Consider the following 223,413-nt stretch of genomic DNA (forward strand, 5'->3'; position numbering starts at 1 on the left):
TTCTGACCCATTCTGTGTTCTGTAGCCATCTCACTCTGAAAATGCTTTTATTTCAAGAAGCTGGGAGAGAAAAACCTTCCTAACTTTGAAGTGGGTTTTACTGCATTGATAGGAGAGAGAGAGAGAGTGAGTGAAAGTGAAATCCCATTTCATTTTTCAAGTTAACTGTAAAGTTTTAATTAGGTCCTCTGAACAAGGATTCTGTGATGCTTTGTGTTTAAGAGTTAGCAATAGCACACCATCCATGGACTTCCATCCTAAAGTTCAGTTGACAAAGGCCAACACAACTCTTTACTTTGTAACTCTGTAACCATTTATGTTTGAGGTGAAGATGTTAATATGGAAATTTTGTGAGCTGGGAACGACTACGAACTCCATCATTGTAATTTATGACCTTTCATCTGAGGCCAAATGTAAAGGCAATTGCAATTGTTCTATATCTCAAGGCCAGCACACAGCAGATGTGTGAAATTTGGAGTGCTAGACATAAACTTTTATTACCAAATTATAAATAATTTCTATCACTTACAATGTTCACCTTTCAAGTTCATCTTGATTAAAACACAAGGGCAGCATCTCGCTGATTTCCAAGAGTTGTACAGCTGGAAAAGCTCTACCATGGCACACTAGGAAAAGATAAAGCAGAATTTAAAACAATCTACTGAGAGCCACGTATGCAACATCTAAGATTAAAATACTTTTTCATCTAGAGGACAAACAAACAACAGATAATCATTAGCCAATGACATCTAAATCCTATGTTCACTCTTGGAGATTTTGAATCCTTAAGGAGTCCATTTAAGGTTAATTTACCTCTAGCAACAGCACAAGAGACTGCTTTGAGACCTCTGGCAAACCAAGGAAAATTACCCAAGATTTGGGTTCAACGTATGGAAGAAGGAATCTAAGGATACAGAACTCACCAACCTCAATGCCCATTATTCAAATCTGATGTGTTTGTGAGGTTCACAGGCTGTGAAGCAGGAAAGCACAAGGATTTTGGTGACTGACAGCAGACAATCAAAGTATCCACACACATCCAAACTGTAATTAAGTATAAGCCTCAGCTAGCTAGAAAGCAGCCTATTGAGCAGAAGGCAAACAGCTCATCAGTTGCTGATGGCTGGGAAAAAAAAATACAAGCTCTGAAGGCAAATTTGTAAGAAATAAACCAAAGAAGAAGGCTCACAAAACAAAGTGTCCCTGGTTGGATTTGCAAAATTGCCATGCAAATTTACCAGCCCAGACATGAAAGTTTTGTTTGCCCAATCTTTATACTGGAGATTGATAACAATGAAAGCAGGAATATTCCCTTATCAAAGCATTACTCACTGAAGCCAAGGAAGCCAAATAAAACTTTGCAAGTCTGCTCCCTGGAGTAACTATTTTATGTTCCTTTTCTGCTTCAAATACTAGATATAATCAAGCACAGTTGGATGCTCCTGATTAACATGATGGTTGCCTGGAAACACAGGCACAGTGTGGCCAAACTTCCCTGTCCCTGCCTGTGCCTGAACTCTGGGACAGGCAGGTGAATAAGGTCGGGTTTGCAGCTCTTGCCTCTTAAAAGCCTTTTAGTCTAAGCATTGGAGAAAAAATTGTTACTGGACACATGTTCAAAAAGAGAAGATAAACAACTCTAGAAAGAAGCAAGAATACAAATCTGTGCTCTGAAAAGCCATGGTATATTTTCTCTGTATCATGAGAATTGAGAGGTTTGACAAGATACTAAATCAATACCGGACAGATAAAAAACCCCAACAAAACAAAACAGCCCAGAAGCTTTCACAGATGATTAACTCTTGTCACAGTACTAAATCCTAAAAAAAATAAAAAAAGAAATAAAAAAAATCAAAAAGGAAGTATTTTCCAGACATCAGGAGACAGCTGGGGGAAAGGAGGAAAAACAAGTGAGGTGATAGGGAGAAGTAGAAGACTAGAAGGTGAGTTCAGTTTCCTCTTGTTCCCTTTCCAAGTTATTCCCAGGTGGCTTAAAAAAAAAATCTCTTTTGTTTCTATGTTCATTGATTCCTCTGTGAAATGACCTTCAGCACTTCCCTGTCTAGTCCTGGACAGGGTGCCTGTGAGGTGCTCACTGTGTCTATGATAGGGACAAGATCACTTGGGACTTAAAAGGGTCTCATTGGAATAAATACAATAATGAGCACCGTACTGGACATTGGGAAGAATTCCATCACAGAAAGGGTGATTTGACACTGGAATGGGCTGCTCAGGGCGGAGGTGGAGTCACCATCCCTGGAGGTGTTTAAGGAAAGCCAGGATGCGGCCCTCGGTGCACGGTCTGGCTGACAGTTCGGTAATAGGGTGGACTCGCTGATCTCTGAGGCCTTTCCCAACTTAACCGACCCTGTGGGGTTTTTTTTCCCCACAAAATACCCTGTAAGATTTTTTCCACAAGACATCCTATAAGATTTCTCTCCGATGGGGTGTTATTTTGTGCGGAATCCCAAGCAAGCCACAAAAAACCCGCGCACCTCCGCGAAGGGCCGGGGATCGTGAAGCGCCCAACCCCAGCGAGGCCCCGGGCAGGAGGGGGCGCGCCCTCAGCCGCGGGCCTGCCTCGCGTTCGGGCGCTGCGCGGGCTGTCCCGCCCGGCCGCCGTAGCGGGGCGGGGCGGCGGCGGGCGGGGAGCGGCGGGCAGGGCGCGGGAAGCGCCGGGAGCGGCGGCGGGCGGTGAGTGCGGGCCCGGCCCGGGAATTGCTGGGAGCGGCGGCGGGCGGGGAGTGCGGGACCGGTCCGGGAATTGCCGGGAGAGGCGGCGGGCGGTGAGTGCGGGGCCGGCCCGGGAACTGCCGGGAGAAGCGGCGGGTGGTGAGTGCGCGGCCGGCCCGGGAGTGCGGGGCTCCCCGGGCTGCTCTGTCACGGAGCTGCGCGGGTTTTTCATGGCTTCCCGTGTGTGCTCCGGGAAGGGGACGCAGCCCCGGGGCCCGGGCATCGCTGGCGGCGGCGGGTGTTGATGGGCGAACAGTGAGGGTCCCTGGATTCACGGCTGGAATCGCCCCTTGCGCTTTGCCCCGGGAAGCAGCCGAATGAAGTCGGCAGCGTGGGGGGGTTTTCTGCCTTCGCTCACAACGCCGAACAAAGCGATGTTAGAGCAGAAGTCAAGCGAGAACTGAGAGGGGTCTTGCACCAAACTGGGTGCGCCTGCTGCCTTTTTAATCACAGCATCTTTCCTCTGCCATTTAATCACGAGCCTTAACTTAGTCTGTTTTATTATCTGAAGGCATGTTTTTACAATTATGCTTTTCTTCTGTTTGTGTCTGTTCTCGCACAGACTTCCGTGTATAGAGCATGGATGGGCTGCCCCCTCCACCCCTAAAGACACGAAACACCTATTTAGGCTTAGCCCTCTAAAGGAATTTTAGCAAAAGGTTTTAGGGATGATGAGGCCTTTGGCACTGTTTGAAATTTAAAAGATGCGGTGTGGCAAACAAGGATTCTTAGTAATGCTTTCAGAAGTAATAAAAATGCCAAAGGGAAAGTTGAATGCAATGGCTTTAGGAGCTCTGTCTCCCCACCTCAACCCTTAAAGTTTTGCTTTCATCTCAGTATTTTTCATCTTCAATATTTTCTCCTACTGAAAGTATTACAAATCAGGGGTCTGCCTGTGTGTACAGAGTATTGAAAACAATGTGGAAGCACATGTCTTATCCTAATGTTTTCTCTTCCCTTCTCAGCTTGCCAGAGAAGATCAAGATGAGTCTGCGGAAGCAAACCCCCAGTGACTTCCTAAAACAAATCATTGGAAGGCCAGTTGTTGTAAAATTAAATTCTGGAGTTGATTATCGAGGTAAGTTCTCCATCTGTCTCTCACAGTGAGTAAAGTAATTCATTGAGGAGGCTGGAATAGATGCATGGAATAGAAAAGAAAAACAGTGTGATCCAGAATAATGGAGTGTGAGAATAGAGACAGTAAAAATAGAAAATCAACTCTGGAGAAAGTGATAAAGAAGGAGGGGTAATAACAGGGGATTTAGAAATTAAAATTACTGATCTAAATCACTAGTGTCCTTGGTCACAGGTGATTAAACTGGATGATTCTGAGTTTCTAAACTGATACTTGGAAAGATTGTCTGGAATTACAACTCCTGAAATGGCCAGAAACACCCCTTGTTGGAACTAGATTTTTCTTCAACTTTTTGTTCTCTATTTAGGTAATACAGATCTTGATCCAGGAAATCTTCAGACTAAACTCTGCTGTCATTCATAATAGAATTCTTACATGATGAAAAGTATTCTTGACATTCTTAGTTAAACAACTGCCTAGATCTGTGTTGGGTCAAGGCTCACAGAGATACAGGAAAAAGTTTAGTGTAGCTTTTGCCAAGTCTGTCAGCATACCTTCATGTATATAGGATTATAGATTTTTTTAACCAGTAAATGAAACAACTCTGTGCAGTGAAATGTCCTGGTCCTGCTCCAATTATCAACTTGACCAATTTTTGTAGCAGTATCCAAATTCAGTCAAAACTAATCTCTGCTGTGCTCAATTAAGAAATTTTTTTTCTGTAATGACTTAAACAGTATGGTTCTGCAACAGACACCTTCTTCAGAGAGGTTTACTTCAAGTGGCTTAGTTTGGCACTTGTGGGAGGAGACTTGTTTGTGCTGTGACAAGGAATCTTTGTGCTAGGACAGTTTTGAATTGTTATTTCACTGACAGAGCCAGCAGTGGCTTCTTACTCCTTCCTGTTTTTCTGCAGTGTCACTCAGCTGACAAAATTTGCAGTCTCTCATTTCTTTGAGAACCACATTGTCTGACCACTTCAGATGGCGTTGGGGGCTTAAGAGGTTTGCTGTCTCTCTGTAAATTCTTCAGTGCAGGAGAATGTAGAGAGAACTCATTAAAGTCAATTAAAGCAAGTCCTCATTTACCTGAGGGTACACACAAGGCAGGGCCAGACCAGATTTGGGTTCCTGTTTTCACTGAGACCATTGCTACCTCTCCCTTGGTAAGATCCATTTGTAAATGCTGTAGATGAACTTACCCCTCAGCAGAGCTAGTGTAACTTGCCTGACACCACATTAATTGAACAAGAGTTCCCTGAACACCCTTATTTGTCACTGGATTTTCCCCCCTTCCCTTCCTTATTTCCCTGCACTCTTGTGACAGAAAATCCGTGTAGTGTTTTTGTTTAAAAAATATGCACTTAGTTTGTTTTCTGCAGAAATGTGACCAACATTTGTAAAAGCCAAATATTTCCAAAACAGCATCTCAGGCTGTTGTTGCAGATCTGCCCAGATTCTCCCCCAGGCTGTGCTGCTGATGTTTTTGTTGCCTCCACACCAGCACCAATGTGGCCTCATGCAGGTGCTGATGTGTCACTGAACTGTCTTCAACCCTTGCCAAGTGCTGCAAATGCCCAAGTCAGGAAGCCCTGGGAAATGATCAGGGGGACATTAATGTATGGTTTCTGGGTGTAAATATGGATATATACATTAAAGCATCTCTACATACAGATAAAACAGAAAATTGCTAGCCAGGATGGGCAGTGATAATATTTGATGCCATTAGTGGTGTAAGAGTAAGCACAAAGAAAAGTAGGAAGAGAATGAAACAACTGCACTCCATGAATGCACTCTAGGAGCAAAAGAGTTTGAAAATACTGCATTTGTGGCCTACTGAGTTGTATGTAGCTCAGGTAAATCCACATGGTCCAGTTTTAATTTTGTACAAACATTTTTGTTTTCTGTTCCTGTGTGGATACATCAGGATTGCTAGAGTGGAAAATAATCCTGACTTTAGTTTGGGTCTTTTTGGGGCATTTAGTGGCACTTTGTGAGCAGTTTTTCCCATGTCTCTGGAAACAGAGGAGAGAAAAACAGGAAGGAAAATAATAACCTTTAAGCCATGACAAGTTGCAGAAGAAGTTGAATTGATTATTAACTAGAAGATCCTGCAGTGACATTTCTGAAAAATGAGAATGTGTCCTGAGTTTTCTCCCTCTTCCTAATTACAGCTAATATATTATATTTCATGTCTTACTGCTAGGTAAATAGCTAGGTGTTTTTCAAATAGAAGAAAAAGTTATTTAAGTAGTATTTTCTGTGCAAGGATAAAGTCAGGAAAACCCACATGCAAGAGGAAGATAAAACAACCTGTAAAAAGCTGTATTACCTCTGTGCTGTATTACACTAAAATGTGTATATTCCTGATCCAAAAAAAAATCATCTGATATTGCAAATGAAAGATTTTTTTCTTTAATTGCATTATCAAAACAGTGTAATTTTATTTTTGTGGGAAGATTTCAGTGGCCTTTGTTGAAAAATGTGTAGAGTTTTGTTGACATCAAAACAGTGTTCTGTTTTGATGTTCTGTTGCAGACAGTGTTCTCCTAGCTCTGTAAGCATGAAGACAAATATGTGTATGCTGTCCTGTATTAAAAGGGTTGTTTTTCAGCTGTATCCTTCACAAGTTTTGTGACAACTCAGTTTACATAGCATTGTCCTTAGGTTATCCAGTTACATTTAATGCCCCTTGTGTTTTTTGGTGTGTGCTTAAAACACAAGTGAGAAGGGACAGCTTAAGCTTTCAATATGGAAATTGTCCATCTTTTGAAATAATGTCTTAAGTTTTTTTTTTTTATTCCACAACTCTTACACCAACTGATACCATTGCTACCAGAGTGCCTGGGATTCCTTTCTCCAGCTGAATTCTTTGAAGACATCTGTCCACACTGGGGTTTTTAGTTTGTTATAAGGATACAGGGTGGGCTTTTTTTCCTGTACTATTCAAGCACAGTGCATTTTTGTTTATTTTAAAATAAGTTCAAGCTGATTCTCTTTTAAACTGCCACTGTTTTCAGGTGTCCTGGCTTGCCTGGATGGATATATGAACATAGCTCTGGAGCAGACTGAGGAATATGTAAATGGACAGTTAAAGAACAAATATGGAGATGCATTTATCCGAGGAAATAATGGTAATTCCCTCTCCTTCTGTTACTGCACATTAGAAAATTGTGGTTTGATATTCTGAATTTGAGGGGCGGCTCAGGTGTCAGTAAGCTGCCTGTAAGCCTAAAACTAATATTCTTTCTTGGAAATCTTTACAATATTTGCTTTTTACAGTTTCACTTTTTAGGGTCTGTGCTTTTCTGCATTCCTGTGGTCCTTTTTTCCTCTGAACTTGAAGTTCATTTAGAGAAGCATGCTCTTTTCTAGCCTTATTGGAGCTTATTTTCTACTGCTTGACAGGCTTACTCTTTTGCACTTACTGCTTGCTTAGATAGGCTCTGCACCATAAGAGTTCGTGTTTTTAGGCAAGCTACTGCAGAAATTTATGCTACAGTGCAGATATTACAGTGACACAAATATTTTCTGGTGAAGCAGTTTTCCAGGACTGAATGAATGCTTATCCTTAGTCCTGGAGGCTATTTTCATCTTTTGAGTAAAGATTTTACCACCAGCCAAAAAAATCACTCATGCTTTAATATTGAGCCTTTGAATATCCAGGTGCAGTAGGTGGATTTTAGCACTTCAAGGACAATCCCAGGCTCCTGAAATGACTCTCTGGTATCAGGCTGTAATAGCAGGACATGCCAGGGAGAAGAGTATCTAAAAATAGAAAAGGTTCACAAGCTGGAGGTGAATGAAGCAGAGTTTGACCAAGTTGCTTGTGAAGAAAATGGAGATCAGCAAGGAGGGATGGAATAAAAAGACACAAGGACCAAACCCCATGTTAGAAAAAGAGTCAAAGAGAATGTGGCAACAGTGTAAAAGAGCTTTTGGGTGGAGAAATAATCCTTGAATCAAGGCCAACCCTTGCTTTTTGCAAGGCATTTCGACTATTATGCTAAGGCCTGGAGTGACATTTCAGCTGGAGAATCAGTTAAGGAAATAATCTGTTAGGAAAGCTAAAACAAAGGGATGAGAGGCACAAGGCTCAAGAACAGGCTGAACAGAGGACTGAAGACACGTGGCAGGGTTAGGAGCACAGTATCATTTTATGCTGTGACTGGATCTGTTCTGGGCATATCATCAGCCAAGCAGGAGGAAGATGTCTCTTCCTTCATAACTATCATTAGCTTTGCCTTAAGTGCTTGGGATTTCCAGCTCTTATTGAAAGATCACAGCATTAGTGTCTGACACCTGTAATTCTGCTGCTGAGGCGCTCTCATGCTCCCCTCAGCAATACTGCAGGGCACTGCCTTTGTTCCTGCTCTGTTCAGCTACAACTGCTGGAGCATAGTTGGGCTATGAATAAAATAAATACTGAACCAAAGTTATACATAATGTTTAGAGCTAATGGCATTTTTTGAAACTTGGACTTAAAGGTTGCCTGGCTTTGTTCATGCTGAATGGGATCTCTTACAGTGTCAATTTACATGCCATGGAAATCAGATGTTTTAAATAAAAAGGCTTCTGCATGTCATTTACCAGGGCCCTCTTCTGTGTGCCACTTTCTCTTTTTCAGTGTTGTACATAAGCACCCAGAAGAGGAGGATGTGAAGATGGCAGAAGGAGGCTGTTTTTTTGTACTTGTGAGCCTCTTTGAAGTGATGAGCCCTATTTGATTTGTAGTTCAAAATCCACAGGTGAAATACACAAGTGTTTCAGTATTTTTTTTAAATAAATGTAAATGTGAGTGCAAACTACCTGAATGCTTTTGTTTCAAAGCGTTGCTTTGTTCCATTGTACAAAAGAAAAATAAAAAGGAAGCTTGTAATAGTGCTGCAAGACTAATTTGAAGCAACAGCTCATTTAATTATGCTAACAGTTACAAAGGTACTGACTGAAAGGTAAGCAGGCATGGAGTAATTGCAAATCAGAGCTCTGTATTAATGGCAGAACAATACTTTAACTGATGGTGGGAAGGGAAATGCTGATGGTTTAGTGACAATGACCTGTCCCTTTTGGAAAACACAGGGTCAGCTTTAAATGCCAGGCTAGTAAGAGTCATCAGCTAAAAAGTTCAGCTGTCCAAAAAATCATGAATTGTGGATTGAATCAAGGGATGTAACAGTGACACTTCCACAGTTAGGGGTGGGGAAAGAATTGAATCAAATGGAAGAAAAGCCTTAAGGGTGAAAAGGAAGCTCTGTGCCAGCTGAGGAAGTCAGTCAGAGGTGAAGAGCTCTCAGTTGGTGTGTCAGTGCAGCCTAGTAGCTACTTCACCTCCTGCCTGGGGACCCCCCACCCTTCCTCTGCTTGGGGTGACCTTTTCTTGTGCTTCTCTACCAAACACAATGGACTTCTTCAGTAAAAAGCAATTTTAACTAATACCTAAATCTACTCCTGAAAATGCACTAGGAATCTGAAAGCTTTTATAAACATAAACATTGTGGTATGTTTTATAAACCTACCACAAGCCAGTTCCTTCTCCCATCCATTCCCCCCACAACCTGGTACCATCTCTATATTCCCTTTGTCTGGCCAGGAATGAGAAGTGCATTAGAGTATGGGGTGTGCATTAGGGAGGGGGAGCCTCTGAGCTGACAGCAGAGAGGGAACTTGTTTGTGTGTATTTTGCAACAATGTTCCCAGATAATCAAAGCATGGTGAATAAAAACAGCTTAATTTTACATGGATACTTATTCCAGTTTATAAATGTATCCTCTCCTTTTACATGCAGTCAGCCAAGAAGAAACCTAAGCCAACTCTGAAAATTCAGATACTCCTTCACCTGAGTGTTCCTGCACTTAACATCACACACTCAGAATGTTTTCTTGTTCTTCATGATGAAGTTATAAGTTAGGGCAATGTACCTCATGGTGAGGCTATTGAGCCAATTTTTTACAGGAGCTTCCTGAAGCATGGCTTTATTCTTGGGACAGTTTATAATGCCTCCAGGAACAAAAATACTTCTAGTTGTGGATGGATTAACACAAGACAACTGTGTGAATATAGCATTGTCCCATTCTTCCCAAGTACCAGTAGCTGTGATGCAAGCAGGAAAAAGTCACATTCCAGTTATCAAAGGGAGAGAATGAGAACTGCAAATTTTGATTCTACGGGTTTTCAAGATGAAGAAATAATTCTAAATTATTTTGCAATCAGTAGTTAACCTTTCCACATTAAGCACTTCAGAAGCCATGATAGAACACACAAATAGAGTTGCTACTGTACAATATGCTTCAATAATTTATCATTTTCTGACAAGGGTTGAAAAAGGTCCAGGATATAAGACAAATCACCAACTTGCTCTTCTGTAAGTGACTTTTTTTAAAAATGAAGATGTACCTCCAAGTGGGGCATGCAATTTTTCATTTGCCTTGTCATCTCTATGTAGCTGGCAGGTGACTGTCTGCTTTCAGTCCTGGAGACTGTCTAGATTTTGTTGTTTGGGTTTTTGCTTTAATATAGGACTAATTTTTTTCCCTCTCCACCTTTCTTTCCCCCTCCACACACCTACCCATGTATAGCAACGCATTTTGCAGACTTTGATTTAATGTCAAGAGTTTGCATTGTTAACTTTTTAACTGTGGTTCAGTTTCTACAAGTCTTGTTCTGGAGCATTTTTCAGTTGTAATCTGCTTCTTCTGATGGTCTAATCACGTACTAAACTCTATATAAATATAAATACTATGTCGTTTACATGCCAAAGGGTTTTTTAATGTATTCTAGGTCATGAAGTCATCATTACTATGTGAGGTAGACAGGAAGACTTGCATTGAAGGTCAGTTGTAATTCATATTTAAATTTCAAAGGTAGCAAAAGAAATGAAGCATTTACTTCCTGCAATCACTGACTTCCATCACTTCCCATATCCTGATGCTCTTGCCCCAATACCTGTGTATAAAAAAGTTTCACTTTGGGATCAAGCTCATTGAGATCAGAACTGACCATGCAACATTAACACCTGCAAGCATTTGTCCATTACTTTACGTAGAAGAATGTACCCAAAATGAAGTAATCCAAACCTAACAAAAATTACTGAATTTCAAAGACTGTAGCTGCACTCATGTTGATAGTCAGAACTTTTATGCAATGAGATCACACTGTAAACCATGGCCATTCAACCACTGCCCCCACTCTCAGTGACACATTCAGTTCACAGACACTCTGTGAAGAGCAGTAACTGTAAATTTGCTGTATGCCCACATCCAGCACAAGTTTCTTGCAGTGGGAAAGCCAAACTGAGCCACATCTCCTTAAACAAGGAGCCTGGCTGGGAGCAGCAGCACAGCATACCTCATGGAAACTAGAGAAAGGGAGAAGGATGCAAGCCTGGTCTCTACCAAAGCCTGGAGTGCCCTATATAAAGGGAGCAGAGCATGCTAGGAAGGTTTTTTAAAGGTCTATACCCTGATGACTACTCACTTTTAGAATTTGTTTCCACCTGGTTCTTAGTTTGAAGGGAATCTAATGCAAACTATGCTCAACATCATTCACTTGATTTTTTTCTATCTTTTTTGTGATGTTATGATGACAAAACAGCTACTGAGAGCCCTTCTGGATATGACTTGGCCACTAGTTCCTCAGGCTTTTTCACAGCTCTGAAAACCAGCTGTGCCCCACAGCTGTGTTGTTCCTGGGAGATAAGAAAGCATGAAAGTGTTTGCAAAGTGACAGCCTTGCAATGTGTGACTGATGGTGCCAGAGCAATGCCTGATCTTTCATATCCCAGCTCACAGCCATGGCCGGCTCCAGCCCTGTGTTGGTTTTGAAAGCAAGCAAGCTTTGCAGTCGGCAGTTTCAAACTCTTGGATTCCTGTGCCAAACTCTTCTCCAAGGCCTGAAATCAGATGGGAGGGGGAATTTCCCAGGCTGCTGTATTGATCCTTAACAAGGGGCCCTCAGCCACAGGGTCCCTCTGCCAGGTCACCCTAACGGAGCTCACAGGAGCTCCCACTCAGTGCCACAAACACAGCACCTGCCTGGCCTTGCCTTTGTCTAACAGAGGAGCAACAGGAGATCATCCTTTAGAACAGAGGGTTGGTTTTGTGTGTGGAAATGATAAAATAGCTCAAGTGGCAAAAAGGGAGAGCAGCTCTCCATGGATGGTTTGCATCTCCTCTATGCAGCACACTGTGGGGAAAACCATGTGGGCTCTGACTGATGCTGTGTGCGTGTGAGGAGTCCAGCATCTGCATTTTAAGTGCTGTCTGTATTCCTCATCTTACTCAGTCTTATTAAAGCAATCATTAAGCTATTCATTGCTAGGCCTTACTTCTTTTTCTCTCCTTTCCCTCCTCTCAACCCCTCCTCTAGAGCAGAACAGCTACCCAGGTTGGTACTGCAACCAAATAAAATAAAGAGTTATTTTGGTTTGAATTTGTAAGGGAAAGAGGCTCACAATGTATGTTGCATGCACATGTATGGCTCAGTTTGTTCCCAGAAGTGACATTTTGTTATATATCAAGAGTTCTATCATCATTATAGTGCCAGGATTCCATATTGCCAGAGTTTCCTACCTTTTCAACATGTCTCATAGGCAGCTCCTCTAAGCACTGACTGTCCCTGGTCCTTGCAGCAGCCATCTGACTCCAGATCCCACCAATCCACTCTTTTATAACACTGCTCTTATTGGCTACAGGTGTGGCCTGTTAACATCAGGCCTGCTCCTGATCTCTAGTAATTGGTTCAGCTGCAACTCTTTAGGAGATAAGATTACATTCTATACCACCTTCATTTACCCACACTGTGTCCCCCTACAACATTTTAGTCACTGTCACACTTCAGTAAGTGACAGAAGAACTTTTGCCAACCCTAGTTTTGCCTAACTATCAGAAATATCAGAAAAATGTCCTGGTCTCCCCAAACACAGAGGCACAGGCATGCATAGGTCAGCCCCTGAGATGCTGAGTTTGGACATAGTTCTCCATTCTCCCTGTGGGACTACCATGGGTTTTTAAACACTCATCTCACAGCTGGACACTGCTCTTTGTTTTAAAGATGACTTGAAATATTATTAAATAAGGTGGTGCTGCCAGCTTTGCTGGTTTAATGATCAGTTCCTTGTGATCTGAACTCAGCTGTTGCCACCTTCAAGCTCTCTACTTGATCAACCTGCCCACTCTTCCCTAAGCCCCCTCAAACTTTGTTATAGGACTCAGGTAGCTGCCAGCTGACCAGGAGGAACTTCTAACTCATTAAACCTTTATTATCTTGCAGCAGCAAAGTATTTCCCAAACCTGTTAATGAAGCAACAGGCTTGCTCTGGAGTGTCAGCTCTGAGTTTCTTATGTCCATGCCCAAATTATATACTGATCTCCACTGCACCTGCTCCACATCTGCTGGATCCTGTTGTGCCCTGCTGATGTGGAGATGTAGAGGCAGCCTGCAAGAAGGACAGAGTTTCTGCACCAGAGAACCTGCAATGTTATGGGGTTTATAATCCTTCTGTGCATTTATCAGTGACATTTCAAGTTATATGGTTTATATTCTATCTTAATTATCAAATCATTACAGAGTATGCACAGTTGTCCTAGTGTTACTTCAAATTCCCAGCTGTGGTCTGTGGGTTTTTTTTTCTTCTAGAAATCCACTACACAAACACTGCTGGGAAAACAATGGGCAGGGTGTAAGTTGTCTTATGTCCCCTTCTCCTGACAGCTTCCTGCTAAGGAAGAGGTTTATGACAAGAAAAAGCAAACCTCTCTCCAGGTCCAGCAGTGCCACGGGGTCTATCTGGGCCCCGTGGTCAGAGCTGGGCCCGGCTGAGCTCAAGTGACTCCAGCAGGTCACAGCCCCGGCCAGAGGAGGCTGAGGCAATGCTGTCCTGGTGGGTGATGCAACCCAAGGCTCTGAGAGGGCTGTATTTCTGCCTGGAAACATCTGCCTGTCACTTGGCATTTGAATGAGCAGTTGGAAGCTGCTGGTAGGTGCTCCTGTCATGGTAATGACTGTGACAGGATTTTTCCATCTCTGAGGAGGAGACGGTTGTGACATTTGCTTTGACTGTGGCTTTGAAGCCACGGAGTTCCTGTGTTTGAGAGCAGGCAGTGAGGGTAAATGCTGTGTAAGGCTGTATTTCTGATCAGCCCAGCAATTAACACTGTCCAGGCAGTGCCATCTGACTGCTGCTGCTGAACCTGTGAACAGCAGCATGCCCTGCCCTACCCTGCCAGAGGCTGCTGCAGCCTTGGAAGTGAGCATGGACAGTTCAGTCCTGCCCTACATCCTCTGCTGTTACACATGGGTTGGATCTGTTTGAGCCTCTTCTCCCCACGGCTCTGCATTGTGCTCCAGGGAACACCAAGCACTGCTGTTTCAGGGTCTGCATTTGGCCACTTTTCCCTCTTTTCCAGGTGGGAGCCAGTGGAGAAATGGCCCTCGCTGATTTTAGGCATAAAAGTTAGGAAGAGAAAACCATAGGAGACTAGCTGGTTTCAGGAAAGGATTAGTCATCAATACAGCATAAAGGTATTCTCTTTTGTGTATGAAGGATAGGCAATTACAAGCTGGAACAGAATCAAGAATGCAAACTTGTCCTTCCTCCCCCTGAACTATGCTCTGCTTCCCCTGAGTAAAGGAAAGAAAACTACAAGACTTACAATATATCTTGAAATTCAGTCATTTTAAGGCATCTTTCAAATGCAGAGGAGAGCAGGCTGATGAGAGCCCAGTACCACCAGTTTCCATACTTTCCAACCAGTTTACCTGCTGAGAGCTGGGCTGTCAGCAGCAGAACCTCAGTGCCAGCCTGGCATTTTGTGTCTCTTCCAAAAGACAGGCTGCAGAGCAGGGCAGGGATGGGAACAGTGCTAATAAGTGAAGCATCTGCAAACTTGCCCCCAGTTTTTGGGGGTTGTCCCAGGCAGAGGTGACCAGGATGCCCCCTCTGGACAGCCTCACACAATGGTCACTTCCCAAGCAGGATCACTGATAAGGCGTGGCAGGAATGAGCCACTGGCAGGGAGCCGGGTGAGCCTGGTGATGGAGGCCAGGTCATTAGAGAGCCCTGATCCCCAGAGCATCTGCAGTGACAAGGGACAGGATCAGCTATGCCACTGACTGCCAGCACAGCTGCAGCAAAGCTCGGGCAAGGAGCAGGGCTGACAGCCTGGACATGAGTACAGCTCATGTGCTGGGGACAGTCACACTTATCACATGTTTGGTCCCCTGTGCCAGCTTCAGGGGATTTCTGGGGTGTTGATGGCTCCTTCTGACAAGGCTGGCACATGGGATGAACTTTCCCAGCCTTTGTAGCAAAATTCTGCTTTTACTGCCAAAATTAATCCCATGTAAGTATGAGAGACGGGGCACACTCCTGGGGGCACATGGAGGGGGCTGATGTGGCTTTGCTTTGCTTCAGCATGGAAGAGGGGATGTGTGTGTGGAGAGGGTAACAGGGGAGAGAAAGTCCCATCATCCTGCACCTCTGCAGAGGAGTTTCAGGGTGTCCTACACAAACCCCCTGTGATTTGTTGTGGGTCTCCGCCTCCCTTCCCTGCGAGTGGCCTTTGTTTTCATTGAAGAAACTTGGACATTTGACACACATACACACACACCAAAAAAAAAGGAAAGAAATAAAAGAAAAAAAGGGGTAGGATGTGAAGAGAAACCCTGATCTGATTAAAGCAGGATTTGGGCGCTGGCAGAGAGCTGCCGAGGGTATTAGCAGCAACAGCTGCTGCGCTTCCCATTCGAGGAGCAGGCGAGGAAGGTCCCTGAAAGGATGGTCCTGGGCAGGCTGGCAGGGCAGTGGTGGCAGCGAGCCCGGCAGAGCGTGTCCCAAGGTAAGCGCCGGCGGCAGCGGCAGCCTGAGCCCGGGCGGGCCCGGGAGCAGCGCTGCTCCCCCAGGGGATGGGCACAGCAGGGCGGGAGGGGAAACAGCACAGCCGGGGCAACACCCCAGGGAAAGAGCTCGGGGCAATTCCGTGAGCTCCTGCGAGAAATCTTATCCAGCAAGGACTGTTTAGGGGCGCCCAGAAGGGAGGCTGGCTACGTGAAGAGGAGACATCCTGCTGCTGGTCCAGCAGGGCTGGGAGGGTTAGCAAAGACTCCTGTGATTCTCACGAGCATCTTCTGGCACACAGCTGGTTGGAGGGGCAGGATGCTTGGCTGTGGAAGGCTAAACTGCATCCATCTGCTTGCTGCTTTAGGCTGGGCATGAATTGTTCCGCTTGCAGTGGTGCTTTATTAGTCGGCTGGCAAGTTTCAGAGGTGCTTGAGAGGGAGGTGTAAACTAGACCTCCTCAGCCTCTGCTGCCGCTGATTTATTTGCATTTACTCATTGACTAAGTGTAATGACATCTAAGGCAGGCATGTTGAAAAGAAGCTGGTAGAAAGTGCTACATTAAAATCAGAAGCGCCTGCTTTGTGATATCCATTACAATAAATGCCACACACTTATCCTTCATCTTCACTTTGAAAAGTGCATTTTGAAAAAGCAGAATAGCACAATACTCCGTTCAGTCTGGAAATGTGTTTTGTGCTGTCACTGCAGGGATGAGGCTCTGTGATGGCAGGCAGGGACAGGCTCTGCCCTGGGCACCAGCCCCATATGTGATGGGGCCTGCAGCAGCTCTGCAGGTCCAAAGGGCAGATGTTTCCCCTATTGATCAGGCTGGGATTTGGGCTGGGAGTGGTGGAGGGTGCTGAGTGTGGCTGTACAGAGCCTGTTCCTCCTCCTCAAACCCACAAGACTTTTTAGAGCAAATCTTTTCTGACTTCACCCTCCATGGGCAGCTTCACAAGAAATCCATCCTCTTGTGGCGGGCTCTTCCCTCTCCCAGGCTGAACAGTTCACTTCAGAATGTAAATGCTGTGGATTCCCAAAGTGGCTCCAGGTGCCAGAGAGATCACTTATTCCCTTTTGTTTAAAGCCAGCAGAGGGGGGGCGACTCTGGAGATCAGATAAATCAATGGCACCATTTGGGAAGCCACTGCTTTGAAGTGAACTCCAGGTTGTTCCCTGCTGTAGGATGAAGGATGGTGGGAGAGCCCACAGTGCCATTGTTGGCTGGGCCTGCACGACCCTGTGCTTGGTGTCCTGCGCGGCCGCCTTCTCGCAGGGCGCCAGCCGTTCCGCCTGCAGCGACATGATGCCCAGGCACCTGAGGGTGCAGCTGCACAGCTCCAACAGCAACTACGTCACCGTCCACACCAACATGTCCTTCTTCTTCCCAGGAGACAAGGTGCCAGGTAAGGAACAGCTTCTCATTCCTGCATCTGAAAAATGCACGGTAACTTATCTCAAGCGATGCAATTAATCTCTGCGAGGTCTGGGCAGGGGGATAACTGCTCTGAGTGAGCTACAACACCTCTCTTGCCATGAGGACATATTTACAGAGGGATTCTGTTTGCAGCATGGGTGCTTTGGGTGAGATTCATTTATCTCGGCTGTGTCTCAGCCATACCAGACAGACCTCACTACATGCAGTGGTCCATGTGGGTAAAGTCACCTTCCCAGCCTCTCTGCACCACTCAAAGGGGTCTGGGTGACTCACCTGACTCTTGGGCATGGTTGGCAGCATTCTCCATCCCTGGCATTGCTGCTCCTCAGGCAGATGCAGACAGAGCTGAGGCACCATTCCCCAGCTTGGCCACTTGCCCATTCATCCCTGTGCAAAACAAAACCCCTCTGAGAGCAGAACATGAGCTTTCACTCACATACAGAGTAGTGTCCAAACCTCCTGTAAAAATGGCTGCATGCTGCCTGGTCCAATGGGGTTAACAGTTTATCATCAGGGAGGGATAGGGGGGAAGTCTCAGGCAAATCCTGTGTGCAATTACACATTACAAAACCAAAGGTAAAAGTCTGGCCTTCTGTATCTAGCATGTCCAAGACAGACTGTGAGGACAAAGACAGTAAGATGTTTTCAGCAGTGCTGCCCAAAGTTTTTCTGGGAACTCCATTGCAGGCAATTCACTCCATAACAGCAAGACAAATCCCTTTGTGTCCCGTGTTTTGTCTTCCAAAAGTGACAGTAAGAAGCACCCGGGATTACATGGGCTTTATGCTGCAAGCTCGCAGAGTGTCCAACAATGAAATCGCTGGCACGTTCATATTCCTGCCTCCTGGTTCCAAGCTGCTGAATTGTTTTGAAGATGGTGACACTGTCACACACTCGGACAAGTCACTGAAGAGAAACCTGTCCTTCGTATGGAAAGCACCAGACCAACCCATTGGAGACATCAAGTTTTTGTAAGGACATCCTTGTTGCTAATCAGAATTTGTGTCTTAGTTACAGGCTGTCCAGCACAGTGGTTTATGTATCTTGAACCCAATATAGCTAAATACTTACCAAATGCTGCTACAGTGTCCCAGCTGGTACATAAATCACCATTAATATCTGCTGCATAGTGCTGCCTTTTATGTACGTGGTCACTGTTTTCTCAGAATAGATACACTGGAAAATGACAGCTTAAGCATTTTAGGAAACAGAAATGTTAAGGCATAAAGTGACAGCTGTGACTATGTTGCCTGTCTTTGTAAACAATACAGCCCATAGGACTTCCCTGCCTAAAGGATAATCTTGTATGTTACTTCTAAAAAAAAAACAAAACAAAACAAAACAAAACAAAAAAGACCAAAAAAAAAGAGAAAAAAAGACGTAGTTTAAAAAAAAGTTAAATGTAAACAGAGTTACTCACAATAGAAAGAGAGTGAGCACTGCGTCAAAACTTGACATCTCTGTTTTGCACCAAAGTCCCAAACTGTCCAAGTGGCTTGGTTCTGATTTGGAATGAAATTAAACATCTTCTAACTGACTGCCTTAGAGGAAGCACAGTGGCTTTTCATTTCAAAAGATATTAAATTGTTATATTTCAACTTTACAAAGTCACTTAGAAACTGCTTGGCCAGATCCTTGGCTGCTTCCCAAAACCTAAGTGTCCTGTTGAATGTTATGGCTTGAGCATCTCATCGTGATTCAAGAAAAATTCATTGAAACAGAAATATTGCTGCTTGGAATTTCAAATTTTGGCCATTGCTTTATATCAGAAAATACTATTTCAGTTTAAAGAAATACTATTAAACTCACAAAAACCCCAAATAAACCCAAATGAATCCCAACAAGACCTAGTCCTAGATACCCACTCTGATATTTCTTTCAAGTCCGGCCTTTTATGCTCTGAGCTGATATGTGATAGACTCTTCCTTTTTATCCTGTCACAGCATCAGGAAAAATGATTTTTTAGGCTTAAAAATGCCTTCTAAGTGTCATCTGGCACAGGAAAACCCAGGTTGGTTTCCCCTTAGATAATTCTCAGAAGCAGCTGAGCAATCTGAGCTGAAATTCTCCCAAAATCTCCAGCTTAAATAAGGCTCTTGGGGTGCAGTTAAAGGTTGGCCAACACCGTTTTGGCACCTGACAAAAAGCAGAGGATTAGGCAGGCTCAAATATCAGAGGGCTGAGAAGAGAGACTTTTTCTACCCCTTACCTATTCTGCTGTTTGTACAAGTTACATTGGCTTGTTTTAATTAATAAATACCACTGTTGTTTCCTTGCCTACAGAAGATTGTAAGCAGGGCTAGTCCCAGTTTTACAAATGTACTTCTATCAACATGATGAATGTAATACAGCTTTTGAAATTTTTTTAGGTTCCCACACATTTTTTGGCTGAACTTAATTATTTATTGAGTGGTGATTCTTCACCCCAAATCTTTCTTTTTTCCTGGTACCTTTTATTTGTAATAGAAAACATACGACAGGCTAATCCTTTAAAATACTTTTGCATTGTTTCTCTCTTCAGAGTAAAGCAGTCTTTGTGATTAGCTAAGAAACAGTCAGATGTTTTATTAATGCTGTAGAGCCAGTAAATTCTTGCCTGATTATGTTTTAACAGCATCTCCATAGTCCAGTCATACTTTGTTTACTGGGCAAAGATTGAATCTGCTGTTGTGGCTCAGGGAGGGCAAAACAAGACTCTTGCTGACAAGAAGCCTGAGGCTGCAGCCCCCACGCCCCTGCAGGGACCAGCTGACCCTCACCCCACAGGTATGGCGAGCAAACCTTGTTCTTTCTTACCAACACCCCCTGCAGAGTGGTTTTACAGCTTAGTCTGGCCAAATGTCCAACAAAAGTGGCCCAAACAAGCTGGGGGGACCCATTTAACTCCTGTCAAGGAGATCAGTGATGGCCATAGTGAACTCCTTAAAGTAAAGGTGAGGGTCAGTATTTGAGGTGCCAGTTCCAAGGAGGGCACCAGGAAGCTAAATAGGATTGCTAGATCTTATGATTTCAATGCAAATCTTAAAATACTTTACCTAAAATCTCAGCTCTTGAAGAGAAGGAAGTCCAATCAGCAATGTTGCCCAACCAGAGGAACATATTTGTCTCTAAATGTCATTATTGCCCTCCAGGTATATATTTGGTTGTATTTATGCAGCATCTAGTCAGTAAGATGCTCCAAGAATTTACTTATACCTAAATCAGATGTATTTCTCAGCAGGAGGAGAAACACGTCTGATTTAGGTATAAGTAAATTCTTGGCATGGCACCAAGGCTGAGTTTTAATTATTTTTTTACTTGACTGTAAAAAAATTGGCCCACTAATTATTATTTTACTTGACCAGTGCATAGGGAGCGAGCTTTGCTGCTTTAATTTCCATGTGTGTTCCCTCTCCAAAATAAGTGTCAGGAAAATAAAAGAGTCACTGTTACAAACCTTCCTGGCAAACCTTGGCACCAAGTGGGATTTGAAATAAACAAACCAAAGACAATAGACTTCTGCTCCTCTCTCCCTGATTTCTGTTTTGTCTCCCTGCTGGCCAAGGTCCCATCTCTCCTGCAGCTGCCACTGGCTCCCTGCTGCCTGCCAGCCCCACTGCCATGGTGGTAACCCCAGCACCAGAGCCGGGTTTTGGTGTGGGGTCGGAGACTCGTCCTGTTGCCGAGCCAAAGCAGCCGGGCCGGACTTTGCGGGCTGTGCCCGGCAGGAGTATCCGGTCCGGAGGCCGGGGGCTGGAGCTGTCCCTTCCCACCCAAGATGTTGGAATGATGGATGCCTTGCAAGGTTCCCTCTCCCAGGACAATGCCTCCAGCTACAGCACCTCCAATGGGTAAATCTAGGTGGTGGGAAAAGCTGTTTCTCCAGTCCTCGAGGGGAAGGAAAATAGTAATAGCTTCCCTGCAGATGAACATGGAAAATGTAGGAAGGTGCCTGCGTGTAGGAAGGTGTCTGGAGGAGGTGAGAGGGTGTTTGTTTGCTGAGATTTTGAGAAATAATCCTTTGGATATTGCACATGACAGGCAGTAACAGGGAGAAAATCCCAAACTCCTAAGAATCCAATGCTGTGTTTCTCAGCACAGTGGGGGGCTGGCCAGGAGGTGGAAAGATGTGATAAAACTTATCGACTGCTGTAACATTTTTCTGAAAGTGCATACAACTCTTCAGTGAAACACTGAACTTGGCAGACCTATTTCTCCATCTGCAGGGAAGAGAAAAAAAAAAAGGATACAAAGCAAGTATGAAATTTGGGCTGGAGGATGTCTGCTCAGAAATTTTAGAAGGTTTGGGCTGCATGAGCTTTCATGCAACATTTCATATTGTGGGTGAAAATGATGGGGATGGGGATCAATGATCAGGCATAATTCAAAATGCAGGTTGTATGATCCACATTGACTGCATGCATCCAAAACTGCTTTAAGGAGCAGCACTTCTTGGTGGTGTGAGCCACAGGTGTCACTTGCTAACCCTGCCTTTGCTCTGTCCATATTTCAGAACCATTGCCAGTGCTGCCACCCTACACTTGTGTTTGATGTGTACAGGCAACAGGAAGGTAAGCACCAGGGCTGGGGAGGACACCCTAGCAGCCCATGTAGGTGTCATAAGCGGCTAAAACTACACTGAGACTGTTGAAAGTTTTAGATTTTTTTCCTTAACTGGCAATTGAGGTTTATGTCTCTTTCTAGTTTGTTGGGTTTTGTTTTTTTTTTTTCTTTTGAGCCCACTGGCTGGGTTTTTAAGAGATCCACTGTAAAAACAATTGCTTTCCCTTACGTAGATGTGACTACAGGCTGCTGGAAATGTGTGTGCTTAGAGATAGAGGACACAGAGTTAACAGGGTAAGTCAACTATGCAGGTGATGGAGAGAAGAAAAATACAAGGAGAAGAAAGAATAGACCTGGTTTCCAAAATGCTAAAGGAGAAAGAGAAATAATCTCACAAAAAATAAAAAAGAGAGGGGATGTACAGCACCGAATGAGCCAGAAATATTTAGGAAGGAGCAGAGGACAGAGAACAAGTAAAGGAGAGATGTGTACCACGAGCACCTGGCATAGCCATGGAGAGAAGTGGAGAACTGGCAGTAGAGGCAAACCAAAGGGAAGGATGAGCTATTGCACAAGGTAAGCTCAGAAGAGCATAATGAAAGAAAAACACTGAGAAATTAGGTAAGAATGGGGAGGAGTATGAAAAGAAAGGAGAAATGAGTTGAGATAGGGCAAGGACTTAAGAGGCAGTTCCATTTTCTATCCTGTGGTCCCAAGTCCTGCAGCATATCCTTACAGTTTGGCATTTGCTTTTTAAGGGCAAGTGGTCCATACACGTGCAGTCCTAACTTTGCCAGCCTGCTACTTTATAGTTTGCAGTCCAGCCACTGGAAGTCTTCTATTTCCTACTGTATTTTACTAGCACCTTCAGAAACCATCCCTTCCACAAAGGATGCTCTGACCCTCCACTACTTTGCTTCACAGCTTGCCAGGGCTCCTACCTCAGCTTTGTGCTCCTGCCACACTGCCTTCCCAGGAAGCTTTAGAAATCACTAATGATGGTAGAGGGTGAGAGTTTCTCTGGTGTAATTAATGGATGTGCGAAAAAGCCTGCTAGGCTGGACAGGCTGGAGAGGTGCCAGCTACTGAGGGCCAGATCCAAATCTCAGTGGAGCCAAATTAAAAACTCCAGTATATTTTGCAGGTTTTGGATGGGGGCTCAGGTGCAGAGTGGGAATGGAAAAATTCATTGGGGGCCTCCTAAATTGGATGCTTGTTCCCCAGTTAGTCTTGGATGATACCTGCAGCAAATTCTGAGCTGCAGAACTGGCGTGGAGCAGCTGGCATTTTGTAACAGTTAAAATAAGGTGCATGGAATCAGACAGTGCCCAGGCCCAGGCAGGATCCAACATTCCCACTAAAATGGGTGGTTAAGCAACACAGAGGAGCATAAGATTTCAGACTGGCTGTGTAAACTGAGAAAGCAAGACAGGCTTTGGGGAGAATTTATAGGTTGTATGTGCATGCCCCAGAACTGCTGATGGCAAAGGCCATCCCAAGTCTCCCATGTCCACCCACTCCATAGCCTCAGAAGGGGAATACTGAATCCCAGTGGGTCCATGTGAGCCTACACATGCAGCTTGGCTGGGAAAATCACACCTGCCCTTTCATCATGACCCTGGTGCCACTCAAGGTGGGAAACCCTGGTGCCACTCAAGGTGGGAATTGTTTATTAAGTGATATTCTTTTGTGATAATGATGCCTGTGAAAAATATCATCACCACAACAGGAACTGCAGATATTTAGTCAAAGCAGTGACCTTTCTCTTCACCTGTGCCCTTCACCTTTGCCCCTCCAACCCACATTGCCTTTGCCCCAGGACCAACTTGGGTGCCTAGTTCCTCCCATGATAACTCTGGTATGGAGAGTTGCATCTGCTTAATTTTCTAAAAGCTACTGAGTAAACAGGGAACAGAGAAGAGTTAATCTAAAGCCAGGGGGACACAAGGGCATCAGAAACAGAGTTGAAGTGTTCCATGAGGTAGGTAGTGAGAACCTAATCAGCCCCCTTTTCCCTCACTGCATGTTTTGGCATGTTTTTGCTTTCAAAGGGCAGCACTGAGAGTGGGACCATCTTGAAAGCCTCCCTACGTGTGACAGCATCTCCCTCTGCCCTGCACGTACGCACGCACCTGGGCGGCATTGCTGCAACCACAGCCTGGCCTGGTGATGCCAGCACTGCTGGCAATTTGTCCTCGGCCTCAAGGCAAATGGCAGGAAGAGAGTTGGCAGCGCAGCCAGAGGGGGCAGGCACCAGGGCCGAGGAGGACAAGGATGAGCAGGAGGCAGCTGGGAATACCCTGCCATGGGTGACCAGGCCTGCTCCCGAATCTGCTGTTCCTGGAATAGGGGAAGGCCCTGGCAGAGGAAGCCGACTCCTTGCAGCCCAGCTTGGCCTCCTCCTGCTCTGCACGGCCGTGCTGGGGCTGGCGCTGGCGGCTGCCGTGCGCTGTGCGTGTGCCCAGCAGTGCCACAAGCGCGCCGAGGTGACCTTCAGCGAGCCCGAGCCCGACGTCATCACCATCACGGAACACGGGGCCGTGATGCGCTTCCGAAGGACGCGGGACAACGGCCTCGTGCTGCTGCCAGCCCCGTGCAACTGGGTCAGCCCTTCGAGCGGCACGAGCAGGACCGTGCTGCTTTAGTCCCTCTTTGTGCTGCCACACAGGCAAACAAACCCAAAGCAGCCAGGTCAGACAGAGGTGTCAGGCAAAAGTATCTAAACTACAGCTGCTGGGGAAATTGAAGCTGATAGATTGCTCAGTGTCTTACACTCACTGCAATTAATATTGTATATCTGCTCATTAGCTGTCACTGTGGCAGTGACATACACTTCTACTGTTGCCTTAAGGGTGTAGCCAAAAATAGAAATTCTTTCTCTGCACTGTGGTATTGACTCCTGTTTAATCTCAGAAAAAAAGTTTCTAGTGTTGTATTTCTTTCTAGGAACTACAAACCCAACCATTCTCATTTAAGAGCTTACAGGTTTGACTCCATGCACTTGGTATCCCTCAGATGACAAATATTTGCCACAAGATTTCAAGTTGCAATTTCAAAATAAAAAGCAATAAGTCATTAGTGGAGAACATTGATCCCAAGAACGCTGAATTGATCCATGGAGTGAAACACAGGATGGCAGACACCAGCTTTTGGGGGAGAAACATGCCTCCTCATCAGGTGCAAATGGAAGAAAATCTTTCCTGTCCATTTGCACCTGATGAAGAAGCTTGTTGAAACCTGACAGCCAGCATTTATTTAGTCTTTTACTTTGAGTCAGCTCAGTGACACTGTGCAGAAACACAGACTGAGAAGTACCCTTCCCAGGTCATTTTGGAGATGCCTTGCAAAGGATGCATGGAAAGTTAACAACATCCTTGTGTTCTGAGTTTGTGCAAACTTCTCTCTGACCCTGTGGTTTTCTGCAGGAGACCCCTAAAGCAACTCTTGGAAAACAGCATGATTCTGGACACCTCCTAAGAAGGAGAGGTGACAACAGCAAGGGTAAAGTTTTATTTTACTGCAGCTTTAAAAGAGCCAGAAACAGATCTGATAATGATGCTCTTGAGATGTACATTTTAGAGCCTTTCAGGGAGCAGGAACTGACCCCTCTGGTGTCCTTTTCTAGAGTGGATCAGCTCAGAGCTGATCATTCCCAAGCCATGTAGTGGGGAACAAACTTACATTTTGGTGCTGCAGCCTAACTCACAGCCCACAGCAATACCCCTGAACCAAGCAGATACTGCCAGGACTCTGATGGTTCACCCAGCCTTGCTGGTGACAACTTCCCCTCTGTCAGGAGGGCCCTGTGGCCATCTCCAACTGCTGCCCATCTCCATGCTGGCTAGTCAGTCAAAGCCCTGGTCTCACATCCTCCCTTGCCTCACCACTGACTGCAGAGGAGACAGGTGGGATGCGAGTTCTGCTCCAGCTCCAGCATGATGCACAGAGTGCAGCTTTTGCTAACAGTGCCTTCCATCAGCATTCAGAAAGAGCTGGTTTCTGACCACACTGCTGCACTGTGATTTCTGTTGCACGCATGGACAAGGTTTTAGCAACTTCACTTCTAGGCCTGGGCAAAAGAAATGAGTAAGAAAAGAAATGTACTCACAAATGCAGCTTGCAGAGATGAGCTTGATGCTCTTAACCAGGGCACTTTGAAGAGAAGGGCAACTGCACCATAGCCCTTTGCTGCAAAGAAAACAGGGGTAGGGCTGTAATTGAAAAGACAAATTTTGGTTTAGGACTCAGAAGGATGCCAGGTGAATGGTTTTATATTCACTAATTGAGCTTATGCCCTACCTACTAGTAAGTCTCCTGGTTTTTAAGCACACATGTAGACACTTACAATGGCATTCCTCTCCTGTGTCATGTGCCTTAGAAAGAAACCATGTTTCTGTAATCCAGTGCAGCTGAACTGTGTAGTGACTAAACCAGACTGCATTCAAGTCATTGTTAATGCAGCCAAAAAAAAACCCTAATTAAATGAGAAAATAGGTCAACAAATTCTTAAATATTTAAAGAACTATCACATATTATTTAAAAAAGTTTCTTATGATGGCATAGCTGTTTATGAATAAATTACAAATACCTGTGGCCTCTTTCACTGTTTCTCTAGGATTAATGTTACCAGACTGCTCTGGCTATAAAACCAGAACCTTCCTCTCCTCAGCTCTTTCCCACAACCCAGCACTGCTTCTTTCGAGGCTGACTAGAGCAAGGAAAGGCCTCATGGAGGTGTTTGATTGGGAGAGTGGCATTCAACACCATTCTGCCTTCTGCCAAACTCTGCTTCCTGCTAAACTGATGTGCTCCAGTATTATTAGTAGTAAGACCAGTAATGGTGAGCTCTGAGGGACACAGCTCCTCTGAATTAGTAATGAGTTTTGCTACTTTGCAGCTCTCTTGGCTGAGCCTAAAGTGCCTGTGTCTTTTTCTTGACTTCTGAATGATGTTCTGTTTGTTGTAGTTGCCATGACAGGAGGAATGGAGGTCTTATCTCTTCTTAATGCTGTTGAAAACACGAGCACTGGTTCATTTATTAAAAGGCACACCATTCAAACATCCCCATTCTTACTGACTTGCCTTATATGGAAATTATTCTGTGCTCACACTTGTAACAGATTTCTGAGAAAAAAAAGTCAGAATAAGGAAAACAAAGGCACAAAGCTTTCTAATATTTACTGAAGAGACAAGTGAAAGGCTTGCCTTATTTCCCTGTCCAGGTGCATGACTGGGCTGGTCACAGAAGTTCTGCTGGAACTGGGGATTTCAGTTCCTGCAGGGCAGCTCAGCCTGCAGGCACATGTGGGCCACGCCAGGCTGGCATCCCACAGTGAAGTGACATGGGTTGAGGTCAGCAGTACTGAAAGCAGCCAATGTACACCTATCCTGAGCCTGTCTCCCCACCAGCCAAACAGGCATCAAACAGAGTTTTGGCAGTAAAAATGGCTATTGCAATGCTTGAGCTATTCTTACTCAAGAAAAAAAAATTAGAAATAACACAATGTAATGTGGAGAGGTTGCACTAAGCAAGACAGCTGATCCAAAGCTTGGACATCACAGACACTTCCAGCATTGGTTGAGTTGTCACTAGCAAGCCAAAAAAGCCAGACATGCACCAATTTGGCCAGGTCCAAAAAGGGAGACAAGGCTCATAGGAGAAGCCCCAGGGCCCTGTGGGCCCAGCAGTCACAATCAGCAGGGATGTGCCAGCTCAGGCTCTCCCAGATCAGTGTGGGATGCAGCCCCAGGCCTTTCAGAGATCTTGGCCAGCCCTTTTGGCACAGTTTCTGCAAATAGTCAGGACCACAAAACCAAGGAAGGCAAAGCAGCAAGGTCAGGAACCCAGAGAGTAAAACATTCAGCAGATACATGTGTTATTTATTCACTCAGATTTAAATAATAATGACAAATGCCTGTTAAAAAGCAAAGGAGAAGCTCTAACAATTTCTGCAACATTCAGCTCCAAAAAGACAGCTGCTTGGCAGCAAAAACAAATGACAAAGTATCAGCCTGACCTGCAAAGCTGGTGAACAGCAGAACAGACCTCTCACTCCTCCTGGCAAGCTGGATCCTTCTGCTGCCCCTGCCAGGCCCTTAAGGCTCAGTGTGTCTGGACAGCTCTACAGGGCTCCCTTCCTTCCTCTGCCTTCTCTTCTCTCTCCTGCCAGCTTGTCCAAGGCTAGGAGAGGGCAGAGAAGGACTTGGGGAGTCACAACTTCCCCTGGACCAGGAGCTGCTCAGAGATCTCTCCCAGCCCCTTCCTCACACAGAACTGCTTCCCCTCCACAGGTCTTGTCTCGGCAGCCCTTTCCTCATTAGTGTGTGTGTGACTCTCTCAATAAAACATTTTGCTACATGATGTATGAAGGACCGTGTCTCAAACCACATTTTACTGTATATTTAAGTGCATGTTTTGCTGATTTACTACTGTTTTAGAGAATGTCTCCCTCCCCGAGCAGGGCAGGCCCGTAACGGATACATCAGCTCTGACTAATGATTATTAGTACATCCCAAGGTTATGTCCCACAATCAAATAATGTGTAGGAGGGAAGAGAGACTCCAGCCTGCTCGGCTGAGGACAAAGATCACAGATAGTCTCTTTCAATCTTCAGATTGCAATATCCATTACAGATTGCCACCTTCTAATGTCAAAGTATAATTTGTTGTTGAGAAAATGTGTTGCTGTTCCAAAGGTGAGTCAAAGATCAGCCCGGCTGTATATCAGCACATGTTGATGTACATTAAGAACTGACGGCCAGGTACCAAGGACATCGGGCAGCTGGAGCAGAGGGAACGGCAGCAGATGTGACACGCTGATCCTTCCTGTGCAAACACACGGCCCGGAGTGGGAAAATATTTAACCCAGTCCAAGTGAGGTGTCACCAGTAATTGCCAGTGTCTAAGGCAGCCCCGACGCGACGCGTCAGAGGCAGCGGCTGCCGGCAGCGGCGTCTGCCCGCGCGGCTCGGGGCAGGAATGGCGCGTTCCCCGCGCTCCCGGGCGGATCCGTGCGGGCCCCCGGGATCCATTCCTCAGGCATTCCCGGGGCCGCGGGATCCATCCTCAGGCATTCCCGGGCCCGCGGGATCCATCCCCAGGCATTCCCGGGGCCGCGGGTCAATCCCCAGGCATTCCCGAGCCCGCGGGATCCATCCCCAGGCATTCCCGGGCCCGCGGGATCCATCCCCAGGCATTCCCGGGCCCCCGGGATCCATCCCCAGGCATTCCCCGCGCTCCCGCCGCCAGGGGGCAGCGTTGTCGCGGCGATGGCGGCCGCGCGGCCCCGGCCGGTCCCGGCTGGTGGGGAGCGCTGGGGCGGGGGAGGGTTTGTGATCCTTCCCTGCGCTCATCAGTGGCATTTCAGCTTCAATGGTTTATATTCTATCTTAGTTATCAAGCCACTAAAGAGCAGAGATACCCGTGGTCCCAGTGCTATTTGAAATTCCCAACTGCAGTTTGTGGGGATTTTTTCTTCTAGAAATCCACTACACAAACGCTGCTGGGAAAACAATAGGCAGGGTGTAAGTTGTCTTACGTCCCCTTCTCCTGACAGCTTCCTGCTAAGGAAGAGGTTTATGACAAGAAAAAGCAAACCTCTCTCCAGGTCCAGCAGTGCCACGGGGTCTATCTGGGCCCGGCTGAGCTCAAGTGACTCCAGCAGGTCACAGCCCCGGCCAGAGGAGGCTGAGGCAATGCTGTCCTGGTGGGTGATGCAACCCAAGGCTCTGAGAGGGCTGTATTTCTGCCTGGAAACATCTGCCTGTCACTTGGCATTTGAATGAGCAGTTGGAAGCTGCTGGTAGGTGCTCCTGTCATGGTAATGACTGTGACAGGCTTCTTCCATCTCTGAGGAGGAGATGGTTGTGACATTTGCTTTGACTGTGGCTTTGAAGCCATGGAGTTCCTCTGGTTGAGAAGAATTTCTTCCTAATATCTATTCTAAACTTACCTTCACTTTAAAGCCATTCCTCCTTGTCCTATTACTGCTTGCCCTTGTAAAAAAAGTTCCTCTCCAGCTTTATTTTAGCTCCTCTGTTTGCAGGGGCTCCCAGAACTTCCTTGCTTGCAGGAAAACACCCGGTGTGGTGTTTGGGGAGTTCACTGCCACCCTACTCTCTGCAGCTGCTTGCCAGAAGCTCCTTCCCAAAACCACCCCCTAGAGCACATGGCTCCTGCAGACAGCATGCCCGTGTCCCATCTGGTTACATTGCAGCACCAGTCACATGTGCCAGAGATACCCAGGCAGTGTCCTCCTTCCTGTGCAAAGCACGGATGTGGCACAGTCCATGCTGGCAACGTCAGCCACAGCAATGCCCTCTGGGAGGCTCCCTGGCCTCGATGTCTGTAAGGGCTGCTGCTGTTCTGGGCCCACACTGACAAGGGCAGTTGTGCCACCTGTGGCACTAGGATGCAGCTTGAGTCTGTGAGACTGGCTCCTTGATTCTCCCTTCTCCCTATCTGCCATGCTTACACATCCCCCTCATCTTCCTTGACTCCTCTCTTTCTCTGACCTTCTCTCCTCCCTGCTATCTTTTCCCCCTGAATCCAAGGTGTGTCCCACCTGTGAACGGACTTGGTGTTGCAGGTGCTGTTAACTAGCTCACCTTGGCCTTCTATGGCAATGCAGATGCAGTTTCCTGGGTCCTTCTGCTCCTACCAGGTTCTCCTCCCCAGAATGACCCCAACTCTTTCTTCAAACATCTCTGAAGTGTGGCCACCTCACACACCAACGTCCCTTTGCTACCTCTGAAATCTTGCTCTTCCTTAGGGCACTGTAGCTCCTTTCAGCTTCTCCCTGCCTTTGTGACAGTCAGAAATTTTGCTTGTCATGCTCAGGAGCTTCCCAGGTCTGCTCCATCAGCTCAGGCTTTTGCCAGGCCCTAGTCACCAGCTTGTGTGCCTCAAAGTGTCCCTCCCCAAGGTGTCTGCATGTGGCATTGTCTCCTGTCCTGTTCCTAGCCTTGATGCACCAGTCTTCTTCATCCTGTGGTGGCTCTGAGCACTCTTCTGTCTGACTAGACACAGTTCCAGTCCTTTAGAGTGACTCCCTTTGTGCCCAAGTGCTCTGAGGCAGCCTCCTTTTGCAGGTCCTGGACAAGGAAGTTCTTGCCTTGTCCAGGAGACCAAACTGGACTGAAAGCATGGTTAACCACAAACACAGACAACTTTATTTCAGCAACTAAGTCAACATTAGCACTTGTGTGCATGTAGAGGAGCAATGTGGGCAGGACAGAGCAGGCCTTCAGCACTGAGGCAGCCTTTGGATCAGCAGGCATTGCCTCAGCAGGAAACAGTCACGGTCCCATGCAACCTGCACTGGATCCTGTCCATTCTCCTGCTCAAACTGGAATCCCCTGTAGGTTCTTCAGAAGCTTCTGTATCTGAGTGAAGAATTCCATCAGCTTCTTGAGTGGATATGGGCAGTTATTATTCTCTTCCACTGGTGTGGGTAACGAACTTGGCTTTGGAGTGGGCATGGTTGTTGGCCATGGCTTTGGAGGGGGTGGTGCTGTTGGCCATGGATTCGGAGCAGGCAGTGTGGTTGGCCATGGCTTCGGAGGGGGCGGTGCTGTTGGCCATGGATTCGTAGCAGGTGGTGCTGTTGGCCATGGCTTTGGAGTGGGCAGTGTTGTTGGCCATGGATTCGGAGCAGGCGGTGCTGTTGGCCATGGCTTTGGAGTGGGCAGTGTTGTTGGCCATGGATTCGGAGCAGGCGGTGCTGTTGGCCATGGCTTTGAAGTGGGCAGTGTTGTTGGCCATGGCTTTGGAGTGGGCAGTGTTGTTGACCATGGGTTATAAGTGGTAGGTGGTCTTGTCCATGGCATCTGAGTGGTAGGTGGTCTTGTCCATGGCATCTGAGTGGTAGGTGGTCTTGTCCATGGCATCTGAGTGGTAGGTGGTCTTGTCCATGGCATCTGCGTGGTAGGTGGTCTTGTCCATGGCATCTGCGTGGTAGGTGGTCTCGTCCATGGCATCTGAGTGGTAGGTGGTCTCGTCCATGGCTTCTGAGTGGGCCATGGGGCATTTGTAGGATGAGTCCAGGGTGGTGAGGCGGTTGGATAAGGATTCCATGACTGTGGGAGCATTTCCATCTGGAGCGCAATCCAGTCATAGAAGTGCCGAACAGAAGTGTATATTCCAGGCCGTTTCGCCCTGGCGCAGCCTCTGCCCCAGCTGGTTATTCCAACAACCCAGAAGAAGTCAGCGTCCTTGTCTTTGCACATGAGTGGACCCCCGCTGTCACCCTGCAGAGAACCAGAGAGGATTAAGGTGGTGTTGGGTGGCCCCTGTCAGCACCGGTGCTGCCTCCTTCTCTCTCACAGCCCCTGCCAGAGCTGTATTCTCAGCTGAGCAAGGCTCTGTTCAGGTGCTGGAACCTCCAGAAGCTTGGCTGGGAGTGGGTTGGGAGCCTATGAAGTCAGGCTCTCTCTCAGCTCTGCACAGTGATCCTGGATGTGCAGAGGACAGTTGTTCCAGCATTGGCATCTGGACATCTAGACTGCAAAGAGCACTAGCAGGGCTTTCTGGGCAGAGTGCCAGGCCTCAGGGACAAGGGAGATCCTGGACTAGGCCCTGTACATGGGCAATGGGTGGGAAGGCCCAGCAAAGGTGGGGAGCCAGGGCTAAGAGAGTGACTGGCCAGGGAAGGCAAGGGATGGCCTGTGTCAGGGTGATGCTGCCTGTGCTGCTGGGGGCTGAGTGACTTGTCACTGAGTGACGCTCCTACCTGGCAGGTGTCGATGCCACCCTCCGGGTAGCCAGCACACAAGTTGTGGGTATGGACGTCCCCCTGGTACCACTCACTGCTATTGCAGATCTGGACATTGATAAGGTGGACCTTGGCCTCCTGCAGGATATCGCTGGATTTTTGAGCTGTGAACACAGAAAGGAATGAGGACCCGGCAGCTTGCTGCCACTTTTCCCATCTGGAGGTGAACCCCTTCCCTAGGGTTTGGCTGTGCCCCTACAGAGGTGCTGGAGCTCTCGGGCCCTGTTGTCTGCTTTTAGGGAGCGGGAAGCCTTATTCTGGCCTTGGCCTCCACTGTCAGGAAGCCCAATCCATCTTCCCAGTGTATTGAGCTTGCCCTCCATTTTTGGAAACTCACATCTTGCAGTGGTAGCACCCCAGCCAGCGACATAGCAGGTATCCAGCTGTGCCACGTTCACCGTGGCTTTGGGCACACACACCAGCTGGATGTGGGAGTTGCACTGGACAGGCTCGCTCATTTCCAGCAGTGCAATGTCGTTGCTCTGGTCGGCAGGATCGTATTCCTTGTGAATCAGCAGCCGCTTAATCAGGCGCACCTGGGCCTCAGGGCCCGGCTCTGTCAGCTGGGTGACGCCGATCAGCAGGCGCATGGCGCTGATGTTCCTGAAGGCACGTGGAGAGAGGGGTAAGAGGGAGCAGAGCCTGTAGCTGTGCCAGCCCAGCGATGACCACCCTTCTGCCCAATATTGGCCCAGCAGTCACCAGCCCTCTGCTTCCCAAGGCAGAGGAAAGCAGCCCTTAGGGAGGTGGTGACTGCTCTAGCACGCCTCAGGCTCTGGGAATGCCAGCTGGAGGCTGCCAGGAAGTAGTGGCATGTGCCCAGCCTTCTCCTGAGCAATTTCTCAGCTGGGCGTTGCCCAGGCACTGAGCACACTGCAGAGAAATGAGATGGGAGAAGCGTACGGCACCTGCTGATGTTGTTGTGGGGATATCCCTGTTTCCCGCTCCTGCTTACCTGGACTCAGCAAAACAGTGGGCAGCCGTGAGGACCCACCGTGTACCGATGAGGGACCCTCCGCACAGATGCCCTGTGCCTGAAACCGAGGGATCCTGGATGCTGACAAGCCAGGGCCAGGCCCCAACCTCAGCATTTTTGCCACCCACGACGCGTGTCCTGCCTCGTTCCTCATCGGAAGTCAAGGGCCGGACTCCGCAGCTCCCTCTGCAAGTAGAAAGTCATTTCCATCCTGCTCCATGGCTTGCTGCTGCTCCAGCAGAAGCTCCCCACAAGGTGTGTGGGGCAGCACACCAGGGAAGGCCACGGGGTATGAGCCTGTCCACAAGGAACTGAGGCCTCCCTGTGGGGTTTGGGGAGCTGTGGCCTGGCCATGGAGGATGAGCAGGCCCCCTCCAGGGAGCCCCCAGTGCTGCCCAAGCTCCCCCCCAAGGCCTAGGGCCACTTACTCGCAGGTGTTCCACGTGGCCTGCACAGGCCTGCATGTGGCCAGCAGCGTGAGGAAGCACAGCAGCAGCAGCATGGCTGTGGCTGCACGAGGCTCGTGTCAGCTACGAGAGCAAGGCTCCGTGTGCCAGCACAGCCGCAGTGCTCAGAGCACCTCTGGTGATCTCAGCCCTGGGCTGATGTCACAGAGCAGACGTTCCATGTTCCGGGCACGGCAGCCTCTGACAGGGGCACCAGGAGCAACATGGAACGGTTTGGGTTGAAATGGACCTTAGTGATCATCCAGTTCCAGTCCAGAGCAGGGACACCTCACACCAGCTGCTGCTCAAAGCCCCATCCAATTGGGCCTTGAACTTTTCCAGGGATGGGGCAGCCATAGCTTCTCTGGGCACCCTGTGCCCATGCCTCACACCACCCTCACAGTCGAGAATTTCTTCCTAATATCTATTTTAAACCTGCTCTGTTTAGGCTTGAAACCATTCCCTCTTGTTCTATCACTATTTGTCCTTATATAAAATCCCTCTCCAGCCTTTTTGTAGGCACCTCTGCTTGCAGGAGGAGGGTGTGCAGGCCCTGGGGCACAGGGAAGCAGAGATCCATCTGTCAGCAAGATGGACAATTTTGCTTTCATTCTTTAAAATATGACAATTTGACTGACTTTTCCTATCAAGTAGTACCTAAGTAAAAGTCAGTTTGGTCATGTATATGTGATATTTTGGCCTGTGTATCTAAAATGGAAAATACCTGTGTCCCTGCTCTTCAGGATGGCTTCTCAGCCACAGTCAGCACTCTCTCTGAAGTACTAAGTGCTGCCTACAAAGAACAAGGCATAGAGAAAAAACTGATGAAAGCACATGGTGTTGAGAAGAATTGAGATATATCTGATAGAATCTGCATTGAGATATATCTGATAGAATCTAGCTTTGCTTTTCATGCCAGCCCATATATTCTGAAAACCTCCTGAAGATCCTTAACCAACCAACCAACCAACCAGTAATCAAAATGGCATCTAAATATTAACCTGCTGATTGATACAGCTGTATACAATTAATATCTGTATATATACATATTATTCTAGTTACACAGTGCTTGCTACCCCTTTTTCTGTTTTCAGACAGAGCAAGGAAAAGACACACACAAAGAGGAAAAAATGAGAAACTTGAAAAAGAGTCAAAATCTGTATTTGCAAACCAAATTAAATTTTTTACCTCAGTATTTAAGCACTTTCTTTTCAATCTTATTAAAAGTTCCCAGTTTTCAGAGAGTACCTGTCCTCCCAGAGTGATGGTTGCCTGATTTGTCAGTGCCAGCTGAGCATCTGCCACCATTTCTTATTTTGGGAAATATAGGCCCCATGTATTTATACTACTTCAGATCGTCAATCTCTTTTAAGGAGTTGGTGAAAAGTTTGCATTTGCATTGGTTTTACTTATCTGTTTTCCCATTCTTATGATCACCCTTTTTCTCAGTGAGAGGTTGAATTTCTGGTGTAGTAATATCCATCCACATAAAAATGAGGGCTCAATAAATTTTAAAAGGGTGAGTCATTTAATCATTGATGAAGGTACAACATTCTGAGTAAGTCTTAAAACCACCAGAGGTCACACAGGGGTTTCTTCCTCCCCCTTTTCCTCTTCCAGCTTTTTAAAAAAATTTGTTTGTTTGTTTGCTAGTACAGCTGGATTTTTGATACAAGGTAGCTAAATTTTATGTATGGAAAATACTGAAAAATAACTGCATTCAATGCTTGAGCAGACCTAATGATTCTAAACACATATTTTCCTGTGAAAATTAATGGTGTCCCAGAATGTGAAATTGTGCTGGTTTGCAAGACTTAGCAAATTTATACTGCATTATTTTAGTGACAAACAGGAGAAATTAAAAGGATGTGGGTAGTTTTTTGTTGTTGTTTTGGGGGATTTTTTTGTTTGGTTGGTTTTGGGTTGTGGGGTGGTTTTTTGGGGTGTTTGGTGGTGGTTTGGGGTTTTTTTCGGGTGTTTTTTTGTTGTTTTTCCCTTTAAGATCGATAGGGCAGTCAACACATTTGGAGAAATCTCATACAATGTTAATTGAGTAATATCAGCTAGAACCACAACTTCTGCTGGCACAAGGGTCATCTAGAAAGTTCTCTTTTTGGTAAAGATGCTGAACAAATAAATATTTGAATGGGATATATGCCTCATGCTGATTTGAAACTTGCTAGAGAAATACAGACTTTGGATAAACTACATTGTTCCTGTCTTCTCATTTCAGCCAGTAGCAGCATCCTCTGTGTGTGGGTACAAACACTGGTATCTAGGACAGATGTTAAGTACATATTAGTATTTGTTAATTCATATTTTTGGGTATTATGTCTTGCAATTAGTTGAGACATGTTTCAACTCTAAATCAATTCCCATACAACAACAACAAAAAAATAATGAAGGGTACTTAAAAATTGGTTGTGGAAGTGGGTGATTAGACTCTTCCATTAATTAGGAAACAATCAGATGACGGAATGTGTGCTGCAGAAGCACCAGTGATTGCACCAAATGAGCTCAAACCAACAAAAAGCTAATTAAGTGAACATAATAATTACCTACAATGTATTCTTGAAAAATAGGAGGGGCACAAAGTATGTACAACTCCCAGAACAGAGGGAACTGAAATAGGGGAAGATGCTGGAATATTCCAGGACCTGGTTAGGGCCCTGGGCCAGGACTGACATACAGACAGACGCACAGACACAAAGGGTGTCCAAGTTGAATGTGATCAAGTCCACTGTCAGCTCTGGCTTCTCAGGAGACTTGTGGTGCTCCATAATGCTGGGGAGGGATAGATAACTGAGCCACTCATTAACACACACCAGTTACCTCCAGTCTCCAGGTTGAGTTCCCTAGAAACTAGGAATCCACACTTACCAAGAATCCATGCCTGCCAGCCCTCTCATTTTCCAAACTGCAAAAAATCAAACAATAATAAGGCCCAGGACAACCATCAGTCCAAATTTTTCACTTCAAGTCAAAGCACTGATTTGACTTTTGATTTTTAAAGGACAACTATCATGGCTTTTAAGCAATAATCTGCAGAAGAGATGAATAGTACACTTAGGATCTGCATGATTTATTTGGCAAAGACTATTAGCTCCTTCTGGAGAAAATCAATAATAATTCTCATCTGTTTGTCAGTGGGAATTTAATGTAGGCTAAAAAGTCACTGAGAGTTTTATTCAGATGGAATTCTGCTCAAAACAGAACAAAAAAGATGAGTTTGAGAAAAATGCTTAATAAAGTCTTTAAATGAAAACTACTGAAGACTTGCATGTTCATCAGAAGAACATTACTTAACTTACTCAGCATTGCTGTACCAGAATCTGGCAGCAAGTTTTAAAAAGGAACTTTTTTCTCTTTCTTTACAGTCATAATTTATAACAGCTGAATTACTGGCTATAAATACTCTTTTCTTTCTACTAATGTATTATGCTTCTGGGATTATTCAGAGCAATATTTTGTTACTAAGAAAATAAGCTCCTAAACTGAGGCTTCTGGAAAAATAAATAAAAACACATTCAAAGTAGCATCTATTCAAAGACTATCACTGTGCCATCTTAACAGACTAAATCTTATTTTCACTAGTATTAAAAAATATTGAAATTCCTCACTAAATTTATTTTTTTAACATAGGAAGCTGCTGCCTGCCATATACTGGAGCATATTTATGCATATACCAAAATTCAAGGTTCTTATATAAAAATTCAAATGGGATGCGTTAGCAGAGGGAGTTTGCTGTTGAAAGCAGAGAGTTAGATAAGCAAAATACCTTCTTAAAAATATGTGATCAAATTATGGAACATAGAGGATAATTATTTAATATACATAATGATACACATGGAAGAGTTTTTCCTCACACACTATGCACCTTACTTTAAAACAAAACAAAAAAATCGTCTGAAAAACGATATGAGTAAGATTTGAATTTTGTTGATTTTTTTGATATTGCCCTGATAGATAACTACCATGAGGCTATTTGGGACACTGATATGTGATAGTGCAGGTCCATACAGCTCTTTGTGCCTTTTCTAATCAGGGATATTACACGTTTTGTGGCACAAACAGGCGCTACCTGATCGCAAACACAAGTTGGGCTCCGCTGACTGCGGCGCTTCTGTTCTGCTCCCTGACTTGCACAAAATCTCACATATCACAATTCCCCTGGGTTTTTACACCTGCAGAGGCCAGAGGGAGGAAGTTTGTGAGCACAGGACAGCACAGTTCTGTGGGATTTGTCTCTGGCTCCGGGAGAGATCCACGCGCGATGCTCACAGCCAGCCGGGCTGGAAAGATACAGGCTTCTCACATTAACACTCCGTGAGCTGCAGCGAACAGAGTTACCAGATCAGCTGGCTCCAATTGTGTCATACTCTTATTTTTAGCACCCTATTATGCCTCTGGGATATATTTTATTTATCAGGGAATTGGACCAGATAAACAGATGTTTTAGCTGTTTTCTAAAAAATGGCTTTATGCAACTTGCTGTGAGGTCCCTGAAAGACTCTGTGTTTTGGGGAAGGGGCACAGTGAATGTGTGAGGCAAACATAGCAGTCCTGAGCCACTTCTGGGAAACTACAGTTAATTTTTCAGGCAAACAGAGACCTAAAATAGGTCAAAAAAGGGGGGTTTGTAATTTTTAGGAAGAAAAATAGAGGTTCTCCCAACATTTCTCTAATTTGAAGCAATATTTGAAGCATTATTGCTTCTCTAATTTGAAGCAATAAACAGAACAAGCAAGAATTTGCAGGAGAACTTGGCAAAATATGTCAAATGCAGTTTGGGCTTGCCCAAAGGGCTGACAGTGACTCTAATGGATGCAGCAGTGAGCTTCATGTGGGTGTTCCCTTCCAGGGGAGCTGCAAGTCCCAACAAAGAACACAAGAACTGTAATTTGCATGGGTTAAGTTGTTCAGTGTCAGCACAAAAAGCTGAGTTCTGCTTCCCCAAGCATCATCTTGGAAAGCTGCCCTGGTTTCTTGGCTACAGGACAGGGTCTCTAAGAGAGCTTGGAGAACAGATGAGAGCATCATCTTGATGATGGCACCAGGTTCAGTTAGGGACAGCTAACTGGGAGAAGCTAAAATTTTTAAAAAAAGGGAAAAAGACATTTTATCACTTACTTCATCAAGCAGTGTTGACAAGAAGTGGCAAAACTACACAGGGAAGGCAGTGGGAAATAAAACAATTTTCTGACATCTTGAGTATGGGCTGTGCAGCAGAGAAAGGATAGAAACAGGGAAAGACTGCGGTCACAATGCTAAAGAACAGAGGGAGCATAGAACTGCAAAAGATTTTGTCAATAGAATTTCATACCCAATTATTGTCACAGGAGTCTCAAATTTTATTTCCTGCATTTCTCCTGGCAGAATGCCAATTCTCACATGACCACCACAATTTTTTTAACCCTATCAATGAAATTGTCTTTCCTTCAATTTCCTTTCACTTTTATTCTTTCCTTCAATTATTTTTCCTTTCCATTTTCTTGCCTTTCCAGACAGCTGATTTCCCTTAGAAGTTGGAGTTGTTTAATAAGAGAACTGACCATGAATAGTAAGAGATGAACCAGCACCAGCATGCCAACATCTGCAAATCTTTGATTTTGTGACTATTATACTCAATGTAGCCCTCCCACACAGGAATGCCACCCAGAGTCTTTTCCTTTTTCTTACCTGGGTGACAAGTGGTTGTGCCAGGTGGCAGTTTTGAACCCAGGCAAAGAGCAGATGAGGTGTAAGAGTATGGGATCCTTGGGAGATGCACAGCCTCTTCCATGGGCTGCAGCTGCTGGCTGTGGGCTGTCCCTTGGAGCATGGATCCTAATCTGTTCCCAATCTCACACCTCTTCTGGCTGGGGCCAGTCAAAGTTCATCTGAACCTACCAGGCAGCCCAGGAATTCACAGGTTATTTTGTTACTTAACAAATCCAGGTGTTGCTACCAGCTCAGCAGGGTTCTTTTCTGCATAATAATTCCAAAAGCCTTTGATTTACCTGCTCTCCCTGCCCCTGACTATGATCAGAAGGGTAGGTGGCAGGGAGCAAAGCCTGATTCACCAGCAGCTATTGCTCATTTTCTTGTCACTCCACAGGTCACTGGCTGGCAGAAATCTCTGTGGAAATGCATCTAAAAATATTTTGAAAACTTGGCTTCCACTGATGAGCAAATTAAGTGGTGACTCATGCTCCCCTCAGCTCCAGACTCGATTACTGCAATTTGAGGGGCTGAGAAGCCGATGCTCCACCGAGACTGCAATTTGCTTAGGGGAGCAGCCAAGAGGCTTCATTGGCATTCATTGTTCCCAACACATCTCTCTTGTCCTTTTAATCACTAATAAATTTAATTTCACTTCTCACTGAAGATCTCACTCTCCACCTTTCTGGCAAGAGGAACAATCCAGAGGCTGCTTTCATGACCTCTGCTGCAGCTTTAGATGCCGGCACAAAGCAGACTTGCCTGGAGCAATGCCTCCAACCTGCATTTCCCAGCATTGCTTTTCTAGTCCTTCACAGCTTGTCCATGCAATTCCAGAAGATTCCTTACCATCCTGCATCTCTGTTGAATGAGAATTTTACAGGAACAAGACACATCAGCTTGGAGGAATTTAAGTCAAAATGCCTCCTCATAGAAGCTGCAGTCAAATGATCACGAGCAATAGTGTGGTTGTAGCAAGAAAATGGCAAAGAGGAGACCACATCCCTCATCCCTCTCCTGACATTGTTCTGACAGGATGCTGTAAGTTTTGGTCTGGGAGACTGGAGCTACCCCATGGAAATAGGAACAAAAGATATTTGGTTTGTAAGATGCTGGAAAGCGCAGGCCATCAAATCTAAAGTAAAATACTCTTCATTTAGTCTCATCATGTGCTACATTATCCCTGAGCTTTGTTAGAACGATGGCAGGGCTCTTCAAACAGCTTCCCTGGGGAGGCTGCTCTGCAGCTTAACAACCTTGCACTGGAGATGTGCAAGTGTAACCAAGGGCAGAATTTAGTCTCTTGTCTATTTAATGTGTTTGCTAGGCACTGCCTGTGTTCCTGGCACTTTATAATAATAGTAATATAAATGCATTTGGATTATTACCAAATGGAGAAACTATGATTTAGCCCTTTACTGTGTTGTAATTCCCAAATGCATCAACATCTATTTAAGTGCAAAACAGTCTACAGTTTACAAATACAAAGCTGCGATTGTCTGCTTTAAGGGTTCTGTATGAGATTATGATTCAATACAAAACACAATTCAGTGTCTGAAATTTCATTTTTAATGGCAGAATAACATAAAAAAAAAAGTAGCTCTTTCTCCATATGCAGTCTTGCAAAAAAAATGTATCCCAGGGACTTGGCCCTTTCTAGTCATTTCTACATATATAACTGCTCATCTCTTATGCACGTACGCACTCGCACATAAATCAATGTGCTTGCAGACACACCATATTTCATCTTGCCTTCTAACCTCCCGCTGTCAAGATATTTCCACAAAAAATGTAACAAATAAAACTAACAGCTCCTTTTTCCTTGACTGCCAGAGCAATGTAGGGGACTACTTCTGTACAAGCAAGCTCCTTCTGCTCTGTGAACAAGCACGACTGCGCAGCTTCTGCTCAGACTGCCTTTCTACCACACAGCCTGCTCACACTAACTAAAGGATCAACGAGAAAAAACACAACCACATCTTTGATTTTAACTACAGGAAAAATTGTTTATCTTGATAAGGTACTGGAGTTATCAAAAGCTGTTCAATTTAATGCACAAAAAGGGAAATAAAATGTTTCAGGAATTCAACACAAAGTGCTAACATTGCCCATGACCTCTGAAGTGCTGTTTTATTGTTTGGGTGGGTTTTTTTCCTCTGCTCTCACTGGATGGGATTATAAAGAAGCAGAAATACAAAGTGTTGATGATCAAGAGAATCATCATGATGTAACATGGGCAAAGTTCTCATTTGCCATCAGTTTTGCCTGATTATGTTCAATAGCAGTTATAAAGTTTTATTTAAAAGAGTTGTTCTAACCCTTTACTGAAAAACTGTTTAGGTTCAATGAATTAATTTTAAATTGATGACAATTAGCAGCATTCTTAGGACTTTCTTTCCCCAAGTTCATAAAGTATTTCCACACAGGCTTTTGTTTTAAAAAACAAGCAAAAAGTTTAAAAGCTCACCCACAAAAGAATAAAACAGACAACAGAGGTAAAAATGTGACCTAAAGGATAAATAATTTTATCTTGTTTTCCTTTTAACAAAATTGAATTCAAAACCCTTCTGTTTATTAAAGACATATAGCAAGTCATAAAACAAACATCTTAACAGTCTTAACAGAATTGATGTGCACAATTCAGTTTCATTAAGTATGAATTTAAAATGTGTATTTCAGTTTAGCTTGATATTCCCTTTAGACCACACTTCCAACACTCATACACAATATTTAAGCTGCCCCAAAGCAATCAACAAGGACTTTACAAAGAGACTAACAAAAGTACGTTGTAAAACAATTTGAAATAGTCTTAAATGTTGAAAAAAACCCCCAAAAAACAAAGGATGTGTTCAATGGAATCTAAGCAGGTTGTTGGAAGTACTGAAAGGCAGAGATTCAGTACACAGAGGTAGCTCAGTAAGGGTACTTGCAGTGTTCTGATTATTTAGCATTGACACAACCACAGTCAGCTGCTGTCTGCTTGAACTCCTGCTATGTATTTTGAAAAGGGAACACTGCCTCTGGGCCTGTTGTCTCACCATTCAAAACCAACAGAAAGAGTCATTGATTTCAGTGGGATTGGGACTAAGTCTTTATATTCTCTGGAAATTCAGGTTTATGGAAGTAGAACATAAAGAAACTGTCCTGAGTCTGGATGCTGTCCCCTGCTACAAGCAGGGTTTTAAACCCAGAGGAATTTTTCCCATATGGAATCAGTTACCACTTAGAATGCTTAAGGAAGTGGAACCTTGAATTTGGCCCAGGAACTCTCCATTTCCTAGCAGGCCTGTTTGTGGATCTGCCTGTGCTGCCTGGGGATGCACTGATCAAACTGTGAGCTCACTGCCCAGTGGGAAGGGGCAGAGGGACATGGGCAGTGTCCCTCAGCCTCTTGCCTACTCAGCAGGGAGAGCTTGATCCCCCCTCCAGGGAAGGAAAGAAGGTGGCATGTGCCACCTCCCATACCTTTGTCACATGGTCCTTTTATTGGTGTGCCAGTTGTGAGCAGGGTGATGCTGTCAGCTCACAGATGCCAACAGGGAGTGGCCATCACATAAAGCACCAGGGATTGGTACCAGATTACTTTTTTCCTGTTGTTCACAGGACTGGAAGTAACAGACTAGGTAAACCAAGCACATTTTTTGTTTTTCAGTAAGGCAAAAGGATATGAATTTCACATGCCTATTGTCACATAGATCTTCAGCTTGTGTAAAGGCTTACAGCCTTATCAGAGCTCTTATCATCTACATTTGCTACAGACTTGCTGCAAGGTGTTTGCACTCAGCCACACCTTTAGCTGCAATGTTCACCATGACACACATGGAAGCTCTGCATTTATATTGATCCCACATTGACCTATTCCTTTCCTTACTCAATATTTTAATGCACAATTGCCAGCACAGTTTTTGCAGAGGGGCACAGCCCCAAGTCTGGACTAGAGCAGGTTTCTGAAATCTTCATCTCCCAGACAAGATGTAGTGCTGGCTGCATGTTTAAATATATGCCTGCATTCCTTTCTTTTCAATGCCTAGAAATAGTATTTTGTATTCTTTTTTGACCTAAGTTTATTAGAAAGAGTAATATTATTTTTTTAAAAGTTGTGATTGATTGTCTAATGAGCTAAGATAGCATTTCTGTTACTATAAGGATCCTTTTAATTAGCAAAAAAAAAATAAATTGTCAACTTTCTTGTCCTCATAAGCTACTCTTCATTACCAATGCAGTAATAGAGAAAACATAGCTTGGCTTATTACAATAAAGGCTCTGTTTCAGCATCCTAAATTCTCTGTGCAGGTTGCTGTGCATTGCACAGGGGGAAGGCGAAGAAAAAAAGAAAACCAAAAATTCATGTTCTTCAGGGGTAAATGATAAAAAGATCTCCTAGCTGCAAACACAAATACTTCACTCATAACCCAAGCACCAGACCATTTCTTTGAAGAAGCTTATGAGGCATTTAAGATATACAATGGCACAATATCATACAATGGAATTGAAAGAATTTTCTTGAGATACCATTAACTTTGAAGGAATGTCTAGACAACTGTGTCAACAAATGCAAATAATTCATGCTTTTCAGCTTCTATCCATTGGATGGCCCCATGCTGAGTATACACAAACTCAGAAGAAAAAGGCATGTCACAGTCATATGACTAGGGAGTGTAACAGAGTCACACAGAAATTCAAGTCAATCTCAGAAAAAAACCTCCAGAAAGCTCTTCCCCAAGAGAAGAGCAGGTAAGCCAGCAGTGGGATAGGCTCCTGGTCATTTTGGCTAGTTTAAAACAGAGACTTGCTGCTGGTGCACCCTGGCTTCAAAGCAGGGGCAATGGAAGAACCAGCTGTCAGTCATAACGATTCACTCGGTTAGAAAAATAAACTAATGGACTCCAAAATACTGTACAACCTCTTGCAGCAACCAACAAAGTGGCTTCTGAAAACAATGCTTTTGCCAAAATGCATCTGTAAGGCACTTAACAGGTATCTTTTAATATATATATATATATATATAGATAGATATAAAAAAATAAAATATGCACTAAAGCAACATTCACAAAACCCAGCTGTGTCAATTGTCTGTGTGTACAGTATAGTACATATATACATTCACTGTGACACAGGCCATCTCCACCATTATACCTTCACCGGTGCTTTGGGCTGCCTGGTTAATTTCAGTGCCTGTGAACAGGAAACAAAACAGTCACTTTTTTATACCCTTAAAAGACAAGCAACAGCTCAAGGTAAGAGTCTCATTTATAAAGGGCAACAAAACACTGTGGGTACTTCTGCGCGGCTGAGAGAGGAGTCAGCGTGCAGCTGACAGGCTCTGGGCTCTGAGATGATGTTTGTGTCTCATAGCCCATCACAACCTGCCCTTACAGAGGAACCACAAGGACCATGGCTACAGTGTCAGTGAAGGAAGCAGAGCTGGGTCTCAGGTGCCTTTTACAAAGTGACCATTTGGACCCCACTCAAACCACTCGTGGCACAGATGAAAGAGCTTCAGACCCACTTAAGGAAAGACAGTGAAGAAAATGTGTGCCAACACCTTTGTGTGCCTGGCTTCCTTCAACATAGCTCAAAGCCTGCTCAGAGGATAATCACTGCTGCAGTGGTGGATGTCATGCACCTTTGATGTTTATACCCTCCTTTCTGAGAAAAGGTAAGAAATAGCCAAAGTCCATCAGCCCAGAGGTGATCTTATGCCAGGGGACACCTGACATCTTTGTAGCTCCATTGTTGCTGAGGAAGAAAGAAACCCCTTTCTTTTTTGACAGCAGGGTCCAGCTCTGTGTTCCTCACAGGGCTGGTGAATTATGGTGGCTGAGCTATTTATTCAGTGTGTGACAAAAGTTCAACCCAGTGCTCATGCTTCCCGTTTGGCAGGAAGCAGCCTAAGTAAGGAGAGAAATGTGCTAGGCTCAGAAAGCATTGGGTTTTCAGCTGCTCCTGGGCAGCAGTGTGGGCACTGGAAGGGTGCTGGCTCTTGGTGTGCTCAGTAGCAAAAAAAGCTCTGTGCCTTCTTAGATGGGACAAATTGGCCCAGGTGAGAGGAATTTAGACAAATTAGCAAATTCTGAAATTTGGAACCTCTGTTTTTCTGAAGGAAGTCTTTTGGGTGAAGAGCCCTGACAGACTGGCATTTGTCTGAGTTCTTGTTTCCAGCAGGTTGGCTAAACAAGCAATTTTCAGTCAGAGAGATGCCTGATGGGGCTTCTTATTGTAGATATTAACCTTTAATATTGTACACTTAAAGCTTGTAAGCACTGCTTGAAAATCACTCCAGCACAAATGTAAACCCTTAAAAAACCCCCAAACCTTTAAAAATAAATGGGATATATTCCCCCCAGAAACACCAGCATTTAACTATTGTTAAATCCAGCCCTTTGAGATTAGACTTTTGGATATTATTCAACAAGAGACTTTAGAGAGAGAGACATCATTCCACACTTTGTTTGGGGAAACAATTTTTTAACTTTGTAGTTTGGCAGATTCTGCTGCCATATTTACAAAGTAGAAATACCTTAGTGTAGATGAACCTCTAAATATTTAAATTCAATTTCATACAACCGATCACATGTACTATCATAATTAAGTAAGAATGTCACTGCAGTTGAGTACTGTGACTGGATAACTGCCTCCCCCTGCAAGAGAGATGCCAAAATGAAGCCAAGGTGTTTGTAGAAAATAAACATCAAGGGTGATGATGACATGTTTATTTTCAAAGCAGGAGACCATTATCCAGTCTCAACATTCACTTCTATTATACTTATTGCAACTGTACCAGAGCCAACCTCATTGATTTTTTTCAAAGAGTAATTAAAATAACATTTGTGAATAATACAGAAGACCAACTGAAGAAGCTGCAGCAACAGAACAACAATCCCCCAAAGTGGTTCTACAGTGGCATTACAGTCTGCTTAGCACAGGAGGCTTATTTGATGCTTAATGAATAAGAAACTAGTGCTGGTGAACTGTAAATCTCTCCAGTACTGCTTGATTGTTCTGATGCTCTGTTTAAAGGCTGTTTTAATTTGCAGCAGCTGACAGCAGCCCCTAAAGGCCATTACTGCCCTGAGAATCAGGGAGGTCTGGATGAGCTCCAGCCCCACTCCTGAGATGCTGAAGAGAAGTCAGCATTGCAGGGATTGTTCTGTCACCAGCAGCATAAACTTCAGTCTGTCTTTCTACAGGAATAGCATGGAATTTTCTTTATACCACAGGTAAAGTCTCCTGATAATTTCTGATTAAAAGAAAAACTATAATTTTCAGACTGATGGATAATTGCCACTGGATTCTCAGATTTTCATTTTCAGATACTCAGACCAGTATATATTAACCAGGTCTGATTTCTGAACACAGTTTCTGAAAACTGAGAGTTTTCCTGCTTTTTACAGTTCAGATAACACATGAAAATCACTGATTTGGGACTTTAGCATTCAAGACAGCAAGGTTAGTTTAGTGAAGCTGTAAAATGACAGCCACTGGGTTTTGCTGAAAATTGGAAATATGAGTGTTAGCAATAAAATTTCTCCACTGCTAAATGGAGAATGCAGGGTGCTGATGGAGCTGCTCAGTAGTTCTCAACCCTCACTGAAAATGGCTGCCAAAGGTTGCTTCAGTTGCTGCAGCTTCTTGATCTTTATTATCTCAGAACATTAAAAGACAGCATTAAATTTGATCTCATGGACTAGCTTTTGCAGGGTGGTTATTCTGAGAACCTGACTAAAACCACTGCAATCTTCTCACATAGATCACAGAATGGCTGTCAGATGTCAATACCTTCAATTTGTACCAAAATAAGCATAATTTGAATCAGTGGTGTTGATTCCAAACCCTCTAGGTTATAGTTTATAATCCTACAAGTTATACCATGCCTTAATTTTGGCATGAAATGGGATAACCCAGACTGCTGTAGACTTCTTGCTATTGTAAGGAGTGACACAAATGGGAAGGGAAGGGGAAAAAAGTTTCCATCTTGCTTCAATCAGTTCAGAAAGTGTCCTTATTTTACCTCATTTCCCCAGCTCCCATGCCAGCCAACACATCTTTGTCACTTCTCCATAAAGGAGACCCAAAGCTGTGATTATTAAGCAGCTAATGGATGGAGACATTCTTATGGGGCATATTCTGAATTCATAATTTGAATTAATTTGTAACTTGAATTAACTGTGGAGGTCTAACTTCATGCTTTGAACTTTTTCAGAGTCTCTTGAATCCCCTTTTCAAGCAGGATAAAGTTCTGCACTTTTATTTTGATACTGCTGTGTTTATCATTGTTGTAGAGGAAGCAAGGAAATAGAAAAATCCCAACCACAGAAGGAACCCCAGGAGTTTAGGACATGTGTTTTGGTATTTTTTCCCTCACAGTACACTTGCCATTATAAATCAAATCCAGCAATCCTTACCTTTTGCCTAGAAACCATCCAGGATTTTATTGTTGGTACCAACAGGCTGCCAAGAAGGATCTGAGCAGGATGATAGATGAGCAAAGGGACGGAAATTAAGGACAGGTATTCATAACCTGCAAATACTATCTTCAGCATGGGAATCCCTGCAGGCAGAAAAACAGGAGACAGACTCTCACCTCAGACTTTGAGCTCCAGATAAAAGCAAAGCATTTTATATTGCACTGACATTTTACAATAATAAAAAAAAAAAGAAATCCCAAAATGAGCTGAAATGTTTTATATACTAAAAATCCAACCCAAATGAGCAAGAGCATGAATACAAAAAATACATGGCAGAGAAAGTTCTGTGGCAGAAAGGGTGGAGTAGGGAATGCCACAAAAGATCTTTTCTAATGATGCTAATATTGACTTGATATACAGCACCTTCTGCTACAGCATGACTGTTCAGTTGCTGACCACAGTTCTATACTGCTTCTTTACTACCTCCTCTCACTGGGCTGTTCTGTATTCACACGATTGTCCTCCATCCAACCTGCCCAACTTCTGCTTGTAACATTTGCAACCGTTCTTCGGTCTGTTCTCCACTGGAGGAGGGTCATGTTTTGCTTGTACATTCCCTCCAGTTGGTAAGCATCCAAATGAGAGCCTTCCTTGCTTTGACTGATCCATGAGACACAAAAGATTTAGTCAGCTGGGTGAGCAATATGAAGTGATCCTGCCCACAAAGAGTTGGGCAGCAGCTGGAGTACAGAAGTTGCTAGATGCTGGAAGAAGTGAGTGCTAAGACCTAGAGATGGGCCATTTTTTCCAAGAGCTGGAATTTTCACTCAGCAGTGCTAGTTCTATCAGATATCTCCATGCACAATCTTCCTGCTTGATGATGTGATATGTAAAAATAAGTTTTATTCACTTCTGCAGTAATGAAACCAATTATGCCTACTTTGTACATATTACTGTTCAAAACTACCTGTTTAAATCTTGGAACTTTGCTAGCATGCTCCACAAAGTGCAGGTGTGGACAAAACCTGCAACCAGCTCTGTCTTGGCTGACCAGATATTTGCACAGGTGCCAACAAGAGCAGCTGTGATGCCTCAGAAGCCTCCTGAGAATGCACCTTATTTTCTCTCTCATCTTAAATGTCACTCTAGGAGTCCTCTGCCAGCATCAACCTTGACGTGAAGCAGATTGCACACGCTTTTCACAGAGCTCATCTGAGTGTCTCACAGAATCACAGAGAGCTCTGGGTTGGAAGGGACCTCAAGGACCATCTTATTCCAGCCCCTTGCCACAGAGACACCTTCCACCAGACCAGGTTGCTCCAATCCCCATCCAGCCTGGCTCTGCCTTGTCTCCTTTCCCAGGAATGGCAAAACATTGAGGTTTGTGCCACACACCCTCCATTTCCCCATGAGGAGATGCCTCAGATCAGCCAAAGCTGTCATATTTTTGGAAATTTTTCTTTATATCTTGGATAAACTCCCATTCTCAACACCACTTCAGGCTTTCTTTAATAACCTTGACCACTCCCTATGTGAGCAAACAGCTTATTTGTTGAATATTACTTCACCAGTACCCCACATTGACATATGTCCGGGCTTGCTGAAATCGTCATGATGCTTCACAGCACCATTTCTTGTAATTATTATTATTATTATCTTCATCACATTGTACCACTAAAATCTCATGCCTGTGCCTTTACCTATGTGTATATTTGCAGGGATGGATTAAATCAAATAAATAAAGGCTTGCATGTTTTATTTCAGTATTATAATTGCCTTCAAAACAACATCATGGACCTATCAGACAATTGCTTATTATTAACACTAATTTCTGGGGCTTGGGAATAAATAGTATTTAGATAGAAATTAAATGGGCATTTACATTATATTAAGGCATGTAATTTACCTCAAATGCCCATCATACTGTTTTTGTAAACAGATAAAGGTTTTATTGCCTGTTTCCACATCTCAAATTGACCCTCATGGGTCCTTTTCTATTTTGTAATCACAGAAAAATACACGTGAGTCCCAAGCTATGAACATGCTGTATTTCTGTTTGTAAGACAGTACCTGGTGTTTTGGTAGTGCAATTTCATCCACAGATCCAAAAACATTTTAGAAAGCTGAAGAGGGCTCCTACAGAGAATCAGAAACACTACAATGACTAGCCTAAGATGACACAGAAACTAATGGCACAGACGTGAACAGAATGCATCCAAAGTGACTGAGACATGCTTTAGATAACTGTACATTTTCTGAAAGAAATAAATGAAATTCCAGCTTAAAAGGTAAATTCTCTAGAGGAAAACTATTTCTGTAAACTAGGAAAAGAAAATTAAAGTTGTCAAATAGAAATACAAAGTACTACAATTAGTGTGACAATATAATTAGATCACTGGGTAGAAAGAGGTTCTTAATTCACAGCTTGTTTAAATACATGTCACAACAACATTTCCTGGAAGCTACTAATGTGCAATTAAAGTTCCTATTATTTACCAGGAAATGCTAACTGATGAGAAGAGGGAATAAAAATAATTTTTACAGGTAAGGACTAGTCCATTGGAAAGAAAAGAAACCCAACCTTGTTGCCTTTTCATGCACTTTCTGATCTTTATAATTCCAACTTTGCCAGTATGCAACTCTCAGAAAATATTTCGTGACAGCGATCCCCATAGTGTAGTCCCAAACGCTTGTGTCAGTAACATTACCACAAAGCTAAACTAAACAGCATGAGTGTTATTTATTTTTAAAAATGCCATCTAAACTTTTTAGTAGCAATATGTAGCAGCTGCAAGCATCAGTATGACTGTTAATGTTTTCCAAACACATAAAACCCATGCAAATATCTAATTAGGGAAAACATGCTCTAATAGTTACTTCTGCCTCTTTTAAAATAAAACACAAAAACAACTACATTTTTCTCATATATATATATATGTATATAAATATACATATATAAACACTTGGGAGAAAAACAAACACTGAAGGCTCATGCCAAAACCACCCATTCATGCTGCTGTGGTTTATGGAGTTACAAGCTTCCAGCAATCTGGTTCAACTCTCTGCCAAAGACCCTCACTCACTAAATATCAGGAGACCTGAATAACAAAGTTCTCTTTTGTGCTTTGGTGCTAAGTTGGTCAGCTTTGCTCAAAGTGGAGCTTTAACAAGCTTCCCATCTTCCTCCAAAGACAGGAGTGGGATGAGACAGCAGCACCCCACCTGACTAGAACTACAGAGAGCTGCAGCAGAAGGGAGAAAAACCAAAGATTGTTCTACAGGTATTCCTTTCAAACAAGATCATTGGTATTCCCAGCTTTTTACCCCAGATTTCCCTCTTCCCCTTTGTTTGGGTATGTTTCTCCTATCAGTGCTCCCCACATTCCCATATTCCTCCTTGCTCTTTGGCCCTGGTGTTCAGAGGCTCTTTTTCTGTTTGTGTTTTCTCCCTTCCTCCTTTTCCCTCCTCCACTCCCATGCTTTCAGCCTCCAAGAGTTTGCTTCCCAAGACCTTTGATTCTTGTCATTGCAGCCATGTAAGTTTTGGGTATTTCCACTAAAATCACTCAGCTGCACTAAGGGCAGGGGCACCAACATCACAGTCCCACTGCAGCTGAGGGAAGAAGACAGGTCTGTAACAGGGAGCACATTGCAGTTTTCTCCCTTTTTTGTGTCCTCACTCAGCTCTTCTTTTTCCACATTAGGCACTTTGCAAACCTGAGGAAAGCAAAGGAAACTGTTTATCCTTGACCTCCAACAGCAGCAAGGAGGAGTGAGAGCACTGCTCTTGCAGCTCTCCATTGCTCCAGGGTGTTCCAGCTTGGCTCCAAGGCTGTGGATTATCAGCCCTGGCCAAAGGCCACTGCTTCTCTAATAACCTGCTCAACTGAAAGCTACTTAATCCTTCCCCCAGTCTGCACCCAGTATAGCCTCCCACATTCTCCCCTTTCCCCTTTGCTATTTTCACATTTCCTAAAAGGCCCATGAAAATATTATGCTGCGCTTCACTACATTTAGTTAACTGTAAAATAATAATAATAAAAAACCCTAAAAGATTTGAAGGTATTTTAAAGATAATTTAAATATAGGACTCTTTTCATCTAGCTATCACTGCAGTAATATAAATGAAGCAAATTAATTTTAATGCTCCAAGGTTCTGATTCTGTGTCACTGTCACTGACAGGATCCAACTAGACTTTATGAGATGGCATTTGACTTTATGGAAGTGAGCACTATGCACGCATTTACAATTTTACAGGGACTTTAAGCTGTCATGCTGAAAAATGTTTATAAAACATTAATCAAAAAATGCCTCTTTAATACAATGCATTGTCTGAAAGATGTTAGAAGGCACATATTGTAAATGGATTCTTTTTCTGACTAAAGTAATTTCTACCAAAAGCCTTTCCCCACTGCTATACAAGTACACAGTGTGGAGAGATAAAGAGCACTTTCTCAGCACATTACTACCTGATCCAAACACTTGGGAAATCACTAATGTACAGCATGCCATATTTCCATGTCACACATGACACATTTGTCTAAAATTACCCAACAGAGTTTGACATTGCAGCATATTCCTTAGCAGAGCTTTCAACTGACATCTGCCAAGTAAGAACTTCAAGTAGGAGCTTTCTTCTTCTAACAAGCAAGTAAGAGTTTTCTTTTATCCTATACCCATGATGGAAATGATAAAACAATAAGCACTGGAAATCAGGGGTTTTTTTCTATTTTAATATGTTTATTTTATGCTTGCTGGATGTGTAAGCTCCCCTTAAAGCACTGTTTCATCAATTGCTGTTTTCTATCACATTGCAATGGGTTCAGAGAACTTAACAGAACATTTTTATTACCACCAAAACACAGGCCATTATCTCTCACACCCAAAGCAGAATTATTGCTAGTGCTCTACTTCCATACTTCACTGTATAGGTTTTTTTCCCTTCAATGTCTTCATAACAAACAATTTATCCTAAACCTTTATTGCCTACATTACTGAAACACATTCCACATCACCAAACGCTGCAGCATTTCTGCTCAGGAAAAGAGATTTGGGGCAAAACAGAGAGGTCATCCTAGGGCTATGGAACCATCAGGCAATCAGGAATCAGAATGCCAAAGAACCCTCACAAAGAGACACTGGAAATACTTGGAAGAAAAGCTTTACCTCTGAATTTTTACCTCTCCTTTGTACTTGTGAATGCATTTCAGAACCCTCAATTGCTACAATCTTCAAGTGCAATACACAAAATGAATCAAGTGCATGATAGTGGCTTCTCTGATGCTCTCCACGCCACTCTCTTACTGAAGGATCCTCTCAGGGATTGATGTGAAAGGAACATTATTGGTCCAACAGCTATTTCCTTTTTCATCTGAGAAAAGGCCTGTAAAGAGGGGCTTATACTGTGCTGAGCCTCTCCCAGGCTGCCAGAGGGAGGGTCTGAATTTATGCTGCAAAGACAGAGCCAAACGAGCACCTGAAATCTGACTGCCAAGTTTCAGACCAGCTCTGCTTGGAGCCCAGTGGCTGCATGGTGGGAAGGGCTGGCAAGATTCAGGCAGTGCCCAATTTAGGGGATTAGAAAAGAGTTGTTCATGCAGAGAGCTGCCAGAACAGCAAGGTACTGCTCATCTCACTTGAAAACTTTCTTAAGGGCTTCCCTGTTTCTTCCCAGGCAAATCATTGCTGTGGTTAGTTTTGAGGAGACACAAGTTCACACACTATGCCTGTCCTCAGTGAAGCCAAACCAGGGATAGATGTTTCTTGCTCTTGTTCAGACTGTGCTATAGCATACTAAGATCATGATAGAAAAAGATGCTTTTGACAAATTAACTGGATTCTTTTTCCTACACCCGTGCCCGCTCCAAAGCACACCCTGAATTCAAGTTAAATGCTTTTCCCTAAGGACCAGTTTCCTTCAGGTATAGGAATAGCTAAATGGTACCTGACCACCTCTAACAATTCAAATATTTGCTGGCTACTGAGTATTCCCATTCCAGCCCAAGAAAGTACCTTCCAGTGTAATATGAGATCACATTACATTGCAGGGAGAATTGTGCCCTTTTGCCCACATACATGCTGTATGAAGAAGATTCATGCCTAAAATATTCTCAGGGAAGAAAAAAGACAATTTTTTTCCAGTATGATTTCATATTTCAGGTCAGTGACAAGTGTAATGGAAAGAAAAAACCAGGCTCATGGGGTGGTACAAACAAACATCTGAGGGGGAGATTACACAAGGGACTGTGGGATGTTAAGAGACTCTGGAAGAACTGCAGGGGAAAACTGCAAAATGGAGGCTGTCCTCGCTCAGTTTGGAGGTGTGGACCCTAATCTTCAAAAACATTTCTCTCTCTTTGGGAAAGAACAATCTCCTTGCATTACATTAAATAATTTACCTCTTTGCAGGGCTAGAATTACTGGGGAGGCTCTGCCCTTAATCAGTGATGTGGCTACATATTAGCCATACACTTCTATGGGATGCAAGAATTTATGCTATAAGAGACTGGACTGGTACAATATTTAAGTAAAGGAGGAAGAGGAAGAGAAATTAATGAGAAAGAGGATTTTCCTTTTGCTGTAACTCTAACAAGATTTTAAAAAATGAAGAAAACCTAATATGCTTTGAATGCTTTTGCTCATTCTTTCTCTTCAGAAAAAAATATATATTTCATATATTAATATATATACTATACTCACACAGAAATCTGTTATTCAAGTGCAATGTAAGTACAGCTACCAGGGAACAGCACATCTTGATACTATCAAAGTTTTAAGGAAATGAAACTGCAAAAGCTGGGAGGAAGAGAAAGAAATTAGAGTTTGTCTGTTTCTGGGGCTTCAGCGGGTGCATTCAGATTGGAAGTGATGTTTAATGAACAGCATAGGCAATCTTACCAGCTGCTAACAATGAAACATTTAGCACCAACAACTGAAGACTGGGGCCTGAGACTCCAGAACACCTCCACCTGGCTGACAATATGGTGGTAGGAATTAGTTAACAAGGAATTCAGGAATGATTTGAACACCCTAAGTCATTTTTCATATGTGACTTATTCTTAATTTGGCACCACAATGTGGATGTAGCCCTGCTGTAAGCCCACACTCACACTTCAGTGCTTTTTTTATTGCTTGCTTATCAGCTCACTCTTCATATATATACCCCCTAATCAAAGCACAGGCAGCAAATTGATAATGAATTACAAATTTGCTATCAATAACTAAGTTACAAAGCTAAAATTAATATAATTCAAAACCCTTTTTAGAGGTTTAGTACAGGAAACCTACTAATGAAAGGAATTCTGGACAAAGAGATGGACAAGCAACCTAAACCCACAAAGCTGAGATTTGATTAATTTGATTCTTTCCTTGAACACTACTGCCTTTCCACATACAGCTGAGGCTAAGATTTCACAGTATTAAAGTTTTCATTATATCTACACATATTATTAAAAAAACCCATTAAAATAATGTTTTATAGTCTTTCTTATTATGTTTGTAAAGACAGGCAGGAAAGGTTTATGCTCAAACCTGTTTCATACGAATTTTTTTAAAGCTTTTTCTCCACCTGTAACCTTGATGCAAAGGAAAACATGACACACAAATTCGTTATAAATAGAAAACCAGGAAAACCCTTCTTTTCATAAAGGAAAACCTATAATTTTGCTTTATTCATCTAATTTCTGTAGCCGAAAAAAAGAACACGAGGCCAGAAAATCTTACTGCTCCATTTGGGAAGGCATTTTGAGAAAACATCTCCCTACAACATGAAATCCTATGGGACACTATCTGCCATTATAGAATTCTCTGGATAGGGTTGTGTGCTGGCAGTGCTCATGGCAGCTTTTAGAGCTGGATCCCTACTCCAGACTCCCAAACTCTCCTGCAACAGGAGATTTCCAGATTTCACTGCTGCTGTTGATTTCTCACATCTTTGCACCCACTGCTTTAGAAGTGTCTGGAGTCAGCAGCTCAGACTGGCTGCCAGAAGGTGCACTGAGAGAGCAAATGTAGATACAACTCTCTCAGGGAGACTCAACATCATCTTCAATAGTCACCAGCTTTACTATGGGTGACACTTGTAGCCTCTGCCAGCTTGAGGTAAAAAAAAACCAACTTGAGTCATGTCCAAACATGGATCTTCCCAAGGGTAACCTGTCAGCTGTCTGCTGAATATAATGCAGTTTCTTAAAGTAGATAAATTAACTTTAACTGTTTTAGGTGGGGAGGGAGAGCTCCTGTGTCATTATCATTTTACAGATGGATATGTGTGTTTACTTTTTTTTATTTCATTATAAAGAGGTATGAGCTTGCTGTCATTAAAACCTGCAATCTGGTTTTTAGTGTCTGATCCAATTACGTGTGCTTCTGGAAAGACACACAACCAAATAAATAATTGGAGAGGTGCAACTCTGAAATGACAATTGTTATTCATCGATCCCTTTCTGCAAGTCGAGATTGAGAGATGTAAACTTCAAGTGAATGAGATCTCCTGGGAGAGATCCTTCAGTTCAAACACAGTAAACAACTGTTGTCCTCTGATGCACATTTTAGTACTGCTGCAGGCAAACTTTCTAAATATTAATAAAAAACCTATACAGATGAAAAGGAAGCCCTGGGAGCTGGTACAGAATTTCTTGCCACATTCTAGGTCTAATCAAAGAAACATATGTTTCAGGTCAGAAAGAAAAGGAGATTCCCTAATTTGCTGTAGTATTTTCCCTTCTAGAATCACAGAGAGGTCAAGTTTGACTAAACTGCAACAGATTAAATGTACTAGATTGTGATAGTTGTTAAAAAACCAAGGGGGAGGCAGGTATTCTGTGCCCAAAAGCCACCATGACTCACTGAATTATAGCATTTCCTACTGCCAGACTGGCCTGCCAGCACATTTCCCTGCAAAGTTCAGACCCAGGGATGCCCTGCTCCGAAGGAGGCAAACAGGGGCAAGCCACATATGAGCAATGAGAGAAAATAAGATTGATGCTCTGACACAGACAATCTGAGTGACCACAGCCTACCCAAACTGTCAGTTTGACTTCCTGGGCAAGACAGCGATTGCTGTGTGCAAGCAGCAAACACTCACCCTATCCCCAGTTACAGAAATCTTCTGCTTATATGTCAGTTTGCTAATATTCTGATATAGATAAACATATCTATATAAAACCTGGTATTATTTATATTCAGATATACATGGTTTTGCAGCTGTACTGGAAATAGGTAACAACATTTCCCAGGCATTTTTTGAGGTCTGCTCAGAAAGAAGACATAACAGGGACTTGGTGATAACCTGACTGATAACACTGGTGGATAAGAACCAAATGCTGGCTCTAGAAGACTGCCAGGCTAAGAAATGTGACTCATCTGCCTAGAAAAGAAAGAGGCTAACATGAGAAAAGTGCAGTAGATCAAGATGCTTCTGTTGTCACCACTGTCATCTCATGTAACACAAATCCCTTGGTTCTTATTTTTCCAGAGACAGAGAGGAGAATCACAGAGCTGAGGAAAAAGCCCAGACAATAACCTGATGTTCCTTCCAAGAAAATGCTGGGCAAAGACTGAAGTGATGAGAAAAAGATTTCATTTTGGCCCAAACAATCACTGTATCAAAAAAAAGTTCTAGCAGTCACTAAGCCCACTCCTGAGGGATCTCAGAAGCAGAAATGGGAGAGTTCCTAACTCTCTGGGCAGCAGTGAGGGGTCCAGACACACCCTTTATAAGACTCTCATTCTTTGAAGCATTCTCCTCCCATCAGCTTCCCTCCTGCCCAAGGGACAGCACCCACCAGTTCCAGGCAGAGGAGTAGCTGGATCATTTTTACTTATCTTTACCCTATCTGACACCTGGGGAAGGAATGAGACTAAAAGCCTGTAAAAGTTATAAATGCAAATTCAAGCACTACCAACACCAAGAGGTATGACAGGATGTGGTAAAGTCTCCTGTCCAACACTCATGGGAAAATTCTGAAGGTAAAAAACAGCATCAAAAGTCTTACTCTTGGGAACTTTCAGAGAGCAATTAACCAGGATTATTTTCTATATCTTTATATGAATGGCAGAGGACCTTGATGAATAACTGCCTTAGAGGAAAGTTCTCTGCCAGGAGCAGAGAAAAACCACTACACTCTAAAAATACCAGAGAATAGCCTCAATACTCGCTTAGGGCAACACACATGACTTTGCCATCTTACCTTTCTATTACAGAATGATTAAGAGATGCCTCCTTTTTAAAATCACCCACCTTTTATCTTAGTACAAGTCAGAACATTTTAGCATTTTTCTATTTAAAGGAGAAAGGTGATTATCACCATACAATAAAAAGAATCTACAATGGATTAGTACAGCATCTCAATATATTATTTATCCTGAGAAACCTTATCAGGTGATATCTGCAGAAAGCATGACAGAAAACTATAGATACCTGGGAGCAGATTGGAGCTATCTGTCAGCAGGATGCCCTCTGTCCCACTGTGCAGCTTGGGGGAAGGCACAGGCTGATTAATCCACAGCCTGGATGATCACCTTGCAGACATTCCCCTCTGAATCTATTGCTGCACCACAGCAGGCTTCTAGGAATTGTTCAAGTACAGGCCATTGCTCCAGTACTTGAGCAGTAAGAAACTGAATATTTAAAAAAAAAATTGAATTAAATTAAAACAAGACAGAAGTAAGTTGGTGTTTTGGCTTTTATTTCTAGAATGAACTGTACTCTTGCCTGAAAGTATTTGGTAGGCTAAAAACTTTGATTGTATCACTTGAAGGGCTTCATGGTGAGAGAACTGCTACGTTGCTGAATCCAAATGAGAAAAATACATCCTCCATCACAAACAATATCCCAATCTTATTATTAGGTAGGGTTATTTTTGCTGTTTTGTTTTATCAATCTGCTGTTATTCATACCTCCAATATTAATATTTGCCCTTGTGGTAGCCAAAATAGGTAACAGTACTTTGATTTTTGCTGATAAAATAATTCTACATAGCAAATGCCAAGAATTAAAGCAAATAAATATTTTTGACAATTCTGAATTTTCCTTTCAGAGTTGTAACTTCTAGATAGCAATTTCACTCTCTGAAAAAAATCAAATAACGTTCTGTATTTGGCTGCAACTTTTGTGTAAGGGCAAGCAACAACTGCAGTATTTTTTTAAACGAGCCACAGTGATAGCTTTGCACTTCCTTGAGGCCTCTTCTCTTCTCACTGAATGAACTCCAGGGAATGGCATCATGTTGGGCTTTCCAGATGGATTATGTGAAGCCATAACTCAATGTCATTTTCAATAGCAAGGCTCATAATTAAAGGTCAAATAGTCACTTCATCTGCAATCAATCAATAGAAGAAGTACTAATACTAAGTACTAATCAATCAATGGCAAATGCACTAATAAAAGCCATGCATCAAATGTCTGCATATGTGTGTGCTCACATGTACCATGCATATATGTGAGCAGGGGGAAAGAGAGAAAGGGAACAATGTGGGGGTGAAAAAGCCAGAGGCCATTGTGGATACTATATTTATCTTGGCTTGCTTGCAAGTTTACATCCTGCTTCACTCTTTAGGTGAAATGCAAATAAACATTGGTTTTTCCGCATGTGTGATGCCCTTTATTCACAACCCTGCTGAAGCACCCACCGCTATGCAGAGGTACTGGCTCGTGCTCCCAGCTAAGGAACACAAAGGCACCTACCCTGTGTAATTTGTCCTTACACAAACACACCCTGCACTGTGATCTTTGAGACAAAAAGTGTGTCAACTGTTCTGTCTACAAAATAAGACCCAGCATATGGGAGCAGCACTCATCTCCGTGCAGAGCAAGCACTTATTCATGGATGCAACAGTGAAGTGGCAGTTGGCCTCATGAGCATGCACTGCATGGGAATTACTTGGTTTCATAATATGGTGTGGGAGAAAGTGACTTACAAAAGTCTTCTCATGCCTCTCCTATTACCACTTCTAAAGCTTTAAAGCTGTCAGCTCTTCTCCCACTTTAGCTGCACCATTCTCAGCTCCCCAGGGAATGGGCCAGACATACCTATTTGGAGTTTCACCTGCCAAGCTGAGAGAAATCAGTTTCAAAGTGAAAGTACAAGTGTTGGGGGTCATTTATACACTACCACTGGAATCTTGAAGACAAACAAAGCAGAGCTCCACAACAGATGTGAAATGAGAGCGTGAGCTGTATTTGTGCTTTCAGGCATTGCAGTGACAGAGGGAGAAGGAAAAGCGTTCTCTACCAAAAGCTCTCTCAGATCTCTCGTTGCATGGTTTGTAATAGACACCTAAGGACAAGCAGAAATGTGCCAGAACAGCAAAAGAGCACAGGCCAAAATGCCTGTGTTTGTCTTGTTTCTGCTAAGACCAGGGTGGACAGGGAAAGATTTAAAAGTGCCATTTAGATACAGCTAATCCTTAAAAACAAATTAGACCTACTCTGCTCCCACCTCCAGTGAAGGAAAAAATGCTGTCTGCTCTGGTTAACATATCTGTTTGCATCATCAGCTCAGGCACATACCCCATCACACCCTGGCTTTGTAAAACCCAATACTCCTTATTTTCACACAGATTTGTTTTCACACAGCTCTATGTTATCTGGAGCTGGTACAAACACCAAACAGAATAAAATATCAATGGTCTCAAACTCAGCCAGCTGGAGTCTGATACACAGCAGGCACACCTGGACACCCATGGAGCAGGGGTGCACACAAGACCAGCAGGTACTTCAGGCTTACCAAGGACAGGCTCCCAGGGGATTGCCAAAAGGAACATTTCCCCATTCCTCTCCCAGGATGACTGGAAAGCAGTCTGCCCCAAAGCTGACAAACAGAACAGTACACAGCTGAGAAACAGCCCCACAGTACCATGTTCCACTGTCCACCTGTTCACTTCAACCTGCACACTTAGACATGGGATATCTGGGCTAGGGGAAAAAGGAATTTATGGATGGGGAGAAGCTGCAGGAGTCCTTGAAGTCAAGATGGCCAAAGTATTTTTGCCAGTGTAGTAAGGCAAAGAAAGCTGCAGAATGCAAAAGCTGGCTCATGAGGCTATGCCAATATAAGCAGTAACTTGGAATTGGGAAAGTGTGAGCCAAAAGGTCAAGGGAGCTAGGAACCTCAAACTAAGTTTTTCTAAAAAAGAAAATAACATAAAAAATTGAGAGGGTAGTAGCAGAAGAAAAGTGAACTGATTCAGCTGTGTGCACAGTGAGGTCAAGACAGGCTGCATAAAGATGCTTGGTGCAGTGAGTTAAAGAAATGAACAGTCCTCATTTTTTGGGGGGTGATGGCAAGCACCTTTAGGACTTAAATATTTAAAAAGGCTTTGTGTTTATCTTCTTAGTGTCACAGCAAGCTGACAGAAATATGCAACAGAGCATATATAAAACTATTCTCTCTGGGGAGAGAAGGGGAAACTTGCATATTTGTGCTGTTAAATACAACCAGTTTCTTCAGCTTTTCTTCTGTAGTATTACAGTTGTGCCCTAAGTTCATACACAGCTCCAAACAGAAAACACAGCAGTGTGTTATGACTTATGTGTGCAGTTGCTTTCTACAAATACAAGACTAACTGTCCTGAATACAAGCTCATTTATTAGTCCAAGCTCAGTTTCATAGCACATTTGGCTGGAAAAGACCAATGTCATTTAATCTATGTTCTGCTCCAAGGCAGAATCAACTTCAGCTATTTAATTCCCATCTGAGGCTTGTCTACAATGATAGGAGATTGAAGACATCAATAGGCAACATATTCCAAAGCTGAACTGCCTTACACTAGACAGGTTTCCCTGATTGTTAGCTTAAATCATCATCACTGTAACAAAGTCCTTCCTTTTACAAAGTCCACTGTGACAGAGTTGCTTTCTTCCTTCTTTGCATCAACCTTTTATGCATTTGAAGATCACTGCAGTATTTCTGTTATCTTCCCTCAACAATCCCAACTGCCTCAATCTACCTCTGGGGTCACATTTTTGAGGTCTGTGATCATTCATGGCACTCTCTTCTCATGTCTTTTCAGTTAGTCCACATAATTTTTGAATTGTGGAGGCCAAAACATTGTGCAAATATCAAAAGCCATAACACTCTCAAGCCACACAACTTTTGCTGCTTCCCTGCAACCCACAGGACCCTGTGTGAAAGGAAGGGAGGTTAGTTTAGTATGCCATGTATTTGACAAAGCTATGGCATTGTTGCTCATTTCCTTGTTCTTTCTACACTTTAAAAATAATTTATTTAATGACTTGGTTCAGTAGTTTTCTACAAAATGAAGTTAAAACTCACTGATCTATAATTCCTCTTCCCCTCCCTCATTTCCACTGTAAAAAGAGACATTTTGTTTGACTTTTCCTTGTCTTCCAGGAGCTCCTCCAATTCCCACAGACTTTCAAAGGCACTTGCTAACAGTTCTGCAGCACAGGCCTGGCTGAGGCAAAGAACCCTGAGGTGAGTTTTGCTCTATCAAACCAACCTGGGAAACTTCTAAATCCCAACTTGGTCTTCCCCTGTTTCAGGCTGAGCTCTTACCTTTGTCATTGACACTAAATGTGTTCCTCTTTCACAGATACACTCTTGAAAAGAGTCAGATATTCAGTCATACATGCTTTACCAAACATCTGGTTTTATAATTTGAAAACAATCTAGTAGTGTCCCTGACTGAACATAATGGATGAAACAGCAGCAAGTGGCTGTAAGCATTTCTGATTTAACAGTATTTTCTGAATATCCATCAGAATATTCTGTTATCACTATGGGGTCATAAGTGACAAATATCTCTACGATGTTTTGATAAATGAATGCTAAGAAATAAAGCTATCCAAAGTATCTGCAGACTTCAACACACACATTTTGCTCATGTTAAGCAAAAGAGTATTGTCTCTTTGTGATTTCTGACTATACAATGTCCTTTGATTTTCCCTTGTACATCCCAGCTTTTAGATGTAAGATTTTACTGCCAAACTGGGCAGGTACACCTAGCCATCTCTTCAGAAACAAACCTGAAATTTTAGCAGCATTGGATTAGGCAACAGAACAGCATAAGAACAGAAAGAAAAATACAGCTTTCCACAAATCAGGTGGTCTTACTGTACAAGCACTAAAATCTCAGCTGAGCATATTGTGTTCTCTGCCCTGTAGGAAGCATTAATTTCATCTGTGCAAGAGCATTATTCTACTATTAGTATCGCACTGGTAGCAGCACTTGTCACACTAAACCCAAAACCATTTAAGCAGAAAAACCAGCAACTAAACCAATTTTTTTTTTCAACACAGCAAGGCATGAATGTTACTGTTGTTTTGCTCACAAGCTTATCTCCTGACTTACCCAGGGTGAGGGATTTGTGTGTGGAACAGAAAACGATAGCCACTGTGTCTGCTGGTGTGAAAGTAGAGTTATTCCTACAAAACAGAAGAGTTTTAATAACCTCTGATAGTAAAAACCTTCTTAAAACAGCATCTATCAAAATTATTACTTTGAGGATCCATATACACATTCCCATCACTTTGATCAGTCTGGTGACAGAAATAATTCCACCCATAAATGAACAGTAGTGCTTGATTTATTTTTTTTTTTTTAGCAGAATTGTATCTCTGTTGTGGCAAGCTCTCTAATGAATACACTCCCACGTGAAGGATAGAAATTTTGAAGACATGGTGTGTAGGACGCAACTTTATTCCAGCCAAGTTTATTTTGTCAAACATGCAAAAATGTCACAGCAGAAGCCCCTTGCCTCCACAAAATAAGAGAAAATGACCTATTATTTCTTCTTCTAGTATGGAACAGTAACAAAATGCTCCGCTTGGACAGTATATTGAGTCCACACTAAGGAGTTAGCTTCCACTTCAGAGATAAACTACATCTAAGGATTTAAACACTGGGACTAAGGCCAGGAGGGGTGGGAAAATGACATCTATATAGAGAGAGAGAGATGACTGGCCAATGGATCACCCTTTGCTCCAAAATAGGAGTAATTCTATGAGATTCTAAACATTTACCATACTGAGCTGGTTACTGCTTAAGGTATTTTAGATTTCACAGTTGGGGCATATCTTCCCCCCAGGTTAGGTCTAGCAGTTCAGAAGTTATTTTAAAATGCCTTTTAAGGCTAGGATATGATCTTGTCACAGAGAAATTTTCTTATAGCACTAAAAGAAGCCTAAGTAGCTCTAAGACACTGTACCCTTCTTTGTGATTCTCCCTTATGGATATTGTTTAATTTATACAAAGCATATGCTTGGAGTCTGCTGTATTGTGTCACTCTCCTTTCAGCAGAGTGCTGCTAAACAAATATTCCAATAAGCCCAAGTGAGAGGACAAATGTGGCTACTCCAGCCAGCACCAGTGATGCCTTGAGCCACTGGCAACACCATGCTTACAGTACCAGTTTTTGAGAAGTGAATGTACAATTGCCCTTACTGGTTGAGACTTTAAAAAAGTAAAAAAAAAAAAAAGCTCTACCAAACATTAGTTCAGGACTGCTGTCTTTTAAGAATCACCATATAAATGTAGCAAATTTGACATATATAGAGAGGAGTGAATTGCCAGCACAGCAAATGTATCTTGAGATGTAAAAAGTCAAACTGAGTTCTCTCTCTCATATGTCATCAGCATGTCTGCAGGGCAAATTATACCTTCAGTGACATCTGTGCTAATCCATTTTTTTCAGTGGATGAGGTACAGCAGTGATTGATTGAGATTTAACAACTCTGTAATTAACACACAAGAAAGGACAGAATTCAGGTCCTGCTCTCTTAGCCTATGAAACTCTAACAGAGCAAATGCAGTAAGAACAATAGGAAATACCAAAATGAGGTCACCTCTATTCAGAAACCTGCCTTTGCACATTTGCATAAACTTTGTCACACAAACCAAAGATATCACGCAAAAGAAATATTCAAAGGTTGGGATTCAGCACATTCATTTACCTTGTGGAGAAGAGGAAAGTCAAAAACATGAAGCTCATCTGAATAGAAAATACTGAAAGAGAAACAAGCTAAAATTAGATCACAATTATAATTACTGTGTCCATGCCTTTTGTTCCCATACTGCAGGGCAGAAATGAGGCTGGATCAAGTCTATCCAGAGAAACCCATTGCCAGACAAGCTTTAAAGACTGCCTGGAAGAACAACACAGATCATACATCCTGGCAAGCCAGAATTAATGTTATGGCTGCACAAGTTCTTCCTGGGGTAGATCCTCTGAATCAAGAACTTCTTGACACGATGAGTGGCAGGAAATAGTGCATATGCTGCATCTGTCAGACATGCTCTGGGTGCTGGGCACTTAGACTTGCTATTTTAAAGGAGAAAGTGTGTAAGGATGATCCAAATAAATATTCCCAGCCCTGGGTATATTAATTATGATCATTCATGGGGAGAGGAAGAGATCATCATAGATGTTTGAATTCTCTCTGAGACAAAGGCTGATTCCTGGGCTGGGCAGTGTGTGTCAGACCTTTCCTGCAAGCTCAGCCAGCTCTGTAAGTACAGGTGGTTGTGAGCATCCCATGGGGAGACCTTCTCTCTGCCAGGTCTGCTGACACCCTCAGGGACTCTGGGGGGCACAGGGCCCACCCTGGGACTGCAGAGGTACAAGGAACAGCCAGTGGCTTCCATGAGTAGCATCAGCCCAGAGCATGGAAAATCCCCACAAGGCTGAAGGAGAGACCCTGTGACCTGCACAGGCCTTTCCTGAGTTTGTGGGTTTTGGGGAAAAGGCTTTTCCTTGCAGCAGAATCTGGGGTGGCTCCTCTCCCTACTCCTTGCAAAATGTGTGGATGCAGTAAGGCTGACATGCCCCACAGGGCAGTGCAAGTCAAAACAATGCATTTGATTTTCACCCCAGTTTACAACTGGGAAACATGGCAGGGATATTAGCTATAACCAGTGACATTTTCTATTCTCCTACATACATTTCCTAGAATGTATAAATGTCACCTCAGCATGCACTTAATTCCTCCTTCATGAACTAAAGGAGCAATCCATTGCTCCTGAATTATAATTTTTCTCCGATGAAGTACATTAATTTAATATTCACCGAAAAAAACAGTCCCTTATTACACATAATTCTGTAAAGCAATAAGCATGTGTTGCTACCAATTATTCCTCGTGAATATTTTGCTGTGGCTAGAATATTAGCATAAAAATTACATAGAAACATTAATCAGCAGAATAACAAACTCAGTTTTACCTCAAACTCCTCGTGCTAATTTCACTTCCTGGTGTAAAACAATACACACATCCAGCTGACACATCCAATGGTGATAATAAACTTCTAGAATACAATGTGCACACCCATCTCCAAAACTTCCTTGGTTTTTGGTTTTGTAAATATTCCAGAAAAAATCCCCCTACCAATTGTCTAATTTATTCCAAATAGTTCCAATGCTTATGTTAATTTTCTTACCAAGAAATTCCAGTTTGCACACTGGCAATGAACATGTAGATATGACTTTCAGTGTATTCCACAGCAAATTGTACATTTCATTCCACATGGAACACATACAGAGTTGCCTTGAAGAGAAATGAAGGCCAAGCAAGACAGCAGAAGCAAACAACTACAAATCAACTGTTCTAGGAAGAACATGTCTTGAAATAAAAAAGAAAGGGGTTTTTTTTCTGAGTTTCTCTGCATGTTAAGTTTGAGTTGAAAATCTCTGTACCATTTTTTTTTTTGCTGACAATTTTGCACTGATTTCAGTCCAAGGTCCTTCTTGGTTGCCAGTGCAAAGAAGTATTTGTTCCATTTCGAAAAAAGCTCCATAGCATTGCTTCCTAATCCTTTGCTTTCAGAATAAAACATTATATTGTACCACTTATAGTCCCATGAATTATTTTATGTAGGTATAGTGTTTAGTATAGTTTCATAATCCATATGTACAGTTTCATAATCCCAAAAAAAAGGCACAATTAAGACAGAATTAAGATCTGATGCACAAAGGGCAGGGGCAAATTTCCTACTGGTTTTAGCTGAGGTCAGATTTGTAGAAGATACATTATTTTTATTAGACAGAAGCATATGCAGACACACAAAGTAGGTGATGGTCTGATCTCTTGAAATCCCACAGTTTTAGAGTATGAGATGTGATTTATACTGAAGCATACTGTAGTTACCTCTCCTCCATGCAAATTGAAACTCCTGTCTGTGGACAGTCTGAGGCAAATGGGAATTCCCTGCAGGGAGAGGAGACAGTGCCTGTACAGCATTGCCTTTCCCTGGGAGGGAGGGATCTGCCAGTGTGCTTCCAGCTGATGGCAAGGATACCAGCAGCCTATTCTCAGGTGGGTGTTATTTAAGGCTGAATGACTTGAGTGCTTCTAAAAGAAACTCAAAGAAATGTGCTCATCCACGGAAACAGATCAACACATTCTAACTCCCAACTAGTTTCTAGGTTTATAATATGCTAAGGAAGAGCAGTTTAAAAATTATAACAGTGCTTCTGAGTAACAGCTCAACCCCAAATCTTGTGTTGCTGTTTGGAATGTGACATCTGTGTATTTTATGGCAGCTCAATAGCAAAGAAGGCAAAACCAGAATGCCAACAAATGCTTGTAAAGTACTACTATGTACTTTCAGAAAGGAAGGGCCACAGAGCAACCTCAGGCCCACCTAAATAGCAGGGTTCACTCCTCTCTAAATGCTTACTTGGTCCCCTAAATGCATCCAGCTCCTAAGAAGTCTGGCAACCTGGTTTCCACATGCTTTAGAAGCTCTAACATCATGCCAGTACCCTCACAGCTCCCCCACTACATGTAGCTCATTGCAGACCTGAAACACACACACAAAAAAAGAGTCATTAGGGCTGAACTTACTTATGAACACGATTATAATCAAGCTAAATTTATCCAGGTCAATATTTGGATTGGCAAAGGTATCGCAGAACGTTGTGTAGATGATCATCAGGAGCACACAGCTGCTGATAGCACCAAATGGAGGCTTCTTCCTTTCAAGCCAGTCCTTGATGTATCTTCGGACAATCTGAAACACAGAAACCAACAGGTTGTCTCTTTTCAGAGATGCAGGGAGCCAAGTTGGGCATCACAAAGTGAATCTGACAGCGGAAAGACACAAAGAGAAGAGAGTAATTTGGATGACGGCCACAGTGGATTTCAAAGCTTCCCTGCCACACAACTCTTCTTCTGGGGAATTTAACATTTGTAGTGCAACTTCCACTGGGCGTCCATAATGAGAGTATATTTTCAAGTGCATTCAAATCCATCCTTAATCATGCCAAATGTTCTTTGCTAGCTGTCACTGAGACATGCCCATTAAGCCTCCCCAAAGTTTATCTCCTCTGCTGATACTAATGGATGTATGTAATTATCACAGTCCCCTTTGCATCAACAGACAATTCCAAGTGCAACTTTGGGAATCTTAAAAATCTGACATCTTCAGGAATTTCATGACGGTAGATAATCGAAAGTGATCCATGGAACATTTTAATATTTAAATAGCAAGCGATGCACCAGAAGTTTTTAATTAAATTATAACTCAAGCTTGAAAAGCAAAAGTGCATGTGTTGTGGGAGTTTAAATAATTCAAACTCTGAATATCTGGAGTTTTTGTAAATCCAAAGACAAATGCCATTTGCACGCTTTTAGAATATCAGAATTAACACATGAAAACAAGGAAACCTACTGTACTTAGCAGAACTTTTGCACTTTCAGGAAACAGAATATGAAGCAGTTTTTCAAGAATTTTTTAGAAACAACTATAAATTTTAAAGCAACCCCAACGTTAAAGTTATGCTGAATACCATAGCACTAAGTCCCACCAGATATAATGCATCTATTTTAGTCCTGCCTGGGGAGTCGCTTTTAGTTTTTCTGTTTACTTTATATGGTTTGAAAAAACTTTTTAAAGCTTTTATCCTACAGCTGCAACTTGTGTTAATTTTTCAGCAATCACATTATCTTGCCTAATTTCTCCTGAGGCCTCCTGATGTTCTCTGTTACCACACTCTTCTGGAAATCACAGCCCAGGATCCTGAAGCACTTCAGCCAGAGGGCTCCAAAGGTGTCTCGTGACCTTCCCTCAGTGGTGCAAACATCACCACCATTGGTTTAATGACACAGAAAACCTTAAAGGTATTCAAGATTAATAGCAGGCCATCATCACCAATGCTACCATAGGACCCTTTCACACAACAAATGCCAAAGCCATGGAATCAAGCTGCTCTCTCTCAGTTTTCCTCATTGCTTTCCTGGCTTGTTTGCAAGGCTCTCAGCAGGGAAGTGCTGGAGCAGCCATCCCAGTCACCACAGCAATGAGACTCCATCAGGGCACACACTAGAACTTTGGCACCTGGGCTTCATGCCAAGCTACGCAGGCTGAAGATCAGCACTCACCTCCCACACTTGTGGGCGTCCTGCTGCTGAAAAATAACAAATTTGCAGGAAAATATCTAAGGGAATTCTCAATGCCCCGGTGAAAACAGTGAAATTTAAAATGTCACACTTGCCAGATGTTAAAGAGAGAAAATAACAAAAAATATAAGGCCAGACTTCTGAAAGCCTCCACTGGAGCTCCTTCAGCCACTGGGCAGGAATAGGACACTGCACTGATGAAAGAGACACAAGAAAGTGAAGCCATGCAGAGAGCAATATGAAAGACATATAATGGGAAGTTTAGATGAGTCTAATTCTGAGCAAATTTGGGACTGTAATTATCAGAAGCAAAAAGTAAAGCCTTTCACTTCTAAAGTGAGCAAGTTTTTTTTAACAAAGTTTAAAAAAAATCCTATTATCCCTTAAATTGTCACACTGGGGAAAAAGAAAAACTACTTAAGGCCACCTATTAATTTATAGTCCTTCCAGAAGATTTATACAGAAAGTAACGAGATGTTGAAAAAGAAAAGTGATGGCTCATTATACCATGGTACAATTTCTAGTGGAAGTATTTAATCCAAAAACTGCAACCCTGTGCCTGTTCAGGGTCTGATTATACCAGACATGACAATAATATCATACACACATTTATCCTTGACTGTCATAGAAGAGAAATAAAAAACATTTAAAAAATTAAACTGCAAGTATTTCCTCAGAATCTTCAATTGAGTGATACCTTCTTTAAATACCCACCTCTATCTAGCCTGGAATTTTTGTGAATCAATAACCATAAATAGCAGTACAGTTCCTTACTGCACATTATCTTTTTTAAAAAATTATATAGTCAGACCCTGAAGAACTAAATTGTGGCTTCAGGAAATTATCTAATCAACCAAATGTCATGCAAAATGTGCACAAAACACAGACAAAATGTATCTTCTCTAACACAGAATCCCATACATTTTGATCTTCTTACAAGGTTCAACATGATCGGCAATTCCAGAGGTCAATTCAGCCTATAATCACTGATTCAAGGTAACCTAAATTCTTGTATAACTTGATGGAAGAAAATAACCCTACAGAAGCTCATGTCAGCTGATTCTCTTTGACTGAAAAACAATCCATTTGTTATTCATGCCTGGCAGAGTTGCTTCAGGACAAGGATGCTTTGAAAGCCTTTTAATTCTTAACCCAATTCTATAACTTTTCAGGGTAAACAGGGAACTACAAAAGACCAAATTTGTGAATATTTGTAGTGAAATAACAATAAGTGCCACAAATACAAGAAAAAAAAAACACATTCAGAGCCTGGGTTGAGGTACTAAAGCTTCATTTGTCTGAATTGCAGTGAAAGCTAACACAGTCATTTCTGAATGTTAATATAAACCACTGGTATCCAAAATACATGCATCCCACTGATGGAAAAGAGCAAAAAGGGGATGTATTGGGTTTTGTGGCAAGGTTTGGTAGTAGGGCAGGCAATAGGGGATGGTTTCTGGGAGAGGCTGCCAGAAGCTTCTCTCATGACTGATGGAGGCAGTGCCAGCCAGCTCCCAGATGGATCCAGCCCTGGCCAAGGCTGAGCTCAGCAGTGATGCTGCTAGTGATGCTCTGTAAGGGTTTTCATACAGATTCAAATGCCAGCCCCAAAGAGCAGGGAAAGGCTGACCCAGAGGTTGCACATGAAAGAACATGAAGGTGAATCCTTCCCTCAAACTGCAGTTTAGTGGAGAAAACAGCGGGAGAGAAGCAAAACTTTGGAGTAGGTGATATTTTATAAATAATCTGCCTGATAAACTCAGAAAAGTTAGAAAATAAAAGAACATGAATTTTTCCAGCAGGCAAGCACCTCCTGAAGACTACATTCTGGCAACCTCCAAAGGTTTTGGAAAGGCATCAGCTCAAATTTGCTTCAAAACACAGTTTCAGGCTCAAACTTTCCTCTTGCCCAGGATTTAATTTTTAACAACAAAGAAATGTAATTACACTTGAGTTAACAGTAGTGTCCCCATTTCAATTTAGTTCTCCTAGCAGAATAGTTCTATCCACAGTATTTTTCCTACAGACTGCTCTGTATCCTGCCATAACCTTCTTGTCTAAACACCAACCTTCCTAAGCAAACGAGCTCACTGCTCTAATGCTTATTTCATTTAATATCCTTGGGCAAAGAAACATGATCTGCTGTTCCAGGAAAGCAGGTAAACAGTGCTCATCTGTTATTAGACCACACATGAAAATGGCAGAAGGTGTGTTACAGAAAAACAGTTCACTTCTCTAATTGTACCTTCAGAATAGTCACAGAGTATACCCAGAGAAATCTGTCAGTAAAATTTTCTAGACACTTTCTACCTGTCTGCCCAAGTGCTGGACACACAAGGTAAAAAATTCAAAAAACAATGTAATACATTAATGTTCATTATTAATTGAGCTAAATAGAGCAAGGAGCTCCACTCCCACCTTATATGGAATGGAATAATTTCTGACATTAGTCATGCAGTACATCTCCTAAAAATTATCTAGATCTGTAACTTACTTGTTTATTAAACACAAGAACGGTAAAAAAAACCAAAAAAACCTCAAACAACCTAAACCCAAAAAAACCCCCAAGGAAATGGATAGGAAGTCACCTTTTCTGTTTCCATTATACACAGGAGTCTCTCTTGGTATTTACATCATTATCTAAAATAGATTTTTCCTAATTCTACCAACTATTTTGGACTGAACTCCTCTTTAACAGAATTTACAGTGGTTTTACTGCACTTCTGCTCTTTTTTATTGTCTATTGGTATGTTCTTCTAAATACATGGGTAAAACACGTGGGGCTTTACCACCTCAACAAAGAAACACAAGTCACCTTTTCCTTGTGTTCAAACACATGAGCAAACAAGCTGCAACTGCTGGATTACAACCACACCTAAATGCAGCAGTTACCTTACTTAATTTCTCTTCTAAGGTAAGATTCCGAACTCATTCTTAATTAATATTACTACTACTTATAGTAACAGACTAATGCAATGAAGGCTAAAATACAAAATTTCCCATTGAAAATCTTGGAGTCAGGGTAGATATTTTCAACAGTCCTGTAATTTTTCCATATCTTTTCTTATATAGTGATGGTAAACCAAGAAAGACAATTGCAGGCAATATTGGGAACTAGGTCAGTGAAGTCTGTAAGGCATGAAAGGTGAGAAAATTGGGGAGAAAAAGGAAAGGAAATCAACTAAGATGACAGCAGCAGTAAAAACCAGTGTAAGGAATCAATTCCTGGAATGGAAGAGAGATTAATTGGGTTGTATAAAAATCTAAATGAAATAAGATGCTAAGAGGGACATTGTTCAGATTTCTACAGAAAAACCAGTCTCCAAATATACAAGGTCTGCATGCCAGTTCAAATGCACAGACCCTTTTATAAAGCAAAACTTGCACCACCTCAGCCAGACCATGTCCTGATATTTTTACAGGAGTTTTACCTCTGTGGAGGCATAAATTCCCACCTTTTCCTGAATATTGCTGTAAAGTTTCAGATTTTGTGATGGTTCACCTGCTTTCCTAGGATATCATCAAATGTCAAATCTATCCTTATGCTACAGAGTGTACAATCTAATGGGTTTTTTTTCTGAAGACAGGCTGCAAAAAAATTTTTTTGCAATCTGAGGAAAAAAAAAAAATTTCTATAAGCATCTTGCTTTTTACCCCTCAGCTTACCAAACTCCCCTAAAAGCTATCTTACTCCATTATGTCAGCTCACTCCCAAGAGATAGCTCCTGTCACATATACACCTTTAAAGCAAGGCATAAAAACCACATGAGGCCATTTTCAAAATTAAGTTTCACAGTTTGAGGTAATTTGCAACTGTTGTTTTAAAACCTTATAAACAGGTGCAACATGGTAAAAATGTGAAGGGTGTCTGCAGCATCAGTACCTTTCCTTCATATTTTGCATTCTGTGGAAAGCAGGCTCTGTTCCCTGCTGAGTCAGGTCTTAGTAGGGAGTGAAGTGTGTTCTGAAGGCTGTTTATCCCCTTCTTTGGTCCTCTGCAAAAAGCTCCTGGAGAGCTCATCTCCCAGGGCACCTCTCCTCCCTGCAGCTCTCCTGGACTTTGAAGAGAATAAAGATTCCTTCTATGTGGATTTCATTTACAAGAGACAGATTTGACACTGTCCCCCCCCCCCCCCCCCCTTTTTTTTTAATAACAGTTCTGTTAATTTTTATTTCCCCCACTTTAGTTAAATAATTCCTTCTACTTCCTATCAACTTCCATCTACCTTCCCTTTTCCATTTCTCATTCTTTAAAAAGAAATACCTTGCTAAGCTTTTTAGTTTCAATTTCACTTACAACTTGTATTGCAACATAGCACCCTTTTAGACTTGTGTTGATAAGCACAGCTCCCAAATGCTCAAAGGGCTCCTCTGGAACATTTTGGGCAATGATGCAGAAGGCACTTAAGATCCTTTACTTGTAGGACATCAAGATTTTTTTGTGTGTGTGACTAGATTCACTGAGGATTTCTGTACAACTGGTTTCATTTTATAGATTTGGGAAGAAGAACTGCACAGAATCATAACATTAATTCTAGCTTTAGTTAAGGTCTGTTTAATGTGAAGTGCCCACTTTACGCTGGCAGACAAATTACCAATGGGGCAACTAGAGAATGCATGAATGATAATGTACAGACAAGCTTTTTATTATTTATTCATAGAAAACAGTGGGTTTTGGTGTGCTGCTTTGAAAAATGTTCAAACTAGTAGAATATAATGAAAGCACAGTGAAAATTCTATTTCATTAACATTTAATCATAAATCGCTCTTTAATATAAAACATAAAATAAAAGTCTGTCATAAGCACTTAGGTGTAGGGAACGGAGAAAGTCTGCAAAAAGGGGAAAGGAAACATTGTGGTGGGTTTCACTGTTCCTGTTATCTGTCACTTCAGAAGGAAAAAAATAAGCAAAGAAACAACAGTCTCCAGCTAAATCTCACAACTGGTCAGGAAGAAGCTGCTTGGATATTTCACAAAACCTTACATTTTGATGGCTAAAAGTATTACCAATATCTATGGGCAAGGAAACAATGATTGTAGCAAAATCACAACAGCTCAAGAGCAGTAATCTAGCCCAGGACTCTGTTACCCAGATAAAAAATAATCAGAACTTCAAGCTGCCAGAGCAGATTCAAAAATCTTTTCACGAAATATCTATTACCATGTTTATTGTATAACAAGTATTCTCAAATTCCCCTTAGAGGTATACAAGAGTGATGCACAAATAACAAGCTCTTACCCACTACAGATCTTCAAGGCTTATAGGAAATTAGATCTTTATAAAATGCTACAGATTATGTCCCTTTTTGAGACTTCTTGTCAGAGGGGTCTTATTTGTTACTCCACAAATACAAATGCAATATTATACTATCAATACTGATTTGAGCAACACCAGCCTGTCAATTAGCAGAACACATCTGTAGACACCGAGGACACAGGCTACAACATTTTTTAGGTTCAGACAACCTGCATGACTGACAAAGAACAGAGCTATTCTTATTGGGGACCATCTATCAATCACTGCCATCTGTGAGACTCAGCACCTTTCTGATAACATAGTATCTTCTTCCTTTAACAGCTCTTTGTTTCCCTAAAGAATGGTCCACCACCTGAGCAGAGCCTGTACCTGCAGCCCTTTATACATTTCAATGTCAGCAGCTAGGCTGGAAGAGCATGTTTGACTCCCGTCAATAGTAGTCCTAAAAAGCTAAAAAAACTGTTCAAAAACCAGGAAAAAAGCATCAATTACACTATTGTGACTTCTTTTTCCCAGCCATCATCAAAAATTCTGACAAGCCAGCCAAGCAACCAAAACTCTTGGTACGTTTTGCCATAAAGCAAACAAAAAAAAACCCCAAACAGAACAAATCAAAAAGCACCTTTTTATGTGCTTTGCTTATATCCCAGAGGCTGCTCAAACAGCCAGCTCTGCAGCCTGCTCAGGAAATGAGCATTTAGGCAACACAGGTTTTCCCAGAGGCAAGATTTTTTTTTAAAGGAAAAGAAAGCCCTTTAAGCAGCCTCCTCTCTTTTAGGCTGATGTGGTTTAAGCACAAAGCCCCTGTTGATCACAGATGAGCTAGGAAGGCTGAGGAGAGGCAATCCTCCAAGCAGGCAGGTTTCAAGCTTGAGGGTTTTTCCCCCCAGTCAAGCTCTTTGTTACCAGGTCACCTTACCAGACACTCTTCCACTGACTTTTCTGCTGAACAGTATGGCTGCATGTGGTGAGGAATTGATGTTGTGGGCATGAAATGATACATTTGAATCAATTGCTGAAGGCATCAGTCAGGAATTGTGGGCCATTATCCCCCAACTGGATATTATTCCCATTATTCCCTATCTGGACCCCCAGAGTGAGTGACCTGTGGTTCACAAATATGTTTGTGTACCACAAGCCAGGCAACACCTCAGTGATGAGTCTGTGGTGCTCTATGAACAAAGGGCACAACTTCCCATTGAATTGGAGCAGAAGGAGGGCAAGCAGACCTATCACTGGATCTCTTGGCATCAGTCCTTTTCTTGCTTGCTGTCTTCCCTGACTCCTGCCCATTACTTTTGGGTATCCACCTTCAGAAATGGCTTCTATTCATTCCTCTCTGGGCAGGTTGGGTTACCTTTGTACAGCTCAACCTAACCAAGACAATCACTGTAAACTGCTGGCATTTCTGAGCTGTAGCTTTCATTAGCATTTCTTCTTTTCCACATCCTCTGAACAGATATAGTCAAGTGCAGTAACTTCAGAAACAAAGCCTTTATGCTTAGACGAACATGAGCTACTTTTGTTGATCTTTCACTTCTAAAAACTGCTTCAAAGACTTTTAAAGAAGAATCATCCTATTTCTTGTTGAAGTGTATTTGTAAAAACCCAAACTATTCATTTGTCTTTGGGTTACACAAGCTTTAAGATTCTGTATTTTTTCTTTCAGTCTTTATCAGAACTCTTAAATTTCATCTCAGTCAGAATCACAATTCTGATTTCGATCTTGTGATCACACAGAGCACTTAATTCATATGCCTACTGCTCCATTCATGATCTCAGCCCTATCACTTTTAACAGCTGAAAGAACATCCAACTCCACCAGTTAGCTGACATATCAATTTCCTATAACATCTTTCCCAAGTAACATTCCATTATATACACAGATGAAAGTTCTCTTGAAATTTTGCCATTACTTTGTCCAGCAATCTACCATCATCTTTGGGCTTATTACACTGCAGCACAGATGCTGATACTCCATGGCTATAGGACACTTTATTGCTAAATCTGCTATTGGGCATTTGTTTCCTAGAAATTTCCACTTAAGGCTTCCAACTAACAGCTTTCACTGTTTGGACCTTTCAGAAGAGGATTCAACTACTTTTGCTTGTCTGCTTTTGGTGGACACTTACTTTTGATGAGGTAAGAACACAATACAGAGGTAGGTTAATCAGCAACCCTTTTTCCTAATTAATAAGGAAACTCTTTGGCATTTAATTCAAAGCATGAGAGCAGTTCCACAGCCTTCAGGGACACAGAGCTAATGTCCATTTTCCAGATGATATGGTTGCAGAGAGGTTACACAGGTGCTGATAACTACTGTCATGCTCATCATGCTCTTCCCTTTATTAGACCTCAATGTGTGTTTTTAATCAAAAGAAACTTCACCAGCAATTTGTTAAGTTTCAGTACATGCAGATTTTGAAATGTGCAATTATAGTTTGATACAAGATTGATTGACTGCCTATGTAGCATAGGCAATGACAACATTCTTAACCTTGTTCAGGGTGCCCCTTTACAGCCTCTGCTCTCATTTCCCTGTATTTTAATCATGCCTTCCATTTCAAAATCTGCTTTAGGCTGACAAAATTCAGAGGGTTCCAGTTGAACCCAGAGTTCAGGTGGATGCTAGAATGAGCTGCAAATCCCACTCACACACCCTCTGTGCATTCTGAGTGCCTGAGAACAACAAATACTTACAAGTAAGTAAAAATTAGACTTAAGGTGTTTTAGTGTCCAAGAGCAGTGATAACAGTTATGACAACTTATGGTCTTACTACTGTGATTTCCCACCATGACATGGAAATGTTAATATTAACATTTAACATTTGTGAACAAACAGACACTGCAGAGACAAGGAACACAGAAAACCTTTAACATGCAATTAGCATTTTTTACATTCAGTGGAAGTTTTCTATCATAAGCCATGGAAAATAAGGCTTTGTGTGAACATATGGACAATGAGCATAAAATTAAATGTTGAATAACTGTTCATTTTACAAATACCTTCCACCCAGTGTAACACGATAGAGAAGAAATGTGAAAATAGTTTGCAGTTGTGCAACTAAACCCCTCACTGCAAAGCATAAGCAAAATGGCTTGAGCAGCCTTAATTTGATGATTTCTTAACTTGTGACCACTTAGCCTTTATATGTTTATTAATGTTGAGATTTTTTTTTAATTCCTGTAATTATTAGTAGATACTACACAGGGAGGAAGGAGTTCCTTCAGCCCCAGGCAAAGGGCATGTGACAAAAGGACTGTGTAGTATTCTCCAAGCTCATTTGTATGGGGCTGGAATTCCTCACAGCCTGGGCTGCCATTTTTCCCACTTTATGTTCACAAGCTCCCTCCTCTCTCTGCAGCAGCGTGTGTTTGTGGTAGTGAGGGACAGATGCTCAATCTCAACAAAGATCAATGTGGCTCCAGGGAGCACTGGAGCATCTTTTCCCTGATATTAGACTGCACTATCCTGAGGCTGTTCCTATGTGGCAGCTTATCAGGTTGCCAGTCTGTCTTTAAGATAGCTCTCTTTATCTTGTTTTTTTAAATAAGAATGTATATTTAAAAGACATACCTGTCCAATAATAAGAGGGACTACAACAGTCATAAACAGCTGCGAGAATATGGATGTAAAAGGCACAGAGGAGGATGATCCAAGCTACAAAATAAAGATATACCATTAACATTGCACTTTTTCTTACTATCTGCAAATTTCATACACAGATATCACACATTAATATGCATTTCATTTCACACATAAAAACTGGGAACTATGTGCACTGGAAGTAGCTGCACATGTTTAATAGTTAAGTCACAATAAAGCATTTGGTGTTCCACAAAACAGAGCTAAACCAATCTCTGATTATTTTATAACTTAGGGTAATATTTCCATCAATATTCATTTAATTGAAAACCTGCTGCACATATATGCCAAGTAAATTATATAAGCATTTGTAGGATGATAGTCTAAAGAGACAGGGAATGAATCCTCCTAACTAAACAGTTAGCTTGACTTACTTTACCATTTATACAAACATCAAACAACAGAAGACAGTGTAGTTATTTCAATAAATAAATGAAAATAATGAAATAGTGAAGAAAACATTCACATGTTCTATTTCAGTACTGTCTAAAAAGAGATACACTGGAAGTATAGAACTACTCTTTTGTTAAGACAACTGAACTGACAGTCTTAGTCTTCAAATAGTTGATCTCTCTAACAATAATTGTAAATGCTACAAGTATTTTTTTTTTAAGATGCTGGTTGAAAACAGGAACACAAAGTCAGTGGGATTTTTCAAACCTGCTTCAGAATGTTTAGGAAAATATACAGTATGTTTTACATTCTGACTGGACTTGTTTTAGGCTAGGTAATTGGAAAGTTTCCTTTAATGTAATTTCACACCTCTAATAGCAATGGAACACACATTAAAAAACATACACTAAGGAGACTGAATAGCATTGTCAGAGCTCCCATAGACAACCACCAACCACTTGCTTCACAATGAGGCAAAGGACACAACATTAAGGTTTTCACAGATCCACTCTATTTTATATTTTACACTTCACTTTAAAGATTCTCAAAATGACAACAGAATACAGAATCTTTACAGCAACATCTAAATGATGCTGATTTCCTAAAGCATTCTTACATACATCATTCTCATAAATGATACCTTTCACACTTACCTTCCTTTCCCAGCTACCTTTGTGACAGACAAGGTGATCACGCAATCTAGTAACTTTCTATAAGCCTGACTTGAAAAATCAACATATGGCTATACAAGTGGGTTTGGCATAAAACAAGATTATTCATAAATTTGAAGAACAGAAAAATCAGAAATTTCATAGAGTGAAGTATTTTAATTGATACAGAAATGTAGAAGCGCACTGCTTTTTTGTACATTTGTACACGCACCGCTCGGGAAATGGGCGAACACACCTGTGGGGGATGTCTCTGGGCAAACTGAGCTTCTGGTGCAGGCAAATGGCCTCAGATTTCTTATATCCCTTGCTGAATACACTCTGGGTGGAGAGATTCAGGAGGAATACACAGGATCTGGCTGTTTCCTATGTGCTACTGAACTGGCAACATCAGCTAAGACTCAGTGTGACTGCTGAACAAACCACAACATCTCACCACCATCACCTCCAGCTTTAATGATGTGGGCACATGGGAGGGGACCTGAGGATGATGCCACAGCTGAGAATTTTGGTCTGCAGGTAGGGGCTCTGTGAGCCTAAATTTCCCACAGAGTCAAGAGGGAGAAGTAAAAGCTTGCATAGGAAGATTCAGATCACCCATGAGTACCCAAAGTCTGGCAGGGCAGCCACATTCCCAAGGGACACAGGGCACTCTGAGTGTTTCCCTACAGAGAGCACAGACCTCCAGCATCACGCTCATCACCTCCTTGCTGTTTTAATTCTTGTAAGAAGCTTCTGAAATTTTAAAAGGTTCTTAGTTTTTCAAATTGTATTTGGACTTATTGCTATGTGCTGAGGAGTTAAAAGCATTACTTACTGTGTATTCTAGGAAGCCTTTTCAAGTGAAAGTGAAGATTTTTAAACTTTAAAATCTGTCTGGGCCACAGAGGAGTCAGTCTAAGCAAGCCAGGACACTTGAACAGCTTCACAGAGCTACAACACTTTGGCACTGACTCCTGTGCTTTTCTATAAAAATGTTGATTGGACTTTGCTCACTACTTTTAAGTTTTATGCTCAGTGGATGCATAGTCAGTTTCTAAGTCAGGAATGAAAAACTATTCAACAGTATTCAACAGACTGCTGAAAAAGGCATAGTCTTGCCAGCTGTTTAAAATGCTACTTCAAACATAGTGTCTTCAAACTGTTGGGAATTTTTAAGCACTTTTATATATAAGGATATGTTCTGCTTTGGATGTGGAGCTTTTGGTATTTGTTTTGCTGTGTGTTTTAGATAATTACAAACTGAATTAAAGGTACTGATACTATATCTTCAAACAGACTTCTAAACTTTGATTCCCTCTGTATATTTTGACAATAATTTAAGTGGGCTGTTTTTTATCAAAATCTGTTAGATTATGTCTATCAACTCTTGTATTACCTTACACTTAAATCTGTTTCCTGAGAAAGACACAGAAGATAAGATACAGGCTGAAGAGAAGGCATGAACTTCTCAATCACACAGAAAATAGACATTTTAACCCAGACTCTGGACATATGGCTAACCACAAAGGTACTACAGAACCTAAAGCTAATGGAAGCATACTTTGACCAGGGCCTTCTCAACATTTGCAGCATGAAAATTCATCAGGTCACAACTCTAAGTGTCCCATGGACTCAGACATTGCCTGGGCTCCAGAGTTCCTCTGAACTATCTTCTGGATATGTTTGCCACGCTTGTTTTGAGAAGTAAGTAGGAAATAAAAACCTTGATATAATGTTAATCAAACCTTCCTACACACTTACAAATGCAAATATTCTGTCTGAATAAATGAATAGGGTTTCACTCAGGTTTTAGTTGGATCAAGCTAAGTTCTGTGCTCCATTAGCTGTCATGACAGGTTTTTTTTTTTTTAAGAACTATCTAGATGATGTGCATTGCACAGAAATTACTATTAGGCTGAAATTATTAGCAAGATGATTATCTTTGGCTGCCCTCCTTATTATAATAATCTCTATGGCTAAAAATGAACCTTTCTTCAGTGGCAAACAGATGTACTGTAAGAACTGGCATAAAAATATCATAAAATCAAACTGCTGATGTATAGCTGAAAAAACACTGCCCCTACCTGATTGGAATGATGCATGGAAGATAAAATGCACCACTTAATGAAAAAGGAATCACAAATTTCATGCCAACATATTGTCCATGCTTGTTTAGGAACATTTTTTAAAGTTTGGTATTGTGAAGAGACTGTACATACCATTCTGGAGAGCAGCATTTCAGTTAAAGGTTTAGTAATAAGCCAGCCCTGCTTTAATGGGCTCACTATTCAAAAAAATTCCCTGAAAATTCTTGACTGGGGAAAGACACTTTTCACTTAAATAATCTGAGTGATTTCAGCAGGGTAACTCAGATAAGCAGAAAGAAAATCCCAGGCAAATCTTCTCAAACAATTCTGTCACCATGCAGTACTTCAAACCTGACCTGCAGCATTCTTGCTAATTTAGTCCTAGACCTTTCTTCTCAAGAGACTGCCTGTTTTATAAAAACCCACCAAATAATTTAGTGGGTTTCTTTATGAGGTTGTGGTAGAAACACTGGCTTATCCTTAATTAAAAGGCCATATTTAACTGGATATGCTAAAAAAACAAAGAGTAAACCCCAAACTTCTTGCATAAAAACAAGACAATTCCATCTCCCAGCCTAGACTGTCTGCACAAGCCAGACCCTCCATTCTCATCTTTCTGGCTGACCAGGCAGGTATCACAGGGGGTGTTCCCACATCTACACTGCCATGGGCTCAGAAGAAACACATGATGCCAGTCCCACCAAATGACAGCCCAGTGACACCTGTGCTGCACACACTGTGCCCTCTTTGGAGCAGAGGGGGACAGCTTTCACCCTCCCAGTGCTCTCCTGCAATTAATGCTTCCTCAGCTTGTGTCTTTGTGCTCCTCACACACCATCAACCAGCTCCAGCCTCACCAGTTGCTGAGCACAGAGCAGGAAGAGAGGCAGGGGTGAAAAGAGGGCAGAACTGATAGGGAGAGGCACTCCTGGCTGCTCTTTTATACAAGATATTCAACTTTAAGCCTTTCTTTTCTACATTCTGGTGGAAGGGTCTGGCTACTCTGACCCCTTTTAAATTTTGCATTCAATGCTGTATTGTCACAGCTTCTGGTTCCCTCATCCAGCCCAGATCCAGCTGCCTCAGAGGCCTGTCTGCAACACCCCATGCCCCAATCCCTTTACATCCTGTTGGGGATGGCAGGTCCACTACAGAAAGGCCATGGAATGCAATGCACTTTTGGAAAAGAGGTGGATGGCATCCAGTTGAGTGATGAAGGGCAATGAACAAGAGTTAGCAGCTGGACAAAGCCCTCCCTTGCTCTGGACTCCTTCCAGAGCCCTTACCCTGACCCAGTCATGGCAGCATGCTACAGTGCAGCAGAAAACTACCCAATGTCCCTCAGAAAGCCAGAAATGGAACTGCTGTGATGGAACTGCCATGGCAGCAATGGTGCTCAGGCTCTGGGAAGCAGGGAGCACTTGGAAGAGCACTGATGTCCTCCTGTGCCCACAGTGCCCAGCTCCAGATTTCAGGCAGGATGTGGAAAGGGATCATTCCTGCATAACATCTGAGCAGAGCTGACAGGTCACTGGGGTGCCCTTCCCACCCCTCTCTTTACAGGCACAGCATTTGGATACCCTGGTAAGGCACAGAAGCTGTGCAGGAGATGCCAGCTCCCACCCACTGACCCCCAGTCATTGACTGGTGCTGAAATAATCCACCTGGAATGGGTGGAAGGGAAGGGGAGGCATATCACTGAAAATAGGGTTTCTAAAGGACATGTTTAAATTTAAAAAGAAAGGTTTTAATCACACCTGTCAAAACCTGCAAATTGTCTCTTGCCTCAGAAAGGGGTATGGTATCCAATGCCATCTCGAACAGAGATGGTACCCAATGCTTTGGCAGTCATGTATTTTAACAAGGAGACCTTTCACTATTATTCTTAAAAATTAAACTTAAATCCTCCAGTTTTGCTAAACAACTACATATATTTTGCAAATTCTTGCATATTCTATATGCTTGTGCGGCTGTGGGAGTTGATTAGGCACAAATGAAAAAATATCTATTTGTCTACATATACCCTCCAGTTCTGTTGCCAAATTAAAAAAAAAAACAAACAAAACAAAACAAAACAAAGTTTCACATTCAGAAGTATGGAAAAACCAAAGCTGACAATCTTGCCCTTTTTTTATTGCCTAGGCTGGGCAATGATATTTCAGGTTTCCCTTGTTAAAGTGATCACAGATGCCTAATCCCCTTTGGGTTCCCCTATGACACATTAAATACCAAGCCAATCCAAACACACCTGTGGATTTTAAAGCCATTTATAGAGCTATAAAAATAACCATGGGTATTCTTCATCTGAAATACACCAGAGCTACTCCTCCACTTAACTGTGGTGCAATGATCTGGAGGGTTAATGTACAGAAACAAGATCAAGTTTACAACCCAGAAACACCTAAATGGGAATTAGATTAATACCCTTGGAGATCAGGGACTTAAGGACTTGCATCCAAAAATTCTGCTGCAAACAAAGGCCTGGAAAGGCTGGAAAGACACAGATTAATCAATACAGGGTAGTTAAGAGCCATGAATATTACTTATCCATGAAAAAGAAAACTGCGGTGTAGCAGAAGAAATAAATCAGTGGACATAGGGGATACTGGAGACATTGCACAAGGCCTGGATAAGCCTTTGGTGAAGCAAATTGCACAACTGTGCATGGTTTGTATTACCTGGGCTGAAGATGGAATTAAACCTGGAGCAGGTGCACAAAACACCTCAGATTAAGGGATTTGTTTTATGAATTCAAAGATTACAAATGCATGGCTTGTTTAGCCTAGCTGACTGAAGGCTGGCAAAGAGAAAGTCAGAGCCAGGGTGATAAATTTCAGAGAAGTGCTATTCAGATGTATAACACTAGCAACAAAGACAAATGAATTACATATCTTTAACCAGTACTTACTGGAAATTAGTTTACATTCATCAGAGACACAAGTTTCTAGCGCTGCAAGGGTGGAGAAAGAGCAAAAATCCTTATTTTTTAGGTTGGATCACGCTAATTTCTGAGGTGAATTGCAGGAAAAGAGGTGGATTGGGTGAGTCAGGATGGGATTCTCCTGGTAGCCTGGTTCTATGACCCTGTTAAAGATGTGTGGTTAACTTCTGCCCATGTTGGAGCAGGCTGTGCACTAGAAAGGCTCCCCTAGTTTTACACAGGTGAAAATCTCAAGAGCAATAACATGTAGAAAAGCACCTACAGTATTTGGTGTGTGAGTCAGGAACAAGGAGGGTCCCCATTAGTCTCTGTTACTTGTTCCAATTTAAATAGCAAACCCATAAAAGGCGCATGAGAAAAAAGCAATAAAATGATTAAGTAAATATTTCACAGCAGTCATTGAAAAGTTCTAGTTAATTGTAAAGAGTTTGGATCAGATCAGAGAATTTTGTTTTCCCAATGATTAAAGAAGAAAGGAAAGAGTGAGGTAAATACCCAGGTAGAAATAATGATGCACTTTAAATCTTCCACATGAATGAGCTGATCTGTTAATAGCTAATGCACTGTGCTGCTCCCCTCCCTTCCCATCCCACTGTAATCAGCCTTTTGTCACATACCAGTGAAATCCATTAGCTGCAACTTCCTTATCAACTTCCAAGGCTTTCCAGCTACTAAGATATTTGCATATTTAACGATTCATTTGACTGGTATCAACTCTCATTTACCAAGTGCTTGAGAAGAAAAACAAGGCATAGTGTGTAGAAGTTCTGTTTAAAAACAAAAAAGTACTGACAGCTCCTTTCAATAAACAGATTTATCTGAATTAATGGGATTGGAGTAGACTTGGTAAAAACTCTGAGAAGTATCAACAACTTTTAGACCCATATTTTAATTTAAAGATTGTGAATACATTTAAAAGCTCTTCAGCATTTAAATCAGCTTCTAATTTCACTTTATTTATTTCACTTTTCTCAGCACTACTTGCACCAAATTTCCTTCACTTGTCCACTCCTGAATTATTTCAGTAGTGCTACTTTCTAGTGCTTATGACATCACCACTAGAACACCAACAGAAAAATAAAAATTCAGGAATCAAGAACAGGAGCAAGCTGATAAAGCCTTGGAAAGATCCTGTTTTGACACAAATGTCCTGGCAGTTTTATTGGCAAAGGAGCTAATGGGGGAGCAATATCTGACAGCCACACAGAGGGTTTGCCAAGTGTATCCTTACAAATACACATGAATTTTGTATTGGGTCTTTAACATCCCACATTAACTGTATTGCAGGCATGCTTCTGAACAATGTGACTTATCTTCTGACTTATCTCTAACATTTTTGATGGCTTTCAATAGAAGTACATAGATTCACACACTTAAGATTTCTGCTACTTTGATAACTAACCTTGGAGAAATCAAAACTTCTTTTTCTGCTTTAAAAATTGTCATGATCGATCTGTTACTCTCCAAGTGTGCAAAGTGACAAGAGGGGGATGGACAGCCTCACTCTCTGAATGCTTTGGTACACAGCCTCCTAATCATGGCTAAAGAAGCATTGCAGAATGCTGCAAAGAAATATCAAACAGCATCACCTCATGCTAACCTGAAACTGATTCAAATTGCTTTGTTTCTGCTCACCCCATATATGAGCTCCAGTTACATACAGTTCATGGGACATTGGCCATTTGTAACATCTTTGCTGGGAATATGGCATATTAACTGTTAATAACAAGGGTTAACATGAGGATGATGATATTGCTGATTAACATATCTGGGAAGAAAGATTCAATAGCTTCTTATCAGGTAAAATGTTAATCAGAAGTATCTGTGACAAAGATATTCCTTATAAAGTTTATAAAGTTTAGCTAAGCATCCTCATACCGTCCAGTAATTAGGCCTTCATTAAATTAATCTGAACCTCTTAGAATGTTAATTTTGAGTAAGCTTTACACCAGAAGTTTCATAGCAGAAATATACTTTTCAGAAATGCAACTGACTTCCTCTTCAACACCATTCACTTAAGATGATAAATTATTTGCATTAAATGCATTATTTATTACAGTTTCAACGTGCCTTTATCAATGTTGTTTAGACAATTTATATTTCCATTACTGGGCAATTATGAACAAAAAGACAGCTCAGAACATTATATTCTCTGGTGCACACAGGGCAAAATATAAACAATAACTACTACCTCAGGTTAAGCTATATATCAAAAACAAGCTAATAGACAACAATGTATTTTATTTCTGGCAGCACTGAAGGTATTTTATGCACTGTAGACAGGGAGAATAACAAATATGAACATTCAGACAATCATAGCACAACTTAGTGGAAGAGTTAATGCTTGAGAGTACCAGAATCAGGAACTAAAATTCATTGATGATGTTGACTTGAAAGGCCCATGAATAGCATTCAGTAGCTCAGCTCAGTTATTGTAGAGGTAAATGGAAGATTTATTTTGAAAGTTGAAAATTCCATCCTGTATTAATTAAGCATTAAGGCTAAGTTGCATGACTAAACTGCTGAATGGTTCAGAGAAGAAAGCCAGGACTTTTCTCGTCCGTGTTTCTCACTGCACAGTCCCACATGAAATGATGGAGCTGCAGGCTGTAAGCAAGCACACAGAAACATGTGAACTGTGTGCTGGAATCCACTATGTATTCACTAGGCCAGATGCATCAAGGAAACTCAGAGGAAAACTAGAGAGGTCCACATCAAAAAATGGGTTTCAGCCGTCCAAACCACAGACTGCCACAGGACATGGAAACTTGGGTTACAAACATTCAGCTGCCCTAAAAACCTATAACTGGATAAACTGAACCTTCAGAGAAGGCAGACCTCATCTTAGCAAGGTGTGCTGCAGGGCTGACCAGAATACTGCTCTTCATCTGTGAAACCCTCAACAAAGACCTCAACAAGTTTTAAATATTTATATAGCACAAGAGAAGCCCTCAAGTTTTGGGCTCTGTGACAAAACCCCACAGTTCTTGTAGCTCCCCTCATCCCCAGACTAGTTGGTTTATCACTCTGATGACAAAGCAATTCATGTGCGTATCCGCCTCAAGAACAAATCCAAGTCATGTCACAAACCACCCAATAATTAATGTGAATTTTACACACTTCTCATACAAATGTTTCCAGGGCTGGTAGAAAGAACAGAGATACGATTTGCCTTCCTGTTCCTGTACATATGAAGTTTTACCACCTCCTCTGAGAAGTAATAGTGAAAACTGCAATTTACAGGGCAGAATATCTTGTTATCTGCCTATAATGACACCAAAGAAAAGAAAATATATACAGATCTTTCCTTAACATCTCAGTTTCTGCAGAAAATACCCACTTTGACTATTCAGTGCCCCAAACTCAGTGAGGTAAAGCACAGGGAAAGCTGACAGTAAGCAAAAGTAAAAAGAGCTGAAGTTTCACTTAGAAATAAGGGCACAGGTCTCTGAATGAATGCCTGTGGAAGAAACACTTTCTACATACAAGAGAGAAGAGGACTGGAAACAGTGAGGGAGAACATCCTGAATCAACACATTCAATGCAAGAATAACAAAGCATCTGTCTTTTTTTTAAAGGAAAGTTATCTTTTTCAACCTACAGTAAGTCTACGCTCCCAGGTGTACTGAGAAAGCTTTGCTGGTGTGTATCAATATATACAATATGGTCAAAGCAGTTTGTGTGTAAACACAGCTACATCAGTGAGTTATAATTTGTTCTAGTAAAATAAAACTCTTCCCACACAGTTATTGTGAGGCAGCAGCTGATGTTACAGCCACTCTCACAGTACTCTTTATCCCAGTTTATACAGCTATATTTGTATATAGCCCATATGTTGCTTAAGCATCCTTGCTATAAACAGTGCACCCCTTGCATGCCACTTACAAATTGCTTCAGACCAACTTCCCTCCTTTTCCAGTGTGCTGACTGACGTACAAAGCCATCAGTAAGACAAATATAAAAGAAAATTTATGTCTTCCTTGAAATTCTTGAAGAGCTTCAGCCTATATTCCCTGCCCTTCACAAAGCCCCAGCTCTCAGCAGCTTGCACCACACCACACCAGCTGTGCCAGCAAACCCTCAAGCACCAAGATTTCCTATGTGACCAGGGATTTACCAAACACCACCACCCACCTGCAAAAGCCTCTCCATTGTATGCTAATACCCTTGCCTTTATAAAACATGAAGGTAGAGCTTGGTCTCCTCCCTTTCTCTCTACCGTGAGCTGCCAGGACCCAAGGCCTCACTGAGGGGTGACAATTGGACTAACAGGAAGGAAGCAGCATTCCATTTAGGGATGCACAGGGGCTCCAGTAATCTGTCTTGTCTCTAGCCCAAAGATATCCATGGGCTTGGTTGCCCAAAAGAACGGCTCTGTTTATCTGAGTAGTGCTTTTCCAGTTCTTCTCATCCACTTCAGATCAGGACAGTGCTGTCCAGCTCCTACAAGTGAAAGCTCTCCAAGAGCTCTCCTAAATGAGTTATCTCCTTACCTGGCAAGTGTTTGAATTTTACCCAGCCTGACTAACAGGATATGATTTTACACTTCTGTAAGAGCAACAGCTTTTGGTCATCTCAGAATGAAGTGTAGGTGGTGTTTGCATCCACTATGGTACATTTTGATGGCCGTCCTGGGAGGCAGCTCATTTCAAATATTGACCAGAAAAATCTGCTTCATTATTGATGCATTGTGAAAACCATCTAAACTTAGATCTTAAACATAATGTCTAATAGGTGCAAGATTACCCAGTAAAAGATATATTAATACATCATGATACTTACAAAAAGCAAAAGCAGAAGTGGAGTTATAACAATGCCCTGGAAGAAACAAACAAAAACAATCTGTTAGTCAAGGAGGCAGAAAAACCTTTACTTTCTTAGCTTAGTACATGGAAATACACAAACATCATTTAACAGCATAGAAATTAAGTAACAAGCTCAACTTTGCTCTTCACTCAGCATATTTTTTAACATTCATGCAGCAATCATTTTATAAACTACTACACTCAGTACCAAGTACCTTTTTTTACCTTTTTGCATCTAAGTCCCTCTGTTCTAAAATATACAGATATATATTCTGATATACAGAATATAGATAATTTATTTTTAAAAAAACATATTAAAGCTCTCCCCTCAGTGTGCTGTATCTTAACTTCACTAAGCAGCTCCTCTTTAGGGAAAGACTTGATCAAGTCCCCTGGCACCCAGTCCCAGGTCCTCTTCTGAGCAGAAGCTGCCTCAACTGTGATGAATTAGGTGTCGTGACTGTGTAATGTAAGCAGATATTCCCCAAGGAAATGAGCTGAGATCTCAAAACTCATTTCACTTGATTAGACTTCATGTCTCACTGGTAGAAGGCAAGTCTTTCATCTAATTTAATCACACAGGACCACCTCAGCTTTCCACATCCCCCAGGCAGATGCAAGCAAAAAGATTTGTTGTCTTCACTGACAAGGAACAGGTTTAAAGCTGATGATTGGACAAAATAGAGGATTTTAAGTTTCATGAAAGCAAATCTTAGAATGAGTTGTTTGGGTTGGGAGTTAACATGACATGCATCACTTTCATAGCTGCAAACAGCAATTCCCCATCATCCTTCCATCTGACTTCAATATTTTATTATTGCTCAATAAAATGATTCCATCATTTAATGCATGCTAATTCATAGAGCTGGCTCAGAACTTCTCTAGGCCAGGACTATTCTTCATCCAGCTAGGTCACAAGAACAGCTGGCTTTTCAGCTATTCACAAACTTTATTTTTAAAAATAAATTGGACAAAGATCCAAAACATTTATCTGAGAGGGTGCTCATTCTATGTTTTATTTAGCTACAAGTGAAAAACAACTGAACAAAAAACCCAGCTGTCCCCTATTTTTCACTTAACCTTGAGTAACATGGCTTTACTTCAATCTCTTGGAAGAAAATATAAAGAAAAGCCTGAAACAATTAGTTTTGTATTTGCTTTCTGGGTCCACAAAAAATCACAGATTCAGAGAGACTATCAGCCACAGAGAGTTCCTATTGTGTTCCTAAAACAAAATGCAACAAATAAATGCCACAAATTATAGCAGACAGGAAGGATCAAGGAGGCAACAGTTAAGCTGTGCAACTTGAAGCCTCTGCAGAATTTAAAAACATATTTCAAAATAAATAATATATGCCATATCTGACTGCCCCACAGCCCAGATATCCATAATAATTTATCTTTTTGCAAATATCACAATTGAGATAGATCATAAAAGACTGAAAAGAGAAGTAGAAGCAGTAAGAATTGCTTCAGGGAGTCACTCACAATTTACAGGAGGTTTAGACCAAAATGCAGATAACAGATATGAAGAAATATAGGTGTTCAAGTACAGCAGCTGGAGAGGAAGAAACAAAAGTTGGGGAAGGGAGGAGGCATCAAGGGCTGAAGTGACACTTGCATACAGCAGAATCTGTGAGGAAGAAGTGACTGCAAGATCTGTGTAATGCCGGGACAACATCAGTGACCAAAGCCCAGCTTTTAAGGGTGGCTGCTATACTCACATACATATACATATCTATATATGTATATAGATATATACATATATATATATATATATACACACACCACATGAGCCAGACCTTGCCCTTCTTCTCCTTTCCCCATTGACAGCCACACTGCACACCTCAAACGCTACCAGACATTACCAAGTGCCTGAGTGTTCCCTCAGCCTGCCCTGATTTTGGGATGGCAGAACACCACTGCAGCAGGGTTCCACCTCCAGGCTTTTGCACAAGTGAGGAGCAGGAAGTGATCTGAAAGCATCCTGTACTCCTACTGAGCACTGAGTGCAGGGAGGAGAGCACAGTGCCAGCTTGAGAGCACAGCCAGCTCTCCTCTGAACCTGAACAAACTCATTGATTCAGCACCATTAGCTATTTCTTACGCACACCCTGCATCAGCATGGTTTTAGAAGTCACAAAAAAAAAAAAAAAAAAAAGGCAAAGGTTAAAAACCACACCAAACCAAACTAACCTTTCTCTCTATCTTGTTGATAAATCAAGATTGTGTCCTTTCTCCTTGGGATGGGAGCTGTGACTTGCTATTGAATTACTTGAGAAGCTTGCTGATATTAACACAGTGGGCAACAGCCACAGCTAATTCAAAGCATGTGCCACAAAAGGAAACTGCACTTCTGTGACAGTAACACTTCTTGTAATTCTGTAAGTGGGGAGCAAGAGAATCCTCCTACACATCATAAAGAGATTCCTGAATGAGCATGCTGCAAATCTAGCATTCAAAAGGTCAATTTTAGCAATTTGTTATTAAATTTTGCTATTTAACCTGGTGATCTTAATAATCAGAAGTGGGTTTCCTGTTGCCTCACCACAGAAAGGATTTACAAGGTTGAACTTTTCCATTTGCAACACACACACGATTCCCTGGGAAGCTAAACAATTACCTGACAGAACAGACAAGTTCATATTAAAAAATAGATGCTGTTGCTGAATCAGAGTAATTTGATGTTAATGTTTTATTTTGATAAGGAGTGCCAGTTTGAAAAACCACAGGCTTTACATTAAAACCAAAGGGGTTTTTTCTTCAGTCAGTAGTGCTGGGGTGGCTGATGGTTTACAGGGACAAGCAAAGCAGGATTTATTCAGGGAGGGAACCTCTGTTACCCACCCAACTGATGGAGCTGCTGAAGAACAGACTTTGGGGATGTAAAGCCCACCTACAGGTTAATCTGGATACACTGATGTGCTTTTATGAGCTGAAGCCCTTTTCTTCAGGTTTCTGCCCCAGATATGAAGAAGGGCTTACCCTACCATGGTGTGTGTCTAACAAAGGGGATTACCTTTCCCTGCACACAGCACCCTGCCTTGACACATTACCCCTTCATTAGGAACATGCTCCTCAATGTGCTCCTGAGCATTATGTGATGCATCCCAATTCATATCCACTAAAGAATAATAAATAGAGCACTTTGAATCTAAAGCCTACTGGCAGAAAATACAGGAGACAATTTACATTTTGAAGGTAAAGCCCAAAGTCTGATTCACTAAGAATAAAGAAAATGTGGAAGCAAACAGTTACTCCAGAGCCCGGTTCATGCTGCAGCAGAGGCCTCACAAAATGAGAATATTCTGACACTGACACTGTAGCTGCTTTCTAAGATTGCAGCTGGCTGAGAAGCACAAAGGAAGCTAAAAATCAAAATAAAGATGACCATTTCTAAATCCATTGGACAGTGAGACCATCAGAGAGGAAAATGGAACTAAATTTGACAACGCTTTTCCCTGCCTTGCTTTCCAGGCAAGTGCTGTCAAATACATAGTGTATGGAGATAAACAGATTGTAGATTAGCACTTCAGCAAAAGCTGAGCATCTGCCCTTGAGAATGCAAGGTCATTACACAGTTTTAGCATCTTCAAAGTTCGGGTGGAGTGTTAGGCTTCCCAACTGCTGTCCACAATGGAGTCAAAGTTGTAAAGTGACTGCTGTTTGCTATCTGCAGAAAAACTTTCAAGAAATCCATTTACACCTCTGATGTGAAAGACTGACTGAATATATTTCAATGATTTTAGTGGAAAGGGCAGGAAAAAAATCTCAGCCTGACATGAGACACTGATACAACATAGGAGTCTGAAGAGTCAGATACTTGGAAACGTCTCCCCACAGTAAAGATCATGAAATGGATTTTATTCAAGAGAGTTTAAATACAGGTTGTGTGTGCAAGCATGTACATAAACATACATGTAAACAGCAAGGATGTACTTGGAGATCCATTTAATTGTTATTTGCTTTGATTAGATAAAGTTGCTAAGAGGTTTTCTATAGGTTTCATCCAGTACAGCATTGCTGTAGAGCAGGCATTAAGAGGCGTTTATCCTCCAGAAGAATATATAAAATCAGTACATGGAATTGGCTGCCAAATCAGACAGGGAAGGGAAGACAACTAATGAATTTGAAACTATGGTGGCAAAGCATTAAGAATGAAATTATGCAAATAGGAAGAGGGAGGTGGGCACAGATCCAGAGGGACACATGGTAGAAGACAAGTAGGGATTGTTGTAATGAGGCATGAAATACATGTGAACTTTCCTTAGTTTCCTTTAGCCACAAATTTCCCATGCAATTTTTCATCATTCTTACAGGTCATCAGTATGACACACATGTGGCAACTGCTTTGAGAAAAGCCTTAACCAAAGTCATGTCTGATTTGCCTAAAGAACCAAGGCTGGAAAGGAAAAATGGAGTTTGTATCAAAGCTCTGAACTACTGTGTATTTTCTGAAATCTATTTCCTACTTGTGCTTAATGCTACAGAGGTTCCTGAATGCTCCATCAGAGCAGGACACAAAAGAAGCAGAAGTGTAAGCAGTGTTACATAAAAACTTACAGGGCAGCATTTCCATGCCACTGATGGGGTAAGGTGTGAGAGAAAAGCTTATGAATACTGGATAATTTCATCAGAAGACAAGCATAAATGAGAAATGAAGCTCAGTCTTCTTCTGTGTGCTGCAGTATTTCTCAAATTTAAGTATTTATTTCAAGAGTTGCTGATGCTTTTAGAAAAAACAAAATCAATCAAAATAAAGATGAGCTCAGTTGGACAGAATATGGAGTTAATAACATCAAAACCCTCCAGCCTGCACATACCACCTCACCACCCAACAAACAAATAAAAAAAGTTTCCAAACATAAAACCGCAGTTTTTATGGTTACAATGACAGTGAAACTTCATGTCAAAATATGTGTTATTTCTATTTCTTATGTCTTTTTTCCCCCTTGATTTTGTGTGTAGAAGTGTGTTTTCAAATGTTTTTCCTTTATTTTTAACGAGTTTGCAGACAACTTTATAATGTTTTACATTTTAAAAAGAGAACCCTGCCTCTAGAAAAGTGCTTCTAGGTCTGAATTAGGCATATTTGTGAGCAACAGGACAGCCAATACCAAAGTTCTGACAGAATACCGATATTGGACAAAAAAAAAATCACAAAAGAAAGAAAGTGGGCACTCCTAAGGATGGAAAAGCTGATTGTTCAGTGTTTTCACTAACACGATAGAAATTGCAAAGAGCACAGCAGCACTCAGAGCCAACTCTCAGTCTATTCAAATCAAGGAGCACAAGACTCCCACTACCCTCACCCCTCAGACTGGTGACAGCTCCACAGTTCCACTTCACAGCACCACCCCTGAGTAAATACACTGTTTATTACCTGTGATAACACATTATTCATCATCTCAAATAAATTGATTAAAAGTGTACTCTCGTGTCATACTGCTTTGCAGTAATCTGAACTTTAGATATCATATACAGAATGATTCTGTCTGCTAAAAAATGGCTTTCACACACCAAAATCCTCAGCAATTCTTCTCCCTTTTTCCACCTGTCCCCACATAGCTTTAAAACTGTGCAGAGCCTCTTGACAGACACCACAAAGCAAGAAAAAAAAACAAAACCCTATGCTAAATATACACACTTGGTTCCAAGGGCAAAACCCACTGAAAGTCAGGCTGGGACCAGGCAGGTTCTTGTGAAACCACAAGCAGGCACTGGATGCAGAAGTGGCATAACAGAAAAGGGCCTGCTAACAGCTGCAGAGGCAACTGTGAATTTCACATATCTCAGTTTTTAGGTACTAAGTCATTTGAGGATGAAGATTGTAAGTTTGGAACTGAAATTATTCCAAAAACATTTCAGTGCCTTAGTATCTGGATCCAGTAGCTGCAGGAACCTCCTTGAGAGACTATCTTTTTATGGGTTCTTTAAATAGCTTTTAATATTTGTGTAAGCATGGTTATACAAGCTATGCTGTTCATTTGACTTACATAAAGATGGCAGCAGAGATGATAGATTTCTGTTGATTGAGATGCTGGAATTGATTTTCACAATAAAACATGTTTGCCCCCTGTTTCTAACTTTGTCCCCATGTAAATGACACAAATATATGAATTCATCTCTTGTAATCTCAGAGATTAAATTACAGATTTCTCATATTCCTGTAATTTCAGTAATTTCCCCAAGATGCAACTTGTGTCCCTGTGTTGCTCCCTCATGGACATCACAGAAGCTCCTGGTGTCAGATAATTATTTGCCTTTTGCTTTCAATTCAATTATTTTCAAAATAATTTCAAGTGTAAAACTCCTACTATACATCCCTCTTCTGTCAGCTACTCTAATGACATTGTTGGTTCTGAGAAGGCTTATACAACTGCAATTATTCAAAATAAAATATGTAATTAAATTCTTTGTCTTCTTCTATATGAAATTACTATTTTGAAAGCTGGGGAGAACAAAGGCTTATGAACTGAAGCTTTTTGGGATGCTTAACACACCTATTCTCCCCATAATAAATAAGAGGAAAATCTGAAAAGATATTGAAAAGAATATGAAGTTCACACATTTGTGGTAAAATGATAAATATTGTACCCTATGAAGGTTACAAACTACAATCCAAAATTGAAAATACAATTCTATGTAACCCTAATTCATCTATAATTAGAAATAAACACCACAGCAATAGCTGTAACTCATCCAATTAGGCCAATATTAGATTTTAATAACAAAACTGTGAAATTAGAAGCACTATGTCAAAATGGCTTTTGATTTATCAGTGGGGGCAAAATAAATCAGATTTCATATCGACTCTGAGATTATGCAGAGGATTTTGTGAGTTGCTCCAGACATTGTACCACCTTTGTTCTGTTATATTAATCTAGTGCCCCGAATTGTGGGAATGGACATAAATTTAAAAAAAAAAATCATGAGATGATATTAAAAGCTTTACCAGCATCAGATAACAGTAGAAAACAACAGCATTTCCAGTATTTATTAATAATTACTATTTGCAGATGTTTCTCTTGCCTACATTTTTTACAAGTGTGAAAAAATGGAATCAAAAGGAATGTGAGCAGCCAGAGTTCAGTTCTTTCAACAAAACAGATCAGAGAAACAAGAAATGCCATGATCTGAACTACCAGCAGTAACACCACCACACTTGTCACAGATGAAGTGTAAAGAATAAAACCTAAAAGAAAGAGCATTTTTTCAGTGAGGCTGAGGGGGGAGTTTCTGGTATCAGATTGATACCAGAAGCCAAGAATAAAAAAAGAGTATTTTAGAAAGGTGAAACTAGAGATAAGCCCAGTTTGCCTGGCTTTCCCAGCAGAGGGCATCTCAAACACATTAGAAATGTGTTTCTTACACAGCCACAGAATAGTTCAGAACACAGCAGTAAGGATCCTGAAGTTTTAAACCAACCAGGAAAACTTCTTGGAGCTTTGCAGGTGATACAGGAGAAATATCTGGAATGATGCACAAAATACAGCACAAGTCTCATCAGAGGTGGAAATGCCCACTTCCATCAAATGGCCTGAAACCATCAGTGAGGGGGGAGCTGGCTGGCAAGGTGTGGAATAGTTTCTACAACAGGTGGGACCCCAGGTTTGCTGCTTCTGGCCATACTTTGCAAGTGCTGCAGCCTCCCTGCAGCAGCTCCACAGCTCTGTGTGTGACCAAGGAGATCCAGTGGGGCTTTTGCTCATGTTTCTGGAACAGGATCAAGCCATATCCCCCACACTTGTAACACCTCCTGCAATTTTTTCCTGCCTCTCTCTTGTGCAATGCATTTAACCCAGCTGTCTGGTTACTATTTTCAGTGAGTTCAAGGATTCTGTCGAGCCTGCTGGAGCTACATTTTCCTCTTCCCATTTCCTCTTCATTTGCTTTTGCTGACCATCACTCCTGGCCTCAAGACTTTATTCCTCTCTTTTACTTTCCAACTCAATGGAGCCTTTTAAAATTTCATTCTATGCCAATATTTTTCCTAATTCCAGCTGATTAAATCATTGTCTGTTCCTATTCAAATAAATTTCACAGGGGATGTCAGCAGAGAACAAGATCACTAAGGTTCTGTATGTCAGGATAGGGGTTTGTACACTGGCATTAAGTAAACCTTGGTTAGAGGAGACATTAAAGTAAGAAAGGAACTTTTCAATCATCCACACCCTTACTCTTGTCAGAGTGACCCCCTTGTCCTTGCAAAAATCACTTGGACACTGTAATCCTGTAATTTCTACAGCTGCAGGCAGGCTCCATACCCTATGAGCATGACCTCAGTGGGACTAAGGAGGAAAGGCACAGAGCTTGTAGGATTAGGGTGTCTGTAGCTGTAAGCACAGTCCTTCCTTGAAAAGGGGTTTAAGATATAATAAGGATATAATAAACCTAATTGCATGTGTTGGGCTGTACTTTAATTGCAAAGTATATTACGGCAGTGTTAAGAATGCACCACTATTTCTCCTTTGTTTTGTACAGTGAAAATAAAAATGCCGTAGCAGTAACAAACATGTTTCACAAGAAAAGGTAATTTTGGACCAAATTTTAAAGTCTGTTTTCTTGAAGAAGAAAGTTTAAAAAAATCTAAATTTCCCCTGTATTTGGATCTATGCCAAGTCACAGGCAAATCTTAATTTCAATTACTGAGAAGCCATTCCCAGCAAAGCATGCCAGCCGAAGCACCCCTGCTCCCACAAAGCCATGTGGCACTAGGACAGGATGGCACTAGATGGTGCTGTGGGACCTTCCAGGGAAAACAATCTCCTCATAAAACAGAAGTTATTGTATTGTTCAATTTGCCAGAGAGTTGATTCTGTAGTTTGAGACACATTGAGGAGTACCAAGTCCCAACAAAAGAAACCAGAGCCACAGAAATGGAAGGAAGACACTAAATAAACATTCTGCTTTGAGTGACACTGCTTTTTGGAGTAGCTAAGTGCCACTCTTCCACTGGAAGCTTCTTGCCTCTCCTTCCCAAAGGAAAAGAATGCAGTTTTTATGCTCTGCTCCAGCCTTGCTTTAAAGGGTTCTACATGTAAAACAGAAATGAAACAGTCCCAGGTCACAGCCCCAACAGGCAAGGTCCTCATAAGATTATAATTCCTTGAGACTGGAGCTCACCATCCTTTAACAGACACCATTTTATTCCAGTCAATGTTTAAAAAGTCATTTTGACATAATAAGCTTTGAATCAATGAAATTTTGAATTAACTAATCTGTGCATTTACTTTTCCTGGCATGATGATCAGTTGTGTAAAATAACCAGAAGCAGAAAGGAATGACTATAGAAACCTGAGAGAAAAGCTATGGCAAATTCCAGAGAAATGGGCAGTTTTAAGCTGTTATCAAAATTGATTCTACTTATTTCTTTCTATAGCTTTTCAGGTAATTGAAAACTATTCAAGTAGAACAGGTTCTGTATAAAGACACCACCACTAAAGCACATTTTGTTAACATAAACACTATGTTTAAATAAACTCTGATCTCCTTCATTCTTTTTCAAGCCAAGAACCTCAAACAGTGCAAGTATAAACACTCTAAAAACCCTCCTTGACACATGCAAGAAAATAAAACTTTATATAATGGGCAGGAATGTTGTTCCAATAAAAACCCATAAGGGTTAATTATGCATCAGTAGTAGTAAAACACTTCCTTAGCATTGCAAAGGTCTCTTGGTGTCCTGCTATTCAGAAATGCCACCTATAACTAATCACTAAAGTGCTGGCATAACTCTCCACTCCCTCAAAATATGGGTTTTATCTGCATTATCCATGAAATGAGATACTATCTCCCTCATCCCAAATCAAACCAACAGCATGGTTTGTCTGTAATTATTGCTATGAATTAGATAGGCTACATTGGCTTTATCAGAAAAAATGTCTCATCAGCCAACATGCTACCTGCACTCTGTAAGGTGAGAAATGCCCTCCAAATCCCCCAGGATCCTTCAAGATCATTCCCAAGTCTGCTGGAAAGTTAAGCTATTATCAATTAGTTTGAGAGCAAGCTCACTCATACATTGCTTTTTTAATCTTTAGTCTAAGTGCCCTGAATTATTTTAATAAAATGTATGACAAAGCTCCTTTAATCTGTTCCCACTGTTATTCTCAGGTAGGATTTCCACTCAGCACTGAGTATTTCCAAGGCCAAACCCAACCCAAGTGCACAGAAGCCCATGCACAGATACAAACCCCCAAACCCAGCCCCCAGTATGGTAATCTATATTGCTTGTGTTCTGTGCTGCTGCCTGGCCCCAAGTCATCAATAATGAATAGAAATGTACAGCTACAGCAGTAGCCTGTGTCATGTGCTTGTCAGGGATTTTTGAAAAGGAACAAAAACACAGGCCTGCCATTTGATTGTGTCTTCTTCTGCAATGCAGGAAGGGCAAAGCAAAGTGGTATTTAAAAAGGGGTAATGTGATTAACCCTTTTTGTATGAAATGAACAGTTTTCCTCAGCCATATAGATTAGAGAATCACTTGCTTGCAATGCAACCAGTATTCTCCTAGGCCTGAAAATTCAACAATAATGTTGATTCTGAGCCCAGGGAGGAGAGGTTTTTCTATTTTAAGATAATGAATACATATTCAAGAGGAGTCAAATACCACAGCTTACATAGAGGGAGAAAGGATTTCTTTTTTTTAGGAATCCAGCAAGTTCAGTATCAAATAAATTTTGTTCTTGAACAAGAAACTTAATGCACACAAACATATACATACAGTCAGTGAAGGCAATGACATTATTAAAAAATAGGCAGATCCTCATGAATGGGCTAGAAAACATGAAAAAAAAAAGGTGCTAGTAGTTTTTATTATTTATTTTCAAATGTTCCCAAATACATTTCTACAGACATGACTGTGGTCTTACAGGAGTGATTATCTCACATTTTACAAACAGAACACACCAGCTGGTACACTACCAATCCACCCCCTGGGGAGGGTGGGTGCCAGACTACAAAATGTCTACAGGACACACACAAACTAAACTGACTGAACATCCAGCAGTAAACCCAAATCTTTCTTGCTTTCTACATCTGCATAAATTCCAGAAAAAGTCCTGCATTAATATATTTAATTAATAGAAACATTAACTTCTGTAGTAGATGAGTACATATACTCCACTTTGGAAGACTCAACTGAAGATGCACCCTTGTCTTCAAATAACCTGGAACTAGACAAATTGAGATAATATATACAAGAAATGAAACTATATAAACATGAACTTCCAAGCTGGCATCAAATGCAAGATGTCTCAATTCAGATTATATTGCCAGGCCTTCTTTTCTAGAAGCCAGAAACAAGAATAAGCACATGGTTTAAACACAACTGAGGAAAATCTTCAGAAAGCAGCAATCAATAATACAATTTAAGCAGGCTGCTCTGGGTTCTGACCCAATGTTATCTTGTGATAACTGTTTTTATGGCTAGAGTGGGATGTTATAGTATTCAGCTGAGCTCAAGTGTGCATAAATCGCTGAACGTTCATTCATGGGTTGAATATGTTATTAATGAGTGTGAGTAAGGAAAAAGGACCATAAACCACCTTTCTGTGGCAGATAATAAAAGAACTGCCTCAAAATCATAAGTACACACTCCAGCACTCTAAGGTTAAAAAACCCCAAACCACAGATATGTGATTCTGTTTAAACTAACTGATTAAATTGAGATAATTTACTTACAAAAGAAACTTTATCCTATTTAAAGAATTCTAAAATTATTCCATAGCAGAAAAAGTTGCTTCTCAATTCTAATTCCAAATGCCCTGCAGCATGACTACACTAAATATATTTCATTTTGCAAATTCTATACAGTCAGTTAAAAGTTTTTCTCCTAGTGACATCCTTTTGTGGTTTTGTGAGTGCTCAGATCCCCTCCTCCAGCCTACTGCCCAAGCACAGGTTTGGCAGCACAAAACTTCTGCCTTGTTTTGAATATCCCCATGGAACACACAATCCACATAGCACACATTTTAATGTGCTGAATATGCACATCTGCAACAAGAAAATGCAGGGGGATGTCTCGTATGTGTAGAATGGGCCAAAACCTCATTCTTGTTATCAGTGCCATATGACCCTTGGAGCATCTTGTGATTTATTTTTTTTAATCCATCTGCTTCAAACATGTTCATTTTTTGGTGTGTTTTTCACCAGATACAGATCTCACATTCAAGAAGAGACCAGTGCCTTGTTTCAGTATCACACTATTGCTCAAGTGACAGTAGAAAGGTAAAAATGTCAGACAGAAGCATCCTAAAGAACTGCTTAAAAAAAACCACAACAACAACCACAAAACACCCAAACAAGGAAACAAACAGGGAAAAAAAAGAAAAAACAAAGTGGGGGGAGGAGGGCAGCAAACAAAACTTGGCTTTGTACTTCCATTTCCTGTATGGGTTGTGCCACTCCAACGTGCCATCAGGAGGAGGCTGCTTTTCCCCTCTCTGATATGAATACCGGTTTTGCATTTAAATCATTTGCTCTGAAATGTGGGTCTTTGATTCAGTAACATTACAGAATATTTCCAGAGGGGCAAAATTGTTTCTGAAAACAAAACAGTCCTAGTCTAGCAGAGACTGTCTAGGCAAGGGAAGGGAGCTGGTGTGTGAGACTGGAACCAAAGGAACAGAAAATATTTCCCTCACAACAAAGGATTTTTTTTTAATTTCAGCTCTTAACAGCTCAAATGGCAAGACAATGTTAACTTGGAAGGTGTTTCTATTTTACAGGAGGTAAAACAAGAGAACAACTAAAAGATGTTATCCAAGATTTCTACCTTCCCCTTCTCAGAGCAAGAGTCTTCAGCCTACTTTGTCCTCAGGGAACCACAGCCCCAGAGGCGGCTCCTTTGGGACTCCTTCTCAAGCTTTGCCCCAGCTCCTCCCAAAGAACCCCTGCCAAGGCTGGAAGTTCACAGTGTGGGATTAAATAATTTGTGTACTTACATTTACAAAACTTCAGTCCTGTGGATGCAGAATAATTCTCATTCTACAAGAAGAATATATTCCTTTAAAAAGTGGAATCCCTTGTAATTACTCAGTTAAATAACATGCCACACACATTCACAGAGCGTGGTTAGCTGAAGGGACAAAACATATCCCTAAGGCCTTTGAGTTTTACTGAGGGTTTCTAGGATTTTTTAACCAACAAGAGATTTGTTTGAGCCTATTTTGTGTTGTCTAAAACTGTCCATGAACTATTTCCCCTGGGGGGTGGCAGACTGGACTTCACAGAAGTTGTGCAACACTAAACTGGATCACTTGCTACCCATCCCTACCCTGAACATGGGAATTGCAGGGAGAGCAGCAAGATTTAGCTCAGATTCTCTGGTTGCCTCATTGATGTAACATAAATCAGTGATATGCAACCTAATAACACATTGCACATCACTGCCCTCTACCACTGTGAAAATCACAAAACCAGCTCATCCCTCAGCTCAATATTACCTGATAACAATTAATAGTAACCCATTACAGGGCAGTTTCAATATCCACAACATGAAGGAGTTAAACAGCCTCAGCTTGGTGTTGAATATTGGCTCTGATTGAAAATGAGAAACACACCTCCTGTCTGCCTAGGTGTGAAATGTATGTTTCTTCAGAGAACAGATCCATAGCCACCAGTTCATTCACTACCAGTTTATTGTCAGCTCTTCTCATTTTAAGTGTAATTTCCATGTGAAAAAGCCACAATTTCATGGGGGTTTTTTGTACTGAAATCTTACTGTATACTTTCACACAAGTGACAAAGCCAAAAATAACTGGGTTTGTTATTTTCAATTACACACAACTATTTCATTTCTTTTCCAAAGCAGTTTCAGGCAACGCAAATGCACATAACACAGGTTGGCACAACACACCAATGGGCAAATCAAGGCCCTATTACTAAAAAGCCACAATGCCATCATCCCACTCTTTTCTGGATCAGACAAAAAGGATATCAGGCTACCTCATACACAGAGCAAAAATAACCATCCTCTAAGGCTAAGAGTAGCAATAACTAGGGATGGTTGCTCCCAAGCTGCAATCTATCTAAAGGCATACTATTTTTTTTTTTTTTAAGCCATGCTGTTTTACTGAGAAGGTACATAAAGTAAAGAGTTGAAAGATTCCTTGCCAGATGCCTACTAAAGCTTTACATGCACACACACAAAAGATAAAACTGCTGACTTATTTTTTATATAACTTATGTAAGAGGGGTTTTCAAATGTAAATATTATACTTAAATTAGCATTTCTGGTTTGCCAACAATCAAAAGCCGCTAACATCACAAATCATGACAACGAGGTGGCCTAGCAACCTAGACAGACAGACACAGGAAGTTCAGTCAGTCAGTAATAAAAAGCTTTGGCTGTCTGGCTTCAGGGAGAAGAAAATTGCTTGGATGATCACTTCAATACTCTACTAGGTGATGCACTATTTTATTCTTTCTGATAGCTGCAGTTTAAAAGAACTCAAAACAGGAAAATGTACATGTAAAGGCTGAGCAAAGATGTGGACTGAAGCTTTATTTTGTTTCAGATTCACACTTTTGATAGAGCCTAGGGAGCCAGAGAGAGAAGAAAGGAAACTGTCCCCAGTGCCTGACAGTAACAAAAGTGAGAACAGCTGCTGAGCTACCTGCAGGGTGGCTCCAGGAGCAAGGGGCTCTGCTGGGGGGGCAACAACCCCTGCAGCATCAGCAGAGTCACTGCAGCGCACCTGCCTGCAAAACAAAGCACACTTACCAAATCACAGCCATAATTCCATTGCTTTTCACGATTCACTGAAAATACACTGCCATGCTACTCACCGGCAAATCCACATCTAAATTTACCCTATGGTAAATTTACAGTGCTGCTCATGAGGGACCCAAGCCTGACCATGCTGCTGAGCAGCTGCAGCTCCTCCCAGAGAGAGGAGGCATTCTGCCCCTAGCAGGAAAGTTTGTTTTTTAAAAGAGGTGTTGTCAGAGCTGAGGATTTTTTTCTCCACCCTTCCTCACTCTAATAACATCTAGGCAGTAACAGTGCTAAATTCTAGGCTAATAAGAAGCTTTAAATTCTTCTGTCAACATGACTGACTTTTCCTTTCCCAAGCCTTCTTGAGGCTCATTCTTTTCTGTTCCTTTCTGTCTCTCCTCAAAATCTTTTCCAAAAAGAAAAACCCTTCAAGGAGCTGACTTCCAAGTACTTAACCTTTAAGCCTATACCCAGCAGGACACAGAGGCTCTCTGCATTTTTGTCCTATATATGTTTTTTCAATAACTCTTACTTAATCATGAGACCAAGAAACACCTTCTGACTCCATTACTAGTATCAACATTGAAAAACCTCCCAACATTAGCTTGTCTTCAATCCCTCACAACTACTGGCAACTCACTCAGACAACTGGCAAATAAATCTGCTTTGGTCATTTATCCAGCAAGCAGTGATTATCAAGATGAACATTCCAGATTTGACAAGTAATTGCAGTATTAAATACCATAAAAGTACATTTCTTAGAAGTTGATGGCCCATCCACAGAATTCTTATAATTAGCAGCAATAACAATTCTGGGTAAGTGACTATTCTCTTCTAAGGGTAATAGCACCTGCTTACATAAAGGGGTATTTTTGGAACATTCTCAAGGTCCTCTTTCTTCTGCCCTGCTGTCAGAACTCTAATCAGGTATGCACAGCACCTACAGTGGTCCTGCATGCTCCAGGTAATTAGCCTTTCCACTAATCAGAGAGCATCTCTCATTGCTGCAAACACACAGGACACTGATTGTTCCTTAACCCTGAGCTTTCCTTCGCTCATTTCTCAAAGAACTGACTCAACACCAGGAAGCTTGAACTACTCTTTCAATGCACACAACTTAGAGCTTTCCAAATAAAATCATTTCTGAGTATTTTGCTGGGAGCTGAATTTAAAGACATGAATTATCGATGGTCCAGCTAAAATGTATCCCTGATCTTTCCCTTTTCTCCTAATAGTTAAGAAAGTAAAAGCTCACAATATGTCTCTCTGTGACCATCTTCACATGCCTTTCTGCTTGAAAAATTGATCACCTTAGATAAAAACTAATTTACACCTGTGATTTATTAAGACAAGAAACTCGTGTTTAGAGGGGAAAAAGGCTGCAGTAAGTGTCTATGCTCTGACAAATGGCAAAAAATACAGCTGATTTAACAAATGAGTGATCAATCAATGATGCACTGAGGCACATGACAAAGGGAAGTCAAAATCCATTACATTCAAGAACCTCCTTTAAATTCCACTTCAGTGCACTGACCCTGTTGCTCAATGCTAAAGACTTTACAAGGTTTTCGGAAACATTTAGAGAAGCTTTTGTTTTGGCATTCACTCAGCTGCACCTCACAATTAACACTGCCAGACTCCTCTCTAATCAATTATTCATTAAGATTACTAGCATATCTTTGGAGTGCCTTAACTCCACATCAGAAGTGTGTGAGGGATGATACATCCGTGTGTACTTTGCAGAATGAAAGGCAGACTCCAAGCAGGTTTGAACGTTAAATGGGAACAAGGCTAAAAGGAGCGAAATCAACACTTTTAGTCAAAGTTGAGCTCCAGGCGAGCTGCAGGCAGTGCACAGCGTGAGAGAATTTGGCTCCAGAAAGTGCCCATGTGTTGACAGCTGAATAAGAGTTTGAAGGCTTAATGGTAAGAAATGTTCCGTCAGTGGTAATGTTACACTTTACTCACTCAGTTAACTACTCATCTTCCCCAGCCCTGACAGCTGATGGCACAAACCCCACTCAATTCAACTTTTACCACTTGCTACACAAACACGTTTATTGTGGTTCTCACGGCTAGTATTTTTACCAGTCAAACAAAAAATAAAAGCAGGAAATAATTTTCAGGATATAACTGTCAAATACAATTGTCCTGAGAAATTAGGAATACAGAAAATCTGAAAAGCTGCTCAAACTACAGAAAAAACCCTAATAATTTGAGCCTATTTCTACAACTATAATAACACATGTAAAATAAGCAATTACCAATTTATGTTGTGGTAGAAGCTGCTCTATTAAACACATGTGTTGGTGAGGAAGATATTTGACCCCTTAACATAATTTAAGCACATAGGTTAGGAAGGTTCTGCATTTAAAGCCCATGAGAGCTCTGTCTTGGGCTCTGAAGTCAGAAGGTGTAAATGGTTCTCCCCACAGCACACAGAAAAACCCTATTATCACAGAACCTTTTAGGTTAGAAAAGACCTTCAAGATCCCATTGTCAAGTTGAAGTTAGGAAGTTTTCAGTCCTTGTTTGCATCCACCTGTTCTGCCTGGCTCAGAATGAACAGCCAGACAGTAGGCAAGATGAACCTAGAATTTTTGCATTTTCTAAACATCACAGCATGAGTAAAGTCTAAAAACCAACCAAACAAAAAACCATCAAAAGAAAAAAAACAACATTACCAAAGACAAGCAAATGGTAGAGCCATACTGTCCCAGTGCCTGCGGTGCTACCAGAGCAGAATTGAGTTTTCTGAATCTAAAGTGGTATTTAATAAAATCTCATAATCTATGTGTGAACAAGTCTGTAGCTGCTACATAACATGTCAGTAAAATACCAGAGGTGCCCAATATTCCTCTATTCTGCATGCCTACAGCTGCTGTCATCCTGACGGAGAACAGCAGCTCTGTTTACTTTCCACACATAGTGATAAACACGTCACTTACCAAAATCTGGTAAATTTTAGATTTAGTAAATTTTTGGTAAATAAAAAGCAGCTCATTTACCAATGACTGGATATCACATTCCAGAACCTGATGTTACATTACAGAAACAATAAAAAAACGCAACTCATCAGCAGCTGGAAGCAAGAGTCAGGCAATGCCTTTGAGCATCTGCAACAGATCCAAGCACTTCAAAATGAAGTGAAATTATGTTCATCATGACTACACCTTGCTCCTTAGGTTATCAAGTGGCTTAAATGCATAACTCCCACCAACTGAATTTATTGAAGCTACCCAATTCACTAAAGACAGACAGAGGTGCCTAGAAACATTTAAAACAAACAAACAAAAATAGAATAAGGAGCTTAGAAGCTAAACTCTCCTTGAAACCAAATTAGGTGCTTTGAAAAGTACCTATCATAACTTTACAAAGCATACAAAAGCTAATTGTGTGCTTCAACAGACAACTGTATTCCTGAAATAATATTCATTATCCCACTTACTGTAAATATGTGCAAAAAACCTCAACATATTGAAATCTTGACAGCAAAAGAACTTAGTGTCATCAGGCCAGCATTACTGTACCCAAGATAATTAAATTGTCCTTGGAAGAGGTCTAGCAAAAAGTATGAATTCACTGTACAAAATACCTGCTTTTAACATGTCTTTTGTTCCTGTTACAATTCCAGTGGTTTCATAGAACTTGGTTCCTCAGAAATAATTGTTTCAAGCAGAAATAAAATATTATGATATCTCCCAGCAATTAGTCTGATATTTCAACTGAAGTAGTCTAAATCCTTACACAATTTCCTTTACTATCCTGATTTCTTCTTTTTGTTCAGAAGTAGCATTTGCATATGTTATCTCTGCTTTTCAAAGAGAAAAATAATCATTTAGATTCATATGGAAATTCCATGTTCCTTCATGGATTGTCACAGCAATGCATGACAGACTGTACAGTATTATCACTGAAAATAAAGTATCTTAAAGGAAAAATAAAAGAGAACAAGACAGAGAAAAAAAAACCTAATAAAAGCATTACCAATTCTCTGTTTAGCATCAGAGGCCTGAACACAAACTACACCTCTGCAATGCATATCTCCCAGCTGAAGCCCTTTTGGACAGTTGGGTGTCACAAATTTCTGCTCTAACACACAGGTCTGTGTTCAATGACCAGTTTTGCAAATGCCCATTGTGGGGCTCCCCATCATTTGTAAAACAGATCAGAGGGTCCCACTGAGCACCCCCACCCTGTTTATCACCCTGTCCTCAGGGTGTTTATGAACAATGTTTAAAAGGCAGCAATATGCACAGCTGATCAGACCAGCAGCTGATCAGTATTTAATCACCAAATCCAATAAGGAAACAAATGAGGCAGAGCACAGGGGTGGAAAACAAAGGTAGGTGGAAAATGTTGAATGAGCCACCAATTTATGGAAGATAAAAGCACTCTCAGAAACCATTTACAAAACAATTTTCTTTTTACACATTTAATAAACATTCTGTCAGAGTAAACAAAATCTCAGAAGCTGGAAGTTTAAAAAAAAAAAAAAATCAATTAAAATGAAGTCACAGGGAATGGTGGGGAATTGTTCCTGGCAGTTATTTGATATAGTATGGTTAATATTTCTAGTCAGGCAAATTAACAGTTTGGCTGCTGTAGACTTGCACTCACACAATACCTAACCTCTGAGGGTTTGTTCTAAAAATTACAGAAATATATGCATAAATACTGTTATATAGCTACATTTGAGACGTACAATAACAGTTATTTACTACACAGGCTCTAATACAAAGGAATTCCACACTGCTAAAACCAGCTGAAAAGAACGACTGCATCTTAAAAGTAAAAAAATACACCATTCATTCTACAGGGTCCCATTTCACTTGTAAAAAATATGTTGAAAGCTGTTAAATAAAAATCTGTTTCTCTAGCCAGCTGTATCAATAGATGAGCTTTTCTTTAATACCATTTTGCTGTATAATTTGTACTGTGCCACACCATATTGATTGGAGAAAATTCCAGCGAGGCAGTGTCAGTTTCTGTTTCTACAGGGAAACCACTGAGCTGAACAGCGAGGCTCCTAAGGTCAAATCAGGATGCAACTTGTGTGTTGCTACTTTAAAATTACATGGGGCTAATCAGCAAAACAATGGGAGGTTTGAAGACAAGAGAAATATCACATTTTCTCTTCACTATCCTGTTAATGTAACTTGAACCACCCTGTAAATTAAGGTTTTTACTTTTCATACCTTTTCATGAATGAAGGAATTTATATTTGCAATCAGAACCTGCGTTTTCCTCATACACTTCAAATCATTTGCTATCTCTACTGTGCTGTCAAGTGTGGTCACAGAAAGAAATCCATTTATCTTTCAGCTTATCTTGAGATTGTGCTCAGGAGAAGCTGCTGTTCTTGGCTTCTGGAGCTCATGTTTGCATTAGAGATTTACCCACCTGCACGCAGGTGCAGGGAGGGAGAGAGAAAGCAGCTTGTCTTTATCACAGTGCTCTCTGCAAACACATTTCATTTCACATGGGTGCTGAAAGTACAGATAGGCAACCTGATGCAACCTTGCCTTGTTCAGAGGAATGGAAAGGGGAAGAACCAGGAGGGTTTCACATGAAAGCTCACATTCATTTATGTCTGAGCTGTACAAAGTGCATAACTAACTCTCAGCTGTGACAGAATATCTGCATACAGACACCAGAAGTGGACCACAGAGTACCTCTGGTCTGGGTGTTTGGACACCTGTGAGTCAGCAAGTAAAGGGAATTTCAGTCCTGCCCACTCTTCAGAAAAGAAGATTCCCCCTGTCCTGAACCTTGGGTCCCTGGAGCCACAGCTCTGATGCTTGGATCACCCTTCATCCCAGCTCTCTACCTGACATCCATGGGAATTCTGGATCAAATCCCTGTGCTGGTGTCATGCTTTGGGCTTTGCCCATCTTTCCTGAGCCTGGCACTCCCTGTCAGTGACATTCTTCCCTTATCCTGCAAAGATCTCAGAATTACACACAAGTTGGTAATAGAGAACTCAGAGCCAGCCAATGAAAACCTTCCACACCTTCAGGCTTTTCATGTCTAACGTAAAGTTATGAAAATTGAGCTGACAATACAATGAAACAAAGGAAATATATCAATAAAACAGTTGTATTTGAACTACAGAATGTGCAGACTAAACAAACTTTATGTTGGCCTGAGGCATTTCAGATATGTCACCCTTCCTGCCCTCCCTCACAGATCATACAAGATACTTATGAGTTCTGTTAGTAAGCGCATGCTCAAAATAGTGAGCAGAGAAAGGATCAGCAACAGTTTTTATAAGCACTGTGTTTAATTATATCTTACTTGTTTTAGTGACTACTGGATTTAAAAAAACCCAACAAAACAAAGCTTTTATCTCATCTTGTTCAGTGCCTCCAAAAAACTAAATGAGCACAAAACTGAAAAGTATCTCCCAGCCCAACGACAGCATGCAGAATGTCAGAAGTAATACAATTAAGAGACACCTATTAAAATAACACTGGCTCTCAACTAGCTAACTGTGATTTAATACAGCAAAATTTAGCAGAAAGCAATGCACACTTGCAACCTTTCATACCACATTAACAGGTGGCAGTGCATTTTTCTTTGATGTTTGTTGTGAAGTCAGATGCAAAGAGCCTGTTCAGTTATTCTGTTACATTTGTATTCCCCTCTGCTATCAATAGCTACATTAAAAACCCCAAACCAACCCCCCACATATTTTGATCCTTATGAGATAAGCCTGTCAGTGCACACAAGCAACATGTCACCTTTTTTAAAGCTAAAATTGAAATTACATGCTTTTGACTGCTGACAGATACAGTTTTGTACAGAAGTTTTGTTTGCAGAATCAAGATACACGGCTGAAAATATCAGAAGGGATATAGTTAAAGAAACAAATGGACAAAGCAGAGTTATAATGGAATGTTATAAGGAACAATTGGACAAAGAACAGGTTACATACAGAAGGCTTTGCTCAACCTGCTCCTGTCTGTTCCTTACCCAAAAGCCAAACTTTAGACAGGTCTCCTGAAGTCAGTGATCTCAGTGAGTGACAGTCCTAACCAAGCAGCAAATCAATGCAAGTTTTTCTGATCCTCGTCTCTATCAAACTTCTACAGCTGTGCCTTTATCCTGCATTTATATATTGTTTATTTCCAAAGATGTGCACTCAGTTACCTGTTTTCCACTTATGTGTGAGACACAGAGGTACCAACTCCCTACTATTTCAATGCAATGCCTCAAGTAGCAGCAGGTAAGCACAGCTAACATATGGGAGAAATGGCAGAATCTCCTGGGAAAATCTAATGGAAGAACCCTCATTCCAGACATCTCTTTCCTTAAAATTATTATTTTCCAACTGGATGCATGCATAAAGGTTGAAGAGAAAACAGGACAAGCTTACAGAAGATAAACCTGTTGAAATTCATTACGTATACAAAAATGATAAGTAATTTAGGAAATACAGAGCTGGAGAATGTGAGAACTTCAGGGAAAGGTGACATATAAGAATAACCTGAACTGTAAATACAGTGCTCTATAACTATCTGCTCCAGGTCACTGATAGAGAAGGAATATCCAATCAGTTCCAGGATAGCAGATTTTGTTTGCTGCAATACAGCTGCAGCCATCCATGAATAAAGTTATTTTCATTGAAGGAATATACTTTGTTTGCCCCCAGACTCATAATAAAACTGAGCAGCCACAGAATCTCCCCCTGTTGTTTTATTACCTACAGACTAGGAGAATTTCAGAAATTAAGAAGACAGATTAATTACACTGTACAATTTAATTAAGTCTTTGAAGAATAATGGATCCAGCAGAAAGCTCTGTAATAGCATGAGAGGACTGTGAAGGAACAGCGAGTTCTAAAAACAGGCTAAAAGGCCAAAATGGCACAGAATCTCCCTTTCCACTGAAGTTCTCAGAATGTAGAAATAAACACCTCCACAGCAGGAGCCTCAGTGACCACATCTGCAGCTGCCCCCTCCAGGACTGCTGGGCCAGTGTGGATTATCTCAGATGCCATCTCTGTAACAATTAGGGCCTCTTGCCCTGCCAAGAACCACAGTGGGCACAGAGCGAACATTCCCAGGCTCCAGAATGAACAAAGCCTGGCCCTTCCCTGTGTCTCATTGAATCAGGATGTGCTGCTGGTGGCTGAGGGATGTAAGATGTCCAAGGGCTGGGAGAACAGCCCCAAACTCTTCCCAAATGATGCACCCTGGTATTACAGGCCTGCTAGCAAAATGTATCAGACTCTCCTGTACATGGAAGTTATTCTTTTGGACAAAGAGGACAGTAAAAAATAAATTGTAGAACAAAATCTCTTACCCAGTGGAATAATAAAGGTGTTCAATGGGGAAAGGTTTTCAGGCACTGCAAAATTCTGTGGAATTTCAAATGGCCAGGACACAGGCAAAATAAACACAAATGCATTCACTCTTATAAAGTGTGGAAAACTTGGAAATAGAAAATTCACAACTATAAACATAAAATCTTGTTCCAAGTAGCTTGAAAAGCAAACTATCCAGTTAATGGGTATATGCAAGACCAAAACCCCAAACTGACAGAGTTTTTGAAAATGGCATTGTGAATGAAACACGACAAAAATTCCATTTTGTAGTGGTATGGACATCAGCAGTCAACAAGACATAAAAACTTGGTCATCTGTGTGTTGAAATTATTTATCCCTATCCTGCAATGTGTTTAGTGTCAAAATTAAGGACAATAATAATTGGGGCTGGTTTGTTGTTTTTTTTTTTTTAATCCAACAATCCCAAGTACATGAGTTATGGTATCAATTAGTTCCCCATTAAGGCATCTGGATGAGGTGAAATTCTGTAGATGGATGTATTTATCTTACTGGTATCAACACACTCCTATTCAAAACCAGGATTTCACTTATCATATACCTGCAATCCTTTGAAAGGAAAACTGTGAAGAGCTCTCTAGTAGCCATCTGTCCTTCTTAAGCCAATACAATGTAGACAATTATAGCAGTATTCCTTTCAACCTCTTGAAGAAAGTACATTAAGAAGGTTTGATCAAATCCTCTTTATGCAATATATGTCACATTCAGTGCATACAAATTGATGACCCTGCCCTTTGCCCTGGCAAACTCTCTTTGTCTTTCCTCTCTGAATTGGCATATGTGAACACAGTATTTTCTTAAATGTTGCCATTATTGCATATGGCGAGAACACAGGCAGCTAAATGTTAATCAAACAAGTGAATGAGGTTTCTTAAATGCTCTCCTCATACACAATTTTAACATTCTCCCACCCACCTCAAATCTTCTGTATAATGAAATGCCAGACAGGAATATTATGCAAGTGTGTTTAAAAAAATGGCATAAGCTCAAATTATTTAACAGTACAGTGAAAACATAAATCCTCCTTTTCGTACCAAAGCACCAACAGATGATTTTAAAGGGAATACTATAAACTCTTTTTTAAAAAGCTTGAGCACAAATTATGTTTAATACCTTCTATAGCTATGGACAATTCATTAGGCTGCTGTGACTGAAACAGGCTAAAGAGCACCTCTCCTTTTTGTTCAGTTTAGTATGCAAATGGTTGTCAAACTGCCAGAGTAGCTGGTTGCACTGATTTTTCTACACTGCCAGTTAATCAGTCTCCTATTTCATCTGTATGCAACCTTCATACACACACACAGGAGAAACAAAAACTGCAAACACCCAGATAAGTGCTTACCTACAAATTACCAGGGAAGACTCAGCACTAGAACAGAGTTATTTATGTTATTTGTTTTACAATAGCACTAAATGGTGAGATGAACCAATGTGCAGTGAACTGCATGTATTTATCAGGCAGTCTCTTCCTCCACAAGTCTATAACCTGGCTTATGAGACACACATTAAAAAACCCCAGAGGACAGAAAAGGAAGCCAAGAGACAGATAGATATATGATGGGGTTTGTCTGGTTTTGTTGCCTCCCCATCCCCCTGCTTTCTTTTCATTCTGGGTTTTTAATAAAGATCCCTTAAGAGTCACAGAAGTAACAAGTGATGGCACAAAGTGAACAAGCACACCTATCTGCTCTTGGGCTCCAGAACAGAATGGATTAAGTAGATGTTTATAGACAGAGCTCAAGGAATTGAGACAGAGCTTTGTAAAGTGCACACCCAGAGCATTCAAAGCATTTAACACAAAACAGGCTGGCAAAGATAACAGATTAAAAGGAAGCATTAAATACAAAGTGTTATTGTTGTGCTGACTGCCATTGCTTGATCATCAGGAAATCAGGAGGTGGCATTTGATAGAGCTGGTTACTAGAAGGAGAAACAAGGAACACTCCATCTGTATGCCACAGCTCATACCAGCAATCAAAAATACAGAGGTGATTGTTCCTTTATTTACATTTTAGGGGATAAGAAGACCTGGTTGTGAATAAATAAGGACTGACAATTCTTCCACTTTGCTTCATCTAGCAGATCAGATAGTAATACAGATCCTGTTGAGCAGTGTAGCCCACAGTCCACTGATACAGCACTGGTACCCACAAAGGGCATTTCTCCTCCAATTTCTTACACAAAAAGCAGAAGAGTCCAGGCTCCATCTCATTTGGGTACTCTAGCAGTCTTTTCTTTGGATTCTTTCTTGTAATACTTGTACTTTTCAGAAACATTACCAAGTCTTAAATTTGCTATCAAACTGTGTGACAGATCTCACAGATACTAAAAAATGAACCTGGAAGCCTTAAACAGCTAAAAGAAAAAAAAAAAGACTATGTCAATAAGTGCTACTTATACCTCCATTTGGTACTATATATATTTTACCTAAACTCTTAACTTCAGCACTTGAAAAGTAAATGATTTCATGTAACTTTATCTTAAAAATATTTGGGGTTGTTCCATTCAAGCAAAAGCGGTTTGAAAGCAGTAACATTTCTCCTCCAGTAGGAAGGTACTCATCCTATTTATAAAAAGGCAGAATATTGTGTACATGGTTTCATATTTGGACCAGGGAGGGAAGCCAGTAGAGTCATGAGAAGAACATTATCAGAAAGACTGATAAGTGCATCAACTTACAGCATTTCCACTTTTTTAACCGTAAGAATGGAATGAATTATAGAATCCTTTCGTTTGGAAAAGACCACTCAGTTAATGAAGTCCACCCTTAAACCCAGCACTGCCACATCCACCACTAAATCTCCTTCCCCAGTGCCACATCTGCATGTCTGTCAGATGCCTCCAGGGATGGTGACTCCAGCAATTCCCTGGGCAGCCTGTTCTCGTACCCAACCACCCTTTCTGAGAAGAACTTTCTCCTAATATCCATCTAAACCTCCCCTGGTGCAACTTGAGGCCATTTCTTCTCATCCTATTGCTTGTTTCTTGGCAGGAGAGACTGACCCCTACCTGGCTATAAGCTCCTTTCAGGTAGTTGTAGAGAGATTAGGTCGATATGAGAGCGATATGAAACACGCTTCATTGTTTATTTTCTGGCTGTAGCTTGGAGCACTTCAATACTTGACAAGATAAACTTCACAATACACTACCAAAAAAACCCCAGAAGAACAATTCTACCAAAAAGTAACTGCTTCTTCTAATCCTTCTGCTTTGTAGCAAAACATTACTTTAAGAAACCTTGCACTTTGGCACCAGAACAGTCCTTTCCATTGATTTCCATCAGGGCAGAATTCAACCTTTTAAGTTTACACAAGGCACAGTTTCACTTCAATCTCCTCCAGCAAAAATTGTCATCTTTAGCCTCCTCTCCTTTGGCCACAGTTAACCATCTTCTCATCTTCAGTCACACATGAGACCATTTCTAAAATGGATCACAGACATGATCAAGTGGGGGAAATAAACCTCTTTATTTTTGTTTTAGAACTCTGCTCATTTCACTGTTCTGGTCTGAAACACAGCCCAATAAACCAACACGTTGGCACCTTTTTTTTTTTGCAGCATGAGAGGAGCATAAAGCAGAGCTGTCACCTCTTAAACTGACTTTGTCACCAGAGAAGTCTGTGAGGAATTGCACCTCAGATTAAAAAAGGAGGAGAAAAAGAAAAAATCCCATTTTGCTGGATCACACTTTCCTTTTGAAAGTGCTGTAAAAAAAATCCAGAAGTGTCTACAAAAAAAACTCTGACAGTTGCTGGACTCTGACAAAACATTTGTCCTTCTGAGCACCCTGCTAGTGTCTACCAAAAGATCTCAGAACCAGGATCACTAGAAGTGCACTATTAATTAGGAAATCAATCGTAATTTTCCTAAATTTCACATTTAGGAAAACATATGCTTAATTCAAACATAATCCATCGCAACTGCAGCATTTAAAGGACATTTATTGCTGTAAGCAGCAAAGCAAGAAGTTTAGTGATCTTCAATGTTTCCAGGCATCAGCAGAGATGGAAACTGCTACCCACTGGGATGTCCTAACCAAAACACACAGAAATGCCCATTTGGAGCCGCATTAGCACCCATTCTACTCCCACATTTTTTCCTCCAAAGAAGGTTAGTTACAAATCCAAAACATTGTCTTTAAAAGGCCAAGTTTGCTTTTTGACTTGGTAGATGGTTTTTCACTTTTGTAATTCCGCTCACCTGAACAACCTATGGAAATCAAGGCAGTTCTAGTGATCCCAAATTCATCTTAAAGTGACTCTGGTTTGACTATCCAAAGCATTCCATGAAATACCTCTCTCCCAACCATTTCATCATTGTTCAGGGCTGTACAAAATAATACATGCACCACTCAAGCCTCCTGCAGAACCCCAGAGAAAGAACTTTCTGTGGTCTGCACCATAAACTCCACAATAATCTGGCCTAACAGTCTCCAGTTACACTGACAAGCAAAGGATGGACTCCCAAACCTGCTCACCAGCTTGATTCCTGAAAAGGCTTCTGCATCTTTGTTAGACAAAACCAAATTTTTATCCCTCCAGTCACAGGGAAAAATTTGACAGGTCTCTAAAAAAGCCATTAGACATCCAACAAGCAAATTTACTAACTCCACTTACCAACCTACTTCAAAGTGTTTCTTTCTGGTCAAACAGAAAATCCCTGCATACTATTTGCACTCAGTTTTACTTTTTCAGACACATTTTCAGTGCTCCTTAAGAAGAAAATGTCCATTAATCAAGGAAAAAAAAAAAAACAATTAAAGAATGTAAGTAGGCTCAGAAATTTATTTCCTCCCTAATACCATGTTGCCCTATACAGAAATTCACTATTCTCCCAGTGGTTCTCTAATTCTTGTGATACAATTTTTTGCCTGTCCATTAGGGATGACAGTGAAGAGAACTTCCATTGATGATCCATTGCTACACTGATCTCCACCACCACCTTCTGCCAACACAACCAGAAACCTCCCTCTGCTACCAAGGGCTGACATCAAGTGAGCGGTGTGGCCACCAAGTAGAGAAGACACACCAAGGTGACTCCTCTTCCCTACAACAGCATATTTTCCACTAATTGTGGCATGGACTTTGAATTACTTAGATGTGGAAGGCTTGGGAAAGGAATACTGGAACTGAAGAGACATGGGGTGGGAGTTGAAACCACTGCTCCACATCTTTTGTGGCACATAAATAGTCTTGGGAATCAGTCAGTTATGAATGGGCTGGTTCTTTTGTAAGCATGAGGAGTCAAACAATGCCAAAAAATAAGCCCACTGAGCCAAGAAGACAGGAAAAACGGCTTGGCACAAATGCAAGACTCCCAAAATCAGTGACAGAAGAACAAAGGAACAGGAGTCTGTGATTTTACTGAGGTTAAATCTCCTGCTGTGTAAGATTTCTGAAAAACAAACTCAATTTCTGAAGTCTGTGATTCATTGGTTTCCTGAAAAGGATAATTAGAAAATCAAAGCCTCAACTCATGATTAAGTTAGAGGGGGAGAGGTAGGGAGGTGAGATAAACTAAAAATCATCAGCATAGAGGACAGATTGGCTAAGCCTTGCACAAACTCCTTGTTCTCTGAGCCTGCATTTCCACCAAGGCTAAGCTTGCTTGCAGAGATACAAGCCCATTCAGAAACTCAGCAGTTCAGTTTTGTCCCTTTCCTATTTTTGTGTGAGGTTCTTGCAGTTTCAACTAATTGTGAGTTTTACCAGGACACTGAAAGTGGGAGATGTCACTTTTCACAGACAGTTCTTGAGATGCTGTGCCACCAGCACTTTCCCTTGTGTTTGCCATTTTCCCTGGCACCTGTGCTGTGTATTGTTGTTCCCTGGACTAAGATCCTGGTTCCATGGCCCAGGACTCAGGTTTCCTCTACTCACAAGGATCAAGCACAGCCTAGTGCATTCTCTTTTCCATCTAGCCTCTTACTTCTATTCCCATGTTCTGGAATATCATGTTGTCACTAAGACAGCTCTCTCACAAACTAGACTGCTGCCATGGTCAGGATTTAAAAACAGAACAAAGCACAAGAAAGCCATGCAAAATGGAAAGGGAGATTTTAATACTCAGACTGGGTCTGTCTCCCAGCCCCATCCCACTGCTAATTGTGTTACAACACCCTGCTTTTGCTTCCCTGGAATTATAAAAAGGTTTCACTTCCCATATTAAAACAAGACTGCCAGCAGCAGAAGCCAAAGCAAAGAAAGATATCCCTAAACCACCTAAAAACTAGCAAATGAAAGTGAAAGGCAAAAAAAAAAAAAATCTTTAAACTGTCTCTTCCACACAAGTGTTAAACTGCTCTTTCAATTATTGATGCCTGGCTTTCTCGAGTGGCCACTAAACTGGAAGCTGCCCAAATCTTTATTTGTATTTCAAGACAACAGCCACTAAGAAGTCTCACAGCCTTACTTAAAAAAAGTGAGCAGGCCCCCTGCAAAGTAAGTTTGCAATCTGGGACTGTAAGTGGTATCACTGTTTTCAATAGTGATTTCAACACTGAACAGTAATTTAATCCAATTGAAACCTGGAACAAAGATAAAACCTACTCCTATTTAAAATCAACAGCCTCATATTAAAATGCCATTTATACCAGTAGATTAAGAGAAAAATGAAGCTTTTGTAAATGGGCTTGCTTAACATGGCAGTGAAATATTCAGAGTGAAGGACTTTTATCTTGTTACCTAAAACAAATGCAACTTGTATAACATCACTCCAAATACTAAATTGCTATGAAAAAGAACATGTGAAAGTGCCTATATGAATTCAGAAATAAAAAAGAGTGAAAAATTATATCTGCTGAAGTGAAATTAACTGAACAAAAATTCTCTGTGGCAATACTTTAGCAGCCTCACCAGTCAGCCTATCAGTTGAGAAGGCTGGAGGGAGAAAGGAGAGATATTGCATAAAGTGAAAATACAAGTCCTCTCTTATAGAAGTCAATACATCATCTTAAGCTAGAAAAGAATGGTCCCCAAACATCCGTAATTACAATCAGTAATTGTCATTAAAAGCTCTCATTATACAGAGTAGGTGTAATTAGAGCATCTTGCCCACACAGGGTGCAGCACTCAGAGAATGCTGGAAGAATTCATAAATTAGTGCCAAATCAGTCTTATTCCCAGCTACCACACAATCTGCTGTAAACCAGAAAAATTGTATTTACACACATTAAGGCAAAGCCCACTGGCCTCTACAAAATTAGCCTAAACACGAAATGCAGTTATTTGAGGGACTCCCTATTTCATTATGTGTCTTAGGAATAAAGGGATAAAGTTTGCCATCAATAACGCTGAACATATCTGCTGAACCCCGCAGATTCCAGAGCATTAATAATTTAAACTCTTCTGGGAATTTTGTCATGGTGGAGATAGGACTTGTCTGCAAACGGAGCTCAGGGGATGTTCAATATGATCTATTCTAGTATACACACACAATTGCTACATTTATCATGATGCAGGGGAAAATGGTTCCTTCTTAAGGACTTCAGGAATGTTTCTTCTGTAATTTACACAAAAAAAACTCTGAGCATTTCTAATAAAAAAAAAAATCCCAGGTCCTATGAAGACATTATTGTAAGAATTACACCGAAAGGCTTCTCTTCTCCTCCCCTCTATTACTGGTGCACGTATAGTGGTGTTTTCAACACATTATAAAATGGGATGGGAAGAAAGGAATCCAGCTCCTGAGAGTAATGTTGTCTATGCAAGATGCTACTGCTAGCACAGACTGCATGAGCTTATGGCCTAAGAAGTAAAGCTGTATGACTCAAATATTTATACTGGTGCAAAGCTAATAGTTCTGTATATAACACAGTCAGTTACACGCACAACTACTGGAAGGCAGAGCAAAAATCTCCTTTTGCACATGTCAGTGGAAAGCACAGAAAGAACAAATTCTTTTGAAATGCTTGTGGTATATATATGTGTGTGTAATACAGGGTAAATTCAGGCATTGTTGCAGTAGCCAATCTAAGGTAAACTCTAGACACGGACACATTCACTCAAACAGGCTTTGAAATAATTAGACAAGAAAAACCTTCCTTTTGCAACCAAGCCCTAATTCTTGGACTACAGAATTAGTTTGCAGAAAAAAACTTGAAAGACATTTTTGTCCACATGCTTTTAATGTGCCCACATTGCACCCTCACTATGCCAGGAATTTACAATTTGATTTGTACATTCACAGCTCCTGAGTGGCAGGACAAATGTTCCCCTAAAAAGATCAGGCACTAGGGGAGCTAGTGCAGGTAAACACCCTAAAATAATTCCTTAATTTGCTAAATTTGCTACATTTGCATTGAAATAATATGAATCTATAGGTGATCAGAAAGAATCTTACTGGCACAAGGAATGCCTCAACAGCTTAGTCCAGCTGATTAGTTTTTCACCATGATTTAAGATAGTTCCTGTAAAACCTAGAGAACAGCATCCAAATCCTCTACAAGATTATTGCCTGATTGCCCATGAAAACTGAACTTCATCATGTAATGCCATAAACCAATTCTTTTTCTGTTGAGATATTTGTAAACAGAATCAGTATGGAAAAAGTAATTCAAGAGTTTTTCTCTGTAGCAGCTTTTACTTGATGTTAACACCCTGAAGAGCTACATTCCCATCTCAGCATAAACAAGCTACGCTAGTGCTGGCTCTCAAATGATTATTTAGATGAGGCCTTCTGTGTTTCAGGTGAAAAAAAGAAGAAGAAACCTCAGGAGTGAGGAACAACAGGTAGGCAGTGGATGTGTGGCAATGGTGCAGAGGGAACAAATCTGCAGGACAGTTGAGGGGTGTGCACTCTGCTGCTCAAACAGGAGCCCCCAGGTCGGGGCTGCCTCAGGACAGCCCTGGGTCAGGCTGAGCCAGAACTTGCTGTTCTTCCTTCTGCATGGAAGCCAGCACCATCCCCAGAGATCTGCCCATCCTCTCTTGCTTATCCAGTGGATCATCTTAATTTAGACCTCCTGCTCTCCAGGGCTCTCCTGTCCCAAAATCCTGCTTTGTCACAAACCTCTTTTTAATCCACTTGGACATTTCAGTGCTTGACCGAGTTCTGATGTCTGACGGATCATCCCCTCACCAGTTCTCCAAAGAAAAAGAAACTTTTTACTCTGACAGGGTTTTAGGAAATCCATGGCCCAAGTACATGACCAAAACATTAAATGGAGAGCCTAGGGACAGCAAGCACCCCTGCAGAAAAAGATACACCTCCAAGTCCTAATGTATTTCTCACTATTCCAGAGTGTTTGAACAGCTTTATTGATAAGATCATAATGTTTTTTTCCTCTCAGCCATGGACCTTTACTGCTCCTACAGGAAAGCACAGTAATTATTTGGAAGATGCTGTGGAGGGTTTCTGACAGCTTACAAAATAATACCAACAGCAAATAAAACAAATTATACCTCCTACCATATATTACAGACTTTATAGTTTTCTGTGCATTATTTGATAACACTGGCTTGGGATGGTCTCAATACAAGTTCAGCTGGCACTGGACTGTGCTGCTGTCTGAATTAGCATAACAATTTTAATCCCAAGAGTTAAGAGAAATCAGATTGAAAAATAAAAAAGGATGCAGCATAATGCTTTGTAAGCATTTATGGTGCAATAATTATGCCACAGCTTGACGTAGTAAGACTCTCATAATATATTTTTCCAAATGTCTTTGGAGTGACAGATCCCAATTTGACAGACTTTCATGTACACGGGGAGGAACAGCCCTCCACTAACTCTGCTTCAGGGTAAACAAACTGAAATTATTATAATGATGAGATTCTATTTTAGTTCTCTGACTTGAATTCATACACACACTGACTGGATTCTGAAACTGCAAGACAAATGGCAGATGGGTCAGCTTTGTTGGGAAGCCCACACTGTAACTGGGAAGGGAGGGGGAAGAGGAAAAAGAAAAAGCATGCAGCAAAACCATACTTTTATTAACTGAGTGACTAAACTAGGCAGTAAGGCAGTACTCTATAAATATTAGGTTTCATCTAGATTTTATTATTTTGCAAGCTGTTTGTGTTACAGTGATGCTCTTAGCTTGTATTTTAACTACCTACTGAAAATATGGAAAGCAATAGTAATAAATACATTTTATACATGAGTTCATGTACCAGTTCTTTGTTGGGGACACTACACAGTCTATAAAATGAATCTGTAGTCTTTTATTCTGTGTTAATTGGCCTTCAAAGTCAGGAAGATGGATAGAAGCCGTTTCTCAAAGTCAATGACCACAAAAACCTTACCAAAATGTTAAACAAGAGTTAAGGCTACAGTAAAATTGACACTGTTATCTTACTAAAGGCTTCATTGTAGTGTATTATCTGTGTTACAAATGCACCAAGTGGCCTTTCTGGGGACTGAATAAAAGTTCACATGGTTCTGTACCCACTGTAGGGAACTCCATTCTGTAGCACAGAGAAAGATCCAACGATCACCACTGAAGGAACAAAAGCATGTGTCTCTAAGCACCAGTTATGAGAAATAAGAAAGGAATTGAGCTATGTCTAGGTGCTTATGGAAAACAGTGCCACCTCTGGGATTTATTTGTTCTTATGGAAAAAATAAAGTACATGCACATAAAAATCTTAGACCCATTTGTAGCCTTTTCAAATTTCCTAAGACTGGTTTGCCAGCTGCATGCTGTCTCCTTCCCAGGATGTACTGGACATGCTCTTGAATATCTGTTTCACTTGTTACAACCAAACTTTCACAACCATATACAGAATATTTAGAGACCATGGACAAGTTCCTCCAGTCAGAGCAGAACTGCTGCCAATACAAATACCATGCCCTGTGAGCTGATGGACAAACCAGGACTGTCTATGTAAAGAAAACCCCAAAACATAACAAACAAAAAACCAAAATCAAAGAGGCAGTTCTTGCATAACAGCATACTTTCAGAACCAGCAGATCCAAGGACTACTTAAGAAATAAGCCCTGCAAAAGCTCTCCTTCCCTCACAGTCATTCTAGGTGACAAAGGACAGTGCCATGTCCCTGTTGCTGTCTCCTCTGCTAGTCATGCTGGGCTATTGTGAGGTCCCACCAGACTTTTCTAGCAGGAGTTCAGAGTCGGAACAGCCCTGGCAGTCCCTGTGCTGAGCAGGGGCCTCAGTACTGCTCCTTACTTTAAGAGACTCTGTCTTCCAATCTACTTCCAATTTTAATTTGTTCAAGAATTAGACCTCTTACAGATTGATTACTAGCTCCAGGCACCTGATAAGTCATGACAAAATTAAATTCACAGTCTAGTACAGTTTATTAGCAGGTTACTGAGCTGTTGGATGGAAACACCCTCACTCCTCTCCCAATGCCTCCCTCCCATGCTTCATACCACCCACACAATAAGGTACCTGTACATCATGGAGCATAATGTCTACACAAAACCTGTGAAGTCCAAAAAGGACTGAGCTGCAAATTAACACCTTGTGCCACTTTGTGTGGAAGGACCAGATTCAGATTTCCCAGTGTCTGCAGATTTGTACAGCAACACTGCTAACATTCAGTCTCCTTCCTTTACAGAAATTGCATTTACCCACAACTGTGTATTTGCACTGCATGCTCCTGTAAAACACCTCACTGGCAAATAAACCTACAGTGCGGATTTATCTACCTGCATTATGTATTCTCTTTCCAAGCAAAACTCAACACAGAAGCAAATTCTGTCAGCTGCTCATCACCTAACATTAAAAAGATTACAATGGAAAAGTTAAATCATAAATGCACAAGGACCTTCTCCCTAACTGCTGCACTATCTCACACAATAAAATTAATAATTTAACTACCTGAAACTTCACATGTGCAAAGTGCTGCAAGTAGACCAGTGGCATTTTCACTTCAAATTTATATAGTCTTTAGTCAGTATACTTAATCTGCATTTCTAACACCTGCTTCAGTCAGCTGTGAAGTGCAATGTTATCTATAAAATTTTCTTTCATCTTTGTACTGTCCATCCAACAAAAAAAATTTATGATATTGGATAATCATTTGACTTTTAAAAGGATATGAAACTTTTCACACGTTTTTTGATCACTGCTTGAAAGACATGCTCATATATTTGACATTCCATTTTATTAAAAGGTTTGAGTTTTTCAAAAACCCTTTCCCATTATTCATGTCATCTAATTCTATGTAATATAGTTCTCCTTCAAATAGTTAACATTTGCTTTCCATATAGTAGTAAAAATGTGGTTAAGAAAGCAGCCCACAACTAAGCAATGAGGCATAGCAAGGTGTGCATTTTCAGACTATCAGCGCTTGCCTCAAATGCACCAGGGGGAAGAAGCCAGAATGACTTTTCCACTCAGGTGGGCATCAGTGCTGGCACCTGCAGCTACCACAGTACAAGGGCATGTGGAAAGAGTAGGCAGAGGGGGTGAAACCATGTGCAGCTTTCATCCACAGGTTTATGTGAGGCAAAAAGCTTTCCCAGTCATGCACAGTCTCAGCCAAGTTACACACTCAATACCAATAAATACATACAAGGAAAGTGTCCCACACTGAACTTTCAGTACACTGGTTGAAAGAAGATAATATGAAAAACCCATCCTCATATATCAATGGGCAAAATTTTCTATCTGACATGGTCACCTAATTTAGATACAAGTATAAATAATTCTTTTTCTTGGAAAATAAAAAATGACAAGTTTTCAGTCATTTCACCCTTTGTAGAGCATCCTCAGTTTGTAATAGGTAAAGTCAGACATCCATCTAGTCTGATCTTCCACCAGCTCTCAGGGAAACACAGCACATAAACATCCCTGCAACAAGTTACACTGGAGCAACCAAGAAGGTACCATCAGAAAATATCTCAGAAAAAGAATTTTGTCATACAATCCTTTTTTACAACAATTTACTTATCATTGCAGGAAAGTAATCTGGAGGAGAATTGGGTGGAGAATTGGAATGAAGGTGGAGGAAACAAGATGCTGGGAAGTGCATTTGCTCATGTGCCATGCCAAAAAGATGATAAACTATATAAGCAAGCCTGAGCCTCATTACCTACAAGATGGTTTGTATGTTGCTGGGCTGGTGTTTTGGAGTGCTCTTTTTTTGGTGGGCATTTATGTTGATTTTGATTTTTTTTTTTTTTACAAGAAATTAAAATGAAAACTCTATGTCACTGACAGAACAGTTAAAAAAAGACAAATAATGACAGATCATAAACTAAAACAGTTCCCTCCCTCCTCCACAATCACTGGTCTTTTCAAGTATGTGCCATTAAGGATGAAAGCTGAAGATTGTTTTGATACCTACAAAGAAGATAAGGCAAAATAATAATGAAGGGAGCCTCTCCACGACAGCACGAGTACAGCTATCAAAAAAAAAAGAATTCATTAACTACTCCTGGCTCATACTGAAGGTCATGATGGTTTCCCAAAACTGACTTTTAAAAAGCCCACAATAAAGAATAAACACAATTTCCAAAGGAAGCTCCAGTTTTATTACCATGCCTTGCTTGCTAGTTGAGCTAAAGACTTTGAGAGAGCTTTTGACCTAACCTCTGGCACCTCCTCTAAGACAGTATTTGTCACCCTGACAGCAAGGGGAATGATTTCCAGCCCCTCAACTTGGAGTAATAATGACATCCGTCTTGTTTTCACCCCTGGAGACTGAGCACTGCCGAGTTTGGAGCAGGCACTGCTCAGCCACATAGAGAAGAGCCACAGCAAAAACCCAGGCAGAGATTTAACCTGTTCAGGACCAAAAAACTTAATAAATTAATGTGGTTTGGATATGTTCCTCCCACAAAGAGTTAACTAAAGGTAAAAGGGGGTTTGTATAGAACAGTGCAGCACAGGTACTGCTGTTTGTACCACAGGCTAGAACTCAACTCTTGCTAGCTCCTGAATCCATGTTTGGGGCCAGAGAAGGAGAAGGAGCTCCGTGCTCGCCGATGGATTGGTGCAGGTGACTGCTCAGCACAGCAGCTGGTGTTTTACAGCACACACAGCTGCTGGGTGAAACAACTCCTTGCAGCAGCACCAGTTCAAAGTCCTCATCAAGCACAAAACAGGGGCTTAAATATCTCTCTTCCCAAGGAAAGGATGATTTCTTTCCACTCCCTCTCACCCCACACACACTTTTCTTATGCAGGTGACTATAAGTTGCAGCATAGAGGAAAGAACATTGCTCCATTTCAATCAGAAGCTAAAACTTTGGGGGAGAACATTAACAGCAGATTCTAAACACATTTTCATTTCCTTTTGATGAATTTTTTAAAAGTGAGAGAGAAAATTACATATTTTGTGCATTTCCAAATCTGTCTGCAGGGAACATTTACCCTTAAATCAGGCCAAATGACTACATGTTTGTGTACAACCACAGCCCTAGAGGAATGCAGAGGAATGCTTCTGCTAGTATTACAAGATACTAGAGAGGGCAAAATAAAAACCAAATTGTCTTTTACAGTGCTTTCCTTCCCATCTGCTAGATGAACCAGCCTTCCTAACATAAAGAACCAATAAATTCAAACATTTGGTTCCCACAGACACAACTAAATTCTTGCAAGAATTTTAAATCTCTTGCTTTAAAATAAACTGTTCAAAGTTTTGCAGTGTACATTTTCAATTTCCTTTTAAAAAGCATACATATATTTCTCCAAGTAGTTGTCAGAAGCAAATAAAGCAGCTTTTCATTTTTTAAAACTAATTTCAAGTGATGTGACACAGTTCCATGATACAAAGTTCAGTGACTTAATTAGAAGTTGGACACCTTGATCTTACTTTATAGCAGAACAGGTGATATTTTTTTCTGTTAGTTTCACTTTGTTTATTTTGGAGTGAAAAAACAGGAAACCATTCTAATATAGAAGACAAGAAAGCATTACAAACTAAACCCATGACCTTTCAATTCTGTACACAATTTCAACCCTGAGACAATTGTTTTTATTTGTGGGTTTTGGTTGTTTGTTTTTTTTTTTTTCTTTCAAGTTCTGGCCAATAACCATAGTAAGCAAAACTAGGGGGGAAAAAAGCCCAAAATAAACATTCTTTTTACAAAAATGTAATATTTTCATACCAGAGGAGACAATGACAAATTGCTAATTATGACGTAAGTAATCTTAGACAAACTGATTTTATGCTAAAACTGTACCAGCAGATTTTATTTACATACTAATCCAAGCAATCACCTGATTATATAATATTAAACACATATATTTCCTTCTCTAGATGTTCTCCAAATAAGTTACCAAAGAGTGGCACCCTTGATTGCCTAACTCATTAGCTTCCACTTAGAATGGAATCAAGCTTCTTGCAAATTTCCAGTGCCCATTCTCCATTAACAATGATGACTGTGGTGATGACTGCACCACAGTCACAGAGACATTTCATGTTCAGTTTCCCCATGCTATGTGATCAGAAGAAAGATGCCAGATCACAAAGTTTAAGACACTTTGAGTGTCCAGTCTTGGCTATAGAATGTTCTCTCCCTTCTACCTTGCAGCTCCTGAACTGACAACTGAACTGGAAGAGTGAAGCTGCTTCAACTCTCACACCATCGTTCTAAAGTGCAACAAACACCCCGAGTTCTGCCTCTGAATTTTCTCCAACAACTCCACTTTTCTCCACTTCTGCTGTTTGTTTTAGTAACTCAAGAAATGCTACTGGCACACATATCCTCAGCTCCCTCTTTTCCCAAAATCCTGCTAATCCATGGAAGCAGAAATGATGGGGGCAGGATTCAACCTACTGTCTCCAAAGCCATCACAGAATACCATGCCTAGCAAGTGCACTAGATAAGGTTGCTGACCAAAAAAAGTAGGTGCAAGAAAAAAAAATCCTACCTGTCTGCTGTCACATGAGGAAATGGGAAAAGCAGAATATTTATCTTTAGAAAGGCAGCAGTTGCTTATTTTTTTGGCCTCAAAGATAATACAAAGAGATGTATTTAATGGCCTACTTATTGCTATCTTTAAATAAACTTTTTTTGGCAGAACTGACTGCTTGAGTCCCATAAGACCAAGTAAGATGAATTAAATGATCAGTAGCAAAAGCTAATGGGAAAACTGAGGGAGCCCTGAGACAAGCTACAGCCCACATAATTTCTACACATTTGACAGCTAATGGCTTCATTTTTTGCTATTAGGTAGATTTCAAGGCATTTTCCTCTTGACCACTGTAAAAAAAAAAAAAAATACAGAGACTAATCATTGGCCTTCTAGAGGACAGTCTTTTTTGGGACCTTGCCAGCACATTTTCTTTCTTCTTGATTACTGTTACCTACCCTCCTTCTCTGTAGCAAATCAAAGATAACCACCAGCAGTGTTATTTGTTAACTGGTTCTCTGTGCTGGCTGGCTCTGCAAATCCCTACTGACTTAAATCTCTTTTCAGACCAACTGTGCCATCAGTGAGACCACACAGTGGGTGTTAGAATACTCACATTTCCACCTATTCTTCTACCCAATTTCTCTCAATCCCTTGGGAGCAAGATCCCATTTACTTCTTTTGGAGAACTGCACCTTTATACTTTTTCTTTTTTTATAACTTTTTTAAAGGAGTTCAGCATTAGTCATAGACAGGCAGATTTTATTATTACTGTTTTATTTAGTAAAAAATTCTACATCTCATTGTATCTCACACCCACTCTGTCAGCTTAGCTTTGGGAGGGAGAGAGATGATCAATAAAGGACTACTGGGATGGGTGCACATGCCCAACAATCCCTAAAAATAATCATGCATGTCTTTAAGTCTGTGCTAAAGGCTGTCTTTCACAGGAAGCTTTGTTATTCTGCCTTGCTTGTACCAAAACAGTGCAAACTAACTCAAGTTTAGGTATTCAACTGAGCATGCTGTACACTGGAACTTTGAGTACACTGTGAGAGTGAAGTCTTACATGCTTTGAGAAGTTACTTGGCAAAAAACCTGGAAACAGCCAATGATGCCCAAGCTTATTTTGAGATTTCAGCTCCATCTAGCAGAAATCAAAATGAGGATATTAAACAACAAAAAGAGATCTGAGCACCAACCATGAAATAAGTTACAGTAAGGCAACATAAGAGGCTCCCAAGATTATTTAAATTATGAACTTTTCCTGCCTGGTCCATACTATCTGGTCCAAACACTCACCGCTGCAGAGATGTGCCATCCCCTTCCACTCACGCAAGAAACAATCCTCCAAGGATAAGGTGCCTTCCCTAGTGGCTGATTAGGAGGGAGAACTTGCTCAGGACTTGGAGAACTACCCTGATCAAATTTGGACCATAGACCTGCAGCATCCCTGCTCACAGAGCAAGAAGAGACACTTCTGAGAGTGCAGTGGCTCTCCATAAAGCAGCTCCACTTGGAAATTAAACTAGACTGAATCTAGAATTCAGCACCTGTTGTGAACAGACTTCCTGGCAAGATTTCTTTGTAAACAGCTAGCAGAGTAAAAAGGGAATCCCAGATGACTGCTCTGCCCCTTTTCATACTGCAAAGACACACTTAAGATGGAACAAAGGGGTGTACAAACATGTGTCTGATTTTAGAAAAATATTTACTATGTTCATACTAGAAATGCTTAAGAAAGATAAGGATATTTATCCTAGAAATAACTAAGATTAAAAAAATGATAACAAAAAAAGTCTCAAACCTAAACCATTCAACATCCATTAAGGTAAAATAAAGTAAATAAGTTCAGCCAATTTGTTATTTCCATATGGTTGGATTTCTTTAAATGGTAATGAAATCATTGCTAAAAAATCCATTGTTATTAAAATAAAAAAGTTGGCTCAGCCTACCAAAATTAGATTTGTAAGTTGCTGGTCATTCCCATAATTAAATCTGTGTCACAAATTTGCAAGAAAAATGGACACTATGACTAATGCATTTACTTGCAGCACTAGTGCTGTCAGGCTGTGTAAATCATTATGCCTGCTAAAGCAGACTAGATAAGAATTCCATACATTTTCATTAACCAGCTAAGCTTTGGGTATATGTGAGAAGCTAACTTTATTCTCTGCTAACTTTAGCTTGCATTTGGAAGACAATGTAAATAAAAATACTAGCCTTGATTTCATAAGCCACATGGCAGCTACAAAAATTATTTGAGCTTTTTGAACGGCATGAACTAGCTCTGTCCCCTCTGAGGGATGGTCACATAACAAAAAAAACCCCACACATCCTTAGTTTGGACAAAAGAGATTAATGGAATGATGGGCACCTGACATGAGTCTCATTTCATCTATTATGTTTCAACAGAGAAAGAAAAGCTAATCCATAGCAGCACTGGAGGAAGTCTTAAACAACACTTTGCTGTTTTCTCAGGATTCCAGTGGTCACCAGAGCAGAGTCTCCAGAATCCTCTATTTTCCTCTTGACTTCCTGTCCCCACAGACCTTCAGATCTCAGTTTCAGTTCTTTGTTGAAGGTGAAGCTGATGGTTGTTCCCTTCACACCAACTGTTCATAGGTACCAAAGAACCAGCCTACACTGACTCACACCACAGGCTGGATATTCTTATGGGATTCCCAGCCCATAAAAAGCAGAAAGAAGATTCATGAGAGACAGAAGGATTAGACAAGACTGGTGCAGTCTAGCAGTCCAGAGCATTTTGTGAGGACACTTCCAGTGTGCTGGAAGTCCATGTCCCACACACAAGGCATTACAGTGTCACTGCAAGCTGAGTGCAGCTCTCAGCCAAGCACATCTCCAGGGCAGGAGCAGCCTCAGTGACAGCTGGACAAAGTCAAAGGAGCTGAAACACTCAGCAAACTCCATGGAACAACCAGCAGCACAGCATGTTTTGCAGTCTCCTGCCTATTGCTCTGTGATTTGCACATTTGCAAGGATTTGTCTTCTTCTTTTAGAAGCAGAATAGAAATGCTTAGGAAGTATGGCAATGCTTACAACATTAACAATTCCAGTAGGCCTATACATTCCAGGCAATTTCTTCAGCCTTTAGGTGCAAAGGATCCTCTCCTCCAATTGGAAACAGCTAACACAGTGCTTTCTATCTTAGCATGTGCATGCAACCTTGGGATAACCAACCACTCTGTATCAGTAAAACACTACCAGATTATATTAAAACCCCGTTAAGCAGAAAATCTGAAATCACTTCTTATGTTCCACAATTATTGTAAACCCAACTGCTTAAATGAGGGGAGGAGATAATGATATTAACTACCCAGCTCAGAGCAATCCTCTGTGGTATGAGCCTAAATATTCTCTTGGCTGAAATTTATGTAAATTGAATTCATCTATCGTTAGTTATTACTAATCTAGCTATATAAAAACATATTTCTGTAACACTTAGTTTTTTCAAACACTGGGTTCTAATTAGACCTGAGACGTTATTAAACTAAGTCAATAAAATAATGTAAATATGTAGTGTATTGTTCCATGTACTGTTTTGTCTGTATATTTATAGGAAGATGGACTTTGGTGGGAGTTAGAAGGAATTACTTTGTGGTTGGCTGGCAGTTTTTGTAAATCTTTACCAGTGGAAACATCCCCAGGTCCCTAATCTAAGTGCATTTCTGCTCCTCAAGACATATTTGGCATTTCTACATCTTGCATATCACAAGATGTTCCATTTCATCTGAATAAGGTGATCTCAGTATCATTCTAACATTACACCAAGTATTTTCCTGCAAACATTTTGTTCCACAACTTACTTTAATTTAACTTCTCAACACTATTTCCTAGTCTTAAGAAAAAAAAAGGTGGTGGGGGCAGGAGGGCAATCAGCACAGCACATCTTTCAGCCCTTTTAAATCAGCCTGTTTGACACTATCGCACACAGGCACTGGCCCACAGGGCATAGTCTGAAAAGAGAAAACACTGTCCTGGCTTTGTCACAAGTGCCACAACCTGCCCACGTGCTACAAGTGGTGAGACAAGAAACACAAGAAAAACTTCAGCTTTGCTGAGGTCAGAGCCTTCTAAGTAATCCCTATAAAGTTTTGGTCACAAAGGTCTGTAACTCCATCTAAGCCTGTCCACACACAGCTCATTATTTGACACTCCTAAGAAAAATGCAGATGTGATTTAGATTCATCCTGAATTGAAGATACAGGAAGGACATAAGTTGTCCACCCATAGCCAAATCCATAAGTTAGGCACCAATACAAACTGATGGATTCCCAAAACCACTTCCATTATGTTCTCAGAAACAAGTCAATTACTTTTACATTTTACAGAATGGTTTTGACTTCAAAGAAACAGCTATATATACAGAGACATATGTACTTAATGCTTTGCCAGTTTTTCAACAGCAAGCTTTCTTTGTAAGTGACCACATGCTTGCCCGTGCTCCATATCTGGAGCAGCTCAATTCAAGGTCATGTAGACCCACACCACTGTGAAACTACTGGTAAACAACTCTGTCTGCTTACTGCTGACCCTGGCCTACTACCACATGTCAACCACAAGGTCTACCCTATCAACTTAATGACTGGAAAAGTTTGCAAGAACAAAGCACTCAGTAAACATATTTGTGATTTGCTTTGTTCCATACACATGTATTCCCTACATAATCATGATTTCAAAGTAGAATTACCCTAACAAATGTTTAAATGTGTGGATATATTTGTAATTTAATAGCAACCAGTGTCTTTACCATGTTATTCTAAAAAAAAAAAAAAACAACTGTAATTAGAAAAAATCAGCTGGTACTATGGTTTCATTTTAGCTGATCTTTAATATTTTTGAAAAGTCTTTTCTGGGAACTTGTTTACTGCAATGTTTACTGCAATGCTCCAACACTTGCAAAAAGACCTGAAGGGAACAAAAAGTGAAATGAGGTAATTATGTGTAAGCAGAACTTTCCAAGGATCATGAAATAAGACCAAAAACAAAATTAGGAGTATTACATGAAAACAAAACTAACTCAGCTTCTTGAGCTCAGATTTCTTCAAAGAACTGCAAACAGCTACTAGAAATTGAAAATATGTCTCTGTTGATTTACTAGGAGCCAGCATTGTAGTCAGATGCAGTGGAGCCTAAATTCATACTTGAAGCCAAAAAGTATCTCCAAGTGGCAGCTGAACTGAGCCTTTTTTGGGTGTTCACAGAAACCTCTTGAACTGAAAGCTGGAGAAGCAGGGAAACCAGGAGCTCATGCCAAGCAACAAAGAGAAAATATCATTCACATAACACTCACAGACTTCACAGCTTTTCCAACACTTCCACAGTTTGAGGCAGCCCCATAGAAGGAGAATATTACAGGTAACACAAAGGACAAGTAGTTGGGAACTGATATTTTAAATATCAGAGGGTGAGAGGTCGTCCATACCCAACAAGCTTATATCCACCTTCCTAATTTCAGCCTAGTCCTCCAAAAATGCAGCAGCACAACACAACTGCAAAATGCCATGTGACTTTGTCTCTTGCTAGTACAGTTCCATATACTTCAGATTCTAAAAGTCAGCTTTTCACAAAATAAAAAAAAAGCCATGAATAAAAAGTGAGTTATTTTCTACTCACAATTTTTATTTCAATTTTGTAATTTGGATTCTTTTAGCATTCATTCATTTTATACATCACAGTATAAAACTGGGACACAAGACTGGCATCATAAACACTTTCTTCTAAACATGCATAAATTTTAGTAAGAGCAAATTCAATTATTAGCTGCCTAAATAAACAATCAATCAACACATAAAATAATTTTTTACTTAACATTCATTAGTATCTCTCTAAGCAACACATCAGTAAAAGAAATCTATTCTTCCTTTTTTCATAAATATATTTAGTGTTCTTCGCTGTGTCATTTCTAAATGTTTGTAGACCATCAGGACCACAAATACTGCCTTTGCTTTTTAAAGAAACAGTTATATTTCCAGCTGGATTGATTGCTTTCCCATATCCAGCTATTTTATTGTGTTCCTCAGAGACATCGAGTGGCTTCACTGACAGTAAAATATGCTAAACAAATGACAAGTCACTGAGTAAATTAGCATCTACTCTCTGATCAGCTGGGTCATGTTTTCTTTTCAAAATCCATGGCCTCTTGATAGAAAATAATGAGTATTTGATGGGCCTTATTAGAAAAATCAATATATTGATGCCCATGTCTGAAACATCTGCATAATAATAGATTCTGTTAACCCATTAAGGAGAAAATTAAGATGTGTTTCCACATTATTAATTTACCATGAGCAGAGACAATTTATTCACTACCTTTCTCAAGAGTTTAACAAAAAGAAAAGAAATTGCAATATCTGTATTTAAGGGCATGGTGACTTAAACTGGAAGACGATTCAAATTTTTGCCATCTGAATCCACCAACAATTATGTGAAAAAATCCAAACACACCAATGATACTGTTAAAAATGAGACTATTAAAGCACTTGCCAGAAATACTGTGTTACTTACCAAAAAACTTCCAAAAGCAGAATTAAATATTGCAGCTGCCTAGAGAGAAAAAAAGGATAAATATCACCAATGGTGCAATAGCTACAGTGCAGGAACAAAATTCCTTCCCCCACCCACCAAGCTATTAGAGTCTCCAAATACACACATACAGAGACCATTAGGCAGTTAGCCACTGCTTAAAAAATTGCCAGTCGCCTGTAACTTATGAAGACTGATGGATTCTGGTTTATGCATTCATAAATAATGTGCTGAAGGGGACAAAAGCAGGAGGAGAAGAAAATCTTTGCCGATAGACTGAAAAGGAATATCCACAAGAAATAAGAATATTACACAGAAGCTTGGTCTCACTACTCGTACTCTCATAATTTTCATACACTGACCTATTAATTAAAATTAACATTACCTGATTTAACTAAAATACTGCATTTTTATACACTTTAAAAAATATTAATGAAATATTAATCTGGTAAATAAACTACTTTAATAGCTCATCATAAAAAAGTATTGACAGAGAGAATTTCCTGTAGCTTGACAAACAAATTTAAAATAGGAATAACAAAAAACCCAACAAAAAGAAATCCCACAATCTCCCATACTATTGAGGCCAAAATGTCATTACTTTTCATTCCATAGTCTTTTAAAATAAGAAAATAAACAGTTTTGATAATGACTTAAGAAGTGTTTGTGCTTACCTAAATATCCAGGAAATACAAGATAGCAGTATTATTTCTTATTATGAACTCATTAAATTCCAGGAAGTTATAACTTGAGTCTTGCATAGCTTTCCCCAATTACCAAGAAAGAACAGAAACTCTTGTATGGCAGCCAGTCTGATGATGAAAAGCCACACGGCAAAGGTAAGAGGAAAGGGAGGAGGGAAATCTACATTTATGTGCCGATTTAGAGTCAAATTAATCACCCTGGACACTTCCAGCCACAGATTAATAGCAAGAGGCTGTTAGTGAGTTGAGCAAGTTTGAATAAAGTCCAAAATCAGGGCAGGAGCAGTAGCTGAACCTGCCTTCTGCTCCATAAGAGGATGCAATGAAAATGAATGGGTAATGAGATCCTTGGCTCTAGAGAGCTTAGCTTTCTTATTCAAGTTCATAATTAATTCAAAGCTTTGATAATTTCATTAGATTCCTCCTCTGCTGGCCCTATCAATAAAAGATGGCACTGGACCACAGCTCCTCAGTGGCCCAAATACAAAAACAAATGCAGGCTGGGAAACCCTTGCTGACTTGCTCACTAACAGGGACAATGGCATATGGCACTCCGTGTTGTGGAGGGAGCATCTGAGTAGATACAGCTAAATAAAACATTATAGTTGACAGTTGTAAACTACAGCAACATATTTTAACACCTCTCTCTCATCAGCATTTCTTTTTTGAACATAAAAAAAAAAAAAAAAGAAGGCACAAGTCCAAACAGCTTCTCTTGCCAGAGATCATAGCTGAAAGGAAGCGTGAGTAGTATAAACAATTCTTCAACAAGTGTGAATTAAATCAGGATTTTCTACTTGTATTTGAAGCTGTGCAACTGACACTTTCATGTAGCAAGGCAAAGACACAATATACTCATCCAAACACACCTAGAACATGGCTACCAATCCTGATTTGGGGATCATCTGGAGATATCACATTATTTTACTTAAAACAGGCTGCAATCACACTTTCAAGAGAAATTCTGTGTCTGGAAAGGTGTAAAGGAGAGATACTAGATGGTGGTATTTTGCCCATTATCAAACCTCTTTTATTCCTTCCTGATCCATCTGGAAGATATCTGGATTTTTTAAATAATCTCAAGCACGTAACAGCGACTAAGACAACAACCTCGGACAAATTTTATACTTCAGTTGTTTAACTAGTCATGTGCAAATGTCACAATTCACAACCAGTTCTGGAGTACACTAGTTTACAATTTCTAACTCCCCTTCTCTGATGTGTCAGAAATTATCCAGAGCAGATGATTAAACACTCATTACAGACAAAAGAAGAGAAAAAAAAAAAAACAACAAAAAACCAGGAAGACTGCATATTAAGATACAATTATCCAGGTTATTTTCCTCAGCAAGGAAGGATTTACATATGCCAATTACTCTATCTGCAGTATTCTTTGTAAACATTTTCCCTGCAAAACAAACTTAGAAGTAATTTCTTCTCATAGTCACAAACCTGGGGCTTATATTTGTGATTCTGGCTCAGTTTAAACAAACTGGTAGTAAACTGAATCAAGTGCTCCAATTTGTAATTAAACATACCTAGTAGCATAACCCTGTAGAATTTAAACACTTTTGTGCTTCCAACTCCCTTCTATCAAAGGGATACATACCTCACAGGGCATTGTCAAAATTAATTCATTCCTTAAAAAGCACTCTGAAATCCTTAGAGGGATGATACAAATAAACATTAGTGCTGACACATGATACAGCCAGGCTCTTCATTTTCTATTTGAAACATTTATTAGTCACTATTATTGCATCACTTTTTTTACTGTTTGCTCTTTTTGTGCTTCAACAGATATCAGACTGTCTGCAGCCAGCTTAAATGAAACAATAAAACATGAAAACATTTGGATGTCTTTATAATACTCCAAGTTCAGATTTGCATGTGTTTGCAAACCATTCATTGCATTTACTATTAGTATGAGGGGAGAGCTCTATAAAATCCACAGTGAAGTCCTTTCAAAAGGTGAGTGCATAGCCATGTATTGAAATGTAAGGTCAGACCACGTTCAAAAGCAGCAGAACCAACCACAAGACAAATTTCTATGTTTGCACCAACTCAAGAGACATGACTGAAAGTCACTGCCAGGACTCTCAACAGACAAGTACAAGAGCATGAGCAGCATCACTTGAGTTAACAATTGTACATATTAGCTCCATTAAACAACAAATTCACTTATTGTTGGGCAGGTACAATTTCAGTCAACTCAGCATGGCACTGGGCTTAAGGGAATAATGCTGAGGGGTCTACATTTCCAAGGAGAATTCCAAATGAGAAATGACCACGCCACCTGGGAAGGACACCTATCTGGCAGCACTCGGCAGAAACTTTTCTCATACCAGAGTCTAGCACAAAGCTTCAGCCCTTCATCTCTTCCGTTTTCCTGTAATACACGTATGGAAAACACTGCTTAGATTTCTACAGTGGCAGCAACAAGATCTAAGTCCTCCAGGCAACAAAGGCTGGTAAAAGATGGAAGAAAAGGGCAAAGCCACTACCCAGGGGCTGAGCCTGTCCCTCCAGGTGTGTATTCAAATGTAGCATCAGTTACATGCAGCAGTCAAGTACATGTGACTGGGCAGCAAATCAAACAAGTGTGCTTAGAATTCAAGAATTAAATATAGAGTACATTCTGAATTTTGTTTCATTGCCTTGGTTTTAGTACCAAACTAAACTGTCTTGGAATTTATTAGGCTAGATATTGTTTTGATAATAACATAGCCAGACTACATTAACAACAGGAAAACACATCCTGGCCACATTTAGGACACCTGGGTCAAACAGCAACATTTTATCATTATCAGCAGGATTCCAAAGAAATTGTTATGCACAACTAGACAGGAATTTTACTGCAGAGCACAGGGAAAGCTTTTTATGTGGACCTCAGAGGAAAAAGTAAGAATTTTCTCACCAATATCTGTGTAGTGCTTCAATACCAAAATATTTGATTCTGCAGTGTCATTTGGCAGCCCTTAGGGAGGGCTTCCAAGCTTTCCTAGATGTATTTAAACCTACACTCACCCCCAGGCACCCCACAGCTGGGACAGCACACTCCATGGACACCAGGGCCTGGCTGGCCCCAAGCCATCCCTGCTCTGAGGAAAGGACACTGCAGGGTCAAGGCCACAGATGCAGAGTAATGAAAGCAAACAGCCCCAGAACATCCTGGAAGGAAGCAGCCCGGGCATCATCCAGAGCTGTTGTGTGTCTGTCTGCCATTCCCTGCAGTTAAAACCTGAGCACTAGGGGGATGCACCACACACTAGTGGGATATGCAGCACAAGCAGCAGCAATAAGACTAATTATCCTATTTAACACACAAGGCACAGGGAAGGAGAAAGAAAAACCCACAAGAGCAGAAAAGAACTGGGAAGAGACAAGGACTCTCGCAGTTCTAGTGCAGGATTATGCAATAGAGGACAGAGAACACAACATGGTAGTCTAAGATTTTACACCATCCATACTATTATTGCAAAATTTAATACAACCATTTGTAAGAAGAAGAAAGGGGGAAAAAAAGAAAAAGAAAGACTAAATAAAGTGCTGGAAATTATTTGACCAAACAGGACAGAAAAGGAAATCTTATCTACCCAAAAACATCGGTGTAGTTTGAAAAGGTGGAAGAAGGCAGGACATTAGAAGTAACTTGAATGAGTTGGCAGAGTCCCTTTAAACAACTCCTTCAATCTCCTATTAAAAATAAAATCTCCTGTAAGTGTTACCACAGCTCATGTCTTAACTGCTGTTTCCAATAACAAGATGTTACATCTCTGTAGAAAGCTATTTGCCACAGCACTGTTACTGCAAACAGAATATAAATATACCTAATAAGGTTTAATCTGTGTTGCTGTTCATAACTATTCATCTGAGTTCAGACAGGAAAAAAAAATATATTCAAGTTCCTGGTTTTGAGCACTAAATTGAATCAGGTGTCCTCTTCTCTTAAGAAAATTAAGTTGCTTTTGTGCAAGAGTGTTTTAATGAGAACAGAGCGTGCCGACATTGATAAATGGCAATGACACCAGAGAGAGCATGTAAGCAGGACAATATGTGCATGTTACAGTCTTACAGGCTATTTTTCACTGACTATCCTGAATGACTTCCCTGTTTCTTAAGGGGCCTATTAATCTCAAATTTAGTTATTACACAACGTTTATTTGAACATATATTCTGTGGATGATGACAGTTAATAAAGGAAATCTTTTACAAGCTGTATTTTTACATATTGTTCCAACTGCAGCTCCCAGTCGTTCTGCTGTATTGATGGAATAACCTCGTTATGATGCAGCTTTAAAAAAGGCACATATATTCAGATTCCTTTCTAAGCATATGGGGACTCTTAAATAACTGTTAAAATGCATATAAAAATCCTGCTCCAGCGTGGCAAAAATGAAAGAGGCAGTGTTAACTGCTCAACCCAATCTCCAGAAGCCCAGTTGCCCCCTCTAAGGCAAAGCACATGGCTTTTTAACACTCCAGCATCATCTCTGGGAAACAAATAGGGTCTAGATTTGACTCTGATGTATGTACACTTCATACTGAATTCTCAGAAGCTGGAGAATACACCTTAGACATGACTCAAGCCCATGTGCTGCACATGTGATAGGGCACCACAACAGTTGTACTATGTTTACAACAAAACAAAAAACACACAAAACCCCAAACCACCCAAACACACAAAATATGAAAAACACAAACCCTCACAAATAAACCCCACAAAACTTTGATACCAACTAAATTTTGAGTCCAAAGGAATCTTCCAAAAAAAGTGTGCTGATGTTCAAAAAGTCTCTTATAAAAATACCACATTATTCTAACTATTTTAGTAGAGTAGAAATGTGCACAACCTTATGCTCTTATTTTAAAAAATTAATCAAAAAATCCAGAGAATCACAAATACACACACACAAAAACTACACCCACCAACCAAGAAGCCTCCAGAACATCAACCAAAAAACCCCAAAGTATGGAGGGGATTATGTATTTATCCACTGCCATGTCCCCTGTGGTCCAACATAATTTGCTGACTGAGAAAAAATAGCAAAGATATCACCTAATCCTCAACCCACCCTTAGAACTGTGCTAACAACATGAAAACATTGCTTTATTTCAACCGTGTTCAAGAACCATCAGTCCTATGGAAATGACACTGAAAAGGCACCAGAAAATGGAAACAGAATAACTCCTCTGTTGTTTGTTTGCATTTCAGCAGGGCTGAGCCCTCTGTTCCAGGCTGCCAGAGGTTGCCATCACTTGAGCAGAAGTTGGTGCTGCTTCAGACAGGGACAGCATTCTGCCACAAGCAGAACACAGAAACAATCTGGGGCCTCTGCTGGCAGAGTTATTGCCCCTTACCAGCAAAGTTGTTTCTGTTGAAAAACAGCCTTTAATTCCCCAATTTTTGTAGTTCCTCATATCCATCACCACCTTTTGGTAAATAATATTTACAAATACTAAAACATCTGGTACAAGGAAAGCTTCTTGGACACACTTATTTAGGTATGTGGTTCTTCCCATTGAAGGATTTCTGTTTCACCAATAATTTAAGGAATACTAAGGCAGATAAAGAGAACTATCCCGCTCACTTTATTTTTGTTAGAAATACTAACTTGTCTCTACTGACAGCAACTGGGATGGCCCAAGGGAGTTCTGGAGTGCCAGGATGGTATTTCTCACTCAGAGGCAGGAGGAGGTGAAGAAAGAATGAAAATCAGGAGAGTGTATGCATTAAAATGAGGGGTTTTTTTAGAGAGGAAAAATCAGAATGTAAACATTTGCTAACAATTCAAATGGCAAATATTAACCATTCAGGTCTCAGGAACATTTATGTGTCACTCTACAAATTTCCACCAATTCTAATATATAGATGAGTAACAGGAAATCCCTGTTTAGCAAAGGTTGGAAAGCAAGACTACTGTATCACATTTTACTTGAGATTACTTGTAAAACTGAGCTCAATGAAAATAAAGGCTTTTGTCATCAGAAAGATCACATGAATGAAGCCAGGAGGCAAGAACCTCTGTCAGGAGCTGGAACGTCCATTTTCACATTGAAAGGACCAAGATTTGGTCTCCTCAGCTACAGAAGAGATGAGAGACTTCCTAAACGGTGCACAGTGCCTGAGTAGCCCATGCCATCAGCTGTACAATGTTGTCACTTTGTTCATCATTTCTTTGCTTTATCCTAAATAGCAAAGATTTACCCACACCAGATGATCCTGTGGCTGTGTGGCAAAAAAAAACTTGTGTGATGTTCACAAGAAAAACAGGAAAAAAAGTAATCTAGGCCAGATTCAGAAACACAAATGTAGGCAACACACAAAGCCTTGTCTATTTCTTCAGTCACCAAGGTTAAGGGAGTCTTCCTCTTTCTAGCAACTGTGATCCCCTTCCTTTCAGCAATGTGAGTAGAGACAGCCCCCAACACTCTCACCCCATCTTGTGTGACAGTCATACTCCAAGCCCAGCAGTACCCTGAAGATCTAATTTAATTTTCCCACCCTCCTGCCAGCTGCAGCTCAAAACACAAAATCACTCTCATAGGACACAGTTGTGCCTTCTGCTGTTGGCTCCTACGTCACCCACCCCAACGGGGCTCAGTGACCTGAGCACCTACAGTGGACTTTTGAATATCAACATGAATAAACAGAGGCAGTTTCTCTTTTTTCCCCTCTTCTACTTAAAAATTGCAAATGCAAACATTGAGATGACTGCCCAGTGCCAGTGTAAACATTGGCACAAGCAGTGATTTAAAGCTGACAGGCTGGTTACAACACAGACTTTCGCACACCAAATACACACGTGCATAAACACCATGCTCCAGCATCTGACTTAGTTCTGCACAAACTTCATGTGGCTCTGACACTCCAGAAAGCTCCGAGTTCCTGGAAAGACATCTAGCCAAACTTTTTGTATGTATTTTTCCCCAAATGGAAAGCCCATTTCCATCATTTTCTAAGGGAAAAACAAGGTAACTCCTCTCTTGTACTCACATATTGAGAAGTGTAAGCCTTAGCTGCCACACATGTGGCCTGTGAAATGTGGTTAGAGGGCAAAAAGTTAAGAATTCAACCAGAATTTAACCACTCTGGCATCAAAATTACCCACAAGCCTTATGCATATCATGCATTTCTTAGGGACCCCAGGTTTATCACCTTAGCAGTGAAGACACTGGGTCTCACACCAGGACAAACAGATTGCTGAACAATGATTTAATAAAGGAGGCTCAGCTGAACAGTGGTAAACAAGTACTGCCAACTTGTTCCTCTCTTATGGTCAAACACTTCATAACTGTAAGAGACTTTCTCTCTAAAAAAAAAAAAAAAAAGCCTGTGGAAGGTATCCTCTAAAGGATACAGAGCAATAACAACCTCCCGAACATACTTTTATTTAAGTTCACATTTTCTGAGATCTTAAGCTGTGATAAAAACACTTAAAGGTCTTGTCCCCTGATTCTCCTGGAGACACATCATCCATAACATGATTAGAGGTCTAGTTAAACAATACATCCCACAACTCCAAAGAGTATTACTTCCCCGTTGAAGTGAAATGAAAGCACAAGGCCACTTTTTAAAAGGTGCCCTTTGCATTTACTGTAAGGCTGTGCCTGCACCAGTATTTTTCTATAAATATCCCACTCATATTGCTTTCTGGGCAGTTAGCAGCAGAACCAGACATTTTAACTGCTATGCCTTCCAAACCAGCCCAGAATAGCATTGTTATGAAAGTCCCTGTCACTACCACCACTGGCAGCAGCTTCACTATCAGTTGTGCAATGCCAGGAGATGGGAAACATAACAGCAGTGCAAGGAAGGCCACAGCATGGGGAGGCTGCCTGAAACAGCAGCTTTGTAAAGTATAAATTAAGTGTGGCCCTCTGCACAGATCCATGAATCCTGAGCTCTGGAGCTCGTGTCAGAATTTGTTATCTCATCAACAAATGTCCATATTTCAAAGAAGAGCAATTTATTTTTCCTTAACCTAGCCCAAAGGTTAGGCTTTACTATAAGCCAGTATTATATGGTACTGGAAATTCCCTGTTTATGAGCCAGCCAAAATTCTGCACACTGCAATATTGTGGCAGAGGTAGAGAGAGAAGGAAAAGTTGCATACAATAAGCAAGAGACCAGCATAATAGTCACTGCATGAAAGATAAAAAGGAACAATCTTGATGTATGCAACATTCTTTGAAATGCTGCTCAACTACTTTCACCCTCTATATTAGCAATTCATATAACTACAACTTACACACGCAGAGTCAGAAAGTGCCTAAATGTGCATCTTTATATATTACATATCCCCAAAATATGCCCAAGGAATTCAGTGGTGGATCAGTAACAACTGAAGGTCCAATCTACTTTTCTCTGACAACAAATTAACTACAGCATTGGTATTTACCAGCACCCTTCTTCTGAATCACGCCCAAAACATCTTTAAATTCTACTCAGATGGTTCCCCCATTTTTCAAGTGGACTGCTACATCCTCTAATCCAAAAGAGGTAGAAGAGGCTTGTCTTCCATGCAGTGCAAGGACTAATACTCAAATGCCAATCAAGTCTAGGTCAGGAACTTGGTTTCACAACTACTTGACAAGCAGCACAAGTATACCATGAACTACAAAGGTGCTGAAATTGTTCTTTTAAATTTTCCTTCATAGATGTATATATTTATTATGTAAACATATAAACAAAATACATAGCAACTCATTGGCAACTAAATTGAAGATATTTTTGTTACTTCCTTAAAGTAATTTACTTGACTCTCTAATGGGTCATATAGATTACTATGTAACCACTAATTCTCTAAAGAAAAGGTGGAGAGAAAACTCTAAAACCTATGGGTTTCATGTACAAAGTTCTACTCATGCTCTGTGGAGAGCAGAGGATCACCAAAAGCTGTGATGGCTGTGAGTTTGCTTTACTGCAAAGGTAAAAACTTGCCATTCACATTGAACATGCACTTGTGGCAGCATTCATCACATTTTCCATTGACATTCAGAGCTGACTGAAAACTGGAATATGTAAGGTAAAGGATACAGCAGAATTTAAACATGTGCTTTAACCCTAAGGTCCCCTATCTTTAGAATCACTATTTTTGGTCCCATGTTTGATATTTTCTGTTTTAATCATTTCATTTTGTTATTTTGCTGCTTTCAGCTGAATTTCTCCCATGCCTAGTGGAAGATGGCCTCTGTGACTGTTGCCACACAAAGCTTTCCAGCTGATCCGCAATGCAGCACTGTTAAATTCTTACAATGCACTGAGCAGACAAAGCCAGGGAGATCAGTTTACCATGAGGAATGAAAACATGGAACACCTAAGTTCTACTGAAAAATGTGGACCACGTGAAAACGATTTGTTTGCAAAACTGACCAAAGTTAACCTGGCCTGGAACAAAATATTTACAAACACATCTTCCTGAAAGAATCATGAAGCATTTCTGCAAAGTCTAAATTGCATAAATAGGGGGAAGAAGGAAAAAAAAACCACCAAAAAGCACAAGAAAGGAAACATTCCCAATTTGAGACAGTATGTAGCTCAAGTTCCATATTCACAGAGATTTTATTCAAGAACTATGTGTAGATACAATGTGAAAGAAAAAAACCAAAAATATAATTTTTGAAAAATACACTCCTTCAACAAGAAAGCAATTATTTTGTATCAATGCTCCTATTTTTCACCATTACGCAGTGAAAACTATCTTCTTATCTTAACTCATAAGCTGTAAAGACAGGTACAACACATTCTGATTTGCCTACAAAGAACACCAGGGACACCTCGATAAAGAAATCAATAATTTTGTGTTAAGTACAAGGGCTCCAGCAGGACACAGAATGTTATTATCTGTTCTGTGATGGCTGTTCATGGGCACCCAGTGAGGCAAGGGCTATAGAAATGCTCAGTCATGCACAGAACATCCTGTATCTGCACTAAGTCTGCAGAAGCAATCGAGATCCAGAGTTCTCTTTCACCACACAGTACTGCAGTAGCATAAGGTGTATAAGTGGACAGCACTGTGCAAGAAGAGCTTTCACAGCTGCCAGGTCAGAAGTGTGAGAGCTGCCAGGTTTGCTGCACAGCAGGAGCTGCCCATGCCAAGACCTTCTTAAGAGCAAGACGGAGCAGCAATACATGTGAACACAAATATAAGGAGCAGAACTGGGATACCCAGACATGTGAAGAGCAGAAAGACATCTTATACACTAGGAGCAATCAAAAATCACATCTTTGACAAACACCAAGTACCAGCTCCATGAGCAGCACCTCATCTATTAAACAACTTTATATCTGACACACTAGCTGTGTTTTATAACAATGGCTTTCACTTTTGAAAGTTCAATTTAGAGAACAGCAATTTCTTTGACTAGTCAGTGATCAGCACTTTGGGATGTAAAGCAGACAAATAAGGATGTTAGAAATCCCACCTGACTGGTATTTTGAATCACATTTTGCCACTGATAGAAGCTTGATAAAAGGCAGAGAAAGACTCAGTACATCAGGCTGTATCATCATAAGGATAAAAAAAACCCCAAACAAACAAACACTAAGCCCTCCCACATGTCTGTGGAGCACATTTTCATCTCTCACATACATTCATTCTAAAACCAGTCACTGTTTAGTCAATTGTACTGCAGGAAAGACCTCAGAAAAATATCACAACATCGTCACCATCTCATTGAATCAAAGCTCAATTTACTCTAACACCATAACAAATGTATTCCTGCAATCTGTATCTATATCCTACTCTCAAAGTATCAACAAAATTCAGAGTGATATACTTATCTACAATACATAAAATAATCATATCACCACTATAAGCTGTAGTGTAGCAATAGAGTGGCAGAGCATGAAACAGTAATCAAAGTCCTGAAAAATACACCATTGTCAGCACTGTACACTGGTACCAGTGTGTTATAGCACCTCGGTTTCAAATAAATCAACCTAAGTGCCTGCTTTGGTAAGCACTTCAAATTCACTGTACATCAGCATTAGGGGGGTAATGCACAAAGAAACAAATCAGGGAAGGGGACTTGTAAATAACATTTCAATTAGCAGATTTATATTACTCACTTCCTAATAAACTTCCTACCCACACCTACGTGCAAAGCCTCCTACGGCTTCCCCCCTTCATTTACATATCTGCGCAGGTCTGCTCCCTTTCCTTGCGAGCCCCTTTGCCCTTTCAATCATGAAGTATATTACTGCACTGTCAGAGCAAAGCAGTTCCCAACAACAGGGAGCCCAGCTGGGATAGGAAGAGGGCAGCAGGCTCAGGCATTAACATAATAATCCAACTGTGTTCCCCAGGCCCTTAGGGCACACAGCATATTAGGCAGCCCTCCTGCGCCTGTGCCCGGCCAGCCTGCCGGATCACCTGCCCATCAACCTGTGGCAGCCGCCCCCACATGGGCCGAGGCAGCTCCTGCCAAGCCCCCATCCCAATTACCTTCCCACAAAGACATTTCCACACCTCAGCGTGCCTGCTGCACGTCCTTATTCTGCACTCCATTCGAATGCTCCTCGCCGTGCCATTTCCAGCCAACTCGCTCCCTGCCTTTTGATTCCTGGAAATTCTACTGCTACTGCTAGCAGGATCCAGACCTTGGAACAAGAATTCAAATACAAAGTACTGCTCTCCAGATGCAGCTTTCAGCCCTACCTATCCTCTGGATTCTTCCCTGAAAGAAAGAGCGGGAAAAACCAAAGAGACATGCCTTTGTTATTTCTGTGCCGTGCCACCCAAGGAAACCAGTTTAGGGTGGGCTCGCTTGTTCTTGCTGAGGTTTGGAATGCTGGAGGATTTTCAGCAATAAAGTCATTTTACAATCTTTGGTACAAGGCCTGCCACCCCACAGGACACAGCTACTGGTTAAGGTGCAGAGCCCATAACAAGATTTCAGTGTACAAACACACATATATTTCCAAGAATCACTATAATGCTGATTTCAGACACAAAACCTATGAAAACATCCAATTTAAAGAAGGCTTAGAATAGTAGTACTCTTCCCAACTAACATGTCTTAACATCTAAAAAATATACCCACATTTCAAATGCTTTTGGTAGCAAACTACAACTCAGAATATTAATTTGCACATACCCTCTTTCAAACCTTTAAAAAAAGCCCTTAAATAAACATATTATGTAGGGCATTTCCATGTAAGTCTGTAAAAACCCTTTATTTACAGTATACATGCTGCTTGTACAAAGTACATAACAAAAAGAAAAATAAACACATTTGCCAGTTAAAACCAGTATTTTCCTCATATTATACAAGACAACCTCAGAGACTACTAGGAGAAAAGCTTTTGGTTCTAATATAACTTTTATTCTCATTAAAACATACATATTCTCTAATTACCCTTAACAATGGAAGGCAGAACAGAAATGTAATACAGTCTTGTTAAAATAACGTTTTGCAGACTGTGCAAAGCCCAATTTACTTGATCACTTGTGAAGCAAAATTTCCCTAACCTCATTAATTTTCATTAATCTAACCCTCTCAGAGAAGGAAATATTCAGCAGCAAATGTGCATTTTATTTTAAATGCTTGGTTGTTATGTTATCAGTACAAAGAAGTGTTAAGCACAGTAATCCCTGTCACAGTGGATGTCAGAGAAAGACCACGGAAAACAACATTAGCTATATCATTTAAATATTTTAGAAAGCAATCCTTAGGCAAGCTCTGTCTATTACCATTCCCCGAATACATAACACTAACAAAAAGTATACATTATGAAAACCATGTCACATTTTAAAAACATTTGCTTACAAGCCATTAATTTTCCCAACACAGACATTCTTTCCTGCCATCACAGCCATAACTTGTTAGCAGCACACCCCTCTGAGCTGGGAAGGGGGCACAGTTAAAACAGCCCTTTGCCTTGAATTTATGCTGGGTCACAGGGTCACCAATAAAACACCAGGATAACCCAGGGGTTTGCTAAGTACTTTATATAGTCAGGAGACTTCTTACACAGCCACAAGCTCATATATTACTATAACTTGATGTAGATTTTTTTAGGATCTGCAATTTAGATAGGAAGGGCTTTGTCAACTAGCTGCTGGTCCTTCCATCATCTCCTCTGCCACACAAGCCAATTCCCATCACTGTTGGCATAAAACTGAATAGCACTTGCAAAATTCACTACAGCTTTTCTCCTTCAACACCTCTAAACATAGATGGCTTTGCTCATCCAAAAACCAGGAAAAGGAGCTGACATTTTAAATTACAATAAATCATAGCTTTCTGGAGTTTGTTCCTTTATTCCCCACATTAGAAATCAAAAGCTCCACAAACTAAACTAACAGCAAGTTGTTGTTGACATGGATATTCTAAAGAATTCTATGCCAAGAAGTATAATCAAGTCACCAAGCAGCTTTTGCTTGTGATTACTCACATGTTGCCACGTGCAGACACCTTTTTAAAAGTTGTTGTGGTAGTTACATTCCTCATTTTTCCAATGAATTCCAGTGTTGTGAATGGAACATCAGACTGGCAATAAACTTGTGAGTGGAAATAAAGATTTTCCTGTTTATCTCATTACATGAGCTTTAGATCATGTCCCTGCCTCAATTTTGTCAATATGAGATTTTTTAAATTTCATTTTACACAACCCAAGGTCATAATGGTTCAGGTAAGTAAAAAGGGAAACTGTGGATTAAGTTTCTCATACAGCTTGGGTTGTCATGGGCTATTTAAAACAGTAAACAGCCCCAAATCCACTAAATATAACAACAACAGTATAGAGCAAAATATATACAGATACATTTCATCTGACAACATAACCACAAAACACCTACATATTCCCTTGAAGTAACAAACTACTAAGTCCATGCAGATGCTGTGTTTTAATTTTCTGCATAATTTGCCCTTCAAGTCAACCCTAAATTTTTTTTCTTTTACAACAATCCCTCTTGCTGGCTGTTTGTAGAGCCCTTCCTCTTTCATAGTTCCTAAGGCTTTATTCTTAAATACCAGACAGGAGCACATTGGTGACACAACTGTTTTCATCCCTACACAGCTGTGCCAGCAGGGCATCCCTGCCATCCCTAACCAGAGAACACTGCTCCCACAGAATTCTAGGGGACTGTGTCTTTGCTTCCTATGTTTTTTCCTTCACAAAAGTTATTTCAAATTCACAGACTCTCTGGTAACAGAAGCACCCAGAATGAAGCAGTTTTCATTAATATGCAATGTAACACCTTAATGTACTCAAATTTATTCAGCTTTTTGTGGTGGGTTGACCTTGGCTGGATGCCAGGCCCCTACCAAAGCCACTTTATCACTCTCCTCTTCAGCAGGACGGGGAGAAAAATATAACACAACATTGGTGGATTGATACCAGGACAGAGGGAACTTACCCATTTACTATCATGGGCAAAACAACTCTAATTTTGGGAAGAAATATTTTTTTCCTCTATCAAATCAGAGCAGGATAACAAGAAATAAAATCAAATCTTAAAAACACCTTCCCCTCACCCCTCCTTTCTTTCCAGGTTTAACTTGACTCCCATATTCTCTTTTTCCTCCCCACCAGAGGTGCAGGGTGATGAGAAACAGGGCTTGTAGTCAGTTCATCACACACTGCCTCCTCACACTCTTCTCCCCTGCTCTGGCATGGGGTATCCAACATGAGTCCTCCTCACGGGCTGCAGTTCTTCACAAACTGCTCCAGCCTGGGTCCTTTTCCATGGCTGCAGTCCTCCAGAATGGGTCCCTCACAGGGTCACAAGTCCTGCCAGCAAACCTGCTCCAGCATGGGCTCTCTCTCCATGGATCTGAAAGTCCTGCCAGGAGTCTGCTCCAGGGCAGCCTTGTCCCAGAGTCACAATCTCCTTCAGGCACCCACCTGCTCCAGTTGGGTTTCTCCATGGGCTGCAGGTGGATCTGTCCATGGCTGCAGGGGCACAGCTGCCTCACCATGGGCTGCAGGTGGATCTCTGCTCCACCATGGTCCTGCAGGGGCACAGCTGCCTCACCAGGGGCTGCACCAGGGGCTGCAGGGGACCCTCAGCTCTGCACCTGGAGCACCTCCTGCCCCTCCTTCTGCACTGGCCTGGCTGTCTGCAGGGCTGCTCCTCTCACATATTCTCACTCCTCTCTCCTGGCTGCTGTTGTGCAGAGACTTCTGCCCCTTTTTAACAATGTTATTCCAAAGGCACAACCAGCAAGCACCTGCTGATGGGCCTTGGCCAGTGACTGCTCCACCCTGGAGCCAGCTGGCATTGGCTTCATTGGGTGTTGGAGACACTTGCAGCAGCTTCTCACAAGTCCAACACACTTGCATAAGGTGTTTACACCTGTTGCTGAGCCCACTCAAGGACCTGCATTGCTCTAAAGCCAGTTTTCTGTAAATCCAAATAAGAACAGCTTTACAGGTCCTCAGGACATTTAATGGTACAGAAATGTGCCACATGCACAAGAAAGTGGGAGACAATCTACTTGCAGAAGATATCAGTAATTCCACCAGAGCCAAACTCCAAGTACTTGTTTAATAACAACAAGTGTCTCCTAACTCCAGCTCTCAACATGAAAAGTTGCTAGCATGTTAGGGAGTAGTAGTTCTGCAGTGCTTTACTCTGTTCCTGCACTGCATTGGAATCTCCCACATCACCTCAGATCCAGTCACCTTTTTACTTAAACTGGTGAGGTGGCACTAGTGATCAAAATATATGAATTTTACCAGCCTGAAAACACAGGAAAATGGCTGTGCCTCTCCTTCTATAAACTCATCTAGTATTTGCTGACTGTGTCACATTCTTCCTTGTTAACTGTAGTGGAATGTCTTCCAAGATCTTCAGGAAGATAACAAAAGAGAATGAAGTGAAAGGAATTCTGCTTCAGATATGTTGCAAATCCATCCAGAAGGATTCTCCCCAAACCCTCACCTACGGATTCTACGCCTTCCTGGGAAGCACCCTGCTGCCTGTGTGAGGTAACTCACAGGGAGGTCATACTGACTGGCCTTCACAGACACCTGGATTTTACCTACTCCAGCTCTGACTGTAACCTTCAACAGAGCAGTGCAGACAAACTAAACTGCTGCAACACCTCCCAAAGGAACAACAGAGAAGGAAAAAAAAGAAAAAAGCAACCCACAAGGGTTGTGCTAAACAGAATTGAAATATTATGAAGACCTCATTTCTTTATGTTAGGATAGGCAGGCAGAATCTTTTGAGCAGCAGGCAGCTGCCAAGCAGTCACTTTGCTGGTACCTGGTTTATGGCACAAGAATAGCAACAAATGCTCCAAAATCCAGGGTGCCAGCATCCTTATGGAAACAGCTTCTGCCTGCAAACCACTCCTGTGCAGCTCCCCCTTCCCGTGCACCTCTGAGAAGCACAGTGCCTGTCTCCATCCTATTCATGTTATCAACCTCAGTGAAATTTACAGATGATGATTGGCTATACCCACTGGTAGGCACAGAGTAAACAACCTTGGCTCACAGGAAAGCTTTTCCCTCCCATTTCTTTAGATGGCAATTTGCTTTGAACAAAGCTTTGGGTGTGCAGCTGAACAGGAATGGGGACAATGGAGCAGCAGCTGTGGCTGTGCTGGAAGATGCAGACAGCACCTTGTCACACCACCTGTGACAGAAGTGGAAGTACAAAAAAACACAATAGACTTTCAGGCAGGTCAGCTTTTGGGGTTTCTTGCTCAAATAAAATGGTTCGAAGTGAGACTGTCAAGACTGAAACAGACAAATCAATTCAACCCTTTAAAGCACTCCAGGGATCTTCACTTACTGCTCACTCAAAAATGCCTGTTATAATTGTTAAACACCTGCAACATAGACATTAAATTACATTAAACACAAACTTTGTGTGACCAGAAACTCACCCTCAAATGCACACATACAGTATTTGCCCCACAAAATATTGCATAATGTTAAAGACAGTGAAATTGTAGTGATCAGAACAAACAAACAACTATATATTATTACTCAAAAGTCAGAGAAAATTGTTCAGTCTTCAATTCTACAACAACCGAGAATGTTATAACTTAGTAAAATAGATATTCAACTCACAACCTTGCTATTTTCACTTGAGGATTAAAAAAGAGAAGCACAGAAGGCCACAATCAGGTTTTCTCTTTTCTCTCTCTCTCAGACTTACTTATTCCTAAAGCACTACAAGAATTCAATCAGCACTTATAGTCTCAGTTTGTTATTTCAGAATGCGTAACACAAACAAGTGTTGATTACTAAAAATATTAATTGGCATTTAATTAGAAGTACCAATAAGGGGGAAAGCAATGATATGCAGACATCCCATCCCTGGAATTAGATATTAATTCATTTTAGATTATTAGGAAGGAATAAACTAAAATCACCACGCTGATTAAGTATCATTATTTACACAGTTCTGGATAGGAATGACACCAGTCCAAAGGATGGCACAGTAAACAAAGAGAAATCATGCTCACTTCTGACATTTACAAACAACCATGATAAAATACATCTGAATGAGTTACATAAATTTGCTATTATGAGAGTATTTACTTTTTTCTTCTTTTTATTTTTGACTAACATGTAATGGTACCAAAAAGGACAAATAGTTCTTACAGGCAGGACTGTACTGGCAAGAAAATTTAACCAACAAAAGGGTTAATTAGGGATACAAATTTTCTCAGACTGTTAATAATGGGAATGACACATAGTATGTGCCCATAAGTAATTCTCAGGTATCTTTGATCTTCAGCCCCCAGCGATTACTGTTGCCTACCATAGCCTGGCCTCTGGGACTCTCTCAGAACCAGACATCTGGCTACTTTGTTGTTTTAGACTAATCTCATCCCAGGAGAGCTCAAGAAATGACACCAGGCAAGGAGGGTCCTGGCAAGGGAAAAAACATTACGGTGTCAGCAGATTTTTTGAGTGGACTAGAGTATCAAAATTGTCTGCAAATTTCTATAGGGATCCCAGGGCTTCTCTGCTCTCCAGCACTGCTTTCACACAGAACACCAGAATGCACATGATCCTGTTTTAAGGAACTGTTAATCTCTTTGGAGAAGCTAATGAATGATAATCCAGGCAAGAACATGTGACAAAGGCAAACAGAAGTAAAAAAAAATAAATAAATCCTGTAAGGAATGGGTGGATTTAATGAAGATTTTCTTGAAAGACCAACACATGCTGCATGATCAAACAATGTTTTTCAAACCTATTAAAAAATACTCCAACACCTCAAACACTCTATTTATGAGTCATTCATAGCTTTTAGCTGCCAGCAGTGTTATCCCTGAAGAATGACCCTCTGACAGCCACAACAGATCCAGCTGAGTGCCTGACTGGCTGCTCTGGGCTGAGACACTGAGCAGCTCATGATGCAGGGAGCCCACAGGGGTCAAATGGGCAACAAACATGGACAGAGGAAGGTTTAAATCCAAAGCCAAAGGAAAGTTTAAGCCCAAGGCCAGGCTCTCTGACCATCAGAGGCTACCTAGGCTTCGCCACAGCCTCTAGTCCAGCCTCCCACCCTGCCCCAGTCACTGTGGTCACATCAGATGTGCCACTGGCAGCTGACAAGAGCTGCTGCAGGGATCCCTGCAGAGGGCTCTTCTCCTGCTCCTACAGCAGAGCTCCCACATCCCAGGTGCTCCCAGTGCTCCCTTATTGCCTGCACTCAGCAACACGAGGAACCAGAGCACTCGGAGCTGGAATAAACAGAAATCTCACATGTGTTTTTCTGAGAGCAATTAAACATGCCCATAACTATGAACATGATCTGAGCCATGTAATTCCAACAGGCATTGCTGTTAAAATCCAGGGCTGGCACATAACAGCAAGAATTCACTTCTGGGTGGCTGTCCTTTTGTTTCAAATCAGCCACCACACCTTTTTTTCCCCCGCTTCTAGTGGAAAAGGCAAGCTAAAAAGAATGGACATGAACTAAAACAGATTCTAATGCTTTTCTAAAGGCAGGCCCACATGATTTAACTTTGCCTCATTTCAGGATATTTTCAAAGTGCTCAGAACAAAGCTATGGAAAAACCTCTGAATAATCTGTCATATCACACCAGCTCCCAAAGAAAACCTTCAGCAAGTGCTACAGACAGAAGCAGCTTGAAAATCACGTGCTTTACTGGTGATCCTGGTGTTTCAGAGCATCCTACTCCCTTTATTTCCTCATTTCTCACACCACAGCTATCCTGCCTCCTTCCAGAGACAACATTCCCCTCCCAGTGGGACAAACAACACTAAAACGTTACCCCAAAGTATTTAAGCAGTTTCCTAATGCACTGTAACAACTGGACCAATAAGAAAAGAACCTGGGCACCACTGGCTTTAGCTGCATCATATCAAGAGTAAATTAACTCCTGAAAAATTCAGTATAGTTGTGAGATATTCAGAAAGATGCTAAGCTATTTCTTTCTGAATATGAACTAAGCAAATTCTCCTCTGCTTGTATGGTGTGTTGTTAGAGTGAATGTGGATTAGTCCAAATAATTAAATTTTAAAATACTGGCAGCAGAAGAACAACATAAACTGGTTTTTATGCTCTATGTAACATGTGCTGAACAAATGTTTCTCTTAAAAGCTTTGCTATGATATCAGCCTGTTAGAGCTTAATTGATGACTTCTGTGACTGCTGTATCTTGCAAGTAGCTATGATGCTTCACACAACAGAAACAAGAAAAAGTCATGAAATATTCCACACCATCACAGTAAAAACTTGTATTGTACTTATCAATACATTGTCTACTGCACAACAATCCAGGTGCAGTGTAACAAGAAGAGTGCTGCAAGACAGAACAGGTCAAAGTAATGCGTTTAAAAAAAATATGTTACTTTATCGGTGAGTTGGCATCAATACAAGTAATGAGAAATGAAGTGCAAACTAGGCAGAATTTTAATTTTGGTATTTTATGCACTGTAGATGCCTAATACCTTCTGTCTTCACCAGCCATAGAATTCAAATGGTGCATCCCACCCACTTGCCTTTCTCTCTACTCCTTCTAAATCAACAACAAACAAAACTCCACAAAAAACTACATTATCTACTTCACAGAAAGTCACAGAAAAAGGCAGTCAAAAAGCAACGAAATCTCACATGAATTTTACATATCAAATATAGTAAAATTCAAACTACATACAAGTTCTAATGAACATTTCTCACAGTGCCTAAAGCCACATTTTTGCAAGATTGTGTTAAATACTGCAGTTACAGCCTAGACATGGGTACTACAGCCTTATTTGCAGCACCATATGCCATCACCAGGACTCCAACACCAAATGAGCAAATGCTCCAGAACATAAATACTCCTCTGTTGACTCTAAGTATTGATTTATGTTCTGTGGGCATCCAAACATCAGTAGCTAATGCTGCCCTGGCACTATCTATTACAAAATTACAGCTCTTCACTGAAGCTTTCTAATAGTGAATAAAGCTCCCCACAGCCCTTCTCCAAAAGCTCCACAGCTGGAAGCAGAAAGCTCTGTAGCATGACAGGAATGCCAAGATATCCATACAAAAGCAAATAAAATATTAAAACAAGCTCCAGAGAAAGGTGTTCTTCAAACAAAATCCATGTTAACACCTCTAATTTGCAAATGGAGTAGTTCCCATTTTGCTGCCATTACAATGGAAGAGAGAGAGGCAAAGCCATTCTGGACATTAGTAACACCACCATGAACAAGAACTCCTCCAAGAACCTAGTTGGTCTACACAAAAAAAAAGGTTTTAATGAGTAATATTTTAAATGGCATATAGTTCAAGCATTGATCTCACTGCAGAACCATTAATCCCCCCCAAGTACTAAATCCTAACTAGGATTCAACCAACGTATTTGAAAGGTGTCTGTACAACTGGCACATGTTCTTTCCCTTTCCCAATGCAGGGCATTTAACAGTATAGCTCTGTAGTTCATTGCTGATTACATGTATACTGTGCACTTCTTCATGGCTTAGGTATTTTAATTCTGAGTTTCATTTCTGTCTGTCTCAACAAACCCAGGAGAAAACATCCATAAACCACTTTGATTAAATTCTCCTGGGTTTTGGAGGCTGCCTGTGATTCCAATGAAAGCTGGAGGAAATGGGTTTCTGAAGGTAGATGGAAGAACTATACATATCTTCCACTGAGCAAGGCTCTACTTCTTATCTTGTAATTAAGCAGTTTGTCAGCTAATAAAATGACTTTACAGTCCTGTAATACCTGCATAAGGAGATAGTAGAGGGAAAGCTTAGTGATGTTTCCTGAGGAACACCCTTCCTAGAGATAAGTACAATTACTCTAACTTCAAGATAATGACAAACTTAGCCCATAAATAAAACTCCATTTTTAGAACCATTTATAGCATGAACAGTACTGATACTTATTTTTACTTCTCTATTTTAAAATTACAGGCAGTTCCTGTTATTTGAAATAATGGCCATATTTTCAAAAAGACAGTATTTAGCATGAAAACACACTTGGAAAAAATACAGTGCTCTACTTATTTTTGCATCTGCTTGGCATTTATGTCAGCTGCACACTTTTGCATAAGGAAACCACTTCAGACCAATTACTGCCTCTGGAACCCACCTAGTAGAAATCACATAGATCTGATTTTCCTTTGTGACTCTCACCTACACTAATCTACCCCCTATTGCTTTGAGTTCAACAGAAGAATGCCTGATTTACACGAGGATAAAGGAGAAGAATCATGCCCAAGTTTCCAGGTACCTTCACTAGCAGCACAGGTGTTCTTTTGATGGAAGCAGCTGGCATGTGCTAATTAGAAGGAAAACCCAACTCAACTATTTTTAGTTTTGTAAAAACATCTAAGAAATGAGATGGCTCAGAATAAAGTCTCAGTATATTACAATATGTTCCACAGGAGAAAATAATGTGACAAAATGAAATTTTCCATTGCCTTGCATCACACAATTTAGAAGGAAATTGAAGCCTGATAGACAGGACATCTCTTTAAAATCTGCTTGTATGGCAGATCTGCATTAGGCTGCAAAAAATTATTAAAAAAGAAAAGTATTAAAAGATACTCTTGCCTCCCACTACTCACAAACCAAACAAAAACACCCACAAGCTGATAAAGAAACCATGAACACAGCCTGCTGGAAGTGTTGCTAAATAAGCCATCCACCTCTCAAGATACTGTGTGCTAAGTTAGCACGACAAGTCATTTGTCTGAGTGTAAAATCCTCTTGCAATATGGAAGAAACACTGACTGATATTAAAACCAGACAGTCAGGGAAACAGAAGACTGCTACAGATTTACACTGTGGGTTTATACTAGTCAGGAAGGTGACAAACAGCATGCTGCAACTGGCTGATGATTTGGAAGAGGAAAGCAATTAAAATCAGTCTGATCACTGGGAGATATGACAGAATGCTCACACAATGTGCACAAGGACTTATACTACACAAAAACCCCAGGGAGGGGAAGAACTGGGAGGCTAGTAGGCATAACTGTGCTGCTAAGACAATGGGGAAGATTTTACACATTTTTAAGGCAAGCAAGCGCATTGAATCCTGATCACAGAGAGAGCGCAGCTGTCAGACTCACAAAGTACCTCAGTTATAAAGTATCCTTATGTTCTATGAGATCATATTTACATAAAACAAAGTTACACAAAACTACTGTAGGCTAGTGGTTTAAATTTGTGTAAGTATATACATTGTTACCTATAGAACAGAGTTAATTTAATAGAAGAGCATAAATTTCAAGAAAATTGAATTAAAATGATGAGGAATCAAGCAAAACAAAGAAACCAAAGTTACAAGGTACATATTTTGTTGTTATTTGCAGAAGATGAGACAAAATTGAGTTTTATCAGTTGGAGCTTCAGGAAGGTTTGGAAAGCCAAATGTAGCAACAGAGGCATTTGTTACTCAAGGGGTCATGACAGCAAACCCCTTCTGAAGCAGAGGTGCCCCAGAGTGACTTGTTCACAGAAGGGATTTGAGGACAGCTCTGTACAATACTGTGTATTTTTCTGTGTATCTCATACCTACAAATCCCATCTGTTGTTCTGAGTTCCTTAGATCATAAATTACAGAGGGTCAAGCCATGCAGAAGCCTTCAGCACGGGCGCTGCAAACAGCAGAAATGTCCCAGCATCAATAGGTCACAGACATTTGTGACCAGGCTCAGAAACAGAAATGCCTCACAACTGCACACACACTGCTGGCTGAGAAGAAAAGGAATAAGAGAGGCCATCAACTAAATTATTAAAATATATGCCTTAGAGGACATAACCTACACAGAAAGTCTTAACACTGATATTCTGGGCCATTTGGATAATGAAAGTACAGCAAGTGTTTCTGAGATAACATATGTGATATTAACAGCACAGAAAGAAGTGTTATAGGATATATTTCCTAAATTGCAGGACCACAACTTTAAAACAGAAGCATAAAACATATGCATAGATCAGAACTGAGATTTTATGTCTAACTTCAATGCTGGCATTTCTTGAATTATAGGTAAGCTATCAAGCCAGTTTATGCTTCCTCTTCTTACAGGACTTTTAAGTAATCTTGTAAGCAGTGAATATATGAAAGGTTTCCCAAGAAACACATTCATTTTGAAACAAAATACTTGGCTCAAGTAGAATACAACTCGATAGCCACTCTTATAGCTAACTAGCTGTAGTTCCAGTTACAAAAATCTTACTACTGTAGAATTAGCTCCAAGTAATTTTTACTTTAATTTTTATTTTAATTTTATTTTAATATTTTTTAAATTTTCATTTTTATTTTAATTCAAAGAAATTAAAATAACACTTGCCAAGAATATGTAATGTACTTGTCATTTGCAGTTGTAACTTGAGGAACAAATACCTTTTCTTAAGGAGATAGAAGGATTTAAAAAAACAAAACAGCAAAACACCGAATTTTAACCCAAAAGCGAAATGGCATTAAAAGAGGGCTAAGGAGACTATTCTGAATAAAACTGCAACAGCTGAAACTTTCCTGTAAATGGAATCACCTTCATGCCAGCAAAAGCACAAGCAGATTAATTTTTGGAGATGATTGTTTAATGCTCATCTTTTAAACATCACTGGCAGATTTCATCACTTCTGCAAGCAAACAGGCTGAGCACTACAAACTCTGTAAGCAAGTGAGCACTGCTACAGGCAGGGATATTTGCAAAACCAGTCCCAAGGCACAGGCACAGAGTTCAGACTCCACTCTTGGGCAGGTTTCTTTTGCCCATTGGTGCCACTGGAATGGATGTACACATGCAAAGTTTAGTAAAACAGAACACTGGGTTGGATAAACAGAAAACCAAATATCCATTGCCATCGACAGGATAAAAATCTGAGTCTCTAAGAACCTTAATTCTACTTAGGCTTTTCTACCCTGCATCCCTTCACCATTTGTTCCTCCTGATTTATGTGAGCTATCAGCAAATAAGGACAGAGATCACATCACTGCATGCACATGTGCTTTGATGGAGTCATTGAGATGATTCAGCCTTACTAAATTATCTTCCTATAGAAGGATTATTATTACTATTATTAAGGTAGCCTGTGTGCAATGGCAGAGACTGACACACCTGAAAATCTAGGATATTTTTTTAAAAAGTCTTCACAAAATAATTTTTTTTTTAATTTTCCCCTTTGCAAAGGTTGAAATAAAGCCATAACAGTAGCACTGATCATGACCATCCTGATCTTCAGTATCCAGATTGCAGGCTGTAAACTCAATAATGTGAAAACCTCAGTGAATGTTTCACAACCCAGTATTATGGCTCAGAAATAACTTTTCAGACTCCATCTGAACTTGATCTTTCACCTCTAGTGAAAATCCTCTTACAACTATAATTCTAAAGTTAATGATGAGAGATTTCATTTGCTTTCCAAGCACAGATAAAACCTTTTTGAAATACACTTTCACTGCCATGACCTTGGTCTATGACTTAAGAGTTCACCACATGTAATAATTTACTTTGTCCCATAGGGCTCATTGAGATTTCCTTTTAAAAGGTTTTGGATATGCAGTTGGAGCTGGAGCACTCACACAGCATGCCTCAAGTATACATTGTCATATATATTACAGACTTTTTGCAATCATATCATTAAACAAAATGAATTTTGATCATTAAAAAAAATTACAAAAAAAATAGGTCTAACTAAGCAAAGTCATCCACACACTAGAAATTCAACATTTTGGGAATCCTGTTGCAATAATCCACAACATCTGCTAGAACAGGAAGTTGCAAAATTTCACTAAAGTAACACACATAAATTGGCATACTAATTCAGGAAATACACTGTTGCTCTCAATTTACCAGCTCAAACACAGTTCAGTTCAAGCCCAGTAATACTCCCTTTAGCTCATGTGCCACATAATTACCAGAATTACTGCATTACTGGTTAGCATATGGCTGCTGACTGCTTTGCTGATAAGCAAAACTCTGTTTGCTTAGGCAGGTCTTACTAAACATGTCTTTACAGTTAAAAACAAATAGACAAAGCCAGACCTACTGTATCCACCCCAGTTAAAGGCAAGTTTTTGTTCCCCTGAATCTTGGAGGAAATTCCTCCTGGTGCCAACTCCCTGGGCACCAGGGGCTTAGGGCAGGGCCGGATGAGGAGGCAGACAGTACAGACCTGGGGGGTGAGCCTGAGGAGAAAATGGCCTGTAAATGCAGCTTGTATAGGGGGTATACACCATGAGGCACTGGATGGGCTGGCAAAGATTACATTAACAGGAAACTTCTTTCCCCCACCACAGAGATGAATTTTCAGGGGCTGCTGTGCTTCCAGGGCACTCCTTCACCAGTCTCCTGCCCCTCAAAACTTCCATCTTCTCAAAGCAGCTTCCCAGGTGAGCACAAGAGTTTAAGGTTCTGCACCAGCTTAAGTGCAGAAGTGCTGCTGTTTCCTCTCCCTCTGCTAATTTAAAAGTGGCAGCAAAGTACCGGATTTCAAATAGGAAAGGACATATTCATAAGGGAACATGAGCAAAAATCCTGGCTGTGTTATCCTATATATCAGGGGTTCTATTACCATTATAGTGCAAGGATTCCATATCACCAGAGTTTTGGACCTCCTCAATGTTTCTCATAGGCAACTCCTCTAAGCACTGACTGTTCCTGGTCCTTGCAGCAGCCATCTGACTCCAGATCCCACCAATCCACTCTTTTATAACACTGCTCTTATTGGCTACAGGTGTGGCCTGTTAACATCAGGCCTGCTCCTGATCTTTAGTAATTGGTCCAACTGCAACTCTTTGGGGGATAAGATTACATTCTATACCACCTTCATTTACCCACACTGTATCCCCCTACATGGCTGAGCAGGAAAGCACCTGAGCATGGAGTCTGCATGCCTGGAAAAGGGTTCCCAGGAAACACATGGGTTTGCTTCCACATGTCTAGAAACAGTTTATCAGCAGTTTGTTCTTTTCAGACTTCATCATAGAGCCAATATTTTTCAGAAACTGGAGGACAAAAAATGCTTTGGAATCAGTAAAAATTTGCTGCTCTACTGATCTCCACGCTTTTTGCCACATGCTCTAACTAACAATCAAACAAAAAAGTCAGTCTAACAGAAAAGTACAGATGGAAAACACTTCTAAAATATCCAAACTTCTCCTATGAAAGAATTTTAAACAAATTTGGGCTTATTTAATTGTGTATAAGGTAAGCTAGGAGTGTGTTCTGTCTTCACACAAATGAGGTTTTCCTCATAGAATGCAAAACACATTTTCTTAACACAACAATTGAATAAATTGACAAACAATTTAGAAGACAAAAACATTCACAATGTTCTTTCATAATTGCAATGATAAAAAAAACCCAATAAAATAAATTTAATTTCCTTGAAAAGGAATGAATTTTTTAAAAAATAATAATTTCAACTGAAAATCCTGCTTCATGTTTTAGAGCTTTGATTTCCACAAATCAGGACTTAATACTGCACGCCCAAAAAGAGAGCTAAAGAAATTATGTAAATGTTTAATTTGCTTTCTTTTCTATATATTCTTATTAGCCACTAAGCAAAAATATTGATGCCAGCTAAAACAGTGTCTGGATAGAAGAAAAAAATTTCCAAGTGAAATACGCTAAAGCCTTGATTTTAATACAAAAAGGGTAAAATCAAAAAAGAGGAAACAATGAAACATTATCTATTTACAAGTCAGTGTTCAGAACTCTAACAGCAATGCTCCTTGACCAAATCCATCAAAGAAATTCCTAAATGGCATTTTTTTTTCTCAATAGATTAGTTTAACTTTGATGTATCTGCAGTGAGCTGTAAGGCAATGGGTGAGGGACAGTGGAACCAGAACCCAGAACGTCCGTGGGTTCCAGTGCCAGCAAACAACTGCACCACTGTGCCAAAAAGCAAGGTTTTCATTAGAAAAACCACCCTCACACAATGAATGCAGGTGCTCAATGGAATTTAGACTGCAAAAAGCACTCCACTGCAAACAAATCACTTGTAACTTTTTGAATCATCTTTCCAATTTTCACTGCCCTTCAAAACATATTTACCTTCAAAGGCTGAGTTAGGAAGAGTGGGTAACACTCCCCTTGCTAGCAAAAAATCTGCTCTCTCTCAAAAATAGGCATAAAATCAAAAAGTATAAAATCAAAAGGCATAAAATCAAAAAGCAAAGAGTACAGAGCCTGAATTTTAGAGCACTGGACCCCACTCTCCGCAAATACTTTAATATAACTATTTCTGAATTGCTCACATATAAAAATGCTTGCTTTGCATACACAATGCATTTCATACAGCACTCACTGCTAAATAAAGGAAGCTCTTGCACAGTATAACTTTGGGACTGAATTAACCTGCAGACCAAGACAAATTCCAAACCACCTTTCTTTAAGAGGCCACTTTTGTCAAGCGTGAGAGCAAGACTCTCCCTCCTGTCCTGGCTCCTTTATGCCACAAACAGCTTTCAGGGTCAGTGGCTGTGCCACAGCAGACAAAAAAACCTGGCTTCCCAGCCAAGCACTGCAGAATAGCAACAGCAAAGCCTCTAAAAACACTCTTACAAAGTCAGATCTAGGACAGTTGTGCAAACACAGCTGTAAAAACAAAAGGCTGTGATGATTCCAGGTAGCTTCCAGCCATAGCCCAGTTTAGTGCAATTTAAACAGGCTATTTTACAGCATTCTAGATTATGGCAGAACTGCTACAAGGGAAGGCTGAACATGCACAAGACTGCAAGTTCTGTTTCATGCATTTAACTGCACAGCTCTAAGAGTCTTGCACTTCCCTACTGGCTTGCACACCCAGGACTTTTCCACTGGACACCTTACAAGCCATATGAAAGACTCTCAGTTACAGGTAATAGCAAAATGAAATCTTATCCCAAGTCTAACTCAACCACTGAAACCTTAGGTTAGTAAATCAGCTGCTTTTCAAAGGTGCTGGAGAATCCTCGTGCAAAGTAAAGAGCTTGGAGCTGAAGTGCTTGACTGGGGATTTCACACATCTCATGTTAGTCTGGATTTGCTCCACTGAATTAAGAGCAGAGCTGTATGCCTTTGAAAATCCCCCTCCCTCTCAGCAGTTTGACTAGTGGGTTTGTACTACAGCTACTACTGATAAACAAAAGGAGATCAGTGAGGGAAGGGAAAAACCCCAAAGACTCCCAATTGCTTTGGGTTATGGAAGACTTGAGAAGATATGAGGAACTCTGGAGAGATCTAATGGAGCTGCATGACTGGGACACATTTCAGTGATGAAATTCATATTGTAAGTCATAATTTGGGCTCCTCCTATGCATTGATGGATATAAAATGCACTCACCACTCAGGGAAGGAAAAAACCCTAAGTATCAATAAATAGCTCAATAAAAAACCATCTGCTCAAAGCACAGCAATGATAAAAGAAAAGTAAACTCTTATGATACATAAAAAATTAGACTGTAATACTAGAATAGAGTTTAATAGCACAACAGCTCCTATGTACATACAAAGTTTATGCTGACACAGTTAGTTCTTTATATTTGTACATGTCAAGAACAGACATCTTGCCTGAATTTGTTCTCCAACACTCTCATACTTCCAAGTGAATTCAGTGTAGTATCTAATAGTGGAATTATCTCATTTTCATTTAGAATTATTTAACCTGTGTAGGCAGACAAAATTTACTACTCAGGAAAGAAAAAAAGAATCATGATCTTTCTTTTCCTTTTACAGTATCACATTTAAAAACAACATAATTAAATTACTTATCCTTTCATAAAGAAAACCTGGTCACATGAATATTTTAAGTGTAATCTGGAAATCAAATTTTAGACAACACCAGTGACTAATATTTAGAGAGGAAAAACTATATTATAGAAGATAACTAAACACCATGACACAGTTTATTTGAAGATCTTAAAAAATTCTGTTTCATAATGTTCATGTGTTACCTTCCAAGGGTAAACACTCATGGTACACTGGTGCATCAGTCAGTGCATGAATCACAAACCATTAGAGCTTGTACTTCTTTTTATTCATTTTGTTTTGTTTTCTAAAAGGTTAATGTACATGTATATACAGTTCAAAGAACTTCAGATATTTTTAGAGAAATCAATATCTTTCCTGTGACTTTACAGTAGTGTTAGAGTTCACTTTTTCTTTATTTCTACTAAAAAAAACCTCAAAAACATAGAGACAAACAAAGGAATTTTCCAGTCTTCATTTCTCAGAAACTATTCATGTGTTATATTTTTCAAAATATCATTTAAAACTATTGTATATAATTTGTTGGGTAAATGTTGCTGCTCTCCCTTGATTCTCTCTCAGAAAGCTTAGCTGTGGACCTTGCAAATTTGTACTCAGTTTTACATTTTACATCTGCTTCAAAAATCAAATCTAAAAATCAATAATAGAACTATTTCTTTACTTTATACCTTACTTCATTAACACCTTTCTGGCTTTCTTCATTTTAGATTATTTCATATTTCAAAATCTTGTCTTGCATGTGCAACACCTTGTTTTACATAAGGACATAGCAGAGCCACATTAAAGTTGAAAAAAAAATAAAATAAAGCAGCACGTTGATCAAGATGTTTTCTACAAGCCATAGCTCAACTGAACAATAACAAAAAAAATCCTCAGTGGTTGTGTGGTGTATGAGATAGCAAAATAGCCAAAGTATTCTTCAACAAAATGAGCTGTCTGCCACGATTTATCTGTACAATTCCATCACAGCTCCTGCCTGTTATGTTACACTTTCCAAAAGTATGTCATTAAGCTGCCATAAAAGTCATCACAAATTGCTTTTTCTCCCAAACTGATAATAGACTTATAGATCTAATTTTCAATCTCTTTTCTTCATTACTTTGATTCTTAAGGAGAGTATGACATTTGCTGTCTGAATACTTTGTAGTAATATCTGGCATCTCTACAGCACTTCTGTCTGAGTATCTCTGAGCTTTTAATAGGTTTGTCTTAACACTGCCTTGAAATGATGACATATTTATTTGTCTCTATTGCAGACTCTTAAAGAAATTGTTTTTATAATTTCACTGAAAAACTACAAGACTTGTTGAAAAAAAATGACACAACAAAGCCTTCAGTGCTGTCAAGCTACACCATTAAAATCCTGACCCTTCACAGCACAAGAGCAAAGAACAAGTGTGAGGCCTCCTGGTTTTCATTCCAATTTTTTTAGCTTCATGGACTGTCCTCTACACAAAACATGAGAGCTGATTGACAGAAACAACTATGTAATTGAGAAATTAACAACAAATTAGATTTTCATTCTTATGATGATCCCCCCTCATTTTTCACCAGTTAACATATGAAACTTTCTTTTTTCTTCATATAGGCCTGCATATGTATCAAACTAACATTCAGTACATGAAACTGGCCTTGCTAATGAGCTAAGTGCATTTGTAACAAAAGCTAGGAGCAGGCTGGTTTAGAAAGCTACTTGCAGGGTTAATGAAAGCAACACAGGAAGAGATCACAGGAGCAATGATGGAAAATCAGGGTGAAGGAGAAACAGAGAAGAAAGCAAGTTTCCCTTTTATTATCTCACAACCAAATTTTCCAATTAATATGCAGCAAAATCCACCACCCAAGTAGCCTCTAATGATGTAGGTCACTTTTGAAGCACTTGACCAAATACTTAATTACCCTGTCCCAGGCCAATAAAATATAGATCTTATATCAGATTTTTTCAGCACTGATCTTCAAACACTTCACAAATGTGCTATTATGCGCCACAGCCAACCCCAGAGACACAGTAACTCACCCTGTTCTACCCAAAAGGTTGATGAGAGAGCTAAAAAGAGACCATATTTCCCCAGCCCCAGGGGTACTACTTCTCCCATGACACAGGGCCTGATATTTCTTTGAGAATACCCCATATCCAAACTGACAATTAGCAGTCACTTCTACTTAGACAAAGAAACCTAAACCCCTCTACACTGTCATAGCACAGGCAGCCACCACAGCTCTGAAGTGCTGTGTTTCAAGACATCCAAAGAGGTCTCCAGAGCAGTCATTGAGGGGTGTGCCTGTGCTCTACAGCAGCAGGACACTTCCCAGACTAATTACTTCAGTGGAGCTTCCTTGCTATATTCCTTCTCAGCAAGTTCATTCATCTTCATATTCCATTATGCAGTGTGGATACATCCTCAGACAAATCAATTTCTCTAGGTGAGGGATACACATTTGTTGAGGCAAAAACCAGTTTAAGAAGCATTATCATGAACAAATGCTCTCACAGTACAACCATTTGTATTTCCAATTGACTCCCAGGTTTAAATTCTTCATGTCAGAATGGATTCAGACTGAAATGGGAAAAAATGCAGTGTTCTGTTTATATCAGAACAAGAAATACATCAGTAACAGCTCAGCTGAAGTCTGGCAAGGAGAGGTGCGAGACTGTTTTCCTCTCCTAGCATGAGGGATGTGATTTGCTCATCCTCAGAAGAAAGATTAGTCTGAACAACAAAGAAACATCAAATCCCAAAAATATGCTTGCATTGGAAACATGCTCAAGTCTGGAAATAACTTTGCCACGTTTTGTTTATACTGAGCTTTTTTAAAGGGAGTTTTTCCTTTACAGACTCTCTTACAGCCTGACTGAGAACCCCCAGTTCCCAAGGCCCAATTTTTGATTCACCCTCTCTGCTGTCAGCAATTATCTGTAAAACTTACTACAAGGTATGCATTTGTACATTCCTCTAACACCAGTTTGGCACAGAAGAATCAGAGTCCAAACTTTACCTTGTCAGTGATTTATACAACCACATAATAGAAAGCAGCCATTTTTTAGCTTTTTCAGGTATAAAATGCACAAACCCTCACCACCCCTGAAGGACACTACCATAAGGAAGTGCTTTCTAATGATCAAGAAACTAAAGTACCTCTCTCCCTCCTGTACACTGTATTATGTGGCTTTCAACTCACCAATCTTACTGTAGTTTTTGGAGAGGATCTTTACCCTGTTCCAAGGATAGTACAAACAGTGCTGAATGAGCACTCACGCAATTAATCCTCACTGTTCACTATGTGGTATCTCGCTGTAATTTACAGCATCTACATGTAGAATCATAACTGGAAAACCTCTCATTTCTCTGTTGATCACTATTGGGCACTTGAATTATTTCTTCATAGTAACTACTCCCCAGCACCTCCATCAGACAATTTTATGGTTCTTTTTTCAAGGTAGCAAACTGGCAGACAGTGATGTGCATCAGGATTGCCCATAATTAGAGATGGTTGACTTGAAATACTTTGGGTCTCTCTTCAGAGGATAAAGCAATTAAACAGCACTTTGTCAGTACAAAGTACAACTTCAATCTCTTTCAGTGCTATCATGTGTTTTCAAAGCTGACATTAATCGGTCCCAAGAGCCTGAACTCAGAAAATGAGAAGTTCACAACTAATGGCCATATTTAAAACATGTGGTTGAAGTGAACCACCCAACCTCACACAGGAGTTCTATGGCTGAATTAAGATTTGCCTTTAGCCCTTCAGAATAGCATCCAACAGCCCCGGGTGTAAATCCCATCTGTCAATGCTAATTCCCTCCTTTCTTCGCCTACCAGGTCTCCTACACCTTCAGCAGCTAGGAGGAAGGAAATCTAAAGGAAACAAGCTCATTAATTAGCACAGCTGGATTAATTTCCTAAATGCCATTTATCTGGTCTTCCTGAAAACAGCAAGTGCTTTGTGGATAAAGAAAGAGTCTGAAATTACACCAGAATACACCATTTTAAGGCAGAAATTTATCACTACCAAGCTGAGTTTATACCAACAACTTCTATTCCAGCGTTTCCTATCTGTTGAGAGCTTTGCATTGCATCCCTGTCAAAGAACTCCACATTCCCTGAATTTTCACTTCATACAGTCTCAAATAACAATCTAAGATTTAAATCCATGTTTGTATTGCCATGTCCCTTGATACATTTGCAGCTTCAAGCTTGAGAAACTCCTACTACAGGACCTCCTAATACTGAACACACCCAAAGAATCTCAGCAAGGGCACAACTGCACTGCAAATCTATTGGTCTATGCAATAACTACAACACAGCACAGGAACATTATAGAGCTTTGGATCTCCAGTGTAGCAATCACCAGAAATCTCAACACTAATTTCTAGTAGAAACCTTTGTATCACCTCAGAAAAGTGAGTTTCTTTCAGTTTCACCAATGCCAGCATGTAACATATCACTGGTTTCCTTGTTTGACACCAAGTAAACAGCCAACCCCCAATTCCAGAATGCTTTACAAACCACAGCAGCATCACATTTCTGCCTGTGCTTTGCCACTTGAGTTCATCATCAATAAATACTCATTTGAATGCCTGTTTAAAAAAGCCAAAATGCAAACTCACCTCATTCCCACCAACAGCTTTGGTTAAAATTACAGCAGAAGACACAGGAGGTGGCATGCAGCCCACTGTCTGCAAGCTGAAAACAACAAAAAGAATGTTACATTCCATTTCTTACAGTAAGCAAACATGAAGCAACCTGCTACCTTAAAATACCAAAGAGCCAAGTAAAATCCTATCACCTGTGCAGTGCAATCAGTTTCCAATCACTTCCAGCCCTGTACTAGGAAAGGCACTCCTGCTGGCAGCATTTCTGTGCCATCTCTCACCAGTCAGCACTGTGAAGAGTCATGTCACCATGCAAAAAGCACAAACACTTAACCTCTCTGTGACTCCACCTCCCCATCTGTAGTGCTGTAGCTCTCATTCACAAAGGTCTCTATACATCTATCACAGACTACCAGATAAAAACACCTGGTTGCCATCAAAGCATCAACAGCTTTCTCTCACACTTTAGAAATCCAAGGTACCCTATTATTATTGTCATTTTGTAGCATTGTTTGTGCAGCAAAGTTATTGAAGTGCACAGTAAATGCTGTTACAAAGTAAGAAAAAAGTGGTGAGCTTTCCTTTGTTTTCAAAGACAGTTCACAAAATCACACCATGATAAATTACAATTAAATTTGGGGCTAAGTAAAATAGGGCTTCTGAAGAAAAACTGTGTTGACTTGTAAGGAACAGTAATGAATGGAATAAAATAGATTGCAAAATCCCCAAAAGTGTGGAATCTACATATGTTTTCAAGTATCAGAACTTGAGATTCTAATTCAGAACAATCAATTACTAGTGGTGAACTACTTTGCATTTGTAACCACATCAGTAGAACCCCCAAGAAAGGCAGTGCCAAAAAGCTGCAGCAAACAGAAGTATTAAACCCAGGCACCAGGGTGCACATTGCAGTGCAATTGATATTCTGCAAATATACAAAAAGCTTAAAGACAAGAAGCAGGTAAGTGACAATGACAGCATTCCCTTTGTCAGCCACAGACTCTGTGGGAGAAGAAGAGGCAGCCAATGTAAGCATTACATAAATCCAACCACAAGGTGCCAAGCAGCACCTTGGAAGCACGGAGCAAACTTACAGTGAAATAAGCTATGGCAGCAGACGGTTGTCAGCACGTAGCAGAATAAGCTCACATTGAAAAGAAATGAAATACAGGAAAAAGAAACGGTGCAGGAAAGTCTGGAAACATAGAGGAAAATATCCAGCAGGCAAACAAAGACATGGCAATCCTGATGTCCATCTCCTACACTGTGATACTGTTCTCTCTCCTGTGTGGCAGCCAGCTCCTCACACTTCTCACCTGCTCTAATGAAGAGTAGATTAAATTCAGAGTTATCCAGAGAGGTACAAAATGTGTGCAAGAGCATTCATCTCAGCTGGCAGGGATTTTCCATACTATAAGGGAAAGATTTAATCATACAACCTCTGTTAACCCTCTCAAATTGAAAACAACATATTTGGGATTAAAAATAAAAATCCCTATCAAGCAATATTAATCTAGAAAAAAAACTGGTACAAACTAAAAGGATACATTCTTAATTGAGTGTATGGAAATATGTGCCTGTAAACTTTTTTTTTCAGTTTGTATCAACCACACAATTCTACCAGTATATAAACAGACTCCCCTAATGGCCAACAGACTACTAGAAATAACAACCAACCAACTCATACATTCCACTGGATCAGGCCATGCTGTGAGTACTAACATCAGGGCTCCAGACACTTGCTCTTCTGCTGATATCACTACAGACAACTGAGCAGCAGTCTGAAGTCACATGTTTCAGATGTGAAAGCTCCAAAATTGTACATTATACCTGATCTTGCATCTCATGCCTCACCACCTGTGCTGTAAATGTGACATGCTAAAAGTGGAAAGAGGTGAATCTGCATACATTAATAACCTGCTTCATGCTCCTTTTCAAATAGATGTTGTCAATGCAAAACCTGGTCAGTTAACAAAAAAATTAACTTATAAGATGCCTGGGAGGATGTCAGTTTCTCCTCTATATCATAAATTTCAAAATAATTGCAAAACAACAAACCTCCTAATATCATGCCAGACAGAGAGAGGGGAAAGAAAAAATCCCCCTCAGCTGTAGAAACACAGGTGAAAAGCTGGTACCACCCAAATCTGCCTCTCAAATAACACTTAGAGCAAAAACAGGCCATTAGAGAGGATGGGAGAATCTACCATGCATTGTGAAGCAAGATGGAAAAGGTTCTGTGGGCTGTGCCCTTCAGGCATAACCCTGTGTAGGGAGCAGTGGAGAGCCGCAGTGCCCAGGGAGCCACCCTGCCAAGGGTGCCGCCTGCCCTTGGGAGCACATGCCTGTTTTTCCAGCCTTTCTGAGGGCTATCAGGCAGCCTCCACCACATGCTGTGCTAAATAGTGATAAGGAAGCAACTTTGTCCAAACCTGCTCCCTTCCCTGTTTTCCTTAGTGCTTCTAAGGGAATAAAAACTACAGCTGTGGGGCATGAGGATGAACTTTTGTTTACACAGAGCTGCCACAGCACAGTCCCTCACACACGCACAGGGACCTGCTTTGAAATGTGTTATTCTAGAATTAGGACAGAGCTCAGTATCTTCTGCACCTGCATCACCCTGTACAGCTTTGAGCATGGCCTGAACAGCAGTACTTCTCAAGAAAGCACTCTTAAAAAACCCCAACCAAACCACCTTAATTATACTCCTCAATCTGATAATTCTTTCAATGAAGCCTCAATACAAGAGAGTTACTGCACTAAAAGATAAAAAAGCCAAATCAGAAGCAGCACTCAAGGAACAAGTGCTTGAAAGGCAGCATACAGAAGCATACAGAAGTGCAGCAGCTCACTAGCAGGACACAGACACACTCTCATGACACATGAGCCTGGTTTAGGCTCCATATTTAGAGAGATAAATGCACAAGTATTTATTTTCTTTGCAAAAACACATACATCCTAAGTTTTACAACCAGTTTTACAAGAGTGTATGCATATACATATAATTATACTCATGCATGCAACAGATCAAGTCACTTAAATACTAAGAATCAAAGGGGCATGAGACTCATGGGAAGGAAGGAATGAGACATGCTTCATGGAACCAAAAACCCCACAAAAATCTTTCACCTTGCACTTCAAAATTCCTTCCTAATCCTTTCTGGCTACTGTGGAAAATCACATCTTTCTCCTAGCTGAGGAAAAACTTCACTATTATTTTATTGTAAAAAATACCCTTTACTGCAAATAGCTAAATACAAATGAACATCATATATCAATCTTGTTATTTCCTTGCTTAACTGACACTGTTAAGCAAAAAAGTGTTAACTTTTAATTGATGTTGTCTCAGTGTCACCTTTTCAGTGTCATTTGGACCAATTCACACTTGATGGAGCATCAGGAGAAGCCTCTTACAAACAAACTGAAATGCTCCTTTAGGTTTAGGCCTTGTAGAAACATAAACATGAGCAGCTTTTTCATTAAACTTTTAAGACAAGGAACTCCCCAAGCAATGTTTCACCAAGCAGTAAGGAACAACTGGGATTCTTTCAATAGTTTTCTGAAATAATTGATTTTTAACATTCAGACATTCCAGTATACCTGTATGGCAGTAAGTATTGACTCCCATTTCCAAAAAAAACACAACTTTGAACTTTTGTTTTTAAACATAGCATCTATCCCTAGTACACCATCCATGCAGCTTTGCACATTGGCAAGATTTAAAACACACTGTTTTCATGGTAACTTAGTTCCTGCTCATCACAAAGTTCATGTCCCATAAAAACTTTACTTTTTTTTTCCCCATAATTTAGCTGGAAGCTGATACTGAACCCATGCAAGAAATGCTCAACACAAACTACTTAAAAACAGAAGACCAGTATGTGGCATACACAATATTTATTTATTCATATTCATGGCTTTTCCTTCAGCATTTCTTTTCTTTCCTTCCCACCTTCCTTGAGACCCAACCCATCACTTCAGCTGTGTTTTGTGAAAAAGAAACCTAACCTGTTGCAACCCTACACATAAGACTGTCCAGACCTTCTGAAAATGAGAGCAGGTTCCTGAAGGGATAATCTTTGCATGCACTTTGTTTTCAACAGCAAAGTGCTGAAGCACAAAACACAACCAGCAAAATCTGTTCACAGTACCACAAAACACCAGTTGCAGGATAAGCAGCCCTTTAAGATGACAGCTACACATATATTTCACTCCATTATACTTAAACATACCCTTTTAAAAGCCATTCATTTATAGGTGTGATTGATAACAGCTGAAGAAAGACCCATATTGCTGTTGGGAAGAACACAAGTGTAAAAATCTGGACAAAAAGGTGTAGTTTCACATGCATCAAAGCACTTGTCAGCTCCTGCAAAAGAAAAAGAAGAGAGGAAGTTGCAGTCATAACAGCTGAAGTAAGATCATATTTGTGCTTTTAAAACTAGGATCAGCTTTACCATACAAAAGGAGTGCATGTCAAAAAGTCACCTTTAGGGATCATCTGATCTCTTTAATAATGAAGTACATCCAGGCAAGATAAAAGCTGTCTGCTCCTGGGCATTTTTCCACAAGAATTGTCCAGCACTTCAATAATAGTGTAGCTCTCAGAACTGCAGCTTTTCAGCAGGCAGCCTTAGCACTTTGTCATGGCTTCAAACCCTGTGTTAACTGCACTGATGGCTGTTTACTTTACTGACTTTCCATAGCAGCAGTCATGAAAACTTGTAGTGAGAACATGATTTCAGGTTCCTCTGACTAAAGAGAGCCACATATGCTGATTCTCATTTATACTATTAAAAAAAAACAAAAACAAAAAAAAAGGATGTTTATGGATGTTTCTATTACCAACCATTAATTTGTGGTGTCGGGGGCTTTTTTAGTTTGTCATTTTTTCCCTAAAAGCAAAGCAGCAGATTTTGTTTATTTATTGAATCAAAAGAAAATTTATAGGAAAAAAAATTGGCTGATGAAGAATAACAAATAAGGAATACCAAGACCATAACAAGCTAAAAACTGTTAAGCCATAAATTTCAGAGAAATAAAGTCTAAAATACCACTGGAGACTCAGAAAGCAACAAAAAACCTTAATTTTAAATAGTATAAGAGCACTCCAGAGAGTGATCAAGCACCCTTAAAGAAAAAAACTCTTCTGCTACCTCTGTGTCTGTTTCTGCCTTTTCACGCACTTCAAGGACCTTCCACACAGGTTTTTGAGTACAACAAAAGAGCCTTGCACATTTCAATTAATTTTAAATCTTGCAGACTGAGAATAAAAATTCCTCTTCCTTTCTCTCACAGTAACTTGCACTCTTCTCAAGCAAATGATGCAAAAGAACTGATGGCACTCTTATTCAAAATCTAATTTGCTGGGATTCTTCAGCTGACACTCCAGATGCATTAAACATATCTATCTATCTATATCTTACATACAGAAGTACCCTTCTAATTTGATATTTTTACAATTGGAAAATGTCTCAAAACCAGAGGGTTTTAGGAAGACTCTGTGATACTTCCAAAACCAAAACTCAAGACAGAAAGAAAGCCTCACTGTAACTTCCAGGGAGCAAGGAAGGTGATACAACACAGCCAACCTACTACATGGAGGAATGCTGTATTGATGGAACAAATCTTTGCAGATCTAAATTACCAATCTTGAAAATGTCTCCAGTGATTGCCTTTGAGAATAATAATAGTTCTTTAGATAATATTAGAATAAATTATTTAGATAATACAATAATATTATTATTATTATATTATGCCTTAGACTGGATGATCACAGCATAAACTGTGATGAAGCAAACAGCCTTCACCCTCTTAAACAATTAACAAGGACTTATCCAAAAATACATCTGCCACCTCAAAAAAGTTGCTGGAAGCTGCTGGTGAGGACTGTGTTTCTGCACACCAGACAGAACAGGTTACCTTGCCTTCCTCAGTATTTCAGACCCTTTAGGGAGCCCATGCCAGCCTCTCCCTGGCTGGTGTGGGTCCCTGTTGCCATCCAGGCACTCTTCTGATAGTGACAGCTGGACTCCTCTGAGCAAATACCCACACAGAGCCAACAGTGTTTTCAGTGCCTTGCCAAATTCCTCGTTGAAATGGATAACTCAAGTATGTGATTTAATTTCTGGGGCCCTATGGGAGGTATTTGCTTTAAAAGAGCAAGCTATCCAGTCACTGCAAACTGAAATAACATTATATTAAGGTGGAATGAAATGTTCTTGTCAGAGAACACTGAGTGTTTCTACAAATGTAAGAGGACCTTGGTCACCTCTGGTTCTGAAAGTGTAACAAGGCCATGCACAGACAGGTTCTCCTTGAATGTTGCCAATTATTCTGTAAAATGCTTTCTGAACACACTAGTAAATTTTTTTGAGCATGCACTTACACAGCAGATTAAACCAGGAGTGTAACCTTAAAAGAGCATCAATTATTTCTAATTTTGTCAGATTTATCACAAGGCCTCTGTTAACACTTACAAACTTTTCATCCTGTCATAAAGCATACAAACACTAGTTTCCATCTAACTAACACATTGTCTAAGGTAGAACAGCTGATATGCAGGTCAAGAACAAATAAAGCCAAAAGCAAAAACCATATACTTTGCAATCCAATAAAAAGGCATATTGAGTAATAACACCAACTTTAGGTTGTGCCTTAAACAATTAAAACATGCCTCAAAGTATTTTAATAAAAACATGACCTGGCCACCTAACACATATGAGGATTGTTTTTAACATATACTTTAGAAAGTAATAGCACAAGCTACAATGTGAGAAATTATTTTCTTCTTCTGTCTTCTGGCAGAAATTCAGGAAAGGCCTAGCTCCTTCATGAAGCTGGATAACAGCACCAGGCCTAACTGCTGCTCCCAAAGCAATCTGAGATCAGCTCCCTGAACAAAAACATCCTGTAAAAACTTCATTTGTATCAATATATTGCTTTTAATACCACAGATGGAAAAAAGTTATGTAAGTTCAAAGTAAGACATGACACATTGCCCAGAAAACTGTCTGTCACATCACCTTAACTGGAAGGAGTTAGATGTAAACTAGCATGGAGAATCTAATCAAGACTTTGACAATGCTACAGATTTCTCACAGCTGCTTTACAAATACAAGGTTTCAGGATACAAACTAGTGAAAGGGAAAAAAAATTACATTTTTTTCTCTGCATGCAAAGATTCCTAAGCCGGAAAGAGGAAAAAGTCCATTCTAGTAACACTACTCAGGTTTGTGTTTTGAGCTCTCTTCTCTGTGGAAGAGAGTGCCTCTCCACAGCTTATTTCCATTAAAGTTGAAGAGATGAAAGTTCACCACTATAACCATGATACAGGTGGAGAGACTTTTTTTGCTTTTGAATGCACAGTGTTCACTCAAATCCTAGTTCACCAGGAGATAACTGGATAAATTTGTGATGATTCTTTCAGGCATTAGTATCATGCAACTTATGAATAGCATCCCCTGTTAGTGAACAGCACAGAGGAATCAGAAAGCTAGTCTAGCAGAGATGTGCAGTGTTTCATTTCAACTCTGGCTGCTCCTTCTCTTCTTGGCACGTAGCCATCATCTCCTTTCTCCATGATTCCTTCATCTCTTCTGAATCTCAGACTGCTCCTCTTTGAATAACAAGTGACACAAAATTTTAAACAAATCCCAGTGCCTGTGATATGCACCAGAGTACCTCAAATCCACCTGTCCACAACAAAATCCTATGGGAAAACATTACCAAGACTTTGCCCTTGTATATTGACACCGTATCTGCACAGGAACCCTTCTATGCTGACCCCAGCTGCTGCCCTGGCCCTACCAAACGAGGTAACCTAAAGCCACCAGGTCTTTGTTCCCAGCAATCCAGGAGTGAACAGCTGCATCTCACCCTGGTTTGGGTTTGGGCCACAATCAGGGTGTAGATCCAGTTCCCAAATTGCGCTCATCACTTCCATTTAGTTAAAGCTGTGCAGAGACAAACCACCCACCCCCTGTGGATGGGTGACATTTATTCACAATATCCCTCTCATCATCCTCATTGCCTTGTGAAGCACCTTCTAAGATTAAGGAGGGTTATTCCTTAAACATCTGACATTTCTCTTCTCTTGCTAGCCATCCTCCCAGTACCACCACCATTCCAATTATATTCAAATCTGATCAAAAGGAACACAAAATTTTTTTAGAGCATAACAGGAATGAAGAAATGAGAAATTACAGTACCTCAGTTTTTAAGGAGAGTCCACTGTTAAAGAATATAGCTGAAACAGCAATGTAAGTGATGGTAATTTCTGGTTTCAGGGGTCCTAAAAAATACAGACATAGAGAATAAAGTGAGTTACAGTCAAAGGGAAAATGATATGCATATATCAGAGTGAGAATACTTTAAAAAATACCTGGAGAAAGTTTAATCAGTAAAGTTTCTAATAAAAAGAACGGTATTTCTATCAAGTTACAGAAAGTATGCTATTAATTTTTAAATAAAAGTAAACTAGTGAGTGCAGAGTGAGTTAAGTCATCATATAAATTTGACTTCCATGATTAGAGGCCACTGGGAACTCACAGACAAATCCTGGAAATTTGAAAATGGGGAACCTTTCACACTTCTGCCATCAAATTTTCCCTACAGCATCAGCAAACTCAAACCATACACCCCAACAAAAATATTAGCTGGTACTTTCACAGGGTCATTGACATCCCTCACACAGCTCCCTCTCACTTCTTTCCCTACAACGCACACACACCTGTCTGGCTGCCTGCACAGGAGAACCCAAATCACACCTTGCAATCATTTCCTCAGGGCAACACAATTCTGTGTTATTCCCCTCACAACAGAAAATGGTTCCACATGGTTCATTCCAGCCCCACAATAACACATTTCAGACACTGCTGCAGTGAGAGCAGCAGGGGCAGATGCCTGCACCACCAAGGGTTCCTATGTATTGAAGGCTTACATTTGTATATATTTATATACTTTTTCAGGGAGATTAAAATATAGTCTTTTTTTACACTCCTATAAAAATGACAAATTCTCTTAATACACTTTGCCTTCAGAGGCCACCAGGCATAAAGTGTATGTGCTCATTTTTTCATGAGCACTCAACCAGATATTACATTAGAAAGAAAATATGAGCAGTCTACTTAGGACCAAAGTAATATCCTCACTCTACAAGTGACCCTAAGCTGTCCTGAGCAAAGCTGCAGCAGCAAACAAGGCAGCCTTGACTCAGCACTGCAGGAGAGAGGAACCTTTCTGCTCCCCTGGATGAATGACACATTGATGGTCACACTGGAGTAGGGTCAATGGTCCTTAAATCAGAGGGACTTGACTGTACAAGTCAAATTTGCATCTCAAGTCATTTCAACCTAAATCCTCCCTTCAGAGAGAATTCTGCTGACAAGACACTAAAACTGTGTTTGTCAAACACCCAAAAAAGCCCAAAACAAACAAACAATCAAAAAACCCCACCAAGCTACATATATGAAGGTTAAGGTAAAAACGAGACAGGAAATGCAAGAGTTAACAGTTGCAACAAAGCACATAACTAGTTGCAAAATTATGGCACATTAACTGAATAGATGGGGGGGAAAACCTCAAAAGATTACATAAGTATATATATATATAGCTCTACAGAAACTATATTTTATAGACACAATTACCTCTTTTTTCTAATCCTTTAAAAGATTAGACTCTCTGTGTACATGCACATACAGCAGACAGGCAGTGGGTTAATCTGGCTACAACAGGGGTTCTCCAGGACTCAGTTTTTTCTGGTTTCTGGTTTTTCACTGGCTACCTGAACTCCTTCTCCCAGGAGAAGCCTCTACCACCAGAGCAAGCACACACTCGAGGAGCACAGGGAACTCTCTCTGGCCACAACAGAAAAAGTCTTTTCACAAAGGAACTAAATGGGCTCATTTATCAAATAGGAAAACACACAAAAATGGCTTGGCTTATGTCACGGAGGTGACAACAACACAAATCTTTGTTATTTATGGCACAATCTTCCACGGGCATGGATGCTGGACCATCCATACCATTCACTAAAGCCCTGCAAATTACCGTGCATGGCTTTGTCAGCTGGAAGATGACAAAGTAAGGTTTTTCCTGTGTTGATACTTCCCAGCCCTCACCTCTTTCTGCTTTTAAAAAGAAATATTTTTCTTCCTCAGAGCACAGAGATCCCGTGGTTTCAGAGGAAGGGATACCACCATGGGGAACATGTGCTAGCTACTTTCAATCAATCCTTCCAAGATTTTTCAAGCAAGTTGTCCCAGGAACAATACAGTGTCAAAGCTTGACATCTCTTTGCAGCAGGATAATTTAATGAAGTGCTCCATCATAGTGCTTCCATGCAGGAAATGAACCGAGGAACAATTGGCCACTCACAATCAGCCCGGCACTTAAAGCAGAGAGGGACAAAACACCTGATTCTATCAATTGCAAGTCATCTCTAAGGTGTGCAGAAAACACAGCGCGGATCCTGCGAGAAGCTCCACGTGGGTTTTATTCACCCCTGCAGAACAGCACACCGATGTCAGAGGGGATCCTTGCACAGCAGGAATTTGCCTGCCCTGAACTCCATGAGGTACCAGAGCCTGAGCTGCCATAGCGTATGTTCAGAGACATAATTTTTAAATCACTTTCTTTTTTCCCCAGAAGCTAAGAGGTGGGAAAAGTCTGGCTTCTCAGTAAGAAGCCGTCTATACTCAAACTTCAGCTCTATTAAGAAAAAAAATAAATTAAAAAAAAAGCACAGGTATATTCTTCCTCCTCTCACATAACATGGAACTGCCATAGGAATTCTATTGAAGTGTTCTACATCCCTTTTCTCAAGCCACCAGAGAACAATTAGGAAGAAGAAATACAACCTGTAATATGTTCCTGAAATCTGTGAATGTCCGGAGCTGAAGTTCCAATGGAAACTGACGAGGATTCATCCCAGTGTTTATACTTAAAGATACATTGTTTATGTTTAAATAACAGTGGCTATGTCACCAGCCCTTGTTCTGGGACACATCCAAGCCCTCCCTGCTCAGCCAGGGACAGATCTGCTTTGCCCCGTGTACGCATCTTTCACACCATCACTTCCCACAGGATCAGTTCCCCTGTTTTCCCCCACCTTCCACGAGGAAGTAAGAGGGAACAACAACGAGACAAAAAAAAAAAACCCAAAACTTTAAAACACAAATGTTCTACTATAAAGCGATGGGAAAGGTCTGGCCGGAGCACAGCACCCGAGAGTTTACCACAGCACTCCTTCGGCTGCACCTCCAGACGGCAGCAACCCATGTCCCGAGCCGCGGGACTCCGTGCCCACAGCCCTGCAAGTTCTGGCGGAGTTGAACGGGAGCACATTCCGAGCCAGCCACGGTTCGGCTCCCATCGCTCCTGATCCCAAAGGAGCCGGGCGCTCCTCCGGGCACAGGTACGGCGCCGAGCAGAGGCACGGGAACACAGCGGGAGCAGCTCCCGGGATCCTGAGGAGCTGGGGCTGGCAGCAGGGAGCGAGAGGAGCCTGTGGAGGGCAGGGACCCCGCACGGGCGGGACGGGGCGCGGCCGCCGGGAGTTGCCGAAGTCCCGGCGCTCCCGGTGCCCCCGAGAGCTCCCGCCCGCACTCCGCGCCCGCACTCACCGCCTTTGACGCCGACGCCGGGCTCCAGCCGCGCCACAGCGATGACCAGCACGATGCCGAGGATGAACCACTCCTTCCGCAGCCGCTCCAGCAGCCCCATGGCGCTGCCCGGCGCGGCGCGGCACGGCTCGGCTCCGCCCGGCGCCGCTCGGTCCGGTTCGGCCGGGCTCGGTCCGGCTCCGCTCGGCTGCTCGGGGCGGCTGCAGGCGCGGGGCGGGGCCGGCCCCACCGCCCGCCGGCAGGGCCAGCCGGATCCGCTGACGGCACAGGGCTCACCCACCGCCGCCATCGCTACCACGCGCCTCCTAATAGGCGCGCAGACCCGCGCTGCCGCCCGCACGGCTGCGCGCAACCGGGATCCCCGGCAGGCTCCGGCCGCCCCCGCCCGCATCCCCTGCTGAGGCGGACACCGCGGGCGGCGGGAACGGGACAGCTCCGTGGCTGCCGTCGCCGGGCGGGTCGGGGAGAGCGCGGGCACGGAGCCGGCAGGGCGGGCGGGCGCGGGCCGGGCGGTGGCGGCAGGGCGGGCGCAGCGCGGGGTGCGCGCTGTTTGGGTGCATTACAGCGGCCGCGTGACGGCCGGCGCCTGACGCGCGGGGGGCGGGCGCGAGCCGGGAAGCGCCGGGGCGGGATCGGGATCCGGGATCGCTCCGTGAGGGCGGGCGCGGGCCGGGGCCGGCGGGGCAAGCACCGACAGCGGTGCTCCCCGCAGCCCGGGGGCCAGGAGCGTCGGCGGGCGGGGGCTGCTGCCGCCTCACGCACCTGTGGCCGGTGTGCGCTCCCGCCCGCCCTCACGGCGCTGCGCCGCCGGGGACGCGTGGATCGGGACCGCCCGGGAGTTCCCATTGAGCGCCCGCCTGGCCGTTCTGGGCAGCCCCAAAGGCACCCGTTCAGCCCCTGTCGCGAACAGTACTTCCCTGGTTTGCCTCAGTGCTAGAACCACTTCCATTAAAACCTCGTGTCCTAAAACCTCATCCTGGTGCTCCACCCGTGTTTTCCATTCCCTGTTCCCCTCTTGCGGCGCTTCCCCTATGGATTCATCGTCCTGCCCGGCCACGGCCACGGCGCTCCAAGCGTGGTGGTCAGGGAGATGATAAAGCAGGAGCAGCTCTGACTTGCAGCGGCTCCCGCCAGTGCTGCCCGTCCCGCAGGGCTCTGCCGTGCCCGGCAGCTCTGCTGTGCAATTCCTGAACATCTCTGGCAAGTTTCATCCTGCACAGTCTCTGCCGATGTGTTCAGGCTTCAAGGAATAGCCCTGCCACGGGCTTTCTGCTACCAGGGAAAGAAATGCTTATAGCTGAAAGCTCAGCTGATCTCCAAGGTGTGTACATCCCTGCATGTCCTGGGAGGTTCACTTGTGGAAACAGGGATACATCAGAGCCGAAGTGTTTGGATAGAGAGGGAATGTGCCTTCTCCCACCCGCAAGCTGATCCAAATAGTGAGGTTTAAAATGATTGTACATTTCAGTGCTTTGCTAAAGTTTACTGGAGTACATGTTGATCCTTACTCCCTTCTTAGGAGCAACCTCCCCCCTCCCTGCACTTGCCCTGTGCAACCACTGCAGGTTGACTTTTTGGGAGAAAATAAATGCATAATGTTCATCTAAGGCAAGCTGTGATTAGAATGAGTGGAGGATTTGATCACTTGGAGGATTTGATTGCTGCACAGGTGAGAGAAATCAGATGAAGATGTGCAAAGTTTATCACATAAACTGTGTTAAATCTCTCCGTGGGTACTCACTCACAGGTGGCCCGAGTTCCAGGACACGGATCAAGGCATGCACACCTTTTCCTGTGTGGCTCTGAAAGCACACCAGCGGGGGCATGGGCCCTCTGGTCTGAACACAGCAGGAGACCAGGGAGATGTCCATGGTTTCCCTGGTAGTTCTCTTGTGAATTTGTACACAGTCCTGGAGCTCTGAACAGAGATGGCAAGGAGAATTTGCACCCTGTTCCTGGTGGTTCCATCCAGGCCAATGGGTTGCAAGATGCAGAGGCCTCACACTGCACTAGCAGGGCTAGAAGGCAGGAGCACATCCAGCATAATTCAGGAAAATATATATATAATAAATAATCTGTTTAGGTCAAAAGTTATGGACGCAGAAGTCAGAAGCAGCTGAATTGCATAGTGAATGAAAATGCTGCAGTTTCAATTCCTGCAGAAGTTGCAGAGGGATGCAAAGCAGGGGCAGGTGAGGAGGATGCTCAATCTGGCAATAAAATTCAATCATGCAATAAAGACAGCAGCCTCACCCTGCTTTTGCATCCTACTTTTTTCATGGTAGCAATTCTGCCCCTCACTCTTTGCAGGTGGATACTAATGATAAGTTTCTAACCTTGTTTAGTGTTCAAGTTAATTGCAGTTAATTTTGCCAGCACGTTTCAGATATTTGATCATAGCAAATCTAATTGGCAAAGGTTAGAAACCTCAGGTTCAGTCCTAGGCTCTAGAAGGTGCTTCTCAATTTCCCCTCCAAAGGATCACATCCTGTGCACAGTCCCAAGCCTGTTTCTCCTTCTCTAAAGAAGGATGAGATATCACACTGGATATTACGTTTAGGACAGTTAAGAAAATATATACTAAAAACCACAAAAAACAAGAAAAGCCCCCCAAATCAAATGGTTATTAGATATATCAGGACTTATCACTGCACTCAAAAAAATAAAAAAGATAAGCTTTAATGAGGCACTCTTGCTTTGAATGGATGTTTTGCCTTTAATTTTTTTTCCAAGAGATCTGAATTTGTCATAAATAACTTTTGCCATTTGGGTTACAAAATACCCTGGTTCACGAGGCTCTCTGCTTTTGTAATCTTTAAAATTATATGCAGATATTCTGAGCTGTGTGTTGAAGGACTTGTACAAAGACATTTTAGCTGGCTCTTGGGGGTTTTTTTTAGCTGTCCTGCTATGACTGCGGTAAGCATACATGTATCTTAGATTAAATAGATGAAACCATTCCTGCTTTTAAATAGGACAGGACTCTGTAAGCCCCTCTATGTCTCACCAGAGTGGAGCAGAAGGGAAGAAAACACTACATGTGAATTCTGTAATTGGTAGGACACTCACACATCCTAAACCTGTCTGCAAGGCAGCATCACTGCTGCTATCAGGGAATTTATCATCCCTATAGAGGCATTTGGTCCCTATGAGAGAGGGACAATCCAGTGTCTGTCCTGTCATCCAAAACTGCCTCCTGCAACATTTCACATTCCTCCTCATGTTCCTCTACAGATAATACTTATATTTTAATAAAACACCAGGACTCAAACAGACCTGGAAGGTCTGGTACATGTGTGTGTTTATTCTCTGTTACATTGTACAAAAAACATTTTGGGGTATATTTAGCTGTGGCTTAGACATAGTACAGGAACAAGAATTTAGCTTCTCTCTGATTTCACATGACCAAATTTTCATTTTTGTTCAATTGCAAACATACCTCGGGACTTCCAGATGCTTTCCTGCCTCCAAAGGCTCTTGTGCTTCCTTCTGCATAATACAAAAGCTCTGTGACATGTGTGGCTACGTGGCACCAGGTCTTTGTTGCTCACAGGTAGCCTGCTGAAACCACCAGTGCTGTTCCTGTGGGCAGGGACTGGATTTCATGTCTGCAAGGACTCAGGAGTGGACTGGACATTTCTGGGCTTCACATTCTGAACAGCCACTCTTGTGTGGTTTGAGCCTTTTCCTTTTGTGTGCCCAGCCTCTGATCTGCACCTGTGATACCTCACTGCCTGATAACTGCACAGTAATTTCTTTGAATGTGCAAGGATATTCATGCTCCTGAGAAGCAGATGTCATCTGATTATGCATTTAGACAGGAGAGATTTTAATATAAAGGAGAGGGGATCACCAGATAAAGGGAGCTTAAATGAGAAGAAGAGATAGTATTAAATAATTTAGCTTGAAAAGAACAAAGATATTCAGAATGAACAAGATAAAGAGAGGTGTTAATTATAAATAGGAAAGTTGAGGAGAAAAAGTGGAAATATATGGGAGGCGGTTTACAACACATTTATATTTCTCACAAGCACTTAGTGGCATGAGCTCAGATTTCCTCAGAGAAAATTGAAGAGATTGCTGTACTGATCCCAGTAGCTGGATTTCCTGGTGGAAGAGGAATTTACAAGTCTTTATTGTGCCTTGCCCTAGGTGCTTATACTGCTTTAGGCATCTGCAAGGCATCTTTTCGTTCCTGCTGCTAAATATTATTGAATACCTTTAAATGCTTAGGTATTGCCAGCTGCAGGACTTACTACCCACCCTTAGCATAATGCAGTAGCAGGAATTATGTACAAGTTCAATTTAGACTAGTACTTAATGGGACTTAAACACACTTAAATGTGCTTTTCTAAATAGAAGCTATAAGATGATTAAAGGTTTTGTGCATCTCTGAGTTTATTATAATGCTATGATCTTTTTTTCCCCAGGGACCATAAATGCAGAATACTTTTTTGTTTTTAACTTGTAATAAAAGGTCCTCTTACATATTTAGTTATTCAACAAATAAGTGATTTTTCTTTTACTTAAGAGATCAGTGTGAAATTTTCATGAGATAATCTCAGGCATTAGGAAAAAAATGTAAAAGACAACAAGTGGGGGTTTTGCTGATCCCTTTCCTAGAATCTGCTTGTTCTTACCAGAAACAGAACCTGGTTTACTGATACTCCACTCCTATTCTCTTGACTTACTTCTTCTCCTAGACTACCAAGAGACCATATAAATTTGGAGAAAATTTCATGTTTAGCACTTTTTCACAGAAATACAGTTTCCCAGTAGACAGCAAAGCTATAATGTATTCAGAAGGTTGCATAAAAAAAAATTTAAAAGGAAAAGAAAAGCTATTGGCATAATGAAGCTCTTGGTCTTGGTTCAAATTATGGGCTTCTTCAACTGCAATTCAAAAGCAGGAGACAAAAATTTTTTTTTTCAACTATTAAAAGCTGTACATATTTAAACCTGAAAAATGAAAGCAAGAACAGGAACTAGCTTCCCTGGATAATTTCACAATGAACAACTGCATTTAACCTATTAAATAAAAGACTTCAGAGATAACAGGGGAATACCTTGTATCTTTTTCTCCTTATGCTTACAAAAATGACCTTCTGATATTAGAATAATCATACCAAAGTACCTACAACATGAGAATTTTCACTACAAAAGTCTGTGCTGCATTTTTACCAGGGAGAAGCAGGGGATTTATTCCACAGATGTGCAGATGCAAAAGTTTTACAATGCTTTTAATGTAATTAACCACTCATAATGGCAAGAGTGTGTAAATCACAGAAAGCAGAAAGAGGAGAGCAGTCACCCCAGCCCCTCTAGTGCTGAAATCAGGAACCTGTCACAAAAGTCAAGTGTGGAAGGAGCAGCCATGAGGGAAATCAGCTGCTAGAAGTTTCTAGCATAAAGTTGATGAAAGCTGGCTTTTAGGAGCTTCAGCTTAATCTTCTAGAATGTCCAGGAGGATGGACAGCCCATGCTCCAAATTTTTATTCTCTTAGCTGGAAAGGAGCCTTATTTCTCTTGAATCTGTCCCATTTGATTTTAATATTACTAAAGAGTTTAAAGATTCAAAGAAATAGGACCAATTTACCAGTTTCCCTGAGGGAGAATGCCAGAGAAGGCTTTTCACTTCCTGAGATTTGTCAGTTTGACTTCCTCTCAATATTGGCACCTGTTGTTACACCTGTTGGATCTTTGCAGCTCATTGCTGTGTCCTGTTTTCCCCCCAGGCCAGGACCCAGCACTCCATCAGTCTGGAGAAAAGCAAAGTGCATTCCACAGGAAACTTACAGCCACATACCTTGACAGGGCCATCATTTACCTCCACTGGAGTAAATTCCACACTATTTGCAAACACGTGCATTTGATCCCAGCCTACCTGGCCTTGATTTCAAATGGACTAAGAAGTGATGTCACAGGAACACTGAGTGCTTGCAAATGCTGCATAGGTCAGTCCTGAAATGTCCTGGATTGTTCCCACATGTCCTTTCCTAGAGAGGAAATCATGCATGTCTCTTTCCTAGAGATGTGCATGAGAGCACATTAATAGATGGGGTCTGATGTCTGATATGTTGATCAGGTTCACGTTTAAGTGAAAAAACATCAAATGATGAAGCAGATGCAGAAGGAGGTAAAAAATGTGGAGCCAGGAAGGGAGATAAGCTATGGGCAAATACATTAAATAATTAGGAAAAGTGTAACCAGCGAGGAAGAAATCCTTTAAAAGCTATTTAATAACAAATCAGATATTATATCTGTCAATACATAAAAAATGAGGCTGCTGACAACTCTTCATCCCACAATCTGCAGCATTAATAAGTTATGAAGTATTAAAAAAACTGGGACGCTTTGTGCCTAAAACAGTATCACACGAGGACAAGGGAATAAAGCTGAACTAAAACAAAGGACATGATTGTGTTTTGCTGGCAAATAATGACATAAATGAAAAACAAAACCATGGAAACAAACACAACCCCTCCAACCAACAAACAGAAGGAAATACGACTGCCTTGGTTCTTTGGCAGTTAATCAGATACAAATCATGAAGTCAGCACTATCTGACAGAAGTTTTGGATGCATTTGTTATTCCAGGAGTGCTCAGCCCAAACTGCTTATTTTAACAATGAGAAGGAGATGGCAGGGGAGTAGAGGGTTAAAGTGACACTGAGGTAGGAGCTCTGGGATCCAAACTATTCCAAGGTAGACAGCACCATGAGGGACAGAGCTTGAAGGGAAAGCCATTTCTATCCAAGCCTCCCACCCTGCTGCTCTCCTTCCACTGTGAATTCATTTCTCTTACTGCTGCCTCACTAACCAGGAGACAAGACTTTTGCTCCTCTGTCACATCCAGGGCTCAAATATGCCCCACTTGCTTTTTTTTTTGGCACAGCAAACACAGCTGCTAAACCCTATTTCATGTTCAGCATCTGCCCCACACCTGCACCAGGACATTTCTGAATAGGTCTATACCTGGGGCACTCTGCCTTCTCATTCCTGTTCCCAGGGAAAGCAAAGAGTTATTCTTTCATCAAATCAAAAAATTCCTACAACATGATCAGGGCCTGACAGTCTTCCAAGCAGCACTGCCTGACATCTATCCAGTTTATGCCACAGAAGGCATCCTTGGGAAATTTTGTATTGTTCATTTCACAGGTCTCATCCAACCTCCCCCATTCCCTTCCATGTAAGTGGCTTTGATGCCACAGCCTTGAGCTGCAGTAAGTGAGGGAAGGAACTGATTTATTTTTTTAGTGGGTACAAGTCAGTCAGCAAGCACAGTAGGGAAGTAAGAGCAGAGGTGGGGAGGAATCATCTGGTTGGGGTTTTTTTCAGCAGAACCTAAAGAGGCTGTACAAGGTAGGGCCTTCTATTTCCTTTAGAAGATGTGCATTAAGCAGAGCTCTATCGTGATCCCTTTAGGAAGTGGGAGAGTTATGATGGTGCCTTTTCCCTGAGAGCATTTCTAAGCTTTCCTCATAGGAAGCTTTCCTTGTGGTGCATTCTTAAGTAGATCAAATGTAAAGGAAAATCCCAATTCAGAATTAATTGGCATACATTTTTTCAGGAGCTGGAGGGATTTTGAATTTCTTCCTTCTAGATGAATGTACAACACTGCTGCATTTGATGTTGTACCTGTCTGTGGAAGGAGGCAATCACACAACGTGCAGCAAGGCACATCACCCTGATTTTACCTCTCCACCCTGTTAGAGGCTGCCCAGCCTGGTGCCCATAGCCCACATTTCAGTTCGGCTCATTCTTGAAGTCTTTGCTTCTGTAGGTGCTGTTCTCACTCTGGAGACAGTGGCATAGAAAGAAAGCCATGTTTGGAATTAACCATTTCCAGCAACCCTGCACAGCCAGAATCAGCAGCTGCTTGGTGGGGGAATAACACTCCTTTTTTAAAGGGGTCCAGAGTAATAGGTGGCTTAAAATTTCTTAGTACCTTTAGTACCTTTAGCTCCAGGACCATCCACACCATGTGCTTGCCTTCTGTTATTTTGTGAAACAAAGCTGAGGTGTTTCTACCATGACACAGACCACTGTCCCCTTGAGTCATGCTCCTGCTCTGGAAAAATTGCTTTCCTCTAAACATGCCCAAGCCACTGGCACATCCAGTAGTGCCTGAGCAGCAGCACTCTCCATCCAGACAGGTATTCCCTGTTCACCTCCCGTCCAGCAGCTCTCTGGGTGCACAGCAAGCTCCATCTGAGTCACACAGTAATAATCATTGCTTATATACAAGGTCCCTTGTGTACTGTATATTAATGTCTGGCTGGTAATTTGATGGCACCTCTAGGCATAAACAAAAGTTTATTAAAACAGTAAGTAAAATGTTCCCAAAGACTGGCCTGCTTTTTTAATTTTCTATTCAGCATGCCAAAGTACAGAGCCAGCCTTCTTAAGAAAAAGGAAAGCTTCAGAGTTAACACCAAGTCACTTGGCACAAGTCAGGCATAGCACAGTCTGAAGCAATAGGATGCTTCAGTTATTCTCACAAGCCCCTTCTTTTCTGGTCCTTTTTAGCAATGACAGCCATGTAGAAATTTGAATTATTAGGAAATGCATACAATTCCAGAAAACAGCAGCATATTGATTACTACTCATTTTACTTGTCATTTCTCAGCTAGGAAGCCACACAGCAGCTAAAACCTTAAATCCCTCAGTAGCCAGTAGTTAGCAGTGCCCACCATAGTTAAGACTGAGGCATGCTCTGAACCTTGGGCACATAAAAGTGACACCCTTCCTCCCCCATGCTTTCCATTCACCAGATGCCTTTTTTACAAATTATTTAGTGCTCTAAAACCACCAGGTTTCTTTTCTCATAACCTAATCTCTTGAGCTCATTAAAATGTGTGTGTGCTTGCTAATACATATGTTTTAATACATTTACAGTGGGCAAGTAGATGGATACAGTTTTTAGACAACATTTAAGCAGAAACTTGAACTGATTTTCACATTTTAGATTAAAGATATGGAGATATAAAAAATTCCAGTAAAAAAATTGTCTGTCGAGAAAATTCACTGTGGAGATGCTGGAGCAGCTGTGCTTCTAGCAAGTCTCCTTTTAAATCCCAACCATGCTTCCAGACTGCAGTGACATTCCCCCTCCACTCCTCCACTGTAATTTAGTGTACCCTAAGGACCAGGAAGCATTTCTCAGCTCCCAGGGTACATCAGCACCTCTCTCCACAGTGAAACACCACCCCAAGGTGCTCAACTGGCCTCTTTGTTTCCACAGAAACACAACAGGAGCATTCAGACTGAACAGAAGGTGCAGACATGCTCCATCAATGAATGTGAGCATCCACACACTGGACTTTGGGAGCCTGGAAAAAACACAGCTGTTCCCAGCTCTTTGCTTGGAGCCCCAAAACTTTTGTCATAACCTAGAATGTTAATCTGCTTGCCACCCTCTACAGCTACCTGAAAGGAGGTTGTAGTCAGGTGGGGGTCACTCTCGTCTCCCAAATGACAAGAGGAAATGGCCTCAGGTTGTGTCAGGGGAGGCTGAGATTGGATATTAGGAAAAATTTCTTTACCAGAATTGTTGTCAAGCACTGGAACAACATCACTGTCATATTTTCTGAAAAATCCCTTCACCAGGATTTCTTCTCCTGGGAAGCTGAGAGGCCTCAGAAAACAATGAAAGCAATAATTATCTGATTGCTCCTCCTGTGTTTGCTGCTTTGGAATGTAGTCTGGAGATTGTTTACCAACAGGTGCATGTTTGACTGGTTTCATGTCAATTGTTTTTTCTTAATAACCAATCACCATCAGCTGTGTCAGACTCTGAGGAGTCAGTCACAAGTTTTTCATTATCATTCTTGTTAAGCCTTCTGTCTATATCCTTTCTCTTTCTTTAGTATAGTTTTAGTATGGTATTCTTTAATATAATATCATAAAATAATAAATCAGCCCTCTGAGAACACAGAGTCAGATTCTCATCCCTCACCTCATCCTGGGGACCTCACAAACTCAACAGAACAGACTGCCCAGGGAAGTGGTAGAGTGACCATCCCTAAAGGTGCATAAAAGACATGTAAAGTGGCACTTAGGGGCATGGTTTGTGGTGGGCTTGGCAGGGGAACACTTAGCCTGGATGATCTTAGAGGTCTTTTCCAACCCAAATGATTCTGTGATGAGGGAACTCAAGCAGCTAAGAAGTCCCAAACAGCACCAGCAAGAATTTGCAAGGATGAGAAAGACTACAACTGCCGTGGGAAAAAATGCCCAGAATAAATCCCCTAATGCCTATACAGATTTTTTTTTTTAACAGAATAAAAACTTATTCTGTAAAAATATAAAAGCATTAATTTTGCATCAGCTGCTTCTTTAATGCATCATTCTTCAGCTTTTTAGTTTTTATAACACATTTTTCTTATATTTAGGAGACAATCTAATATAAACAGATTTGTTATTGACCTGTTGGCCTTAACCTGCAGTGTCTGGTGTCCTTTATTTATAGCAACATGATTTTGGCATTTAAGAAAAACCATAGACCCTTGTTCAAGATTAGATATTAAAGCTTTGAGCATTCATCAGCAAGCACAGGACTCCAAGGCTTGCACAGAAATCTCAGGGGGTTTTTTTGTCTATCAATATTTTGTGGCACTGCTCACGTGAGAAAAAGCAGATCAGGGTCAGGCAACAATGCCAGTGCAAGTGTGATGTGCACTCTGTGGTATTCCTCATTTCCAGTCACAACATCAGGGCTGATATGTTATCTGTCATAAAATGCTGCCACAAAATATTCAGACATAATGGACTAGATATGCAAACAAGAGCATGCATAGTCTGGCCCAGAACTTAAAATTAGGCAGATTAACACTGCCTTTGCAGGCTTCAGACTCAACCTGGCAGTGAGTCCCTGGAATCCTCACAGAGGTCAAGAGGTCTTCCACATGGGATGGCAATTCTTATTCAAACCATTCCCTCATATAAGACATTCAGTGTAAGTCACTCTTTTCTTCTAGAGAGGAGTGTTTAGGATCCTCACAGTAAAAGGCAAGAATTCCTTCCCATTTTAGCATTTTTAAATCTCCACAGTTGTGATTCTATCCATCCTTAATATCACACTGTCTGTGCAAGGTCCACCTTTCATCTCCCCTGCAGAGCAGCTGTGAAAACACAAGAACTGAAATTTTAGCCCCAGTTCAACAGAGCACTCATACACATTTCAGGTGCTGGTGAAGAGGCTGATTTACTTAAATGCTCTGCTGAGTTAGAGACCTGTGACCTTATATCATCTGCAACTTTAAATTGAGCTAATGTCAGTTATAGATATACGCACTGACATAAACCACTGGCTTTTTCACTCCAGGAACTGAAGGGAAAAAGGAAAATGCTGGTCAGAGTCTGGAAGCTTTGCATATTCATACTTCTCACAGTTGTTAAGTGTTTGAAAATTCAGGTAATGAGCATACAATACTCAGGCTGCCTTTGTATTGCTTGGGGGTTTGCCTTTCTAGTAATATCTCTACAGAAACCCTTCTATCAAGACAGGGTTTTTTTGCCCTCAAATTGAATTAGCACTTGTACATTGAAGTTTTCAACATCACCCATAAGATTTTTCAACTTGTCAAAAGAATCTGCATGGTCTCTAACCATGAATAAAAATGATTTCAGATATCATCTTTATTTCAAGTTTTATTTCCTGGGATTAATCTAATTGATTGTGCTGGTGGCTTGTCAAACAGCTGCTGAAATAAACAGGCTACTTGTCTTTCTATGTAAACATATGGGTACCTGGTTTAATTAAAGTTGATACCAATGTTGAGGGGAAAAACATCCAACAATAACAAAAAAAATCCCATTTTCCAAACTGACACCATACACCTGAAATTGAAAGAACTCTCCTAATTTTCCTCCTGCTGATTTTAATAAATATTTTCTCATATAGACAAAAAAATTAAGTCGAGTAGACCATATATAACCTCATTTTTTAAATATATAGCCAGATGCTCACACAAGGTATGCATGGTTTTCTCCTCTATAAATAGGAATAACCCCATAAACCTTTACTTCAACATAATTCTCACTTTTTGCTTAGAAGACCTAACCTTGTTTTGCATCTATTATTACTGTTATTATGTTATTATATCTGTTATTATGGCTTCATAACAGACCAGGATCTACACCAGAGACTGGAGGTAAAGTTCAGTGAAATGCAAATAGTTCTGGGCAGCTCCCAGCTGCAAATGTTCACATTTCTACTTTCCCCAGGTACCTCTAGTGAAGAAAATAGCATTGCTAATAGAAAATAAAAAGAATAAATAGTTCCAAGTAATGCTTCATAAACTCTTTGTAAAAAATTATTTAGTTGCTTTTAGATCCTTAGGCATCTTGATTTCCTTATCTATTCTCATACACATAAACAAAAATTATGGGCTGGCATGGAGATAATATAAGTGTAAGTAGGTGGAGCCTCTAACACCAGGGTGGAATTGGGCAAAAATAATTGCTTCTGTAATAGGATGCTGGCAAATACATACAGGATCAGTTATTAATAGCCTTTTTATGCATAGATAAGCACCACTCTAAGCAGCATGCATGTGCACAAATGAAATATTAATAAGCAGCACACAGTTGTGTCCAAACAGAGGGAAAGCTCCACAGATAAGACTTAGAATCACTAAATTATTTAGGTTGGAAAATACCTTTAGTATCAAGTCCAACCCATAACCCAGCACTGCCAGGTGCATCACTAAAACATGTCCCGAAGTGTCACATTTACACATCTTTTAAGCACCTCCAGAGATGGTGACTCCACCACTACCCTGGCCAGCCTGTTCCAATGCCTGACAACACTTTTGGAGAAGAAATTTTTCCTAATATCCAGCATAAACCTCCCCTGGTGCAACCTGAAGCCATTTTCTCTGGTCCAGGCACTAGTTACCTGGGAGAAGAGACTGACCCCTATTCAGCCACAACCTTCTTTCAGGGAGTGTAGGGAGTGATAAGGTCTCCCCTGAGCCTCCTTTTCTCCAAATCTATCACTAAACAGCTAAAAATTTCAAAAAGACAGCAAAGACTTCAGAAGAGGCACAACCAAGCTATGGCTGCTCAAAGTTATTCATTTAATGGCAAAAGTAAGCTATTCCCATTTTCTCAGATCAGTGTATAATTTGGGGAGCTGTCTATCTTGGGATAGCCTATTTTTACCCTTAACGAAGGAGCATAAAAATTCTAATCAGTTTTCAAATCTCAGGAGTCCAAAGAGAATTTGCATATCTGCATAAAGAAGGACCTGGTACAGAAGAATAAAACAGGAATCTTTTGGATTACACAAACTCAGGTGGGATGTTGCTGTGGTCAGTTCCCCAACAGGATTTAGCACAGTTGGTAAGACCTACCTTCTTTCAACCCCTCCTCTGGAATGATGCCAGCTGTAATTATACATTATAATGAGCAAGAATCTTGAATTCACAGTAGAGCAGTGAAGTTGTTTCTTCTCACCTTCAGTAATGTATTTCTGCCCTCCTTCTTCATCTTTGCTGTGTTGTTTTGTAGTTTATGTCAAACAAGTCTCATTCTTCTCATTACAGACAAAAATCTCTGCTTGTTGAAGTGCTGAGAGAGCTAATTCTTGCTGTTCTCACTTGTTACAGAAAACCTCCTGCCAAAGGAACCGTTTGGCTTAAAATATTGTAAACAACCTCTCCTCCTTTTCCCACCACCACAGCTTGCTTTTAAGAAGTCTGTTTTCATAAACAGCACGTCTTGTCTGCTCAAAACAGCATAACTGGGAGTTGCCATATCAAATACATTTCTAGAAGATGGCAGCAAAGGAATACCTTGACAGACTAATGATGACCTCCTGCAAGTCAGGCACTTAAAAGGCTCATTTCCCTGGTTAGCAGATTAAAAAGTAATGGCTGAGTAGCACTGCTTCCACTCACTTGTCAAGGGTAATACCTGCCCTGTGGGCTACTGTGGAAATAACACCCAAACTCACCATGGAGGTGGCTACCAAAAAAGCCAGTCTGACTGGGGGGTATGAAAAACACACATTAATGCCAGCTTCCAGCAGACTGCAGAAAAGACCAAAAAACACAGACCTGCTTTTTCCATCACACACTTTGCCTTGGTAATGTCCATGGATTTCTACAGCATTTCTTCCAGGTTAAAAGCAGGGTGGGAAGGATGAGCTCTGTTAAGGAGAAAAGCTGTCTTTGTATCTGTCTGGGTGTTGCGCCTGGTGCCTAAGTGCTAGTCTCTTAAAGTACAAATGCACACAAGCACAAAAGAGATGAAGAAAACTAACTGCAGTTGTTATTTAAGCAGGCCTGTGTAATTCCTGAAGCAAGTAGAAGGGGCAGAAAATGCCTCACACCCACAACTTCAAAATTCACTGGACTTTGTCAGTGATCTTGCACTTAGATTACCACCACTCAGCCCAAGCATTTGAACTGGAGGTAAAAATTAAGTTCACTCTTTGAATTTGATTTATTCTTGCAGACTTCAAAACTGAGCAGAAAGCCTTGGTAGAAAAGGTGAGAAGTGAAATCTTGATTCTGTTCAAGTTAATAGAGAAGGTACTCTGAACAACTGAAGTTTATCCTGGATTTAGTGTCCAAATTCCAAGTTCTGACCTCATGGGAGTCCCATGACCACTTCTGAAAGTATCAGAGACCAACACACTTCTGCTAAAATAACTTCTGCATCTGAGTGCAGGGATTGCTCACATTGCCCACACATAACAGCAGGTGCTGGGTGATGTTGAGTGAATTAATTAAATTTTCCCTTGGACAAAACATGCACTAAAGCCCACTGAGCTCCTCCAGGTAGGAGTGAGCAAAGCCATATACAAGGAGGTGGGGCTGTTCCCCAGAGATCAGGATTAGTGTTTGAAAATGGGGGAGCAGGAGGAATTGCTCTAAAAAGCAAATTGTTTTTCCACATAAGCAGGAAAAAAAAAAACACACCCAAAACAACAGAATAAACAGCAAACGTAAACCAACTGGAATGATGCTAAATGAAGTTATGATTAGCCAGCACTGGGCTTGGTATGTAGGACACTTGCAATACCATCAGCTTCCAGACAGGCATTTTTCATTAGGCTTTGTGCTGTTTACTAATAAGAGGGAAGTTTTTGCCACCTTTGAGTGAGATACCTGGGTATCACAGAATCATGGAACGGTTTGAGTTAGAAGGCAACCTTGGAGATCATCTGGCTCCAACCCCCCTGCCATGGGCAGGGATGTGCATGGCAGGATGTGTCCTAGAGGCTGTTCATTTCTGTTCTCCACCCCTGCCCACCCACTAGAGGGTTTTGAGAAGTTCCCACCTTTGCTTTCTATTTTACCTGCTGTGTTACCCTCCATCCCCTGAAGTTGCACTGGGTTACTATTTATTCATCACTTTGCTTTATTAACACGCAGTTCAGGTTTTCACCTACGATGGATGTTTTGCAACCATGAAATAAGGATCTAAAAATTCAAAAGACACAAGAGTGTAAAGAACCTTTTAGACACCTTCTGCTTTCTCAAGAAGCCTCAGCAGATAGAGCAGTTCAGCAGTGCAGAGCTGTTACCTGTGACCTAAAATAGCTTCTAACGCAGCAAATTATTTTAGATATCAACATTGTTATGCTGGAATAAATGCAGAGCTCTTTCTACATTTTTGTCATGTTCTGATAAAAATCCCAGTTCTGACAGGACATCTTGACTAAAGAGTCCACATGAAATATGTTGGTAATTATTTATACACCTCTTCAAAGGCTCAGTGCTGCTACTTTTACTTCTTGCTTCTCTTACCTACCCAGGCCCTAAAGCTGTTTTTCAATCACTGAACTGAAACCCCTTAGAGTAACAAGTTTATAATAGAGGTTCATAAACCTGGCAGTGATTAACAGCACAGGTTAATCAAATGGGTGTAGAACAGGCTTTTCCTCCTTTTTTCTTTAAAGGAAACTGGCCCCAAGTGTTTTTCCCATTTTTCCTATGTGGAAATAAATTCGCAATTAACTTTTATTTATTGGTGTCGTAGTGCCCTCCAAAGACCCCAGCCAGAAGCCAGCACTTGTTGTGCTTCTCAGCACATAAATGTGCACCAGAGGACAGCAGTCACCCTGAAGAGCTGAGAGCTCAGGACCATCCCTCAGATGAGCTCCAGAGGCCAGGGATGGACCCTGCCAAGACCCACTCCTGCATGGGAAAGAGCAGGCAGCCTCATGCTTGTGTCACCCCCGTGACTTAAGCTGCTTGATGATTTAAAGTAATTAAGAGAAGCTGTCCTCCACCAGCATAAGAAGTTGGTCAGCTTCTAATAAAAATCAAAACTATCAAGTCCACCTACTGCCAAATCTCCTGTGTTCAATTCACTCCAAGACCAACAGGATGCCCCACACCCAGGGAATTATTATCTGATTTCAGCTGTTTGCAATTGGACTCACACTGAACATGGCAGAGTAACAACAGGAAAAATGAGTTTGTGGTGGTTACCAGGCTGGATGGGTCTAGGAAGTCTGAATTTCCCAAACCTTAGAGCCAGTAAGAAACTCCAAACAGAAAACAGCTATCAGCAGCTGGTTTCTAAATCCTAAACCCATTGTTTATCAGTCAGTAGACATAGCATTTTTGTTTAGGATTTTCTGGAGCATGATCTTGAAATAAATGGGATTAAAATATTTATTCAATTCCAATTGAGAAAAAAAAAAAAAAAAAGTAAATTCCTGGACTGCACTAGCTAAGTGCAAAGACAAAAAACCCTTTTGAATTAGCACTGAAATATATATTTGCTTCACCTCACTAAGTCAGAGGGATTTTTTCCTTGTGTTAATTGCTTCTAAAAATTGTAGACTCCAACCACCCAGAGTCTGGGTGTGTGACAGACTGAGCCTGAACACCCAACACCTCCTCCCAGGGCTCCCCCTCTCCAGACTTCATTCACTACCAGCTGAGGAGTTTATGATAACAGAACCACCACAATGATCCAGAGCAAACTCATCCTCCTGCTTGACAGCTCTGCCTCCTCCTGAGGTCCTGGCAGCTCACAGGAGCAGCAAGCACCCCTCATCCCCTGCCTGTGTATGTGGCCTGTTGTAGCCTCTCCCTTCTCTCCAGCTGTCAGTGCTCAGGACTGGAGCATCCAGGCGCTGCTATGGGGGCTACATCAACCTGTGCAAGTAATGACTGCCATGGGGTCACTCTGCTCCTTTACCCTCATCCGGATGTATTTTTTTAATGCTTAGATTTATTTTTTTCTTGGTTAGATTTTCATGTTTCTATAGCCCTCCTCTATTTCACTTTGTTCTGGTGATGAGCATGTCAGTGACATGAGGTAGAAGATAGCATCAGTCCCCAGTTCTTGGGTGTGCTTATTCCATACCTTGGACCAGTCCTGAAGGAAGATTTTCCTTTCACAAAAAGTTTTAATCCCCATCCCTTAGAGCATTAACACTCACCACACCAGAGGAACAAAAGCCTTCATCCTGAAGAAGCAGTGGTTTACTTTTTACCCTCTCACACAGAGTACTCTCTGTCTCTACTGCTTTCCCTATGAAACACAGACCATTCCAAATAACAAGAGTCACCCTCAGAAGGCATCTGCTTCCTTCTCACATCCTGCACTGCCATCACCTGTGATCTCACCATCCTCTACCTGCTTTAAAATGCTGTTCTCACTTTTCATCACAGATCATAGCAGTCAAGCATGGATTAAAAAAAATTTTTAAATCAACTTATTTGCACATAAACTATTGGTAGACTTCAAGAAAGTTCTGAACAGCAAAATTTTAGCAATCCAAAAGACACAAAGTTGCTTCTCTTTCAAATAATGGCTCAATTTCTCATTTATGGCCTGTGCAAAACTGTTGGTGGTGATTTACCTAAAAGGGGATATTTCCTCTTCCTTGCTCCTACTTAGACAAACTGACAAAGAGGGGGGGGGAAAGGAGTTGGCAAGGACATCAAAAAACCTGAAATAATTTTTTTGTTAAGTTATAGCTGGGAGTAGGTTTCTTTACTATTGGAAAGGTTTTAAAAAATTATATAACAGCCCTTACCTGAGCTATGCTATAACCTGAAATCATAATATTCTGATGGGTGCCAGTAAAGGATTTAAGGTCCAATTCATACATATATTTACTAACAAACTAGGGAATGCTAACTTACATAGGAATTTCTGCTTGCATAACATAGAGAGATGATGATTTCCAGAGGTAACTGTGTGCACACACTAAAGGACTGAGTTTTTGTAGTCTCTGGTTCATTGGCAATTTCTTTCATGGGAAAAATAAACAAAAAATAACAAGCAAACATCCCTTCCAAAATAAGACTGCAAATTCCACTTAGCAGTTCCTTAGCTTTAGTACTATTAGCACAGCTTGTCTCTCCTCTAGGTTCAGCTCAAACTCTGATTTGATAGCTGGTCTTTGACTTGGCAGGAGCCTTGCCCACCAAAAATGTACCAGTCCTGCTTTCCTCTTTCATTTCCTTTTGCTCTGCAGAGGCCAGTGGGACCCTAAATCCCCAGGTTCAAGGAAAACCAGCAACTGTTCATATAGAGATCTGTTGTTTGCTATCATTTTACAGGGCACAGCTCAATTTATGAAAATAAATTTAAAAAAAATGTTGATTGTTGCAATGAAGTCTTACCTTAAAGCAGATAAGGCAACATGACACAAACTCAAACAGTGAATTGCAGCCTGTTTTGAAGCCAAATGGAACACTGGACTGCCTCTTTAAAACAGATAGTCTTGCCAAAGAGCAGCACATCTCAGCTCTCAGAAGAAAGCTACCCAGCTATTCCCAGGCCTGGCTGAATTTTTAAAGAACACTGAAATGTTTGGAGTGCTCACACATGTATTAATGCTGCAAAGATGCTTCCAATTCACTCTGTTTTTTTCTGACTTAAAATGGAATAAATAAAAGCAAAAGCCAGTCATGTACCTTTGCTGAATTAATGTTTCTTCCCTCCCCCTTTAACCAGCCTGGCTTCTTTATATATGGATAGTGGGCTTGGTTAGGGTCAAGGTTGTCACCACCTCAGTGCATGTGTAAAATCACTGTCAAAATGTTACCAAAAAGATATATTGTGCAGGTACAGAAGAAAGTCTGCTATCCCTTGCAACATCATCCATTTTTATTATGCCACATTATAAATTACATTTTTCATCGTGTATCTTAGGCATGGAAAATAAATGCACTAACCCTCTAAAAATAAGATTCCTCACTAAAACCCTCTATAGAAGATACCAGTCCAGAGCACACATTTACAGCTACATCATAAATCTTTGGTAAAAATGGGATTTATAAAAGCTGTGCTGACACAGCTTATCTACAAGATTCTGAAAACGACAGCCATGTGCAGAGAGCTCACCCAGCTAAAGCACAGCTGTATGAATATTGAACATCAAACCCCACACAAGCCCTCTGACCTCTGCAGCAGCTCCCAAACCACCCCTGCCTGCCTCCCTTCCCAAGCCAGGCTCCCACCCACAGCTGGAGCACAACTGGGAATCAAACAGAGCAAAACTCTTTCCATCACTTCCTTTCCCTCAGTTACCTGCAGGAAGATGTTCTTTCTACCCACCTGTCCTGGTTTTTCTCACCATCACCTTTTAGTATCTAAAGCAGCTGGGCCTTGCTAATTGATGAACTTCAGTAGCTTTGACCTGCAGGCGTGTAACCCTTCCCTGTCAGCTTCCTGAACTTTTCTGGTCCTCTGGTCCATTTTTAATTATTCTGAGCAAAAACCTTCTTTAACACTTGACACAAACCCTGCAAAATACTGGGACATGCCATGGAACATCCTCCTGGGGACAAGGAAGGGCACCAGGGGTTAGAGAGATGTGAAGTGAGAACTCAACCCCGTTTCATTCCAAGATACACCTCTTGCACCATCCCTGCAGTAGGTGAGTCCCAACACTCTGCTGGGCACCTGAAGGAGGATTCGCTTCTGGCTCTGGTTGATGAGAGGAATTTTCCTAACTCCCTAGAAACAGGCAGTAGGGCCAGGCACCCAGAAGATGCCAATACCTGGACACCCAGCACAACCCTCTGGAAGCACTTCCAGGAGTCACCCTTCCCAGAGCAAACCTTCAGGGCTCCCCAGGGGCACGGGAACACAGATGAGCTCTGGCTGTCGCTGGCCCCTGTGGCCCTAAAGTATCACCAGGACCACGGAGGGAGAAACTGGAGGGCCGGAGGAATCCTGGTCCTGAACTCACCTCTCCAGGGCTTGAACTGCCTCCACCTCCCAGGAAAGCAAGCAAAAAAAAAACCTCACAAGCAAAGCAAAGCAAAACGAAACCAAAACAAACTCCCATAAAAGCTCCAAACCTTCCACTCACTACCACAAACTACATTTAATTTTCTGACTGCCCCAGCTGTGTTTATATGGATGGGAGGGGGCGGCGCATCCCATTCCATCCCATCCCATCCTGTCCCACCCTCCCCTCCCGCCCATGCCCTGGAAAGCCCCCGGGACCCGCCCCACTCCGAGCAGGGCACTCCCGAGTGCATCCCCCTCACTAAAAGCCATCGCACAGCTGTCAGCACTTACGGCAGACAGCTTCAAATGGTTGTAAAAGCTTCTTCAGACCCAACCTCCTCGTCCAGAAATATGCACGGACATTAATAAAAATTATATCAAGCAAAAAAAAAGGGGAAACTCTACCCTTAATAAAAAAACCAAATTATCCACAAAAAACTAAAACAACAACAAAAACCAAAACTAAAAAAACAAAACAAAAACCAAAAAACCCCCCAAAAAAACCCCAAAACTAACAAAAAAAACCCCAACACCACAAAAAGCCAAAACCCTCCCCATCATTTTGGCCTACTTTGGGCTAGAGTGTCTGAAGCCAGCAGGAGCATTTTCAAAGGCAGGCAGCGTTAGGAAGTGTTTCCTCCTCTCATGGGTGTGCAGCAACAAATTCACTTACCCAAGGAAATATGCTGGCCTAAACAAGGAAAGCAAAATGCATTTTAGTCTGTAAGTTCAGAATGTCATGGCACCTACCAGGCAACAGAACTGCTGAGGGATTAACAAGTAAAAATATTACTTGATTCTACATTTTCTATATATTCACAACACTAGACACAGAGTCACACACATGCAGCTTGATGATTTGAAGGGTTTCAAATGACAGCATCTGAGGGGTGTCCCAGGTCTCCCCCATCAAAACAAACACTAAAGCAGTTAAACATGAATTTAGTTCACTCCAATTCTGCAAAATATTTAGAATAGAATGTGTGGATAGAAGCTCTTGTGAGTAAATGCTTCTACAGAACTTTGTGTTACATACTATGGACTGAGTTGTCTGCATTTTAAACTCTGCTTTGGATTGGCTATACAAACATCTGTCAATTATTAATTTCCTGCTTTTTTTTTTTTTCTGGGCATAATTTTTTTTTCTTTCTTCAGTTTTTCTTTACCTTCACAGTACCATTTTCTGAGCTGTCTCCTTTCCTGCGTGTCTGTGTGTTTGCAGTTCTTAACACAGAACCATTTAATAAGCTTTGATGTTCCTGGCAAAACTCCCATTGATCGTCTTGATTGCCTTTGTAAGAGATTTCACTGGAATTCGATGGCTGTCTCAGGACTGGGGGAGACACGTGATAACACACTCCCAACCCGCTGCTTCCAGCAGGAAGCCTTGATGCCAGCTGCAGATGCATTTCACAACTTGATTTCACTTTATCAACAGTCTTCAAAATGTACAATACTTCCTTTATAAAAAGGGATAGGGAGCACAGATGGATGCCTGTCCATGCTCTCTGAGGGAAGGGAAGGGGAAGGGGACGGGAAGGGGAAGGGCTTTGGTGTGTGCCCAGAGGTTGTACAAAAGGTGGAAATCATTTCTGCTGAATTTTAACCAATATAAAATGAAGAGGATTTGTGATTAGCTTTGAATAAAGCTTGGCCAAGTGAGTGTGCCCACATGTAAGGTGGACACCCCTCAACATTATCATTGCTGTTATGCACAGATTTATCCACCTGGAATTAAAGCCTGGTTTTCAAGGACTAGGTCTGAGCTCAGTGTGCCTGGCCTTGCAGGGACAGATGTTCCAGCACACATCTGATATTTCCATCCTGATAGATGCTGGTCCTAGTGGGGCTTCCCCATCAGTCAGGTTCCAGTTCCACCATGCTCTGTGCGTGTGAATATTGAATCAAAGGGAGAAAACAGAATAATTCCCAGACATTTTCCACCACACATTCATGGATGAGTCCATGCCAGACCTCCCAAAACTACAGAGACTGTGAAAGCACAGTCCATGGCATGGCACACACCAAATACCACAGGCCACATGACCCTGTCTCCCCAGAGAAGTATTTTAACACACTATTTAATGGCTCAGAGGTACAGCACCAACCCAGTTACACAGCTGTGCCTGCTCAGAAACGCAGGCTTTCATCACCTTTTCCAATGTGTATCAACTGTCACAGTTGTTTCTTTCTGGCTGCAAGGAGAAGGCTGCCTGGTGAATCCTGGGGACCTGTAAAGAGATCAGCCAACACCTTGCATGGCAGAAGGGGGAGAAAAGCAAATCGTATTTTTCTTGAAAACACTGAAGAAGTAGATGGAAGACACTGAAAATTTACAAAGGCTAAGAGCTCTGAGCTGAGGACGTGCCATGAGAACGTGATCAAATTAAAACCACAACATTTTCCCTAAGTTAGAGCAAGCCCTGGAAGATATCTGAAATGCAAGCACCATCTTTCGCTGCACCGAGTGCCTGGCACCAGCCTCCAGGCACCAGGCTGAACACACACATCCTCACTGCTCCAGTTAAATGGCATACAGAGGGAGGAATTTCATGCTTAATTAGGGAATGTGTTTGGAATATGATTTGTGATAATACATCCATAACAAGGGGAATTAATGAAAATAATTAATGAAGGCTAATCTAAGATACCAGGGTTTTGTCTAAATCAGCAAGAGTTGAGTCCCAAGGACATTCACAGTGTGATTTATAGGATTTTTTTAATGATCCATGAGGTCTTAATGTTTTCAATACAAGTAGGAATTGGGGATGGGATTAGGGAGAGCTCCCACCTGTGAGACTATTTGTAAGGTGGGATCCTGTGTTCCTGTGAGAGTTAGATCTGAATTTATCTGCTTTGTATTATCCAGTGTTTCTTTTCCTTTAGAAGCCACTTTATGTCTGAATTTCCCTCTTTCCAATTTTATCTTGATCTGTAAGGAAGAGCAGTGAAGTCCACTGTATATCCAGCTGCTCTGATTTTACAGTGTTTGGACAGCAGGTGTATCTCAAAAAGAAAAACCCCAAACAATCAGAAAAAAATCCAAACAATCAGAAATACAAGGCAAAATCACAGCCTTGCAGGACACTCATGGCCCTTGAGGTACAAAGCATACAATGGAAACTTGAATTAGAATGAATGCATCAAAAATAACTTTTGCACAGCGCCATGGGAAGCCAAGCAGGTGATTGCTGTGTTCATCCAAGCTAGATGGCCCAGGGCAGGAGAGTCACCCTTGCCACTGGTGTTAGCCAAAGCTATGGATGGAAAAGGCCTTTCCTGAGGTCTCCAGGGCTGGCAGAGCCTTGGAAGAGCCTGAGGAGCTGCAGGAGTGTTCTTGGTCTCCCCTGCCACACTGGGCCCACCTCAAACAGCAGCTCCAACAAAGAGAGGGGGTTGGAATCCGTGCCAAAATAAATGCCAAAAAGGCCTGTACAAAGAGGGGCCCTGCCTCCACCTCCACCCTCCCTGCTGGAAAAGCAGTTTTGGGATGGTGTCCTGGGTGCTGTGGGGAATGTGCAGTGTGTGTGAGCAGAGGAGAGGCAGTGCGAGCTGGACAGCTCCTGCTTAGCAGTCTGCTCACATCCTTCTCCCATGAAGAATATTCAGCTTTCTTTGTCTAAAATGTTGAGTGGTTGTGAATAGTAAGGATAGACTATCTGTAATTATTTTTAAATTATTAATGGTTTTGTTAGATCCCTTCACTTCTACATTAGGTTTCTGTTAATGTAAGTTAAATCAAAATGTACTTCGGTTTCCAGGCAGCTCCCCAATGTATTTTTCATTCTTTCATAACATTACTTCAAGTTCTCGATGAGGTGTCTATGATAAAGTTTGCTCCCGAGCCAGCAGGCTTCCAGTGCTAATGAATTCTGCAAAAGGCTCAGCGGGCAGGGCTCTCATCAGCCGGGCTGGGTGGCAATGAGGAGGCCATGGCTGCATGGCCAGGCAGCGTCCCACGCCCAGCTTCCAGGTGTCATATTCCATCCGTGAGAGGGAGCATGGGATCCACGGCGGGATCATCAAATGCGAGGGGAAATTCGTCGGAATAACTGAGTTACTCTCTTGGCACTTTCCATCATGCTTAGGAGCTTTTTACGCCAGGCACTCCTGGTCAGAAAACACCCGCGGAGCGCCTGGCTCAGGGCTCAGACCCTGCAGGCAGGGAGAAGTTCCCGCTTGCCACCCTGCCCCAGAAGATGCTCTCAGATGGGGAAAAGAGAGGGGCAAAATGCGGATTTCTCTTCCCTCCTCGCCCCTCAGCCGGGCTCGGGGGTCCGCACCCCCGCCCGGCCGGCTGGGGACAGGAGCGTGCGGAGTCAAACGCGTGCATTCAACACAAACGCCACGAAAAAAATGCCTGGATAAATTATGCAGAGGGATTTCTGGATTTCTTTCAAGTAATTAAGTTTCGATTTCTTGCATTTATTTTAGTGCCAGGAAGCACGAGGCGCCACGGACGGCAAAACTCTTCATTGATCGTTCCGGGCTCGAAGTTTGACTTCGTGACTTGACTCGGCTCGCGGCGGCGGCGCGGCCGCAGATTTGGGAGCGGGGGAGCAGATTTGGGAGCGGGGGAGCCGGGGCCGGTGCGGGCGGCGGTGCCGGGCCGGAGGCACCGGGGGGCCCGGGGATGCCGAGGCACCGCCGGCGGGGATGCGCGGATGTCCCAGCGGGGCGTCCCGGGCCGGAGCATCTGTCCGCACCCGCGGAGCCTCCGCGGCGGCGGGGTCGGGTCGCTCCCGGGGCCCGGAGCCCCGGGGATGCGTCCCGGAGGCGGCGGGGCCCCGGAGCGGAGCGGGGCACCGGGCGGCAGGGCTGGGACCGGCGCTGCCCTGCCCTCAAAACAAAGGTAGAGTTTGCTCAAAGTGTAGCCCGCATCTTAATGGATTAAAAATTCATAGGGCGCATTAGGTTCGGTAAAATATGAATGCGCGTCTTTAAATTTTAATCGTAAATCAGAACATGGATACATGAGAGGCGACAGTGATTTCTCCCCAGATGTCTGCGTGGGTCAGGGTGTGGGCGTGGGTAACTTGGAGGGGGGGCTCTCCTTTTATTTAGGCAGCCCAGCGGCGCGCAGAGCGGCTGCGGGGCCGCCCCGGTGCCGGGGGGCGGCGGAGCCTCCGCGGCCGCTGCGGCTCCCCCGGCGCCCTCCCGGCTGCGGGCGGGGGCGCGGACGGGCAGCGCGGGGGCTCCACGGAAAAACCCAACACCCAAACAGATAAACAAAAAAAACACCAGGAAAAGGGGGGAACGGGAAGGTGCTGTGCGGTGGAGCCGCGGGCGAGGCGCTGCCGGCAGCGGGCACAGCGGCAGCGCGGGGCCGGAGCCGCGGCGGTCCCTGCAGCGCCGAGAGCACCGCGGGCACCCCCGGGGTCACCCCCGGGCCCGGCACCGAGCAAAGTTGGCCCAGCTCTGCCGCTCCGCGTCCCGGCGGCGGCCGGTGGGAGCGACGATGAGCGCTCGGCGTTTTGGAGATCGGTTGTCAGTTGCTATTAAAATCAAGATTAATTCATATTAACGATATGCGTTCTCAATTCTCCCGTGTGACAGCATACATTAGAACAACTATTGCGAGTAATTAAACTCAGTGCGGGAGGGGTTAAACGTATAGCGGGAGGGGGGGGTTCCTCCTCGCGTTTCTCTCCGCCAAAGTTGAGCTCGGAAAGCCGGGCGGGCACAGCCCCTTCCCCGGCTGGCTCCGCGCACCCGGCAGGCTGGCTGCCCTCGGACCTCCCCGTGCCAACGAGGTATTCTCTTCTTCTTCTTCTTCTTCTTCTTCTTCTTTCCCTTCCTTCTTTTTTTAAAATTTTTTTTCCTTCCTCTTCCCCGGGAAGCTGGAGCTTTCCCGGCTCTCCGCTCCCCTCCCGGCACGCCCGCGCCGGGGCGCGCAGCGCTGCGGCCGCTGCCGGCCGGCGGAGGCGGGGGCGCAGGAGCGGCCGGGGCGCTGCGGGCACCCGGCGCAGGGAGGGGGACAGCGGGACAGCGGCCTCGCCGCCAGCCCCGCCAGCCCTGCCCGCACCCCGCGTGGGCTCGGCCCGCCATCGCCTCAAAACGCGCAAAATGTTGTTATTGATGGCTCTTTCTTGGGCGTTGGAGATGCTCGATGCTTTAGACTAATTAGACAAGCCAAAAGCCTTTTGAAGATTAAGCAAATTGGACAACCCTTGTTAATTAGAACATAATTTAAAGTTTGAAATTATATCACTCATGAAGTAGCCTAATTAGTATGACGATATGTTAATAGCCTACCGAGACACGAAGCGCGGAGGTTTGGCATGAACTCCTTAAAGGCTTGCAAGAAAATCCTCTTTCCTATGTTGTCATTAATAAAAGATTTCTATAGACTTCAGCCTTTCAACGGTGACATACAATTTATAGTACACACAATGCATTAGCCCATAGTGCTGCTCAATTTTTTTACTATTATGAAAACTAATAAATTCGTCAAGCTGAATTAAGCATACAAATCAGATGAGGCATAACAGATTACATATTGAAGCGCCGTGTCTCCCGAGCCTAAATGAAATTTCAATCTAATAATTCCTTCCTGGCCCGGCCATAATTTGTTTAGAGATGTTGTTCTACTTCTTTCCAAGCGCTATTCACACCATAATTAAATGATACTCAAGCTTTTAACTTTGATTTATTTCATTTCTCCGAGCTGGCGACAGTGAGAGCTGATACAATGTAATTTTTTTTTATTTCCCTTAAAATTACCAAGTCTGCTGTTTAGGTGAGAAATTAAACACCTAAGCACTTATTTTAACCTTTCTGCTGCAAAGTGAAATTCATGGAAATAAACCCGACCACCTCCAGGAAAACTGACTTTCCCCGATTTTTTTTTCTCTGTCTTTTCATTTTTTTCTTTTCCTTTTCCTTTTCTTCTTTTCCTATTAGACAGGCGTGGGAAATTGGCGGGATAGCGGTGCGCTTTTGCGGGAGGATCCCTCCGGTTCCCCGCCGGCGGGGGCAGCCCCTGGCCGCCGCTCGGGGCCTTTCCCCGCGCTGTGCCCGCGCATCCCCCGCCCCCGCGGTGCCAGAGCAGCGGCGGGACACTCTGGCTGTAGGTGCGCGCTGAGCCCGGACGGGACTTTCCCCCCCGTTTTTAAAAATTATTTTTTCTTTCCATGGAAGGTGGATTCGAGGCGGTGGGGTCGTCGCTTCCCCCCCTCCTTTCTTTTTCTTTTTTTTTTTCCTTTTTGGCTTTTTCCCTCCCCTTTCCGGGAGGCGACGGGGAGCGGCGCGGCGGTGAGTGCGGGAGCACGCGTGGGCGTGGGAGCGGCGGGGGGCGGGCAGGGAGCGGCGGAGGAGGGGGCCGGGGCCGAGGAGGCAGGCGCGGAGGGCCCTTCCCGAGGAGTTGGGCTGTAGTGACAGGCGAGAGGGGAGGGGAGGGAGGGGAGAGAGTAAAACCCACCGGCGCGGCGGCGCGGAGGGCACTTCGCGAGAGGCGAGGGCCGGCGCCGGAGCGGAGGCGGCGGCGGACAGCGGCGAGCGCCCGGGCGGAGGGCGGGCGGGCGGGCGGCATCCCGCGCATCCCGTGCATCCCGCGCATCCCCGGCTCGCCGGAGCCGCCGCTCCCTCTCGTCCCCAGCGGGGCTCGGGCAGCCGGCTGGGGGACGAGTGGGAATTTTTCTTTTTTTAATTTTTCGGGAGGTGGGGGCGCGGGGCTCCTGCGGCTTTTCCGGGGGGTCCGGGCCCCCGGCCCCGCGCCCCTGCCCTCCTCCGGCGGCCGGCGGCCGGCGGGCCGGGCCGCGGCGGCGGCGAGCACCATGATGATGTCTCTGAGCAGCAGCAAGCAGCCTTTCGGCCTCCCCCACGGCGGCGGCAGCGGCGGCGGCCTCCACGAAACCAAGTACTCGGCCCTGCACACCGCCTCGCCCTGTCCCTCCGCCGGCGCCGCCGCCCCCGCCGCCAGCTCCCCCAGCAGCACCGGCGGCGGCGGCTCCGCCGGACGCGGCTCCGGCTCCGGCCCCGGCGGCAGCGGCGGCTCCGGCTCCAGCTCGGGCTCCGGCCCCGGCGGCAGCGGCGGCGGCGCGGAGGCGATGCGGCGGGCCTGCCTGCCCGCCCCTCCGGTAGGTGCCCGCCGCCCGCCGCCCCGCTTTAAGGGGAGCCCCTCGGCGGCCCCCCGGATCCGCCTGATGATTTTTTCATGGCCGTGCAGCAAATCACCCGGCGCCGCCGGGCGCTCGCCCAACTTATGCATGCGGCGGCTCTTGCCGCTCGTATTAATTTTTATGACCTGGGATGCTGCGTGCGGCTGGTGCGTGTGTCCGTCCGTCCGTCCGCCCGTCCGCCCGCCGCGGCTCCTCTGTGCGAGCGGCTGCGCGCCGCGCCCGCTCCCTCGCCCCGCTAGCTCCCTCTTCTCCTGCGCTCTCCTCCCCCCCACCACCCCACCCCCCCTCCCTTCTCCAGGATTTCTCTTTTAACATGCTGGGAAGGTTTTAGTGGCACGGCGGAGTGCGCGGGGAGGCGAATTCCCTGCTGAGCGTTATGTGTGCCTTCTATTTGCAATTGCAGAGCAATATATTCGGCGGTCTGGACGAGAGCCTGCTGGCCCGCGCCGAAGCCCTGGCAGCGGTGGACATCGTCTCCCCGAGCAAGAGCCACCACCACCACCCGCCGCACCACAGCCCCTTCAAGCCGGACGCCACGTACCACACCATGAACACCATCCCCTGCACCTCGGCCGCCTCCTCCTCCTCCGTGCCCATCTCCCACCCGTCCGCCCTGTCGGGCACGCACCACCACCATCACCACCACCATCACCACCACCACCAGCCGCACCAGGCGCTGGAGGGGGAACTCTTGGAGCACCTGACGCCGGGGCTGGCGCTGGGGGCCATGGCGGCCCCCGACGGCGCCGTGGTCTCCACGCCGGGCCACGCTCCGCACATGGCCGGCATGAACCCCATGCACCCGGCGGCGCTGGGCATGGCCCACGCCCACGGGCTGCCGGCGCACATGGGCTGCATGAGCGACGTGGACGCCGACCCCCGCGACTTGGAGGCCTTCGCCGAGCGCTTCAAGCAGCGCCGCATCAAGCTGGGGGTGACCCAGGCCGACGTGGGCTCGGCGCTGGCCAACCTGAAGATCCCGGGGGTGGGCTCCCTCAGCCAGAGCACCATCTGCCGCTTCGAGTCGCTCACCCTCTCCCACAACAACATGATCGCCCTCAAACCCATCCTGCAGGCGTGGCTGGAGGAGGCCGAGAAGTCCCACCGCGAGAAGCTGGCCAAGCCCGAGCTCTTCAGCGGCGCGGAGAAGAAGCGCAAGCGGACCTCCATCGCCGCCCCCGAGAAGCGCTCGCTGGAGGCCTATTTCGCCCTGCAGCCCCGGCCCTCCTCCGAGAAGATCGCCGCCATCGCCGAGAAGCTGGACCTCAAGAAGAACGTGGTCCGCGTCTGGTTCTGCAACCAGCGCCAGAAGCAGAAGCGCATGAAGTACTCGGCGGGCATCTGAGCCCGGCGGCACCCGCAGCGCCAGCGCCGCCGCCGCCCACAGAAAACCCCACAAACAACCGGAACAACAAAAAGGAAAGGAGGAAAACGACCCCAAACGACCCCAGCCCACCCCGCCGCCCGCCCCGCGCCCAACTTTCGGGGGAAGTTCCCCGCGGAGCCGCGCCCGGACCCGCCCCGGCAAGTACCGCTGGTTTTTATTGCTAACAGACCTCGCCCGGGTGGCAGCGGGGTGGCCACGATGCCATGGCTTTCTCGGGACCCAAACTTGAATCTAGAGTTGAGGCTTCGCACCGCGAGAGACGTCTAAAAATATTTTGATTTAAATAATAATAATAATAATAATGATTAAACAGATGGCAGGTTTTTCTGCATTTACACTGCGTATTATAAATATATAAATATATATATATTTTTACTGTGGTTATTATCCTTTTCCTTCTCTGACGTTATAACGCTTAGGGAAAGAGCTGATCCTGCTGTGTTCACTGGTCTTCAAAAGCTATTATTAGATTACTGCCAAACAACCCCTTGTAAATTATTAATTTATCTCTCTAGCAACTTCATTTTGTGCTCATTCTAATTAATTACACCTCTTTAATCTAAGTCTTGATAAAAGTAAAAAAAAATTGTTAGTGAGAATCAAATATTTTGTGTTGGTAGGATTTATGAACGTGAGCTTTTCTTCTTCTGAATGTCCCTTTTGGCCATTTGTAAATTGTCACCTGAACCTAAGGTATTTCTCTGGCGAGTATTCTTATTCGTACGGCGTCGGCACCCTATAGTAGATGTCTTACGTTATTTGTGTAGCCTGATTCACTGTCCGAGGTATTTGTTTACCGCGTTACATATTTAATGGGGATTCCCATATTGTCCCCAGCACACGCTGCTCCCGAAGTGAGAAAGGACGTGGCCGCGTAGGTGACAGCGCTGGGGGGTGGGTGGGGAGGGTGGGGGTGGGATTGTCGCTTCGGGTTTCTTGCCAGCACAATATCCGTCTTTCTCGATTTCAAAGGTGTATCGCGACGGTATTCCGACCGGCTCGGTTATTTATTTAATTATCCGATTGCTTATTTATTTAATTATTTATTTGTTCGGTTATTTATTACCTTTAATTGCAATACTTTTCCACGGAGGAAAGTCCCTTTTTGGAAGTCTGTTTGTAGAAAAGCCGAATTAAAATTTGTAGGGAAGGGAAGCGAGCGAGCGAGGCTGCACTGCTTGTAAATTCACAACCGATTTGGTACACTTCTTTTTGGAACAACAACAATAAACTGAGGGTACTCGGTTGGGTACCTGTATGTATTGTAAATATTTCATTGGCGTTGACGCACATATAGATATATTCTTACAGATTTCGCTGTATCGCTATTCTATCCGAGACTGTTTGAAGTCTTAAGTTCTGTACATGACGCGATTTCGTTGGGTTTTGTTTGGTTTTTTTCATTTTGTTGTTTTTGTTTTGTTAATAGGAGGCTTATTTATTCTAGTAATGTAATAAGTTATTTTTAAATGTTGTTAAAATCGTCTTTCATTAAAAAAAAAGAAAACAGGATTTTTTACGTTTTATTGGCAAAGCGCGTTTGCTGCTTCTTGTTTTTCCCCCGCCAGCCTCTGCCCCCGAGCTCCGCGCCGCCTCCGGGCAGGGGCAGCGGCCCCGGGAGCGCCGGGCCAGCACCGGGGACAGCTCCGGGGACAGCTCCGGGGAGGGGACACTGGGCCCTGGGGTGTCCCCGCTCCCCGAGCTGCTCTGTGCCCCCCAACCCCGGCAAGGGGGGAGCCCCACAGGCTGAGACGCGAAAACAACCCCCAAATTCGAAAAGGGAAAAGTAATTTCCCCGCGCGGCGCTCACAAAAGCCGGGGAGAAAAAAACCCGACGGCGTCGGGCGAGGGGGGGGAGGGAGATCATACACGAGCCGCGATTAAATATTCATATTTCCGCCCAGCCACCAGCTCCAGCTGCAGCTTCAAAGCCGCCCGGGCACGCCGAGGGTGCCGTGGGCTCCGCGGGCGCGCAGGCAGGGCCCGGGGTCCGGCGGGCAGGGGCTCTGTGTCCGCGCCGCTGTCCGCGCCCTCCCGCGGCCCTGCCAGCCCTTGTCGCTGTCGCTGCCGTGGCGGCCCCGCAGGGTCACGGCTCAGCCATCCCTGCTCCTCCATCCGCCGCCGAGGCTCCCAGCTCTTTGGGAGGGGGTGGCGCTGTCCCCGACCCCCCCCGCGGGAAGTGTCCCCTGCCCCGCGGGCCCGGGGCTCCTTCGAGAGGGGAGGGAGGGAGCAGGAGCAGGGAGCGGCTCCCAGGGCAGCGGGGTCAGGCAGCCCGGCTGGGCAGGGCCCCCAAAGCTGCAGAGCCCCCCCAGACCCAGAGCAGGCGAAGGCGGCGAGAGCAGCCCCTGCACCGCCGCTGCGCCCTCTTAAATGAGCCATTCACTTAAAGGCTATTACGGACGAATTAATAAATTACACAGCGAATTATTAAATCCAGATAATTACAAGGAATAAGTAAGTAATCATTAGTTATCTCAGCTAATTACTGTGGGTCAGAGCGAGCGAGAATGTGAAATCCTCCTCGGGAATTGAAATTAACTTTGCACCGTGAGTCTCTCTGCTTGACATCCCCAGTCTGTAGGCACATGGCAGCTCCCCTGTGAGCTCGGCTTTCTATTTAACTTGGAGAGAATGGAAATAAAATTAAGTGGCGATGTGATAATAGGAAGCTGCTTAGAAAGCAAACGCGGTGGGTTTTATTTTTTACCTTTTACTGCCTGGAGATGGATCGCTCTCTAGTTTGCCAAATTAAAAACCCGGGGCAATTAGCCGACTTCTCCCGGTACCTGCCGGTGCCGCACTCGCAGATGATTAACAAACGAAAAGGCAGGGAAGAGCCGGGGGGCCGAGGGTGTGTGGGGGTGCGGAGGTGCCCGGGATGCGGGAGAACCGGGCCGGGTGCCAGGGCAGCCCCTCCGCTGCCCGGGCCGAGCAGGGCTGAGGCACCGGCGGGCTTTGTTTTGGGAGACAATAAGCTGACGAGCTCTAATGAGGGTCCTCGTCTCTTGCGTTGATCTTTCGCCAGATCCTCCAGGAGCCCCCCCTCTCCCCCAACACCCATCTACGGCATCACTTCCCGGCTTTCCTTCACGTGCAGCTTTTGTAAACAGCAGATCCATAGGCGGAGATGCTCGCGCTGCTCTCGCCGGGCTTTGCCCGCATTAAAGCAACAACAACAACAACAACAACAACAACAACAAAACAACTGCTGTGCGTGCACGGCGAGGAAAAATATCTCGGCTTCTTTGCCTTTATCAATTGCAATTAGGTGGACAGTCTTCCCCCTCTTTCCTTGCTCCAGTCTGGGATGATAATTAAAATTTAATGAAGCCTGGGAGTAGCAGAGCTCTGTCTGGGGACTGTGGAATAGAATATTTTAACTGTACATTTACACCAAGTGTCTGGCTTCAAAGACGTGACTGCTTTTAATCTCGAATTAGAAAACCACAGACCTGAAATTAAATATTAGCCACCCTCGGCTCCCCTTCCTTCCCGCCACACTGTCACGCCTGTGTTCGCCCGCCTTGCCCCACGACACGCACACATCCGCGTCTCGCGTCTCCAATTACCCTCGCTTTAATAATAAATGGCTTTGCCGGGGTGCGGGTTTTCCCCTTTCTTTTCCTTTCCTTTTTTTTTTTTTTTTTTTTTTTTTTTTAATAGGGTTAATGCAATATTAATTGCTCGTAGCTGCTATAAGAATGCGCCGCGTTTTTCCAGGAACAAATCGATGGATCGGGGCGGCGAGCGCGGAGCAGGAGGCGCAGCCCTGGGGCCGCCCGGGTGAGTACGGCCTCCAGCGGGGCCCTCCGCGCCCGCGCAACTCCCGCGCCCCTTCCCGGCCCGCTCAGGACGGGGGCGAGTCCTTGTTTTCCCTCCCAAATGCTCTCCCGGGGGAAACCCCAGCAGTGCCCGCTCCTGGGACAGCCCGGCCGGCTTGTGATCCCGGCGCGGTGAGCGGGGTGAGGAGGATGGGGGGTCAGCGTTCCCCTCCCTCTCTCCCTCCTTTATGGTTTGTTGTTATTTTGGCAGGTGGGACCCCCGAGCCCTCCCGGAGGAGGGGAGCCTGCCCCGCGGCTGCGGCTCAGCGCGCCCCGCAAAGGTAAAGGAGGGGCTTGGAGGGAAGGTGAGGACACCCCGCAAGCCAGCGGGGCGGCGGGTGGGGACAGAAAAAGAATCACAGCCCACCAGGCAAAAAAATCCCTCGGGAAAACCCGCGGTTTCCCCCAAACAGCCGGGACCCCCTTCCCGGGGCGGAGAAAATTCCTGACCTGCTGACACGGCTCCTCCGTGCGGGAGCATCCGGGGGCCGGGCAGGGCCGGGCAGGGCCGGGCAGGGCCGGGTGGGCGGGCAGGAGCCGCGACCGCTGCGCGGGGTCGGTCACGCCTTCCCTGGCCCGGGGCCGGGCCCTCAGCTGGCACTTGTTGACAAAAACAAGAAAAAAAAATTAAGAGCAAGAAACAGAAAGAAAACAACCCTGTCCCCAAACTGGCCGCGACCCTCGAACGAAAACAACGGAGAGAAAGCAGAGGCGCTCGCAGCGCTCTGGGCGGCAGCTGGGACACCCCGGGAGCGTGTGTGTGTGTGGGTGTGTGTGCGGGACCCCGCTCCGCAGATGCGCCCCCGCCCTGCCCGCTCTCCGCGGGGCGTAGCGCTGCCCGGCCGGGCTGCTCGGGACCCCCGCGGGCGCTGGGTGCTGACTCCCGCAGCGGCACAGCCGCCCTCAGAACCCGCCACCAGCCCCACTGGGACGAGCCTTCGGCCTCCTCCTCCTCCTCTTTCCCCCACCTGGGCGGCCCCGGGGCAGGCGGAGCCGTGCGCGGAGCCCCGCGGAGTTTGCGCGGCCGAGGGCCCGGGGCTGCGCGCCCCGTTGGGCTGCGGTACGGCTCGGCTCGGCACGGCTCGGCGGCGGGGCTGGGCTGGGCTGGGCTCGCCTCCCCGTTTATACAGAACAGGATCATTTACATAAAGTCCTTAAGGCAAATAACTGTTGGGGCTCTAATTTATATCTGATCGAAAATTAGCCGTCATTATGCGCTCCATTAGCAGCGTCTTTAATGTGCTTCTAAGCACCATTTGTCAAGCGGCTTGTTAATATCCTTCAAGTCTTTAAAGTTGAGAGCTCATTAAAGAGTGCGCTCTGTTATTGATGTAATTTAGATGAGTTTGGAGGAGCGAGTGCGCCGCGGACAACCTGGATGAGCGGGGAGAGGCTGGGGCTGCCCCCGGGGCCGGTGGAGCAGCGCCCCGGGCGCGGCGGCCCCTCACGGTCGCCCCGGGCACGGCGCCGGGCCCGGCCTGGGCCCGCTCCGTGGCGGGGCCGGGGGAGCCTCTGTTGGCCAAGCACCCCGGGCTCGTGGCCCCTCACGGTCACCCTGGGCACGGTGGCCCCTCACGATCACCTCCGGCACGGTGGCCCCTCACGGTCACCCCGGGCCCCTCACGGTCGCCCCTCACGGCGGCGTCGGGCCCGGCCCGGGCCTGCTCCATGGCTGGGCCGGGGGAGCCTCTGTGGGCCGAGGCGGAGTAAACCCAGTTAATAATGTACAGACGTGACTCCGCCGCCTCTCCCCCTCTCCATCGGAAGAGCATAAAGGCCAATAAATTACCTCCGCTGCTTATCTGAAAATCCATCTATCCTGTCGCCTTTTTTATTTTTTTCCCCCTCCGCTGGAGGAGGTCGCGTTTGTGCAACACGCTGAAGCCGCCCCTCGAGGGCGAACTGTGGGGCAGCGCCCTCCGGCTCCCCCGGGGGGCTCAGGCTCGGCCCCTCGCCGCCCCAAATCCTGCCGGAGCCAGGTGCTTGTGGAGGCAAGCCCGGCTGAGCTCCGTGTCCCCCTCCCCCGGGCAGTGCGGGGGCTGGAGAGGAGGGTCCTCCCCTGCGCCGCCGTCCCCGGGCTTCCCCCGGGCAAAAGCAATAAAGCGGGTAATTAGAGTGCTAACGACGGATGTAAATAACGGGGAGGAGGCGGCGGTGACAGGCGTGCGACGCGGCCGCTGCCCCCGGGCATGAGGGAAGGAGCCCCGCGGTGCCCGCCCCGAGGCTCCGTGCGGGGGGCGCGCTGTCCCCGCGGCCGGAGGGCACCGGCGATTCGGGAGGGACCCCCCACCCATCAGAGAGCGCCCCTGGCCCCCGGAGCCCCCAGGCCTGCAGGGCAGAGGGGCTGCGGTGGGGGGACGGCTGCAGCTATCAGCAGCCTTTCGAACCCGCTGCAGCCCCCGCGCTGGGCTCCGAGTGGCCTTTCACACTGGCTTCTGTCAAAGGGGGGGGGGTCTCCTTCGCCCCCATGGTCCCAGGGACACATGGACACCCCAGGTATTTTTCCTAAAGTGTGATGTGTAAACAGCCGCATGTGTGATCCAGCCCTGCTGGGGCGGGGAGGCCAGGGGTGCTCCTCATAGAGCAGGGTGAGGCACATCCAGCCCTGGCCCTCACATGTCAGACGGCTGCTCCTGACCAACTGGGCACATCTCCTGCACTTTGCATGCTCCAGCATGGGGTGTCCTAGTCCTAGAGCCACCACTTCTATATTGGTCCCCGAAGCTCTCTGGGCAGAGGAAGAGAAAAATACCCTCAAGGCAGTGAGGGAAAACACCACCGTGGGTGGGCAAGAGATGAGGCACAAAGAGCCACCAGGCGGCCCGAGGGAGATGTGATGAGTGGTCCTTGCAGATGCATCCTTAGTGATTGTCACCAGGAGCACACAGGAGCTGCAGCACAGTAGCACAGGGCCCTGAGCTGGCTGGTCTCTGTTTGCTGTGTCCATCTGCGTGTGGCACTTGCGGACAGAGTCCCCTCAGGGTGTGTGTGGGCACACGGGGGTGGCCTGCTGGATTTGAGGAAGGTTTGCTGTGTGACAGGAAGCCTTTTCTTAGCCATCTTTTCACTCACTCACAGATTTTCTGTTGCCAGTGGCACTGCATTACTTTGGAGGGAAAACCATGGAAGTAGGCAGGATAAACTTTGAGAATGCACTTTTTTTAGGGAGGACAGTTACAGGGAGATAGCTTTGTCTGCATTGAACAAAGCCATTCCAAACCAGGATGTCAAACATAGACTTGCCCATGCCAGATGGAGAGGGAAACCTATGAAGAGTCTCATGTTATGACCACACCAATATTTTATTGCAGAGTGGCTGCAGATTTTACAAAAGTAAAAAGTTCAGTTTCTTGCCATATTTTGTAGGCAGAACTTGTGGACGTGCAGCAGCAAATGAACCATGTCCTGTTCTCACCCTGGACATCCTTGTGAGGCAGCTTCTGGCAGTGCCACATGTGGCAATGCCCACTGGGCAGCAGCAGCAGGGAGGTCCCTGGGCCAAAGAAGGCTGTGATGAGCAGGGCTTGCGCAAACCTCAGCATAATAAAAGCCTCCACCCCACAGGTACACACAAACCTACAGACACAGCAGATGTTAGGCAAGGAAAGCAAAAGGTGTCACCTCTTGAAATAGTTTTTACATCCTGAATTGCAAATTTTTTTTCTGATTGCTCTTCCTTTTAGAAATACAAATTCTTTAAAAATAGAGCCTTAAAATGCAGCATCTGTAAGAATGACTGTGAATGGACACATCTGGTGCTTGACACTAACCCTCCCAAATTTCTACTACAAGAAGTGTCTCACCACCCTCCCGGTGAAGCTGAGGGTATGGGAATCTTGGAGGCCTCTCAGTTCAGCCCCACTGGAGGCTGGGATGGCAGCACAGCTCAGCCCCTCCTGGCTGTGCCTGGGGGATGTAGCAGGGCAGGGCACCACAGAGAGCTCTGTGCTGGCTGGAGCTGATGAACACCCACCCAAGCAGTGCCTGGCACAGGCTGGGCACAGGCTCTGCCCCAAGCAGGCTGTTCAGGGCTGCCCACGCTGTTTTGGGGAGGCGGGGGAATAGAGGAAAGAGCCAGCTGTCACACAGAGCTGCTTGGCCCCAGGCTGGAGCACAGCTCCCCGCTGGTTCTGCAGACTGGCAGGGATGCAGCCACCAGAGACCACCCACCAGTCACCTAAAGCTTTCTCTTCTGTAAAGCCCTTTTCACCCCTGCTGGGGAGGTCAGGCTGTGTTTGGCCTGGATATGAAGACCAGAGCTGCTTCCCCCACCAAGCTGAGCTGCTTTGTCTCCCTGCCCCAGGCAGCAGCACTTCCAGCTCGTGGAATAGTCTGGATTAGAGCCAGACAGCTGCTGGGCTCTTGCCCTCATGGAGGTTTGCCAGGCAATGGCACCAGGACTCAGTGAAGTCCTGACCTCTCCAAGGATCCTCCTGCCTGTCCTTTGGATGATCCCAGAGCAGCCCTGCATCCCACATGTGTGCTGTGACCAGGGACAGGTCAGGCATGGGATGGGGCTGCTCTCCCAGGCAGCTCCTGGGGATGGAGCAGGAGGCAGCCCTGGCAAGGTGGGGAGAGGCTTTTCCTCCTTTCAGACAGCTGTTAAAATGTTTTCATTTAATCAGCCGCAGCACGCACGGCTCAGTAAAACAGCTGGCACCCGGGCTGATGCACGGGGATGTGTAATTTTGATTCCTACCTTTCTGTTTCAAAGCTGTGTCGTTTTCAGCACTTTGATCCAGAGACTAAACTTATTGTGGCATATTTATGTATATGACATTTTCGTTCGCTCCTTTATTTATTTATTTCTGTAAAACACAGCACTGACAAGGTTTCTAGTGCCAAGGCAGAGATGCTCTCTGAAGGAAAACACACAGTCCAAACTCCAGCATGTGCTCCAAGAGTCTTGTTTTATACATGTCACAGGCTCCAATGGTAGGACCAGTGGCAAAGTGTGGAAGAGCTCATGCAGGAAAAGGAAAAACCAGGCTGGTGGCGAGTGACAGTGTATTTAATGCTGCATTCCAATGGATTGTGTTTTAGTTTTATAAGGATGCACTTTTCTAGAGTTTTACAATTCTTTCAGGGTCGTTGTGGCAAGTCAGTGCTTTTACCCCTCCCTGATAGCAGCATACTGATCTCCACAACATTCCCAGGAAGTAGGGATGTGTGCTATCCAACCTTACAGCAGAGGAATACAGACAAGTTCAGGATGGATGAGGAAATGGAAAGAGGTTTCTCAAGTCCTAAGAGGGCTCTTAGGACCAACCCTGCCTCATCTGACAACACCTCCAAAACACTGAACCAGTACTCCCCTTCAATCTCTCACTCCCAGGGCGCTGGCAGTATGAGATACTCCATGAAATACCCATTTCCATAAGAAGCACAGCAGTTTTTTTAAGGCTCAGTCTCAGATGTACTGCAGAGGGGAGGTGAAAGCTGACTTCCCTGAATTTGGGCCTTTTTGTTGGGTTCACTGGTGTCAAATAAGGCACAAACTCTGGCTGACATCAGAGGATGGAGCATTAATAAATCCTCTTGCCTGGGGATTTCAGTACATGTGATTTTCTGCCTTTTCCCTTGCATGGGACACACATGGGGTCTGTCATCTCTGTTGTCCACTCTGCTGCACAAACCTGTGGGGATACATCCACACCTAAACCACTTCCCTGTCTGTCCCATTGGCCTGAAGGGGCTTAAACCACTTTAAAAACTGGTTTGAGGCTGGGGAGGGCCAAACAGAGGCACAAACAGACAGGGACAGTCACTGGAGTGTGGTTCCCCCAGGAAGGGAAGGGGGAACCAGGAAGCCAGGTCCCGTCCATGACTGAGCCACCTGAGGAAGAGATGCTGCTCATGTGGACATTTCAGCACTTGGGGCACCTCCTTCACCCTTCCCTGCCTCCCAGACAGCTTCTGTTCCAGCAATCCTCATCCTCCCAGTGCAGCAGCAGCCTGAATGCAGCTCTCATGGCTGAGGCTGGCATTTATTACGTGGCTCCTCCTATCCATGGACACCTGTGAGCACAAACAGCCCTGTTACCCACACGGAAGCAGGACAACTCGTTTCTGCATGAACATTTTAAACATCCTCAACAACAGTTTCAGAAGGTGTTGGGCTTCACATCAAGAAAGCCCTGAGATGTTAAAAATTTAACTGAGAAAACCCAAAAGGTTAAATTAAAAAAATTAAAAATTACTCCTTGAAAAACAACAGAGAAATGGCTGGGGCTGTTAATTTCTCAACTTGGAAAAGACTCTTTGACTCATACACCTCCAAACTGAATCCCTGGGCAGTGCTGGCACCAGCTCTCCCTTCACCCCTCCAGATCACTTCCCTTCTTTGCCCTATGGGTGTTTGTGAACCAAGTCGTCTTCTTTCCCTCCTGCCCAGAGGAAATCACCAGGTGGTTGGGCTGCTTCCTTGGGTTTTGTGTCAGATCTCAGTGAGACCTCACCCATGTGCATATTTTAGGCATGACAATCTTTGAACTATCCCTGACTGAATAGAGAAAAATAAGAAGCTTTTCTCACATAATGGTACCTTATATCCGAAGGAGGAAAACCACCTGCAATCATAGGAGAAATATAACAGTGAATGTGGTTCATTTTCAATCCAGGCTTTCTAGGAAGAAGATGTTGTTCCACCTTTCCTCTCACTTCAAAATTGCCTGCCTTGCCTTGATCTGGGAAAGCACTGTGCTCAGATTACGGGCAAATACGATAAACCAACATCTCAGAACACGTGTAGTTCTTTATTTTGAGGTACCTGTAGGCACTTTTGGCTGGCATTTCATCATTCCTCAGTCTTCTTTCTACTGCGGCAGAATCACTCAGATACTGTAAAACAACATTGCTTGCTACCTTACACCCTAGGCAGTGAGCTGTAACTAAGATGCACACGTGCAGCCTGGTGTTTTTTCTGCCAAACACCTCTGCAAAGCCAGCTGCACGATGCTGTCACATACAAAAGTCATTGTATTGCCCTGCTGACATCCCCTGGTTATAAGCACCCCACTTTTCTGAAGCTGAAAATCCTCCAGGAGTACAAAACTGCCAGAAGAATAAAAGTTGCAATTACAAATCTTAACTTAATACACAATATTTTTGTGTTGATTTCAATATTACATTTCTGTGGCAAGTTTTTTCATTGTGTGTCGTTCAGTCATGTTGGGACAATTTGTTAAATAATGTAGAGGCACTTCATCATGGAACAACATCTGAAGTGATTTACAGTTCCATCCTTTAGCAGCACACCTGTAAATTGCCATAAATAATGCTAAGCCCTATTAAGGAGACATCAGGGTGCTTCCAGACAGAGGGAATTAATGGGGAAGCAGTCGTGGATGATCCTGGGTAAAAGCACTGCCACTTGGGGTTGTTCCAGTACACAGGACTGCACAGTTCACAGCCAGGCCTGAAGGGGAACTTGTGGGAGGTCCAATCAAGTTGTGGAATGGCAGAGTTTGGAAGGCATTCAGCAGCAGGCTGGTGTCCAGAGATCACTGACATTCCAGGTTAAGTACCTTTGTTTCTCTTGAGGATGTAATGGACTTTTTACAGCTAAGATGTTTGCAGCAAAGCTTAATTTGAAAGAGCTCCTCATTTTTACTTCTCATCTGTATCACATCTTCATTCAGCAGCAAGGATAAAATGAAGGAAGGCTGTGAAGCATTGGAACTGTGGGGACAGAGGGGAGACTGAGTGAAGATGAAGAAGGGAAAAAATGGGTCTAAGGTCGGAAAGAAGTGTGGAAGAAAGAGCAAATGGGGAAAGGATACAGTAGGCTCAAAAAGATCAGATAATTTACTGTAATTTGTATTTGTGTGTCAACAGAAAGCCTTCTAGCTGGGGGGTGAGATTGTGACTTAGTTCTGCTATGTATATCCACCTACCTGAAAAAAGATTTATTTCTTTTTAATGATGCAATGCAGTATGTGGAAAATGGTAAGAAAATAGGATCAAGCTCCTAACCAAGGACTGGCCATGGCAAACCAGACAAAACATGGAAAGTACTTACCCAGATGAGTGATCATCATGCAGGGAGGCAAAAAAACCAGCTAAAGATGGCAGGACCACATCAAACGATGAAATAAACCTTTTCAGCTCATAGTGCTGTTACCAACACCTGCACTTCAATGGTGCTGAAGATGATTTCTAGGTAGAAATTCAAAAGGCCCCAGTAGAGAGATCAGGAAAGGTATGGTGACCCATAATTCAGAGCTGCCACATGCAGGCTTTTACTTCAGCTTGCAACATCTGTGAAGACGCTGAAGCCTTTGCTTCAGAAGTCAAGAGCTGACCTGTCCTTCTGTTACAGGAGAGCTGTCACAGGAAGGAGCTTTAGCACACACCTGGAATGGTCTTCAAAGGATCAGAAATCAGAGGAAAAAGTGGAAGAGCTTTCTCTTGTCTTCCTTGAACACATCTCTGACTTACGCCTGAGATTAGACTGAACCAAGCTCACTCTATTTTAGAGGTGCAAAAGCCTCTTCCTGGCTCATGTGGTCAACATCACAGCAGGCTCATGAGCCTGGGTTTGGTTCCACAGAGTCTTTTAGCTGATGAAGACCACTATATATTTCCAGCACCTTTTTCCTTTGAAAAAATAGTTAACTTCAGTCTCACAGTCCTGAAGATATTTCACTCTTGTCTGATATTAAGAAATGTACAACAGGGACCACAGAAATGAATCCCAGCATCTGATGGTGAGATTAAACCCAGCAGCTTTCAAGGGAAAGTGCATTGTCTCAGTGATGGAAATACTCCAGCTCCCTACAGTGGGACATGGGATCTGGGAGAAACAGAGAAGGTGACTGAGACAAACATACTTCTTGCAAATATATTAGTTTAGTTTTTTAATTTTACTTTCCTCACCTTTACAGATTGTTTTTTATTTACTTTGTATAGACTATGAAGTTTTGTGGCAGAGATAGTTTCAGAAAGTTATTTTCTAGGCAGGTCCCACTATCCTGAATTTTCTAGTCAGGAAGAAGGAGATAAAAACCTTAGAACATGACTTGTATGAGTGGCCCCATCCAGGGACACTGATTAAACATCACCTGCTCCAAGGTGGTTTGGTGTGTGTGTGTGTAAGTCTTGAGCAGGTGTTCATGTTTCTGCCAAAAGCAGTGCAGAACCTGAGTGTGTTGGTGATGTTTCCCTCCAAGAACAGAGGTTTGTAGAAGCAAAGTAAAAGCAAAGCCCTAATTCATCAAAATATTCTAAGATCACAGAGCTCCTCTGAGAGTATCAAGGCTCAGCAGATGTGATTTCTCATTGCAATTCCGAATGTTAAAGGGGTTGCTGTGAGGGAGAAGCAACCAGGAGGTGGAAAGCAGATAATCCTG

The 223,413-nt window shown here is 42.4% G+C and overlaps 5 protein-coding genes across 8 annotated transcripts; 3 read left to right on the forward strand and 2 right to left on the reverse strand.

Annotated features, from left to right (window-relative positions):
* Positions 1 to 2,651: 2,651 nt before the first annotated feature.
* Positions 2,652 to 8,612, forward strand: LSM6 (LSM6 homolog, U6 small nuclear RNA and mRNA degradation associated). Of its 3 annotated transcripts, none has more exons than XM_054295605.1 (4): positions 2,652 to 2,694; positions 3,699 to 3,811; positions 6,828 to 6,941; positions 8,435 to 8,612. In XM_054295605.1, exons 2-4 carry the CDS (start codon positions 3,718 to 3,720, stop codon positions 8,467 to 8,469), a joined length of 243 nt encoding a protein of 80 aa, XP_054151580.1. In that variant the 5' UTR covers positions 2,652 to 2,694; positions 3,699 to 3,717; the 3' UTR covers positions 8,470 to 8,612. The 3 variants fall into 3 exon arrangements, with proteins under 3 accessions (XP_054151580.1, XP_054151581.1, XP_054151583.1); XM_054295606.1 differs by lacking the exon at positions 2,652 to 2,694 and adding an exon at positions 2,717 to 2,786; XM_054295608.1 differs by lacking the exon at positions 2,652 to 2,694 and adding an exon at positions 2,753 to 2,832.
* Positions 8,613 to 15,580: 6,968 nt separating this feature from the next.
* REELD1 (reeler domain containing 1) lies at positions 15,581 to 24,268 on the forward strand. Its single transcript, XM_054295470.1, has 7 exons — positions 15,581 to 15,894; positions 16,829 to 17,049; positions 17,830 to 18,052; positions 19,696 to 19,847; positions 20,626 to 20,911; positions 21,857 to 21,917; positions 23,675 to 24,268. The coding sequence occupies exons 1-7, from the start codon at positions 15,581 to 15,583 to the stop codon at positions 24,266 to 24,268; spliced, it is 1,851 nt and encodes a 616-aa protein (XP_054151445.1).
* Positions 24,269 to 28,548: 4,280 nt separating this feature from the next.
* On the reverse strand, positions 28,549 to 33,872 carry LOC128950606 (acrosin-like). The gene is made up of 8 exons (XM_054295471.1): positions 33,799 to 33,872; positions 33,350 to 33,556; positions 32,732 to 32,997; positions 32,353 to 32,498; positions 31,527 to 31,870; positions 30,971 to 31,106; positions 29,161 to 29,325; positions 28,549 to 28,965 (listed from the first exon to the last, which is right to left on the reverse strand). Exons 1-8 carry the CDS (start codon positions 33,870 to 33,872, stop codon positions 28,549 to 28,551), a joined length of 1,755 nt encoding a protein of 584 aa, XP_054151446.1.
* Positions 33,873 to 43,046: 9,174 nt separating this feature from the next.
* SLC10A7 (solute carrier family 10 member 7) lies at positions 43,047 to 180,615 on the reverse strand. Of its 2 annotated transcripts, XM_054293405.1 has the most exons (12): positions 180,516 to 180,615; positions 177,102 to 177,184; positions 173,124 to 173,260; positions 168,907 to 168,982; positions 134,434 to 134,472; positions 89,040 to 89,075; positions 78,118 to 78,201; positions 67,729 to 67,894; positions 64,842 to 64,893; positions 63,241 to 63,314; positions 47,922 to 48,067; positions 43,047 to 44,691 (listed from the first exon to the last, which is right to left on the reverse strand). In XM_054293405.1, the coding sequence occupies exons 1-12, from the start codon at positions 180,613 to 180,615 to the stop codon at positions 44,647 to 44,649; spliced, it is 1,038 nt and encodes a 345-aa protein (XP_054149380.1). In that variant the 3' UTR covers positions 43,047 to 44,646. The 2 variants fall into 2 exon arrangements, with proteins under 2 accessions (XP_054149380.1, XP_054149388.1); XM_054293413.1 differs by lacking the exons at positions 43,047 to 44,691; positions 47,922 to 48,067; positions 63,241 to 63,314; ... (4 more) ...; positions 134,434 to 134,472; positions 173,124 to 173,260 and having other exon boundaries at positions 168,908 to 168,982.
* A 27,895-nt stretch (positions 180,616 to 208,510) lies between these two features.
* POU4F2 (POU class 4 homeobox 2) lies at positions 208,511 to 210,200 on the forward strand. Its single transcript, XM_054295792.1, has 2 exons — positions 208,511 to 208,813; positions 209,259 to 210,200. The coding sequence occupies exons 1-2, from the start codon at positions 208,511 to 208,513 to the stop codon at positions 210,198 to 210,200; spliced, it is 1,245 nt and encodes a 414-aa protein (XP_054151767.1).
* Positions 210,201 to 223,413: the final 13,213 nt, after the last annotated feature.

This window comes from Melozone crissalis, unplaced genomic scaffold (genome assembly GCF_028551555.1).
Source record: "Melozone crissalis strain CALT ecotype California unplaced genomic scaffold, PUWL_Pcris_2 ptg000006l_1, whole genome shotgun sequence".
Classification (NCBI taxonomy): Eukaryota; Metazoa; Chordata; class Aves; order Passeriformes; family Passerellidae; genus Melozone; species Melozone crissalis.

Coding starts and splice junctions, on each gene's coding strand:
- LSM6 (XM_054295605.1), top strand. CDS start 3,718: ATGAGTCTGCGGAAGCAAACCCCCAGTGACTTCCTAAAACAAATCATT. Junction 3,812..6,827: donor TTCTGGAGTTGATTATCGAG/GTAAGTTCTCCA, acceptor CACTGTTTTCAG/GTGTCCTGGCTTGCCTGGAT. Junction 6,942..8,434: donor ATTTATCCGAGGAAATAATG/GTAATTCCCTCT, acceptor TCTCTTTTTCAG/TGTTGTACATAAGCACCCAG.
- REELD1 (XM_054295470.1), top strand. CDS start 15,581: ATGGTCCTGGGCAGGCTGGCAGGGCAGTGGTGGCAGCGAGCCCGGCAG. Junction 17,050..17,829: donor CCCAGGAGACAAGGTGCCAG/GTAAGGAACAGC, acceptor GTCTTCCAAAAG/TGACAGTAAGAAGCACCCGG. Junction 20,912..21,856: donor AGCTACAGCACCTCCAATGG/GTAAATCTAGGT, acceptor TCCCTTACGTAG/ATGTGACTACAGGCTGCTGG.
- LOC128950606 (XM_054295471.1), bottom strand. CDS start 33,872: ATGCTGCTGCTGCTGTGCTTCCTCACGCTGCTGGCCACATGCAGGCCT. Junction 32,998..33,349: donor CACTGTTTTGCTGAGTCCAG/GTAAGCAGGAGC, acceptor ACGTGCCTTCAG/GAACATCAGCGCCATGCGCC. Junction 28,966..29,160: donor AGCTGTCAGGAGAAGGGGAC/GTAAGACAACTT, acceptor TGATGAGCGCAG/GGAAGGATCACAAACCCTCC.
- SLC10A7 (XM_054293405.1), bottom strand. CDS start 180,615: ATGGGGCTGCTGGAGCGGCTGCGGAAGGAGTGGTTCATCCTCGGCATC. Junction 89,076..134,433: donor CTGCTTTTGGAAGTTTTTTG/GTAAGTAACACA, acceptor TGTTTCTTCCAG/GGCATTGTTATAACTCCACT. Junction 44,692..47,921: donor GGATGGTTTCTAGGCAAAAG/GTAAGGATTGCT, acceptor TCCTGTTCACAG/GCACTGAAATTAACCAGGCA.
- POU4F2 (XM_054295792.1), top strand. CDS start 208,511: ATGATGATGTCTCTGAGCAGCAGCAAGCAGCCTTTCGGCCTCCCCCAC. Junction 208,814..209,258: donor CCTGCCTGCCCGCCCCTCCG/GTAGGTGCCCGC, acceptor TTGCAATTGCAG/AGCAATATATTCGGCGGTCT.